The sequence below is a fragment of the Pleuronectes platessa genome, chromosome 1 (assembly GCF_947347685.1).
Source record: "Pleuronectes platessa chromosome 1, fPlePla1.1, whole genome shotgun sequence".
Classification (NCBI taxonomy): domain Eukaryota; kingdom Metazoa; phylum Chordata; class Actinopteri; order Pleuronectiformes; family Pleuronectidae; genus Pleuronectes; species Pleuronectes platessa.
In genome coordinates this window covers 8,080,864-8,369,221 of record NC_070626.1, presented here as the reverse complement: position 1 = coordinate 8,369,221, position 288,358 = coordinate 8,080,864, and the positions used below count along the sequence as shown (strand labels likewise).

General features: G+C 40.9%; 1 protein-coding gene across 1 annotated transcript; it reads right to left on the bottom strand.

Moving 5' to 3' along the window:
* Positions 1–113,811: 113,811 nt before the first annotated feature.
* On the bottom strand, positions 113,812–280,875 carry ntrk3b (neurotrophic tyrosine kinase, receptor, type 3b). The gene is given in 18 exon segments (XM_053428471.1): positions 113,812–117,010; positions 120,591–120,749; positions 130,933–131,176; positions 133,067–133,239; positions 144,485–144,615; positions 156,274–156,462; positions 190,446–190,548; positions 192,540–192,592; positions 195,747–195,761; positions 196,290–196,595; positions 201,403–201,544; positions 203,074–203,216; positions 203,576–203,730; positions 214,552–214,620; positions 248,515–248,586; positions 251,726–251,800; positions 280,516–280,601; positions 280,603–280,875. Coding segments are annotated over 18 exon segments (2,457 nt in total). The 5' UTR covers positions 280,759–280,875; the 3' UTR covers positions 113,812–116,824.
* Positions 280,876–288,358: the final 7,483 nt, after the last annotated feature.

The following is a 288,358-nucleotide window of genomic DNA, read 5'->3' as shown; positions in this document are numbered from 1 at the left end:
AGTGGTACTGAGAAGAGAACATACATCAGCCAAGGCCCAAAAGTCGCCTTTAATTCTCTAGATCTGCATTTCATTTAGATCCGCACCAGGTCGCACACACTCCTTGCATATTTGTCCCCTACACATTTTTCGTCAAGATCCATACAAATATTCTTTGAGAAATCAACAAAAAAAAGTTGAAAAATCTAGAAATGTTAAAGAAAAGAAAAAATCTGTATTTGCCATTTTATCTGCATCGACATCTAGTACGGTATTCAATTGGTTCTTCCTCGGCCCCCGCCCCATAAAATATCATGGAAGTTGGTTGATCTATTTTCGAGTAATCCTAAATATAAACGCACAACCTCCAAAATAATTTTAAGTTCTTCCACTAACTCATAAGATATCACGTGGCATGGTGTCAGAATATCAGACTCTCTGGAGCACAGTGTAACATAGATGGCCATTGTTGATAATAGACAATTTTTTATAAGGTAGTATGAGCTCTGTTGATTTGCAGGTGTCTGTGATGTTAATAATCTCCTGCACCACATGTGCTAACCCTGTAAACAACAAACTGCCCATACATTTATTTCTGTATATGTAGAAAAGCTATCAATGTGTCATTCCAGTCATGCACTAAAGCTCCCCACAATAATAGGATATGGCTGATCAAAACCAATTGGATTTCTTCTAAATATTAGTGAATTGGATCACTGTTCCACTCCAGATACCAAGGCAGGATTAAAAGGATAAGAATATATTCGCCTTTTTCAAAAAGGATGAAGGCAACAGGTGCAGGTGAAGCAGGAGGTGGTGGAGGAAGAGTCCCCTCCTGTTGCTGTAGCAGCAGATGAGTCAGGACTCAGGCTGGTGAAGAGGAGGCCTTTTCTGCTCCTAGTTAGTGGTTCTCAAACGTTTCTGTCACAAGGGACAACACTTGAGAAAACACAGTTCCGAGGCTCACATTTACATACGATTATAGCTTTTTTGAATTACCATAAATAAAACTAATTCTAAGGAGCACCAGTGTGTCATGGAAGAGACCAACTATGATGCAACAGACAGAGAGAGAGAGAGAGAGAGAGAGAGAGAGAGAGAGAGAACTTGAAAGAGCAACAAAATCACAAAGATGAAGGGAGATGATGTTATCAGACCACAGAAACCACTGATTACACTGCAGTGAGTAAGAAACAGCAAAATAATGCTGATCCATGTACATCTGTTTAATACTGGCCTGTAACTGGGGCTTCTAGTTAGTCCATATGGAATAATGATTATTGATGTCTGTTTAGCCCCTATGGGATGGAATAGTTCATTAATGGAGTGTTCCAATAACTTAGTCTGTGTTTAATATACATTTATAAATTAGATGTTTAGAATCATAAAGAGATTTGGTTTGTGGTTGTTATACACTGATTTCATCTTTCTATGATCAGGAGAGAACAGGAGGAGAGAGAGCGGAGGGGATGAGGAGCGTGACAGACAGATGAGGAGGCACCAAAAGAGCTACTGAGGAGGTGAAGAGTGTCAGACAGACAGATGGTGAGTTAAATGTCCCAGTGCTCTACCAACGTGATTATTCTGGGGGGGTCGTGACTCGAAAAGGTTGAGACTCACTGAACTAGAGCACTGTCACAGAGACGTGGGGACCAGCCCCACCCATTTAGCAGACACACACTCACAAAGTACACTAGTAAACACACCACCTCAGAGCCACACATCCGACAGGTACAGCGAGACAGACGTGCATCCATGTTGAGATTGTCTTGGGATCTCATATTTGCCAGTTGGTGTAGCGTGTTGCCCTGGTAACAGATACCCTGTCTCATTTAAAGAAGCTCTCGATGACCTTAGCGCTTCTTATTTAGCTGTGATCAACACGTTTGCTTGTATTACATCAACTCCCGACAGGTTTCATCAGACGGAGAAGTCAGGGAGGAAAAATAAAACCTTCTTTGTTCTTTTACTGAATTTAGCGCTGGGCGATATGACTTCAAATAAATATCATGATTATTTGCAACTGTACCTTTATTGATGAACAATCATTTTATACCTTTTCTCGTTAATGCGTAACGGGTGGAATACGGTTGAAAAAAGGTGGGACTTCTTTTACAATGTGTTTATATACGTGTCTCAAACTTTCAAACGAATCAAACAAACACAAAGTAAACTTCAAGGACTGTGCCTGTTCTTATAACTGCTTGGGAGTGAGAAGGGAAGACATGCAGCTTGGTCATGCGGCACAGTACAAGGTACCCGGGCCGCCGCTGCAAAATGAATGTAGCAGAAACCCGACAGTTTGTGAATGCAGGCTTTGGGGAAAGTAACAACTGAAATATTTTTACTCAGAAAACCGAGTCAGATTTTTTTCTGGTCTGATTTCTGTCTTCAATTTCAAAATAAGCAAATTCACAATCTTAATACATATTCATATATGCACATGTGTGTGGGTCAGCATATATTGTGTGTATATATATATATATATGTTTGTGAGTTTATTGTCCACATATTCAGTTAGTGCCCAACATTCAAACCCTACATGTTAACTGTTCAAAGTCAATGAGCTCTCTCAAATTAGTTTGGCAAAATTCAGACAATAAAATTCATGACATGGAATTTAAAGCTGAACATCTGGGATAGCAAGGTAAGCTGTTGAGCTTTAAGTACACAGTAGTGACAAAAAATGTACAATTAGGTCTTCAGTGGCTTATAAGATTCAAATCTTTATGGCCAATATTTTCCTCTTTACAATTCCACTGTGCTCCATGTTATCCTACAATTACACTAAGACTAGGAGCCTGCCTATTGCAGTCATCCAGAGTGAAATGACACCAGAGCAACTAGTTGTTACATCATGGCTTGCTCTTGATACTTTTTATTTTTATTGTCCACAGTACAAAACGCTTCTTGCTTAATATAAGTTTTTTAAAAGTATCCAGTTGGGGGCTGCACTTTTGCAAGCTAGAGCTAAATAAAAGAACATAGGCCTCCACCCCAAGGTTATGATTGTGAAGATCTGATTGGCAAGATGGAGGAAATGTCAGCAAGCCTTTTAAAGGGCAGCGATGAGTCATCTTCCTTAGATCTTCATTATCTCCACAACTATTTCAAACTTTGTCTCTCCTTTCACAAAAAGGATGTGGTAATAGTTATCAGGGCTCAACACTTAGTTTATAAGGTCCCACATATGTTTCGGACAGACAGAGTTCTATCCCCGGGAAGCCTACGGGATGTACAGGATTTTTGTATGCATGTATGTATAATGATTGTTTTAGACAGAATGGTTGCAGAAATAAAAAAAGATGTGGAAACTCTTCATCAAAGCCTACTTCATTGCTAAAGAGGAGGCCACCTTTACCATGTTCCCCAAGCTGGTGGCTCTCCAGCTAACAAATGGCCTGGACCTTGGCAATAGCAATGAGCAAGCATGTTGCATGTTCATCACAGCCATTGGTTCGTTCTTCATTAAGGAGCTTCACGAAAATCTGCAGCCAGGTTCTTCTCTTACTTGTCTGACTCTTCAGAGGACTGATCAGTGAAGGACCAGAAGATAATCTACAGCTCCTTCCTCCAGAATTGCAAACCAATGAACCAGCTCTTCCAGATTGTTAACCATGGCATCTTGAAAGCCATTCTGGCTGGACTGTTGGGGTGGGAGAAAATAACCTGAGTTTTTATCTAGCCACTAACAAGGTAAAGAAACATCCTTGATTTGGGGACGGTTTAATTCACTTTGGAACAGTTACAATTGTTTTTCAGTCGAGGTTCAGAGATGGTGGTGAAAAACGTTAGTCTGGAGCCCTGAGTTATTATAGACTAAAAGTTCTTCAAACAGAAAAACTATCATCTCTTTTTAATAATTAATACATTTGTTACTTGTAATGTTTTATTTTTGGCTCCTGGGAATGAAGGCATACAGTGGCCAAGTGTCCTGTTAAGGCAATGAGCTTTTTAATTAAATCAGGATAACACAGACTCATAATACACAGACTCATAACTCAACATAATTGTTTTCCTATGACAGTGTGCCTGGAATACATGTTGGTAACATGTCCAACCTTTTTGGTGCCAGATACAAAACTCATCTTCACAATCACCAGAAGGGCTGTAGATGCAGCGCGGTCTACCTAAACACAACTTGTGTCTGCACTATATGATTTCAGACTCTAGATGACTTTGAAATAGGATTGTTTATCTTTATTTACCTGTGTAGTAATGATAATATGCAGAATCTGTAGGCGAGGGACACATCTTTGCTGAAGCCTCTGGTTTCTGGTTTGACCAATCACGTTTGCGCCGGCTTTGGCTGCCTCCATGGAAACAGTTAGCCTGGAGAAACAGTCTGTGTGGAGACCAAAAGAGATGGAACACACTACAGTGCATCAGCTATCAGCCTTTTAATTCATCTACATTCATATGCAGATTTATGTTTTTAGAGATTAGCCAAAATGTCATCTGAAATTTAAGAGCCTATAAAAAGTATCACTGTTTGTGTTTTTGTTTGGAGAAATATTTGACTTGTGTGATAGAATAAATGAGTGGGACTGTAAACAATTTACAGCCAACGGAAGACAGAGTCTTGGCCCAGATATCTGCTGCCCCAAAATATTGGGCATTGCCCCAAGAGACTAATTTGTCATTAGAGGATAGCCAATAGCTTCCAAGATTGCCATTACAGTAAATGACTCATGGAAATTACATATGAAAAGTTTAAGTCGTAGGTTATAAAGAATAAAAAACTCAGCTAGTGTTGGATAAATATACAGTTTGCTGCTATTGAAATGTTGTTGCTGAGTTAGTTTCCTGCCTTTATGATTCTTCTCTCAATTTCTGCAACTTATTACTTCGCATTTATCATTAAGTTTTACCTTCACAAGAATAGATTTGGCACCGACTGATTGTTGGGGGTCCTGGGGGATGAGCAAATTCTGTTACTGCATCATAACCAGATTTGAATATTTTACAAAACGTTGTCTAATGTAAAATAGGACAAATGCAGTGCACTATGAAACTACTATTGTATGCCATTAAGACAGTGAATGTAAAAAAAAACACTGTGGCAACAATCATTGGTAATGCATACTCAAGTGATGCCAGATGCCATTGGTATTTTATTATGCAATTGCTGTATGGAAATGTATGTCTGTGACTGCCAAGACAAACTGGTCCCATGTGCTAACAAGTGTTTAGCCTTCCCAGACCTGTCTCCCCTCAGTAATTAGTCTGATCACTTTTTACATTCACCACCTAATACAACGATGCAGCCAGGACTTGCAGCCCCCAGTGCCAGAGCTTGACTTAGAAGTTGGCTCATTTTGCCATTAAATGGAGCTAACAAGGTCCACTGGGATCAAGCCGGCACAGCAATTGATGTCAGTTTAGAATAGTTAAGGAGCGCTGATAAGGCTTGCAGGAATGTCCCAGTGGCCCAATGCTCTTGTTTTTCCACACTGGAGCTGATAGGGGCGGTTACTGGACTCCATAGAGCCACAAGCTTACTCTTCCACCCTTAAAAGAAAATGGCTTTTAATGAACCTGTGTCCTAAAATCGTTACCACTTCATCTGCAAATAGATTCTCTTTGAAGCCTGCAAGTTATTCTGTAAGCAGATATATCATCGGTGCAGGTTATTTTCTTGGCAGACAGTACACATTCTGACCGTTTGCATTAACCAGATGCAAGTAGTGATTACCTTGCCTTTTTCTGGTCACCTTAGTAAGTTATAAAAAAAATAGAGGAATGTGAGTGAAAGTGGGTTTTTCCTTGTCTAGCTGAGCTCGTTGCATGCAGGACATTTGCATGTGATTATGCTTACCTCAGACTTTTGATCTGATGGTGTTCCTTGAAGCTGCAATCCCCTGGGCACATGCAGGCGTGAACTTCCATTTGTCATATACTTCCCTGAGCTCATTGCCAGGGAAATGGGTCAGCAGCAGAGTTTAATTGAGTTCACTGAATGTAAGGTGGCTCTGCCCTGCTGGAGATGGGTATATAGAATAAAATGTTTTTTTTTAAAAAGGCCTTTTGAAACTCCCTGGCACGCTGTCTGCCACAGTTGAATATTCAAGTAATCCTGTTCTTTAGATAACACACAGGAAGTTCTGGGCATTACTGAGCGATAAGAGCAGAGGCACAAGACCCTTGTTGAGTCACTTCTTTTAAACTCGAGGTTATTTTAACTTTTAATTTTATTTGAGTGGTATTGTTACAACAATATATTCTCATATAATTGAACTGATAAGGTTTGGGTCGGTTTGGTCAAGTGTGTGCTCAGACTACTATCAGTTAGTGGTAGAATCTGAATAATTTAAGTATTTAAATCATTTATGTATTACTTAAGCTTCTTGACATTTTCCTCAGCTAACCTCTTCTACTGCCTGTCCATAACCTCACTGCCTTGTTCAACTGTCTGTAAATCAGCTGTTAGCCATAGGTGGTGCTAGCACGGGGGTAGGGGAGGCTCAAATTCAAAACCAAAAATCTGCAATGAGTGGCTTAGTAGGTTTTTCATACCTGCACCCGCCCAGTAAAATATCATTCAATTTATACCACCTGATCAACAATCAACTACGCACTGTGCAGACCCGCTAACTGACAGCTGTCTCTCTTTCTCTACACAAAATGCATCCTTCACACCAGGCAACTGAACAATATAGCAGCCTTGTGTAGTTCTGTATGGTTTAGAAATGGAAGTCTCGGTGTGATGGAAGTACGTTACGTTATAGACAGTGAGAGAAAGTGATGACTGAAATCACAACCTAGTGCATGCAGTGTTTCAGTGTTATATTTGTAACCTACATAACACGCAGGTTATGGGTCGACAGCAAATGCATAGAACGTGCATCTAAAATGGCCTCAACATAAAATAGTGTGCAGCGTTTCCCCTACGTTAATTTTGCAGCGGCAGCCCGGTAACCTGTACCGTGCCACATTACATTGAATTTCATTTAGCTGACACTTTCAGCCAAAGAGAATCCATGTTTTTTGGGCTAGGATTCAAGCTGCTGACCTTCTGGTTGGAGGACAACTGCTCTACCCATCAGCTACAGCCCCCCATTACCCTGCCGCATGTCCTCACTCCCTCAATGACATAAGCTCACTTTACACGTCAACTAGACACCATCACTAATAGATAAAAGATAAGAGGGAAAAAGCATGGATTTTTAATGGGATCATGTTAACAGCCGTACTTAATATGTTAAATAGCAGTGTGATGAGTTTAGTTTCTTAAAGCATGATTTCCTTCTGCCAATGCTATTAGCCTTTTGTCCTTAACTTTTCATTGGGTTTACTGTTTGCTTACCAAACTATAAAAATGTATCTAATTACTTTTTTCTTTTTAACAATTGTGTTTTAGCATTTGTAGCTTACTTATGCGTACACATTCCCTCCCAATAATTTAAGCTAACTGTGGTGCTTATCTATAATATTGTTGAAAGTACTGAAGGAACAGTTTAAATAAATCAATGTACTTCAACTGTTGATCGATTACTATTAGCTATTTGGACTTTGAGTAAGCTGTTCAGACTTAAGACCCAATCATGGCACATAGTCTTGAGCTGACTCAATATGTGGATATATATTTTATAATAATACACTAATTTCAATTTTGTCAAATTGGTTGAGCTACTATACAATCCTAAGTACCCCCCCTGGTTACTGTAGAAGTACCCCTGGGGTACTAGTTCGTCTGATTAGGAATCCCTGCTGTAAAAATTAGAAAAGCAAATTTGTAAGTACAAATCCAAGATAACTTAAGGAAACCTTTTTCTGCCCAAGAAGAAAACACCCTTTTCCTAAGCAAGGCACATGAACTCCTAGTTCTGCAGTGAGGCTGCTCTTTGTCTGACAGGTGCAGCCTGTGGACAGGTACAGCGTGAATGTGTCGAAGTGTGTGAGCGTGATGCAGACAAACAGCATGCAGCTCAGCCGACTCTCCCTGAATAATTACAGTCTGCTCTGAAGAAGAATCCGAGAGCATGAGTACTGCAGTGGCTTACGTGTCTCTGTGTCGCCTCTACTCTAAGTGTGCCATCTGTTTTTGCATTGAGTCTGGCTGCACTGTGAACTGTGAGTCAGAATAAACTTGTGCGATCCTGCTCCCATTCAGCAGGTCATGCTGCTGCGAATACAGCCTCTTGTATGTTACACTAGCGCAACTATTAAACCCATACAAAGCAACAGGGTTGTCATGGGAATTTAAAATGTGGGGGTGGCACAGTTAGAACTATAGTTTTCAATTTTGATATCGTAAAAATGTTGCCAGTAAAATGTAGTTCTGTATATTTATCAACATAATGTAGCTATAGCCCTCATGGATTATTAATGACATGGATAGTCTCCACTTTCTTCTTTAATCAAAGATAAATTGTTGAATAATTGTTGACAAATTGATGAATAGTTAAAAATGAAGTCAGGCTTTATATTTTCACAATGATTGCGATAGCTTCAAAAGAACCTCAGGTGAAGAGCAGTCGACCTCTCGTCTACAGTCAATAGTTTTCCTGTATCTCAGTCGAACGAAAATTACATCACTACTTGTGTGATTAAATTAAATATTTAATTACTGATGACCATTATCAAAGACAAACTTAAGGATGGGGCTGGCAGTGTGTTTAGCAGTTCGAGCCCCAGCAGTTCAGCCAATTAACCGCCAGGCACATGTTCAGGCAGACCTCAAGGACAAGGGTGTACACAACTGATATATTAGTTTGTTTAGCAGCAATAAATCAACCAACTGAATTGCCCCATTACAGCATGATCAGCTACACTGTTTATACATGTAGCTAGCTAAATATGAGGAAAGTGTGAGCAGCAAATAGAGACTGCTGCTCTTTAGCTAATCTGCATTACAACGTTTTTGTCTCCATAGCAGAACTGACACATTCAAAATAAAATATATATTCATATAGCCTTAGTTCCCTGCATAATTAATATAAATGAATTGATAGTTAATGTGTGAAGCATAGGGATGACAAGCAATCCAACAATGGTCCTTCTGTATAAGGGGGTACATGCAACCGACTGACTACTCCACCCATCAGCCTTCCCTTGCAGAGCCTTCACGAGAACCCACCGTGGCCCTCAAGAGTTTTGTTTTTGTTCTGTTCAACATTAGAAACATGTTGATGCATCGTGCTAGGCTCTGTGGAAGAGGACACGCTCCTCAGCTCTGGTAACGAAACGTAGCGATTCCTAGTGTAAGGTGATTGTACACTGTTGAAAACATAATTAGGAATATTCCATTGCTTCCAATACATCCCCCTACATTGAACACACTGGTCCTTTAAAATATTAATATTCATTACTGCTTGTTATTGCCACTGAGACCCATTAAACTTCAATTACCTGTCATTTGAATTCCCATGGGGGCCCGTGTGGGTGTTTTTCAACAAAACGGAAATCATTCGCTGTTTGGATTACATTGAGAATAATCTTTGTTTTGTCACCAGGTGAAGTTAATTGCCGAGTTGTAAAGGAAATGGCAACAGATTACTGCAGAGACCTTCTGTTCCCCCGCAGACTGCAGGGAAGTTGGATGGCGTCCATGTGAACCTGCTGACTGGAACCAGCATAGAGAGCAGAGGCACAGCTCCTCTCTCAGCCGGGGAGGAGGAGGGAAAGGAGAATGGAGGAGTTATCTGATAGATGCTGGGAGCTTTTTTGGTTTCACAGGAGTTGTTGTCAGAAAAAAGAACTAGTTTAAAGAGCCATTGTGCAGCAAAATGTGCAGGGAAAGCTGCCTTTTTCTTCTTCAGGCTTTGTCCCATTTTTTTCTTCAAGCTATTTAGTTTAATTTGGTTGTTTTCAAAGAGTTCTTGTTAAAAACACACTGTGAACCTGACAGATTTAAGGTGATAAATAGATCAGTAGTTGTATGCATTTAAAAATTGACCACTTCATACACTTCAGCTGAATATTACTGTTCAAACAGTTTATGTATGAGATTATAACAATCTATAACACAGATGAATTCCAATTTGACAAATTCAAACAGCACCACCACTGGTGAAATACTACACAACCGTTTGAAGGACTGCCAGCGTGGACAATAGAATGCTATCTATCTCTAGATTTAAGATCATACAGTTCAGTAGAAGGTTTTATCTATAAAGCAAATGCTTTTTTACATTTCTAATCTTTCTCCATGTAGGCTATATTCTTTTAGGACAACAGTAAAATCAAATGCCAAACTTATATAAGTGTGCGGTTAAAATTAAAGGTGTCCATGAAATGTTGATGAAAGAAACCGGGTTAGGGTTAGGGTTAGGGTTGCTTCTGACAAACTTAACAACCAGTGGATAATAAATGAACCAACACAAGTCCAAAACACACTTTTTTAGTTTTACTTTCCTTGAAATTTAAACATATAAAGTACTTTATTGTGATTGTAGATCTATCTGCAGTTAGAGTGCACTATAAACACACACACACAGACTGCCACAGCTGCATGTAGCACCTTTCAAGAAACACAACACTATATAAATGGACTCAGAAGTGTGAGATTTAAAAAGCATTGAGTAAAAAATGTAATATTACTGTAGATAAATGCATTCTGTTTAAAGCAGCTCAACAGTATGTCAGACAAATTCTGCACAATTAACAGATTTTTTAATTCACAGTAACCTTTGTGTTTCTAGCATTTCTATTATCCAGTATCCTCCCTCCTATTGGCTGTTATGGCAATGCACACTCTTAACACTTGGTAGCAGTCTGCAAGAGGCAAGGAGCAGATCTTTTGCCCGGGGATGTTGGCCTGGGTCTGCCATATTTGTCGAGACAGACTCAAGCATGAACACTGAGAGCATATGCTCAGTTCAGCCCATATGCCCATTCTGCTGCTGCTGTTTCCCAACAAACATCATCGCTTCAGCACAAGTAGCCTGTTTGTAGTAGTAATATTGGTGTGGACAGTGGCTGTTTTACAAACACAGAGTTTAAAGGACAAATCGACTTTAATCATTGTTAACATTGTACAGCAGTAAATGATCCAGGACAGTGATGTGACGCTCCACAAGCAGTGCTTGAGATCACAGCATAACGACATTCATTTCACTGCTGAGCTTGTGATCTGTCTTTGACTCTGAATTCCTAACGGCTTTCTCAAGTTTTGGTTTTTTCTCGATAGCCAACACACCCATGTTTTATATATTAGTAGCTTCCAGCTGTGAATCCCATAATGTCCCGATTTCCCACTTAAATCTCATCACAGCTGCTCCCTCACAGTTTCCTAACAGTTGTTCATTATTCAGTGAGGATGGATCCGCCTCAGATTTTTTCTCCACACGACCTGTAAGCAAAGTCTCTTAGCTGTTCAGCTTAATGAAAGAAAATATTGTATAAATCTGGTTTAATGCATAATGGAATATTTTGATAAAGTTGAGTAAAAGAACGTAGAAATACATAAATCTGAATATGTAGATTCAGTCTGAAAACGCTGGGGCTATACTAATACCCGCATCTCTCTGTTGGTGTGTAAACCTCTGAACCTTTGTGGTGCAAACATGGATACACTCTCGCTCTATTCCTGAGCCTCCGCCTGGCATCCTACAAATGCTTTACATGGGAGGCTGGAGGCTGAATATTTTCCATCTCAGTTGTACACATTCACATCCCACTATCATGTAAAGCTGTTTTCTATCAAATGCAACCCTGAAATTGAGTATGCATGAGCACTGCACGGACTGCCAAACACTTGGTGGAAAATCCTTTTCACATTTAGAGGGGATGCCATTCTTTGAGTGTCCCATTGCTGTGTGCACATATGCCCTCCCCTCGCCTTTTTCCTGCTGGATTTGGTACCAAGGGTTCTGATTTTCCAGGATGTCGGTACAGGGTCGGCCAGTAGGGGGCACTGTGACTATGTGGCAGCCCTTGGCATCCTGTTGATGTCCTCCTGCAGTGGCTGAGTGGATTGTGGCCTCCACTACATTATATCTGTCTTCTCTCAGGAGCTTTCCCAGCTTGAAGAAAATCACTGTGTTTGCTGATGATAATGCAATTAATTAAAGAGCCAATCATTTTAGCCCAGCACGTCTACATTTGAATGGAACTTGTGACATATTGCTGTGTGTTGTACACACTGATACTTTGCTGTGTCTCTGCTCATTATCTACAAACATTTTTTTTTCGGTGAGTGACCACCGTAATGCAAATCGTGTTTTCTTTTTCATTTCAATATTCAAGATGTGGCATAACATGGCAGGAGGAGAGGCAAACAAAGGCACAATCCCTTCTTCACATTGTATTCGTGTGAGCTACCTTTAAATGTAATCCTGTTTCCTTTTTTCTGAGAGTATTGGTGCAGCTTAATGTATGCCTCTGTGTGTACCGTAGCCGGGGGGCAGCTCTGTAGATGAAATCCTGTTCCCCCGGCCAGATAGAGGCCTCTGCTTCCATTAGTGTTGTGGTGGAGTTGGGAGGCTGCTTGCTCAATGCACAGACTTGTCAGAAAGGGAGACGGACGAGGAGGAATACAGGCAGAGTGGAAGGCAGGGTTCCAACCGGCGTCCGGGGCTTCACCGCCAGGCTGAGGGAACGAAAAAAAACAGTTTGGTCCCGGATGTCCTGTAACACTCCCTGCACGGCACTCTTTGCTCCACTGGGATAACAGGGCTGTGGTGTCAAGCATGTGGACACATCACAAGGAGTGTGAGTGGTCACGTGTCTGTGTATGTGTGTGCCTGTGTTGACAGCGTCTCTTCGATTGATGAGGGCACTGACGTGATATTCCGTCAGTGAACATTGTTGCATGGCTTTCTGGGGAAGCTGCAATGCTTCTGAAGAGACAGAACACGAGAGAGAAAGAGAGCGAGGGACAGATTTTTATTTTTTTTAATCTATTTATTTATTTTACTGGATGAATTATGGTCCTATTTTTCTTTCTCCTGTGTTACTATTGAATTGTATCATCCTTGCTGCTTTGGCAGGATTGTCCACCTGACATTCATGCCAATAAAGCCTAGTGAATTGAATTAATCAGACAGCCAGAAAGGGAAAGGTGGGGGGTGTGGGTGGGTGAGGGATCGAAGGGTGATGCTAATACCGTCAACAGGAAATGCTGCTTGGTGGTGGTTTTCTATTTTACTTGCCTCAAAGCTACCGAGTGGAAAAGACATTCATGTAAGGTACTCTTGCACAGCCGAAAATATGAACTTGGTGTGTGCGTGATTTGTCTTTCCCCCCCCGTCCTCAGGGATCTGATTCGCTCTCCACTGAAGCAAAGTGCTGGCTGTTTGTAAACCGTGCACAGTCAAATCTCCAGACGGACCGTGCTACAGTGTAAAAACTGTATAATGTATCTCTGATTTACTGATTATCTACGACCTTAAAATGCGCAGAGTCGCTCACTTTATTTGTTCTGAGAAATTACCATTTGCTCCAAAAAACAACACACAATTTGACTTCCCAGGATGTGCAGCAGCTGTAGGCAGATTAGTGCAGGAGCAAAGAATCTTTGAGGGTGTGTGTAAACACCAGCTACTTCCTGATGCTCGGGTTGCGATTGTGGTTCATCAATCAGAGATCATGGTGCTTGTTGCCCTGGCAACTCTAACATCAGCTCATTTGTACCAAGTCTGTGAGAAGCCTTCTGAGAGGCTCTTTACATCAGCTGTGCATATTGACATCTTGAACAAAATGAGGCTGTAAGAGGGGACGCACAGGTCCCTGTTGCGAAATAAATAAATCAACATTTTCTCAGATGTCAGGCTGCTGAAACCGCGAGGCTGCCCCTCTTACCCAGCATGGCTCCAGTGGACCCTTCCCAAAGACCCCATGCCCTCAGTTACTATTGCCAGACTATCAGACTGTGTCTAACACAGAGAGATAATTATTATTATATTTTCAATATTGCAATTATGATATACAATCAACTCTATACTTACCAAAATTAATATGAAATGTGAGTGTTTATGTCTGGAAGCAGGTGTAAATAACTTCTCAAGTAGTTGAAGTGTAAACAAAAAGATTATCTTCATGTGACGGTTGGAGGAATTTAAACAGACCAAATAATCCACCAGTAAAGTTATGGTTAAGCTTGATTCCTGTTAACACTTGGGATGCTGGGAGAACATGTGACATGATGATTACAAACTAAAATGTAGTGTTTTGGTTTAAATACTGGAGAGCAAAAGATTAACAGAAGAGATATGATCATCTTGTTTTGACAGTTAGGTGATTTTATTAGTGTAAATGTTTAATCTAGTGATTTCATGTAGTTGTTGATCTCAAGTCATTTTTGAGAGATATTGGCAGAATTATACTTCCTTATTCATTTCTCTTTTCCTCTGGTAGTGTTGGCAATTCACTTTGTGTCTTGGTGTACCGCTCAATGACTTGTCATGTGTTATGTGAATGGGTATAAGCATCATACCGTACAGATGTTGTAACTGTTGTATTCAATCTATGAATTCAACTAGTTGTCTGTAAATAGTCAAACAAAGCTTTGTGAGTTTAAACACTGATTTGTGGAAATAGCCTGGGATACAAAGGCTCCAACCAGAACGATGGCTGCTGCTCCATAATGAAATAAGGTAAGCAACCATTTCCAGCAGCAGTAGTAAACATGCCTGCATTCATGCATGTGCAGTAACACGTCGTTTCACTTTGATGTAAGAGATGTGTTCTGTTGTGGAATTTCTACTGAGACTAAATGCCTTCAGTGTGTTGGATTTGTCGCCTGTCAGTCACCTCACAGGCCAGCAAACAGATACAGTGGATATACAATAGATGCCCTCAAGTACCTAACACCCAAATCCTCCTCAGCCAAATCCAACTCATGCATCTCTGAGCCATTTGTTCTCCAGGCTAATGTCATTTTGCTCAATAGAGAGGTGAGCTCCTGTTTTACCAACAACCCTCCTGGGGAAATGCAGCACAGCAAGTTTTCAATAGTGTAAGAGCCTTGAACAATAAGTGCAACTCTATGTTTCTCTTAACCACATGGGCCGTGGTGTGTTGTTTCCATTCAACATTCATGGCAATACAAATAATTGAATTTTGAAGGAAAAAAAAATTCCAGGATGCAGGTACAAGCCAAGGACATGATTAACATTCAGTTCAGTCCAGTGTCCCTGAGGGCAGGAGTTATATTTACATTGCTGTAATTGTTTGGATATTTGGTGACCTTCACCTATTTCTCCCCATTTCCCATCCCCTGCAGACAGCAGCCTCGGGGTCAGGGCCGGGGAACCTCCTATCAAGTACTATTACAATTTTTAAAACATCCTAAATCATTGGACACACATAAAACTAACCTCTAATGCGATGGCCGGAACTGATTCTCTTTGGCGATGTGTCTGGTGTCAAGTGGTAGTGATGATGATCTTACCTACACACTTCCTGTCGATGTCCTTCAGTGTTTTTCTAGTGCCATATCGGCAACAGTTCTTTGTGAATGACACTGTAAAAATATTTTAATTTTGACCAGTTCAAACAGCTCTGTAGTGGCAACAAAGCACAAAACTTGTCTCTGTCAGAGTGGGGTTAAATAAAAGCTCCTCATTGGACCCAAACTCTGCCAAAGAGTGTTCATTTTATCCAAGAGTATTTGCAACACTTCCAGTGTAGCTGGATGTTTCCAGCTGTAATGAGCTAGATGTTGGCCTTTTTCATCAATGCAACCTTGTCCCTGCAAACTAGACACACTGGTTTTCTGTGACTTCTCTTTACTTGACAGTCGCCATGATTCTTGTCAGACACCAAACAGCTATGTGTGTGTTTCCTTCACCCTGACTGTAACCTCACAGGCATTCCCCCTATTTGTATTTCTGTGTTGGGTTTTAGTATTTAATTGTCCTGTTTAATTGAGGGCCTGGAGGCTCTATAGCCCTGCTCTAGGCCATGCTTGTTTGCCTTCATTACAAGTTGTAAGCTCTCAAATAACCAACAAGCATACACAAATAGGTGCTTCGCTCTGGATTAAATTGTGCCCATTTACTCATTTGTTTACAGTTCTCCATAATTCAGGCAAAAGGATTTTTACTATTCTAAAAGCTTACTTAATTGGATTTTAGCAAAGGGAAAATTATGTCCAAAAACTAACAGAACAATTTTTGTATCTGGGAAGTAAACCATATCCTCAACAAGACAATATGGAACAAATTATTTTATCTACAGCTTTGTCCTATATATCACACATTTGTAAAGAGTTGTCCTCACTGAAAGATCTACTACTACTTTATATGCAACTTGTTGACACCAGAGCACAACTATGGTTTATCAGTTAAATTCAGTATGCTTGAAATGAAGAAGCCCTGTTTGGGATTGTCTCATCATTATATGAATGTAAGTTATTCGGTCCTACTTTAATATTCGGTCTTAATTTGTTTAGTCCTGTGTCAAATTAGACTTCCATTGGTGTGTAACTTGTCCATACTTGGTTGCTGAAAGGTCTGGGCATGTCTTGGTCAAAGAACACCAGAGATTGCACCTTATACTACTCAAAAAAAACATTTAAGAAAACAAATATTTTTGTAATAAAACAGATTATATTGAACATTTTCTGTCTAAAGTGTATCTAGTGACTAGATACACTTTAAACAGAAAACAATGACTAGATTCTAGCCATGGTTTTTTTAAATGTTAATGAAAACTATCTTGTATTGTTGATTCTCACTGTCTCGCTTTTCAAAGTATCCTACAGTGCTATGTCTCCACGTCATTGTGGTGCACCAACTTGTAATAAGCTGTAATAAGTTTTGATGAATAGAACAAATCAAAGGAAGCCGTTTTCTCGAGTGCTGCTTAAAATAGTTGAGTCATTTGTGTTAGACCAACTATTAATACAGGTGCACAAATGCCATTTCTTTCTCATGGGTACATAAACAAAATGACCTAGCCTGGCTGAGATTAAGACGTAACGATAGTTGCAGCTATTTGCAGCAGTAATGATCCAGATCCTCCAGAAAATCTCGGAACTACTTATTCGGTGTGAGTGCATTTGCTTGACTTCTCAGCACTCCAGAAATTGCTGTCAAAATGTTCAACTTGGCAACTCCACCCTGTATCTTTTACCTTTGCAAAGCCGGTGGCAGAAATGGCATGTCATTTTCCCCATGAAGACAGCTGGAATTACTTCAAGTCTCCTTTGGACAAAACAATTTTCTATGATAAGGAAAATTGGGCACCTCTCTAATTTAGTACCTCTCTGAAGAGATGGTGCTGGTGGGAAGGTGTGATGCTTTATGTGGACCTCTCTAAATGTCTTAAGTGGCTCCATTATGGATCTATACGTCAATGAAACCCCAGCTCAGCCTTTGACAACACAAATTGGCAAGCCATTTGGCGGCCCCTTTTCCCTCATTACATATGTATTTATTTCAGCAGCTTCTCTTTTCATGCTGTCTGCTCCTGTCAGAGGCTGTGCATTGGTGTGCATCAATAACAGGAACATTTCCGACTTGGTGCTCATAGCAATAAAGCAACCAGAAGGAGATGGACAGACAGAGGGACAAGACAGAACCCAGGTAGAGACAGACGGAGAGAGACAGGCATAGACACTGACGCAGACAGACGGCGATAAATGCAGAGCAGTATTCATTATTTAATTTATGATTGTGTGACTTCTTTTCAAGCAACTTTTCTTTGTATTTGTATTTGAAATTTAATTTGCTGTAGGGAAAAACCTGGCTGTAAATATCAAGTACTCTACATCATCACATCTCACTCTTACTGTCTACTTCACTGTGGGAAAGCAACCCCAGTGCTTAGCCATGTTTCAGAGTGGATTAGCATGTTTATAGCTTTCCTGCTCTGTAGACATGCCCACGCTCTAATCAAGACTGAAAAGCCAATTTCAAGCAGGGGTTTACACGTGAACACTGTCAGTGACTTAACAATGACAATATATATGGTGTGCTATACTCGCATAAACAAACATGACTACAGACTATAGTGCACACTCTCAGCCATAATTTGAGGGGGTTACAGAGTGATCTACAGGGCAGCTATGAAAACCAATCATTAGATTTAAATGGCAATAGTTGCAAATGTTAAAAAGACAGTTCAAAGAAAACTAAGATTCAATTTACGGATAGAGTATGAAAAAGGGACTTAAATGCTTCCTCAGTTAAAAATATGTTAAAGCTTTGATTTGAAGCTGTATCTGTTGACCAATGAGCTCCAGGCTGAGTGTTAAAACACCATCCAAGTTACAAATAACCACAATCCGGCAAAAAATTATGTTTGATCCATAGGGAAGTAGGTTTTTGAGCATCAGGTAATGAGGCAGAAAGACTACCTGCATAATTGATGTTTCATTTCTGTGACTAAAGCTGCTTTCACACAAGTTCTGCATCCGTGAACTTTTCTAGACATTACCCAGAGGAGCTGTGTGTGTGAACACTAATGTCCCCACTGCTTGAACCAGACATTAACCGGCCCTGACGCTGCCAAAAAGTTTGTTTAAAGTCTTATTAGGCCGATGTATGAACAGAACATTGTCCACAGACAAGAGTGGAGAATTCATAGTGAACGGGCATGTTAACATTTTCTCCTGCACGCTCTACTCGAGCAAACAGAATATATCCAGTCTGTGTGATCTCAGAGAGACAATCTCCTGTTGTGCACTGCATGTGTGAAAGAACAACTCTACACAATGTCCAATAACAACGACCTGATTCTTTTAGCGTTTTCAGGAGTTTTGATGTGAAAATATAATATGAATAAAATCTATCATATGTGAATAAGTAGTTTTAAGTAGTTTTTCCATAGAAAACAAAATTACACACTGTATCTAAATGTATACATTTCTAACCTTAACCCATTTAATGTTGAAGCTTAAAGCTTAAATGTTGCATCCATAAATTTAAAAAGTAGACATTTTGATCATATTTTGCATTACCCTGTTTAATTAAATAATTTTTTGCAACTTGCCAAATATATTAGCTTAACCCATAACTCTATTTGCAGTAGAGGCCTCTGGTATTCAATCTGCCCATTTCTACTTTTTGATTTAGTCTGCTGTGGACCTGCTGCATTAGTCCCAAGTATTTTTGACTGCATAGTTTTCTTAAAAAAACGATTCTATTACATTTTTTTTCTGAACAATCAGCTTACACTGGAGAGGATAAAGGCACGGAGCAAATAAGAAAAAGCAAGAATGCATTATTTGAAGACCTTGTGACTATTCTAATAGACTCGAATCAGTTGTGCATAATGAAAGTTTATGTATATAGCACATTTATCAGGTAATTTGGAATGCTTCATATAAAATCACAAACCGGCTCATCAGACCATTATAAAGAGCTGTAGACAAACCAGTTACAACAGTTAAATTCAATTTCTTAAACAAACTGAATTTTAAATTCACAACAAAAAGCACTAAATCCCTGGAGGGTGTATGTTAGTAGAATCAGAAGTGTAGGATACATGGGGGAAAAACAAACTCAGAATGAAAGCACCGTAACCCAACATTTGCTCAGAGGGAAGTGAGAGACTGGCCTCAACAGCCAGAGCTTTATAACCTGTGACACTGAGCCCACTTGTTAGCAGCTGGTACAGACCATCGCTGCCCTGCCCACTGGATACTTGAAATACAGACGGACAGAAACAATATGACAGAGATCATCAGTTCGAAACTAAAAGAGTTCATAGAATATGTAAAAAGAAATAGTGAGTTATTATTGAACTTCGCGAAAGGCAATGGCAAACAGGAAAGTTTTGGTTTAAAAGAACTGAGACCTGCAGATTTCTGAGACTTTGTTCCACATACATGGAGTATAGAAACTAAAGAAGCTTCTCCATGTTGAGAGGTTGATGTTTCAGAGCCTCTTTTCAGACATGAACTCAAGAGAATGTCCTCACGTTTGGGTTCGGTCTCTCTCCAGAGTGCACCTTTCACACGTTAAGATTGCAGCCAGAGATTCTCCAATCAGATGTGTTTGAAATAACAAAGACATCTCCAGCTTCAGGTGAGGTGTGGTGTAGCAGACAGGATGTACTGTATGAATTCCCCTGCAGAGATCACTTGCCTTTGTTAACAGCATATTGACACTGGCTTTAGCCCTCATCACCAAGAGCCTTCTTGACATATTCATCCGTGTCTCCTACGTGTATGGCTATCTATTTCTTCGTGTTTTTCAGCTGTCACATTTTAGGAACATCAAAACACTCTGAAACTAAGGAGAAAGTCTGGAGCCTCTCACTTGGCCATTTGCTGTCTCGCATACAGCCCCTCCAAGTATAGGCCGTTCATTGCTGGTTTGAAAGCAGCTCATGTGTAGTAGCAGGTCAGAAATGCATGTTTTCAATCACCTGCCAAAGATATTTGTTAAAACCATTTAAACATATACATGATGCTAACTAAATAGCATGTGATTTGATTGCTTGTTGTTTTCCCTAAGAGATGAGTGGTATTGTGGCTACACCAGACTTGGCTTTGGGTTTGTGAGTTTTTGAATTATCTCCATTCCTGTTCAAGTCTCCGAGAATACTGTGGCTTTCAGCCAGATCTCAAAGAAAAAGACTTTCTACAAGTAATCACTTGCAAGACAAATGGTTGGCATTGAGACATCTTACATCCCTGTCTAATTAATGTCTCCCTCCTTCCCCCCTGTAATAATTCAGCATGAAGGCCAATAAATAACTGGGGCTGCTTTGGCGCAGGTTTTGTCTAAAGAAGGAGGGATAATTTAATTAAATGTACAACTTTAAGACCATATTTACCTGAAGTCCTTACATCTACTTCAATTATCTTCTTTCCTCAAGCCAAGCAGTTTCCTGTCCTGCTGTGCTGTAACAGAAATGGTGCTGTGTTGAAATATTTAAAGAAACTTTTTGTCATAGCTTAGTTTCTCTTTTCTTTCTTAGTGTCATCAGACGGCACTAAAACACCCTTTAGAGACAATGTGGAGAAATACCAACTGTTTTGTTAAGTAGAAAAACACTAGCCGGCTGATACACCTGCCCAAAATACAATGGTGAACATTTCAAACAAGACAGACACAGGAAACAAAAAGATATTAAAAGTGTACACAAATGAGAGCAGTGGTAAAAGTAGATCTGGATCCAGAGCGTGGAATGGAAAGAAAACAAAATGAACTGAGTGGTGCGTGGGCGGATACATTTACGCTCAGTTTGTGTGTGTGTGTGGGAGGGATTGTGTTCAGTGAGTGAGAGAAAAGGTTGGAAAGTCATGGTGTTGTCTAAGTATTTGACTTATGAGTAAGTATTTATTTTTAACAGATTCAAAACGCTGATACTCAATGAATATCAAGGAAATTGGGTTTAATCGGAGTGTGATACAAATAACAGGAACTTTGATAGAACAGCCTGCTGCTGCCATGCATCATTTTTTGACATTATCATTATCCAACTGTCCTTTATATTTTTGTCCTCAAGTATATTTCTTTGGATTAACAGGGATGTACCCAGACACGAGAGGAGGCACAGAAGGCAAAGAGATACTGAAATATCTACAGCAGCCAAATGAATGAAGAGTGGGAACTGCTTGAAAAAAACAAAATTTCATTAAATGTGCCCTCTGGTATCCACGGGCCAAGCATTCTACCGTAAGCGAACCCACTGAGGAGGAATGTTGCCTGCTATTTTCTTTCTTGCCGCGTTCAAAGTGCTTTCTCAACCTCACCTCTCACCTCCTCGTAAGCTTCAGCCAATTAGGACGGAAAACAAGGTTAATATTTTATATCTCATCCCATGAGAAGAATCCTAACCATGTCCGGATACCTGGCCGTGTGCTTCGCTCAGTTTCCTCCCCAGCCACGTGCCACCTTTTAGGAGGTGACATTCATGGATTTGACTTCAGGTACACGTGAGCTGTTACTGTGGCTGTTTAAAAATGTTTCGAAAGGACAAACACAACCATTCTTACAAAAGAACTGAATGTCTGGTAATATAATGAGTCAAATAGGGCTCAGTATAAATACCCCCCCAAAAAACACAGACCCTGCCTTGGAAAATGTATTGAGGCTAGGATACATACATTTCTCCCTTTCTGGGTTTTAGGGGTCAGTCAAAATTTTGTAAAATGTCCAGACCTCAGTGCAAAGCAGCTTTACAGTGCAGAAAGGGAAAAGCCAAGAAAACAGAGCTGCCACAGACAATCTTGTTGAGGAGAGGATGTACATTCCCTGGTTAAAAGGTAATGTTATAAGTCAACTCTAACAAAGAAGCACAGTGAGCATCACCACTGGTTATTCCTGACACCCTCTAACTGGAACACTTATCATCTCCTCTGATCAAATTCCATTAAAGCTATGGTATCTCCACACCAACACACAAACCACAACAGACCATCTGTCTGTCATCATATTTAGCCCCCGGGTTCGTGCTGTGTCCTCCTGTTAGAGGCCACATTCCCAAAGCAAATATTTCCAATGGTAAAACACCAGGGAGCTTTTCCTAAAAGCCTGTGCAACACATCCAAAAGCACAGTCCTTCTGTCCCGCATCTCTTTCCGTCTGCCTGAACCAAATGAAGTGAGGAGTCAGCGGAATCAGTTTTGATGCCTTGCTGTCAGCCACAGACCGAAGCAGGCTCCGAAGCACTGAGCCATGAGCCTCATGTGGCTCACGGTAGCTAAATTAAACAAAACAGAAAACACGGCAAGGGACTTAAAATGTAATTTTCTGTGAATTTCAATCATTTTGAAACCAAGCGTCTCAGCAATAAACCCGATTTGCATTTCTTTTTCATCCATATAGAGGCAGCACAGCTGCTTTATAGCCACCATGTCTATTCATGGGTGGCCTCTGGAGTAGTGCCTGTAAACAAATATCAGACATAACAAGGCGACAGGCTTGTTGTGACAAATCAGATGCTGTGAGGCTATAGCTTAAATCGCCCTTGATACATCATGAAGCTGGTGACATGTTGAACCAGCTCTTCTTATTAGGACTTATATCCCCTGGAAACAGAATCAATATTAAATTAATTCTAAATTGTCTAAATAATCAGGAATTTCTGAGAGTGATATTGTCTCCCAGTTGGTGAAAAAAATGAGTGTTATCAAACCATCGCCAAAATGTCAGCAAAAATGGCATGAAATAACAATCTAATATTACCGCTCTGATATTCCCTTAATCCTGTTCATTTAAGAGGATACATTTTTTTGTTTCTTATTTCACTTGTTAGACTTATCGTAAAGCCACGTAATGGACTTATTTAGCCAGTTTAGTGATGTGGCTCTGAGGCGACCAGTGGGCAAACTTGGGCACTCCCAGTTTTTCCTGTTCCTCTCATTCTAGAAACGTTGCATTAATCCAACATTAACACTGTAGCTTAATTAGGGTTTTTATTGTATTGTGTATTTTGAAGCATTTCCTTTTTCACTTGAAACTGAAGAACTTTCAGGAAGATTAATTGAATAGTGTGGATTTGTGTTTGCTGCAGAGCTTTTCATATCTTTACATCTTCTTGTCTAGTGTTTGTACATTGTGTTGTGAGAAATTCCTTCCTCTCAGAAAATCCTCTAGATAGATAGTGAGATACTTTATGGATCCTGAGGGAAATTTATCATCAGGACATATCCTGTAGGTCTGAACATTCATCCCACCCACCTTTGTAATTATGGTCTGTACAGTAGGACTTGAAGACAGTTTTGGGGCTTATAACCAGGGGCACCGTAAGGCGGGGGAAGGTTAGGGCCATTCCAAGGGCCCAGCACAGACAGGGGCCCTCAGAGAACACTATTATTGTTATTATTAGTTAGTCAATGTAATTTAAATGATATTTGTGTCTATTAAATAGATACATGAAATTAACTTGTTGTTTGTTTCTCCTTTTCACAAAATTATTAGAATAGCCTTTATATTGCAAACAAAGTCACTTTGAAAATGTATACTATATGTAGAGGGCTTCATTTGGGGCTACTGAAGAGTGCTTACTTAGCTAAAGCATTTTTTTTTTTCTTTCATTCTTGTTTTCATTTTCTTGATTATTAAACTACGGATCATCAAATGGGTTTTCCAGACTGGGTGGTTTAGGTTTGCCGGAGGGGGGTCCAGTATCATATTCTTTAATATGACCCAAAATGTCATGAGTTATTGATTATCAACATAGCTGCTAAAGGGCAGTTTAGATAGCTAATCATCAGGTAACTCTCCAGTTTTTGTAGAAGCCAAATTACTGTGATAATGTGAAACGTAGTTTAGGTTGACACATAATCACAACATTCTCTAAACACTAGTTAAGATGTTTTCATTCATGTTTTTCCTTCATATTGACTGATCATGTTATTGCCTGGCATTATGGTTATACAGAGAGGCGGTGGTCTAGTGGCAGAAACTTGGACTATGGGCAGAGAAGGTCTCTGGTTCGTCTCTGGTTCGACTCCACGGAGAGACAACAAAAGACGAACCTGGATTGATCTGCCCAAAAATCCAAGAGTCTCCCTACCCTGTCTAGTGCCCCTGAGCAAGGCACCTTACCCCCCCAACATCTGCTCCCCGAGCGCCGTACGCGGCTGCTCACTGCTCTGTGTGTACTGCACAAGATGGGTCAAAAGCAGAGATTAAATTTCCCTACCTGCATGACTGTGCATGTGTTTGGGACGAATAAATGCATCTTATGTCCATGTCACGGCAGCACAACCCATATCTCAGTTGGTTGATACCGCTCTCTTTGAACAGTTTTACTCTTCTCTTTGAACTGTTTTTTCTCCTTCAACTCCATCTCTCCTTCATGACTGAAGTGGATTTAACAGCTAAATCAATCTGGGATCAGATCCTTCTCCTGGATTCACATGAGCAGGCTGATTGATGGAGACACTAGCTGCTCCTGATATCCTCATATTTTGTCCACTCCGTAGATTTGCCCTGCTGGGCCCTTGCCGCTGCGCTCGGTGCTGAGTGTATTTGGGCCCGGGTGATGGATGTTAGCGGCTTTTAAATGGAAGGAGAAAGGAGATGAGGACAGATGAGCAAGGAGAGAAAAGGAAGAGACGCCGACTAAAGGAGGTATGGAGGGTGGAAGAAGGAGATGAGAAAAATGCTGAACAAGCTCTTTTCATACATGTAGAAGTTTGATGTGTGTGTGTGTGTGTGTGTAATGAAATGTTGGTCAGCACCTGGCTGCTGCTAGTAACTCCCCATCCCAACACCACCACAGCCACCACCCTCCACCTCCCCCATCAGGCTGATTAATAGTGAGAAGATCCAGCTGCATTCCTCTCCCCACAGAGAGGTCGGGCATATGGCAGAGTGGAGAGCCGAGCTGCAGAATTATCATATCAAACCCGGTCTCCTTTGAACACTCATGGGACCGAGCCCCGTAGCCGCCGATTCTGAAAAAAGGAGAGTATTATGAAGATCAAGGTGCTCTATCCGTGTCTGACAACCAATGTTAGCTCTGAGATTATCGATTTTTTTTTTTCTCGAGCCAGGCTATGTGAGAGCCGCTGGACCTTTTTTCTTTCTTACCATATCTGTCCTCACTGGTCCTGATGTAAATTATGCATAGAGCAGCAAGGCCAATTTCCCAAATGTTTAAGCCTGTAACCCCCGAGGCATTGTCCTGACCTCCGTTCTACACGGAAACCCAGCAGTTTGTGGCTGAAGATCTGCAAGACTGTGCAGGAAACCGTGCCAACATGGCGGCAGTCTGGCCTATAGAGATGTCACCCTTTTGATCCTTGTAGCAACTTGTCTTGTAAAGATTTCCTGAGTTTCACTCTGCAGAATAAGTGCTCATACCCAAAGTTGTAGCTTTTCACAGAGTAGGTAGTGACTGAGTGATACATGTTTCCCCATGGGACTTACCTTAGCTGTAGGCACTGAGACCGTGGAGCGCTACAAAAACCATATACTCGACTCAGCTGCCAATGATACCAGCTCTTGCACAGATTCATGGCCTCTGCTCTTCCCAAGCATGCTGAACTGCAGTGTGTACACCAAAATATCTTAAGAGATGCTTGGAAGCTTCAGTGGTCGCCGGATTTGTTCATGTACCAGAGACAGAGAGTAGACTCGCTGCTTGTTAGTCTGTGGAGATTATTCCTGATTCCTGATGCCTGCAGACTGAGGAAACACCTACTGCTGCCGTTTGTTTAAGTTGCACAACTTTTAGTGCTGTGACTGTTATTGTTATTAAATATCTTCTACCTTCCTGTTGAAGCCCACAGGTGGATGCTGGGGTGGTGGAGGGGCTGAATGGACAGGCAGCAGAGGCAAAAAGAAGAACTCTTTGCAGCTTAAATAGACAGAGGTGTGTGTGACAGAGTGTTACGGACCTATAAGAAATGGCTCGTGAGGCCCGGAACACATCAAATAAACGAATCAGAAACAACTGTTGCCACTAAATAATAACAAATGTTTATTGGTTGAAACAAACAAATATTTAGAAAGGCAACAAACCAAAAGGGTTGGAGGTTCCCGGCCAAAACAAACAAAAGAGAGGGGAACACTGAGCCAGCCATCGGCCGTCGAAGTCAGTGTTCACCCCCCGAACTAAGTCTGCCTAAATAACCCACTACCTAAATGAAAGAAAAAGGTTATCCGAAAACAGGACTACCGGGAACCCCCGAACCAACTACCAACATAACAAAAACTCAAAAGGACTTCTGGCATGGGGGAAACCGGAGCCTCGGTCTCCTCACCCGTTCACCTGCATGGAAGAATAGAGAGCGAGAAAGAAATTCACAGCCTCCTTAAGTCAGCTCCAGCTGACGAGGTGATGAGTCTCACCTGAGGACTGGCTGCGTGGAGAGAGAGAGAAAGGTGGAGAGAGACACAAACACACACACACATTCTCACACAGAGCCCCACCTCCTGGCCACACGTAACACAGAGGATCGTAGAGCGTGAGACAGGTCACATGGTCAGAGCACTGCAGCTCAAGTTGACTGCCTGAACCAGCTCACATGTGTCGCTCTATATATCTACTGTACATGTTGATACAGCTTTTTGTATTTTCACAGAAAAAACTAAGTTGCTCTACCCCAACTGTCTCTTGATATAATAACTTTAATAGCACTTTAAATATAGAATATATTTAACATGCTGCTTAATGGTTCTGTGTGTAGAATTCAACGACATCTAGTGGTGAAGTTGCTTGTTGCAGCTGAATACTTCGCCCTCGCAACCCATCCCCTGCTCCAGATGTAAATACAAAGTATTTAAATATAAAGGCCATTCTTCGGTAAAGAAAACAACAATTCCTACAATTTAGATGAAACACACTAGTGAAAACATAACTATGATTATTTTATATCCAATTTTTGCCAATAGCTCCCTGTCACCTACATCTTACACATTGGACCTTTAATATTTTGAGAGGATAATGAAGTATATAGTTACATCTCCATTTGATATCATGTTTGTGCACCTTGCACTCTACAAGCTGCACATCTACAGCTTTACAACTCCCTGTGTGTACCAAGCACAAATAACACAGAATATCTTGGCACTTGATAGTTTTGTAAAACTTATAAGATCAATACATGAAGTTTTGCTCCATAGGTTATATTTTATTCATCTGTGTTGGATAATGCAACTCAAGAGCTTGCCTTGTTAGGCTATTCTGTCTTTGAAGGTCCTTTGCATCGCCCTCACTCTCATCAGTACCTCTCATTCAAATTGCATGTTGTGCAGAATCCCTTGTGATAAGCATAGCAATGATACTAAGCAAAGCTGGGCCTGAATTCTAACAAGTAACTTTTGGACATCATTAATATATGCATTACAACAGCAAGTCTGCTCTTTAATATGTAAGCCCTTTATGGGGGCAAAAATCCCCACATAATTAGTAACAGGATCCTGCAATTTGTAGAAACTAATTACACCTTTTTGCCTGAGTGGGGATGGTTAGATAGGAGAGCTGCTGGCTCCCTCTGCGCTCAGCAGCAGCGAGGAAAGCCAGGCTCTCCGTTAGTACGGGCCACACAATGACAGACAGCTGATTGGACAGTTTGCTCTCATAGCTGGAACAGCAGAGCGGTGGGAGCCTGCTGCTGCTGCTTGTGCCGGACAAGACTGTGTTAAGGAGTTAGAATGAAGAAGCAGGTCGCAATGGGACATAAATGTACGGAAAACATTTCCAGGACAGGCTGAGAACGAGACCGGATGGACCAATCGTAGCAGCACTTTGGGGTGAATCCTCGTCCCCCCTTGCTGAGAGAAACACACTTAATGTTTCAGCTTGTTTGGGCATTTTATTCCCTCGAGGTCTAATTTAGAACGAAGCGATCTGATTAGCCCGGCTCCCCGGGTGCCTCTCTCATGGGAGCCACCACCGAGGGCATCACTTGAATTGCAATCAGAGGATGCACAGACAAATTATGCTTCTTAAAAAAGGACATGTTTTTCTAATCTTTTTTTCCTCCAAACCAAGATCAGTGCTGTTCCGCTTCTCTCTGGTCTGCTGCTGTTCAAAGAGACATTTCCCTCTGAACATAGGCTTCCTTGTTCCATTATTATGTTATGATTACCACAGTTAGAGCCCATGCAGTCTCTATCCACTGTATCTTTCTGGTAATGTGAACACACACTGAAGCAAATATCCAAGTAAATTTTTCTGGATGTTTTGTACAGCTTTACTATCAATTTAATCAAATTATCGATTAAAATCCGTGTATGCTCTTGACCTTTTGTAAACCTGCAAACATATTTCATGTAGTATTAAATAACTAGTTTGATTATATTTTCCATAGGATTTTTATAACCTTCATTTACCAATTACATGTGTTGACATAGCTCATTATTACAGAGAGATTCCCTCCTGTCTTCGAGTGCTCTATCCTTTTTAGTATTCGCCTCTATAACAATCCAGGATGTAAGAGCAACAGCAACTTCTGCCAACGTCGTGCCGACAGTTTTCTCAAGTGCAGTATTTTAGCACCGATTTATGGTTTTCAAGATAATAATTATTGTCCAAACATCGCCCTAAAATAGTTTTAAACCACAGCATAAACAGGGTCATTGACTCAAACCATACAACAGGCTCTCGTGCACCCCAGCAGGGCCCTCAAGCTGGCAAAGGTATTTCAGCTGAATAGACAAGTCAATGCAAATGTGATTTCATGTTCCGCCTGGTGGGAGTGTTTGTGTGTTGTTGTCAAGTAATCTTAATGTCACCTTGCGTGGCTGTGATTGTTTGGTACAGCGCCGCTCACAGCCGACCAGGAGCTGATGTCTATTTATGAACAAAGAGCTGACAAGGACATGATTGAACAAGGTGAGTGTGTGTGTACGTGTGTGCGTGTGAACGTGTGTGTGTGTGCCCATTTTTACAGAACGACAGAACAGGTGAAGAGCAAGTCATGACTGGATGTAGAGTGATGAAACATGCATCGCAGCTGGAGTGATGGTGTGTGTTTGTGTGTGTGTGTGTGTGTGTGTGTATGTGTGTGCGTAGCCAGTGATGCATGATAGAGACGTCAACCAGCAGAGTGGCAATCAGTCAATAGCCATGATTAATATGATCATGTTAGGGTTTTTCGGAGCTAAACAGCCTGTGGGACAGCGTTAATCTACCTGTCACTTTCTGTTGGTTTTCCCCTGGCTGCGACGCTGACTGTCAGTTTGATATTTGTTTTGTTTTTCTGTTTATCCTGTTACTGCTGAATCATTTAACTGAGTAACAACTGTACCGACACCGTGAAGCGTTGTTCTGGGCTCGGTGTGGTTAGTTATGCTCTTATGCGTTCCCACCTCTCACTCTCTGTCTACGTCTCTGTCCCAGTCACACACACACTGAATTTCACACACGCTCTCTCTCACACACACATGCGCAAACACACGCACATTCACGCACACAAGCCGTTCCACTTTTCCACCAGGTATGGGAATATAAATGATCAATTCCCCAAGCTGAAGTAGAAATGCTCATAGAGGAAAATTAAATCCCATGCCTGGGGCTGATGGGATATTTATCTCTCCCATTTTATCTACTGCTCTCTTCCTTCAGCAGTTGCCACATTTTCCATCAGTGGCATTCTCCTCCAATCAGATGCAGTGTGTGTGTGTGTGTGTACACCAAGTCACAGTGCTCCCCTCTCATAGCAAGTCAGGGTTTTTTCTTATTCATGTATTAGCTGCACCTTGGCACCTAGATGAATTCAAAGAGAGACGTAACTCAACAATCACACAACCACACTTGCATGCAAAAGCAGCGCACAAAGGGAAATACAAAAGAATCAAATTAAGTCTTTTGTTAAATATCTCAAAAAGAGCGATGCTGATCCTTGTTGCCTGAGGCACGGACACATCTTGTTAAGCACTCCTCTGCCGTTAGTCTGCAAGAGTGGCGATGATCAATTGCTGATTCGATCGTCACCGTTGGCCAATCACCTGTAAGTAACCATATTCCTGGCTTATGGAACACAGGAGTGTCTGACGTCTTTGTGGGCTGTATGTTATTTTCAGTGGGGTCTATTATTATTTCTTGCAATTCTGATTATATCTGTAGAAAGGCTGACACCTGTCAGTACCAGCAGGTGTTCAGGGCGATGAAAACCCATTCCTCTCTCCTCAGTGTCCTATCAATAGAAAGCGGTATTGACCGGTGCGCTGATGTGGAGGGGGTTGAACTGCAGGAGGCTGGAGGAGGCGGTGGACGGCCGTGGCCCTCTGGATTCATCAGTCTGGCTGACTGTCAGAAGCTTAGTGATTCTGCTGGCAATCAATGAGCTCTTTAAGTAATGCATGGCACTGCAGAGGCGTTTGCAGATGACATGTTTAAGACAGGGTCACAACTGGGTTTCTAATGAGAGCCGCGGATGACTCCAATAGGCCTGAAACCACTTACTGACACCCGGGAAAAAAAAAGTGAAGTGGGGAGAAAAGGTGATGTCTCTCATAATGGAAGCGTTTGTAAGACATCACATATTTCATTAGTTTCTTGCCAGTGCGAGGGAAAAAAATCCATCAGTGCTCTCATGTATCACACACTCACTAAGGATGAGAGTCGATTTGATCTTGTCGTTTTTGAATCATTGTCATCACTTTAAGAGTGAAATATAAATTACAACCAAGTTTATTCACACAGTTTGGAGCCGACCAGTGAAACAACAACAACACTCAACCTTTTTTTACAAGAGTGTAAATCTCAACCTGGTCATCCTGCTTCAAGTGATGCTCATGTTGAGAAAAGCTCATCATGTAGCATGAGGCCACACTGAGTGAAGGCAGCACTGATTAGCTGGGAGTTTGAAATACACACACACACACACACCCCTGGAAACAGCACTTCAGATTTGTTACATTGTCCTAGAAGTGTTCACCGTTAGCTTAGCTGTGGCGCTAGCTATATCCTGGAGGGTGGAATAGAGGGAAGACAGAAATCTTGTTTCAAAACCAGTGTTATGTGTGTGGGACACTAAATGCTATTTGATGCCAATCTGGGAGTGTAGCTGTCTTAGAATACAGCCCACAGCTGACGATGTCTGGGAGATGAACTGACTCTGGGTCCATGTTTGTTATATTAAACACAAATCCAGATGTAGCGACTGAATGCTTGCTGAGATTGAAATCACACAGATACACAATAGACATTTTCAGACATGAACTTCAGGGAATGACCGCACAATGGGGGCCGCACTATTTCTAAAATGTTTTTCACATATGAACAACGCAGCAGGTGATTCGCAAGTCGGACGCGTTCACAACAACAACATATAACGTTTGGAGCATTCAGGTCAGGGGTGGCACAGAATGTAGGGGGCAGGACGTTACATATTGATTTAGTACATAGAGATCGGCATTTGCCCCTATAACCAAATGCTCTAAATACTTGTTGGCTTTCTAAGTTGACATATTGTTGGCATGTATGTGTGTGGCGCTTCTTTTTCATTGTGAAACATTTGTGTTCTCTTTTTTTTGCCTTTCAGTTTTGCACTCGTTGCATATTAGTATCATCAACAGCTCGGTTGTATTCTCTCATGGGCTCAGACATTATCCAGAGTTATTACCAGGAGGATGACGGACGTGTGGGTGGGCTCTCATATGTGCGTTCTCACATACAGGCCTCCTGGATAATTGAAGTATCTGAAGTTCAGTGCAGGTCTGAAAGTAGCTAACATGTCCTGAAGCAGTCTGTCAGTATTTCTATACAGTACCATTTGATCACAGTGACATGTATTTATCATGCATATAATGTCACCTGTTAGACACTGAGGAAATCCAATTATACTGGTAAAGAGATACCATTTTGTGGATAATAACAGGGGCTTTTATGAGATAGTTATACCCCAAATAGCATTGAACAGGCACTAATCATACTCCAAGCATTTAGCGGAATTCATAATGCTCACACAAATGATAAAAATCCAGACATGAGTATAAATACAGATGAAAAGATGACAGAATGGCATGCAACCAAGAAAACAAATAGCCCTGATGCAGAAACTGGCTGTTTGGATGAGTGGAAGCACAGTGTTTGTTTTTTCATTTTACATATGCTTGGTATATTTGTATTACTCAGACTCACAGGTGCAATTCTCTACCCCCTCACTCACACATAAAGCTCCCTGCCGACTAATATTTAAATCCCTTGAAGACATGTCATCAACAGGCAATTACTCGATACGCTCTAAGAGGTAATGCTTACATTAAAGAACAAACTGATACTAATTCCCAACCTCATTTATATGCAAATTCTGTTTAGAGGTCCCTGGCCATGCTCACAGTCAGACTTGGGTGAGGGTTTGCGTTCTGACTGCAGCGTTAGCAGGATATGAGGGGCCACGGGAATCCACCTGAAGGTTTGTGTTCACGATGATTGATGCTTAAACTGTTTCATTATTATGAATAGTTAGTGGCGGTGGATGCTGTGGCTGGGTTTACCATCCTGCCTTCCTATTTTCTGAAGATTAAATGTCTTATTATTCGTGTAACTTGCTGTAATCCTGCCTGTTAATGAACCTCTTAATCCCACAAACAAGCCAACTTTTTCTGAGCTTTGTCGAACTAATACAAGATAGAGAGGAGAGCAAACCTCTTTAATATTTGCACATCATTTCCCCAAAGTTGAAAATAATGATTGGCCTCGGCGTCACCTCCTGACATCAGCCGTGAAGCGCTTCTCTCTTTGTGTCCTCGCAGGCTGGTCAGCTGGGGAACCTGTTCACATGCTTCTGTGTGTCTCACACCACCACACACTTTTCTACATCGAGCTCAATGAGCAGAGGCGAGGTGAACACAAAGTGGCTGCTGCAGGACGCAATTATAAGAACAGCATTGTAATTCAGTTGCAGTGCGGTGCTTTCCAACTGTTCACTCTCATTTTTGATGCGGTACTTTACATTGTTGGAATGCAATGTTAGTGTTCTTATTGGTTTATGGAGCCCCTTGACATCAACCACCAATTGCTGGCTAACTCAGCTTGGCATAGGGACTGGAAACAGAGGGGAACATTTCGCCTGGCTCGCTTCCAAAGATTAAATTGCCACCTACCTTTATAAGTGAATTCTGGTATTTTTCAACCTGGGACCTGTATTTGTAGGAGCTCTGCATCTGTATACTCCACCTCAAACAAGCAGGGATGGCTATCAAAGTCAAATGCGTCATTGATATTGTCCACATCAGAAAAAGATGAATGTGTAATAGTTTATGTCATCAGAACATCCTAACTCCTCTCTCCAACCTGTTTCCACCTCTGTCTCCCTACAACTTCCTGCAACACAAGACTTGGGTCGCAAACAAGTGAGAGAGAGAGAAACAAGCAGAGCTGATGCACGGGTGAGATTGAGACGTCTCATTGGGCGAGACATGTGTACTGTTGCCAGACTCATTGCAAAGAGGCAGAAAAACTATTTGAGCCCTTGAAAAATAATCCTTTTTAGTGGACATTTCTTGGACTGCCGCAAGTTGCCCCATAAGATTACACTGAAGCCACGGCCACCATGGAGCAGCTGCTGGCAGGGGGGACCTACTGAACCCTTTCCAAAAGCTATAGCGAGTTTTAATCATTTATACATCCACTTTTTTAAATTAGGGTCGAGGTAGAAAAATATGTAATTCCCTTTAAAGCTTTTATCTTGTTCCTGACAAGATATAAAGTTTAAAAAATAAATCTTTTAACTGTTTACGGTGGACCAAGACTGTCACCAAGAAATAGTTCAGACCTAAAACCTTCATAATATAGCAAATAGTTTTTGTTACACCTGTTTTTGTACAGATTCTAAAATCTTAAATTGTTCTCACAATCTGATGTTTACATAAGATATAAAGATATATGAAGATTCTAAGGATTAATAGGGTTTTGGCGTTGCTGGAAATGGGGACAAATTTATCCCAGATTTTGTGCTATCAATCTAATCATCTCATTCCCATCTGACTCTGGTTAATTGTTAGTGTTTTTTTACCAATCCACGACATCTTTGCAGTACAACTTCTGCTCCTTTACTTGAAAAGAGAATACAGAATTCCCCCTCGCTACCAGTGTCCAGAATGGATTCTTCTCATGAAAATTTAACTAATTTAATAAAGAAAATTGGGAGGGTTTGAAAAACCGGTTAAAAGATTTTTTTTCCCCAAACTCTAAGCCTCAGGAAGCCACCAATTCCCAACTGTGATGTGCTGCTGAAATCTGTCTCATTTTCTCGCTCTCATTAAAGTCTTTTAACTCTTGTTTGCTGTCATCCCACTCTCACACTGTTACTCATTCTGTCTCTCATTCTTTTGGTCCCTTACTCACTATATGTCACCCTGGATAATGGTGTTAGATCAATGCCTAAACTGTGACTGCCTTTCTCTCTCCCTCTTCTGAACCGTTCTCCTCATAGCACTGCATCAGAGCCTCCTGGGCAGAGTGTACATCTTATTATCCAAATACAACTGGATATCGGAATCTAATCTCTTCTGTAATTCAATTTTGTTAATGTCCCTTTTTGCAGCTGTCTGGGATGTGATAATATTGATCATTTGTCCTGGCTGTGTGAGGTTCCATGGGTACAGTAACAGGACAGTTGTGGTTAGATGTAGCTGCGTGAGACATTTGACGGATGCAGTGGTTTGTGTGGCTGCAGGGCTCGCCGTCTCACAGGGATTCAGCTGCTTGCGTCACGGAACCTCTGGCGTGATGTCTTGTCGCCTTTTTCCCCCGTGGGGATTTTGTCACAGTTATTCACAGGATGCTTTATGATGGCAACACGAAATAACATGCAATCATGCAGTGAGGAGTGTGGGGAGAGGAGAGGACAAAACCCAAATGTAGTTAAGCTCATCTGGCTGCAGTTGCACAAAACAACTGGGAGAAAGATTTTGTGCAAGTGGAGATGGTGACCTTGGGATGAGCTCTGTAAGAAAATGGCTGAGCCGCACCCCCTGAGCGCTGAGGTGAATATGGACCCCTGTCAACATGAGAAATGTTGTCATGCTTTTGTCTGGTAATAAAAGAAGCCATCATTCTTGCAGAACATCAAAAACAATGCCACCAGCGAGCCTGTACCCTTACAACCTGAAGAAATGAAGCACACAGAGGTCTATGCCTTTCATAACTCTGTGTGCGTTTTGACATTTATTAAAGCAACGAAAAGACCAAAATATAGTCCATCATGAGACAACAGAGCTTTTTATTATTGTTCACTATTAATGGTCAATTTGGCTTTTGCTGGAGCTCTAAACTCCCTCCAGGCAGTGCAGCTGTTTATTAGAAGTGGGGGCTGGGGAAGAACTGAGCATAATGCAGTTTAATATAACTGCATATGCATTTCACGCCAGTAAAATATCACGATTTACTGTTATGCTTGCATTTCATCTGCTTAAACTGCTGTGGTAAATCTCCGTGTTGGAAAAGCAACTGCTTGAAAACAAGGTTTAAGGAAGTGTGCAGTTAAAATCTCTGTCGTGCTGAACACTGATGGACGTTGTTTTTTCCTTGCACACATTGCCAGAAAGTGATAACAGAAAGTAGAAGGATAGAAGAACCATCAGACTCAAACAGATATAAACCAAGATAACTGACAATTACTTTATTGAATACATTGCAGTGATGGGGAAAAAGTTTAACAAATAACTTTATTTTTGTATATTACGATCTGGCAAATTCTATATCAAATCTTTTTTTTGTGTATTATTCTTACAGAACCAGGTGGAAATTGGAGGATAAAGGAAATCTCAGCTAATCAAATTGAGCTCTATATTTATATTCTTGGATTCCACTAGAGTGGCTTCGAATGATTCACAGTTTTAAAAAAGTCCTCCTTTATCTCAAACAGCCTGTTACGCAGTCCGTCAGGCGAGCAGTCAAGTAGCTACTGCTATCAATAAGTCTATGACTAAATCTTAGTAATTAACAAATGCTCCACATATGGGGAGGCTACAGTTGTTAACATTAAACCAGCTGTAACCAGTGTTCACTCCTGAAGTTTTATACTAATGAGAATACATGTTTCTGTTGATAACACAAGATAAAAAATGTTAATGCATGTTTGGCTTTGTAAAGAGCTTAATATATTATTCTTCAAATGAATGAGAAGGTTGTTTTTTTACACATGGGATTCAACTCCAATCGTTCAATCAACTTTTTTCACAATTGATGTTGCTTAGCAGGTTTTATGTCCTATTTTGATTAACTAAATAAATAGCGCATGTAAATAAAATACTGTTGCTATTAGAATCGATATATGTTGCTACACTGGCATTGATCCCCCCTTACAATATTTACTTATTAGGCTAAGTAATTAGAAATCAATGAACAAATTATTTGGACCAGAAGTGATTTTAGTTTGAATTTTTTGTGTGCATTTCCTGTCTTGACAGTGGAGGTATCCTGAAAGAGGAGCCTGCACCGGAAGCAACCCCACTTTGGAAGACTCTTTTGTTAAATATTAGACCAAACAACTGTGTGACAATACACCTGTATACACACGGTTGGTTATTCATTTGCTGGAGTACAACAAATGCTTATAAAACTTGGCATATAAATTACCAGGACGAGATGATGTGAGCTTGTCACAACAGTAGAAATAGGATTCAGTGCAGCCGGGCATCTGAGCTTTTGTCTCACATAATATATATTTATATATGTTTACCTCATTGTTTGAAACTTTGGCCACATTTAATAAATGATTTATGTTAGAAAATGGGGAAAAATTCAATAGGTCCCCTCTAAGAAATCTCTCCAATGCAATACATGCTCAGCAAGTTCTTTTTAACTGGGTTTCATGAATTCTGTTTTGGACCCTCCAGGGATACAGGACATCCAGCCATTTATCAGGATCAGAGAAGAAGAGTGAGTATCCGCAGCGATTGTGCGGGGGCTGGAGCGCAAACACACAGCAGGTCACACTGAGCTGTGGTGCCGGCCGTGTGAGACACAATGGTACAAAGCCATAAGGGCTTAAACAGTATTGAAATGTTTGGATCCCTTACCGTCTGTCCAAGCCTGTGACATTGACTTATGGTGGCACCCTCCAGCCTGTTTTGCTTGGACACGTAAATGACAAATGGTCCTGCCTGTCAGCCAACATCTGTTATTCATCTGCAGCCTGGACTGGCCAGCACCGTGCAGCCTGCCCGTCTGGCAGCCCACTTTAAAGCCACAACTCTGTCATACAATCAAAGCGATTTGGAAAAATATAATCATTATCTGTGTTCCTCTAACCAAAATAACACCCAGTCCTCAATATGCATGTGTTTAAGCAAGCTGCAGCATTCAAAGTTATTCATCAACAGTCATTCAAGTTAAATCAAATTGCAGTGCACTGCTTGTTGTGAACCTGTTTGTGTTGCCTGTGGTAAAGCAAGTTGCAGATTTCTTTATGAATCAATAAAAATGACCTTTGTCCTTTGAAATGTTTTTATGCCTAAGAGCCAGTTCTCCATCTGTCCGAACGTACGTCCTCCTCCGTTCCCTCCTGAACGATATCTCAAGAATGCCTAAAGAGATTTTTTTATTTTATTTGGTAAAAATATGCACTTGGACTCAAGGATGATCTGTGTTTGGTGGTAAGAGGTCAAGGTCACGGTGACCTCTCAAATCAAGGTGATATGTCTGGAACATCGTCAAGGAATACTTTCAAATTTGGCAGAAACATTCACTGGGACTCAAGGATTTAATCACTTAAGTTCGGTAGCCAAAGGTCACAATGGCCTCACAAATATCGATGTTTATCTTGAATGTGATATCTTATGATAAGACGGAATGTCTTTGCATTTGATACAAACTTTCACTTGGACTCAAAGTTGAACAGATTGGATTTGGGTGCCTGGAGGTGAAATGTCAAGGTCACAGTGACATCACGTCCCTATGATTGTGGTATATTAGGACTGCCTGTTAGGAATTTCATTAAATCTGGCACAAGTCCCTTTGACCCACTGATTAACTGATAAGATTTCAGTAGTCAAATGTCAAGGTCATGGTGGCTTCAACAAACTTAATTTTGGCCTCTTGAATATTTCCTCAACTTTTGATCAGTTTTCACTTCGATTGAAAGATAAATTGATTATGATTCAGTGATTAAAGGTCAAAGTGACCTAATGAAAATTAAAGTATGTCAACAAAATATGTATATGAAAACTGCACTGGCTTGCGGAAGTATACAACGGTAATTCTAGATTGCACTGACTTTATAGCCAATAACTGAATTAGCTGTATTAATGTTCATGTACTTGGCTTATATATAAGTGAATGAATCTGGTGTTATTTGTCTATACATTGGCTATCTCAGATCTCGTTTCAGACCCACTTCAGATATTTCCCACTGTTTAATATTCTGTTAGTTTAAAGCATTGCAGCAACAAAACAAACTTCCTTGTAGAGAAATTGCTGAAGAGGGAATGATTCTATGAACGTTGTTGCCTTGAAGGAGAGTCTAGTGAATGTCTGTGCCAGACCGATATGGTGAAATTAAAACAGTCTAATTATCAAAATTATCTAGAGGGTCAGATGTAATTGCTGACATGAAAGTTTTGTCTGTTCCACTCGATCCACAGTCTGAAGGCACACTGCCCCATTGCTTGTCCAAATCGCTCAAAGTAGGCACTGCACTTTCTCAGACAATTTACAATACACAGGCCATGTGTGAAGCCAAGAAGCTTCTCCACACAGAAACACAGACAGATGTTTGTGGAATTAGTAGGTAGATTGGAGAGAAAAACTACTGATGATGAATCTCTAATTATTCCTCAATGTGTTGAAGTCAAAATAATTACAAAATCAAAGAAATAATGAAATAAAAGAAAGATACGAAGGAGTAAGATAATTATAATATAAATACATTTCATGTGACTCATCTTCAGCATAAGGAGCTGTTATTTATGTGAATTTTATACATCTATTGTCAGCCTGAATGTAAAGTAAGACATTCCATCTGGCCTTTGAGACCCTGTACAGATGCCCTAATTTCTCAAATACTCAAATGATCCGCCTAATGCAATTTCACTCAGAACATAAATGCATGAGCAATGATTGCACTATCTTGATGGTGTAAAAATACCAGCAGTGCAACTTAAAGAGAGGGAACTATAGGGAGAATGTGAAATTCTACCGGATGATGAAGATTATTTATAGTTAGTTGAAATTACTGAGACAAATTAGAAATGAGTGGAGAATATGAACATATGAGATTAACTGAAAAATGTCAACATGCTGTTTGATGTGATGTTCAGCTGTTCCCAGGAAAGGAGAGAAAATTACTCATCCTGAATAAATTCTGTTTTCTGTTTTCCTCTCCGCTGGATGACCCAGTTTGCACCTATTCTCTGTTGCTGGAATTAGATGTAAAGTGAAGGTTAGATGACCAAGTGTTTTTGCTGCATTGTGTTTGGACACTTGATAATGCAATGTTTCTCCAGTGATTATGGATAGTAGGAGACCAGCGGCAGTGTTTAGGGCCAGTTATCTGCAGCCTCTTTTCATTTATGATGGTTTTATAATGCTCTCTCCTTCATGGATCACACACTCACAGGCACAATGCTTTATTATATTCAACAACAGAGGTTAAACACACAGCGTTGTCCTTGAACAGACGAAAGAAGCTGCGGTTTATGTTTATGAACACCCAAAATTCTCTCTTGAGGCTTGAGGCTGCATGAGGCACAATTGGCTTTTTTAAGAGTGAAGAATGTCAAACCGCACCTCAGAGTAGCTACCAACAACCTGGATGACCAGGCGGGTCTCAGGTGGGGAATATTTCCCTATGAAAACTGTTCCAATCGAGCCAGTCTATTCCAAAGGTTGTGGTGGTTGTCTGACAAGATAACACAGGTCCTGTATTTGTTTTAAATGTGAAAATGTTCACAAGACATGAACTTGAACCTTAAACTTGCAAACATGTGCCTGCACAAATGCACCCCCTTATCTCTGCTCCAATAGCTTCACATGGTGGCTGCGGGGGAATGTCGTTTTTCCTCCCCAAATCATCCGTGGAGGCGGGCAGCATTTCAAGCTGAAAACAGGACAAGCAGTAGACTTCATTTTAGAGCAGTAAATTGCAATTTCCATGGAATTGTTGCGCTTCATTTTCTACAGATCTACACAGTCCAGTGCTGTCAGCAGCATTGGCAGGAGACAAAGCATCCACAAGGTCCCTCTCTCCATCCATGTTCTCCAGCTCTTCCTGAGGGATGCCAAGGTCTTGTAAAGCTAGAGAGGACATGTAATTCCTCCAGCATGTTTTGTGTATACTTCGGGGCCTTCTCCCATTTAGACGTGCCCGGAATAGCCCAGCAGAAGGTATCCGGAAGGCATCCTGATCAGATCCCTGAACTGGCTTCTTTTACAAGAGGAGTTGTATTCCGGTTTTCTTTCAGATGTCGGAAGTCATCACATTGAATATGAACATGTTTCGTGGTTAATAGTTTCAAGGAGAAAATGGCACTAACTTAAATGGTTAACATGAGAAATTAAACAAATGTGTAATTTGGATACTTAGCTTAAAAAACAAAGCTACCAGATTTGCAATTGAAACTAGGACACTGTATAGACGTCACTGTAGCTCTTCTAATAGAAAAATAAAATAAAAGGGCAAGAGTCTGATAATTTCCATCAAATTTTACAACCTCCTATATATCAACACCATAGATATGTCTTATTGTTTACAGAGAAACATCCTACTGAAAAATGTTGTAAAATTCCCTAACTCACGTCTTGGGTAAGGTGCTAAAAAAAATCCTGAATCTTCCCGTTTAACAGAATCCACACCAAAGTGTAACAGGGTCCACAGTCTAAGCAACATCCCTCCACCAATTGGTTTCAGTGCTTTTTGTGTACTCCTGCTGGCAATCAAACAAACAAACCAACACACAGACACGGGTGAAAACATAATCTCCTACAACCCAGTCCCATCTCAAAATGTCTAGTTGTAAAGCTGTATGTATTCTAGATTCATCAACATAACAACCATCCATTAAAAGGCTGAAATATTGCAGAGGCAGAATGACCATTTAATGTGTATATGTTCTTATTAGTATGTGAAATGGAAAGTCACATCTTATTTGCCTGATTTGCAAAGTGTATTTGGAGCAGTGGGAAGAATCCCATCACCCACGATAAAGACTGTGTTATTTGTCAAAGTGAAATTCAGGAGCCAGGTACTGATGCGAGAAGGAAATCTTCTCCAATACAAAGAATGTTTGTCGTGGTGGCAAAAGGTGATTGAAGGAAATTGGGAAGTGAAAACAAACAGAACCCTTGATGCCTTCAAAGTGATACTGAGGTGTTGAAGAGGTCACAGTCACAAAACCTTGAAAATAGAATCCGGGGAGAAAGTCAGACCCTCATTTTAGGAGAAATCATGGCCAGGGCGACAAAAAAACGAATATTTATCTTCCTTTTTTCCCCCTTCAGTGCCGGGCTTCGTCGCTCAGCCTGTCTGGGGCTACGGCAGCTTTCCCGCCTCGTTGACTCGTTAATGAAGTGGTTAAGACACGCATGAAACCAGTTAGATGAACTCTGCGAGGCAGAAACAAGGCAGCGAAGAAACATTAGTAATGTGGCAAGACAAGGAAAGGCAGAGACGCAGGTACTGTTTACTGTGGTTTATTCAGAACTACACATGTTCCCCATACGGGAAGTATATATAGCTAAAGCCTCTAACATTACCCATCAACCCACTGGGTGAGAGGACACACCCCTGAGTGCATGCCACAGTATCATGTTTCACATGTTATGGAGTTGCTGACATTAATCTTCTGTAAAACAGAGCTGCCACTGCTTTTCTCCTCCCACAACACTGACAGGAGGAGGAATCTACACACCCATTATGTTGTGTCTTCTTTTGTTACCGTCTGTCCCTCACAATGTCACAGATGCATCTGAATTGTCACCATGACTTCAGAAGGTACAATCTGCCATTGCTTAATTTTCTCGGTTAAACTGCACTGACTTTTAAATGTATGTCCCTGACATACAAGTGCCACTAGTCATGTTTGATTATGCAGTCTATACATCAACTTGTTGTTTTGCCATTTAAAAAAGCAAACCGCTTTGACTGAGTTTGTGTCTAATTAACTCGTGACCACACTCACTGGCTGGGGCTGTCATGGCAACAACTTGACTGAAGGGCACCAGAGCGGAGAGGATGGAGGGGGATCGTGGACGGCCATGATTCCTCAGGGAATGCTGAGGCCTAAGAAGAAGACACTCACTGGTGTTACTGGTTACAGGGGACATTTGACAAGAAAAGAAATGTTTCATGTTTCACTGCAAGCAAGCTAAATCTTTTATTGCCCTTCAAGTTGTCTGTGGTGTTTCCCATTAATTAGACTGTGGCGTTCCAGGTCTCATTATAAAATAAAATCTCCAACTTGGTTTCTTTTCCTTGCAGAGGTGTGTGCAGCACCACTCTTTCTCTCGCACTCTCTAAAACCAGTGTTGTGCATGAACGAACGCAAAAGAACGCGTTCATTGAACACGTTCACTTTTGTGAGAACGGTGAACTGAACGCAACTCAATGACAAATAATGAATTTGAACGGTGAACACGTTCGTATTGTAGCGTCCTCACTTATAGACGACAGGAAACTTCTCTCTTTATGTGTAACTTTATGAAAGTCCAGCGAACACGACACACTTGTTGTAACTCCGACACTCCTGTCATCCACTACTGTGTTCTTCACTCCCCTTCCTCATTCACCCTTGACATGCCAACTCATCAGCCAATGAGAGCCTGTCATGCCAGGTAACTCTCCAGCCATTGGTCTAGAACTGTCACTTGCCCCACCCCGACTGGTTCACTGAACCTCTGGAAATCCCAATACTTATTGACATGGTGTAGTTAGCTGAACATAAGTCATAACAAACACATAGCAGTCAAACAGAACATAAACCTAACTACCAGTCCGTTACAATATTATCTGAGGTCTACCTAAAACGTTACGGAATGTCTTCCTTCTCCTGAGGAGAGACGCTGTCTAAATCGAATGCTTGCACCATGTCGTTGCTCAGTGCCCGTGAAATGTCTGCGATGTAGCCTAACCTGAACCAAGTAACTCGACTTCGCACTACGTTACCCATGATTCATCGCACACACATATGCATACCAAACAAGCAACATATTCCAAGTGTTTTCTTCTCTGGCCAGTGTCTCGGCTTCCGAGCCGTAGTCTGGAGCTCGGCTCACGGGTTTTCTTGGCTCGCTGTCTGGCCGGTAACCAGCCGTCCGGACCGCTCCGTGAAGAAGGAGGAGGAGGTGTTTCTTTACTTGGAATGCGGCCACTTTATTTCTCGGATATACAGCAGGAGCAACACTCGCAACACCTCTAGGTGGTCCGTCACTTCTCGTTATAAACACACTTTTAGGGTCTCTTCCCACAATACCCAGGTGCACTACGTCACACACTACAAACTTTCCTTAAAGGGGCAGGCCATACCTGCAACACAACAGCTCTGGTCTCTTACAAAAATGGCTCACTTTCCACCTTAAACTATGAAATGAACTGAACTATGAACTAGTTCAGAATTTAAATGGTGAACTATGAACGTGAACTATTCATATTTACTTGTGTGAACTGAACTTTGAGCTAGTTCTTGAGAGGTGTGAACTTGCACAACACTCTCTAAAACCCTTTGACCCGTCTATCAGGCACCTGATAAGACTCTGTTACTCTGAATGGAGCAGGAACTTTCATTTCATAACTTCAGTGTCAAACTCACAATTGATAACTGGTATATCAAAATGTATAGATTAATATTTTCTATTTACTGAATTTTTTTTACTAAATAGGTTTATGTCATAAGAAAATTCAACAGATTGTTATGTAATCGGTATAAAGAAGACAAACAATTTGGTAATACCGACTTCCGCAGCATCATAGAGGGGTGAGAAATATTACATCGAGCAATTGTGGATAATGTAACACACATTTTGATGGCCCTTCAAATTATCATCAAATTACTGCATTTATTCATCCCATAGGTTCATACACACAAAAAGTGATGGATGTATGATTCACGATCAAGATTCGTGAATAAAGAAAGAGAGATTTAACATTTTCACATTAAAACAACTTAAAACACTAGAGTTACATTTCTTTGCAAATATGCATAATTACAAAGAGCTGTCATTCTCACAGCTGACAGTTACGGGGCAGGAACTGTTTCTTCGCTTGTCGCTGTATCTTAGTAAGTAAGTTGCTAATAAGTGAGGCTTAGAAAAATGCTAATAGTTATATGTTATTACCTTTGGACAGAGTCAGTATTGCTGTTTCCCCCTTTCAAGTTTGCGTGCTAAGTTTAACAAGCTGTTGTCTTAATCTTTACAGACAGACGGAAGCAAATGAGCACATTACCCTGAATGTTCAAAGTCTCCATTATGTAGTTTTAGTAACAGAGCTAGAGAAATAAATAGTATTGTACTCAGATGTAGCTCAAGAGGAGCCGTAGCAGCATGCTGCAGTGTCTGTGCTAACAGTCAAATAATGATTTTTCAGGATACAACTTGAGTGTGTGTAAGTAATCTGCATTGCTACGTTAGCTAATGAAACAGGCTAACTAAGGAAATAGACCCCAATAACTAATGTGGCACAGTATCTATCTGTTTCTAATAGCTAACTTGCATTGGCTTTATTTAACCTTGTTTACCATTTGAGTAAGGCTGTTGTGATTCAGACTGTTTTGCTACAGAGACCTGAGAAACAAAGCAACATCATGGCTGGCATTCAAATGCACAAAAGCAGAGGCCATTAGAAGCCAGATGCCAAATGTACAGAAATGGTAAGACTCTTAGACATCAATTTTTTTTGCCAATGCAACACCATCTGCAGACATATTGCACACATAGTAAAAAAACTAACTTCTAACTTCCTTACTTCATTTAAATGTTTCTTTAGTTTCTGATATCCTACTGCAGCATATTATACATTCTGAATATATAGTGTTACTAATTTTCATCAAAACCCAGCCCAACACACATCCCTTTGAGAGACAGAGACTTGGGTAAAATATAGATCGCTCTCTTTTATTACTCACTGTTTCATAGCTTTATAGAACAGAAAGCAACGAGTGACGCTGGTGCACCAAGAGTTAAATATTTCATGTTGTGTGTGTGCATGTGCACACAACTTTTACATGATTCCTGGCTCTTGTGACTGTCTGGCCTTGTCTGTGTGTTGTGTGTGTTTCTTTTTTTTTTATTTACGCTGTCACCTAGTAGAGCTGTTGGGAGGTTTTTTACAGACAAATTCAGAGTTCCAATATTAATCAGACCTTGACTCTTCTTTTCTCTGAGTCCCTGACAGGGATGAAAGACCTCACCAGCCCAGTGGCTGATCTTCTCCACACAGACTTCAGGGACGCTTCTTCAATCTTAACTTGACAACAAACAGATTCACATCAGGACAGTGACTGAATCAGACATTAGTCGTTCCATGTCATCCACCACTGATGTGATGGGCTTTCAGTTAACTATTTACCAAGAATGCCATATATTGAGGATATTTATACATCACATACCAGGAAAACCATTCCAGATAGCGTTGGGTAATTTAGGTAAACAGCCTCAGGGCCCAGCCTGTTAAATCTACAAAAAGGTCTCCTACAACAGCTGCTAGCTGCTTACCCACCTCGTAGTTACCTACGCTGGAATAAATATACATTTGTCTTTCAAAAGACATTTTCCCTTGCAATGCACCTCAGAAAGAAACATTGGTTATTATGAAGTGCAGTGTTTTGGGGGATATTGCTATGATACAAAAAGTATAAACAGTTTAAATTTCACTGACCGCTTTTCAAAGAACATTTTCCACCACTTTATTAAAAGAAGTGGTGGATGACATGAAACGACTAATGTCTGATTCAGTTACTGTCCTGATGTGAATCTGTTTGATGTCAAGTTAAGATGGAAGAAGCGTCCCTGAAGTCTGTGTAGAGGAGACCATCCACTGGGCTGGTGAGGTCTTCAAGTAGGAGATTGGTCCCATGACTTGTACCATTAACCAGAATGAGGAACTTTTAATGAGACCTTGAACTCAGCCTTTTGGATTATTTGGCGATCAGCTGGTTTGACCAATACATAGCTTTGTAGACCCAAGAAAATGTTTCTTCAAAAATCTATAGCAGTACATTTTCCTGTGAAGAGAATGGAAATGGTAGTAAATAATCTAACTTCTTTACTCTATCGTCATTGACTCTGATCGTTTCACCTTTTGTAACAATGCCACAGAGTGCTGCAAGAAGAACACATTAACCATAACCCAACATAACCGACCTAAACAAAACATGGAAAAGTGTGATGAAAATCATCAGGTTAAACAAGTATAGATTAAAAAAACAACTTTCTGAAAGTAGTTTTCAGACTATGATCATAGTCATCTAATCTGAGATGCTCAACTGGATATTCTGAAAACCTTATGAACAACTCTTTTGGGCCAAAGGTCTGATATAAGATGAAGCAAGAATGAGTGGCACCATGAGTTGACTCCCTAAAGTTGTCAATGACTTAAAAGTAAATGGTATAGCGTTGTGTTCCAGCTGTAAATGGTGTGTTTGCTATTTTGTCTTAGACTACAGAGTAATGTATTATAATATAGACAAGATGAAATAAGCCAATTTACCACTTAAGTTACCTTGAGAAAGGAATTCTCCTTTTGGAGAAATACCTTTGTTGAAGAAAACAGGATTTCACTGTCCCTGTCAGCTGTCCACCGAAAGTCTGGTCTGAGTCAAATAGCATTCATGCATTTTTAGCTTAAGACATAATGTAAGCTGATAGGCTTGCAAGGACATTTGTTTTTTCTTTATGAGTGCCAGACTCTCCTGGTATAAAGGCTTTTTGAAACATTCAGCATTAATGTATGTGTGATACTTTCTGTAAAGCAGAAAACAGGCAGGTCAGGTAGGGTCTGACGCTTTGGGTGGTAGGTAGATCAGTGATTCATCAGCGTAGCAGAGGACAGCAACATAATGTTGTCAAGGATGTGGCCTCAGGGGAGAGTATAAACAGAGAAAAGAACTGGCTGTTAAACTGACCCTACCTTACCCACCAACAGCTTGTTTGTCATATCTGATTTCTTTAGGGACACACAAGTCATTTCTTTCCATGCTGTGGTCTGTGGTCTTTGACCATCTCACACCTGTATGTTTATATTGCCGGTAGCAGCACTACAAAACTTGGTGACCTCATTTGTAGTCAAGTATGTAAATGCTATAGGTTTATGAATCTGTGTTTTTTCTTCGAGAATTTGGCTCTGTTCAGAATCTGCCTATCCAGTGAAAGAGCTTGATCGGAATGGGTTGTGAAGGTGTTGAGCATGACACACACTTTTCCCCACAGGACCATCCCCTGTTTTTTGTTGAAGTCCTGTCGGCTTGAATCCAAGTCCGACGCCCCTTCTGACAAGAATTATTTAACAGTCCTTCATTTTCAGTGCCGTGGGCTTTCTGTCTCAACTCTTCCTGTTCAGCAAAGCCTCATTGTCAGGGGAGTTAAGAATGAAATTCACTTTGAAGCATGGGGAAGGCTAAAGCCATCTAAACTCTGTTTACCCACCTTTTTTACCCAACGTATTGCTCTGACAGTTATGGTATAACTGGTATCAGTTATACCATTTGATTTTCAAAGCATTCGCCCAATGAAATGATTATAACCTGATACTTATCCCTAGAATGTCTATTGAGCTCCACATGATTACATTCAAGGTCCAAGTACATCCACAGTTCCCTGTGGCTGTAACAACAGCTGGTTAGGGTTTAATTCCCAATACCTGGTTCAAAAGCCTACAGCAGTATGTGCTGAAAGATTGATATGACTTTTGGTCAAGTGTGTAGGTAATATTGTCCTCCACAAACATTTCAACTGAAATATGAATTCCTACTTTAAGTGCAAGGAAATATAAAGTAAAGTATAATAATGCCACATTGACTGAGTATATTTTCCAATCTTGCGCAAGGATGAAACCAGTTTTTAGACACGTCTGTGGAGACGGAGCTTCAAGCTCTAGGCAGGGCGTTTCCCATGGCAGCAGTTGACTGAAAATAGATGTTTTGTGGCTGTTTCAGCTCTCAGTTTCTAACACCCCTTTGCACCATGACATATTTGGAAGGACCCATCGTGTTACTGAGTTTTTACTCCAGCTAGTTTGCCAGGCTTGTGAACATTAGCATCTATTCCCACCAAACCTAATTTTTCAGTTATTTCAACACCACTGAGTCCTCGACTGCTCCAGCCCGCTCAGTACTTTGCCAACCCCACATTATTTGGGTTTTGGGTTGTTAAGCTAGCATTAGCATCTCTTTTTCATGGTTCGAGTTGGCATAACAAGACTGTCACAACAGCAAGTGATCTCGACTAAATCAAATAATTCTGATACAAATAAGACAAACACTCATTGTAATTGTGTCATTTATTGAAACTCCAATCCCAACCCACTGAAACACTAACTATAATTAACTCCAATTTCCTTTTTTGCTGGGTATATTTCTTCTGAAAACACTAAGCTTTTGATTGTTGTTTTTCAGTGGGACTTTATTAATGGTAAGGACAGAAAACCGAGACCCCCTCGATGTTCTGACTATTTCATGTCTGTCCTTCTGGTAAGGTGCAGCTGAGCTGAGTGGAATCAAATCTGTTCCATTCTCCATTTAAAGATCTAAAGCCAGCGCTGCATCTGAGGACCCGTGACAGGTCAAATAAATAAAATCCCACTGCCGTATCTGTCAGCAGAGAATCAGAGGAAGAAAATGTAAAACACCTACATCATAGTTCTCAAATCATCTTCACCTGTTTTGTATGAGAAAGACGCAAACAGACACAATAAGTTTCCATGTGAGTATTAAGAAGCTTATTTGGCCTCTGTATTAGTCTATTTTACCAAAGTGACTCATTGACATTATCATGTGGTTTTTGAATATGAAAATTTGCAGTACCATAAAAATGAGTAATGGAATTATTAATATAACATCAGCAAGACTGGAATTGCTTCATTTCAATTTTTCATCTCACCTCTCCTTCTCAAGATATTAAATGATTCTGCCCCCTCTTGCAGGTAATTTTGATCTCTAATATGGAGCAGTCTATCCCGGGCCTTATTTTTTAACTTGGACCTGTGGCAGAAAACCCATTAAAGGCACCACTTAACATTGCTGGAGTGTGGCGCTGTGACACCAGGTGTGACCTAAAAAAAGGTAGAAGGCTTAATTAGACACGGCATATTCGGGTCAGTGAGGGCATCAGTCTCCGTTTCACTCCCCGACAAATTAGTGACAGAGCGGATGTATTCAAATAATGAATCCTTCTCCCTGACAAAGTTGAAAGGCATGAGCTGGAAAGGACCAGAGCAGAAAGTACGGAAGAATCAGAGTGTCATAAAGCGGCCGGAAATCAGACGGTATACGCTGACAGTGTAACATGGCTGGTTTTTGAATATCAAGTGAAGGCATTTTTCCTCTGATGAATACATATGGCCGGGAAGAAATGAAGAATCCCTCCTTTCTGACTGCAAAGATGATGCCCAATGAATGTGAAAGAGAAGCAGATGGTAGCCCACACATAGACAGGCCGCCGCTGTCGTTAATGCATATGATGGAGTGGGAGAGCGATGAATCACTTCTTACAATAACCCGCATCATCCTTTTAGGAGCAAGTACTTTCATACTTTAAAAAATGTAGGGATTTTCTACATCTACAGATTTTGATGATGTTAAAGTTGAACTGAATTATGGGCGCTGAAAACATATTTTCTCTTTCAGGTTGTTCTGTCATCTGAGAGATGCGTGTAATTTTTTGCCATAAATATAAAGTATTAAAGTATTAACTTTCCAAACCGAGTTTTCAGGGGCTTTAAAGACAGAATGAGGTACCTGAAGGGAATAGTTCGCCCAAAAATGATAATTAACTCATTATCTACTCACCACTTTGCTGATGGAAGGTTGGTAGTAGAAGTGTTTAAGTCCACAAAACCCTTCTACAGTTCACATAACATGCCTCCATACTGCTCCTGTGGTGTCATCCAAGTGTCCGAAAGCCTAGACATTCTTATTCGACTCGAAACAGCGTTTTGAAGCCTAAATGTTCTGTGTTATCTTCCGACGAAGTCCCTGACTGCACCTTGTCGGAAGACATCTAGGATTAAAGTGTCGTATATGAATGTCGCGGGTTAACGGCAACTCGGATGACACCACAGGAGCAGTACGGAAGCATGTTGTGTGGTTTTCAGTTGTTTTTTTATATCTGAAGATGAGTCCCTAATATCTTCAGTTGTGTTGGATTCAGCTGCTACACTGTTTACCCCTGAAACTCGAAATATTGTTTCAGGATGAATACAAAATCAATATTTGCATGTCTCGAGTCATTTGATTCCTTTTATCATTTGGATATTTGTTTTTAAACCTAAAATATTGCTATCTAAATCTTTTAGTAACAAGCTCGAGATAAGCATTTTACGTAAGCATTTTACTTTAACATTTTCACGAAACAGTATCACAAAGCAAAATTTACTGCATGGTGATGTGTAACATTTCTGATTAAAAATCACTTGACTTGTATGTAATCACAAAGCCCCTGGCCTACCTCTGTTATTCAACTGAATCACATAAGGCTGCAGAACACAACACAGTTCCGCAACCACCAATTAAGACCTCATCGATTTGCCCTATTTACATGGAAAAAATGTGAATATCAAACAGCATCAGTTAGTGACCATTCTGTCCAGAGAAATCTCATTGCTTCTGTCATCAGTCCAGTTTATATGTATGTATATATATATATCCCCCCCACCCTTAAGTTGCCACTCAAAACCAAAATGATAGTTGACTGTGACCTGACTGAGGTATCTGACTTTTACTCCCATCACCTCACCTGCCTGCCATTAAGGTAGAAGGCTTTGATGTGTGCATGGTAACCACATGCTGTCACCCGCATGGCAATGTGAGACAGGCTTAGTCATCCGTTCCTCCATCTGTGTCGACCCGGTGGATTGTACCACTGCCAGACTGGACCACACCAGGAATGGGCTGGTCACCGCGGTGCTTATCTGAGGCCTGTCCCGATACAGAGATTCAGAGTCGGTGCACTCTGCAGGAATTGTTCCAGTCCATCAGCAGGGAGATTGGAGAGACCTTTCCTGTATCAGCTCAGACACACTGGTGCGTACATTCAGATCTGCTTAAGAGATCAGTGGAGTATGTCATAGGGACAGGAAAGGCCGTGCCTCCAGGCCTATGAGATCAAAAATTATACAGATGCAAGCAGTTTGGTGCCTTAGCCCAGTTTACTCTTTCTGCTCAGTGACCATTGATGAGTTGTGCATTTTTATTCAGTCCCAATAAGAAGGAGTAGAGACAGAGATGTTCCTCGGTGTCCTCCGCCGCAACTAATTGTTACTGTGCCCATCCAAGCGCTACTGTCCTGATTCCCTGAGCATTCACGTAGCTTTACAGCAAAGCTGGCCTGCTGACAGGCTTTAACTCTGCTACTTACAGAGCGCTTGTACTCAGGTGTGACTCTGTTGCCTCCATGTTGAGAAGGATTGTGTTGGGGGGAAGTGTAGATAAACAGCAGGATTGGAGGGCATGGAGCACAAAGAGATTCAAGAGAGTAAGAGTATGTGTGTGTGTGTGTGTGTAGATGCTGTTGTGAAGGGACACGGAGCAGCATACAAAACACCTGCCTGCTATGACAGATCACCTGCGATCCCGGTGAGATACAGCAGCCGTTCAGCCCCAGTTTGAGATGTCACAGGAGGTGGCTTCGGCTGACTTTTTCACTGATAGATTTTTTTACAAAGCGATGAAAGATTGAACATGACCCACGGTTTAAAATAGCTCTCTGACGGTATCTACAGCTTTAAGATGAATGGAAGGGGCTGTGCCTGAAAAAAAGTCATCTTTCGGGCCTCTCACTATATTCCATCATTTTTTCCCTACTCCCTAGTGCTGTGTTCTATACAGTCATATAAGTAGTGACTGTTTCATGAGCTCTGTCAAACCCCCTCCCCCTCCAAATGAGGGCAATATAATATCTTCCTAACAGTCTTCAGGGTTAATCTCCATCTCCTATTCTCAAAGTTATCACCCATACCAGGTGACAATTTGTGTAGAAGGCATGTAAACAACTTTGTTGCTGTATAACAGAGCTAATTTGTATTATATTAGTTGGCTGCTTAGCATATATTATAGTACCTTAATCATGTTTACTTTTAACGGTACACTACACTGCACTCTATAAAAAAAATGTGCACAGAGCTATACTTTAACACTGACTGTGAAACAGATGTTTCTCACATCGCAGATGATGAATGAAGACACTTTGTTGATCAGGTGTAATGAGACAGAAGTAATGTTGAGTATTCATAAAAAATGAAATGCTTTGTTTAGAAGTATTGACGCTTGAGGCAAATGTGAAAATCCTGACTGGGGAACAATGCAGAGTCAAAGCTGTCCCGCCCTCGCTGTCTTGAAGGTTATCCACCAAGGGAAGTGTCACAGCCAATCAGATCTAGTCCGTGCTCTTAGCATCGGTGACAGATCAATGTAGCCCCTTACAATGACACCTCACCATCCCTGTGCACGGTATTTAATTAGGTAAAAACAAATGATGTACAGAGCGCTGATCACGAGCAGGAGAAAAACAAGCTGAGACACTGCCTTAGTTTTTTGTTTTCCTCTCCTCTTTTCTGCTTTCATCTCTTGTTTCTGTCTCGCCTTGTTTGTTTAGCATGTCTGAGTTGGTTATGTACCGTGCAAAACGTGACCCACTGCAAAGTGTGGGAAACAGACTGACGTATTGAGTACATACATACACTGAGCATACAGTGTATGTATGGGACATTTTGGAGACCTGAATTCAGCAAACTGTCCCACAGGGATCGTTGTCCATATTGGCTCAGTCAAATGACACAGTTGCTGTGGGGTTTTTGGCAGCACATTTAGGCTGTGAACATCCTGTTCCACCTGATCCCAGAGGAGCTCTGTTGGGTTTAGATGTGGGGAGTGAGGAGAAGTCTGTCACTTTTTCTGAAACATCTTTATCCTGCTGGAAATCTCCATTTGAACAAGAGGCGGCTGTGAAAGTGTTGGTACCAGCTCTATTGGTACAAACACCCGATCACGCTGTTCTCTTTTCTGTACTCATACGTGACCGTCTGGAGGAGGCAGCTGTTTGTGTAAATTGGGAGTTGTGCCTTTTAAAATAGATTCTTGTTGTATATGCAGGGAGAAAGAAAAGAGAGGTGGTGGCTCTGCAGGGATGAGCAACGGCTGTGTGGCTTATTGAATTGAAAAGAAACTCTGTACAGCAATTGCACAGGCCCCTAGGGGTGATCAGGCCACTCACACTATTGATTAACACTCCCCACCTCCCCCCTCTCGTCCAAATCTCTTCAAAGCAGATTACTAACGATCAAGATTTATCACATGGTATCCAATAATATTATCTCCACAAGGAAGCTATCAGAAGCCTTGCTGTGTGGATTAGCCAAGGTTGAGTTCATAAGAACCTGCACTCAAGTGGGTAAAATGATTGCAGCTGACAGAGTCAGCTGACAGGGAGTGCAGAGACTGAGCCACAGGGTCTAGGTGAAACCAGCACCTCATTTGCAGCACATCCAAGAAAAGAGACATTTTTAGAGAGCATGGTTCACAGTTTATGGCAGATTCTTCCGGCATTTATTTAGGCCAGGCATTCAGCACTCTGAGAGGTAGGAAGACACAAAAGGGAGGTTGAGAGCTTAAGATATCTACAGGCAGAGCAGTGCAGCTGTTGAGATATGTATCTTGAATGCCAGTTTCATTATGTTAAGTGTCTACTCTGCCAGACACCGAGCAGTATAGAGCTGTTCTACGCATCACTCCATCTAAATTTACCACGTGGGTTTCCACGATAAAAGGTGGCCGTTTCCGCCACCCACAAGTCTGCCAGAAATGTCTTGAGCTTGACAGCTTGAGACCGTATTTGCAGGAAGATGGCACGGGGCCTGATTGGGCTGTAGTTTGGACAGCTGCCCCGACAGACGCTCTGCAACCCAGGTTCTGAACAGGAAGTGAGCCAAACACTGCGCAGGCTTCCCGATAGACCTGTCTGACAAAATTCTCTGCATATGGATCTCTGTCTTGATATTTAGCATATTTATTGTTTAGTTTGTGGCTCCAGAGCCTTCAATGGTACCCTTGAAATTGTGAATTGTTTTTGAATGATACTTGAAAGAAGAATACTTTATTGGATTTTGCAAACTATTAATGGATACAGAGTCGTCATCAGTCTTGAAATTGTGATCAACATTGATAAGGACATGGGCCTGTAATTAAGTTATCCCCTGCCTGCTTGGTTATAATATCCTTACTAATGGGGGCAACATTACCAAGACGTATCATTTATTCCTCCAGACAATCCCAACATGTGGCATACAATCCTTTGAAAGGTTATCATGTGCAGAGGTTTGATTTAGATCTACAGAGGCAATCATCGTGGTCACCTTCTGCAATCTAGACTGTGTCATTTTTCTACTCTGAAGGGGAGTGAGCGATGTAGTGTGCAGTCAGTGGAGCCTGCAGCCTTTCTGCCCTGCGTTAGAGCAGCAGGTATTAACAGGCCACTGGTACCAATAACCCAAGTATGAACTGTCAGTGGCACATTTAAAAGAGCAAATGAGCTCACGATCAGTGTCCCCTGAGGTGTGAGTTAAGCTCAAATACCCTGCAGGAAAAAATTCCTATACCACAGATTTGATTACTGGGAACTTTTTTTCATGTCTTTTTCTTTTCAGTAAATGGATTCTGGTCACAGGTGTTGACATTTTTCAAAGGGTGTTTAAAAAAAAAAAAACTTACTGACTACTGTGAAGGCCAAATGGCATGGTTCTGCCAGGTAAGATGAATCAAAGAGCTGAGAAACTGCCAGATGTTCTCAGAGAACATTAAGGAGCCAATCGGATTAGCAAAAGGAGCAGCTGGTCACCCAGATGTTTCAAGCATGTGTGTTAAGGTGCAACCCTAAGCCTCAGTGTCTTTGATTAAAAAGTCAGTAGTTATTCACTAAAACCTCTTTAGATGGCTGGCAGTGCAGTAGACCATCAGACTGTAAAAGGGAAAATTTAAGTCAAGTCATATTTATCAAAAAAAGAGCCTTTAGAAAGTCTCATGTAATCAAAGGTAGCAAACACCAACAAAAAAGATAGCATGCTAATTGTTTCCTTCCATTGGGTCTAAGCACCAGGCCTACACTTATGGGATCCAAATAATGGAACAATATGTCAATGAGTGTCCTCAGAGCCACCTGTGTGTGTGTGTGTGTGTGTGTGTGTGTGTGTGTGTGTGTCTGTTGGGTTAGTAGGGTTTCCCTGCATTTCCCTGCGTTTGTTATTTCAGTCCAAAGATAGCCATTACACTGTGATATCTGACATGGACAGATTAACCTTTATCACAGCTATGCAGTTGAATGGGCAGACTTGGACAGCTCACCAATACCGAACAAGGCGAAAGGGCATTTAAAGTGCCGTTTCAAATACCACCATCCTTGTGATTAAGCTCTTGCCTGTTGAGCCTTGCGGCTAGCTTCTTTCAAATCAAGGCCCTGTTAGTTAAATATTTTGCAGGCCTTTTCTTTCTACTTCTGTTAGTCTAAGTGCCTGTGTAAGCCTATAGGACTTGACAATACTTCAAACGCAGCCACAAAGCAGCTATGAAGGTCAGTCTCTTTGCAAGCAGGTTCTTTTTCATACAATATTCATCAAAGCCTAATTTGAAATGAAAGAGACATGACACAGAGAGCTTAAAATAGAGAATGTCAAATGTAAGAGGATGAACAAAGACTGTTTCACAGATGGGACAGTGGCGAATTTCCGAAAATGATATTATATTTTCTCACTTTTCAAAGGTCCATTCACAAACTTTCATATCATGTGAGATTTGTGCTCGGTGAGAAATTCAGATTGACTTAAATCTAATGTTCTGTAGCAAATGTACTGTTTGTCCTTCAGGGATAATGAGGGTATTTAGTGTTTTACTTTCTGAATTGAAAACATTTTATTTCTAAAAACAAGAGTCTCATAGTGACCTGTGGGCTTCCTGCTGATTAGAGAATGTACCGCACGCTCTCTGGCAGTGTCCCTGGATAAGAACTACAGCTACTGTATTAGAACTGGATTAAGTACACCTGTATGTTTAGTCCTGCCGGTATCAGACATGCCAGTAACCTCTTAAATACCCAGTAAAAATAAGCTCAGGTGAAACTAGACCTGTACAAAGTGACGCGCCTGAGACTGTTGGCAACCTTCTTCCCTCCCAGAGCATATGGTTAGGAGCCATCTGCTCAAACTGCGCCTGAGAGTGGAGAAACATTCAGTTCACCCCAAACTGAGATCAGACAGAGTTTTTGCTTTAGTTCAACTGTGTGAGTTTTTGTATCTTTGCCCTCTGCAGCTGTGCTGGTTTGTTATTGTTCATGAATCTCAGCATCAACTTCTGAATCTATGTTATACTGTGTTACAGTAACAGAGTATACATTATACAATGTTTTTGTTTCATACTGTATTAATGCAGGACAGTAATGTATTAGTTTCTGTGTTGAGTTGTTTTCTACTTACATTAACAACAATAACAAATAAGGAGTCAGAATTGTATTGGGCCATGTCATATGATAGTTCTGGAGCTGTTTTATGAAATGGATTGAATGATAGATACATGTTGAGTTGGATTAGTTGAAGTATCTATAACCAGGGTTTTTGTCTAAAGTTTGTGCAACATTTTTCAGAATTTCCAGAAAATCTGCAAATTATGTCACATTAATGTGTTTGCATTCACTGCCATTATATACATTTTGGCAGTTTAGGGCATCTAAGCAGCAGTAACTATTGATTATTTGGTCTGGTTGCAACCAGATCATATGATTAAATGAGGCATCATTTAAAACCCAATCAACCAAAATGAAGATACATTGGAAACATAACATTAAGTATTGATTTGAAGAATGTTATGTCTCCTTATCGCTCCACGCAGATGTTTTTTTCTCCTGCAATAACATTTTTCAGGGTGGTTGAAGCTTCTGTAGATGTTTTAATCACAGGCTTCAGATACATACACCATGTATTTGCTATTTAGTTTCCATTGCATCTTCACTTTCATTACAACAGTTTGATCCCTGCAGCTTACAGTAAAAACATTTCATAAAGTGAAATAGGTCAGTAACTTCAGCTTATTCTGAATACATACATATTTAAAACATGTAGAGCTTTATATCTGAAAATAATATAAAACAAATTCTACATCATTTTTAGGAACATTTCTGTCTTTTGGCCTAACCCCATCTGAGCAGACTTTTAGATGGGAATGAGTTTTCATCCAAACACATTCATGTCGAGACGTGTTTTAAACTAATAGTATTCAAAGTGGGGACTCTGCTTTTCACTGTTTATGTCTATGATCAGACACATCCATCTGATTAAGTCTGCAGCTGATGTAGACGCTCATCAAAGTTGTCGTTACTGACAAACGAAAATAGTTCTGCTCTGTGTCCACTCAGATTGAATAGGGACGCTCTGCCGCAGGGTGAATTGACGCCCTCATCGCCTTTACAGATGGCTTCATGACATCAATGTCAACAGGTTTGCATCCATTAACTCAGATCCACGGTGGCCACTCAAAGGCAATTGTTTTTTATAGAGATAATGTTCAGCAGCACTAAATTAATACATAGAGGTAGTTGAATCTTAGCCCACTGTGTTTTATTCAATCACTTTTCTGTAGAATTCAAAGCAAACACTAATCCATAAGTTGAAAGTCACATTTAAGTAAAGACAATAAATGAAAAGCCACACAATCAAGCGTGTTTTAAAAAATATATATATATATATAAACATTGTAAAATGATATCGTACTTTTGTAAGATAGTCCATTATACCCAGTTATATTTGTCAAATTCATATAAGTTGTAATGCATGGTTTTACTACAGCCTAAAATAAATATCAGCCCTCGGCCAACGTTTCTCAGTGGTTCTGTTAGTTGATCCTGATAAATTGTTATTATATTGAAGGAGTTTCATATCAGAATGCATGATCTCTAAACCTAATATCCCATTCTGTTCCTACACTTTTCCAAACAGACACTGAACCAGCAATATGGGCCTCACACTCCTCAGGATATATGAGAAAACATGCTATGACCTTTGTGTTTAAGTGCTTTCATATTGCATTTCACCCACACTTCTTACTCACATTTGCTCCTCACATCACCACTAAGGAAATTAATTTGCTCAAAAACCCCTCAATTCAGTAAGACAGATCATTGTTAAACCCCATATCTTAGACCAAATATAACCTTTTCATTAATACATTCTTTAGGGTGATTAATCTGCACTTACAACACTTTCAATCACACACACCTTCCAAACAGACCAGAATTTCAAGATCAGCACGTTTGGTGTATCTGCATATTACATTATAACCCAATGTGGCATGACACAACAGGCATCCAATTCTATGGATGGTAATGAGCTGTAGCATAGCACATACAGTAGGACAATGTTCCTTACGGCAGCAACTCAATCATCAGTATTGCTTCACAGCCATGTTTGAACCACATCAACATTATGTCAGATGAGTACTGAGGCAATAACGGAGCTGGGTTTTTTTGCCGTGTCAGTGGCATGGCTCAATATTGATCTGTTGGTCAGTCCACTTTGGTCCAGAGCGAAATATCTCAACAACTATTTGATGGACTGCCATTTAATTTTGTATTGATTTTCAAATTCCCCAGAGGATGATTCCTCCCAAGTTTAGAGATCTTTTGATTTCCTGTAGGAAAACTAGCATGTCAAAGTATTCCTTTGAAATATCACAACCTCTTTTCCCCTTTTGCTCTATCGCTATATCAGTTCAAACTTCTGTGGTCTGTGACCAAAGGTTGACTTATTTTGGTTGCATACTAATCAGCAAGTATTAACTTCAAAGTTCAAAGGCTTGATTGTCATATGCAGACATAAACAAGTTATCAATGCAATGACATTCTTAGTTCTCTTGTCTCTGCCTTGGACCGTCAGTTAGCATGCTAACACACTAACCCTAAACTAAAGCTGTGTCTCAATTCATGGGCTGCATCTTTTGGAGGCTGCATTTGAAGAATGATTGTGTCACAAGGGTTTGAAGGCTCCTTTACATGTGGCCGACAAATGTGTCCTCTCTTCCCCTAGAAACAAAGGCTCCAAAGGGGGGATCCTTCCCACGCGTTTCGGCCATCGCAGTCTACGTGGCCCATGAAGGCTCCCTCCTTTGTGGGCCACGTAGACTAAGTCTTTGGAAGGAGGTAGGGTTGCCAACCGTCCCTTGAAAAAGGAATCGTCCCGTATTTAGAAACAAAAGCACCCGTCCCGTATTGAGCTGAAAAGGGACGCACTTTGTCCCGTATTACTGGGAGATTTATAAAATGGTCAGTAAAAGGCCAATGGAAAATGAATAACAGGGCGCTTTATATGAACATTTACGGTCAACTTGTTCCCAGGCAATGTCCTGCTCTGGGATCAGTGAGCTGACAGCATATTCACACACGAGTACGATGATACAGAATACGCTCATCGCATTGGTCGAGGAGGTACTGTTGCTCGCGGAGAAGATAGTGGAAGATAAGTAAGTATAAGGAGAAGATAGTGGGAGACAACACAACAGCATGGGTGACAGTGACATAGACGCCGAAACTGCTTTACGGGGCGGTACAGCTTCGAGCAGCAATACGACTCGTACTCCTCCGAGAAAAGCAGAAAAGGATGCAAAAATACCAGGAGGAATGGGAAAAAGCAAACACCAGGGTGGAAAATGTGCGCGAAAATATCGATAAAGCGCACTGCACGGTGTGCCGGTGCACTTTTTTTGTTGCCCATGGTGGGCTGAGTCACCCCACCACGTTCTGTTTGCACTTTTGTTATTGCACAAAAAATAGGCACTATGTCAGGATGGATGTTCTGCTTTCTATCTATTGTTTTATATTAATGTATACAGTTTTAAGTTAAGCAAGACAGGTTTCTGTTTAAGAAAGATTCGTACTTTATTCAGTTAATTTAGTTTATTATTAAAGGGAATTGCTGGATAATAATTTGTTTCCCGTGTGTTCATGTCATTCAAAAATATGCAACTAAATCAATTCAGGATCAAACTGACAAAAAAAGGGGCTAAAAAAATTCAGCACGCCAGGAAGGGTGAAGGCAATCGGGTTGGCCAGCCCTACCAATGAGGTGTCCCTTATTTATTTTCAGAGAGTTGGCAACCCTAGAAGGAGGCCACCCCTGAATTAAGGTCACAGTCTCAGATTCTAAACAAGGTAAGTAGTATACCTGTTAGACATTCCCCTGGTAATCGGTAAGCATGTTAGCATATCGAAATTAGCATTCAGATCATAGACAGCCAAAACACAGCCTGACACAGCTGCTAGCTGGCTATAGAACCAGTTCAATACAACATCACATGTAATTTGAAGACCTAATTCATGATTAAATGCTGAATGTATTCAATTTTATTAAAGTACTGTTTGGTCCCCCTGGCTAGTAAATCATTAAACATGATATCGTAAATATACTACGGTGTATAAGCAGCATGTTGTTGTAGCTTCTAGTTGGTGTCATTTTTTTACACAGCGACAACATAAACCTGAGGGTTTGTGAAATTCGGACACACAAATAAATTGTTACGCTTTTGGTGAGATTTTGCATCATTTGAACATTTGCTGAAGAGATACGGCAGAAAAGGTTTAGAGGAGGAAAGAAATCTGGTTGAGATGGGAGCTACTCAAAGAACATGTGACTCTAATACACACACTGATCTCTGTAACACACCAGAAGCAAAAAGCCTGGAAACCCTGTATCTTTGACATTGTGTTTTTACTATTTACTATCCATTGTGTAAATTCTTCATCTTAGAAGCTAAAGCTGTCAAGATATGAAGTGGTGTAGAAGGTATAAACATCATGCAATGATGTGACTGAATACATTTAAGATCCATCCATTCACAATATATATATATATATATTTCTTTATTTTAAGACTTTCTAAGTACCTGTGGTCACCCTCGTTGCATAATTTAATATGTATGATAGATATCTGAAGTTTCTGCCATGTTTTTTTTTTTTTTATAAAAATTTATCATTTTATCTTTTTCTTTGTTTTAAAGGTCCATTAATTGTTTCCTTATTTTGTCCCTCACTATTTAAAGCATATTTGTGAACTTTGAAAAGCGCTATATAAATGCAAAGTATTATTATTATTTTTATTATTACCAAAAACTGCTTCCAACTCGCCCCAAAAAGCAGACATTAACCGAGGAGTGACCACCTGCATAACAATAACCCCACACGCCGGAGGGCCTTTGTATAGGTGAGGCTTGGGTGATCCAGCACACACACTCAATGCCGATAGGAAATGGGGACAGAGGCTGTGTACTGTTGGTTCAGGTCTCTGTGCTTGAGCGGAGCAGAGCAGAGCCGAGGAGAGGCGATAGGAAGCTGAGTTAATGTGCTTCCTACTCCATGTAGAGCATCGCTCATTGATAAACATGATCTGCACTCGCTGCCTAAGAAAATGTCAGAAATCGACCAGAGAGCTGACTCAGGAACCAGGGCCACACAAAAACTCAGGTAGTGAAAGGACACATAATCCGTTTTAACAGGGATTCGGAACCTCTGTATTTGGGATCCAGAGAGCTGCTGCTTCTTTGGTTCCCGTTTTATTCCTCATTACATTTCATTACCGTCTGGAGGCTGCTGATTCAAGAGTTCACATCATGAGCAAGGCTTAGTGGAGGGAGAATAAAGGAGCGAGCAAAGAGGAAACAGATGAATTCTCTTAATAACACCCCCTGTTTTAGCTTGTAGAAGTTCTGTGAAACTGTTGTGCCCACTTTCCGGAGCTGGTAATTGGAAATAGTGGAGGTGAGTTTGATTTAGCAGAAGTTTAATTCTGTGAATTAGTAGTAAGGGTAATAACCAGTGAGGAAATAGTCATTGATGTCATCTGAGTTTAGTTGTGTTGAACACTGATTTACTATGAGACTGTTTCCTCAGTGTTAATCTCCTCTAGAGTTTTATACAGATTATTAATCCTCAAGATTATTATAAATGACCTTTACACTTTTCCATTTACTCCAAAGGTTCATATGTTACTGTTCGGAAAAAGTTGTTTACTGGGTTGAGGTAGTGTTTACATGCCGAGCTAAACTGCAATGACTCAACATTTGCAGTGTCTGTGTTTGTTTGTTCTGGCGGCGCTGCTCAGTATTAGCTCTCTGGTTATCACAATGACTCTGCAGAGTTAATTAATTGTTCCACAGAGGCCTTTGAGTCACATTGTCATTTTCTTATTCGATTTAGTCTGTGTTGCTGCTTTTAGCCAAACTTCCCCACTTTGTTTTCCAAATCTAATTAGAGAATGCAAAGTGAGCAAATGCAACTAACGACTCATTCATAATGGATGACAATGAAGTGGAAGTCCTGGCACATGCAACAAACCACATAAGACAGGTTTGGATTTTTATACCAAGATCCAGATAAATATCTGTCTGTACAGAGATATATTATATCTTACATATGGAATAACTATATTTATATTAAATTAATTATCATATTAATTATATTGTTAATGCAAATTATAGCACACAATTTTAATTGTCAATGCAAATTATAGCACAATTTTAATTGTTACTTGTTGTATATAATCACTTTTATTTGTATGTGTAGCTTCAATTTGATTTGATTCTAATGAAGTCCAAGTCGGAGAGGCGGTGGACTAGTGGCAGAAAGTTTGACTGTGGGCAGAAAATCCAACGGTGGTCTCTGGTTCGAATCCACAGAGTCACAACAAAAACAACATACCTGGACGGACAACACCTGGACAACACCTGGACAACACCTGGATCTGTTCCACACTGTCAAAGTGCCCCTGAGCAAGGCAGCTTGCTCCCCGCGGTGCTGTGCATGGCTGCCCACTGCTCTGTTTGTCCTCCTGTGTACACCAGATGGGTCATAGCAGAAAACAAATTTCCCCCCTTGCGTGTGTGGGACAAAAAATGTATCTTATTAGGTGTCTCAGCAGTGTAGATTCATCATCAAGAAGCAATTTAACTTTCATTTGAAGGGAATCTTTACTAAATCAATAAATACAAATAAAATGTGTTACATTCAATAATAATGAATATTGAATCTGCTATTGCTGGTATTAAATCTGTGTGCATAATAAGTACCAGTAAACCAGAGTAAAGATGAATTCATCATAATATTATCATCATACATGTTATCTATCTATTGCAGGAAGATTGATATAAAAAAACTCATAGATTATGTTCACTGACATGGCTTCTGTGGTATGCTTTATGTTTGAGACTAACAATGCTTAAGCTTCATATTATTTCACAGCTAATTATTCTAGTTTTCCAGACTGCTAATTTGGTGTTTTGATTTGGTCTCGCCACTTTCAGGCTTCTTTTATCAATTAAGCTTGAAAAGACTGATCCAATATTTGCACCAAAGGACACATACGGCAAGTTGCTAGTTAATAGATATGATGTTTACACCTATTGTCGCAAAAGAGCTACATACTATGGAGTTTCTGACAACTAATACAGATTTAAAAATACAGTTTATATTGACTCATAGTAATTAACCAATACATTTTTTTTTTATCAACTAAAAACATACTATTTACAGAGTGTCCAGGTAACTAGCAACTGCAGGCATAGGAATAGTTAGTACTTGCTGCCTTTGCACTAAATGTCGATATTGTCATGAATCCTGAAGCGCATAATTATTCAACGTGGACATTATTCTGAGGATACAGTGCTGTTATCCGACTTTGTCCATTAGTATTCCTGCTTTGGGGTTATGAAATAATATGGCCTCATAAAATGTGTCATTATATCCAGTGAGCTGTTATTTTTTACTTTATGTTTGGCATTTGAGTGGATCCAAAGAGGGATGGAGAAACGTGTAATATGTAATAACATAGCATTATACAATTTGGCAGTTTTAGCCATAATTACTTCCAGCACAGAGACATGCGTCCATTTTTGGACTGGCTTTGTAATTGCCTGGTTCCACTGCGCTGCAGTGATATTAAGACATTGTTCATTAAGAATGTCTGTCACCCTTTAGCGAATCAGGTGAAATGTGCTGAGTATGGAGCTGAGTTTTTATTAATACACTTAAATCCCTGTTTAAATAGGAGCTGCTTGGTGTAACAATGTGTGCATGAGCACTTTAAGGTCAAAAACCTGCCTTGAGTACCTTGCTCAAGGGCACTTTGATGCTAGCAAGGGAGACCGCTCCATGTCGATATCCCCCCCATCTGGATTTAACATTGCTCATTCAAACCGTTGACCCTCCAATCATACGCCTTTGTTTCTAACCTCTGCTGCACAGCTGCCCCAATTTATACCACACATAATGTCTAGCATTGCCCCCTGCTGGAAGATAATCTACAAGAAATTAGCATTAACATCTTTATTAGTGTTTAGGTGGTTTCATCCACTACTGACTGATATTATTGCTGTGGTTAAACGTTACAGTCATTAATGACAAGCTGTAACTCTTAACGTGCTCATCGAAAATGGATCATTTGTTATGCTCATCATATCATCAATCACTCCCTCCCTGTAGCCACCCAGCATTATAGTGGGCTGTCTCGTGCGCCAACAAGATGCTATCACACAAAACAAGGTGACAATTGACAGATACATCTTTGATAAATCACCCAGTAACCCAGTGACTGACTGGCTGACATGTAGATGGACTGCATGGCTGGAAGCTCCCTCTTACTCCCCTGACTCTCTTGTGTCTCTGCTCTATTCCTCGCTGATTACATTTTTGACCTCCTCGTTTAACAGCTGGTTTACTGTATGACAGATACAGCTGCCCCACCACTGATTTGAGGAATGGTTGAACGACCGACTGACTGATTGGTTTACTGACTGAGCCGGTTGGTTGACTCACTTGCCGGACGTTAAGCAAATCAATTTCAAGGGCGACGGTTTCTTCAGTAGAGAACTGAGCCCAATTGGCAAAAGGAATACTAATTAGCTTCAGGGGCTACGGATACATGTTTTCATTGGATGTCTCGATCTCTTGTCTTCCCCTGAATGCTGATTACATTCCAGCCCAGGAGCAAACCTTCTCGCCGGGCCTACAGATGAGCGTATACGCCTGCTCTGTTTTGTTCCAACGCCACAATCCTCAGAGAGTGCAGGGATGAAAGATAGATAGGAGGGGAAGTAATGGAGCTGTTGACTTTGTTGTAATTAAAAAAGACAATGACTGAAGTTGTTAATCAGACAGATGAATGTCTCTAGCATTTGCCTTTGTGTCTGGATAGAAACGCTGTACACACTAAGCTGATGAGAGAATAACGGCCCTCTTAAATAGGATCATATGTTTAATCGGGATCATATTCATGGTTTAAAAGAAACGTTTTTTAGTCCGTCTGCAAATCTCTTCTTACTGCAATAGTGTTTTTTCCAAACTCAAATCAATGTTGTCTTTGAATCGTGAAAATAAGCATTTTTTTATGATTACAGAGGCCTCTTCATATAATCTCAAATGTAAGCAATGTTGTTTGCGCATTTGACATTTTTCTTTAGTCTGTGATCGATGCGTAAGAGCGTAGTGGTTATCTGTCGAGCATTTCTATGGTAGTCTATCCCTCCAAAGGGAGCAGGGCCTGAAGCCTTGTTAACAGAAGATGGTTTAATTAGAGAGCAGTACCTGGGAGGATTTGAAATGGTTCTGTATTTCAGCTCTTACTAACTAGGTTTCTGCTGAGGATTACGTCTGTCCCACTCTAGAAGTGATGCTTCTGCTGCTTCCTGGGCCAGCGCGGCTGCTCTTCCCTAAAAGGAGCCTGAACTTTGCTTCCACATGTGCTGGGGCACCACCCACAGGTCTGTCCTTTAGAAATAATACCATAGTCATAGCTTTTGTGTTTCTTAAGTTAACTACTTTTAAGGGGAAAACTGGTGTTACAATGAATCTGTCCGCCTAATGACCACTAAAAGCTTAGGCCTAATTTTATAGAGGCCAGAATAGTGGAACTGCATCCAGATTGGCACTTGAATGATGTGTGAGACCACATTTTAATTCAATAGATCAAGACTTTTCCAGAAAATTAACAAACAAACTAGCAGGTTGTTCTGAGTGTGCATTCCTCCTCAAGGCTAATTCACTTTCAAACCATGTACAGGAAAGTGAAAAAATAATTCCTCAATCCGCCCATTTATTCCGATCTGCTCCAAAATTGAATGGTATCTTCCTTCAGACATACCCCGTCCCTTCACAAATAACTACTGTAATTTGTTCAGTAGTTTTTGAGTTATCCTGCTTAGTAAATAATAAATATACATATGCTGATGAAAACATAATGTCCCTGAGGGAAGTATAACAATCACAAGCAAAAACATAACCTGCTTGGTGGAGGTACTAAATAAACAGACATTTTGTGACAAATATTTAGATTAGCCATTTGTGAGACCTTTTAACACATAATTCAGACTGAACTTATCTGTTATTAAAATACAATAGTAAAGCAGTTCCATATCATACTTCCATTTCCAATTTTTTGTTTATGTCAATATTTGGGACAGTCGTGCATTGCCTCTCAAGATTAACAACAGCTTACAAATTTGCTTGCGAAGTCTGTTCATCAACGCAATAACAATTTCAGTTATTTAAAATGAACCACCTACCTGCTACTTTAAATAAACACAATAAAGGAACTCACTTTATGTTTAGCTAAACACTTTCTACTTTGTCTGCTCACCAGCTCAGCTTCAAAGTGAGGAGCTGTTGTTTGTGGCAGCTTGTAACTGGTTCATTCATGTCCACGCTTTATGGCTACCTCATGTGACCGTTAACTACCAGAGATCAGAAAACAAGTGATAAGTTACTCTTTAAATATACAAAACAGTACATGAATTTTTTAATATTACACATACCTTTCATCATTACAATTGTTTAGTTCATGGTGTATTACACTGTCTGGAGACGCTGCCATACACATTATAACCAGGAAATGTCCATTTAACAATAGCTTGTCCTTTTTTACAGAGAAAACTTCAGACATGACATTTGGGCAGCTAATGGACACATATTTTACTGACAATGGAATTTTGCAATGACAGTAAACCATTTGTAAGACCAGTCAAACATCCCTATGTAAGACAATGATATTATATCCTAGACGAATCATGTGTCTATCCTCATTTCTCAAATCATTTGTCAGTTTCGATTATTGAATGTCACCAAAGCCCATCAATTACTCATCATTGTGTCAATTAGAAAATACTGTGTATCTTAAAAGAGTAGAAAGAGAAATACAAAATAAATTGGCCTAAGATTTACAGCACACTGTGATGAATAAAATGAGGAATGCAGTGAGAGGATGTGGGGGGATGGAAAATGCAGAGATGCAGTGAATCAATGTGCCTGTCACATCTCTATCCCCTGGGATCCATGTTTTTAATCTAATTAGCCAGCCGGGTCTTTGTGTTGCCTGTCTGTCAGCGGCAGCCTCTCAAGGTCAGATCCTTCTCCAGAGGTCTGAGTAGAAACACTACTCCTGCTGGTATTCAATTACAGCTTAGCCTCAGACTCTCACCCTCCACATCAGACCTCTCTGCTCTGCAAAGCAGCGTGGACACGCAGTATGTGCTCCATGCATTTCAACTCCGAACATACACACACTGTGTCAGCACTGATTACACTAATGAACGGTTCCTTGCAGTTTAGGGTAATATTTCAGTGCTGCACAGAGATCTTGGTGTAAATCTCAATCAGTATGTCAGAGAGTCAGTCAGTTATTGAGGCATCATCAGATTTATTATCATAAATCTGCCTGCCTGTCTGTCCGTCTGTTCATACATCTGTTCAATGAAAAATTACAATTGATCAGCCCAATAATGCAGAAAAATGCAATCAAACAATCAATCACTGAGTGGATTGCTAAGATCATAAAGGCCCCTCCAGTTGCTCTTGTGCCAAAACGCTGTATAAACCGGTTTCTTTGCTCTGATCTCTGTATGTAAACGAACCACTTCAGCAGCATTGATCTGCAGTTACTTCCATCGACATGGTTAAGATGACAGGCCTTGATTCCCTTTGTGGCGCAAGTGTAATCAACATGTGACTGCTTATTGTACTTTAAGGAACACTAGATGAACCAAAGCATCACTAAATGAAAGATCTCCTGTAAAATCGATCTCAGAGGGCCAAGGAGAGCAGCCAAACATCACCTGCGGCTCCAGTCTGGTCGGGCACATCGATTTTACAAGTACCTAATACAATACCCCCCATCACTGCCAAGCTTGAAATGCATCATAAAACAGTTGCATTGTGGAGGCATTTTCTGCCTCATAAAATAGCCAAACAGAGAGAAGCCCTGCTAAGCCAGGCGGTGAGGTGTGAGATGTGAGGTCTGCTGCTGAAAAAGCTTTTGCACCCCAATGCTGACTGGGTCAGTAGAGATCTGCAAAACACCTGGAGATCGATGGTTAAAACACCAATAACTTGCTTTTTAAAATAATGAGATAAAAACTTAGTGGGTCGGCAGGAGCCCCTTGATAATAGGATTAGATGATCCAGTTTAGATGCACATAACACAGTTGTGATTTGTAATAGGGAGAATGGTGCCTTAAATATTCCCTGTCAGTGCCCCAAACTCCTCTTCTTGTTCTCGGCTACTTAAACTCTTTCAGACATGCAATGAACTCTGGATAATCCCCTGATATTATCCACAGAGGCTGCATGTGAGAAGGCATATGTCTGATTCAGTTACTGTGGATATTCTCCGGCTATCCCACATGGCGAAAACTCTGGATAGGTCTCAATGATTACGTTTTGGATGCAAAAAAGAAGTGCCATTTACGTAGAGGCCGGCAAGCAACTCGGAATGACAAGATATTAGAGCTATTGGTGATGGCCGATACCTGTGTTGATCTCATCTCATCTCATTTTCGTCCGCTTATCCAGGGTCGGGTCGCGGGGGGAGCAGCTCAAGCAGGGGGCCCCAGACTTCCCTTTCCCGTGCCACATTGACCAACTCTGACGGGGGGATCCCGAGGCGTTCCCAGGCCAGTGTTGAGATATAATCTCTCCACCTAGTCCTGGGTCTTCCCCGAGGTCTCCTCCCGACTGGACGTGCCTGAAACACCTCCCAAGGAAGGCGCCCAGTGGGCATCCTTACCAGATGCCCGAACCACCTCAGCTGACTCCTTTCTAAGTAAAGGAGCAGCGGCTCTAATCCGAGTTCCTCACGGATGGCTGAGCTTCTCACCCTATCCCTAAGGGAGACGCCAGCCACCCTTCTGAGAAAACTCATCTCGGCCGCTTGTACCCGCGATCTCGTCCTTTCGGTCATCACCCAGCCTTCATGACCATAGGTGAGGATAGGAACGAAGATCGACCGGTAGATCGAGAGCTTTGCCTTGCGGCTCAGCTCTCTTTTCGTTACAACGGTGCGGTAAAGCGAACGCAATACCGCCCCCGCTGCTCCGATTCTCTGGCCAATCTCACGCTCCATAGTACCCTCACTCGCGAACAAGACCCCGAGGTACTTGAACTCCTTCACTTGGGCTAAGGACTCATTTCCTACCCGGAGTAAGCAATCCATCGGTTTCCTGCTAAGAGTCATGGCCTCAGATTTAGCGGTGCTGATCCTCATCCCAGCCGCTTCACACTCGGCCGCCAGCCGATCCAGTGAGTGCTGAAGGTCACAGGCCGATGATCCAATGAGGACCACGTCATCTGCAAAAAGCAGTGACGAGATCCTCAGACCACCGAACTGTGTTGATGTGTTGTAAAAATAAACTTGTGACCTTCACAGCAGAATGAATACATTACGTCCTGCCTCTGTATGCGGCACCACCCCTGACCTGAAAGCTCTGAAGATTCCTGTGTTGTTGTGAACATGCCTGCCTGGAGAATCTTCTGCTGCATCGTTCATATGTTAAAGACAAACAACAGTTCATGTCTGAAAACTGCTTAAGGTTGAGCTGGCACGATCTCCTGGGAATCACATAACAACCAACCATGGATCTTCAGCTCGCTATAAGAAGCTAGCTTACTCAGTACAGGTGGCAGAGGAAAAGAGACTTGCTCCTAGCATCTTCACTTTAGCACACAACTCGGGTTCAGCTGTTTTCGGTGTCATTAGCCCATTCCTGACCTGACAGGAGTGGAGAGTTAGGTTGCTGGTTTGTACCTGAGACTGTTTATTAAGATGGTTGGCCTGACAGATTCCCAAAAGATGAGCCAAAGTGTTGATGGCCGCTGCAGTAGTCATAAATCGTCCATGTTGTTGGATGTGAAATGGACCACATTTTAAATTCAAAGTACCCGTCAAATAAAATCTTATCAAAGACAGCGTCTGTCGATATAGGTGGTTCTTATCACACTAATGCTGTTTTAAAAAAAAAAGTTTTAGTAAGTTTGGTTTTAATTCGTTATTTGATCATATAAAATGGGGTGAGGTGTCACTATTGACATCTGAGCCTGATTGCTACTGCAAAGACTCAGGCTCCCAATCGGCAAGATGGCAGTATCTGGGATATTTGGGCTTCACCTCTGGATAGTGGAAGGAAGCTGAGATGCGTCGGCCATGTTTGGTTTTGAGATGACAATGTTGTGCTTGTTGCCTGAGCAATTGATAATCTTTGTTTTCTGTACATGAGCTGTTAGCCTCTAGGAGTATGCTACTTCCTGTGCTGCTTCTGATCAGCAAACATTGTGTAGTCTTTCTTTACAGCAGGACTTAATATGGATGATGAGTTCTTTATGAAGATTATTGAGAAGGTGCATGTCCACTATTGCTCCTCAACTCTGGATCAATTTAGCACCAGCCCCGCTCCCTTTATCATAAATGGCTCTGACTTCCGTCTTAAAGTTAAATATTTGGTCTCTGCTTCAACATTTTACAAGACAATTGAATTTTGTTCTCATTTCTATATTATGCCATATTGCCCTAATTATTTTTTCTTATATTTACCCTCAGATGTAAATCCTATCTGATCGATGCTTGGTGGCCAGGTATCGGCGACAGTGGAGACTTGGCCAAATTCACACATGACAGAATATCTTTATTAGTGTTTTATTCATAGGCCCGTGCCTTTGTCCTCTCCAGGATCAAATAACTGAGTTATTACGAGCTAAACCTTGGGGAGCGACGAGGGCGGGGATGTGTGACTAGTGACTATAGCAGCAAATGAATGTTTGTGGAAGAATCAAATACTTATGCAAGTCCACAGAAATCTGGAAATAATTACAGCTAAAGCATTCTTTATTGCTTAATGTCTTTGCACTGACAATATGGAACAGAGTTTTGTAATAACTGGATTTGACATGTTAGGAGAGGAGTGCTAATGGGATACTGGGTGAAGATCATGTCTCTGCAGAGCTTTGAAATCAGAATCCATCTCTTGACCTCGGTGGCAGACATGTGACGATGCAAATCTTAAACACATTAATGTTCTCAACATTTGTGCTGAAACTCTCAGTTTTATTTATTTATTTTCTTTGAATACTTTTCTTGTGTTCTCATTAAATTCTCATGTTCACTGAATATACAAGGGGCATGCATCTGATCCTATTTGAAGAATCCACTCTGCCTCCCCCATTTTACAGATGACAACACTTCAAAACCCATACTTGCTTAAAATGGGCATGTAAAATATATAAGACGAGTCCACAGGTAATGTGTGCATTCCCGTCAATCAATAATTGAAATCCTTTACCTGTGGGCTTTTATGGCCAAAGTGATCCTGGTTTACTGTCAGAGCAGAGCTGTTAATGGAGATCACACACGCAAAACAGTCCCACTCTCTTTACACACACACACGCAAACACTTTCTCTCTTTCTGTTTCAGTGTCATTGCCTTCATTTATCCATAATTTTTGGAAAGATCCTCTACTTTGTAAACAGTTGTATCGTTCATGGTAAATATTTAATTGTTACACTATTATAACATTCTTTATTTTATCATAACACTTTCATGTACTTCATTGATTTACCGGATCATATTTCACTTGCCTTATTACTGGCTTTGTTTTTTGCTGTGTGCATAAAGCATATTGTGTACTTGCCTGTATATTACTACCTAGTAATTATACAAACCCTAACCCTAACCCTTTCTTTTTTTTTATCTTAAGCCACAACAAAACCAGTTAACCAGATATTATCTGATATTACAAATGTCCATTTTGACTTGAAAAAGGTGAGGACGAGTCGGGTCTGTCTGAAATAGACTTGTTTTATGACAGTGTGACAGGAAGTTTACTTATAGCCACATCATGTGTAGAATTTACTGCAGGACGAGTGGACCAGGCTGTTCTTACACAATCAAGATGACAAAGCTTTGGTCGATCCTGTCTACATATGTGGGTTTCACACTGTTCCTACAGGCCTCCTGTGGGATGTGTTGTGGCTGTGTGGGCTGCTTTAATCCATTTCAGTTTCAGTCATGTCAGTTGGTGCCGTTTTAGGGACAGTCGTGTTTTCTGCATTTTCAAGGGAAAGTCCTTCACGAGGATGACGTCCTATCTTTCATCAGATTAGGATCTTCAATGGTCATTCAAAGTGTTGCTTTTCTAGGAGGTAGTTTCCGTTCAGTCTGGCCTTGAATTCCTCCACACTCACTTTTGACGGCCGTGTCCTTCAGTGATTCAGCAACTGAACTGGGAGCTATTATTCTGATTGAATAAAGTTTTTGAATTATGTCCAGTAGAGGAGGCGAAACTGAAAACGCTAATAAATGACATGGACAAAACACAGAAAAATAAATCCGATTAGGTCAGAGAAAAAAAACAATTATCTGATGAGCTGGGTTCCCCTCTTTCCCCCAGCAGACTCTAACTCTAAAGTGACTGTAGATGTGAATGTGAGTGTGAATTAAAGGATATTTGTTTCTGTATGTTTGCCCTGTGATATGCTGGTGACTTGTCCAGGTTGTACCCCCCTCTCGCTAGCTGGGATTACCTCCAGCTCCCCCCATGACCCTCAAAGGATAAGTGGTATGGATGGGTGAGTGTAACAAATCCAACAGATGTACAGAGCAGATGGAATTTATTGTACAGTACACACACACACACACACACACACACACACGTATATGCATATACACTATTGATATATATAACACATGCAGCTTCAGTGCTCTCTAGACTTAATAAAGGGATGTAACATTCCTTCATTTGGCGTATCGATGGGGGAGGGGGAGAGCGCTGTCAAACATGTTGGTCCAACATCTCCAATCCTTTTTAATCACTGTAATGGTGTTTTGACAGGTAAGTCTAGGAAACTAGTCAGACAGCCTCAAATGATTCAAAATGCAGCCGCAAGGGTTGTAAGTAGGACCAAGAAAATCTCACCATGGAATTCCAGTCCTCAGATCACAATATCGACTGCCAGTTTCTACAACCTTATTTTTTAAGATTTAGCCCCAAGACACTCACCCTGGGAGATATACAGATTGAATTATTTTCTGCATCATTGTTTGTATTACTCTTTGTACAAAGGTATACTGTTTACAAAGGTGCATTTAATGTTATCACAAATGCAGTTCTTATCAATGGCTGTCTAAGTAGATACTTAATTTGAATCAAAGTATATTTTCCGTAATAAAAGATCAAAACCTTCACACAGTGTTAATGTCTTCCTCCTTTTTGCAAAACCCTATTAACTGTTTGAAATTTTATATCAAGATAGATGATTGGTTTAACATTAGTCTGTTTCAGAGACTCAGCTGACACTGTAATTAAATTGACTGACTTTAATTTCCCAGATGACCAATATTACAAGCATCAGATATTAAGAGTTGCTCAGGCACCTTCTTCAAACTGAATTCACTGACCTGAAGCAATATTCTCGATGTTGAATGTTGTTGTGCGTTTTGTTTCTTACATTCATGGAGAGATAATTGTACAGCGGAGCAAAGGAGAAAGTCAGACAGTATTTTCCTAATAAGGCTCTCAATCAGCCAGAGGGAGCTGAATCAGTAGTGGAGGAGAGTTTACGTTTTATCTAAGAAGCACATCTAATGACTCTTGGTATTTGCCCTGTGGCGTCAAAGCAATTGTACGCCTCCCAATTCAATTTCAAGCACACTAAGCACATTTCATTCAATGATAATATGCATCAATAATCATTAGGGCGTGGTACAGGGCTAGAATATCATCCCAAATTGGAGGAAGATTTTTGGTGTACAAAGACGCTGTGTGAGAAGAAGAATATGACTAATACTTAGAAAAAGTTTGTCTCCTAATTAAAACAAAACAAAAAACTTGTTCACAAATGGGTTATATAATTTACTTTGAATATGACATAACATCTATAAACTACAATGGCACTCAGTGGAAGTCTTACCTCTGCCAGGTTCAAACAGTCCCCTTATGAAAACACATCTAAATTCGCTAGTTTCTATTTGGACCTACTCAAAACGCCCTATCTTGCAATGTTCATCCGTTCCCTGATCTGGAACCACACCAAAATTTTATGTATTATAATCTTTCCAGATACAGCATCCTTCCACCAGGTTTTGTGGCAATCTGTCCGTGGTTTGTCCGTAATCTTTCTTTTCAACAAAAATATCTACTTCTACTTGCGTAACCCATTTCAACAGGACATCCATGAATGGCTAGAATTACTGTCACAGTAAAATGTAGGTCTTTGTATCCTAGTGGATGGTTAAGCCTAAAGCATGCATTCCTAAATCACATTGTGTCCTACGTCTTGTCACTGATGTCATTTAGGAAAGAGTTGAAGTTGGTCTCTCTGTCTGGCTCATCTGAGTTAGTTATGAAAGTCCCTCAACGTAGACACAATAATGTGCTGTTTGTTGGCCCTTTATCTATAACCTGGCCTTGGGTACAGCTTAGAGAGAAAGGGAGTTTCTGTGGAATTAGACAGGCACTATTCTCCTGTAAAGATACAATTTGTAATATACAAAATATCTTGTACAGTGGCATATACAGTAATGTGTGAGGATGTTTAAATATTCCTCAACAAGACTCTATAAACTTCCATAGCATTTAGCGAGATTGCTAATTTCAGCATATTTATATGTTGTCAAAAGACACCATGTTGGTGTTCAGCAGGTATAGTGTTTACCATGGGCACCACTGTAGTTTAGCAAGTTAGCAGGCTAACATTTGCTTGTTGGCTCTTACCCATTAGCTGTGCAAGTATTTGGTGCAGCAGTGAAGAAATTAGATTTAAGATAATAACAGGTCATGTTTGAGGGAACATTTACACTAAGCTACTGACATGTCATTCCATAGTTGAGTAATAATTTAGCTAATACATTTAAAGTTAAAAGTTAGAGATCTACCCAAACATTATGACATGTGCTAGGTTATTTTGGTGTGAGGGGTACGATGTACTTCTTAGTAAGGGGTTAGGTTATTCGCGGTCCTGAATAAGCTTCAAATCATATAATACCGACAGCATGAACAACCAATATTGAGGAGGTCATGGATGAGAGGTGGTGGTGCACATGATAGAGGGACATTCCTTTGGTTAACAGGACAGGATTATGATAACACTCAGGTAATTTAAGGCAGGCAAGGGTAAAGCAAGTGGAATGTAGAGGGAGATTGGGACACTTCAGGTTCACATATTAACACAGGGAACATCCGAATGCTTAAACTTACAATACAAAGCAGGTGGGTTTGCACATGACAGAGCACATGACTGTGGACGTAGAAAGTAAATATCATGGGGATCGACATAAATGGCTGCAAGAACAGAAAGAAATGTACGCGCATCAAGCTGAGTATTATCTGAGACAATTAGCTGGTTTTATAACGTGTCACTTATTTCTCTTTGAGTTCATTTAGCTACAATTGACATCCTAATTAATTGCAGGCGAGCTGATAATAATAATTTGTCTCTTGCGAGATGGTTTGAAATGTCTCTGGACAAACGTTTGATGCTTTATCAAGATCCTCAGTCTTTAGACTGAAAATAATCCATTGTGCGGTGATGAAAGAGCAGCTAAATGTGGGGACTAAAGAACTGGTGAGAAAGCGGCATTAAAGAAACGGGGTCTTTAATAGAGGGATTTTGTACTAAAATCATTTTAATTGTGTTGGGTTTAAATATAACATGACTTTAAATTGAACTTGGTACTTATTAAATATGAAAGTCTTCATATTTCAAGTCATAAAGCACTTTCCTAGCCCTAATGACCACTGAGAGTTACATTCAACCATTCACACACAGCTACACAGTCACACATCACTTCTGTATGCAGAAACACAGCTTCCCGCCAATCTATATGGCGTTTTTTCTTTCCAGGATCGCTGGATCACATAGAGAGGTACAATTAAGGACGTCAAAATTTGGACGTTAAGGAAACACCACAATCAAATGTTATTTGTATAGCCCATAGGGCTGTGCAATTAATCAATTTTAATCGTGATTTCGATTATGGGGTCAAATTATCTCCAAACTACTATAATCGAGTTGAATCGATTATTTGGCATTTTTTTCTAAAGAGACGCGCTTGCGCAATTCAGTCCTTCCCTCAAATCATTCAGCGGCACAGCTGACTGGCACTCACTCTCAAGCAGCCTTAAAGTGAAGGAGTTGAGTTGAGTTGTGTGTGTGGTGATCAGCGTTGAAAGAAATTCAATAATGAGAGGAAATTTCAAAGTTCTAAGTAACAAAGTGTTTTTTTGGAGAGTGTTAGGGTTGCCATCATTAAGGGTTTGAATAACCGGGCACCGATATCCTGGTTTCACGGAGGAATAAGACACGTAACCCCAATCGGTGTTTACCTGAACCAGAAGACGTTTAAAGAATAAAGCATAGACTTCAGAATAAGGGCACATAATGGTGATTTCGATTTTTTCCATAATCGAGCAGCCCTAATAGCCCATATTCATAAATCACAATTTGTCTCATAGGGCTTTAACAGGTGTGACATCCTCTGCCCCTAACCCTCAACAAGATTGAGGAAAAAGTACAACTAAAAAACTTTTAACAGGCCACAATAGTCCGCAGTCATCAGGATCCACCACCATTATCAGATGCCAACACGATACAGGACCCGCCATTATTATCATTATCAGCCAGCACGATACAGAATCCGCCATATAGGATCCACCATTACGAACACGATCTCTGATACGCGATCCACAGTCATAATCCACGATGTGGATAAAAGCTATAAAAGCTAAATAGACGCCAACCTCTTTTCTTCCCTTTTGTATATTTATAGGCAACAGTACCAACTTCAAAAGTAACTGTTACTGCCCCCTGTCCATGTTACAGTAATGTTATGTTAACAGTAACCACAAAGAGGGCGGTGCAATTTTACAAAAATATTGAAGAGCATAAGAAACATTAAGGGGAGAACTGAGAGCAAACGTTTTACATGCATACAGAAGCAATACATACTTCGAAGAGTTAAAGCCGGAGCGAAGGATATCTAAGTACAAGCAGAGTATATTTGAGTGCACAGTTTTGAGTGAGAGCTAGATGTATACTAGATCTGAACAGGACATCAAATTAGTCCTGTTCTCAAACTGGAAGACCACACTCTTGAATTAAAAGAGGAACAAAATCAGTTTTTTGCCCAAGAACAACCCCACATCTAGATTGGAGGAGCCTGTGCAAACATCACACCATCACTCAGCTGTGACACCACACATTGTCCTCCTCTCCAACTGAATCATATCCCTTCATCTCCTTCACACATGTGCTCTTATACAGCATGTGCTTATCTAGATAGAATAACTGCTCTCTCAGTGCTTTCTTGTTCTTTTTTCATTCATGTTTCTTGGAACTTCCCCTGGTATGATCATTCATAGGCCTTAATGCTTTACAATAATAGAATATGCTGTGGCATTAACTCCCTGGTTAATACAGTAATGCTCTTGATGTAGTAGTGCACACTGCTCACCCACTTGAGATAAGAGCCAGATGGGCTGTATGTCGACCAAAAACAATCACTTAGGTTGTGCCCATATAGACTTATTTTTTATTAGTTTAAGACATGGTTGTCATGTCAACTGTCTGAAATATTCAGATTGTTTTAAAGATTGTTCTGACTCTGTAAGACATTCTGATTTTGACAAACCCTTGCTACCCTTTCACACATTTTGTTGTATTGCGATCAGACAAAGATAGGTGTGTGACCCAAATTCAACAAACACAACAAAGAGCCTCCACCGGATTTGCACAACACAGTTAGCTTTTTTAAGTGACTTTAAAAGAGCAATTGTAAACATAGGAAGTGCATTTTATACAGGATGTGAAAAATAACACTAAGACCCATCAGAAATTTGGACATGCTAGATTTTAGAATGATCATTTTGTTATTTTACTTTTAACTAGACAGCGGTGGTGTGCAGTTAACATTAACTACTAGGAATGTCCATATGTTTGACGGGCATTATTTGTTTTTATGATTTTTCTGTGCTTAATAATGTAAACAAGTGCAGGAATGCTGCACTGCCCTTGGTAACTTTGATACAAATGAGAATTGCACGATGTTTTTGTTCCTTTAACCTTGCTTTTCTTTCTCAGAGTTAATAGCAGATTAGTAGGCACCATTTGACACATTCCTGAAACGAGAGGAGATGTGAGTAAACAATCACAACTTAACTTTAGTAAGTAGGACTGGACGTAACAAATTCACCTGATTTTGAAAGCATTTGAAATTCCTCATATAGCTGTGAAGTCAATAGGTCCTTCTTAATTAATAAATCCTCATATTATCCTAAAATCTAACATAATTTGAAGATATGACCTGATATTACCTTTTGATATTAACTTGCATTTTTGCTAGTGAACATCACTGCTGCCTTCACAACATGTACAGTGATAACAAAGGTTTCCAAAACCTCCACACAAATGTCAGGAAATGGCAACATGTCTCTCTTTTCTGCTTGTAGTACAAACAGCATTAATCAAATGTCAAGAATTTAAATCAAATCAATCTAGGAGAAATTTGGATGATTATAATGACAATTTATAGCCATTTATTTTCAAGCTGAAAGATAAGTGATGTGCTGTACTGAACAATTTAATGGATAATATCATTGATATTATTTTTTTAAGTCAACAAACGGTTTATAAACCTCTAAACACCGTCTTCATCCGCGGTCACAGCAGTAGATTTATGAATTTAGCATGGCAGGGTTAGTGACCCTCATTTCCATGACTACTGTTCCTACTGGCAGCGGTCGCCCTCGCTGGGTGGTGAGGTTGGACGTGTGTGTGTGTGTGTGTGTGTGTGTGTGTGTGTGTGTGTGTGTGTGTGTGTGTGTGTGTGTTTGCGACTGAATCATTCATCTCAGCGACACCTGTCAGAACCCAGCTGACCTACACCCATACAAAGCCTTATTGTGAGAATCCATAATGTGGCCAACCTCTGCCCAGGGCTGCTGAATACCCATCAGTGATTGGATGACCTCTCTGCTCTTTTGTCGTGAGACCTTTGGCTGGAGGCTATAATCATCAGGTTGTAGCATTGGTCAAAGACCTGCATGATCCAATCTAGAACAAGGATTCTGCCTTGTTGAGTCATTGTTGTTTTACTTTTCAAAACAGAATTTAACAGCACAGCGCAGATATTCTTTCTTTTTCACACAGTAAAACACAGTCTACCATAATATAACACGTCAGCCAGCCTGTAATGAAAATGACTGTATGTGTGACCACATAAAAGCACGAATCAATGACTGTAAAACCCCAGTGTCACAGGTCCAGCAGTAAGTCATATTTCTTCTAATTTTTCTGTTTTTTCACAACTATTTCCAGATGTCTCACCCTCTCTATCTCTCCCTCTCTCTTTTTTTCCCCTATCATGATGAAATCTTGGAGAGGTGACGAAATTCAGTCGACTATTTCAGAACAGTCGAAAAGGCTGTGGGGACTGAGCGATATGCTGCTGCTTTGAGCTTTGGGTTGAAGCCATTTCAGACCACTAATGTCCCCCTTTCTCTGTGAGCAGGTTTCCTATAACCACTCTTTCAGCTTTCTGAAAAAACCTCAGCAGGGGATTGCCAGCTATAAAGTGTACATTAAACATATCTATATCGGAGCCAGAGCATTGGCTGGCATTGGCACTGGTGTCCAATAATTCTGTCGACTCTCTCCAATTTCCCATGATAGACAGGGAGGTTGGGACAATAAACACATTTTTCCTCCTCACACAAACACTTTCTCTTTCTCCCTCAGAACAGGGCTTTCAGTCTTTTTACTGTTTGATCATTAGATCTGTGTCTTTCAAATTGAACACTGAAGGTTTTCAATTTACCAAAGCGATGATGGTGTTTCCTATTTCTGTTGTCAAGTGTTTATGGCCTGTTTTGTTTTTCATTTTATCGCTGCACTCGCTCTTACCTCACCACTGGGCCTGATTTGCGTATGAATGTGTGTTTTTCTGTCTCACCATTTTAATTATGCAGCACGAAAAAACCTTAGACCCTCTGAAATGGGTCCTTTGAACATTCATATGTATGCTTCTTCCACAAAATAATGGATTTGCACAAAGGTAGGGGGGGAGACAGGCCTCTGCATTTTGGGGGAAAGGAGGTAGGATGTTTGAGAAAGGCTGCTTGGAGAGCTGTGGGATTATTCCACTGTTTCATGTTGAACATTATCATGGGCAGGCAGGCTGATGTGGGCATAAAACCAGCAATGCATCACAACAGCTAACCAAGGTCAAGCACAGTCCTCTGTATTTCTACCATTCTCTGTGCCAGTCTCCTCCAGTCACGGGAAACAGTGCAGCGAAGAGCAGAGTGATTGCCTGGGAAACGGAGATCCTAATTAACTCTCTTTGGTGGAGATCTCCCGCTACCTCTCTCACTCAGTGTGTGCTTGTATAAATCTTTCATCTCGCCTCTCCTCCGAGGACGCGGCTCTGCTCGCAAAGCCAACCAAAGGACAGATGGATACAACAAATGCAAAGGTCAAAACATAAACAGACTCTCTCTCTCGGGGACACAGGCAGACAAGAGATCCCTGCAGGTCTAAATCCAAAACTCAAGCAAGCAGCAGAGAAGAAGTGACATCAACAAGTGGCCTGTCTTTGCAAACAAATATATATCAGTGGCAAATACCAGGGATATCATAACCATGGTTTAGAAAAAACAAAAATACTCAAGGCAAGTAAAGAAGCATGAATTAAATTATGCTCATGTGATGCTGAAGTATTCATTTATTATGGATATTCTGGTTTTCAAATACTGACATTTAAAAATTACTTTGATTAACCTTACTGAGTGTCCATTACATTACATGTCATTTAGCTGACGCTTTTGTCCAAAGCGACTTACATTTTAGAACACTCAGCATTTATGAGGGGCCACTTTAGGTGTCAGTATCTTGCCAAGGACACTTAGGCATGCAGATGGGAAAGAGTGGGATTTGAACCAGCAATTCTCTTGTTGTAGAACACCCGCTCTATCCCCTAGGCCACACTCCACAACTTAAAATGCTGTAAACAGGCGTGTTTGTAATGGGGCTGTTCACTTGACCTGTGGTTTTGCTGGTTGCATCTTTCTTCAATCGTAATAAGTGAAATGCAGTTATCTTAAGCCTTGGAAAGTAAAGACCAGCTGTGCACTTGGTGATGAAATGTCAGCTCTAAAGCCGCTGCTGCACAAAGGCTGTTTGCCTGTTTACTCAAAGTTTGGTGAAGCTTGACTCCGTACGCAGAAATCCCAACTGGAGAATCAGTCGACGTGATGGTGTAATTTGCGTTGATGAGTCCCAGCTCCTCCTGCTACATAGAGCTTAATTAATAAATGTATTAATATTGAAAAAATGTACATGTCCAAATTGCACTTTCTTGGGCTCCCAGCAACACAGCTGCCAAGTTTCAAGGAGCTGGATGGATTATATACATATAGACGGACTGGTTATCTAAATCTCAATTCAAATTTTTAGTAAACATAACCAACAATGTATAATGAAGCTGAAGAGGTGATAATGAGAGTTATGGTTTAGTCAATCATAATAACTTTCGTAGTGAAATTTCCACACGTTTTGTTGGACAAACGACAAACCTGAAATTACTGGTTGATGTAGCTAATTGTCATATTGAAAAAAAAATGGATCTAGTGTTAGCTTCAGTAAATATGAAGGTGGTTCAGACATCTATTGTGTATTTTAGCATTTGTAATTTATTAATTTTAGGTAACTGAAAGAGGAAGTTGTCATAATTTATCATGAAACCTTCAAGCTAATTATAATACTGCTTGAAGCTCATGACCTCTGAACTTTGAATGAAGGCCAGCAGAATTTAGAGCTGTGGAGCAGGCTGTGAAACAGACATAAGCATTAGCTGGAGCAGCTAAAGTGCAGAAACTACAGAGACACAATGTTGACCCTACCAATAGTACCCTGATGGTTATTTTATAGAAAACACTCTCCAATATGAATAGCAGCAGGAGTCGGGACATTTTCAATCTGTGCTTAGACTCTAAACTGAAAACTACAAAAAAGGGATCAAAGATGAAATCTTAGCAGGGGAAGTTCCACCTATGGATCGGCAGGAGCAAAATTGAATTCCTGTGCAAAATATTAGAAGCTTGAGGCTAAAGACACAGTTAATGACCTTCAGATACCAGTGAAATCCTTACATCAGACTTCGCTGCTGGTTGTACTGTCTTCGATTCTGGGAAACGATGAGAACCAGGAGGTTTGGGATCTGTCGGAGGCCCACGGTGGAGGTCTCTCTGGGGACGGATCATAAGGAGCCTCCTGCAGAGTGCAGAGATCAAAGCCGTCCAATTAGAACAGAAGTTAACCCTTCCTGACTGTAACGCTCACCGTCTCAGTCTCACACCTCTCACGCCGCATGTGGAAATCATGTGTACATTTACTTGGCAAATAGAGATGGGAATCCTATTTAGATGTCCCAGCCAGATTATGTGATATTGAAAACAAGCATTTGTCTAAATAATAGCGTGGGTTAAAAACCATTGACCTGCATTTAATGTGGGCGTACACACTAATCTTTTATTCATCTTGTGCTGTTTAGCATTCCATTCATCTTCAGAAATCATTTAATTGTATTAATTTAGCAACAAGCTAACCACATAAATCTAAACAGATCTTCACCCAGCGCAGGCTTTTGACAAAACCAATCATGTATTAAATTGAAGGAGCCTTTCATTGCGCAGTGTATTGAAGTGGGCCGTATTGATAAAGGTCAAGTGCTTCACTGAAATGTACTGAGGTGCCACGAAGGTATCCATCAAAGGAGACATGGATGTGTCGTGCATGGTTAATGAAGGCAGGTCAGCCATCATATGCTTCACCTAGGCATTGCGATTTGATGGATGGGAGCTGCACAGATTCCAGTAAAATGCCTCCAGGTTATTTTTATTATTATTAATTTAAGCACACAGGGGGTTACTACACAGCAGGCAGTGAATTGGAATAAAATACTCAGTTATCCATATAAAGGTTTGAAAGAGGGTATTTTTATATCAACTTTATCTGTTAACATGGATCGGTGAAGTCAATGAAAGATGACTCATGACGGATGAGTCAACTTTTCCTTTCGCATGTTGCACATTAAGACTAAATAAACAGTAGAAACTCAGTAAATTACTGTCCCGCTGCTGGTGTGAGGTAATACTTGATTGAATACGACGCTGTCTGGAGAGCGAAGAGTCTTCTGCTGATGGCCATCAAGGAGGATATTGAAATGGTTATTTGATTTTCCGACTAAGCCACATCCCAACCCCCCCGATGGCGAAATTGTATTTCCTGAAACCGTGTGTACTCCATAGAAATCTTGGCTTTCAATTTGTGTCAGTGGCCATTTTTAAAGGCAAAGTATATGTGTTTACAATAACTAAAATTAATGATGTTTATATTTTCTTTGACATCTTTAAAGCAGGTCGTATTTTTCAATCAGAATATTGTTTATTGAAAGCTTCCTTATACATCAGTGTTTGCTTTGGACTGTCTTCACCTGAATGTCGAATTCAAACTTCAACCACGTACCTTTTATTTTGATGCCTTCCATAAAAACACTAGTTATTAGCACAAATGTTACGGTTTGATGGAGGAGATGGACCCAGGATGCAGAGGTTACAAACAAAAAGGTATTTAATATAATAAAAGGGTTTAAACAAGACAAAAACAAACAGGAACACTAACACAAGTAACTCTGGCGTCAAGGCACACGGAGAACAAGGAACGAGGAAGCTGGTCGAGACAGCAGGAACGAACGAACAAACAAACCTTATCTGACCCGTGTGGAAACGAGTAGAAAACAACGAGTAGCACAACCACGAGTAGAAAATAACGAGTACAAACCAACAGCAGACAAAGGGAAACACAGAGGCTTAAATACAAGAAGGAAGGCAGGGGCAATTACACACAGGTGAAACACATGAGGATTGGGGACGACAATCAAAGACAGGAAGTGAGACACCGAGAAGCTGGAACAAGACACAGTGAAAGTGAAGCTACAAAATAAAACAGGAAGTAGAAAACACAAAGACTGAAATTAACAAACTAAAATGACAGGACGTCACAACAAACCCTGTTTTCTCACTTGTAATGAGGGGTGCTGTGTGTGAGCTGCACACTCCTGTCTCGTGTTGAGGAGCTACATCTTTACATGCAGCTTCCGCAGCTTTTGGGATGACATTGCCTTTTCTGTCGTGTCACTTGTGTGAAACAGTCCCGTCACCTCAGCCGCAGCCTTTGAGGTGATTTGCTTGTTCTGTTCAAAATTCAACATCCACAAAAGTATAACAAAAAAAAAGATAGAAATAGAAAAAAATACATTCCCTGGGTTAGTCCTCTAACCTCTGTTTACCACTGTATATGCTTTTATATTAGAACATACAATAAATCAAATGGAAACATATTTTATATCTGCTAACACAGCACACAGTTCTTTTATGCTTGAGAAAACTGGATCGATAGAGGCCCATCCTCACTGGGGCTATTCTTTGATATGGGGTTTTCCAATTTTCTGTGTGTCTGTATTAATTTATCTTATTAAAATATCATCTCCAGTCGGGACTTACTGAAGATGCAGTTATTTTGGCTCTGTGCCTGACTCTTCATCATTCTGGTAAAGCACAGTTTAATTTAACCAGCTGTGATAAACTTGGTCTGTGGCTCTTAGATTAGAGAGCTGGACTGGTGAACATGTTTCCAGTTACACTTCACAGAACGGCTGGACAGATGTGGGAAGAGAAAGCAAATGCTTCTTTTTTTTCTCACACACGTCATTAAAGTGAATAAATTTAATGATAACGTATTATTGCGTCTCTAGTAGACGGTTTGTTTTCTGGATTTGTTTTTGGTTCAGAACCGGAATGGGCTCCTTTCAATATTAGGTATTAGCTGATACTGAGTATGATGGCAAAATAATATATGCAGTGTTAAATGTATATCTCACACGTTGAAGTAACAAGTAGAAGCCCACTAGATATACTGCAAGGTCTTGGATTAAAACTATCAAGAACCCATTCCCCAGAGAGAAGAGGTTTCTCTACGCTGGTACTGCTCAAACCACTAGACTGTTGAATGGGAAACTAGTCACTCAGCAGCACGCAGCACAGCCAAGGCCCAACAGTTGCCTCAAATTCACACCACACCAAATTACTAACACCTTTAGATTTCAGGCCCATTAATATATCAGATTTTTTCCATAAAGCACCATGAATTATTTCCTCGGAAAGCTGTGAAAATGTTAAAATCACACATTGTTAAACAAAGTAACTATTCAAACCAGTTTTTTTTTTTTACCTCCCTTATCTGTGTGTTTGTGTGTGTGTGTGTGTGTGTGTGTGTGTGTGTGTTTACCTGGAGCTGGGCGGGGCCTCGTATTGTTTGCCTGCACGGCTGAGCTTCATCTCCTCATCAACTCCACCTCTCTCAGTCTACAAAACCCGAGCTCAACTCTCAGGTCATCGCTAGATGGTCCGTTCACCAGTGCGGATACATATCTCGGCTTAGGGATTGAACTTCTATCTTCTCGTGAATTTGTTGTGCCTTGCTTTTTGCTGCTTATTTACCCCGTGCTCTTTTGTTTGTCACAGAACCAGCTGCACAGCGTTCGCCCATTTGTTCACCTTCATATGCTCTGGCCTCAGCCTGCCAGCACCTTTGGATCTCGCCTGCTTGCCACCACCCCCCCCAGCTCCAGCTATCAAGCAATAAACCTTTTTGTTTTACTACCATCAAGCTGCTGTGTTTGTGTTCTGCACTTTGGGTTTGCAAGAAACAGATTGTAACAGTCACAAAATATTCAGTAGGTTTTGCAAAACCCTGCTGACAGACAAACCAACTGAAAGGTGCTCAAGGCTGAAGTACATATGTATGATCCATTAACCCTTAATCTATACACATCAATACTGATATTCATTTAGAACAATAACATAGCACTTTGTTCACTTGCATGCCGAGAGCATGATACAAATTACTATAATAAGGAAGTTAAATATGAATATAAAAGGAATTTTTATAAGGTAATGTGTTGCTCTTGAAAGACACATTGTGTTTTTAGAAAATGGGACCTTCTTTGAATGACAGACATCAAGATCTTACCCTTTGTCTGGTCTGTAGAATTCTATGAAATGGAGAGAATAACCGACTAAAGCAGAGGCAGACAGGGTCTTCTGATGTTGGTAGACTATTAAGTCAAACAACCCAATACAATAATGCTCTGGCCTTGATAACATCTGTGTCTTTGAGGTTTGTGCAGTATTTAAATGTACTTATTTTTCTGCTGCAATGAACTTTTACTGAGGCCACAGTTGAAAAAAAATGTATAACAAAAGCAGAAATTATGTTAAATATGATGGTAACATCTATCCACCTGTGCAGCTCTTCTGGTTTGAGTTAACACAAAAACCTCTGTTACCTTGGGCTGCAGGATACCTCTGTCTCCAGCAGTGTGCATGATTGCTAAACTATCATTGGTTGAATTTCCACCAAAATTCACAAAACCCACATTAGTTGCTCTAGCTATCGCCAAGAAGATAATTTTAACAAGCTGGAAACCCAAACAAGCAATAAATATCAAACACTTATCAAATCTTCTTGAAGAACGTATAGCGTTGGATAAAATAACTCCCGCTCTCAAAAAGCAAACAGGAGTCCATTTATTACACATTTCATTCTTAACTTCAGTTGTACCTGTTAGCTAAGCACTAAGCCTGCCCTGCCTCCAAGCTCATGCCTTTAAAACGTTTAGGATCAAAAGATTGAAATGAGGCAAGAGTTCAGAATTTCAGCTTTAATTTTCTGCTATTTTCTTCCAGTTGCGTTTAACAAAAGAAACTTTTGTTGGGATTAAGAACAACTAGTTTTGGACGACTGGATCGTTGCCTGTATGCGAGCTTTGCCTTGTCCTCATTCTGCCTCTGTGCTGCTGGCCGGGCGAGACTTTCCCTCTTCTGCCACCAACTGTAGCAGTATTTAAAAACAAGCTGGAACACTACCACTCTATCAGATCGTCACATGCCATTTTGAAAGCTTAAAGCTTTGCCATGCTCAGGCAGTCCACTCATCCACACTAACTCCTGCACTCTTTTTCTTGGTCTGATGGATCAGATCTCATTTGGACCTTGACGCTGAGGAATCCCCTATCTATAGACTCTTATAGAGTCAGAGCATTTTTGTCTTCTTTCCGTTTTTTCTTCCTTGTAACACAACGCTAAATGTTCAGTTGGCAGTGTGTTTTTCGTCATGGTCTTGTCGCATGATTAAGGTCCTCCCAATTAGTTTCCCAGCATGTATTTTACTTATGTATACTGCATATCTGTAACATGATATTTCTGTAGACTTATGGATTCATTCTGAGCTACATCATCAATGAAGATAGTGAGCAGCCATGATAGCCTTTGATTTTCACTGCTAATGAGTGGTTTTTGCATCTTGTTCCACATGGTTCTGCTTTTTAAAGGCTCATTTATGCTGCCTTTACATGCGATAAGAGATACATCAACGATATAGCCGTCACAGCCCACATTCTTCCAGCTGTTACACGTTGGCATGGTTGTTAAGCAATACATCCACTAGAGGGCACACATAATGATAGTGAATTGGTTATGAGAGTGCAAAACAGTCCTGGTGCCTCATTTATAACCGTTGCGTATGCACAAAACGGGGCCTGACACTTGTGTACGCCACTTCTCACCTGAACGTTGGGATTTAACAAAACAAACTTGATGGAAGAATGTGCGCACTTCCACTTCCAAAATCTGACCCAATGCATACAAACATTTTGGAGATACAAAAATGAGGATGCAGACGTGAGGTGGTGAACTGAAACAGAAAATGTATCTACTGCATCATTAACTTGCAAACAACAGCGTTATTTGTGCTTGTGCGACGTAACTGTTCCATACGAACCTTCAATTGAAAAAGATATAAAACAACTTACAGCAAATTACATTGAGATAAACAGCAGAGTTGCAGAGCTGAGTCATTAATAGTTTTGAATATCTTCTAACACTGTGCGTATATCATCCAGTGCGATTGTGTGTGTTAGTCCCTGAAGTGAATGTGACCGTGTCATCAGGCACACAGATCACACTGGAGATCACTCACAAAAAATAAAGGAAAACTATTCACTTAAAAATTTATATTTCCAAATAATATCCCAGAGTGGAGGTTAGGATCCACTGATGTGGGAAGTAATCGGTCCGATTGCTCTAAATAAATAAATACTGCAGTGACACTTGTGCGTAAAGCTGTGTGATGGATGCACACCAGTGGAAGGATGAGGAGGAAACAAGGGTTCAGCAATCACAAAGATTCTTTGTCCCATGACGATGACTATTCAGCTGATATAGATTCATCTGTGATTTTGGATGTTTTTGCTGAACTGAGTCCAGTATTACACAGATCAACCCAATCGAGTCAGACCATCCCCGTAGAAACACAAGCATATAATAATAATTCTGTTACATTTAAGAGATTTAGAATATCACAGCTGTCTTCGGATATAATGATCTAAAGTTTTGGAAGATTAAAATACGAACAGGCGATACAACAAGTTCCCTCACAGTGTGACACTGTGAAGCGACTTGTTTTTTGGCCTCCACCTTTGAATTCAATTTTTCTTCTTTGTCTTTAAAATCGCTCTTCACCTCCACCTCACCAACAAACACTGACCGTTTCGCTTCCTCTTCTAATCGCTTAGTGCCATGACTCGGCATGGAAACACATCGGTCAGCAGGATAATTTAATATTCATGAGGTACTTAGCACTGACCATTTATGGTTGAATGTAGGCGTGTAGATCGCGGGATATGAGGCAGATGTGACTAAAAAACATTTCCAAGTGGACTGATTTGATAAAGTAAACATTGCATTCAGGTGTTCATGCACACGGTTTAATAAATCTGATTCTTTTTGCGTACACCATTTTCAGCTTTTGCCGCAGGTACACTTTTAGTATGAATGCTACGCACTGTTATATAAATGAGGCCATGTGGCTGGGCAAAACGCCTGTAGTTTCTTACAAAACGTTCTCCTCAAAAAGCTCCGCCATTTTGAAATGTCTTCCTCAGGCTCTATGGTTATCACAGTTGAACTATTGGCTTCACTGCCCCCCACCATTTCCAGTGGTACTGCTCACTATAATCTGTTTTATCTGTATCATTAATCTATTAAAATATGTACACAAACAAGTACAAAGTGAATGCTTTTAGTGACAGAAGCCTCCGTCAATGTCCGTATACGTATCAAACATTAAGCATAAATGAGTCGCCTTTGAACGATAGCTTGTGATGCCTTCCATCGCGCCCTGTGGTGGTCACTGATTGTTGTTTCTGGGTTTTTGTCCTTGGTCTACCTGTTTGATGTCTGTTGTTGAATCACCAGCAGTTTCTTTCATTTTCTTGACTTTCCAAATTGTTGTGTTCTCTATGTCCAATTCTTGTGAAATGGCTCTGATCGATTTCCCCTCTTGTCTCGGCTTCAGAATTGGCTTTTCTTTCTCCCACAGTCATCTCTCTGCTCTTCACGGTTATTTGTCCTTTTTCACAACAAATGCACTTTTCACAGTTGAAAAAGGCTAAAAGCAACAAGAAACACCTGTTAGTCAAATGTTCCGAGATTGTCGCTCACTTGAAAAATGGGCGGGTTCAATAAAAGTGCAATGTCCTAAGTTCTTAAACCTTTACATATAAATACTAGTGAATAAAGTGCTGGACATTTATTCATCTATTGATCTGAAACCTGAATGTCCTCAGCGAGTGTAGAACAAAAACAAATTAATCAGCCTCACCCTTTCAAAAGTGTTCAAAACAGCTCTTATCTCTTCTCCGCTCTTTAAACTCGACCTGAGAGTTTGGGGTTACAGTTCATTAATTGTCTTCTAAGACTTGATGAAGGAGAGACAAGACAAAGAGTTCCAGCCGACCTGACATCTTTCTGATGCGACAATTTAACAAAGTGAGTCCTTGTTTGAAGCTCCACATAAAGACAGCACCTGACGTCTGCAGGAAACGACAGCAGTCTGCTTCTCCATGACCTCTCTGTGAAAGAGTGCTCATTATTCTTATTTATTATCCACATTTAAATGTGTTAAAATTGACAGAAGGGATCATGACTGAATAAATGCATCCTTAAATATGTGTTGATATCATTAAATAAACCTTTTCTTAATTTATGTGGAATTTAATTTCATTAAAGTTCAGCTGCAGAATCCTGCAAAGTCAGTTCTAAGGATTTCAATCACAAATATTGGATTAATGCTGCGTTCAGTTACCTTTCCATTCCGTGTCATTTTTTCCGACTTCCAAACTTAATGCGTTCCACTGCATCTGTTTGGGAAAACATGGATTTCCATAGGAAACTCATGTTTGTCTGGCTAGCCTCTGAAGTATATCGTGAGGACCTACAGTGCCTTGCATAAGTATTCACCCCCCTTGGACTTTTTCCCATTATGTACTGTTACTAACTGGAATTCAAATAGACTTAAATAAACTTTTTCCCGTTTGATCAACAAAACATGCATAGTACTTTGGAGGTGCAAAATAAATTTTATTGTGACACAAACAATAATGAGAACAAAACAGTTGACATCTGTTGGGTGCATAAGTATTCACCCCCCTGTGTCAATACTTGGTAGAACCCCCTTTCGCTGCAATTACAGCTGCAAGTCTTTTGGGGTATGTCTCTACCAGCTTTGCACATCTAGAGATGGAAAGGTTTGTCCATTCTTCTTGGCAAAAAAGATGAAGCTCAGTCAGATTGGATGGAGACCGTCTGTGAACCGCAATCTTCAAGTTTTGCCATAGATTCTCTATTGGATTGAGGTCTGGGCTTTGACTGGGCCATTTTAAGACATTAACATTCTTTAATCCAAACCATTCCTTTGTAGCTCTGGCTGTATGTTTAGGGTCATTGTCCTGCTGGAAGATGAACCTCCGCCCCAGTCTCAAGTCTTTTGCAGACTGCATCAGATTTTCTTCAAGGATTTCCCTGTATTTGGCTCCATCCATCTTTCCCTCTATTCTGACCAGTTTCCCTGTACCTGCTGAAGAGAAGCATCCCCACAGCATGATGCTACCACCACCATGTTTCACTGTTGGGATGGTGTGCTCAGGGTGATGGGCAGTGTTGGGTTTTCGCCACACATAGCGTTTTGCATTGAGGCCAAAAAGTTCAATTTTGGTCTCATCTGACCAGAGCACCTTCTTCCACATGTTTGCTGTGTCTCCCACATGGCTTCTGGCAAACTCCAAATGGGATTTGTTATGGATCCCTTTCAACAATGGCTTTCTTCTTGCCACTCTTCCATAAAGGCCAGATTTGTGGAGTAGACGACTAATAGTTGTCCTGTGGACAGATTCTCCCACCTCAGCTGTGGATCTCTGCAACTCCTCCAGAGTAACCATGGGCCTCCTGGTTGCTTCTCTGATTAATTTTCTCCTTGTCCGACTCTTCAGTTTGGGTGGACGGCCTCCTCTTGGTAGGTTTGCGGTTGTGCCATATTCTTTCCATTTTCTTATGATGGATTTTATGGTGCTCAGAGACATGTTCAAAGCTCTGGATATTTTTTTATAACCTAACCCTGCTTCATATTTCTCCACAACTTTATCCCTGACCTGTTTGGTGAGCTCCTTGGTCTTCATGATGCTGTTTGTTCAGTAATGATCTCCAACAAACTCTGAGTCCGTCACAGAACAGGTGTATTTATACTGAGAATAAATTGCAGACAGGTGGACCCTATTTACTAATTATGTGACTTGCAAATGTGACTTGTGAATGCAATTGGTCGCACCAGATCTTCGTTAGGGGTTTCACAGTAAAGGGGGTGAATACATATGCACTCAACACTTTTCAGATTTTTATTTGTAAATAATTGTGAAATCCATGTAATATTTCCCCCCACTTCCAAATGATGCTCTATTTTGTGTTGGTCCATTACATAAACTCACGATGAAATAAATTGTAATCTGTGGTTATACCATGACAAAATGTAGAAAAGTCCAAAGGGGGTGAATACTTATGCAAGGCACTGTATATGAAGTAACACAACCCCCTCAGTGAGGAGAAACGGCGTATGCAAAAAGTCTATGTCTTGTTCATTCTAACCTTAAGCCTAGCATGTAGCCCAGCTCGCTTCCCACGTTTCTGTTCCCTAGACATAGGTTCTTCCAGCCAATGTCTAGGGAACAGAAACCTGACGGTTGTAAATCGTTACTCTGACATCACAGGTCATCCAATCCGACGAAAGACATTGAGAATAAATCATAGAAAAAAAAAAATTTTCCTCCTGATTGTGAGCATTAAATAAATGTATACAGGTAAGTTCGAGCAATCCATGTGGCTCATTCAAATAACAACCCGCACAGGTCAAAATATGTGAATGCCAAGGTAGTTAGCTACAATGTAATGTAGGTCTACACTTTCAATTTCACTTACCATTTCAAACCCATACTGTGCATATTACCAGTCTCTGCATTCTCTCACACTTGAAAACACAACCACTGTGTGCCATATGTATGTGAAATAAATTTAGCCGACACAGTCTACATGGATTTTGCCATAATTTCCGATTTTGGAATTCCAATTTGAGAAGCACTTTTCTGAGTCTAAGTTTTTTTTTCCTGAGTTCCGAGTACAATGGAATGCAGCATAAGCACAGAGACAGAGTAAAGCACCTCTCTGTGGGATATGTGTCCTAACCAGTAGCTTATTACTTTCCTTTTTTCTCTTACATTAATGTGGCCTTTGTACCCAGGATGCTTGACGCCAGCATTGACCATTAGCTGTTTGCTTGATCGTCTTCCATGGAAAGCTGTCAGGCCAGGCAAGACTTTATGATATCATTAAATGCTAGCATTGGACTGCTGAAGGACCTAGTCACAATAACTTAAGGCAAATTAGCAGAGAAGAAGGCAAGAAAAATGCTGCAGGGCTTCCAGCAGTAACAGAAGCTGAGGGATCAGATTATTATTATTATTATGCTATAAGGTTCCATGTTTTTCTGTGTGACTTCAAAAAGAAAAGAAAAGGGATAGCTAGGTTTTAAGGTAGCTGGGAAAAAATTGACAATAATTCATAGAAATGATATTACATTAAGATTTTAAAATCATTATCGTATATTTTTATCCTTATTAATTAAGAAAATACTACATTTGTGGGTCTCTCTCGCGGCTTATTCTGGGTACCGCTACGTTAGAAGTGAGGGTTGGAAAAAATCTCGGTTTGGAGGGGAATAAAGCCCTAGGTATTGGGACAGCCTAACCATACACTGGAACGTGTAAAACAAAGGGGTAGGGTGAAGGGGTGATATGGAATTGGGCTGAAATGTTGTTATACGGCCCAATCCCATCGGCACCTGCAAGAAATGCAGATGCCTTAAAACTGTCCCCAGCCTGGTAGTGTGGACCCCGACTTACACAAACGAAAACCTGCAGCACCCTCCACCAATACCGTGTATAGTACTGGGTGGGTATAACCGTTAATAACTGAAAATATATAAATATAATGATCTCATGTAACCATTTAAATATATTTATGGAACAATAAGGTAAGCAATAAGGTTGTTGTCCTGCACATGATAAACATACTGTAATGACTGTGAACACCAGAGCCATAATGTGTGACTATTTGATTAAATCTGTTGAAATCATTCTCACAACGAACAGACAGAGTATAATGTGGGTGTTTATAATAAAGAGACCCTTCTCAACTAGCTTCTATGTGGATCTCTGGTGTGACTGCTGCATTTCTTCATATAACAGTACGCTGTGTTCTCAACTAAATGCCAGGACACTAAAGTATGAAGCCGTGCATCATTTGGTCATGCAATAACAATAAAAACTGAATGGATTCAGTCACCAGAAATGTTAGATTACTTTAGAGTTTTTAATTTGAAGTAATTATATGATATTGAAACTGTGGTGAAAGATTATTCTTAGTTTTTTTTATTTTGCTGTGAGTATGAGCCGTACACAGCACATAGAGAAACTAGTCTGTAGAAGAGCAGCGTGACTCACACCCATGAGACGTGCCTGAGATGTTAAGTTCACGGTGGCTCTACGCTCAATTCCGGCAGGATAGTTGCTCTAACCTGAACTAAAATGAAAAGCAAGACATTCAGATGCGCTGCTCATTAACACGGTGCTGTGCGGGCGCTATTGGATTAAATTTCCCTAAGCTTCATAAGTGTTTGGTTGTAGAAAAGCATAACAATTCTAGATGTAGGGACATTTGAGGAAACGCATTGTCTGGTATCAACTTTTTTTTCTTTTTCTTTGATCAACGTCTAAAATATTGTTGGACAAAACATAAGACCATCTCATCCTGAAGATCTATACAGCTGTAACAGTATACGCATTAAAAATGATATCAGAATATTTCATTGGCTCAATCGTTTCTAGTGTAACAGTAGTAACAGTAGTGTCTACATCCAGCCTGACCCTGCCGTGGCCTTCTTCTCCTCTTTCTCTGTTTGTGTCTGTGTGCTATCCCCCAGGCGTTTTGATTCCATCTCACAGAGTAATGAATATCTGTTGAACAGTTGTACTGGAATACTGTAAATAATATGTGTTTGCCTGTAAGAACCTTATCACCTGCTCCACTGCTTCTTTACCATCACAAGCATGATGAGATAGGCTTCTGACCACTGCCAGCCCACACATAGAGCTGCAGCATGCACAGAGGTCAGACGTCAGTATCCAGAAGGCAAGAGGAGCAATAAGGTCTTAAAAAGATTCTTCACCTTAACCAACACAGTTAATGGGTGATGTTTCATTCCCAAAAATTACAAACAAAGAACGATGAGAGAGATACAGGAATATTGTTTGTTAGGTTGATAAGTAGAACTTTATCTACTCACTTCAAATTTGAATAATGTTTGCATTTCACTCTAAACTATTGAAAGTCACTTCCTGTGGAGCAGACATCTGCAGAGTTTCTGCTGTATCCATGTCCATACCTGAATGGAATTTAGCCGATCAATTGCAGTGGTCTCTGCTGCAGCCAAAACTCAAGATTTAATAAGAAGCATGCTTCTTTACACACAAATTGCCTTAGTGAGGTTTAAATGCTACATATATTAGAAAACCAATGTTGATTTGCTAAGAGCTCAGTAAAAAACATATTCACCCATGGTCAGACAGCATGTCATTGAGAGCATGTCTTCCTGGTTGATCTGTTAGCGTCTGATCCCCTGGGTCTCCTCTGATGTCCCTCTGACACTATCTGCTGCACAGCAGTCAGACGAGCACACTACATGACTAGGAAATCAACCAGGAGAGATTATTTCTACCCACAATAACATCTATATGTTACTTTGCAAGCAACCATTCCATTCAGCAACTGCTATTGAGCACTGCATCCTATTCACTCACAGCCCACAGAGGATCAGAGACAGACAGTGTGTGCCACATGCATGCGAATGGAGGTGAATGTGAGACTCATTAGATGCAGCGGCAGTACTACTGTGTACAGGCACGAGTATTAAGGTAGACGACCGAGCTGACATGTAGCAGCAGTAAATGAATAGTAATAGTAGGAAGTCGTCTGCAGATTCACCACAGAAACTTCTGTTTATCTTCTTTGAAAAAACCAAGAACACTAATTCTAGATAAAGTCAGACAAAAGCGGTTTTCTCATTTCCAAACACAGACTATGGATTTGGCCATCTGCCATGACAGTGTAGCTCACAGATTTTATTAGCAGTAAGTAGCAAGATCATTAAGCCAACTTGAGCCTCGTGATTTATCCCAGGCAAAAAGTAAGCACCATTAGCGGCTGATTCATTTGGAAATGTAGAAATAAGAAAACAGAATGCTTCTGCATTGCAGTTTACAGCAGGTTGATCCGAGTAATATGTAAACGGTCAGATCAGATTTATTTCCTTATGACATAATATTGTTACAAGACTCATTGTGACCATCTAAGCGATGTCTGAATCTAACCAATGGTTAGATTCATTATTGTTTGTCATTTCAAAAACTGATTATTTTAGACGACTAACCGCTGTATTTGGCAATGGTTTCACATCTGTTCCTGGTCTCTCTCTCTTTCTCCCATCTCCTCTTCTCTCCCCGTTCTCCACCCACCTCTCCTTTCTTCAGGGGCATCAGCTGCACAGTAAAACCTGTGTGTATTATTGTATAATAAACTTATATATATACACAAAGCAAGCCTATATTTTTCTCCCTAGTTAAGAGAAAAACATATACACACCCCAAGATATAAATGTTGACTCCTCTTCTGGACTTTTTAAACTACAAAATGTCTGTAAATTTTAAACAAATTTAAATAAATTCTTCTTAACAAACAGTAAGCACTTTCAAAGATAATTGCTATATTTATACTGCATTAAATTTATCTGAAAGCTTTAGTTTCTTTTAAAATGAAGATTTCAAACAAAAGATAATATAACAGACATTACATCAAACTTTATCAGATTAAACCAGAGGTTTTGAAAAAATCTTCCTTCTGAAAGATAAATGTATTTTTTTAATTGTCTGAGTTGTTTTCCCTCTGAAGTTCTCAAATGCTTTGTGATCTATCCCACCACAAATCAAAGCGAGAAACAAGCTTTTTTAATGTATATAAAACTGTTAAAAATGTATTTTATTGTAGCTTCACTTGCTGCTTACAAGACTGTTTCAGTATTAAATACAAAATCCTCAATCTCACCTATAAATCCCGCCCTAGCCCCACTATATTTAACTGGAGAATTCATTGAGGCCAGTGGTCTCAGTGAAGGCTCCACCCTCCTGTTTATTTCTAACCTGTTTTGTCTTTATACTTTTTTCTTTTCTCTTCGGTTTTTTCCTCACAGACAGAAATAGTCCTTGGGTTCTGAGAAAGGCGCCTATATAAATGCAAGCCATTATTATTATTAATGATCTAATGATGTCATAGAGCTGAATAAAATAATAATATAATAATCGGTCTAACAAGCTATTTTACAGTTAATGAGCCTGTATCTGTCGGTGTGAGGTGAAGTTAAATTTAAATATTTCACCCCAAAGACTGCAGCAGAACTTTTCTGATTTAAATGTACCCCTAAATAATACCTGTGTAGCAGGTTTAAACGTGTCTCATCAACTCTAGAGAATCAAACAAACACAAAGTAAACGTCAGTCCTGTGCGTGTCCTAATAACTTGTGATGAGTGATGGTGTTTATTGTTCCCGATATTAAGTGTCTGTCCCGATCCTGAAGCAGCATTGGGACATCGCTCTAACAATGAATGTAGCATGAATTGATTATGCTCAGTCAGTGCATCGATGCTGGGTTGTCCAAGTCCTCATCGCAATTCATCTAAGAATCAAGACATTTCCACAAGTCTGGTTAATGCACCCGTGAAAGTGGCGACTGGTAAATTAGAAAAAACGATGCCCAAACCAACTCCTGCTCTCTTCCTCCAACTCTCTCCTTTTACCCCTACCCGGGTTTTTTCTCTCCACTGTCACCAGTGCTTGCTCGTTGTGGGAACTGTTCTGTATATTTGTAAAGTGCCCTGGGATGTTGTATGTTGTGATTTGGTGCAATACAAATATAATTGAATTGAATTTAAATTGGCAGTAACACTGTCTTAGGTCAGGTTTGCTAAGTTTAATTGCTGGAACATAAATCCTAAATTCAGTGAAGAGCAAGCAGCCGTGACCGTTCAGCTTTTTGGAAGTACAAGGCTTTTTTATAAAGTAACAAAATATAGTTAAAATGCTAATGTTTCTGGCCTTCAAAGTTATGCTGGTTCAAGTTACTTCTGTAGGTCGAAAATTATGATATCAGTTATCCTTCTTAAAACTCCTCATGCTTCAACATGTGAAGTCATACAGATCTTGTCAGGTCTACCGTGCACTGAATGGTTGAGGGGTTTACAAAATGGTCAGTTATAAAAGTGCACACATACCCAATTTTCCCAGAAAGGATGAAGTAAAGAGAAACAACAGAATAATTGTTATAATTTTTGAGGATTATTAATTGCATTTTTGTCCTAAGTGTGTTCTACTTAGTAACACCAACACTTGGCTCAAGTCTAGATTCTAGTATCTCAACCTTCCAAATGCCGCCAGAATTCTAGGAGCCTCTCCATTGAAAGTAGTCATTATTTGTTATGTTTTCCAAACTCGAGAGGTTAATGTTTCTTGTTCCTCACAATGCTGTGAGTTTGAGAGTTGAGGAGCCAAGTTCTATGAGTTAAAGAAATTACCTTTAGAAAACGAGTGCATCAACAGGATTTTTGTAATCACAGAGCGACAGCAGGAGCCACAACCAGTTTCCCCCAAGCAGGGTCCAGTAATTGCAACACATCCAAATAAAAGCATACCTTGGTGGATGCACCACGGTTTCCTATTGGTGCTCCATGACCCTGTCATGTCCATCTTTGACTCGTCCCTTTCAAACACATGTAAACTGTCTATCTCATCTCTAACCAACACTCATCCCTTTGTGAATCGGCATGTTTATTCATGACGTGACTCTCACTGTGGCACATCAAGAGGCTGCAGGAGGAAGAGTGGCAGGGGGCTGTGAATTTCCATGCTGACAACATGTCAAAGGCAGACAGAAAAAAAGGAATAAAAAATGCCCAAATTCAATTGCTGTACACCGCTCAGAGATCGTGATGTGAAATGAACAATCAGGATATTATACTTGATATGTGTAGCGACGGTACATACAAATCACCTCATCCAGGTGACGGCTGGAGCACTACGCATTTCAGAGAGATAAAAGCGCTCTGTTCTCCGTTGTTGATTCGCAGAGACAAGCCCAGCTCAAAAGACAAGGCAGATCAAAAGACACGCTGAGCCACAATGTCACATCTTGTAGGCAAATATGGCAAAACCCCGGGACTCTAGTGCCTGTGGCATTGCATGCTATCTGTAGCTTAAAGCCATGAAGTCTTGCCTTAATTTGCCAAAAGAGGGCAGAGCAGGAGAGAGAGGCCATGTGACTCATGGAGGGTTTCCACCTCCTGCTTCTGAGCTGATCCTGTGTTTGAACACGAAGAGCAGAGGAAAGACTTCTACTTCTCCAAAGCTAATGGGGCCCAAGGTTAGACATGCTGAATAAGTAATATGTGGAAAGTAACACCAGCGTGGCCGAGGAGTGTCTTCTAAGCTGCTATACATAATTCAGTCCAAAAAGGGAAAAGCGGCTCTTTTCTGCAGCAGAAGGTGCTGTCAGGTTGTTGTTATTCAGCTAAGTTTGGCACAGAGATGTATTCTCTTCTTTTTTGAACAAAGGGAAACTTGGATTGTAAATTTCAATCTCTGAAAAAGAGGGCAGTTGAGGATAAAAGAATCTGCCTGAGTCTGTGTGTGCCTCTGTGTGTGTGTGTGTGTGTGTGCGGCGGTGCGCATGCATGTCTGCCTCAATGTGTACAGATGTGCGTGTGGCTGTGCGTGTGCACATACAGTGCATATGTAAGAATAATACGATTTTGCATTAACCATAAATTTATTTTTCTCCTGCGACTCTCACACTCGGCTGTGACATTATTGTAAATCCTTCAGTAGAGATACAGTAGCACTACATCAGACTTGGAGAGTTGACTGTCCCCCTCGTAGTCCCAAACATCCCACCACTCTCTCTCTCTCTCACATACACATACACACACACACACACACACACACACACACAAAATGAGAGTGGGTAAGACTCCGGAATTACTGAGCTGTGAGGCTATTTGAATTTAGAGCATGTCTAATCTATATATCACACAAAAATATGAACCAGCGCCCACACATACACACAGAGTAGGCAGTTTGCAAGTGTACAAACATGCACATACACACACTCTGGCTGACTTTTATGCACAAACACTCAAACAAGGAAGGCATGGCAGAGTATCTAACAAATGCCAGTGGGCTGTCTGAAGAATGATTGGTTGAAAATCCTATTGTTAATGGACCATAGATCTTTAAAGTATTTGCACTGAGGCGTATGGACATCGGCGCTCTGCTCCAAAGAGGCTGGAGAAAGAGAAGAAAAGTCTTCAAATATCATCATCAGCCACAGCCCTTAACTTAATAGGCTCCTAATCCATCCATCAAACGCACATCATCCTGGATCTGAATGCCTTCATGGGTTGAAGGCCTGGACATCTGCACAGCAATAAATTTGAGTGGAGATTTAGGACCAGTTTGATTAGACTCCAAACTTTAAGGCCTGGCACAGGTACACATATTAGAGGGCCAAAGTAAAGAGAGGAGTCTCTTGACATGAACCTTCAGGTCAGGACTGTGGTCTGTGGGCGTCCTGGAGTCTCCGATTCTCAGGTAAGCCTCCTCTTTAGTGACAACCAGTGAACATTCTCAACACTGTGTAATCTTCAGCTCCCCCATGACCCAACTTAGAAACACATTCTTCATCAAACTATGTGTATTTCTGACATGAAGTTGATTCTGTATTGCCAGGGGGGTTCATTTTGTCATCCACAGCGTGTGAGCAGTCTGTCAGCGGGCTTACAGCTGACTTCAGCCCACAGTGTAGAATTTGAATAGAGGTGCACTGATAGAGAAATGTTAAAAGTAACAGGAATACAGAGTCGGACACCTTCAATGTCTGTATGTTGGAGCATCAAAATCTATGATTATCTGCTTTGTCCACTTTCAATTCAACCAATCACGATCTCCTGCCAATAAACGCCCCTGTGACTGTAATCTCTAGCCCTTTTCAGCCGCTCTCATAGGACGGGCTGAGTAGCCAGTCGCTGTGCCCGTGGTATTTTGGCACAATATAATTTACATTCAGCTGACTAATCAGGGTTCAGTCAGCAGAGTCACAGAGCGCTCGCTGCTCCCACACGCCTCACTGAGTGCACTAGTAAACAAGCAACGCCAATTGTTTAATTTTAGCTTTTACTCATGTCGGCTGGCCTGACAGTGTTACTGCAAACGAGGGCATAATATGAGGGTGTACTGATATTGATAAATGTGGTAATGTATTTATGGAAGCTGTTTAGACAGATATTCAAAACAACACTTTTATTTGTACAGATTTTTTTTCCACCTCTCCTCTCAGTCGTAACGTCACCAAACTGCACCACTTGACACAGCTGGATGTTTCCATGTTTTCGCTTCCAAGAGTTTATTGAATTATCGAAAGCGGAAAGATTTGTTATTGTTTGTTGTTCCATAGATACCAGAATAAAAAATTTGGATCACATGCTTGATGTGTATTGCACGGAAAGAGCTCTAACAGATATATATATATATATATATATATATATGTACAGACACATCTTTCAACACTGAGCTTAAATCAAACAAGGTTTGTAGAAATCTGATCTGTACCGATCAATACACAGAATATCTGATATCATATCTGAGTCCTTCCAAACTGCTGTCAGATCCATCAGTGCTACATGATAATGTTCAGAATCATGAGAGTAACTTCCCTGCTCTGTGAGGCAGTGGCATGAGGTGATTTGACAAGCAGAGGAGCTGTTAACTGGAGTCTTAGCTTTCATTAACTGACAAACAGCCTGAACATCACATTAAACTGCTAACCTCTAATTATCTGCTCCAGTCACATCTACACACACAACTAAATTGTCTGCACAACTTGTGGAACAATATTCACTTGCACAAACCTGGTGATCTTACACAGAAATAATAAATCGGTGTCAATCACTCCTTCACCTGCTGCTGCTTCTCAACACTGAGGATGAAAACACTCTTGTTGTCATTTTTGCATCACCCTGACAACCACTCAGTCTGTTCGCACCCACGAAAATGACAGAAACGATAGATGCAGGGCGTAAATTAAAAACCAATGCAAGCATACAAAATCAGATATTTTCTGAGACACAGCACTGTTCTGAGACCAGACGTAAGGAGACATTTCACTTCTGCTTTTGTATCATGTCTGTTTTTAGATTTAACAGGTCAAGCACTGCACGACTTGCCAAGTCTGATCAAATCAAATCAAATATACTTTACTGTCCCCATGGTCAAATTAGTCTTGACTGCATACCACTGGTTTAAGAAGCCACCGTATTAATTAGGGAGCATAGCAAACAAGAGCCAAGTTTGTACAGACTGGGAATCAGTTTTCAAGGAGCCACTTGAGTACTGAATCTGAAGGTACAGCTCATAAACATTTTGATAATTCAGTAACTGGAGCCACAAACTCAAACCTGCTTGTTATAGAATTGTCATAAAATGTTCAACCATCAGGTGTTAATGCATCAATGATTCTTAATATGATAAAGCATATTATGGTACGCAGTGAAGTTCTGCTGTAAATAAAAGAAAAAACAGTTTTAATTTCTCAAGTGTGTTAAGTGCACTCCTCATGACATTTGCAAAGTCATATTTCTTGAGCCTGTTTGCTTCTTAGCAGTCTTCCTCTTCACTGCCTTTGTTGGTACATTGCTATGTTTAGTGGAGCATCACCGTACCAAACTGTTGATTAATGGAACAACATAAAACCAAAGGCAGAATGTCTTTGGTTTCACACCCAAGTGCTCGGAAGTTTGCAGAAACAACAAATCACCTGGTGGCTTTAATTTCACTGTGAAGAATAAATTAAATGTAAACACTGCTCAGCGCTGTGTGAAGAGTCGGGACGTTTTGAATCCAAAGCAGTGGTCACGGGATATTCCAGTGAGTCATTATTGTGCCTCGGTCATGTTTGAGGACTCACAAGGGACAAAATCCGAATCAGAGCAGCAGAGGCTCATATGAGCTATATGAGCCTCAGCTATGGGTCGAGTTCCAAAAACATTGGCTCCTACTTTACCCATGATGCAACCAGGGGCATCATTTTGCGTGACCCTGTGTCAATCATGTGGTGTATGGTGGGATAGGATTTTAATGTTCCAGGAATCCGAGCCTGGTTTTGTTCCTGGAAACTGAGCTTGTATTGACTCACTTTATTCTTTTACCAGTTGAAAGTAACAGAGCCTTTGTGCACAACCAGAGAGCACACATATGTATATGTAAATATCATCCACTCCTCACAAGAAGCATTTCTCTCCACTCTGATTCTCCCCCATGTCCAAGGACAGACTGCGTTGTTGTTCATACTTATCAGGAATGATCAACATCCCCATCAGAACTGCCATTTTCTCAGAGTTGCTATGGCAACAGGCTGTGCAACTTCCACGGTGGAACTTGTGAGCAGCACAGAATATTAATTCAGCTCTGCACGTTCACATGTTTGTCATCAGCTGCAGCAGAACGGTATTGGGTTTATGGTATATGGGTTAATGAACAGACATGTGGTTGTAGTATGGGGGGAAAAAACAAAGCCGAGGGTCTCCATGGAAATATCAGACATGTTGCTCAACAGGCCTATCAGCCGTGGGTGAGAGATGCAGGCAGCGCTGTGTGTCGGCCTGCACTCTGCTTGTTTACATTATAACAGCAGCAGTTTACTCCTCACTCTTCTGTCATGTGTTTGTTCTCAGGAAGTGTGGTGATTATAAAATGGAAAAACAAATTTTCACCTCCGCCTATATCTCTCTATGTCTGTTTTTTCATTCTCTTTATTTGCAACATCTTTGTGGTGGCATCCTGCACATCTAGTCACAAATGTTATATACTGGGTGCCATGCAGGTGCAACAGAAGGTTTTGTAACACAGTTCAAAATGTATAGAAACATAATATACAATATTCTACACTGAGGGACAAATTGACATTAATGGTCTCTATGAATAGCAAGATAAAATATGTTTTTTTACTTCACCTTATCTCAGAACTATAGAGTGAATATTATTTGAATGTGAAGATGAATGTGGGTTATATAAGGGATCCGGGGCAGGGTCATCTGGTACAATATGTAGGAAATGGTTGCTGAAAAACTTCATACATATCCTGATTTTACCTTGTGGCGGTTCTATCTAATAAATAAATTCCATAAAAAGAAGTCAAACTCATATGAATTAGAGGAGAGTCAGTCACTGTTGGGTTAAAGGTCTCAGTTAGCTTCCATCCCCGCAGCAATGTCCTGAAGAACCTTTGATGGACAGGTCAGCGGCTGAGGGGCAGTACCTGGGGGCTCCAGAAGCCAGGGATTGGACATGAGCTCTGTGTGTGCATCCTAATAAGACGCTGCCTTCCAGAGGAGCTGGACTCAATCCGGGGTTAATCTAGATGTCAGCACCTGCCAACTGTGCAGTGTATTGCTCTGGGGTGACGTCCCCTGTCTTCCAATCCGCTGTGGGAACTTAATGCAGCAGCTGATTCCTCGCTCCCTCCAGGAGAAAGTGAAGAGGATGGTATTTCAGCGCTGCCATGCATAACTGTTCCTCCTGGCACCGGCTGCTAACCTGCTAACTTGCTTGCTTGGCGGCTTCCTGTTCACCATGGCCACAGTAACAACCTCCTCTTGGACATGACCACAAGCACCTGAGGACTTTGGTCCTTTAGGATGGTGTCAATTCATTTGGTAAAAAACAACATCAGCATCACCAACTGTTGTCATTGTTTCATTTCTAATGAAAAACATTAGACAAATACAAACATAGGGAAGCAGGAGCGTGGCAGGTTAACGTTTCTTTGAGTGGAGATTTGATGTTCTCCGTGTGTCTGCATGGGTTCTCTCTGGGTTCTAAATTGGCATCATATAATTTTACAAGGTGCAGCATCCCCTGCCCTTCAACCTCAACAAGAGTGAGCAAACACTAGAAAATAAAACCCATATAGCAGGAAAAGGAGGACATCAACACAATGGAGAGATGTATCAATTTTTAAAGGGATGAAGGAAGTAGCAATGACCATTATAATGATACCAGTAATTGTAGCTCATGTTAGAAGACATATTGTTTATCGAGGAAATTTAGTTATATAAGCAGTTTACTCTGGATTATATGCACATGCTGCTTTTGCCGTCCATATAACGTCTAGTACATGTCTGTGCACCATATATATTCCTTTTGGGATTAAAAGATTCCTTGGTTGGATATGTTTTATCCACAACAGAATAAATGATGTAACATTTTATGGATTATAACTTTAATAAAAAAACTCTATTAGAGTTAGACTTATGGTCAATCAGACAGCCGTAAGCACATTGTTTATTTTTTAGATTTCGAACATCCTTTTTATTCTCTCTGTGACTCACAGCACATTCACAGTAGAAAACACACAAAAGAAGCAAAGTGCTTTTATGAACCAGACTCCATGAAATTACAGTGAGGTTTTCGAAACTGTGCCTTAATTGCAGCTTTATTCTGTACGGGGGGTCACTTTTAAATGATGCTGAGAAACAACCCAATGTACCAAATTATCAATTATTGTCTTTCTTTGCTCAATGTCTTTATCTTGCTGCTTTTTAAAACTGGTTTGGTCTTCTAATCAGCGTAGGCATTTGCCCTCTAGACTATGGCCACCCTTTACTTTTCAGTTATAATGAGTGAATTCTCTCTCATAGAACTCAAGCCTTTAATGTGCAGCCTGAAAAAGCAGCAGAGACACTTAAAATACTGTGAATAAGATGGTCTGTCTGAAGTGTGGCACCTCAGTGAGAGATGCTAAACCTCAGCATCATCAGTGACTATCAGCGGTCTGACCCTGAACAATTACCCTGACCAAACAGCATATTTAGGAGGCACCTGAAGTCATGGAATCTCATTTCAGGGGTATTGTCCCCCCCCCCCCCAACGGTGGAGTCACTTAACCCCGGGAAACCCTGTGAATCTCGTCTCCCCTCCTCCCGTCACCCGCTCTTGTCTAATCCTCCCCGCACACCACCTCTTTCGCATTTTGTCAAAATTCATTTATTTTCTCTGCAGATCAACCTAATTAGAAAGAAGGCCGGTGGTGAAAATATGTCTTTACTGCTGTCATCATCAATATCACACTCCTTATCTGGGTCACTGCACGCTGATTGGCTGCATGGCAAATGGAGCGAACATTTTCCATTTTGTTCGAGGCCTTTCATGTTTCAAACGCACGCCCACTGGGGAAACGATGTGCACGTTGGCGGGGTAAACAGTTAACAGGTCTGTGTTTCCCACCAATACCTTGTTGTGGAGAGAAAAGAAAGGAGAGCGATGCAGAAATAGAAATTAGGCGAGATAGAGGTTAGGCCGTCGCCTGGGGACTGAAGACTATTCAATCACACTTGATAAGAAAGCCTTGGGGATTAGTCAAAGGCAAAGTCTGCCTGGGTGGTGAGAACGCTGCTCTGGGTTCAGGTACTCAGAAAGAAAGAAAAAACACACACAGTGTTTACAGTGTGATAGCACCAGAGTCTGCTGTGAGGGAGAACAGAAGATTATGATTTCTCAACTTATCTAACGGAAGAAACATTTTTGATCAAATAGCAGTGGGCAATTTGGCATTCAAGGTCAGTACATTTGCTTGCGTATGTGCGGGTATGAAAACAGTGAGGTATTAGGATTATATAACGAGCTCCGGAGAGGCCTCTCCTTTTGTTTGTACAGCCTCTCACTCACAAATGAGCGCACTGCCTCGTCTTCGCACCCAAGAGCAGACGCAGTTAATCCTTAGCCTCCATTTCCTGTCCTTGTGTTTTCTATAAAGCCACCGCCGTTATTGATGAGGAGCAGTGTGAGTTTATCCAAGGCGAGCTGACACAGCTGAATACAGTTCAGGATTGTTGTGACCAAAGACAACAGAGTGTCGCTTGAGGAGTGATTCACTTCCATGTAGGTATTTTATGTCCCTAAAACCAAGATAAGAGAGACTCATTGATTCCGGCGGGACAACTTGAAGGAAAACGCACTTTTAAAAGCAATTTTTTAAAGCTAATTGGATGTGTTACATGACTGTGGACACACTAAACTCGAAAAAATCGAAGCCACTTTCAGACTTGAACTCCTGAGAATGTCCACAGAATTGGGTTTGGACTTTCTCTGATTTCACACATGAACAACGCAGCAGGAGGTTCTCTGCACAGAAACACTGATCATCATATTAACAAACGGTATTCACTGAAAATACGGTCCGAGCAGAAGTGTTCACATCACAGGCATGAGGGAGGCTGTTCACAGAAGTAGGCAGCTGGTTTGTATGAGAACCAAAGAGTAATCATCAATCATCAGAAAAAAAAGAACCAGTGGTGGCTTCTGTTAAATGTCACAGTGGGACACGTTTCTGTTTGTGGTCTACATCAGGGGCTGCTCAAAATATTTTGGGACCCCCCCCCTCAGTCAAAATAAGGCCAGCTGTGCTGAAACCTGTCACAACCATGCAGTAATCACGTTGTTTTCTCTGGGCTACATGTTGAGCCTGCTGTTTTTTTTTACTACACCTGTTGGCAAATTTGGCAAACAAGCACAGTTGAGGTCGGCTGATTTAGATATAATTTGCTCCTGTTTACACTGAATTCATGTATGTACAGCTAACTGTCACTGGATTGCAGTGGCAATTTTAGCCTGGAATTTCTGGTGGGGCAATTTTGTATGACGTCATGTCACCGTCACAAAAATAGAGGTAGCTGATTATTATAAGCAGTAGGCCTATATAGACCAGTAAGATATACTATGGGCTGCATTTTGAGTGCAAGCAAGGAGCAGAAATCCTACTTCATATACATTTCACATGCTTTAGCGCTCAGCGCAACACAAATATGTTGCCTATAATACAGCATTAAAGTAAAATGATTGCAACAAAGTAAAACGATAAGACAGACACATAGCTTCACATCAACATCAATACTCTGAATATAGAGCTTTAGGAGACGTAATGCTACTTTAAACAGCTGCTCTTAAAATGCAGATGTGACTTTAAATACTCACGTTTCAGTGGATCACAGTAAATCTCATCCTCATGAACTCTAACGCTTTTCCTCGCTGGCTGGAACGGCGCATTTCGGTTCATGTCGGGTCAATAACTCCGTACGGCCCCAATTCTAGTCAGAATGTGAGTCTGATACCGCTCTATTGGGCTGTGATTATGGGGCGTGTTTCAACCGAACCAGAAAAAAAAATTCCTCTTGTCTCAATTGGATAGACCTACAACCAATCAGAGCAACGTAGTATGTGACGTATGTTAAGCGACGCATTGTGAGTTATTTACTAGCGCCGGGTTCACACCGGACGCTGAAGCGACGCCAAACCGACGCGTAAGCGCAGCGCCAAGCCTTAAATAACAGCTGGCTCCCATCCACTCCCATGTTAAACCTTTGTGCTGGTCACACCGGAGGCTGAAGCGTCGCGCCGTGCAGCGATCGTTTCGGCGTCGAGTCTATTTTTTCCGCTTGACGAGAGAGTATCGTGACAGGAAACACACTGAAAAATTATTTTAAATGATATTGATGACATATTTTATATGATAGAAATTATCAAATATGCATCCCATACTTTGAATTCCCCTTCTCTTGTCCTGGAGTTTTAATTTTACCAATGACATTATTAAATGTCCCCCTCTGCCCATCCACTACAGCCACACAAGCAGTGATAAAGATAAAAAGAGAGAGGGGGGGGCTACATATTCTCCACAGAGGCTTGAGTGGAGAATACGTAATTTACCCTCGACACCCAACATTTAAGCAAACAGCGGAGAAGTTCTTCAACATGGATGACATTAAATTAATAATTGAAGTGGAGAAGTGCAGTGAGTTGTACGATCCTCGGAACATGTTTATAAAGACAACACCAAGAAAGACAAATGTTGGGACGCTGTTGTTAATGTTGAAGCAACAAGTAAGTATATGCTTGAATACTACTGGATCAACGGGTGATATTATTAGCGCTGCCCGGCGCTTCAGTGTCGCTTCAGTGTCCGTTGTGAACAGCCAAGCGCCGGGGCGATAGGGATTAGCGCGGTGCTTTGGCGTCGCCTCCGCGTTCTGTGTTCCTCTTTTTTTAAAATAAATGCGCTGTGGATGTCTCCTAAAACAGACTCAATGGCAGCATCTACACATCTAAGCTCTCCAGCAGCAGGCATGTTTGTTGAAAACAAATTCAACCCAAGCGCACTTTGATGACGTGGCTGATTACGTTACTGTTGATCACCTGTCCATCATCGTATAAAGCCTGCCCTGACAATCTGATTGGTCCGAACAGTCTCTGTTCGGGCATAATTTCTCCCCAATGGAGCGACTCCAGACCGAACTTCCCGACCTCAAATGTTGTGGGCGGGGCTAAGTTCGTCTGGCATCCAGGCTAGCAGTCAGGCTCTGTAATGTGTTAAAGCTGTCAGCTGCTTCTGATCCAACCACTGACCATGTCAATACGTTGACTAAATTCCTCTTGTATTTGGATGACCAGCATGCACCTGTCCTTTTCACCTCCTGCAGTAAATGTATCCCCCCCCCCCCCCCCCCCCCACACACACACGTCCATCCCTCAACCACCTCTCATCTACATTAACCTATTCTGTAGTTGCAGAGTAAAACCAAAGCCTCTCTACACTGATCACTGTAATTATGACTTCTTCATTATGATTAATCAACTAATTGTAATTGGTGACAAATGCATGTTCAGGTGTGGGTGATTTTATGCCTATGTTCAGCTGCTGCCAATGAAACAAATGATGGAGCGTGTTCACGTTCTCTCCAGCTGTAATAACAGTGTTGGTCTGAGCAGTGTCACAAAGTGTTGAAAACAGTTGGCTCTAAGTTAATAGTTACATAATTTCCCTACTGACATCCTTTCTTCTTCCAGGCTTAATAATTACCTGGAGCTGTCTTACATTGTTATTATAAGCGAGTGTAGGTATAGTGAAGTGATAACTCGTTAATAATCTTACAGCAGGAACAACCCATTGCTTCAGGTTATGAGTTTTGCTTCTTAGATGAAGTGATCAACATGTCTTTACTCTGCTTTATGAAGGAACAACACTTTTCTGTACAGTCATCAATGGAACGAGCATTCAACTTCACAGGCCTAAAATATGCAGTTGATAAATATCAGCTGTAAGATGAAGTATGTATGATTTACAGTTGATGTCCTGAAACTCTCCTTGAAGTTCCACCATCTGAAGCATGTATATAAAATAACAAAAATACAGATAAAAGTCAGACCTGAGACTATGAAACTACTTTAAAATCTCCTCTCAGACTTTGGTGGTTCACTTCCATCAGAAGTGTAATGGATTAATTAAAAAAATCGACACTAAACGTTTTATACAAGCCTTACTGTGTGATGCCTTCAACACTGAAACATCAAATTTCTCTGTCTGGGTGTTTAGTGGCAAGTGATGCCAGACTGTTATCCTCGACTTGGTTAAATTATAAACTACTATTTAAAAAGAACCAATTGTTGGAGATTGAATTGATTCCACACACAGCTACTGTGTGTGTGTGTGTGTGTGTGTGTGTGTGTGTGTGTTTGTGTAACTGTACTCCTGTGACTTTTAGTTAAAGTGCTTGTTTACAGTTTGTCTCCTGTGAGTACATTTGTCAAGCTGATATTACAGCTGATGTTACATTCGGAGGACACAGGGGTTGAAACTAGACACTTGCGGCGTTCAAGATTAAACCACAATTATGAACATACACACTTACTCACCCACACACACACACACACGCACACGCACACAGAAACCTAAGCTCACACATACAGAGTGAAACCTAACACACCAAACACTGTGTAATTGTAAATCAATAAACAATTACAGTAGTACCATCATAGCACACTGCTTACTGACCACAAATCCCTCGTCGCCGACAGTGTCTCCATCTTCCTATTGTTTGTTAGATTGCTGAGGAGACGACTGACACCTCATGTGTGGACATGATAAAACCTAATATGTTTGTTGATCGTTGTCAGACTGTGGTGGTTTTTACACATCCTGTTAACTGCAGAACATATGTTCATACTGTGTACTTGGGCACAATTAATATTCTAATTACCATGTTCCTCACCTGAGGGTATTTCATATGAGGTCGTTCTTTTCTTTCACGAGGGACATTTGATTCACTTCAGAGCAAGAAGCTCAACGTGCAGTTGTTATTCTGCTTGATTACATATTTGTAATGTAATGATAATGTAAAGTGTTTGAGTCCACAAAACCCTTCTGGGGTCTCAGGGGTAAACAGAGATTCAGCCAAATCCAACAAAGTGGAAGTAAATAGTGTCCAATTCTTCAAATGTAAGAAAAACATCAAATGCATCAATACTGCTCCTGTGGTGTCATCCAAGTCTCCTAAGCCCCGACATTCATATTTGGAGTCATTTACACTGTGTTTTTTTTGGCCTAAACTGTCATCCTACTTTGGAGCCATGTTCACGTTTGCAGTAGTATCGCTAGTTCCTGTAGCATTGCAAATTTCGGTAGCGGACATTTAAGACATTGTGTAAATGATGAGACCAGTTACTTCAATTGTATTGAATTTGTTGTTTAACCCTGACACTCCAAAAGTGTTTTGTGGACTCAAACACCTCAACCAGCCCTCCATCGGCATAGTGGTGATGATAGATGAATGTGAATTTACATTTTTCGGTGAACTATCCCTTTAACTTAATTAACTATTAATAATGCAAAGATGTTTAAATGAAAACAAGCCCTAATGTAGAGCACTAAGATCAAGTGAATATGTAAGCAGAATGCAGAACATTTCTGATTCCATATCTGATCTGAATGTATGTATATGCACCACGGTGATAAACTGGCCAATCAGCCGTATTGGAGATATGATTATATGGATTGACAGTGTTTCCAAGACAATGGCAAAACACAAGTTGGTGGTAGTAAAATCCTCCTCTAAACAGATTCATGATGCTGCTGTTCCATCTATTGCCCAAATGTTTGTTATACGAATATGTGCATATTAATAGCTACAGAGGGTTTTCCAGGGATATAAATGAAATGGTCGATGAAACATCTCAACCTCCCATTACAATAAACACTTCACTCTTCTAAATTCTGTTAATAAACCCTGCTCTGAGCTCTGGGACAACAGTGAACTGATGTAAACTGGAGGGAACACGTTGCCTTGGAGTTAGTGATGTAAAGTGGCTATGGGCTACACTTTGAGTGCACTTGGTTTCAACCATCATTTGTTCCTGCTTGCACCGTAACCATGGATACACAGACATAAATTAACTAAATACTGAGGAGAAAGTCATCACATGATGATTAGGTAACAGCTTTTCCTTATAAAAAGGTGCTTTGATGGTTTCCAAACGGATTCATTGATTTTTTTTTTTACCAAAAATGAAATGTGCCTATTTCGAAAAAATATGTGTCAAAGAAAAACCCACATTTCATTGATTGGTCCACAGAAACAAACAAAATATGGTATTTCATACTGTGGCATTATATTACGAAAAGCTTGTCCTGCTGAAGTAGAAAAACACAAAATCTATACAAACTCCACAGCCACTGATCTGTAGCCAGTCGTGACCTCAGTCATAAAAGAATCATCTTCTTCCATCACTTCAGGAGCGGATAGAAGAAAAAGCAGACAACACACTGAACACATGCTGTTCAGCTCTCATTTAGATGAAGACAAGATTTAGTCAAATTCACACATCTTTATAAGACAGGACAAAATGGAAAAGGAGATCGTCGGATTGTTTGAAGACATTTTCTTAAGAGAGTCACATTAATACAAAGATCTATCATGGAATACCAGTATTTTATATACTGCAATTGTTATACCACATTTTTATATTCTGTAACATGTGTACATTGTAATATGCCAACGTTGCTTCAAAAAGTGTTCAGTTAGTTCATCCAAGAAAGAAAAAAAGAAAGAATGTTCTAAACAATATTCAACTCACCATGAAAGGATTACAATACCCTGCAAATGCTCACAGTCTGTGTCATAATGTCTTTAAGCATTTATCTTTACCACGAGAGAATACACAAAAACTCAATGCTTTGGGTAACTCATTGGATTTGATCCTGCCTTTCATATAAAACACTTGAAATAACTGAATGCTCATTAATGATTTACATAGTCCCAAGGGGGAACAGAGACAACACTGTGATACTGTGAGAATCCATGTCAAGATAATAGGGAAGAGATGTGAAGAGTTCCACTTCAAAACATTAAATATCCAGATACATCATAAAATATTTGTTTTGCCTGAGGTTTGTCATTCATGTCAGAGAAATCTATAAGATCCCCTCTGTAAAAAATGTACTCATTTTGTTGACGGAGCACTTAATGACCAATGGTTCGTTGAAACTAATAACATTTGGTTTTACTTTTTGGATAATCTTTTTTTCTCCAGTTATGTTAAGTTTTTTTTTTTTGGGGGGGGGGGGGGGGGTCACATTTTGGAACAAAACTCTTCATGTTTTCCAGTTCAGAAAATATGGAATACGCACAGCAACGCATTTAGCTGATCCACTTCAGTAATGATTATTTTTGACGTGACGTCCATAAATTAACAAGATTATCTACCTGCTTCAGTGGCGCCTCTCTGGTTAACAGGAGAGGTTTTTATCAAAGCAAAGGATGGGCGTGAAACCTCATCATCGCTAAACATGCAAAGGCCACGAGTGCAAGGAAGAAAACGTGTGAATGTGAGTCACGAACAGTTAATAAAGATCATTAGGGTAATAAAATAAAGTAATGTTTTCATTTAGTTGTTTGAAATGAAATGTGAGAGATGAAGCCTTTGTTTTTCTTTTCATGGATTTTGAATTGGCAGGATACTGATGATAACCAATCAAGCAGTAGTTCAACATTATGGAAAATACATTATTTAGTTTTGTCGCCAAAAGTTCAATGAGAAAAACAACACTACTCTAATGGCTGTGGGGTAAATAGGAATTCCTAATAGCTGCTTAGCTGAGGACAGACTGAAAACAAGTGGACAGTAAACCTGCCTCTGTCCGTATGCTAACATTAGCGTGTTAGCGTGGCTAAAACCCACAGATTTACATCTTATTTATTTAGGGAGAAAGTTGGCAGCCTTGTGGTGACATCGTTACTTTTAAAACTCTTTAAATTAGGCTGTTGTAGGTAAAACAAACAGAATATAGAGCTGTGCCTAAGTAGCAATCATATCAGGGCTAGTCTGACACAACCCATTGACACTGGATATAAACCAGTTTCTCACGCAGCATTCTTCTTTACTTCCCTTTCTCAATCTGTTACCAATGTCGAAATCCCTTTCACTTCACGAAACAACCTCAACATTCAAGCAAACTACCTATAATCTGAAAATGCCCTATAGGTTTTTAGCTAGTTTCCTGAATATTTGGATTGTCCAATTACGCAGACGACATTCACCTTTTACTTTTTGTGTGTGTACTTCTTTGTGTGGACTCCATGTGGGGAAATGTTCCACAAGAACAACCTCTCCGTCCTCACACTATTTTTCAGGGACACTATCACTGCATCCTGGGCTCAGCAGCACCCAAGACACCTGTGATTATGACTGTTTTTCCCCCAAGAGCAGAATGATAATGGTACGGCCCAGACCTATTTTCACAGTGCTGCGTCAGCACTGTGAAAATAGGTCTGGCGAAGCAGGACTATGTTCCAGCTAAGCTCTGTTCCATTAGCTTCTGTAACTCAATCTAGTTTCTGTCTTTCTGAACAACACGATGAAGCCTGTGGTAACTGTCTATAGATAAATCATTGTCTACCCCAGCCGTGGCTGGTAGAAGTTCAAGCCTTTTTAATTTAAAAAAAAACCATGATTTCATCCCGATCAATTTCATTCACCAGCTGAGTCCGCTCAACTCACCCATGGACTTTTGGGAAATGATGTTGGGGTCGAGGCTCTGTTCAAATACAGGTAATTTGCCTTATCATAAATGGGTGTACATTTGAAAGATGAGTTCTCACTTCTGGATCAGAGCCTAGAAACTGTGATTTCCCCTCAGCTCTCTCAACCTGCTGATGTTAAAGGTGCTTTAGAGGTGGTGGTTGGCAGATTTTCTTCCCTTTGAAAGGAGCCAGACGAGCTGTTTCCCTGCTCCCAGACTTTATGCAAGGGTAAGCTAACTCCTGGTTGTAGCTTCACATTGAGCTGACAGATTATAGGAGCAGTATCCAACTCTCAGCGAGAGAGTAAATAATTGCATTTTCTCAAAATGTCGAACCGTTTCTTTCCCTTACAGATTTCCGTAGCCTGTGTATGCAGGGCGCACACCTGTGCCTCACAAATGATTTATAATCTCAGTCACAAAAATGTTTTCTTTAGAGTGGAAAAGCAGTTTTATACCATAAAGCCTGAAAAATGACAGGATAGTTTCTCAAAGCGTGTGTATGTGTTATGGGCTGTGGTGTGAATGAACTGGAAAAAGTGAGCATGAGGTTTCCTAACCTCTTTGGAAAAGTGTTGTGTTGAACCATGGCTCCAAGTCGTCCCTGTTCTCCAAAGTCTGTGATTCAGCGTCAGTGGGCTTTTCAAAATCTATTCACCTTCAGCACTTACGACAACTTACCAGCACTGACACAGGTAACTGCCGAGAGAAATCTCCTCTAGTTTAAGATGAAAACAATTACCATAGCTTTAAACTTTAGCCACCCAGATCACAGTCAGAAAAAGAACTAAAATAACGTCCGAAAAAATAAGTTAACATAATTTTGACACATAGAATTTTACAATATGTACATTATATTTAAATTAAAATAGATTTGTCAGTTGTCTGATTGGGTAGGTCCTTTACGGAGTGCTCCTTTTTTCAAACCATCCAGTGTAATTCCACAGAAGCAGGGTTTCCATTAAAAGCTCAGCCGGCCAATCAGAGTGCAAGTAAGGCTTCCATCATCAAGTCCCTGCCAATAGTTGGTCAGTGGCGTCTTCGGACAGGGCCGAGCCCTTAGCAACAAACATGATAGACCTTCCAACACCTTGACAAAAAGAAATAAATATAAAATATATGTAATATTTCTATATATATATTCATAAAACCAAACCCAGGATAGATTTTAACTCTGATGTGTTCTCTCTATAGTAGAATCAAACTGTGGCCATTTTCCTATTGCCAGTCTACATTGCTTCCCTTTTTGTCTCCATTTTTGTGTATTTTTGCAGTTTTTTGAGGGGAAAAAAAGTTTTCTTCAAACCTGTACATCTTATACGCAAGTAAACAAAATGTAAAAGTGCGTGTTTTTTTTGTTATTTTTTTTGAATACATTTTATCCACTATATCCAAAAGTGTTGCAGGCACTTAAGTCCTTCCCAAACATTGTAGATGTTTTTCGACAGTGGAGCAGGTTGGTTTGGTTATTCCTGGGTTCGTGTGTGTCGGTCTGTCCGTATGTCTCTGTCCATCTGTCTGTCTGGCGAGGAACGGGCCATCCGCGGCTGCTGCTAGCCCAGGATGTCCAGGTAGACCGGCGTGGCTTTTCCCATGGCGAAAAGGACCTTCTGAATATCCTTAATGTTCAGTCGCTGCTGCGGTTCCCTCTGCCAGCAGCCCAGCATGATGTCATACACCTCCTTAGGACAAATCCGTGCCCTATCCAGAACCCGACCCTGGGTTATGCACTCAATAACCTGCAGAGGAGAGAGGGCAGTGGAGTGAGACAGACGATTTTCACTGACTGATTGCTTTGGTTTGCTCATAATGAGAAAGCGGTGACACTGAGGAGACTGTCCTCTGAGCTTTGAACTAATGAAACTGAGATGAAAGAAATAAACAGAATGCATTCAGTCTTAAATCTGAGCAATGTTCAGGCAAGACAAGATCTTTCTCCCTGTCCCACAACACAAAATAATAATAACAGCGAATATATGTGAGGATGGAGGTTTGAGATGTTTTTAATAAGATAATTAATCTTTGTTTTTGTCGGACTTGGGCACTTATCAGCTAAGTAACTCACTGCTGCTGTGACAGTTTGACTGCATTACTTAAGTCGTTTACAGGCCAAGGTCTCTTAGAAGAATGGACATGCGTCTATTTGTTTGTAAGGATGATGGCTGCACAAAAAATGCACGAAAAAATGTGAAAATGTTGTGTCTACAACAAATCAATGTAGACTGTATAGACAGTACTATATTTTAGGGTGTACAATAATTACAAAGTCAACTGAAAAGGAAAAACAGCCACAAACTATGGTGCCTGGCTATTTCATGCTCTGGTGATCTAGCAGCACAACAACACAGAGACAGAAGTAAGCATATCGGTTGCTATCTGAAGCCTAATTTCTGGAAAGACTGTACAACAAACCTTAATCCGTGTTTAAATAAACATGACTTTTCTGTGGTTTACACTCAAAGACTGTCAACCAAACTGACACTACACAAAATAGTAAAACAAACCTCTGAGGAATCATTGTTTCTTCTCTTTACCAAGGTAAACCACCAACGTTTTTGTTCAATTGTTTATTATTATTATTTAGTCAGTCATATAGACAGGCTGGTTCCAGATTGAGCAGTTAAAGGATCAGCTCTTGCAAAGTAACCTGGAGGCTCTTTGCATAAATTCGCAGGTCATAAAACATTACATCCAACCGATGGTAAAGTTTGCAGCCGACAATATACAAGACTTACGGGGAAATCGTGCTCTTTTAATAAAGCACTGATTTTGTTTGCTGCGGAAGACTTTTCTGATCATTTCACAACTCACCAGGTGACAGGGCTGTGGTTATAGATTATGTGGGCAATTTATTTTCCTGCACTTTCTATTACAGTGTTGCACAATTATAATGACCTCCTCTGACACTACCAACCGTTTCCAGTCAGTCATCAAATTACAAGGTGCTGACGTAGGGTTGAGATTAAAACAAATAATGAGCATTTCCAATCATTGCACTAACTCATTCAGCATGTACTGCTGGTCCATATACCTCATGATCTATAGAGTTTTCTCTTTAGATTTGTCTTTGTTGATATAGGCTTTAGATTTTCTTTTTCGTGGCCCCACATTTGTATATAATAATATTGATAATGTAAAATTAACTTTTTTCCTTCATACATTTAAACTAAAATTGAGAGAGATATTGAAGGCATCATCCTTTGGCACATTTGACGATGTTGACAAAAAACTGTAAAAAGATCATAATAAATTAGACCAAATACACAGCCTGCTTTATATTATATGTTACCATTTGCTTTTCTTTGTCATTCACAGATACTACTAGTGATACAGTTAGACCCTGGAAAGTTCTAACTCCCTGCTTCAACATAGTAAAACGAACTGTGAGCACCAAACACATAAACGGAGTATTTGAAACAGATGAGGTCTGCGAGTCTCTAAAAGGTATTCTTTTCTGTAGCTGACTTTTGAAACACAAAAAATCACCTCTGTGTCTCCAGGACCTCAAACAGGTTATTAGGATTCCACTACTTGATTTGAAACCAGTATGGCTCACATCAATTTGTACTATGTCCATATGGGAAAAAAATATTTTGTGTGATGTCTGCTGAATGTGATCATGGAAACACATAGTTGAAAGACTGACATCAAAATGGTGACCACTGGATAAATATAAATCTAAGCTACTGATTGTGTGAATGTTGGCCAGCAAGTATTTTAAGACCAGAAGTGCCGATAGCTTGAGGGTGCACAACCAAGAGTATGTGTATGAAATGTCTTTTAAACTGCAAATATCATTATTAGACAAGGGAAGAGAAAGACAAGGTCATGAATTGTCACCCTCGTCATACGATCACGAAACACAGCTCGACTCCAGGCCTCTCACTTAACAACCGCTCAGACGGACGCCCAGCACTGAGCTGCAGGCACATGTGACAGACTGGATTGTGATCCGCGGTGACTGAGAAGCCCAGGCAGGGGATGCAACATCTTTTACTAGGACTACAAATACAATATGTGAACATATACTGCACCGTATAGCATTCTCTCCTTGTTTCCTCTGAACGGCTTTGAGATGATTACATTTTATCTTTCTCTACCTGTCTCCCAGTGTCACGTATATTTTCTGTATCAGCTTGTTCCAGCTCAAAGTGAAAGACACAAACCTCCACTCCACTTTTTTACGGCTTTGCTGTTATGTTCTCCATGTATATCACGTCATTTTGTACAAGTTTCCCCCGTAATTCAAACATCTTATATCTTTGGAACCTCCAGTGAAATCTAGTGAGGTGTTGTTGGAAATGGACACATACAGTTTGCCTGTAAAAGTCCACAGTGCAGCTCTGTGCAGGAGAATGTGAGGACAGAGTCTGGAGGCTTGTTTATTTTGACAGTTTCCACATAATAATTTATGATCGTCACAGATGCCTTTTTTTCTAATACTTAGAGTAATGTGTAACTTAGTAATATGATGATGATAATAACCACAATATTCCAATCTAAAGCAAACTGAAGACGAGCTGACATTGGATAAACAGACCGTGGATCTACCCTTCTGACAAAGCACTGTTCACAGCGTCATGACATTTTAGTAAAGTCACTTCATCAGCAATTTAAATTGTCCCAAAACTCCTCGTCCTCACGATTCATATAAATGTGGAAATGTTAATTTGTGTCGTGCCCCTGAACATATTGATGTTCCAATTGAAATACACAAAAGTGCTGCGTGTTCTACATGCCAGGTAATTCTTTTAGGTCAATTTAATTTTCTCAATATGCCCGCTTTACATGAGTAATCCTAATTAAATTGTATTGATTCAAAGCAGAGCCTCCAATGAAAAAAACAAACCAATCATGGCGGTTATGTATCACAGCATCTTGTGTGAAGGCTAAGCGGAAGCAATTTATCACCTCGTAGGTCCAGCATGAGCTTCGGAGAGGGAAGAGAAACACCACGATGGTGGTAGGAGATCCAGAATGGAGACATTCGTTGAAATCTACGATTAAAAAGCTTGTGTTTTCAATTCCGTTGAAGCAAGGGGGAGTATTTCCTCACCCCAGATGCTCAATGAGGGAGGACCAATCTGCTCAGTTACATCCTTCTTCTTTCATTCTTTAATAAGGTAAGGTTAAATATACCGTCTGTAGGTGTTTGTAATAAACACCTTTACTCTCTAATTTCAAAATGGAAAAATAAGATTACAATATTTCCCAGTGGATAATCTGGAGCCATACTTTCCCTTTGTGCCTGACGGCCTGCAGCACAGCCTTTCATATATGTATAATGTTTATGAACAACATGCTTCAGGCTCTTTGTACCTCGTTGTTACCCAGCTGAAACCAAGGCTGCTTCCCATAAGTAAAGATCTCCCACAGAATGACTCCAAAGCTCCAGACGTCGCTTTCCGTGGAGAATTTCCGGTACATGATGCTCTCTGGAGGCATCCAGCGAATAGGTAGCATGGTGTGTCCTCCAACCTGAGGATGAGAGAAGAGAGGATGGAGTTCAAAACACAGATTAGGAAATGTAGTCATCAACACAACTCCCAGGCGTCTGGGGATTAACTGTCCTCATATGTAAGTTATACAATAGGCTTAGCGTCTCATGAATGTATGCTGCGCTGCTGGATGGAGACACTTATGCGACACAGGAAAACGCTGACTTATCTACCCGCTCTGTGTGTATTGAATCATGGGATGTGAAATTCCGCAGGTTATGGAATTAAAGCGTCCCTTTTGTTCTTGATGAAAACAGCAATCTGTGGTCGCTTCTCTGCAGACGTCTCAGGCATCAGACGGAGGATCAAAAGCTTTCAGAGCATGGAATCGAATATATTCTAATTAGTTTTAATGTAAGACCCCTTCAGAGAAGGGGTTAAGGAAACAGCTCAATGGACTCTATGCTCACATGCATTATCATGGTAAAAGAGTTCAAATAGCTGCTAATGTAAATGCCTGATTTCAGTTTTTTCCGGCTCACCTTGTGCATTCAAAAGCATGTTTGCACTAAGTGAGATAACAGCCGAGGCACCAGAGATCTCAACAGGGAGCTCTTTAAAGTCTGTAAACCAGCAGAACATGAAATGAAGTCCCTTCACTGTAAACCCAATGAGGCTGGATATTAATCAATTAAACAATCATCCATTAATCTTCCTTGCTCGCAGTTTCCATTAGCAGACATTGTTTTAAAATCTATCACATCTATTTCCCATTCACGTCAGTGACGCTGATCAGCTGGACATGACTGATGTCGGAAAGAGCAGCAAAGTATTGCAAGATTCAGCTCAGGAGCCTCACAGTCTTAATTAAAGTGATAATGAAGCTCAGGAGTCAAGGTTCACTATTGACATATCACGTTATTAACATGCTGCTGTGATTTGATGTGGAGGCTGCTGGTGCTAGAGACACTGGCAGCTTCCCCTTGTCTCTGCCAACTGTCGCTGTACCTATTTTCTGTCCTAATAGAATAACATAAGAGATGTCTGTTTAACTGTAAAATCTCCATAAACAATATACAACCATCTGTTATAGAAACGAGACTGTACAGTATAAACTGTATATCTAAAAATGCAGTGGTAACAACAAAAAGTTGGTACAAATTTAATATTACAATTAAAAAAAAAAAGAAACATTGACATTTCATAAACAGATAATTGGATTTGAAACACAGTATGCAATCTAATACAAGGCAGGCTACAAACAAACAAAAAAAATGGATATGATCAATTCAACACTGGAGATATAACGGAAGACACCACTTTTAGTACGGCTAATCTCAATATGTTTTCCATCCCTCCATACATCTGAGCTCATTCTCTATACATCAGGACCAAACCAAACCAAATGCAGAGTCCCAGACCATAAGCTCTGACACCATGATTAGGAGGACGCCCTCTTGTCCTGTGGCTGCACTTCTGGGTTACAACACAATAATTTCATTCATTCAGTCATGAGCTCTTCCCCCAAATCAATTAACCAGCTCCAACATCTGTGTGTCTTCAGCTGGGAGGCATTTAAAAAATTGGATTTAAAACCCCCCCACACTAAAATCCTATCACCTCCTAGTTGCATAGTGCACTCATTTAAAATGTTCCGTTAAAAGAGAAATACAGTCTTGTTGTGTCAGATTGATGCAGAAGATTGAAACTCTGGATGTTTTAATGAAACATGAGATTTATCAAACTGTCAAAAGGCCGCTCCTTCCTGGGCATTTATGAAGAACCTTCTCCTCTTTGTTCACTTCACTAAATCTAGTTGTTGAGTATGAGGCCTTTTTTCTTTGGCTGTACTTGTCCTGTCTGTGACCTTCTCCGATGCCCTGGACTGTACTTGTGACAGCAATTTGTAATTTATCTAGGTGGCACCACTAAAACTTAAAGGAGATGTATTATGCTTATATTCAGGTTGATACTTTTAATTTGGGTTATAACATGATAAGGTTTTCATGCTCAAATATTCAGTAGACACGTCACTTTCCTACATAGCCATTCTCGCAGCTCCTCTTTTCAGCCTCTGTCTGAAAGACTTGGTTTTAGCTCCTGTCTCTTTAAGGCTCCCCGCCTGATAAAGCCTGGTCTGCTTTGATTGGCGAGCTGGCCCACTCTGTTGAGACTGGTCTACCACTTCCAGCATGAGTAGGAAGTGTTGGCCTCTGCCTTTGCTTTGTTAGAAAGTATGCAAGGCAAGTCGCTGTAACGTGCAATATAAAAATGTTGGGCATCATGATGTCACACTTACTGATGACGATGGTCTTTTTAAATTGAAAGACCTTTTACGTACTCAAAGAAAAAACTGTAAAAGCATTATGTGCAGATTTTAAAAGAAACACTTTTATGCTCACATCAGCTTGTGGCTAAAGTTGGCCAACTTTGGATCGATGTCATTGTGTATGTAACATTCTTGGATCAGTTTGCTGACTAAAGCTAGGGCATGAAAGAAATAACAACTCAATATTCACCACAGTGCACACAGTGGCATGCAGGAGTCAGGCCATGGTCATCTGAAATATATCCTCTGAAAAGAGGAGCTTTAAATAACTATGAGGTGCTGGTGTTACTACAAAACTCAGACAACCAATGACAGGACCTTGAAGAAGTCATATATTCTTCATAAACCTTATCCCACAAAGCAAATGTTCTTTAAAGAACCCTGTCACCTCACTTAGCAAAACCACAAGACACTTCATACCCTGTGGATATTGGATCTTCACTATGTTTCTTGGTGTTTTGTGTCATTTTGGACTTCAGAGCTCCTCGGTGTGAAACTTTGTCTTGAGTGTCTTGAAGTTGATAACTTGGGTGTGGCATGGAGTGTTTTTGCACAGTTTTATCATGGGGCCATATGCCTTCCTTAAATTAAACACAAATCGATATTTGTCCACATGACCATTAGAGATGGTTTCTACCAGAACACCTATATGCTAACTGTGGATCAAACTCACACTCCATTAACCTCCTTTTCACTTCCAGACCTCCCTCACTAAAAACACTTTTTATTTCTCTCTCATCCATTTGAACAAGTAATGATGTGAGCTGGAATAATCAAAACAACAAAAGTGTTGCACAAAAATTGTCTTTAAACACATGACAGAACTAGAATAGCATTTAGGACAGTACAGGACATTCCTACGTCAGGACCCAAGAGGCCCCTCGTGAAACCACATTTAAATTCATTAGATTAGAGACGCTAATAAGTATTAGTCCTCTAAACAGGGCTGATTTAGTTTAACTTTTTCAATAAGAGATTTGGAAAAATGTGTAAAAAATGACGTATCGCACAATGTTAAAGAAGAGATTAAAACTTCCTGGGTCTGCACCATAATTTAAGTCAGTTCTTTCCTGACCCACACCACATCTTTCCACCAAGTTTCATGGGAATACATTTTTTGCATAATCCTGCTAACTAACAGAGAGACAAACAAAACAATACTTACTTGACGGCGATAATAATTAATTACTGGGTTTTTCTTTCTTATTTTATACATACAAATTGCAAAGTGTTGAATCCTTTCAGTTCTTAAGCAGTGTTAAAACTTTTTTTTAATTCAATTTTATTTCTTCTTTTTTTTAACTAAAAGTCCTGAGGGTTTGCTGAGCATACGCTTATTTTTTCGTCAAATCCTACTTCACATTTAAACATTTAAACACATTCACACCTCAGGGCCGCCCAGTGCAACCACTGACTTCTGTGAATCCCACCAGGGGTTAAGTGCTCATCGCAACTGCATCTCTGTGAAGTTGTAAAGTGAGGACAACACTTGTGTGCCATTTTCCCCAGATCCACTTGTCGCAATTCAGCTTTTCTATAATTTAACCGAGAGCCTGTGGGACATTAAAAGAATCTCAACCGCAGAAACATCCTTTAACTCCTAACGTTTATCGCACACTCTCCTGTCAGCACCCTCTCAGACTGAGTCCCGTCCTAAACGAGTACAGTAGTATCTATCACCCTGGAAGACAGAAGACGCCGTTGGTGTTTTTCCTCAGTGGCAGGACAGATAAAGTCCTAATTCAGGTCAGCTTTTCTCTACATCTCAAACATGCAGTATTTAGTGAAAGTCCCAGAGGGAATTCTGTGGCATCGAAGGAGCCTGGCAGCAGCTCTCTCTTTTGCGCTCACCTTCAACCTCATTAACTGGGGTTCCCCTGCAAGCTGATGGCTAAATGAATACTGACTTTATACACCACCTGCTCTCATTAGACATGACACGTGCTAGTACTGTACACAACATTAAGCCAATATTGATGCAGAGACCAGTCGCCCCTGTTGTGCAAAACCTCTGTGCCGAGCCAAGCAAGGTGGGCTGAGAGGGCGGTGAAGGAGTTGGTGAGGGGCTGTATACCAATCTGTCCCCCTGTGGAGCCTTTTAAAGATTAAACAGAATTAATTAAGTTCCTGTTAGCCTAAATGACTTATCTGAGGTCCACCCTGGCCATTGTACGCAAGGCTAAACCTCATCAGATGCATGCTAATGATTCAACCACAACTGCGGCGAGGGGCATTAAAGCCGCCCGACTCCCTGCTTCCCGAATGACTGCACGCTATCACCTTGGGTCTTTGTGACAAGGCCATGGCAATTAGCTCGGAATATGGGGGAAAAGGGGGGGAAAAGTCTGAAGACATAATAAAAATAAAATAATTGCCCTTGTAATTATCCTCATCTTTCTCACTCAATGTCACATCGAGAAGCCGGCAATGCTCTGCGGGGAGTGAGGAATGAGTCTGGGGCTTTTTTTTGTTGCTGTGTAAACTGGATTAGTGCTCTGCCTGTCCCACCGTGGCAGGAGAGTGATTGGATTAACGGCGTGGAGAGCACAGCAGCATGGCAGGAGGATAGATTACTGGCACAGTTGGGCTCTTCGACGGGCGCTCTGGGGCCGGCAGGGAGCCCTGGGAGGCCCCAGACACCTTAAAGGGCCCAGATAACCATCTAGATACACACTTTCTCTCCCCGCTCGAACCACACTGCTATCTCTGCCCTCCCAGCTCAAACAGCAGAGAACACAAGTTCACTTTTAGAGGCTATGATGTCCATTAAGTTTGTACCTGCTGCGCTGCTGCCAAGTGGAGATAAAGTGGTATCTACTCTGGCTGCTGCATGCCGGTGGGTGGTGAAACTTTCTGAATGTTTTCTAAAAACACACGTACACACACACACACACACAAACACACAGCAATAATGCTATCATGCAATTTTCAATCCACACTTTCAGTATTTTGCTTTTGTACATTACTGTATGTGTACAGGCGGCTCCATGTTGATGCCGACTGTGTAACTGCCCTGTGAATGATACATCTTTAGCAGTGGAGCCCCGTGTCATGCTGTGAAATGTTGTCTTCTGGAACAGTGGGCAGCTTTCTACATGGGTCCACTTTTATTAAAACAAAACCATTAAACACTGTATTATATATGCAGAAATAAAACCAGAGCAATATGTTAATTTGCTCTCTTGCCAATAGTTAGATGAGAAGATGATATCACTCTGTTAATTAGTATAGGGCTAAATCCAGCAGCCCATTAGTTTAGTTTAGTTTAGCAGTAAGTTAAAACATTTTCTCTATAGGGAAGCTGGCTGTTCCCCTCTGCTTACAGTCTTCACGTCATGCTAAGCTAACCAACTGCACCTAGTTGCTTCAGAGTCACCACAAAGCCATGGAAGTGGTATCAATCTTCTCATCCAACTCTACAACAAGGCCACTAGACATTTTTCCCTAAAATGTTGAGCTGGCTCAAAAGAATGCAGGGACAGTATTTTCTGGGCCCCACTGAAGGCACAGACGTCCTCTGAGGTCAACGCAGCGTCTCCTCCATTCCAGAGATTTATTACTGCATAACAGAGTGATCATGTAAGACAGGAGTGGTAGGGCTAAGAGAGAAAAAACAAGACCCAAGGGGAGAGGCAGAACAGATTTTTTTTTTCTCCTTCCCTTCCTGCAGCAGTAATAAATATGGCCTGTGTACTCATTAGCACCAAGCTACATACAATTTTCGGGGGTTTTTGCTTGATAAATAATGCAGCAGCGGCGCGTCTGTTTGATCCTTGAAACTGAACAAACCTGGGAACCGTTTCTCTTCAAAGCAATGCGGTGCAGGTAAGCAGAGGGCTCCTGGCAGAGTCACAGAGAACACTGAGTCCTTGAAACTGAAGCATTAGATTATAACATTATTGCAATGTTTGATAGTTATTAGTCCCTAAATCAAAAAAAGCAGATGCTGGCTTCTAAACTATATCCATTTTTCCCCCAAATGTTGAGGATAAGCTTGTAATTGTTGCTGCCCTCTATTAGGTTAACTGGACACATGCTCTCCCTCAACACAGTCCTGCTTTACATTCTGAGCGTGCAGCACTCACTGAAATGAAGAACAGAACCCTGCCGTTGCTAAATGAAAACACTCAATCTGCAAGCAAACCTCTAGAGGGAAAGTCTGAAGAGTGTTTAATATTCTGTAGCAAAAGAATAGGAAACTATGAGCCTCTGTGTTTAATCCTTCCACTAGAACCTACATGCTGTTCTTCATAATTTGGCTTTAATGATGTCTTTTCTCTCCTTGTCTTGAAGGACCAGCCAGGAACATGTCTCCGTATCTACAGCTTTTCCACAACGTTTTCATGCAATCAAAACATGACTTGACCATGAATTACATAAATCCTGTGAATTATTACCAAAAATCAGAGAGGAAAGCTTTCCCTGACTCCTGCTTTCTATAGAACTAATGAATATTGTACAAATCTCACCGGTTTTCATGAGAAAACTGACAGACGGGAATTAGCTGTCGAGGCGTCAAATTTACTGCGATGCATATTGTACTGGTAATTCTCATTCCTGTAATTTAGAGGGCACGGAATACGACAGAAACTTGTGATTAGGCTGTAGGAAAAGATTACATCTAATAATGATATTTGAGATCTGCAGGTTGAGAGAGCTCCAGAATGAGCTCCTGCGTCTGCGCCCCTTGTGAAAAGACGTCTGGTAAAAACAGTCTCTCACTCTTATTGTACCTTTAGAGTGCCGGCACCTTTGGAGCATTCACTGTCATTTATATCTTTCTACACATGCATTATTCAGCACTCTGCAGGAAAACATTACCCGTTATATAGTGAGGCAGTGGTATAAGACACCTACAGGCACCAGTGCTGCCGTCGGCCTGGGTGGGATCTGCGTTTGTCTCTTTTGAAACAACACAAGAGCGTAGTCGGTGCAGGCGGAGCAGGAGGACATGGCAGATAGATGTGATTTTGGACAATATTCATCTCTCTCTTGAACATGTTCCCTCCTGCTGCATAGTGTCTCCGGAGTCCCAGAGAGCAACAAGCGTCAATACGACTAGTCAGCGATGGGAGGATTGTGCTCTTGGCAGGGTGCTGCTATTTATAATCACTCAACACAGGGAAAGTGTCCAATACTGTTAGGAGCTCCTTATCTCTGGGCTCTGTCAATATTCCTCTGTGTAGGCGGGCGGTGATGCTATCACAACACAACACACCAAGCAGCGGCAGCTTCACAAAAAACATGCCACACACACACACACATGCACACACACGTGCACACATGCAAGCACACGCCAAATTCCAGCTGACACATGGTCTCTATTACAAACCATTTATCTAGTTTGTGTTTAATCTAACATACAGATTTGCTAGAACTATTCTCATTCTATCACTGCCGTATGTAAATGTGTTTGTGTGCGTGAGCGGAATCAGTAAATTATTCAATAAATTATTCAAATGTCTGGAATTTCCGAAATAAATTCAGTTTGATAGAAGGAACCATTCGAAGGAAGGAAAACATTTGCCTCAAAAAGACGAGTTATTTTCCTCGTGTCTTATGTGTAACCACAGGACTTGTTTTGTTGGACACATGCACCCACACGTGCACCTGCAATTTAATGAAGCACTTTCACTTGGTTTATTTAAACATTTGCATGATTTTTTTTCCTCTGGCCACTTCCTTCCACCCTGTGTTTCGTTTCACTGCTGACTCCGCAGTTAGCCTGGGCAGAGTGTAACTACACACGGAGTCACCAGCTGTTTCTTTTCACCTGTCAGTGAGGTAATGTGGTCGGAGGTTCACCTCACCCCCCCCAGGTTCAACCCGTTCTGCACAGACGCCACGACCGACCAGCAGGAGTCTCTGGCATAGTGTCAAGGACAAGATCCTTCACTGGCTTTCCGCTTAAGAATAGTCCTTGTGTGGGGTACTGCATGGGGTATAGGTGAGTTCTTCTATCTCACATCACCCCGACACTCATTAATAAACTATATCTGCCCACACACTTATTTAATATGAGATTGTAGACAGATGTGAATTCAGAACAATTCCTAATTGGCACTGTTCCTGAGCGTCATGTTGGGTCTTAACCTGAAGAAACTCTCTCTGTCTGTCCTCTGACTGAACAGTTAACTCAGTTCTGTTCAAACAAGAACATTCAACTAAACCATTAAATCTTCTAGCTGAGCAGTATCTGCCTGCTCAATCAGCTGTGACCAGGTTCTCAGGGTCAATTAGCTAAATCTGCTCTTTGGGCCGAAACAAGGTTTTTACCCTGTATAGTCCTACTGGTTGTCACTGAGCTGCAGTAGTCTGGGAGGAGAAAACGTTTTTGTGTTTGTAGCAAGAACAAGCATTAAAAACGACCCAAATTCCGAACTTTAGGAAACACACTTAAATTGATAATGTTAAAAATAGGAATGTGAAATTAAAAGAAGGTAAATGTGCAAATTATCAACTACAATTTGTTTGTTTGATTACATGTGAAAAGGGACCATCATAGAATGTTGTTTCTCTCCACTGTCATTGCAGTCTATGCCGTCCCCTCCAACCCCAGCCCAGCTGTGTCAAGGCCCTGTCTCAGTCTTTATGTTCCTTATGAAAATATGTTCCATTGTGGACACATTGACAGCACTGGACAACTCAGATATGTAGCTGTTTGGTGTTGGTATTGTTTTGGCCTCGTGTTTGGAGGACTTGTCCATAAATTACACAATCTAATTCAGAGCGCGTCTTATTTCAAATTAAGTCACTGTTGGAATTCATGAATGTAATTGTCCAAATGTTTGCTCTTTTAAAATAAAACAAAAATATTTTGGTCTCAACAGCCTCAACCCACAGTTGCTCAGCTGTGATCAGAGAGCTTTACACATAATTATTTTTAATAAAGTCAGAGTAATGATTTTCTGTTGCCACTGACCCCCCCTTCACCGCATCTCAGTGCCAAACTGACACTTCTATATCCACTCTGGGCCACAACAGTTGGCTCGACTATACAGATGCGCACTCGACCACAGCCCCAACCTGGACTAAACAACACACTTTCAGTTTTGAATAATACACAGACCACACAGATGGTGTGCGTGGAGGAGACATGCACCAAATAGCAAAGACAACTCACTCAAAATTCCTTACTAATTATTTCATGCGTACAGAGATGTCCCCCCAGCAGGCAAATACTTCACAACTGCAGGCGTTGCCCCCAGCAAAGTCTGAACTGGCCCAGCTGTCACGCCTGGAAACAAAATCAGGCGCACCTAAAGTCATTACACAAGAGCAGCCTGTTCCAAGGAGCCAGATCTATGGCAGCCATAACCCTATGATATTCACTTATTTACCCAGCAAAATGCGAAATTCTTCAGCCCGGCAGTTCCAGCCTGGTTCGTAACTTTCAAAGTTGCTAATCGTGTTAACCAGTAGCGAGGACATGAATAGAAAACTATATAAACAAGCCTCTGAGCATCAGTCTGGAAGCTCAGCAGGCTCATCTCCTGCCACCCTGCTAAACCTCTCCACCCTGAGCGAACGTATGACGGCTGGTGTGGGATCTGGGGGTTGCACATGGGGAAGGGGAGTTGCTAAGTCTCCTTGGGAAGGAAAAGATGAAATCAAAAATAACAACGAAAATGACACAGAGCAGAGAAGCAGTCTTCACCTCTTGGAAATGTCTTTTCACTGTAGTTTGCAGCTCCGGAGGAAAGGACGCTGTGTGATGAGTCTGTTACACAGGTTAGTCTCACGTCAAATATATAGAAAGCAGCATGGTGGGGGACATCAGCAAAGCATGATTTGTTACTGTGAGTTTTTACTTTTGAGCATAGTATATGGGAGGAAGGTGACAATGAAAGAATTATAATTCTGGTGAAGCAAAATAAGGATCCTGAAGTCTTACCCTGTAGTAGTCGCTGCTGTAGATGTCCCTGGACATGCCGAAGTCTCCAATCTTCACCAGCAGGCCATTGCCTACCAGGCAATTGCGTGTCGCCAAATCTCTGTGGACAAAGTGCTGGGAGGCCAGGTAAACCATGCCCGAGGCAATCTGGGTGGCAATGTGCAGCATCTGGGAAAGGCCCAGCTCCCCGTTGGACTGCAGTGGCAGGCCATCTACCAGGATCATGGCGTCTGGGCCGTGGGCTCTGGGTTACAAAGAATAATGTTGATTGCTCTAATGAACTGATCATGATGAGTTCTCTGGTCTCTGTTGGAAGGCGAGAGTATGCAACTCTCACCAACCACTGACCACACTGTGAAACAATTACTTACAGTATAATCACATATGTATCCGTAAGATGATTAAATATACCATTGAGTAAATGTTACACAAGTAAAGAGTCTAAACATCCATGAATAATATAAGTGAAGAAATACAAATTTAATCAAAATTATTACTCATTAGGTCACATTTTCATCAATAGGAACAAGAACTTTGTTGTTAATGCCTTCTTTTCACAGTCTTGCTTTAAGAACTGGACAGAGGAGCCTCTGGTGGCTGTTCATCATGGCAGACTCTAACCTGACATTATGAACAAGACAAATCATCTTACAGAGATGACAGACCTTTGCCCTTGCTGCACTGGTACCTTGCTCTACCCTTTCAGAATAGATAGCATAATAAAGATTTACTATTAGGAATATAAACATATTAACTATAACCTAGAAGTAGTAAAGCAGCTTAAATCCCTATGATTAACTGAGAGGTGTCTGGGCTGTTATTTATATAAGACTGTATGCAATTACAGAAAGTCGTACATGTATAGAATCTTCGGTGGATTTAAAGCAGCTTTACGCAACATTTCTCATTCTCGCCCGTTAGGAATTCTAACCAAGGCTTAAGAATTTCATCAAAGTGCTGCAAGTCATACATTTACCAGAGCAGGTTGACTGTGGGTCGAGAGCTCTCTCCCTGCTTAGCATTTTTAGGTAACAATGAAGAACTCATTTCCTGTGAGACGTTCCTGCTGTTCTTATCACGCTCTCATCAATGTGATTACAGACCAGGCACTAAGCAGAGGAGACTCCATTTCTCTCGCTCCCTCTTTAAGGCTGCTTTTCTTTTTCCATCTCTCAATTGTCGTACAATTCAGTGATCTTGGCTTTGTGTGTCTGTGTAATAATTCGGCTCCACTGTAGGGGGATTAGTAGTGCTTTTTTTCTTACAGTGTGTGTTTCTTGCTTGACTTCACACACATTGAGTAGTGTTGTACTCAGGGCAGGCGGCCCTCTGTATATCTGAAGGCTGAGCAGGACCTGCCCGTCCGATCTCTCTATTCACTCCTGTTGATTCCCTGCACATCTCATCTGTTAAATGTGACCAACAGGACCCATAGACCAAAAACCAGCCTTGTCTTGCACCCTGCATGAAAGAATTTCATCATTCGCAACATTGCCTTTCATTTCAAGAGTGATTTCCCAACAGGAAGCCCCTCACGCACACTTGAATCTACACACACACTCACACTAACATGTCATCTTTTCAATTAAAGCTCAAACTTCAAAAACAGGAAAGACCACACACACGCACAGCTGCTGTCAATGCACTTGAAATAGCAGACTTCCATCTCAGACTCCTCTTGTGCACACTGACATCCTTTCCAGCTAAGATTTCCTTTACCAAAGCGTTCGCTGTACCAGCATCATGTCGCTTTTGTTGAGGCTTATCAGAGGTCACTTCCCCCGGTACAGTCTGACATTACAGAACAAAAGCACCAAAGCACTCAGGTTCGCTAACTCAGAAATCTGTGAAGTTAGCTGGATATTGTATTAGCAGCAGGAATTGTTCAAAACAAATTCACTTTTCTTTGACTCTTACTGATTCTTTTGTATTTACATACTGTTTATAAGCTGGTGGACAATTCCATCTAAAAGAACAAAACCCTGACGGAAAACGCCCTGAGGCAGCACACACATTTTGACACTGTAAAATAACCTTTCACTCTCTGTGGTTAACATGTCCCTTCACATGCGCAGGTCCAGCTGTTGCCTGGTACATTAATGTTAAACCGAATGATCGTCAGTAGAAAACTAACCTGAGGAATTTGTTGAGGTCTCCGTGCTTCATGTATTCGAAAACCATGATGAGAGGGTCTCCGTCTACACACACTCCGTAGAATTTAACGATGTGGTCGTGCTGCAGGTTGGTCAGCAGCTCCGCCTCCCTCTGGAAGTCCTTCCTTGCAGACAGGTTGGGGTCTTTCAGTGTCTGGAGGGGGAAACAATGAGTCAGATTTAGACATCGCTAAGTGTTCATCGGTTGCCCATCAAGTTTATAACATTGGGGACCACATTAGTGCAATATCACGGACATGGAAACTTCAAATTATCCACAGGAGACACATTTGTGTCCTGCCCCCAAACATGCATACCATTGACTCATATATTCTACTTTCCATCACTATGCTAAGTGCTCTTCTAGTTTCTCCTGCTACCCTCCATATTGTAATTTGAAAGATCTCTTTCAGCTTGAAACATCCACTCAGTACGCCCACTTGTCTTCAGTCTGTAAAAATGCTGAGGACATGAAAATGCCATTTGACCGTTCGGTCGGTCAAACACTTTGGTCCTGACTGAAATGCCTTAATAAATGCTGGATGAATTTTGTGCAGATGTTGATGGTCCCCAGAGGATCACTACTGACAATGATCATGAAAGTTTTGGTTTTATGAAACAGTTATTAATTCTACACTCAGGTTTAGTGCTGGGATATTTGAGAGTGTTGATTCTCTATGTGTATATTAACTGTCAATGAACAAACACCTACAAACTGATATTCTGTAAATGAATCGGCAGCAGAAATAAAAAAAATAACATGGAGAGATTCAAATAATCATAATCAAATAACCAAAATATTGTTAACACTAACGATCTTTAACAGCAGTGAAACTTTACAGAACTAAAGCAGCAAAGTTTCTCCAAAGTCTGCAGGCGGTAAGAATCAGTAATACCCCCCAGGCTAACAAGCACGACATCCACTGTCTGACTTTGGTCTAGGAATCAATCTGGTGACCCCGGAACTCCCAAGCAGTCTCTACGAACTACATAAAAGTGACAAGCAGGGGAGAGCAATGTGGGATATGTGATGGAAATAAAGCATTTACGTTTGAGGCACGTCACAGTCTCTTCGTCACTCCACGCAGCTCTGATGTTTTTATGTGCTGCCATTTATTGTCTCTTCAGTGGAGCAGAAGCTTCAGTGAGTCACATGCTTAATACGTCATGATTTATTGAATAAGTCTATTTTCATTCTACTTCTATGGACACACAATGCTTTGACCAGTCAAGCATAAAAAACACTGACACAAAACAGATTTTAGGGGGATTTTGAGTTTTTCCCACATTTTCCCAGATGTTTTTTTCACTTCGGTAAAAGTAGTTTAGTCTTGTTGTTCTAAATGTGGAGGATCCATCATGCTCTTATGATTCTTTTTACACCCAAACAGCTGTAATTTATCACTGCCTTCAGGCAACGTTGTTTGAGCACTTGTTTGCCCACTCCGTAGGAATAGAGGAGATAATGGCGGAGATTAACAGTAGTTGCTCAGTTCGTGGGTTCTTCTGAGAGTTGATGGTGTCGTGTATTCGTTAGAGTAAAACATGTTGGTATGTGCTTAAAACATAATGATAGGTTAACATTTATGATGCCTATCTTTTGGACCCTCAGACATTTGCACTCTACCTTTTTGGGATGACCTTTGACCTAGGGAGTTGTTTCTGACCAGCTGGTGGATGGATACAGAGGGAATATATTTGACTGATGTGTCTTCATGTTTGGACACAAAAACGTGCCCTTAAAAACTTGTCCCTATATATCTGTGTGTAAGACCCCCGCACGTCAGACTTTCACTATCTGGCTTGTGATTGTCTCCGGGTATACCATGGTGCCCGTCCTGTCCTGCAAAACTTCTGTGTAATAAACTTTGTTATACTGAAGGTACTAGGTCCTCGGAGTCCTTTCTTCATCATCAACAACTTCTACAACAACATCGACCTCTCGGCTACATAGAATATACGATAATGGTAAACACAATAATGATACCTGTTTTACACCAAAAGGGGCTTCATTCACCAGATTGTGTTATATTTCTTTAATCTTCATCAATAAAGCTTGAAATAGTCCATTCAACAGTACTTTTCTCTAGTAGGTTTTTAAAAAAATGTAATAAAACCAATAATTCTTTACAAAGTTCTAGGGCCAGGGATCACTCAAGCTGTACAGTTTAGGCACTACAGAAACAATTTATATGGAATCTATTGATCTGATCGGTTATAGGATCGAGCCGGGGTACCTTGAACTCTTTTGAGATCAAGGACACATGAAATATCAAATCTTGATGGTATGTCGACTGAGCCTGGCAGTATTAGAAAGGGAAGTGAAAACAAAATCAAATAACTCCTCTACTTGAAGAGAAAAACACTCTTGACACTTCATCAGCAACAGGAAAATACAGCAAGTTGCTTCTCTTGATCTCCTTGGCCTTGAGTCCTGCTTTCCCTGACTGGTGCTGACATTATTACAGATGGAAAGACCTTGAAATAGAAATACATTTACTCATATGTCCTCTACTTGTAGTGAACTGCTGGAGGTTGTTGAGATGTACATCAGCATAGGTAAAATGGCCATAAAACTCTATTACCAAATCAAACCACACTCTTAAGGAAACGTTTCTTGTCTGGGCATCCTTCCAAAACAATACCTTCAAGTGCACGAATACAATAAATTGAGGGAGAGAGCTACAATGAATATTTCCCTTTGCTGACCTGTAGTTGTATGTCAGGCACAAAAATCAGGTGGCTTATTATGTAATACTAAGAAAAGGAAGTGATCACCTGACACATCATCATCATCATCATCAACAAAACTCCTGTACTTCTTTTCCTATTGTCAAGGAGAGAGTAGCTGTTTGACGGTAGTTGTTTTTTCCTGGCTAGGTTTGCTTAGACTGAAACATCTTACTCAGAATAACCCTGATTCCCAATCATACAGTTTTTCAGATTCCAACCCAGTCACTGGGAGCTGAAGAGCACAAATTCCTGTTGAGTCCTGTGAAGACATTGAGAGATGCCACACACAGGCGATTTCTTTAGTTCATTCATATCATCTTTGCTTCACAGTAAATGCTGGTTTCTTGGCTGATTGATGGTTTTTGAGCTGGTACATAGATATGTACAATGGAGCACCCAGTGGAACCAGAACAGACTGTGCATAAAAGTTGGACAACTTTTGTGGTTTTGATGTCATTTGGAGCAGAGTCTGCAAAGCAGTACGAGAGGTGATGAGAAATAATTCATACTTCACACACAGCATGATAATCTGTCACACACACAGTATACTCAACACTAGAATACTCTCATACATGCACCATCATACTCTCTCTTACACACTACTATACTCTCATACATGCACCATCATACTCTCTCACACATACTACTATACTCTCAAACATGCACCATTGTACTCTCTAACACACACTACTTTACTATCATACATGCACCATCATACTTTCTCACACACACTATTGTTCTCTCATACATGCACCATCACACTCCCTCACACACACTACTGTTCTCTCATACATGCAACATCATACTTTCTCACACACACACACACACTACTGTTCTCTCATACATGCACCATCATACTCCCTCACACACACTACTGTTCTCTCATACGTGCAACATCATACTTTCTCACACACACACACACTACTGTTCTCTCATACATGTACCATCACACTCCCTCACACACACACTACTGTTCTCTCATACATGCACCATCACACTCCCTCACACACACTACTGTTCTCTCATACATGCAACATCATACTTTCTCACACACACACACACACTACTGTTCTCTCATACATGCACCATCATACTCCCTCACACACACTACTGTTCTCTCATACATGCACCATCATACTCCCTCACACACACTACTGTTCTCTCATACGTGCAAAATCATACTTTCTCACACACACACACACTACTGCTCTCTCATACATGCACCATCACACTCCCTCACACACACTACTGTTCTCTCATACATGCACCATCACACTCCCTCACACACACACTACTGTTCTCTCATACATGCACCATCACACTCCCTCACACACACTACTGTTCTCTCATACATGCACCATCACACTCCCTCACACACACACTACTGTTCTCTCATACATGTACCATCACACTCCCTCACACACACTACTGTTCTCTCATACATGCAACATCATACTTTCTCACACACACACTACTGTTCTCTCATACATGCACCATCATACTCCCTCACACACACTACTATACTCTCATAGGTGCACCGTCATACTCTCACACTATTATGCCCTCTGTCTGAGAGAGTATGAATAAAAATAAAGTGAATTTGAGCAAACAGGAAGACAGTTTAAATTACTTTCGCCGACTTGGCAGTGCTAGCCAACAAGGAACATTTAAATGAAAACTTTACAGCTTTGTTGGAATGACAGGGAAATGGCCAAAATTCTACCAATATAATAATACTATCAGTAGTATTTCTACTTATTTATCTTCTTTTTCAAGGTCAGATTTTATTTCTATTAAATGGTAATGAAGAGGACATTACAATTCTTTCCACCAATACAATGAGGTGTGTTCAGGTGCCTGTGTGAAGATCATACAACCAGTGTTGTCTGCCTCAGGACAACCAGTGTTTACCCAGGCTTAACGCTCTGTCAGCAAAGGGTTGTCGTGAAAGTGGCCATAAATAATATAACTTTTACGATGATGTCATACATCAATATTTTGTTTTCATCCTTGACGAGTGCTATGAAATGGAAAAGTTTTTTTTTACCTGTTGTGCATTATTCACTTGGTTGTGTGTGTGAGAGAGAGAGAGAGAGAGAGAGAGAGAGAGAGAGAGAGTGAGAGAGAGAGAGAGAGAGAGAGAGAGAGAGAGAGAGAGAGAGAGAGAGAGAGAGAGAGAGAGAGAGAGAGAGAGAGAGAGAGAGCATCTACAGCCCATCACCTGAAGTGCTTTACGTTAACCTTTAATAGCCTTTAACTACAGCCTTCAAATGATTTCCATTAATAGACATCTATGAAGCTGGGCTTCTAAAAACAAATGAATGGTATAAGTCAACATAAGTGCTGGAGTGCTTCTACTTTGAAATGTGTAAAAGAATTGTTAAGGAAATGTATGTTTGTGACATTTATTTAACAGATACAAATTTAAACTGCTGAAAGATAATTTTCTCAGTCTATTCTTTTGTGAACTGCATGCTGGGAAAATCTGCGAAACTCGAATCGCATATAGAGCAGGGCGGCTGAACTGCAGCTTATTACAGTTTTTCTCAGTTGTTAACACACAAAAAGTGAAAATTCGGCACAATTTGCACAACCTTCACTTCATGTACCAATCACTCGACCCAATTTGGCACTACTTCACACTCCCTTATCTGCATTAGACTCTGACTTTCATTCTTTACACTCTGATGTCAATTACACATCACCTTGTTGTCAAAACACTACACACAATGTTCAGTTGTTGCACACACTTCTCGAGTAAAATCTCAAAGCATCAACCTACAACACAGAAATACTCAAATCTCTAAACATTCAGGTCTGTTGAGCAATTTCACCGCATTTACACAGCCGAACAGGAGACTGAAATTGTAGATCACTCTCAGACAAATAAAAACTAGGATCCTGGCTGACCATGCTACATTTAGAAACGTCCAGACCGTCGGCCTCTCTACATTGGACCGTATTCTTCATAGGAATGCCATGCGGATGAAACAAGTGTTCAGGGTCCCATTTGAACGGAACACAGGCATCAAGGAGTTATGGTGAGAGCTTGTGCTTGTAAGTACCAACATTCAGCACTGACACATGCATGTATTGTACCTGTAATCCAATATTGTTCCTTTTCTACAGTGTCTCACTGTAGCCCACTGTGTTGACCTCTCTGTGTCCATACTGTAACTTGCATTCTCATGCTGTCTGTGTCAGCGGATCCAGGAACATGACACAGCTCATATGATGTACCAGTACATCTTTATTGATTAGGTAGGATTCAACCTGGTGAAGAGGAGGCGACGGGGCAGAACCTCATTGGCCAGCATGGTGGGAACATCACAATGTGTGCTGCAATGAATCACCATGGGGTCTTGCACCGTCATGCCCACCTAGGGGCCTATAACTCTGCCCGTCTCCTCGTCTTCCTGGATGGCCTGCATGACCTGCTGGTACCACCTGGTCAGATAGATGACCCACAGTGGATCGATCACGTTGTCATCTGGGACGATGTGAGCTTTCAAGTGCGTGAGTGGTTCCAAGACCACCCATATTTTTCCGTTCTATACCTTCCACCTTATTCTCCTTTCCTGAATCCCTTTGAGGAATTATTTTCAGCTTGGAGGTGGAAGGTATATGAACGGAACCCACAGGACCGGGTCCCACTGCTCCAGGCCATGGAGGAGGCCTGTGGCCACGTGAGTGTCGAGGCCTGTCAGCATTTTGTGTGTGAGGTTTTTAGTTTTCTGTGTGCAGTTTTGAGAAAGCGGTTATTGTTTTGAAAAACGTGTGTTAACAATTGTGAAAAACTGTAATTTTTGTGAAGGGGGGGGGGGGGGGGTAGAGCAGGCCCAGGTGTTTTCAATTTTGCACTTCAGTGTGTTGTAAATGCTTGGTAGTGTGCAAGCAAATGCTTAGTTGTGTGTACTCAATGAATGGTATGTGTGTGTCATTTGAAAATATTGCTGTGTGTACCAAATGAAAACAGGAGTTCCATTTTGTGAACAGTTAAGAGATTTGATGGCAAAGAGTCATCTTGCAAAGGGAGTGTCAGGTTTTGCATTTTGTGTGTGAGGTTTTCAGTTGTCTGTGTGCAGTTTTGAGAAAGCCGTTATTGTTTTGAAAAACGTGTGTTAACAATTGTGAAAAACTGTAACAGGCAGTGTGTCCGCTATGGACCCGGAAATGAAAAACAAGCCGATCCCAGCTGTCCCGTGGCCGGACCGCAGCCAGTGTGGCCTGGGTGTCAAACGAGCTCCAGAGGAAGTGCCCTTGGCCCTCTACAATAACGCTGCGCCTGATGAACCTGGTCTGAATAACCATCACATTTCCTGCTCCGCTGCATTGGAAGAGGTCCCTGTGTGTGGTTGTATTACAGGAGGTCTCTGTGGATCCAGAATTTCTGACATAGTTGTAATGATCGGAGAGTTTAAAACATTCCCCTGGAGGTGCAGTGCGACCATGGGTCCAACAAAGTTCCCGAATGGGTCTCCTGATTTGGAGGGCGGGCCTTGTCAGTGAAACCACGCTTCATCTAACATAACCAATCAGGACCTGAGAATTCAATGTTACCTCCTTTTCAACCAAACTCACTCACACACACTGCTATTCTCATACACATATCATCATTCTGTCTTACACTTACTGTCATTTTGTTCCATACACATAGTTATTTGTGTTCACATGTACTATTTAATACTATTCAATCACTTATATATGCTGTTAATCTTTTTCAAATGAAATATCTAGAGAGAGCAGTGTTGTGTGTATGAGAGTGTGATAGTAAATAAAACTGAGTATGAGTGTTTGTGTGACATTATGACGCTGTGTGCATAAGTATGAATAAGTATAAATTATCCTTTTATGACTAATGAGAAAATACTGTTGCTTGCTTCTTTTGAGTTTTCTGCTGCTTATCTTAATGAGTGATATGTTTTAACGTAATGCTAAGTAGCGTTAGGTCGCCTAGGCCAGGCAGAGCGAGGCGTTGTGGACAAAACACCTGTAGCACCAGGATATTTTCACATTTCACATCTTATTCTACCAAACATTGTGATTTTTGAAACATTGGGAAGATTTACTTTGGTGTTTAACTTTAGTATTTAAGACAAAGTAAAAAAACAACAACTGCCATCACGATAAATCCAATTCAGATTCAAATTCAAATCAAAGCGTCTGCTTGCCATGGTAATTGATTTTTTTGTTAATGTGGAGTTTGAATGTGTTTAAGGACAAGTTGACGGGAGCTTAAGCTAATGCTAGGAGCACATTACATGAGGTCTGTAGCTCCTTTAAGGAAAAACCCTCTCCATTGGGTCTAATGTTATTTCAGAGAAAACTTTTCTGGAAGGAGCATCAACTCGCATAACTTGCTCACACGGTCCCATTTTTTTACTCTCATAAATTTCAAATATATGTGTGTGTCCGGAAGAGTCTTGAAATTCTCACGATGTCTTCACAGATGGACTTATAATTTCTGAATTATAGTTGTTTGAGTGGTGCACTCAGAGTTTAGATTTCTCTCTTCTCAGTGGGGAGAGAACAGGTGCATTCAGTTGAGTTTCCATGGCAACCAGATACACACACATAGCAGGAGGGGGTCTCTCTCTCTCTCTCTCTCTCTCTCTCTCTCCTTGCGTGTGTCTCTCTGTGTCTCTCTATCTGTGTCCATTGTTTTATATTGAATGTTTGATAGATCAAATTCACCTAAATCTTACACACTATTTCATCCTTTCACCTGCAGACAAAAGCCATTTGACTTCAAGATCCAGACAAGAACCGAAACTTCTTCTGAATATAGTGCATCAACTGTTCCAACAGCTTCATCAAAAGATAGATCTACTCTCTGTTGTAAACCATGCAGAAACCAGATATTGTGATGAGCCTGAGGATTGAACTCCTCCGAGCCATCAAGGAGATTAAGGCTCTTAAATATGGAGCTGTGTCTCTGAAGGAGAAGGTGGAGCAGCTGGAAAACCAGCTTAAAGACAGAGATGATGTCATAAAGAAGGAGGTGGAGAAGGAGAAGGAGAAGGAGACTGAGAAGGAGAAGGAGAAGGAGATCCAGACTCTGAAGGAGAAGGTGGAGCAGCTGGAAAACCAGCTTAAAGACAGAGATGATTTCACAAAGAAGGAGGTGGAGAAGGAGAAGGAGAAAGAGAAAGAGAAGGAGACTGAGAAGGAGAAGGAGATCCAGACTCTGAAAGAGAAGGTGGAGCAGCTTGAAAACCAGCTGAAAGACAAAGATGATGTCATAACAAAGGAGGTCAAGAAACGGCGCGCTCGCCTCAGGGCCTATCTTGACTGCTTGGCTGAGCTCAATGACTGTCAGGCCAAGGCTAAAATTATGGAAGCAAGTCTGCACCAGGAGCCACCTCAGCCTGATACAAGCTGTAGCAGTGAGGTGGAGGTGGAGAAGGAGAAGGAGAAGGAGAAGGAGATCCAGGCCCTGAAGGAGCAGGTGGAGCAACTGCACCATCAGTTGATTGATAAGGATGGTGTCATAACGCAGGAGATCAAGAAACGACGCACTCGCCTCAGGGCCTATCTTGACTGCCTGGCTGAGCTCACTGACTGTCAGGCCAAGGCTCAGATTATGGAAGCAAGTCTGCACCAGGAGCCACCTCAGGCTGATACAAGCTGTAGCAGTGAGGTGGAGCTGGAGAAGGAGAAGGAGAAGGAGAAGGAGAAGGAGAAGGAGATCCAGGCCCTGAATGAGCAGGTGGAGCAACTGCACCATCAGTTGATTGACAAAGATGGTGTCAAAAAGAAGGAGGTCAAGAAACGGCGTGCTCGCCTCAGGGCCTATCTTGACTCCTTGGCTGAGCTCACTGACTGTCAGGCCAAGGCTCAGATTATGGAAGTAAGTCTACACCAGGAGCCTGAGACAAGAAGAAGCAGTGAGGTGGAGGTCAACAAGGAGAAGGAGAAGGTGCTTGCTTCAGGGCCGAAAGGAAACGAAACTGCAGCAGGAGACAACTCCAACTATGGGACTGAGCTGCAGAAAGGAGGAGGCCGAGATGAGCTGGAGGAGAGAGGAGAGGTGGAGAAGCACTTACCTCATCCACTCCTTCCCTAATTCTGCCCAGAAGACAAACTATGTTTCTTAACTTTTTTACATTTGGTCAAATCTATATATTAATGACAAGAATACAATAATAATAATAATAAGGACTGAGGAAAAAGTGACACATAGAGCTGAACACTGACTGCAGGAGTGGAGTTGTTTGTTTACGGCTCAGCATCAAAGGATTCTTGGTCCAGAACATCATGTTTTAATGGAGTGTAATCAAACTTTGACGCCACGCCACAGTGTGACGAAAAATCTATCTTTTTAACTTTTTATCTCCAACAGTTAAGGTGAACTGGGATAAAATGGACATCTCTCACATACTCTATAGGAACCAGTTATATGGAGAGTGGACACCTAAACAGGCCAAGGCATTTGAACAAAGTAACCTATTCAGCCAGTTTGACAAGAAAGGATTCATATAGGCTTTCTCAATGTGTTCTCATACACAGCAATGATCACGTGCAGTTAATAACATCATGCCAATACAAGCCAGGGGACATCAGATATTGTAGATGAATGTGATCTCAGAAGGAACAAACCCATTGAAACCTGAGGCAGATGGACTACAACAGCAGAATACCATGTGGGGTTCCACTCCTGTCAGCCAAGAACAGAGATCTGAGGTAGCAGTGGGCACACACTCACCAGCACTGGACAGTTGAAACGTGTGGCCTCCTCTAATGAATCTCTATTTCTGCTGAGACACGCAGATGGTCAGGTCAGAATTTGGTGTCAACAGCATGAATCCATGGACCCAACCTGCCTTGTGTCAACGATTCAGTCTGGTGGTGGTGGTGTGAGGAAGATTTTCTTGGCAAAAATGGTGGGCCCCTTTACACCGACCAGGGATCATTTGAATGCCAAAGCCAATATCTGTTGCTGACCATGTGCATCTCTTTATGGCCACAGTGGACCATCTTCTAATGGATACTTTCAGCATGATAAAAATCCACGTCACAAAGCAAAAATCGTCTTCGGTGAACCTCAGTGTCCTCAACAATCCCCAGATGTGAATCCAGAAGCACTTATTTGTGATGAGGTAGAGCAGGAGATTGACAGCATGAATGTGCAGCTGATAAATCTGCATTGATGATGTGATGCAGTCATGTCAGCATGGAGCGGAATCTCAGAGGAACATTTATAAAATACAAAATCTTGCCGTTAACCAAACCGAGACCCTATCCGTGTTAGCATTGTGTTCCTAGTCAAATGCCAGAGATTGCCTTTCTCCTTTTTTGCTATGAGAGTGAGGTTTACAGGGTCTCTACAGATGCATTACATCAGGGTTAGAAAACATTATCGACTGTCAGAGGGATCAGGACATTTAGGATGATACCCACTGTGGGGCCTTGTGATAGTCCCTAAGCTAAACTAAGGTACCTGTCTGCCGCCTGTAGCTTCATACTAAGTGCACAGATGTGAGAGTGGTATCAGTCAACTGATACCAGAGCATGAAAGCAAAGAAGCACAATTCCCCAACTGTTTATTTTTCAACACACACACACACACACACACACACACACACACACACACACACACACACACACACACACACACACACACACACACACACACACACACAGACACACACACATGAAAGACGTACCTTGACAGCCACCAGCATCTTGTCCTTGGTGGGGCTCAGGTTGTAACACTCCGCCAGGAAGACTTTACCGAACGCTCCCTCACCCAACTCCCTCTTCAGGATTATGTCTCTCCGCTTTATATGCTGGACTACTAAAGCACACACAGGGCAGAGAAAGAGAAACACGATCATTGTCAAATTATTTTACCCCATCACATGATTGCACATTAAATGAAACAGGATCCTGTGTTTTTTTTGCAGACTATCCCAAAATATAAATACAGAAAAAGAAAGGAGTAAATTTGACGCAAGGGAAGAGTGGATGCAGCTATGCCCAATATTTTAGATTCTGGTCATGATCTGAAGGCTAATCAATATGCAGCACCAGACATGTCATGGTAAAATACAAGTGAGAGTGTAAAATCATGAACAAAACATCAACAATTGTGTTTATCCATGAAAATGCTCTTTGACCGTTTGAATAACTCTCTGAGTATACAGTAAGTGAGATACAGCAGCTGGGAAGTGCTTAAAAAGCAGTTACAAAACATGTGATGTTGTCGAAGTGTAAAAAAAGTGTTTTATCTGACTCTAAAGCTGCTTCAGAGAGAATACTGGAAACAGTCGGGTTCATGCGGTTTCAAATCTCTGAAGTGCAAATGAAATGCAAGATAACACTGAACCTGCTGAGCTACAAATCTCTTATCTGGATTCCTTGGTTTTACTGTTGGCATTGAAACAACAAAGGGGCACACTTTCTAATGAGAACCGAATTGTAAAACCTCTATTTGTGAAAAGTCTCAGTGAGGACAATAAAACAACCAGCTGGGCAGAGTGAGAAAAACAATCCTCTGTCGCTCCATATATATTTCTTATTCTACTTTGTATTCACATTTTTTCTTATGAACTCACTCTGACAAGATAATTTACATATTGTAGAAATCTGACCATCGTTCACCCATCTTGTGGTTGCTAGCAATGCTTGTGACCACAGAACTAAAGCTTATTCTTTTATTGATAAGAAAAACTAGACTTCCAATCTTCCAAGTTGACCCCACTCATGACAGCAAGAGACAGAAGATAAAAGACCAACAGAGAGACAGACAGAGAAAGACAAAGATCCAGGGAAAAAGAGAAATAGTGAGACGAGGGAGTTTTGAGCCTGATCTGTGTCGGCGGTAAGGTTTTTACGTAAGATACCTGCCAGGCTCAGGAGGAAAGAGCTGAGGAGGTGTAGGAGCTGTTGACTTCTGAACAGAGCAGCTCCTCTGAACTGACTCTGAATCAAACAAGGCAGCTTGTAGGTTTACTATGAACACTGTACTGCTTCTAAATGTGCATGGGCGCGCGAACACACAGTTACAGTAGCTCTCTCTCTCTCTAAATGCTTAGCAACAGTATTCGGGTGAAGTGCTAAAATAATGCTTTGAATATGAAATTAAGTCATAAATTAGTAATTAAATTAAATGTAAACAATAACAATTTAATTTAAAGCAATAACTGAACAATTTATTTCTGTCTGTCTGTATGTATGCGGAACTTATATCTTGCAAACCTTTAGTGGCTTCAAGCTTAACATGTGTGTTGTAAATCGCCCAAGAAAGTATAATGCAGAGTTTGGTGCAATTTGGACATGCAACATGTTCAAAGGGCCAATATTTTACACCTTTCTGGGATTTAATTTGAGGTATTTCTACCCCTAAGATGGTATATCAGTGATTTAAAGTAAAAAAAAATGCTGCAGTGTGTATTTCCATGTCCGGCATGTGACCTGCAGACAGAACAGACTGTTTTCACCTGCCTCTTGAGCCCCTTTCCTGATTTGGGGACTCCACTTTGAGTGACACGCGACCAGGCCTATCACGTGTCTCATTCTGGCGTATTTACGATCGCTCTGGTAAACAAAGCTGAAAGTCACGTTGTTATGTTTGCAGCTGTAGAAGACCAGCCACATATTTACAGTCAGTTACAACAGGATGTTGAGCGACATGAACAAGTCTTCATTCACATCCTCGGATAAACTAACAGCTAATTTTTATTAATTATATTTCACCATTCACAGGTGAAAGTGTTGATCTCTGTCACGGCAACACCATTTATAAAATCACTTCCTCTTTAAAATGAATCCTCACAGGAAGGGCACACTGTTTGTTTTGTTGCTACAATGCTTTATATTGAGCTGAATTACAGAACCTTTATTTTGAAAAGTTGTAAACTTGGGTCTGAACATTGTATAGCTTTATGGTATATAGGGAAATCACTGAAGTGTCTGCAGACCTTAGACCTTGAACCTGAGGCTGTTGCATTTGTAGTCAATAGAAGGTCATCGCCAACCACAGCCTGAAACTCAGACATGGGTCGTCTTGCTTAAGCTTCTCCCAACATCCAATGATCTCTCTCTGCAGATGAAACTGTTAACTCACATCTGCAATTTAATTATGATCATTCGCTAAACCGTGTCACTTAGTTACTGTTGCCAGTGTAAACCTTTCTTTATGTTTAGCAAGCCATTAGGAGACTGAAAAGGTTTTTGTCTGAAATGTCAACCAGCCCCTAAAGATTTGATCCACTCCAGCTATATAGCTAATTAAGCTATAGTGTTAGATTCATGTGTTGAATGTAAATAGTGTCTTTGGACATTTCTTAATGTCTCCAGATGATTTGTTTTAGAATAAAGACCCCTGAAAGGCATCCCATCCATTACATGATGGCACACAAATCGTGCTAAACAACTGAGATTAAATTTGCATGTCACAGGAAAACACTCAGCAGTGAATGATCAATGTGAAAAACATTTAAATAAAGAAAAAGATTGTTCCTCTAATGCAGTGAAAAGCTAAAGCAAGTGATAATTGTGAATATGACAAGGAAAAGTGTACATTTTTGTTGTTGACACAACACATAACATATCATTTAGCTGATGCTTTTATCCAAAGCGACTTATAATAAGTGCGTCTAACCGTGAGGGTACAAACCTAAAGAAAGAATCATGTAGGTACATTAGCTTCAAAAAAGGCAAACTACAAAGTGCAATATATAAGTGCAACTTGATTTGGACCATCTTCTTAGCCAAGGTGTAGTCGGAAGAGATGTAACAATAACATTATATGTCATTGTTTGTAATTTCTCTCCATATGCCTCACTTTTACCAATATAAAATGAAATTACTGCTCCAACATGCAGAGATATCAAAAGCTACTGCACAATTTCCTCCTCCTCCAAGTCAAGAGTTAATTTATTTGAACTGCTTCCTGCTACTCCCTTGCCACCCGCTATTGTTATGCATTTTTTAAAGGAGTTGCTCTTTCTCCGCTGTAGTTTTTTATTTGTCTTATCCAAAAAGTAGAACCTCTGAAATGTTTCCTGATTCATAGACACAGATTACTGGTTGTGACAGCAGATTTACTACCTGACCAGAGAGTAAAGCAAAATATTTTTTCTCAGAGATTTCTGTCTTTGTTGGTAGCTCTTATCACACTGATGTTTGTTCAAGGGCTGATTCCTCTAACTTTGGCTTTAATTAGTTATTTGATGCTATACAAATGAGGTGAGATGCCATGATCGTGTGTACGTTTCCACTCTCCAATCATTATAGCACAGGTTTAACATAACAGCCCAAGATGGCAGCACCAGTTTATAAGATATTTTGACCTCACTTTTGTACAGTCAGGGGAAATTGGTTCAGGCGATTATAGATTTTTTTCTTTTTTTTCTTTCTTTAGAATCCACAAACCACCAATTTCAATGGTGTTTCCGCCAGATGGCATTTCTCCTCGCTGCTTCTGAAGTCAGTGTTGGAGATAAAGAATTGTCCCAGTTTTAAAGTAGATCAGAATATAAGTGTCTGTAGAAACTGGCAGCTGGTTTGCCGGGTGAAATTCCCAACAGGGACACGTTTACATCATTACTGTCAACTCCTCATCCGCTCAAAATGCTGGCGTTTTGAGACTTGAGAAAAACATCTTTAAGTCGCTTCACATACGTTTTAATTCAAAATATGTTTCGAATGACATTCTTGGGTCCAATGTCTCCTGCAGTTTCTCAGCAAAAAAGAGACATCATTTTTGACACCTCAAGTCTGAGGAGTTTCCTTAACCTAACTTCTATAACCTGCTGAAAATAAGTGAGAATAATATTTTTCTTCATCCCATACTTTGATTCTTGTCTCTGTACCCCCCCATCGTTTACGATCATTCAAGGATCAGGGTTGGCCTTACTGGCAGTTGCCTGTCACGCTGATGATCCAGCTACTGAGGCTTATTCTTTGGCTGCACCCGTCATTAAGCTTCTCTGGATGAGCTCGCTGGTGAAATGCCAAAAATGTAAAATTGTGAAGGTTGTCATCTGTCAGCAGGTAGACACTTACAAACTGGTTTAACCACATCACGCTGGAGCACAATCGATTTATTTTTATGACTTCTTCCTTAAAAGTTACTATTTTTTATCTAGACTTTTACTTTTCAGTAATGTGAGGTGTTCTATCATATTTTATCACCTTTATCAACATTTTCCCACCTCCATCTTTATGTAAATTAACCAAAAAGAAGCACTGCTACTTCACTATCTCAACAATTCACTCCTCTGCCTGTCAGGTTTGCCTTGGCCTCTCCATAGTCCACCTTCATTGGATGCTACATAAACTCTTTCTGAACTTTTACTCAGAGACTGGTCTTTTTAAGGCATCAGCAGTTACGGGCCATGATTTAGTTTTTTGCAGGTTTCATTTCCGTCAGAAAGGATTCAAACTCTGCCTCGACTCTAGGTGTCAAGGACTGTCAAGAAAAAGAAGAATTAAATGCCACAGAGGAGAATAAGTGATGAGCCAGTCAGGACTGCCTCGTGTTCAACAAGGGATGTACACTCTTCATCACCAGTGACACTGCTCTTCCTGTAAGACGAACATCACCGTCAGCCTAGCAGCTTTGTCACCACGTTTGGCAAATTTTCAAAAACCCATTTAGAGACTTTATTTAAAAAACGAGACTCTTGCATAAACAGGCTGATACATAGAGCTACATGGAAATGCAGTACATTACCTAGAACAATAGAAAAGCACCACACAGTGGTATACTGTTGTACAGATAGACCAAGACTGATGTCGATATAAATATGAAGCTATCCATCATTGCATATAGAGGTGTATATATAAATAAATCTCACTTGAAGGTGAACATAAATAATGGTGGTGGCATCTTACTTTAACACCTGCACCGCTGCAACATAATTTTACTCCTAGCCACGAATTATGACAAGAGAGTCCCTGTAGAACGACATGTTAAAATGCAGTCAGTGAGTGCAATTGTAATATATAATAAAACGTTTAACACTTATGATTTGCAAATCACCAAAGCTGCAAAATCCACAAGCATCTGATCCCTGAAATTCATGTACTCTCATTGTGTTTTCAGGCCAAAATTTCTGTTTTACAACTTCATAGGTTTCAGACTATAAATTAATCATGTAATAACATTTCTATCATGTACCATTGCATATCTTAAACCTAATGGTTGACTAAACATATTTCAGCTAATAGACTGCAGAACAGGTAAACAATGTTTGCATAAGTGTCCCCCTATCTAAAGCCAAGACAGTGGAAACCTGTTTAACTTTACTTTCTTTCCAGTTGATCTTTCTTCCGTTTTTCCTGGATGTAAATAATTCATTCCGATTTGTCTCATTTAGCTCCTGAATAACCACAGATCCCCTCGTTTTCACCACTTATTGGAGCACAGCAGCTATTATGGATCATGCCTGTCGATTGTGACAAGGTAAAGTTACGTTAACCTTCAGTTTCCTCTGCAGGTTGGACTCGGGCCGCATCCTGCAGCCTATTCACCCAGATTGGTGTGCTGAAAAGCCCTGAGATTAAATCTCTATCCTGCAGCTCAGCATCATTCACTTGTCCTCGCTCACCTGAGGACTCCACGCCAGCATGGAGCATTCTCCCTGGAGGCCGAGACACAACGCTACACCAAGATTTATTCAGCTAGTCAGGTCAGGCTTCTGGTAGAGCACAGATGTTGTTCAGGGCTTTCTTCTGTGTGTGTGTGTGTGTGTGTGTGTGTGTGTGTGTGTGTGTGTGTGTGTGTGTGTGTGTGTGTGTGCGTGCATTTCACCACAGCTACCTGCCAACTCTCTCTAGTGTGAGTATATGGGTGTTTATGTGTGTTTGACGTTGTGTTTCTCTCAGATTTATGTATGTTTGTGTACTTGTGGTTTTTCCTGACAGATTCCCTGTGTGTGTGTGGTGGGTCGATCGATGTGAGTCTCCTGGTCACCGAAAACATGTCTTGCAGGGTTGATACTTCAACAATAAGATGCTCAATGTTTAGTACCTTTGGACATGAAGTTATTCAATTTCAGCCATAAACTTTTTTCACTGCACCATTAGGTTAGTACTTATAAAATATTACCACTGCACTACTACCGCTACAACTTTTAATTAAAACCTATTAAACTCAAGCATCTATGAATGTTTAGGACTGATGACTAATCACACATTTCCTGATTAATGTTGCAAACACAAGAGAAACATACTGATTTTCAAAATGCACAGGTTTACAAACTAATTAGTTTATAATTATCTCTCCTCTGAGATATCTTAGTACATATCTAGGACTAACTAACATATGGAAAGGAAAGGTTAAAAGAAAATGTATTTAAAAAGAAATGTACTTAAACCCTTTGCCCGTCTACACAAAGAGCACCACAGGATGTTCCTAGTGAGGTGGGAGGCACTCATCCAGCAGCTAGTAGCATACAAAAGACTCTCTGCGATTAAATTCAGTGCAGCACAAGGGTTGTGTGTCATTCAGCATCATTGGGCAGCTGTGACATGAACACCAGGCTTTATAGTTGACTCTCAGTGGGTATCTTCTCCTAACCTGCTGCTGCTGGCTGACTGCCGGCCTGCGTCTCTGTAGCTGCCTGGCCTGCCTGAACACCCAGACCTGTGAGAACAGCCACCTATGGCCGGCTAAGACTGGTTTAGTCAGTCTGATTATGTTAGAAATGAAGACGTTACCTGCTACTATTGTCGTATATTCAGCTAATGGATCTTTCTAACATGGTTATAAACCATTATGAAATGTTACCATCTTAGGCGTGTTGATTCTGAAATTCTCAGGCTTTTTAAGTAATATTCCATATGTTTATGTTAGTTCTCTCCCTTCTTGGGATGATCTATGACATGTTAACGGATGGGTGAAGATTTAGCAGGTACCAAAACATGTCCATGTTTAGTCAGAAATGTGCGACGTCATTTTATCTCTATTTCCCAAGACCATTTCTAGCATTTACATATGTGACACAATATGTATTCCCAAAATGTTCAATACCAGACAAATAAATAAGACAAGAAATCAAGTAATGAAGTCAATTGTCGATTACATTACAAATTAATTTAATACATACAGAAAAAACTATTCTTCATTATGAAACAAAATGCATCATCTTTTCACCCCAGTCTATTTGTTTGTTTGTTATTACCTTGGAACTTTGTGGAAGGATGTGGTTTGAGTCAGGGAAGAACCCATTCAATGTTTGACTCTGAATCAACCTCTTTAAGGTGATGCTGGGTAAATAACACAAGCTTGTTAGCCAGCTTAGTTATAAAATGACTAGCTAAGGTTCAGTGGCATTTGCAACCTTATAAATCTGAATGAATTGTTAATTTGTGTTCCTGTATACTGTGTATCTAATGGTTAATGTGGTATTAGTTGCTAAGCTAGTTGAAGAGTAGCTGGAGAATGCGATTGGCTGAATGATGAGAGGGTGGAGATATGTGGCAAAACTGTCAAAAAAAAGTGCCTTAATGAAATCATTATTTCCTACTTTTTGTACCTTATTCATCCATCCATCATCCATCCATCCATCCATCATCAGCCCATTACTTCGAGGGTCATGTGAGGGCTGTAACCAATCCCAGCTGACACTGGGTTGACAAACAACCATTAACTTTAACTCCGACTGTTATTTAGAGTCTTCAGTTAAGTGCACTAAAATAGACATGGGGAGAACAGATATAAACTCAACACAGACAGGCAGTGTCTGGCCATGAGGTTCATGTGGGGCTTCTCCTTGCTGTGAGGCGACAGTGCACCCCTGTGCCGTCCTCATTAATTCCTCCCACGATTTAATCAAGTGGTTATTTATTTCATGAAGCCCTATTTACTTAATATGGAAGACTTAATGGGTCTATACCACAAAGCTTGCTGTTTATTTATATATATATAGAGTAAAGTAGTGATTGATTTCCTTTTGACAATAGTTGCTCCCTGGGCACAACCTCTGTGTTATTGCTGGATTAAAGTTTAAGCATTAAGTACACTTAAGCACTAAGTACTTTACACTTGCTACTCAGGGGAGGTTCTTTAAAAGTCTATGCTCCCAACACAAAATGGTTATATTTGACCTGTGAGAAGAGAGGCATGTTATCCAGCCTGAGCTTTTATCACAGAAACACTATAAATATATGTTTAAATAAATAAATACATTTATATTTTGACATAATTAATTCTGTGTAATTTTGTTTCATTCTGCTGTTATAAAACTGTCAAGTGGGTGCTCATTGATGAACTCCTCACTGTGGTGCAGACGTGTCAACACCCATGACAAAGTGTTATTTTAACATGCAACTCTCATGAAGAAATCCTTAACTCCAGTGTTCATGCTCGAACCAAATGGGTCATGTGTTCTTTTTCTTCATGTTACCATAATAAATCTCATGTTGGTATTTAAATACCAAGTGACATTGTTACATCCAGTTTTTCTGGAGGAGCCAAAAACAGAGTGATGGTTGAGTATTTTAATTGACTCTAGTTAGTTTTTAGCTTCTTGCCACTGCTCTGCTTTGCAAAGATTTGCAAACCAATTAAACGTGTTTGCAGAAGCAAACACTTTTTAATTTACTCTTTAATGAATTCAATTTTAGAACACATTGCTTTGTATGTGTGGATGAGTATTTGGAGCTCTTTTCTACTGAGTAGTTTCTGTTTAGCTTCTGGATTTTGGGCCGAGCTTAAAGAACCCATCTTGGACTTCTTCAGTTAGAAATTAAACTGTTTTTTTTTAATTCACAACTGTTTTGCCTTTGGGGGTGTTCTGTCTCAAACTACAATTCATGGAATCATTGCCTTGGAATACGATAACTTAACTGCCTTTCACTCAATCTGCTTTGCATTCCCACTCACTTGCTGAGCTTTCAAGCTACCAAATTGGTGACTCCTTGTCTCTGCTGGAGACATTTTAATCTTCAAAAACATCACCTTGAGCACAATTATGCTTCTGTTGCACTAAAAGCAGGGCGGAAAGAGAGTGGGTTTTGACCGAGCTGTGCCCACATGTGATATCCCTAATAACGTGGATATAATGAAAGGCTACGCGCTACACTCCGACATCAAAAGCTATTGTCTAATTTTGGCCAGTGGGATGTGACAAATCTGTAATTAAAAGAGCAAGCCACGATAAAACAAAGCCACTCGCTATGAGACGGCGGATCCTGCTAGATATGGATCTGTCATTAGGCTAAAGAATTGTCCTTTGCCTTTTCTGCCTTTATCTCCCTAATGCCACTACGTTTCCCGAGGATTGGCCTTTTTCTGCTCAGCTTAAAAAAAAAAAAAGAGCTGATCTCAACGAATGTCCTAATCAGCCACGGATCGTCTGTTTACCGCTGCAATAAGTCCAGGCCACTGGTCCATCCCCAAGATGAACCCATTGCATGCACGCCGTGTTTTTAAATTGGCATCAGAATGACAACTCTTTTGCTCTGCTGTAATGTCCTCAATCTGCCGAGCTTGTTTACAAATGCATGTTTACAGGTCTTCGGTTCAGCTGGAGGACAACTGCGATTGGTTGATTTTTATGTATTTTTATTTATTGTGCAGTGAGAAACTGACGGCAGCAATTCTGTTACTGTGCGCTCTGTTTCAGCTGACTACTAACTATTTAACCGAACAATACATACGGTATATATTTGGCAGGATTGACTTGAAGATCAAATACTCATGAATAATACATCTGGTGAGACATGCTGGGATCACTGGTGTGACTCATGCAGCAGGCGATTTCCAATCACATACAGCTGTTTTACCAGAAGCCAGCATGGCAGAAAGCAGCAGCAGACTGTTGGAGAGGGTTTCCATATGCACAGTACCCAACAGTAAGGAACACTTTAAATTCCCCAGAAGACCAGTGGTGGAAGCAGACTGGGAGCAACTTGAACTACCGATGTATGTGGGTAAGAATAAGTGTGTGCGTGTGTGTGTGTGCACCTACATGTTTGTGTGACATCCTGGAAGCACGCTGGATAAGAAGCTTTCAAGGAAATGAATGAATACATTATGGATTGGTGACAAACCATCAATAACGGGGCAGTGTGTGAGCTGGGTGAAGCTCTCTGGTTGACATGTGAAGCCGTAGAACAGAGAAGCTGAGAGGCCAGCCGGACAATGGGGACCCAGCGGGGCCCTGGGGCTACCCGAGGGAAATAGATTCTACCTTACAAGCCCCACTAACAGAATGCCTACATCCACATTCATGCACAGATTCATTTTCACTGTCGTACACCCACACACAGACTGTAGATATACACACATGGATACACACAGATTTTTCCTTTCCCTGTGTATGTGTGTGTGTGTCCTGAGGGGGAAGCATATATTCATATTCAGTGAACGATCGCAAGAGGCAGAAGGCGTTCAGAGCCATTTTGTTTTTCCAGCCCATGGCAGAAAGCAGTGGCCATTATGACCTTGTGATGAATTCAGGGTCGATTTCCTACAGCTTCTTTTTTCAGGCGTGCACTCTGAATTAAATCTAAAAAGAAACGACTAAAGGACTGGGGATGCTGACTCTATGCTGACTCTAAATTACAGGTTCACTGTGATCGGGAGAAAGTTTCATTTGTGCCCGTTGTCATTTATTCATTAGCTCACAATCAGATCTCCTGTGCAAGGCTTTAGACATTATAAATCAGTCACTGGCTCGCCATTAACAATTCATGCTATTCCTAATACATATGACTCGTCATTTATTTAACACCTCCAAATGGAATTTCCTTCCTCCTCATTGGCTCCGATTCACAAGTCAACTTATCCTAGTCTGACCAACGGCGATTTTGATAGTGAGCCAAGATGTAAACAATGCATTTCGAAGCTGATGGAGACCAGGGTACTCAGATCTTGTCTGCTGCCATTGGGACCGGAGGAGAGCGTTTCCCCCTGACTGAATCCAGTTGGGGAAACAGCTGGTGCCAGTTGTTTTCTGCTGATTCTCTTGGGCAGTTGATGTAATTGTGAGTAATTAGGCCTTAAAGTTGTCTTGTCTTTTCCCCAACAAGTGTCAAGTCCCGGGAGAGAGTGAGTGAGGTGAGGTGGAGGGTGAGCTGTCTGAACACCAGAGGGTTACTTTTGTCAACAGATGTAGATGAAAAGTCTGGAGCTGTGCCAGCATATGCAAACACCACATGATCACAATGGCTCTGTAGATGACAATATTGCCCCAAGGGCCCTGGCACTTCTTATTGTTAAAGATAAACAGCAGATTACAATGGAGATGAACCGGCTGGAATGAGCCACATAAAGACATGGTGATTGATATCTGGCTCTTCGCCCAGATGTTGCACTTTGCTCTGGAGGTTTGGGTTTCTAATGCGCCTTATGAACTTAAAATACCTAACCACATCAAGCTGGTCCAAGGGGCCCTTTGTATCTCTACCGAGGTGACACCAAAGAATGTGGGATGGTCAGCAGTAGACATGAGGAACACATTCACACAATGGACTGCTAACAAAGAGAAATGTTACTTACAGGTGGATGGCTTGTTACAGTTGTGTCCATGTCTGAAGTATTGAGGGTTCTCCACCACAGGGATACGAGTCATCCCTATAACAACTGCATCAGGACCAGCGTCCAGAGTACAGGGGGTAATAATCCCGTGGTTGACATGATGAAGAGGGCTGGCAGAGTCTTCCTCACCACTTATCACAGCTACTGGACCTGGAGGAATAGGAGACGAATGACACGTTACCAAACAGTTCAAAAGTGAAAATGTGGGGCTTCAGTTACAGATATATGACTTAGATGTAATATAATATTGACCAGTGATTGTTATGCTGCAAAGGAAAACATAATGTACTTGACTGAGTGAAATATTAATGCAAATGCATGCCCGTACATGGATATATTGTTAGCAGTCAGTCGTTGACCACATGATATTGATTTTTTCTTCTATTTCAAATGTTTTTTTTATCTTGTTTTGTATGGATTAGCTCAGCTCCTTTATGCCCCACTCTCTCTCAGCCTCTTCTCTCCGTGCACCCTCTGAATCCTAACATGATCGTGAGGAAGGTTTGTTGTTGGAAAAGATTCTCCCCTTGTTAATAGCTCCTAATGGCTGGCCTGTAATATTACAGGAGGATACAGTGTGGTTGAAAACATTACTAGTATTTTGAATGAGGAAACACTTGACCTGGGATTATTTCTGCATTCGTGATGACACACAAAGTGTAGCCATGGTTATCAACATATTTGGGAAAATATACAGCCTATATATGTTGCTTATACAGATTTTACTTTCTTGAGGGTTCACAATCAACAGATGTTTTCAACAGTAATGTTTCTTCGTACTAAAATTATAAATCTGCTAGAATTACATCCACCGAGGGGGTTATGTTTTCGTACCTCTACTTGTATTTGTTTGATTGTTTGTTTGTAACCAAGGTTACACAAAAAACATTTGAAGAGATTTTTACAAAACTTGGTGCAAGGATGTGGTATGGGTCAGGAGAGGACTCATTAAATGTTGGTGCAGATCCATATCAGGGGGCGGATCCAATAATATATTTATATAAGGATATATTACATTTCAGAGGATGTTTTTCAAAATATTCTAAGTTTACCCTGAAAATAATTTGTTATCATTCTGAAATAAATTAGCCATAATTAGGGGACTGATATCTATGAGTTTGTGTAATTAGGTGCAACTCAACTGCACTTTAGAGGACTGTTAAGCGTTGGCTGTGGTGTGAGCTCTACTGAGAGCCAATCAACTGGAAATCTGCTCCGCTTCAACAACACTAACAAACCTGAGTTCCACATATAGCTTTTACATCAGCTCAGAACCACCAAACCAACACACAAGAGTCTGTTTTGAACCTTGGTTTTCATTTCTCAAGTGTTTGGAAATGAGTTTGTCAAACGTGACCTCTCGCTCCACCATCATTTGGAAAACAATGATTTGTTTATTCATTATTCTGTTCATACAGCCATCTATCTGATCTCTGATGATATATGAACAGGAGCAGTTACCAACATCAATACATACTAATATATGTTCAAATCTTTATGAGCACAGCTGGTGCTGGAGCAGCAGGGCTGGCCACGCTGGATCAATTTATGGTGTCATACAACACAGACCTGACATGATCCAACATGATTTCTCGCCTTTAATCAAAATTCAAAGGCGAGATTTACTGGCGACAATGTGATCTCTGCTGTGGCAAAAGCAACACAGAGCAGTGACAACTGCAATCTTCCGGGGGGGGGACGAATCAGCAAGTGATGAGAAGTCAGCACTAGATGATTCAGTGGAGAACTGACAGCAAATGTGTTTACCCACTAAGTTGAGTCTCTTCCTCACCTTAAATAGAAAACAGTAATCAAGACCCAGTCATATCAAATTATACACCCTCAGCTGCAGAGGGGTGGAGCGGAGGCCTCCTCTGATGGAGCGAAACATGTGAGCAACGATTTATTCACAACATTGGCTCTTATACACACTTTCAATAGCTGAGCATCCACTTTATTGGGGAACCGAGCACAGGTCTTCACTGGGTGACTACCTGCTCAACCACCTGAGATGCAGTACAGCTCCAAATCTCCCATGATGCCTCTGACCCTCCACTGCACCGCAAAGGCTACACTCACATTACAACACTGCTTCAGACGTCAGAACCCTTGAAATAAAATCATTGCACGGAAGGGCATGATGAGTCATGGGTAAAAGTCTTTAAAAATCGAGAAAAGATAACCCAGAATGGATCCTATGTATTATGTGCTGCTTTTTAATTCAATATGAAATGGAATAAAAACCCATCTGATCAAACTCCAGTGGCAGATGGATGAGGCCTTTGGGAACGCCTGGCCTCGGCCCAAACCACAGCACTCAAAAGAACACATCTCTGTGGGAGATGGAGTTTTGCTGAAGTGTGAGGAGGAAAAAATGTAATTTTTGACTTGAGAGCATTTCTAAAAACTGCATTTATGTAACCTTTGTGATGAAAAGGCCCAACGGCCTCTGAGAGAGGTTTTATCATCTGAGATGTTGCTTATGGACTGAATGGAGCACTAGACATTACCCCCCCCCCCCCCCCCCCCCAAACATCTACCTCATTTCTCTCTATTAAACCAACTTTGATTTATTCAAGAGAAATGGGAAATGAAATGAGACTATTTTCTATGCTTTTCATGTCTGATCCCTTCACAACTTTTCTTTGTCCATGCAGAAGGAAAAATTAAATCAGACCTTGACTTAGCTTTAAACATTCTTGACCAAAAATTCTGTATTTATCAAATTATACAGTTTATAATATATGTGTGACACTAAATACAGACGTCTAGATCTACCTCAAATCAACTCTTAGCTATTAAACCCTTATAATCTCATTAAAAACTACTCAAGTAGTGAGTAACTTATTTAGAATGTACTCTGTTCAAACAGGATATTTAGAAGTACTAACAATTTAAAGTGCACATTAATTGTGTTAATAAATTGACATATTAAATACTAAATACATGTTGAGCACATTAGGTTTGACCATGCTCACCCCAACCGGTCAAGGCAGATGGCCGGCCCACATTGAGTTCTGCCAGAGGTTTCCCCAATTCTCCACAGTCGCCAAAGTGCTGCTCATTGTTGGAACTGTTGGGTTTCTCTATACATTTTATTTTCATTCATCTGTTTTTTACAATGTATTTTGAAAAGCACTTTGTAATCTTGTTAAAATAAGTGCTGAGCAAATAAATGTATTATAGATGTCACATTGTTATTTATTTTACGTGTTAAACCTCCTCCCTGTTCTTAAGCATTAGCATTCTTTTAACACATTTTGGCCTTTAGTTATATTGTTGATGTGAATTGCATCGCAATAATTACTGATATTGTGTTATTGCCCAGACTGATAACAGCTCTTAGTTCTAAAGTATTTATTCTTGCCTTGGATTTTATTAAATCTCACAAAATGTTAAATTATTCATTGCAGGTTTGTTGGAACCATAAATAAAAAGCATTATTGTTAACTTGGCATATGTGTTTTAATACAGCTTTTCATGTGTTTTGGGGCACTTATAATTTTAATACCAAAATACCTTTATCTAAGAACATGTGATTCACTTGTATAATCTCACATAATCTGACCCACTTCTCTATTCAACTTTGAATTAGGTGTTACTTGAGGGGTCTTGATAGTTAAAAACATTGTGTTTCATAGTGCACAGAACATAGAGGCGACCGACCACAGCTCTGACTGTTCTCTCCTAAAGTAACAAATACAGAGCTGAAGCTGACCTGTGAGGCAGAATGTGACGTGTGTAGTCTCCATGCAGCAAATTTCCGTTTTGTCAGTCACATAAAATGGCTGCTCTCTCTCTCTCTCTCTCTCTGTCTGTCTCTCTCCCAAACACACACACACACACTGAACGTTACAGCTCAGCTGCCACAAACTAGCTGCGCTTCAGTAGGTTGACTAGCTAACGTAAGTGTAGCAAGTCATGGCCAGAGGAGCTACAGCTTTTTTCCCGGCTCTGCTGCAGCCGTCCTGTCACTGTTTGACAGGCAGAAAAGTGGCCAATCAAAACAATAAATCTGTTAATAAAGATAGGGCAGCTGAATCTACTCCCACAGACCCTGGGAAAACGGTGTTAATCCCAGTATTGATGGCAATATAAATGGTTTGCAGTCTTGCAAAATATACAAGTATATTTCTTTACTCTTGTTCTTCTACTCCAACTCTCAGTGAGAAAGCAAATCAGAGCATTAAGCAAAATATACAACACAAACTGTAAAATAGTCCGACATACATTAACTTGATCACATAAAAATGGTCAAACTGGTGATTATAAAGAACAACTCTCATATCAGATACTTTGAATGTGCCTTAATACACAGTCTAAAAAAAGTTGTATCCACATCTCCATCTCATTAACATGTTGGCAAGAATGTGCAGTATTTGATCATCCAAGGGCACGGCACTACATCAAAATATAAACACATATAATTCACCAGTTTGTCCATGAATTCCTTATGGAAAAGTATTATATCCCTATGGCATGGTGTCGTTTGAACATTAGTTAAATCCCACTGCTCACACACTTCAACGTTCTGTCTGACAAAATGTTTCTCCTGCAAACATCCCTCTATTCCTTCAGAAATATGGCACCGCAGCTAAGATCTGTCCATGATTCTCCTGGAGATGTGTCACCGCAGATGGCATTACTCAAAGTCCCTTCCCTCTGACGTTCTGCACTCCCAGCAAATGTGCAAAAATGGTTTATGTTCGTGCAAGGTGAAGTTCGCAGGTGCATTAGCTAATTCAACCAAATCAATTTATCAAGTGTGACACCTGCATCATCTGTTTCTCAGAGTTAAGACGTCAAACTCATGTACTCAACAGGAGCAGAGACAGTGTGGCTTTACTCTCCTGGGTTTTACAATGCACTCGCTCATTAAGGTTTTGTGGAAGTGTTGAATCTGTTAACCAGGCCTTCATCACGAATAAAGAAAACACTCTAACCTTTGAACCAGCATAACAGGAAGACTTTCTCATAATTCTCTATCTCTCTCTGCTGATTGTGGGAATTTTCAAAGACTAATCAGATTCTGCCACAATCTCATCCAGCCAATCGTTTGGTTGTTGTCTTACCTTCTTAAAAAATAATTTTATCCATCATTTTAGTGATCAGCTGTAACCGACCTCCCCTCAAGACTCCTCCGGGGTTTCATCCAAAGCCTTGGCCGGGTCCAGCAGAGTCATTCATCATCATATCAGGACCACCACCAGTGTCTAAGATCCGGGGGTCGGGAACATTACATTTGATTTACCAAAACGTAGGAGACGTCTGAAACTGTTATGGGCTCTAACCCATAAACTGCAGCGTGACAAACTAAGATAATTATCTTTGTCCCCATGCAACGGCTACAACAGCAACAAATCTGCAAGGTCACCCATCTTAGACTTCACCAAAGACAAGGGGTCAAGTGGGCAGGTCATATTCTAATACATGCAAACGAATCGTGTGTCGTGTCAAATTTCTTCAAATTTGAAGGCTGGAAAAATGACAGCCCTCATGTGGACAGGTGAGGTCATTAAATGACTGATTCCACAAAACAATTCATTCGATTCAAAGAAAACACCACAAAAACACAGTAAAGCACGTATGATGACTATATCATTGCATGATCTAGATCTGTCCCAAAAAAATAAATCAATGTGTAGGTTGCTAACACTGAAGTTGCTCTTATTTCCTGTGCTAAAGGGGATCTTGAAATGGCAACTGGCCAGGAGCAGAAGCAGAGGAGAATGCTGCCTGTAATAGGCGCCAAGGCAGCAAATTCAATACTTGTATCAGGAGGGAAATAAGCTTTACAACTGTTTACGACTTTATCATTCTGAGTATGGACGTTAGTATATGTGTGTGTTGTTTCATGTGTCAGCCAAACTTTCTGAACTAAGTTGTGAAATGACAATTGCCAACATTTTTATAGGATTGTATAAATCATGTATTTCTCCTTCCTCACATCTAGGAAACAGACACAGCATTCATAGTTCCAGACATATGACCTTGTGTGTTTTGTTTTCTTCTTGAACAATAAAATCTGTTTATGGGGCCCATTCCCTCTCGAATGTAACCAAGCGGACCCACAATAAGGACAGTGACACAGCCAAGAGTGTCATATATCTACTGGGGAGGTAAAACTGTGCACTCTACAATGAGTGGATCAGTACTCGTGTACTTTTGTTTGCGTATCACCTCTCAAGCCACATACAGCAGCTGCCCGATCTATGTTATTGGTTCGGGTTGTTGAGCACGTGCCATGTATGTGAAGCCTCAAAGGAATTTTTACACTCATGATTTACTGGTACAACCTGAATGGACATGTTCTTCTATAAAGGATGAGTGATAATGAATTCATGGATTAGTCGGCATAATAGTAATAGTAGTATTATACCAAATGGGTGGGAACAGAAATGAATTAATCATCATCAGATAGGAGACTTTCAAGGTTCAATTTATCACAACACCACAGACAGGACAAAACAAAACATGTAATCTAAAGCTTTCCTGCAGCGGCCTTCAAACCTCCCAGGTCAACCATTGCTGAATCATGATTATGGTCAGGTATCATTTATGTCATACGCAATACTTAAGGTGTCCAAAGATGTTTAAGTCACATATACAATTAAAAATGTCTATAATTCTTTAATCAACAACAAATCCCAAGAGAGGACCAAAACCTACAATATTTTTACTAAAACTGTTGCACAATAACAGCTCTTTCATTATCAAGACTGTAGTTTGTTTTTTAATTCAACCCCACAATGTCTAAGGGCTGGAAATGCTCACCAGAGCATGACACAAGTATTATGTGTGTGTGTGTATGTAAATTAAACTTGATCTGTGTTTTGAGATTGATACTGGTTGGATAGGAGCAGTATAAACTGCTGGTGTCTCTGGAACAGGATCATGCTGGCAAAGTGTTTATTTATTCCAGCAATGGTTTATCTATTCATAGTATTTCGGCAAATATACCAGACCAGACCAAAACATATCAATCTGCTGCTTTGTTTCCATACAAACGGAAGTGAACGCTGAAGGTGAGAAAAGACGAAGCAGTTGCAGTGACTCTGTGGGGTTTTCCCTGTGGTGGGAAATAAATTGTGCAAAGTGTGATTGCTTCCGTTCCACCTTCTTGAGGTAATTATCACACAGATTTCTTTCAAAGGTAGTTAATTAGAGCTGGAATTAACTTGAGGACATGTAAAATGAACAAGAGAACACAGGAAGGATAACTTACTGAGGCAAGGCTCCGCTTCTTGTTAGCAATGGATTTGAAATTAATTAAATGCGGACATGGAAAGAGTGGAAAACAGCGAAATCACGGCAAACACTGTGGCTGTGGTGAAGCAAAGACAAGATGTCGGCTGGACTCAAATATTAACCGACTGTCAAAATGTTTAAAGCATTTTTCATTAGTCTGTCAAAAGTAGTTATTTGCAGGAGGTTAATTTGCTGCCATTTAAAAAAAAATTGTCAAAATCGCTACACCACTATTTCCAAATGGCAACCTTAAGTTGAACCAGTTAATCACTTTTGAAAATTATTGTAAGATTGAGGTCACTCGTTTAGCTAGCCACTGTGTAAATCTACACACAGCGAGCGTCACATAATAAAAAGGCCAGTTAATTGCCAAATGGCCCAATCGTGTGAAGAACCCCTAAGGTTGTGTGCGAAGCTCAGATGACAGCACGCTTTGCTGCACCGGGAAAACATGTAAATAACTCTTCTGACAAATGGCCTCAGCCTGCTCACTCAACCTCCCACTCACAGACAAACATGACGAACATGTGACAGCCGTGCAGGCCGGCAGCAAACAACACTCATCCTATTTCTCATAAAACCCAAATAGCCGCCCCTGTGCTGTGAAACACCTCTTGACTGCATGTTGTTTCCTCTCCAGTTGATCGTGACCAAACGTGGCTAAATATGAGCACTGCACCGACAGCTTGTATTTATGGTCCTCTGCAATGAAGGCTATTGACGATTTACCGTCGCCCCACGCAACACAAAATGCTCTCTCTTTATTGTGGTATTTATTGGCGAACACTGAGGTGGAGTCGAAACAGAAATAAACTGACATTTGTAAAACCATCAGTCGTTGTGACTGAAGCCATTTGTATGTCCTCTAAAATCAAGCATCAACACCTCGGCGAACATTATCTGCAATGACACAGCACTGAACCAATTACAGTTGGTGTTGCTGTTTATGTGTGGTGCTGATGCTGAGAATGATAATAAAACCAAAAACTGAAATTGTTATTCTGACTCTGCTCCCAAAGTGCACTATCAGCTTTTATATCTTTGACAACACATTACCCTTTAAGCTCCCTGAAGACAGACGAAGCAATTTTACAAAAGTCTGAAAAGTGATGGAAAATGACATCATGCCACAGCCGACCTGTCCCAGGTCTGTTCCTTGATTTATGACAACGACAGAGTAAGGATCTTTACCAAATGCAGGAACTACATCGTATTACCTGTTATGTACCCAAACACAAATTGTCCAAAAAAAAAGCAATCTGAGACGACATTCAGAGCCAAACAAGTCTCCACTCTGTCGGGGGTTTTCATTCTTCTCTCACGGCAGGCCGATCCGAAAGGGCCAAATGAAAACCTTGTGGTGGCATTGTTGTGGAAGCTAGTTTGCATCCTGAACTCAGCAGTAGAGGCAACAGCCCACACAGCTAACACGTGCGCAGCAGCAACTGTTCTCTCGACGGCGGTATGTCTTCTCGTGGCATTAGAATATGAAGCGATTCCCCAACGACGACAATCTGGCAGAGTTTGCATGTAAATCACAGAGGAGACTGACAGTCACATTCAGCCACTGCAGCCCACAAAATGGCTTGATGATTGTGTGCATCAATGATGTGGGTGCAGCCTCTGCATGCTAATATGTCCCATCATGCTACTGGGAGGCAACAAGTGTCTCTTTGGGGGTGTGTGTGTGTGTGGGGGGGGGTTAGCAGAGAGGTAAATTATTAGTCACAGGAGGCCTGTGGACAGAGGTGATTGTTACTTAGCAGACAATCTGCATATCAGCAAAATGAATCAGTTCAAAGGCAGCACTGAACCTGAATGATTCCCTCTTCATAAATATTTATAGCAGGCTGGGTAGCAAGACAGACAGCTACTTCATTGTGCTCCCAGGAGAAAAAAATGTTTTCACAGTCTGCACATGGAACATGAACAGTTCACTGCTCACAGACTCGCAGTATAGACATGTGTGGCTGAGTAGGTATAAAAATGAGCGCTGGAAACCACACAAAGCAGTGAGGTTCTTTTCACACCTTACTCTATGTGCATCGCTGACATAGGGAACAACACTAGATAACACACCCATGCTTGCATATAGGTTGTATACGGCAAGGCTTGGAGCGAAATGCGAACACCAGTATGCTAACATACTGATATTGAGCCTGTTTAGCTTGTCCATCTCCTAGTAATCCATCTAACAGGCTCAAAATCCATGACTGTCATACTCATGGTGGCACTCAAAGAAAATCCAGTCATCGACAGACTCTTCATCCTCTGGGGACCATGAATAGCTGTTTCAATTTCAGTCAATAAATATAAGTGGATCCTAAAAGTCATCAGAGCTGCTTTGAGGCTTAAAATAAAGTCCGCACATTTTCCTAAATAAAGCAGGAAAATGTCTGGAAAATTCAAAGTGAGCGAGTGGGCGTGCTGACTACATTTCTAACAGGCAACAGAATGCAAAACTTACAATACATGTAGAAGATATGAAGATGTCAATATGGTGAAGGTTGATGTTGATGTGCTCCAAGCATTAAAACAAACACATGATTCAGATTTTTCAACCGTTATGTCCTGCCCCCTGCATGCGCTACTCTGGCATCACCCCTCGCCTAAATGTTCCAGACATTTTCTCTCTGGTTGTAAATGTATCTGGCCTAGAACATCCTGTTGTGTTTAGCCTTACCAAAATATTTAGTATTCATCCTCTGGGAAACACGATATGACAAGTACTAGGAATGGATATCCATCCAGTGCCCAGACATTTCACTAACACACCAAACGTGTCAGCCTCCTGATAACACATAGGAAGATGTTGAGGAATTGCGGCAGTGAGTATCTTCTGGGGACAATGAGTCTACTAAATTTCATGGCAATGTTTGTGAGCCAACATCATAATGTTAAAGTGAATCAGGGAATAACTAAAGTTTAGAATAAAGCAGTGAAAAGCTGTTAATTCATTTTTCACAGCTAGGTTTCTCAGCTCTTTGTGTTTTGTGATTGTACTCTTTGGACTCAAATGAAAAGGAAAAGCACTTTAACCACATTTTCTGCACGTGGGTGTATTCAGGGCCCATTTCTTAAGCATTAATTCAGGATAAGACCTGAACACACATGCACAATTAAATTGCTGAACTGCTATGGGGTCTCAGGTTATCAATTATTAATGGTAATGTCCCTATTTTAGCCATTATAGTACCTTCTTTTGTGTTCTCTCCACTATTGCCCAGACAAGTTTCTTTCCATTCAGGGGTCTTAGTTGTCAGGATATTGAAACACGTTTGTCAAAGTGAGTTGAAATTCAAGCAACATGGCTAAAAATGATCAGAAAATAAAATTCCTCTTGAATGACAGCAACAGCCATTGATCCAAATCTAAAATCCTCCATTAGCATTTTCTACTGCTGTTTCTTCATAACTTAAAAGCACATTTAAAAAAGACTCATCATGTATTTCATCTCTCTCTCTATTGTCTCTTTCTGTCTGTCTTTCCTGTTTACTGCCCCGGGGGTCTTCCTGCCTCAGATCGTTCACAACTTCCTTCCTTCCTTCGTTGGAGGGTTCAGGACCAAACAGATTTGTTAGCCTGGGCGGTGAAGGAGGCAGAAGAGGAGGAGGAGGAGGAGGTAGGGAAGAGTGTGTATGTGTGTGTGTGTATGTGTGTATGTGTGTGTGTGTGTGTGAGTGAGCACGTAGGGTCATTCTGATTACATACCAGAGTGTGTCACATGAATACAAATCAACCTTCACATCCCACTGCCTACTCATCTCTGCTCCATTCTCTTGCTGCTGCTACATACAGAGCACAAAGAGACTGAAGTGTGAAACAGATGTGGAGATCTGAATGGACATTATTGTGCAGTTTGAAGAAGATGAAAGGTAAAGCATTGGCAAGTATGCAAATATGATACCACATCTTTAAAGTATATTAGTTCAACCAGATAAATTCAATTTAAGTTGTTATTTTTGAAATGCGATGGAATCTGAACAACATTGTGATTCAGAATAGTTATTGTGAAGGAATGTAAGGTGTCAGTACATCTCGAGTTAGGACAAGATGGCTGTCATGGTGCTGATAGATAATGTGCGCAGTTAGTAACCCTAACCCAAACCCTTATCTTTTACCTCCAACATCAAGGGCACTTCCTGTGACAACACTGAACAGTGATAAGGGGCAGAATCATTGATTTAGGATGTCAAACCTATTAATATGCTTTTGCTCCTGGGTTGCAGGCCACTTATCATCTAACCCTCATGCATGTGCTGCATGAACAACATGAGAGATTACAGTACAGTGTCTGGTGTGCTTATCTACAAAAGGGAGATTCAATGCTGCAAGGGCATCTCTTCCATGATAACAGGATGTAGTTGTGCCGTCACAGTTTTTCAATTAACTCCTAATCCTGCAAAGAAATGTAACGAACTGCAGCCGGGTCACGTCAGTCACGGATGTACAGCTCGACGGATGCATGCATCAGAGGCTTGAAGGTAATATGAGTGTCAATTAAACTGAAAATAGTCCTATTTCACCTTGGGCTCCATCCGTTACAAATACACCGTACCTATGACATATCCTGCACTCGGGTTGCTTAGCGGTGAGGTGCTACAGCAGGCGAGCAGACAGGCCCTTTAATATTTCAGTCAGACTCTCAGCAGACTGATGGCTTACAGGGGCAGCCATGCAGGGCTCACAGCCAAGGTTAGCTGTGATATGAACCTCCCTTCGTTTGAACCCGAACACTGTACAACTATGCTCAGAGAATGGACGCCACTCCCTCACAGGTTCTTTGGTCCAGGTTAGAGTGTCGTATCACACAATATACCTCATATATAGGATTTAGTGCTCTCTGTGGTCCTTTTAGTATTGGCAATTCTGTAGGGACTTAAATTGGTCTTTTTGGGTGATTCTATAGAATGTGTTATGAACTGTAATCAAGTCTGTTAACATGAGTAATAATTGGGTCAACACTTGGTTTCTCTCCACTGACTGTACGTGGGGCGGTGTGGCCTAGTGGGTAGAGTGGGCATTCTCCAACAATAAGGTTGCCGGTTCAATTCCCACTCTTCCCCATCTGCATGCCGAAGTGTCCTTGGCAAGATACTGAACCCCTAAATGGCCCCTCATAAATGTTGAGTGTACTAAAAATCTAAGTCGCTTTGGACAAAAGCGTCAGCTAAATGGCATGTAATGTATGTAGTGTAATACTATCTAAAAAAATCGTAATAGCACCATAATCGTTTCTTTAACTTATGCCTCTTTTCAATTGGCCCAAACATCGACCGATCACCCACATCTGGCTTTTGTCTCCAATGTGAATGGATGCAATCTGCATTCACTCCCGGGTAAAAGAACTCTGCAGAACAGGTTTTGCATCAGTTCCAGCTTCGCAGTGATGGAAACATGTCACCTGAGTGAACACACTAATTTGGCAAGACAGCGAGGTGAGAGATCTTTACTGATCTTTACACCAGGGAAGAAAAACAGACAAATAAACTCTTCTCCTAGCAATGGGAAAGGAGTCAATCACCTTTCCGTAACCAATGTTTGATAAATCAGAATATACCTGCCAATTTTGGTATATAACAGGCTGTAGTGTATCAGTCACACAACACATTTTCATGCAAAACCTCAATGCAGAATTTAAACCAGGAAAAAAAGGTGGCTTGGAAAAAAAGCTTCAAATAATCAAACTCCCCCTCCAAAATCTTTACGCCCTTTAAAATGATTGATTCGACTGTCTCTCTCCACATGGAAGCCTCATCCAGCCAAACACACTGCGGGAGACGTCATGTCGGATGTACAAGAGTCTATAGGCATTTCAAACAAAACAAACATCAAAACTTGTCCAAGGGCGACTGCTGTTGGTGACACATTGTGAAACAGAACACATCATTACCCACGGCATCCTGTCTATCAGTGTCATGTACAAAGGGATGAAGTTACTAAATTTAACATTTCCTGTGGTCCGCTTGAACAGATTCATGTCAATGTAAAACACAGAGGGGACTGGGGACCAGAGTTTGTCTGTTGTTGTTTATCTTTCCCAAATCAAAAACTCCAAAACTACTTTTTAAAGGGAGCTGGTGGAGAGGAACACGGATCCTTCAGAGCAAACTCAACACAAAACCGGGTTCTGCTAGCACAGAATCAAGATTGGAAGGAGGGAGGGCGGGGGCTAAATTGTCGGCCGCCTAATCCGACTCAGTGTAACTGAGGGGGCACCATGAAAGAGAAAGAGACACAAACCAGCTAATGCGGCCAATTAAACTTCCCCTGCCCCCGCACATGCCACCCCACCCCCCTTTAGCAAACACTTCAAAGTGCTGCCATCAGCGAAGAGCAGTAAAGTGAATGAGTTGCCTGAAAATGGGCCAGGATGCTGAGGATGCTGAGACAAGGGGCGGTCCCCATGCTTATCACGCAAAAGATACTCCAGCTCTCCCCTGTTTTCAGAGCAAAATGGATTGTTCGCCACACGCCATGTACAGGCATCAGCCAACAAAATTCTTTATTATAAGTAATATATTGTATATTATACAATCTAACAAAGTATGGCAGAAAGCAGCAGCTGGTTCATATTAGGGACATTTCAGCAAACCTATTGATGGCAATAGGGTCACTGGCTGTGTTTGTGAGTGCAATGGAAAGAGAGCTACATTATTAACGCTCTGTGTCAGAATGTCCCTGGAAGACAGAGCAATCTCCCAGCAGGAGATCTGAAATGACACCCTCTTCTGACGACTAAATCTGAGAAAATAGAGCATTGGAGTGTTTCTGTGAAATTGAGGATAGGCCCAGTGTAAGCTGAGAACAGCCGGGTCCATAGGGGGGACAGGCAGAAGCAGAGATTTTTATTTTCCAGCTCCAGGTAATGCTATTTCAAAGAGCAGAATTGGAGCGTCTCATTACACAAAATACATTTCACACAAATCCCTTCCTTTACATTAAACCCTGAAGTTTTTCTTCCTCTGTCCTTTTTAGAAATATTCTTATCTTTCTCTCTCTTTCTCTGTTTCGCTTCCAGAGCCCAGCTGTTTTGTGTCCTGCTGGGCAATCGCGACGGGCTGATTTCCACACCGATCTGAGCGCCATTTAAATAAACATCAACAGAAGATGTCAGAGGAAGCTTGAGAAAAGCACCAGAGGCTTATCCTCTTCTGCAGCTTTAAAGAGTTAAGAGGAGTCATCCAGTTCCTTCATTTCTCTCGTTCCGTATGCTGTTTGAATCACCAGCATCCAGCCATCGCTGCTTTGGCTGTGTCCACTTTATGTAAGACAGAAAGACCAGACTTCAGCTCCCAGTGGGGCTGGCTCTCTGTTCTTCAGGAAGGGCTTCTTGTAGAAATGAAACTTTTTTCGATGTTCAGTCGCAGGCTTACTGCGATGTTTTGCTCTTGATTAATTGTTATTCCAAAGTTAAGACAAAAGAGTGATGCATGGCCCGTGTGCTTAAATGCAGTACACAAGCAGATATACAGTACATATGTCTGAGTGTGCTCTGTGATTAAAGCATGTATAAATACATGATAAATACCCTAAACTTAAATTTAATCAAATTACTGAGCGAATCTTCATTAATTTCACACAAAGCCTCTGTCTGGTTCTTTTCTTCTAATGTTTTGAGTCATTATATTTTTATCAGGTTTACCATTCTGATGTATGGCATTGCCCCTTAATGAATCACAGGGTGTAGTCGCACAGTCTTTGTACCGAGGGTTTGAAAGTTTCAAGGCTTCATTAACTTCAACAGCAAAGCTGTGCAGTAACCACTGACAAAAAGACAGCTTTCTATCAATTTTATATGATCTTTGATTTCTTTCAGTTTTAAACAGGGCAAACTTTTTTTTAATGTTTTTGGTTCCCTTTGAGCCATTTAGGGTTAGTCCTTGGACATTAACTCTTTCAGTTGCAATTAAAATTAAAAAAGTGGGGGAGTGCTGGTGTCTGGCAGCAAATTCTGCGATGACAAATTGCCAAATAATGAACAGACATATGGATTTTAATGTTTTAAAAAATACAAATATTTCTCAATATAACTCAGAACCATCTCAGCTGCACACTCAGGACCTCCACACAGCCCATACTGACAGCATCAACTCTTCTTCATAGACCTCTATCCCCATTACTCTGTTCTCTTTTCTTTTGTATTTGCATTGCTAAGCTGTTGGCAGCGCTTGTCATTTTGTTTCATAAGTGATAGCAATTATTATTCCAGCGCCTGGGATCAAAGAGACACCAAAAGGAGGTTTTTAGACGAGGGAAAACACCAAACACTGCCTTCCCTCTTCTGTTTACACTGATAGAGGCTGCGCCTAGGAGGAAGAGTGAAAATGACTGACAGAATGAGAGTACACCTCCTGCTTTTTAATCCCGGAGAAGGAGGGCGATGAAGGAAAGGATAGAGAGGAGAGGAGAGTAGAGGAGAGGAGAGAAGAGGAAAGGAGAAGAGAGGAGAGGTTAGTACAAAGGCCAAACTATAACATTAACTTAGAGGCTTCCTTTGGCTTACAGTGGATTAGTCACATTACTGATTCTTTTTCAGGTCGGGGAAAGCTAGAAGCATTGAACCGAGCAACAATTACACTACACATAATGAGACAGTGGGGCCTCGACCTCAAATAATGAGCCTCTTCAAGATATTCTCTAAAACCTAAAACACAAATAGACTCAAATTTTATCTGTCCGCATCATCTACAGTTTTCGTTCCCACACACCAGTGGCTTTGTAGATCTTTTGATTTACGCAATGAAGAGTCGGGTATTCTTAAACTAAAGGGGCTCAACAAACACAGTCCAACTTGTGGCTGAAAGGTTGTCATTTTAAATCCCAGACAGACGAGGTGAAAATGAAGGCAGAGGCAGGGGATATTTGAATTTCAAAAAATACAGTCAAATGTCCTTTTACATTAACCGGCTGTTGTTCACTTAGATATTCAGCCTGTAACCACATCCGACACCGATAACTACTTGCAGCAACCCACAGCATCTCAGTGCTATGGTAATGATGCACTTTTCTCTTGCACACAGCCTTTTTAATTTCAGCTGACACGGTGGGAGTTTTTTATTCTCCGAAAAACCATGCTATGCTAATGATGTAGGAGTTGAAACACACTGTTTGACTGCCAGTGGCTGTAAATAAGGGCATCAGGTAATAGCCTTGAAGTTACATTAAAAATCTTGTTGCCCTAGCCATGATACTTGTAGGCTACCTGTTTTGTGGGATTAATCGGTATCACGATGACAAGCCCAGACCTCCAATGAGAACATGTTCTCCCTCTCCTCCCTGGACAATGGCTCCTGACAGGAATAGGACAGCTTCCTCAGCCCTCCTCCTCTCAACGTAATGGAGGTCGAAAGCTGCTTTTTCCGCATTTCTGCCCACATTAGCATCTCTAGTTAATTGGCACCATTTGTTCAATGGCATCGCTTGAGTTTGTAAATTACTTTTACAATTGTCACTAATTATCAAGCTCGATGAGTGGAATTGGTGCGATTGGTCCCCAGTGGAGTGGAAACACAACGGGCGGAGGAGGGATTAAGACTCTGGGGGCAACAAGAAGAGCTGGCTAGCTGAGAAATGTGGTAGCGCTACATGAAAATCAACAGAGGATTACTTACAGATGGTGCCACTGTAGCACTGCCTCTCTCCCGGCTGCATGCCTGATGCACTTTGGCTGCATCATTAGTAGAGATGAAGCCAGAGTGCATCAGATTTTTTGATAAATATGAAAGAGTTGAATATGGCTGAAATGCTCTCTGGTTAACTTTTCAATGTTTGCAGCTTACTTTGAACTAATTTGAATGATGGCTACAGGTCAAAAGATTGAAGCAAATTAAAAAAAGATGATCTATGCAAATGAAGTTAAAGGGATTTTCTTTTATTGCAGTGTAGAGCTAGTTAGTCTTAGTCAAACAATCTATAATCTAAAATACAATCTTAGATTAGGCTGTTATTTCATTCTAATCCTATTTAGCGGCTTAGTTTACTGATCTGACAAGGCAGGAGATCCATTTAAGATCTTTCCTTTGTTTATAGTGCAAAAGAGCATGTTTTTCTTTTAATGTTACAATGGAAACAATAAAGTACTAGAGTAAGACAAATGTACCTTAAATTATCTCGGGTTATTGGAGTCTTAACTTGCTCGTATCAAGCAGAGCAGGAGAGATTGTGCATTAATATTGTGTACGAATTACCAGGAAAAACATATTACAGATGTTATTATGAATGACATGCATACGTTTTAAATTATTCATATGGCTGTCACACTTGATCAATTGTCTTTGCTCTTCATAATTATATGAATATTTGGAAGAGGTGTCAAGGTGTTGAAACACTCTAAACACAAACATACAACACCCTTTGTCCACAGAGTCTATGTAATTCCCACATTCCTATTTCAAAACACATTATCTCACTGAAGTCGCAACGATGGCTTCACAACTCGAGGAGTGGGACCTTTTGAGGAGCATTTGAATACACAGTGAGTTACTACTGGACTTAGTAGTTTCTTGCTGATATAGTCAGATCCCTCCCCCCCCCCCCCCCCCCCCCACGCACACCCTGAGAGACACAGTGACATAGTACAGTGGCAAATCCACAGCAGAGTTGTGGCCGCCTCTGTCATGACAGACATGCGCAGAGCAGGGGACTTTCAGTTCAAAGAAGTCTAATAATTGAGGAAGGAGCAGTTATCTGAGGAACTGTTTTGTCTGTCTTGTCAGTATGAGCTAGACAGTCCAGCCCCTCTGAAAGGCCAGACAATTTGCGCTCTAAATGTCATGTTGTGAGGAGGCAAACATGGTCTGGTGGAGGAAGGCCAGGGAGACACAATAGCTCAGGTTAAAGACGTGCCAGGCCTTATCGTACAATTACTCTGACAAAATCCTCCAGCGAGTACAAACACTATATTAGCTGCCACACGTTGTCCTAGTGGAATATGAATAATAAGGTAAATAGTCATTTCATGCAAAAATCTATGTAGTCATTGATTACAAAAGTGTTTTTGCGTTACTTGTTTTGCATAATTTTTTTCTCAGTGTGGAGGAAATTGGATTTTGCCTTGCGGCACAGCAGCAGGATCAGATTGTGGGCTGCAGCAGCGTGGATCTTATCACGGCTACAGCATTGGTCCAAAACATATTGCTCCACCTCGCTCAGTGAAAATAGGCTTCAACTGATTTTTACTGTTGACAGAGCAAAGGTAATGGACACACACACACACACACACACACACACACACGCACGCACGCACACACAATAAGTATGTTCTATCTGACTTTGTCTATATCTATTTTGTCAGTTTGTGTGTAGACTTACTGAACCTATCCAAATTTAAATATGCTCTTATGTGTACGTGTGTGTGTGTGTGTGTGTGTGTGTGTGTGTGTGTGTTTGTGTGTTTGTGTGTGATTGTAGGGGATGGGAGGCGTTGATATATAAATCTAGAGGATGCCATTTCTCACATGACCCAGAAAGTGCCTATTGCTGTGGTCGCCATGAAGACGCTCTTAAATCAATGCTCAGTCCCTGGAGGTGGTATTAAATCAAGGGTTCCCAAACACACTCACACACACACACACACACACAAATGCACCACAGCACATCTGTAGAACTTTCACAGTTAATTGCATCCTGTAATGTGCAGCGTTGTAGTGTTCTGATGACACTGTCAGCTTTGCACGTTTATTTTTACTTCAGTTTCTTCTTTGCTGTGATGATGCTGTTATTATAATGTTCGTAGCTGTTACGTATAAACCTATAAAGCTGACCTTACATCTGTCAGGACGGGGGGGGGGGGGGGGGGACTTGTTTGAGAGCCCCTCAGATGCTTCAGGGTAAAATGAATTGAGCATCCCACAGTGAAATGTCCGTCCCCCACAGTCAGAGAGGAGAGTCAGCAGAGTAGCTCACCCATTAGTTAAAACACAGCTGAGCCGTGCAGCTTATCAGAGCTCCCTTAACACATCCATGTCTCCTCGCCTCCCTTTCTGTGATTTCTCCCCCCTCGTCCCCCCCCTCGCCCGTCCTGCCTCGCACCTCCTCATCTGTCCTCCCTCTCCATGCGTAAAGAACATGCTGTGTTCAGCTGCCTCGGTGGTGCTGTGGTACCGTTAGCCTGTTTGTTTAGCTCATCATCACCACGCTCCCCTGGGCCATGCAGGGTTTATCTCCCTGCCAGTTAGCAGCCGTGAAGTCCAGACACAGAAATAAAGCGTCTTTGCCAGGCAGCTGAAATGCAATATTCCAGCTAAAGTACAATATCACAGCGCCCTGTTGGATTTCTCAGAAGGATTTCAAAAGCTCTGTAAATGGCACAGGAGGACGCTTTTTATATTATTATTTATTAAAGAATGACTGTGGAACAGACATGACTCTAATGGAGGAAAAAGGGTTTCTGTAAGAGCAGCTCAAGGTCTCAGTTCTTCAAAACACAGTGGGCTACTCTTTGCTGAAAATGGGCGCAAGTGCAATCAAGTGCCAACTTGTGACACAAGCACAATTGCTATTGACTTTTTTTTACATTTCAGTGATGTTGGCTGTGTCTGAAATCCCACCACTCATTCCCTAACCTCTACTTTACAATATAGGGTCTTCTGTATAGAGCATTATATAGTGAATTCATCAGAAAAAGCTAAAAAACGCATTCGGACACTTTTCTGCGCCAGTAATGACATCTTTGTCGCAGGATTATGACGTGCAACCAACAACAAAACCGGCCAGTGAAAGATCCCATTATAAATTGTAAGTGTTTATTTTAAACTTCGTACTAATAGAGAAACATGATGAATGCCCGCAGTTTAGGCTGTGATGCTCTGCTCCTATTTACATTTATATCACAAGTCAGGCAGTTCAAGCAGCCCTCGCTCCTCATGTCTCTTCGCCACAATGCATGATGGTCAATATTGCTCGGTTAGCGACCATTTGTTGTACACAATTTCTAAGGCTGCATTATGGCAATGAGTGCACTGTATACTGAATAACAAATTATCTGCCGTTGAAAAAAATCTAAGTGGTGTAGATGCTAATTTCGCAGATAAAATGAGCCATTAATCCAGGGCAGCTCCCTCACTTGCATTTGTGCAAATAATTTTACGTGTTTAAACCATGCATTAATAAAACATTCCCCACAACGTAAGGGAGGTTTAAATTAAACCTTTAATTAACTAAAATGCTTTGGACAAGTTTGATTGTGCTTTCACCAAACTAATGCACTGTGCACTTGTCTATACATAAAAAGATGCCCTGACACAGAAACATATGCATAATTTAATGAACTGCATAAACACAATCTCTTGATTCGTAAAGATTTCCTCTGGATAAGCACTTCCCACGGATTTGTGCTTGCACAGAAATATCAGAGTGCAGTCTGACCACTGACAGTTCTGTCAAGAGCCAAAGTGCCTATTGGCTAACTTACTATTGTTATGTGGCTCCCTGCAGTGAAATCCTGTTATCTCAATGGAAAGGTCAGAGGTCAGGCTCTGCAGCAGAACAGGCTTTTAAGCCGGGTATGATTTCAGTGTCAATCTTCGGAACACTTTAGCAGGAACAGCGTAAAACTTCTCAGAAATCAAATTGCTCTGGATGGCACACAGTCTAGTCACATGAAAACGACTCGGTTCAGCCAGTAAGATGTACAACCTGTGGTGTGTGTTCACTCATTACACCTCACATAAACACACAAAGTGACAATCTGCCGGGGGAGAGGGAGAGAGAGTGATTGTTGCAGTTATTCTGAGCACAAGAAGCATCATCCTGACGCCATCTGGCTGCATCTCATCATCACCAGCGACACTGCTGTTCCCGAGCATCACAGCTCCTAATGCACATTTGAACTCAGGACACTTCTGGACTCATTACCGAGCGTTAAGGTGTCACAGAGACGAGGAGGATAAAAAATGTAGTGACCCACAAGACTGTGACCTGTAAAATTGACATAATCTGCTGCCTTTGAGGAGCCAGTAATGACCTCTCATCGCAGTGTGAAACACTCTCCATCTTCATTTCACACCCTCTTAGAGCAGCACAGATGGCCTTGGCATTTCCTTAACAACCTCTGAAGTCTTTCGTAAGCCAGGCTGCAAACCTTGTGCATCTCCTGTTGCGGCTCACTTGATAATATTGGAAGATGCATGGATGTGACAGGAAGGTGACTTTGTATTCACCCCATTGTCTTTGAAGGCTCACTCCAGAAGCCGTGCGCCACACGACCAAGTCCATCAGAAGTGTCCACAGCAACATTTACACTGTGTGTTAACCCTTTCCTGCCTCGCATATTTATCCCCCTGTCTCTTTTGCACTATCGTGTAACGACAGCGCATTTTCACGGGTGACTGCGCAGGTTAATGAGATGGGACGAGGCCACTGTCAAATGCTACTAAACCAGCCTTGCAGGATAATTTGTCTTGCCTGAGAAGTGTCAGCCACTGCAGCTCCCGACTCTTTAATTCATTCAAATGAATTTTGTTTTAATTGTTTTATCCCCGGTGATCACTAACTCCATTAGTGTGTAAAGAGAGAGGGAGAAAAAGAGAGAAAAGGAGAAAAGATGCTAGAGAGACAGATGGGGAGAAAGGTTTGAGGGAGAGAGACACACATAGATGAGGAGAGCAGAGAGACAAGAGATTTGTTAGTGTATGCATTCTGTACGTATCTATCTATCTATCTATCTTTAGATATTCATAAAGACTTGTGTGAGGTGCATGTGTGTGTGTGTCCATGGCTCTATGAATAATTAATCCCCTAGTTGTCATTACACAACAATTACTCTCTTGAGCTAAAACTTTAACCAGCCTTATGAAAAATGGAGGCTGGGTCTCTATCTATATCACAGCGGCTGCAGTCCGCTAGTCCCAGAGGTGTGTTAATGCAAACTGGAGAGAGGCTGATGGGAAGATGGGCCCATGGGAATATGGGGATAGAGATGGAAAGTGCTCCATATTTAACACAGGGAAAAGCTACCTGGCCATTATGAATTCAGGCTTACTGGGCCTTAAAAAGAAGCAGTTTTTCAACAAAGTAAGAAGTATGTGTTACACAAGAAAAAAATTCGCAACAAGTTTGAAGGAAAACGGATCAAGAGCGCTGGAACCGCAGCATTGGTTTTATCACACAAACTGTTATTAAACTACATGTTTGTATTATTAGAACAATAATCATTGGATATAAGGTAGAGGTAAAGAGGTTGTTTTACAAATGAATGTAGAGTAAACTGTATAGAAGAGTGTGTGGGATAATATGTTGAAGGCTTTTGTTATTATTCAGTCCAGTTCCAGCTCTTTATAATATAGCAAATTGTTGTATATATACTCATATATAATATATTAATAGATGCACAGAGATGCCTCATATATGTCACTGTTACACAGGTAGTGGAATTTGATGCTATCAAACATGCAGCACAGTGATGGTACTGTTCAACATGAATCCTGTCTCTCACATGACCTGTGGTGCATATACATACATATACAGTATATCTGGATATACAAGGTAGTACACACACTGATAAACTATATATAGGCTAGTATTCTATATTACTGTTATCCTTAACATTATAAACACATGGTCACATCATCATTGATTCTGCAAAGAAATTAATTCCTGTGCATCAGCTTGCATTTTTGAATCTGTCGGAATGAAAGAATCACAATTTTCTCCAGCGTAGGCGGGCGCATGCAGAACCCTTCATTTGGCTGTTACATAATGTGAGCTGTTTGCCCGGCCGGTGGCTAAAATTCACACTGAATTAACCAGTGGTTAGAGCGGGGGCTAAAATCCTCCGCAGCATGCCTCTCTTTCTCTCTCTTTTTATCGAAAAATAACTACATAAATAAGAAATTAGGCAGGAGCCTCACACCCTGAGAATCACCTTCCCACCTCTGAGTGGAGGATCTCTGGTGCAGTGCTATAATAAGCGAAGCATCCTTCTACTGAAGTAGAAAATTCAAAATGGAGTCATGCAAGGGGTATCCAGAGGGAAACGGAGGGCTAAAATGTTGAGCAGCAGCCCAGGCTGAAGGTGCATGACTGAGCTACACCTCTTAGCTTCTTATTCAGGGCTAGTTTCACAATGCAGGCTACACTGTCAGTCCCACATGTTTGCTTACATTGTTGTTGTAGAGGACCGCCGCCGCAGACAGAGCAAAGTACCTCTGATTCTACAATTTCATGTATCTTTTTATAAAATTCCATAACCAGCTTTAACACGATTGTTAATGGTTCGACCGAGAGCATCACTTGGAAACACCTCCTGCTGACACTGTGCAGTCAACAGGGAACAAGCAGTGCTGCACTACAAGATGTGAGGAGTGCTATCCAAGCTGACTAGTCAAAGAGGGTGGTCTAGTGAGACTCAGTCCCCTAATGTTCATTTACAGTACTTGGAAGAAACTCATCAGCACTATTCAGCCAGTCTATTTCAAGGCCTCATCTAAGGTGCAGAAAATATGAGTGCAATAACCATTAGCAATGTCCTCCAGGATAGGGTCCATACGGTGTGTTTGGGGGCTTGAATGAAAGCTCAAAGCACACATAAATGTGGCTATGATCAGCTGATAGAGATGCTCGCACCTAGAACAAAACAATGCGTATTGTGAATGTGAGCAAAACTCATGTTCTCAAAAAACGTTGTCTGGCAGTAAATGGCTGACAAAGACAGTGTGTGCGCTTTGCAGGGTTATTATGAACAAATGTGACGCACCAATGGCTCAATAAAGGTTTAAAAACTGGTTTGATAGCATCAACAGCAATATCCACGATTGGACTGACATCAGAACAATAGCACTGACATGCGCTGTTCAGATTCCCACTGCAATTTTTCTCAATTTGAGATGCAGCACACAATGAAAGGAGGGAGCAGCAGTTGAGGAGATTCCCAGATCAATACTAATTGAAACATGGAAATGTAGAAGTGATCCCTGATGCATTTACATGGACCTATTGTTTAGCTGCACTGGAGTCAGTCCCTCCTCTTAAATGGTTTATAGTGTAACTACATTTGTATTCATTATAAAACAAAGTGCTTGTGTTCCCTACCACAGCTAGCTCTTGTTACTTTCCACGGCTGTTAAAAGGAGCCAACACGTTATTTTTCTGAACGTTTCCCCCCGGGGATGGAACCAAACTGCCGCAGCCTTTCAGAAAGCCTGTGGTGGAGACGTGCAGCTTCTTCCTCTCATCCTCCATCTGTATCCTGACATTTTAAAGATGCTATATTAAGCTATTGTTAAACTCAGAAGACCGAGGACAACCTTCTGAACTATTGATAGCAAAGGCTTAAAAGGGGAGAAGCTTCCATACAACCAGTCAAAGTGCATTCAACAAGACCACTCGGCAAAACATGGCCTTTTACTGGGTGTTACTTTACAATGCGTGGCACAGCACAGCAGTGCACAGCTCTGCAGAAAGACTCTGAGAGGACAGCAGGCACTTAGCTATTAGCAGTCTAGTGCTGACAGTCCGAAGTCCAAAATAATATAAAACAAAAAATAGCAATCCTATTTGTACCAGGAACATCATGTCCGCAGCAGCAGCCCCGGGTCACCCTGCACTCCAGCTCCATCCAGGGACACACAGCACCACAGCCAAACTATAAAACACGGTTCTCATGAAACTTTGAAGTGAGCTGCTGTAAATAAGTAAACATCCCTTTTTTTGTATTTGTATTCATTTTCGACACAAGGTGCAAAAAGAGCGAGAGGGTATACACACGAGATCAGGCTGTGGCTGGGAGAGTGCAGGCAGCCTCCAGATCCCTCCTCACTAAAAGCACTGTGGCGTCAGCGGCAGAGATGGTCTGAAGGACAATGCAACGTGACGACAGATAATGGAAGACATATTTCACTTCCCGCTGCAGTCTTTTCTGGAAAGACATATATTATGAAACGCTTATTAAAAAAAAAAGCACTTGCCGTGTGCTTGTTGCTGTTTTCCCCTTACAATCCCCATCTGTCGCATGCGTTCAGAGGAATGAATTACAGCCAATTAAGGTGGCTGCTGCTGCGGCAACTGAGCAAAGGGTAAACACAGTTTTTGTGCAGGGAAGACAAGACACTCACGATCTGTATCTCTGTGCCACTGCTGAAGGAAAGCAGAGTGAGGAGAAATAAAACATTCAGAGCATTTTCTTTGTCCTATGTTTGCTTGAGACACATGATTTTATGAATAGAATAATTTTATTTTGAAAAGCAAAAGAAGAAATTATGTAACATGAAATGACCCCAAAACGTCTGTCTCTGACAAGACTCCATCTGTGCACGATAAGTAAAAGTGTTACTTAGTGTGGCCCTCTGTGAATTTCAAACAAAACAGCAAGATTGTAATTGTTTTTTTTAAAGATTTTGCACATTGTTTCGGGCAAGCTATCTGTTATTAATACAAATTAAATCTTTCCCATCAGGAAAGGTGTGAATTTTAAATATAAAGTAGCATAACATAGGAGTACCAGGAATTATACTCAAATACGGTAAAAAACATATGGCATCATACATTGACTGGACACCAATAATCTGACCATATTCTAAATTAGACATCCAATTATGATGTTTAGACAAATTAATTGTAAAATATTCAATTCATACTCACACAGATTTATTGTGATCGAAATGTGAATATTAAACGTCACATCTTCATTTTTAGGGCAGCTGTTTAAGAAGCTTAACATCTCATAAAGCAAAATATTCAGAGTATTGGTGTTGATGTGTTGTAACGTGTTACAGTGAAAAATAAACTTGTCGGTTACATTCAGTCTTTACATCGTTCATCTTAACCAGACTACTGAATCATTCATTTGTGTGTTAAATAAGTGAAGATGCAGAATAATGTATTTGTTTGTCACATGAAACTTTACTAGAATAGACAGTCACAGAGAGAACCTGAGGCTGATGGCCACCACCTACTTTCTAAGCTGCAGTGAAGTGATTATAATCTGATGAAATAAACTTTCATTTGTATGTAAAAGTCTGTGAAAGAGTTAACCTGACACATGTATGACTTCACATATCTGTGACCTGTGTGGGAGTGGCTCAGTTGTCAGTCTTCATTCAGCTCCTCCTCTTTGCCTCACTCTTCAGAAACCAACGGTTGACATCAGGGACAACATGTCCTTCTTTATATACAGTCTATGATCGAAGCTTAAAGAGATGAGGGGAGTGTCGGAGCACAACAGGGAAACTGAGGCGGCCACAGGAGAGGAAACTGTTGACTCGTTTTCAATAAGAGGTGGAAACAGCTGCAAAATGATTACAGCCACAGTTTCACGATCAGGGCAGATGCACATTTAGACCGGTCGCCTTTCATCCCCCCCCCCCCACTTCCCCCTGACCTGCTCTAACTTTGCACTTAAACAAACGGCAACACTAATCAGAAGATATTAGGACCCATACAGTACTGAAGGGATTACTTAACGTGATAGTAATTGTAGGTCATTTCGCCCAGCCAGAATTTAATGTGAGTATATATATTCTTGCATAATGTGACTAAGGTCGGAATTATCCACTAATTCGATTACTGCTTATTCTGAGTATGACCCTATTCCAGAAATAATTTAAAAACAAATGTTAAATATTGATGTCTGTGTAAGTGTGTCTGGTGACTTCTCATTCCATTTAATGAAAGATATGTTGAATGGACTCAGTTTCTTTAGCAGGTCCACATTTAGGATAAACTGAGTTTAATAGATTTTTTGGAAAATTAGCTTGACACTCTTACAGACCCTTAACAAGAGTATCTGTCTGTCTGTCTGTCTTTAGACAGCCGTGTCTCACTGCTTGGCAGCACAGCTCACTCTGGCCACCGGAGTCCAAGGGGGGCAGTGATGCAGTAAATGTTGTAGTGTGCGTGTTTTCCATGTGTGTGTGTGTGCGTGTGTGTGTGTGTGTGCGTTCGAGCACTGATCATCCCCAGGCCTGGTTCAGGTAATGTAGCGGAGAGGAGGGTAAGCCGACCTGACACACATGCCTGGATCACAGAGGCTATAGCTGGCTGCCGCAGGGTATGGTTTGTGTGTGTGTGTCCGTCTAGGTGTATGTGTCACTGTGTTGGTGGGCATTACCTACATCTCCATCTGGGTGTCTGGAAACCTGACTACTGTCTATGCTGATTAACTCAAAAGTTTTAATGGGGGGGAAGTCTGACATCTGTCACAAGTGCATTTCTCACAACATGCACTACTGAGCACTGAGCCTGTGCACTTTGAGTAGTAGTAGTGTAAACTAATCGGCCAAATGGCTAAATCTGAGTGTGAACAGTGTCAGTGCTCACCTTGACTCACAGGTAGTCTGCTGCCTGACCCCTCCGACTCTGCTTCATCTGACCCTGACTTCTTGGCGTCTCAGCTTTTAAGGGTCAGTCATTTGCTTGCTCAGCATTCCCAACCTCATAGTATTAATAGGGTTAAAGACTCAGGGCCAGATTTGAGTGTTATTTATCCAGAACACACACACACACACACACACACACACACACACACACTGGAAAACCCTGAAAGTCTGTTTATCATGGGAGGTTGGTGCGAGTGCGAAAAGTATAATTATGCATTTCATAAATATGAGTAAGTCCTGATCCACACTGGGTGTGTGTGCAACGCGTGGCGGCTGCGTCGCTGATCTGCTGCGTCCAGCAGGTGGCAGTTGTCCACACAGGGAGTGTGTCCTTGAATTAAAGTAGAGTAATGCGGTCCAGCAATAAGGCTAAAAAACCTTAACAATTGAATGGATTCAGTCAACAGAAACGTTGCTTTTACTTTGAAGCGGGTACAGGAAGTGTTGCAAAATGTATGTTTGTGACATAATAGACAGATATAGACAGTGAAACTGGTATGAAGGGTATTTTTTAATGTCTGTTTTGCTGTGAACACGGAGAAAAGATCTTTCTGGCACGCATCATTTAGGCAGTGTGGCCACTCTAACCTGATAACATGTGAACGGAAATAAAAAGACAGACGATGCTAACATGTGGCTAACCTATCCAATGTGGCCCACGCACAAGTGGAAAATTGGCACAATTTCCAACTCCAAAACTCCAGTCAACCACATTGAGTTTACCTTGGCATTTTTGCTGAAAAACATTAATTACATATTGATTTATTTTGTCAATCATTTTTGTGGATTCATTGGCTAGTTACACACGATCAACAAAGCTTCCCCCAGTTTGTCTCGATCCCTTTTAAAGACAAACTTAACGATATGTCCATCGCTCTCTCAGGGCTTAAAGACATGATACCCATGAGACTCAGGCACCATTTGTATGGAGAAATAGTCAGTCAGAGGCACGGAGAGGAAATGGAATCCAAATCACTTTGCTGTTGCAGTTATTAACAAAACATGGTCTCATAGCTGCTGCATTAAAACTGACCCAGAATTATTTTTTCAATGAACCGATTAAGCTGCAGACTGTGTCTTCACTTTGCTCAGTAGCATAATCTTTAGCTCTCGCCCACCGTTAGTGGCCCATGTGACAGACTTTAAGCTTTTAAGCTGTTTGTTGCCTAAATGCACCTCAGGAGCAGCTCGTGTTTTACTCACACAACCCTGAGCATCTTCTCTTATAAAGCTAAATTGAAAGCTGCAACAAGCAGTAGCTGAAAATAAAAACTTTTTTCACTTTATCTACGGAAACAGAAACATCCCCCCAAAGTAAGTGTATATGAAAGCTGTGTGGATGAGATATGTCATAAACTGAATATAACAATTCATAACTAAGTTTTATTGAATGAACCCATTTAGACCTGATGCAACAAGTGTGTAAATACTTTTAAAACACGAAGCGATGTTTGCATGCTTTTCCCTCAGAGCCTGCTGTGACGTGTGCACGTATTTTATGACATGCAACTCACGAAATACATTGTGATTTACAGAAATCCTTACAGGAAAAGCAATATGCATTATGCAAAATATACTGTCGTTTCATTATTTGTTAAATTTCTTCACCTGCAAAAAGTCTGAAAGAGACATCTTTGAAGAGTGGGAGAAAGAAGAGTTTTATAAAGTTTTAGAAGGTCATTTTTGTTATAGAGTTTGTTTCTATTTTGTGCCTTAGGTCTTAATGGGTTAAATAACACTGTTTTTCTTTCCTTACATTAATGTCCTCAGTTTCTTCCATCGTTTGTCTGTTCCTCCTGACTTGTTACCTCTGCGTGCTTCTGTTAAATATATATTCTCAGTCAAAACTCTGTAGTGAAATGTGGCCAAAAATAGTGCCCGCATCATCTGCTCCTTATGTAAACACTCAGCAGCTGCCAACCTCCATTGTGGAAGAGACCCAGAAATATGCAAAATGTGGCACTGATTCCCAAGCCCTACTGGGATCCTCAGAATTAGTTCAAAATGGTTTTATTTCCAACATTCAGGACGGCGTGAGATGCTGTTTTGTAATGATGACAAAAATATTTATGAGATTATTTTAGGTTTTACAGAGTTTTTCTTTCTGTTTTTCGAAGTCGATTACAGTTTTATAAGTCAGGTCTACTTCACCCGTTCTGAAAATAGCTAGTGCACCCAATAGGCCTGATCGCAAATGATAAACATTTTGTTTTGCATTGGCTGCACTTACAGCTGCAGAGGTGGGGTGATTTTCTACCACAACGTAAGAGGGGAGCCTAGTACTCATTACTGACATGCTGTGTGTCTTTTTCTAAAGAAGCATCATTGATTCCCCGCTGACCAAGATGTGTGTGAAAGATATTTCAAAAACCAATGGTGTGAATCACTATGTGAATGGAGGGGCCACTGCTTGTGCTGCAAGATTTTGTTGCTGGAGGTAAGTCGGCCATATTGATCAGAGCGACAGTTTATCTATAGATGTTTCTATGTATAAATGCTCTGTATTTAGATATCGCATTTCCAGTCTTGATGGTGCTTTACAGTTCAGGTTATTGCCATTCACCCATTCACACACTCATTCATGCTGTGCATTAATGGACAGCCCTTTTTCCATGAGGGGCACTTCGGGGTTCACTATCTTGCCCAAGGACAATTCGGCATGCAGAGGGGGAAGACTGGGATCAAACCACATCTGGTTAGAGGATAACCGCTCTATCCCCTCAGCCACAGACACACACACACACGCACACAATATATATATATATATATATATTTATACACACATGTAGACAGGTATCTTTCATAAAACCACAACTTAAAGCACATAAACAGAGGAGCAGTGTATCACTCAGAGTTGTAAATGCAAGGCGGCCTGTGAATAAACCTGAAAGGCAAGCAAATCAATTGAATGTGACTCAAACACGCACACACGCACATGCACAAGTCTGACCAGACCAAAGAAAAAAAATATAAACAGAATTTTTATTGGATGCCCAGAAACGGTCGGTGCTCAAACCCCAACAACCAAAAGAGCCCCAGTGATTTAGTGGAGCGAAAATCCATTATGGCTCCATCCAAAGGTAATGACTTCTTCAGGCTGATTCTCCAGAACAAGAGTGGGAGGAGAAAACTCTCTCTCTCTGTCTCTCTCTCAGACACACACACACACACGGCAAATCAGGCCTTTGTACAGAGCAGCGTGAGGTCTTGAAAGAGTGTCGACACTGACATCACCTTTCTTTAGGTCTTTTATTCTTTCAATCCCTGACAGTGACAGAGGAGAGAGGCATCTCTAATTTAAAGTGAACTGGAGCAGGTATCTGCAGACTGGAGATGGAGAACGAAAGGATGAAAACATGGCAGAACTAAAACTGATGCCTCTTATTTGGTAATCATGACCCAACGACAATAAGCTGATCATTACAGTGACAATAAGGCAGAACATGCCAAAGGCAGAATCATATCTTCCTCCCTCACATTATAGGATGCAGCTGATTCTCCACCTAACACTGGTCTTTATGTAAAAGCTGAAAAAACACATTAGCAGTGGAATGTACTCAGTGTGGTGATATGCTCAACCTTCAATGTGTTTCTGTTTTCCTGAGCTATTACAGTCATGTGTAAAACAGTTAGTTACCTAGCAAGGGTGCATCAAAATGTATGAGAAATGCTATTTTGTCTCTCGACAGAAAACACTGAGGTGCCCTTCAGCCAAGCGGCGAATCTCTACATATTGTATGGAGTGGTGCACTTTGCAGTAGAATGTGAGATAGCCCTGCAATGCAATACAAGTTCCCCCAAAAGTCCCTACACTGTCCGAGAAAACTTTGGACCTTGTCATCAGGGAGACATATTACCTTCTTCAGCGCTGCTGCTTGGAGAGAGCTGAAACTGCATTTCAAGCATCCTTGTGCTAAGAGTTGACTCCTAAAGTAACAGTGACCATTAAAACATGCTAAGCTCTGAAAGCAGCCAGCACTATTAAGCAGTGCCCGCTTGTATTTGATAGTAGGTGTAAATATAAGGCAGGGCTGTAACACAAAGTTTTACACTGAGACTCATATCGATTCTCAGATGGTGCATTAGCAGGACTGTGAATTAAATAAAAATCGCAAAAGCAAATGGAGCAATGTTTTAAGCTGGTTCTGAAAGCTCGAGCTGCAGGGCTCCATTCATGTGAATAGAAAGATAATGATGTTTAAATTCTGTTTTGTGTTTGCTTCTTATGAATTGTGTTATTGTATGTTTATGTCTGTGTGTCTGTGGTTATGAACAGGATGTTGTGTTATCTGTAGTGGTGATGTTAGGTCCTGCTCTCTGGTTTATTGTTTCCTTCACCTGCCCAGGGACTGAGCTCGCAGCTGAAGCATATTTCCTCTAGTTTCAGACTAATCTATTTTGTATGTGGCTTAACAATAATCAGTCTCTACAATCATCTACCATACACACCCTGCAAGGGTCTGGAAGACTGTCAGATCTGAGAGGAGTGATGAATCTTATTATTTTCTGTTGCATTAATAAACAATTCAAATGTGAATTTCCTCACTTGACTCTCAGATGTGGGCGGATACTATAAATATTCAAACACTTGTAAAATGCATTGCTATCCACCTGATTTTGGTGCTTCACGACACTAAGGGTTGTTTTAGGAGAGTAGATGCACCATTAGTAAACAGTTATGACACTCATTAATTCTTATCACATACATACAAAAAACAGGGGGTTACAGTCTCTTCACGTCAAGGATTTCTAATACGTTTTGTGCAGTGTGTGGGCTTTTGTTTACATCATTTTGTTGTTATTATCTTTTCGGTTTGTTTATAATCCGGATTTGTGACTTTTGTTTCCTGTCTGTCGGGGTAGTTTGTTATCGGTGCTTGAATTCGTTGTGACATCTGACAATGTCGTGACACTACAAACACGACTGCAAAGCCTAATTAACTATAAGACTTATTCTTGTTTAGAGGCAGCTTTAGTCCAATGCAATAATTGCCACCTCCTAAATAATTACAGTGGAGAGTTCTTAACTGAGGTAAGTAACAAACGCTTATCCTTTAAAGTAGCTATGAAGAGGTGTCGGTAGCTAATGCTACTTTACACTTATGGTCAAGGGCTCAGACGTAGCAGGGGACCGAATAGGGGTGGTGCGGTGGGGGGGTGGTCAGGGTGTGTTTTGACTATATCTAGACTTTCCCATGGTGACTGGTCACTGTGACTGTGGATTGCTCAGAATTGGTCAGAACTATGTTTTGATTAGGGTTAGCGTGCGGGTGTTTGTTAATCATTCAAAACTAATTATGGCATTTTCAAATGAATACTTGATGTTTTAACTTTCTCTTAAAATGAAATTTCTCAATTTTCACTTTGCACAATTCTCAATAGTCTCCTCAGAGTAATAGAATTAAAAAAACTTCATATTTCTATTTTAGGCTTCGCAAATTCAGATGGATAATTCATATGCCGTCCATCCTTTATGTTTTGATAGGAATTTTGGGATCAGACTTAACCGAAGATATCAGAGCAACTAAACAAGTTTTTGACTTGATTTAACACATTTTAGTTTGTGGGTAATTTCTATCTGAATTTGCGAACTGTTAAATGTATACTGGAAATATATTTTATTTTTTATTTTACAACATAAAGTACATATTCAAACCACATACATTTTTAGTACGTGCAAGTGGTTTTTTAGACCTACCATCAAACATGTTATTTTTGTCGCTATTCTCTTTCTCATTTATCGAAAGAAGACTTACTTTGTTCTAAATGCGATTATATTATTTACATTTCCCAAATATTAACAGAGACGGGCAGAGGATGTACTGTATGTTTTGTGAGCAGCAAACAAACACGCCCAACACAAACAAGCAAACACAAGCAGATGCCACCACTCGGTCTGCCAACTGATACAAACACTTGAACCTGAACCTCAGCACCTGAGCCGCTGCCGTCCTCTCCTCATCTGTTTGTAGATCAGCGCTACAACAGCTTTTACCTCCTCGAACAACACCAACACCAGAGACATCAGCAAAAACTGGGACCGGCCCAAAACCAAAGCTCAGCACGCACAAAAGCCGTATTAATCCTATTGAATCCCTCAGCATGATCGACAGTGCAGAGTCCACTAATTAATTCAGGATCCCTTCTGAAATTGCTCCACATAGTAGACACAGGGAATATATGAGGTGTATGTACAGTGCATAGACCTTGTTTGCATGCACTCAGTCCTTAAGTATTGATCCAGCTGTCTATATATGTGCATGTGAATGGCTAATTGCAAATGGATGTCCTTTGGCAGGACTCAACCATGTGCAGCATGTGGGGGGGGACACTTGAGAATTACTCAAGTGTAGTTTTCTTCAGTAAACATGCAGAATGACTCCTTTGGAACATTAGAAGATGAAGAAGGGTTTACTCAGGACTTGTAGATTAGCTGCATGTACGTTTTCCAGTGAACAAAGGTTTTATAGAGATTAACTGATGGAATGGATTCAACAAAATGACGCAACTGGCAGAAAGGCAAAAAGCAAAGCTGCCTGTCTGCCCATCAGACTATTTGCGTAGTCTTACCTTTCATACCGAATTTGGAGCGTCGGCCGTATTTGTTGATGAGAACAAAGAGGACGAGGAGAAGGACACAGGCAAAGCCCGCCAAACCAACGGCGATGGAAACCTGGGAGGGACAAAAAGACTGTGTCAGACTCAGGCAGAGACGGCGCCTCATAATCTTTGCCTCATTTTTGATCACCTTAAATACTGCAAATAAGAGTTGAATCCATTAAACTGTGTCTACTATGTTTTTTCCCTTCTCTTTCTCTGGATAAAAAAGTTAAACAGCCGTCTGGCTGTAATGTGTTCCAGTTGACAGCATGTAATTTAAATGTGATCCTCATCTATAGTCCGCTTTACTCTCAGTGCTGTTTGGGAAAAAAGTGCAGCAGTTACTTTAAAGTTGTGTGTGTGATGTGACTCTGAAGAAGCTGCTGCATCTGGCTTATCATCCTCATTTCAAACAGTTATTTCTTATCTAAACTCTATCAATCTGGATCTTTAAAAATAAACAGTACAGAATGAAAAGCAAGACAGCTGCTATTTTTTCAGTCTACACAGTGCAGTTTTCTTCTCATCTTCACCTGCAAGTTGTGAGATTTATTGCACATTTATTAAAGGGGAAACTGTTCATTTATCAAATAGAATATGGAACATTTTGAATATATGAATAATGTTATAAATACAAATCGTGTTAAACTGCCAAACAAATGTATTAGTGATTATATCTCTAAACATCCTAAAGAAGTAAAGACAATCTTGCACATTTGGAGCCGACGTAGCATGGTCACGCGAACAATACATACATTCAACCGTTCTTGAATCAGTCTCAATTGTTAATAGTGAAATCAAAATGTTCTTTCATCAATTCATTAATTCAAAGCTAACTTACCAGAAAAAAAATGCATTATAACAAACATCAGTTTGATAAGAACTACCTAAAATGACAGAAACCATCTTTGAGAAAAAAGATATTGGACCTGTTCTATGCTGCAGTCGTTAGCATATCCAGCTAATTAGCTTGCTGCCTAGGGTATTAACAGGACACTACTCCTGAGGTTTAAGATGCAGTTCATTAGCTGACAAAGCTGAGTTTGGGAAGTTTAAAAAAAAATTCTCATGGTAAATCTTTTGTGTCTTATATTTACAAGATGTGTGGTATTATTTTCTGTATACTTTCAGAAATTAGAATAATCCTAACACTGATGTCTGCTAAACACATTAGTTCGTCCAGTCTTTTAGCATACTATCTTGTTGCGCATGCTACCTCTTGTAAACAAGTCATCTAAAATCTCTGACATGACTTTTTTGCCTTAAATTTATTACATTAAGTTACACACCCGCTGGCTTACAAAACTGCTCGCCTCTGTGGCCTGCTGAAGCCAAATATAGCTTTATTATAAGTATATATCATTTATATAACATTAATATTAGTGTCCATTTAAAGGTAGCACTGAACTATAAGGGGTGGGACGTTGAACTGTTAAACAGGAAGTTTCAGCCACTGCAAATTACAATGAGGTAGGTGTTAACATTTTCAGTGTCACTGCTTCTGCATAATGAGCACTACACAGGTTTGATTCTTAACATTTATCATGGCTCAGTTCCATTTCTGTATCCCGCTAAGCTCTGTCTTAAAACAGCCATGAACAAGACAACTGTCAGATCTCAGTGACTGCTGTCATTATTATTGTTGTTAATAACAGCAGAGCTTCTACTATTACGACATACTACACGTATATACCTACATTCACTAAGCCCACTGACCACATCTCTGTCTCAACTCAGCAGCACTGGTTTTAGAAACTGTTTAGAATCCACAAGGTACGTAGCATTTTAAAACAGCATCACTCCCTGCAGGAACTTGTTACCATCACCATCATCATCAGTGTCCAAACATTCAACTATGACAAATGACTTTAATATTGTTTGCTGTGTTGTAGTGTTTGTGCCTGGGCGCTGCATGTCAACACGCAGTACAAAACTCTACAAGGGTCCTTTGACAAATAAAAAGCAGTGTGGGGTTTGGTCTGGAACACACAGCAGCTCTCTGATGAGTCCAGGGGTAACATCTTTAGTGTCCGTTTCAACAACATTGTTAAGGAGATAACTCACCCCGAATGTATCTTCGTCTGGTCGACTTGAGTCACTACCTGATGGCGTTGTAACTGCAACACACAAACACAAAACAGCCATCAGTTGCTGTGGAAAATAGGATATCTGTAATGGCTGTGGTACACATTCGAGTAATTACAGTAAATAAGGAAGAACTGTGAACGTTTTATATTATCTTGTGGTAAGATTTCTTAATGTTGTGATTTGTCATTTGCTGTGATATGAAAACCATACTGTGGATGCACTTTTTGGTCTACTATGGTATGAATGTGTTTACGCACCGATTATCACATTAAACAAGTATAACAATTACACAGGTAAATGCACAGCTTAACAGGCCATAAAAGATCACATGCTGTGCTCTTTAGTGTGTATGATGAAAGCATATTTTCAGTATCATTCCAGTATTTTGTGCTAGGGCTCACTGCTATTGGTCTCTTGAAGTGGATTGACTTCAACAGCTGTGCCATAACAGCTTGAGACAATGTTGATGAACTGAGCATTTTTATGAGGCTTTTAAAAGTCTGCGCCGCCTTAAACGCACACTAAAGTCTGACACCTGTCACAAGAGCCGACCGGGCATCTGAAATTTACCATCCAGTTTCACCTAGACTCAAGTCTCAAATATAAGTACAAGAAAAGAGATTGTGGATTTGCATTTCAATTGCACAAATGCATGCTCATGCTTGCACACACACAAAGGCACAGAATAATGAAAACAAGTAGTTTTAGAACATAACACAATTATACAAGCAGAGACAAATAAAAGAAGGGTATAAAGCCCAGAGCACCAAGTGCTGAATTAGGTAAAATTAAATCAGCTGAAAAATCCAATGAACTTAATCAAACATGACATCTAAAAAATCTCCCCCAAAATTCAGTCCTGAGTAGCCATAAATCTGAAAGTCCATTCAGACTAATTTGTTGATGTTAAAATGCACGTCACACCCAGACAAACAAGAGGCTTTGGTAAAGCTCAGAGGTCTGAGGAGTGTAAGGAGAAGAGGACGGAGGCAGAGCCACGAAACCAAATGAGCTGGTGTGAGGGAAACTCTACTCTGAGGCCTCCAGCCAGGACATCAGAGACTAATTGTGGGCAAATTAATGAGCACATGGTAGACTGGCTGCCACTGGCTCTGACACACACAGTACACTAAAGTGCATGACTCTGTGTGTGAGTGTGTGTGCCCTAACTACCATCTCTGTCCCTCCCCCCCGGCCTCCATCCCTCTGTCCTCTCCTCCCTCTGCCCTCCTCTCTCCTCAGCAGCATTAGCATCGGTCGGCACGTCAGTCTCCCTTCCACTGCTGGACTCCCTCACACACCACAGCTATAATGTTTCACACTCTCATCACCTAAACACCTCTCCCTCACCTTCCTCGCTCCCTGACACTGTAAGCCTGCAAGGCTGTGTGTGTCTGTGTATGTGTGGCAACATAGAGTCATTGCCTGCCTAATGCAGCTCGCTACACAGTCAGTGTCCATCCATCTCTGTCCCTGGCCATGCTGCAGCTTTATAATCCATGGCTGATGAGAAAAATTGCCTCATATAGAGATGAGAGAAGACTCTGATGAAGGGCAGAGATCAGACCGGCCCACTTTGTAAGAGCCATCAACATCGAGGCAGTCACAACAGCCTGAGGCCAAGCCATGCATCACACCCAGAGATTTACAATGCAGTGTGAGTGTGGGCCAAAGCCCCATTCCCACAATATGACAGCACTTACTGCCTCACAAACGTTCGCACATCACCAGCAAATGAGGTGGGAAGCCAGCTTGTTTTCACTGAGGTCAGTGAGTTAGTGTTGGGGAAGCAGCCTAACTAACCTATTTTTGTCTCTCTCTGTCTGAATTTAATTTGATTTTAATTGATTTTTCATAATTCTTTCATTTCTTATTATTTTAATATAAGAAATAAAAGAGGGTGTAGTATAAAGAACAAGGATATTATCAGACCAGGTTCCACTTGTGGCCCTGATCAGGGTCATCCTTACAGGATGCTGCTTGAGTTTTGACGTCTTCAGGTGCCAACCAGCAGTAGCAGACTGTGGTCGTAGGAGGCTTTCTCACTATGAGAGTGTACATTATTTGTCTGAAGGTAAAGCAGGGCATCGCTTCAGCATCATCTGAAGCAGGAAATCTCCCTCATATCCCCAAAAAGGCAGCAAAGTGTCTGGTGAATTGTAGAAAAGCAGAAGCCACTGAGTAGCTGCCGCTGGTTTTAAAACTAGAATGAACAGCAACATGACACAAGCGTGTATGAGGAATAATGTATTATTTAGTTTAAAGACTCAGCCTCACCCCGACAGACTCAAAAAAGCAGGTTTTGACTAAAAGGCTGCCAGTTTAAATCCTGACTAGGGAGCATAATCCAAGCATGGAAGGGGAATACTGTCCCCTCTCTCTCAGCAGCCTGGTGTGCCCTTGACCAAAGCTGTGTACCACACGTTCATTATGTTTAGCAAAGCTTTGAAATCAAAACTTAGCAGCAGCATTGACTGCAGCACAAAAGGAACAAATTTCTCCATTGTTGTGGTTGTGATGGTTATGATGGAGTATTAGGGCCATGGTAAAAGAAATTGGAGATTTTTTAATAAACAAATATGTAAATAAGAGGAAAGTTGTAATATTAGGAGAATTAAAATGTCGTTTGAAAAATATCAAAACATTCTAATAATATAGATATATTAAGTTGTCAAATAACTAGTCATATTGCTTTATTAGAATAAAGGAAACAGATTTTTTTTATACAAATAATCAGCAAAGAGTCTTAATTCTCTTACAATTTGACTTTATTCTTGAGATCTCAATTTTTATCCCTTTAAATAGCCCTAATACTCCACCACAGTTAAGCAATGGCCTCTAAAAGGGGTCGAAAGATTTTTACCATCCAAACTCGAATATCAGCCTCTGTAACCTTTAAAATGAATCTGCATGAGAAATTCATGTTTGTAGCTGAAATGTGGGCTATAGAAAACATTTGAATAGAAAAATACAATTGTTGTGCGTAAAAGTCAGCACTCAATCTCTAGTTAACAAGGCTTCATTTACAACTATAGGAAAGAGCCCATACCATTTTGGGGGCGAAACAATGATCTGAGCCCATAATAGTCGACCAACATTGATGCGTTTCTCTATGTTTGCTTAACGACACCAAACAAATCAAATGAAAATATCAGGTTTAAAGTTGAAAATTGAAACACTCACCTAGTTCCACTACGTCTGCAAAAGAGAAGACAGAGAAAGTCACACTATGTCAATAAATTGACGAAAGGTATTAACCTTGGAATATTGACCATGGGGAGAAATTTGTGAGTCTTTGTGGGTTTTATTCTCCTCCCTGTGAACTGAGGATGAACTGCTGGCGAACAATCAACCTGACTGAACTGTGAATGAACCCTGGCAGCTATCCAGCCAGAAGGGATCAGCAGCACAACCTGCAGCTTGTGAAGCAAGCTTTTTAATAAAAACTAAAAGCCCCCAATAGTTCTTCCACCAAGAACAGAACCTTTAATTCACACACCAGGAAGTGAAAACAAGAAATCCAAGTGGTCGAGGCCTTGTTCTGATGGTGATGCTCATTCCCAAAGGATATCCATGGGATATCCAGGCAAAATGTGTTAGTAAACTTTGTATGAATTACTTTATACCAATTAGTATACTCTATTATGATCATGTTGTCAACTGTGCATCACTCATTAAACACAGGTACCATGAGGAAGACCGACCAAGAAGGAATATTCCACTCACCTTCGTCAATGATGCCTGGCTCCATTAGGAAGTGACCATACACTGTCTTTGTGACCGTTCCCAGTGGGTTACTGGCCTCCAGGGTGTAGTTGCCGTTGTTGATGTGAGTTGGGTTCTGGAAGGTCAGACAGCCCTCCAGATAGTCCTGGTAGAAGTCCATCTCAGTCCGAATGTAGTCGTTCTGCATTACCTCCTTCTGCTTGTAGAACCAGCGTAGTTTGGGGTGGGGGTAACCCCGAACCGTGAACTCGATGCAGGTGTGGAGGCGTTGCTCTGGCTCAGCCAGTCTCAGGATCACTGGAGGAACTGCAGTGAGGAAGGGAGGAAACCAGGTCATTAAATAGACACATACATGTTTGGCATGAAGAGCACAAGGGGAAGAATAGAATGAGCAGCTCTAAGTCACAGTCCTTTCTTCTCCCCTCAAAGAACCTGTTGTCGGTTTTTGTGTTAAACATAAGGTGAAGTATAAAGACCTTTATGTGTTGAGAAGGTTCCACCACCCTCAGGCTGGTGAAAACCTTTACTAATTTTTCTGAACAACCTAATAAATGCAGCGGCAGACTAAACACAAAGCTGTTTTGATTTGTTCCAGGAAAGATGACATTTAGGACTTAGGTTTCTTGCCTGGGAGTGGCAATGAGCCTTTTACTGTGCGTTGCAAATTGCAGCACTGCAAGAGATGGAGAAGCAAACGGATAGAGGGACTCCTCCTGCTTCAAACACATGGAGGAATCTTCTGTGCATAAACAAGCACGGGGCCTCACTTTCCTGACATAATGCAACACACCTCTGAATCCTCAATGACGCCAAGCTACGAGGCAATTTATCACTTTAAAACCATCAGATACGTTTCATAAACAATTGATCTGCTAATTTGTCTTTGCATGAGTCACTTTTGCAGCTTCATCATCAAAAGGAAATATTTGGCAGGCAGATTTAATCTGGCAGTCGCTCTCGCTGTGTCTGTTCTACATATCAGCCGTGCCCCACCAAACCTAGATATCCACCTACATACACAAACACACAGAGACACACTCATTAAAGCCTGCAATTTCCAACATGTGTAAGCCATCCTTTTTATATAACTCGATATCTGGAGTTGTATGTGTGTGGTTAAGTGGTCGTTCAGATACCTCTGCAGCTGTCCCAAAGAATCCCCACCTGTAGTCTCCTTCAGTGTGCTACTAAACAGTGCATGTTTCTTGATTAGAATTTAACCAAGAGGTGAAGTAGAGGTTTTTGTTTAGTCATTTATTAATTAAAAAGTATTTAATGATCACATTCATGTCTGTACATTATCTAGTTCCAACCAATCTGATAGAAGTAGATATATAGGCCTATATATTTATATATCCTGAATATATTACTGAATATGTAAAATCCCAGAGGATAGGTGTTATCCTCTGGGAACTATTAATGTACACAGAAAGATCAACGTCAATTCATTGAATAGTCGTAGAGATATTTTAGTTGGATCAAGATTGTGGACATCCCCTCTGTTGGCCTTTGTCTTCCTGAATGGCGGTTCATATCTGGTATTAAACTCCTTGTTACCTCAACCACAGAGGTTTTGTTTTGATGGTGATTGTTTATCCATTTCTTAGTTAGCAGGACCAGGCAAAAATAACTGCAGGAATAATCAGAAAAACAAAGAATTCCTAACATTTGGCAGTAGATCTGGATCAGGGGCATATTCCATTTATTTCACATTTTATCGCTTTCAAAGAATTCATGGATGTGGATGATGATGTCTTTGGGGGCCTGATATTATATAAACAGATGTAATGAATTTAAATGTAGTCTAGCGGAGGTATTTGCTTTATTGAGTGTCATTCTATTTTACTATGTGGTTTCAACATTGATAAACTGTGATTGATTGAGTTAAAATTATTAAATAAATGTAACTGTCAGTTACAACACTGGTCATTACATGTATAGCAGCTAGCGCTTATGTTTTCAAAGCAAATGATCGTCCACTGAGGACATGAATAATCTATTTATCGGTGAAGCTGTCATTTCATAAATTGCTTCGGCGATATTGTTCCTGCCAGACAATAGTGACAATAAAGTCATTCAACTGAACTAAAGGCTACGGCATGTGGATGTGTGAACATGTTGGTGTAGGGGCGTGTGCAGGAAGAAAGCGAAAAAAGGCAGACATAAGAGCGGAGGAGGACGCGAGGGTGGTTCTAGCCGTGGAGCCTATAAAGAAGGAGAGGGAGAAAAAAGAGAGAAACACAAAATTCTCTCGTTGATGGACAGTTAAGGACCGATCCATTTTCCCCTCAGCAAAGCTGTCAGCCCAGTCTCACTCTGTACAATACAAGTCATTACAGTGCTCCATTCTGGTCTATAACAACATGGCGTCCTCGTGGCGCTCATACAGATGACAAGCTTTGATAACTACATGCCTTTGATCAGTGAGAACACTGAATACAAGGCCAGTTGTGCAATGTTATCAAGTGGTAACATTGGTGGCAAATTTCAAATGACATGTTCTGGAGATAAAACACCACGGCTGGCAGTGGGAGGGGAGGCTAAGCATTTCATGGGCCACGTATTCCCTCTGGGCTGAACCAAATCGTGATTAAGATTTTAACCTGCAAGAAGCGTAAGTTATATTCAGGGTCCCAGGGGGGATAATTTCCTTACTAATTAGTTATAATTAGAGTTAATTCCGTGTTCTACCCCCTGAAGCTACCTAGGGAACAGAACTACTAACCCAGGTGTTAGCTTGTGCCATGTTCTTCACAGAGTGCTACACCTTGCTTGTCCAACAGTAAACTATATGGTAACATATGAATCCACGTCGCTGTAGAGCTGCTATTGTTCCACACTGCAGCTGAACAAAGGGCCGGCAGAATTTGCATCGTGGCTAATTACAGTTTCTCTGAAAAAAGGGAACTCATCTTTGAATGCAGAGAACGTTACTTGACGGCTGGTAATTTCGCTGTCAATCAGATGACTCCCTAATCAGAGCAGCAGTTTAAGCTATTTTATGACATTTCCAGAGACAATAGGCTGCACAGGGGAGGAAATGTAATTACCATCAGAGCATGTGGTGAAAAATTAATAAGTCAATTTGCAGCACCAGCAGAGAGTGTCAACAGAAAAAAAGAAAAGCCCGGAGATGTACATTGATGGTGTCCGTGCGGAGGAAGCCCTGAAGCCTAGATGTCGCAAAGTCTATCAGTCATTCTGGCATGGTCCTTAGCAGCTCTGCTCCTGTTTGAGTCGGTGACAAATCTCCCCCGTCCTGTGGCAGGATGAATCGCAAACAGCCACAATAGATTGTGCCTCACGACAGCGAGCTTCCTTAAAAGAGAATAATGTCTGCCACCTTTGATAAATATTGGCTTTGAATGCAGTGTGTCCCATATCTGCCTATTGCCAATCCACAGGGTGAACTTACATAAGAACTGATATACAGCATGTAATATAATTCATGGTGTGGATATTCAGAGGAATGTGGATGGTATCAAATCATTGCCTTATCTTTGTTGAGGGATTTATCTTTTGGCCTTTTCTCTTTTTGCTCCAATCAAGGCCACACTTTCCTGTGGGCCGCAGGGTATATCCTTGTTAATTGGCTACATCAATTTCACTTGGTTTGTAACTGTGCAACACCTCATTGCATTCCAAATGTACCTGCATGATTTGTCTCTTCTGCCTGATAAAGGAGATTTTTTCCCTGTTGTAAATTATTCTCTTACACTGTCACTGGCTTTAATGCAAGATATATTTCAGTCCATTAAAGATGCTGTGAAAGTCTTCTCATGCAAAAGACAATCACAGAGTCTTCTTGGCTCCAAGCGATCATAATGAAACCTCCCCATCTCAAAGTTAGTGTATTTTATCCAGAACTTTTTTCTTCACTTATTGGTCCTTACTGCCTGCCTGCTTGGTGTCCAGTTGAAGACATAGTGCAAAGCCTGGACCGTAAAATGTATTGAAACATTAGGTCATCGTTTTTAGTATGGAATTATTTATTTTTCGTGTTAAAATATATATTTATTAAATAAAAATTATAATTGATCATCTTTGATAAAATGTTTAATTTACTATGAAGATATATTTATATTATTTTCTCTGAATAACATCCAAAGAGCCTTACATGAAATGGTTCTAAAGAAAAATCTGCATTCCCATAGCAAAAAGGGAAATGGAAAGAAAAGAAGAGAAAGTGTCATCATGTCACCCAAGTCTTTACAAAGACATGCAGGTGTTGTTCTTGATTGGCGGACAGGAATTACTCAATATCTTCACAGGAAATGATGTGTGTACAATTCACTCCTGTTTTAGTCAATATTTAATCAATGCAGACAAACACTTAGTGATCTATTCATACTAAATACAAGAAAACAACATTTGTTCCTGCCTCTGTCTGGTAACAACAGATGAGGCTTCAGGCTCAGCAGCCCCGCCTCCTGATCCCTCAATGAACCTACCCTATACTCCCAACTGAAGAAGCAGGTGAGCAGCAATAAGTTGAATAAATGTCAGTTGGCGTAATTGTCTTGGGTCCGAGGGAATTTCTGTTTTATTAACATCAAAATTAAAAAAAAATGATTGAGCCCTTGTCAATAATAGGAATTCTAATAATGTAATTCATTATTTGTATAGTTTACAACTAAAGATTTTCTAGATGGTTTATTAAAAAAATCCTACTTCTATTATTTTATTTATTTCATTTCATAGATGATAACTTAACTGAATTAAAGAGGCTTGTGATGGTTGTCCTGATGATATCAAACCGTATGATATAATAAACATAAATAGATTTGCAATTTAGATTTACTTAACAAATCAGTGCGAATAAGCAAATGTTTTATGTGAACATACTCACCCTCACATAACACAAACTCTGAATGTGAAAGCACAGTTTTACACATTTTATGAGAGTGTAAGAGTGTTTTCTCATAATTTATAATTGCAAGGAACAAGATGGCAGAATGCAGGGATCAAGAAAATCCTCGAGGATTAAAATGTCCGTCTCTGGCTGTGAGCTACTATGTCCACCAAAGGCCTGAACACAGTCTTCCCCTCACTTCTCAAGTGAATGAAACAAACATTCCTCAAAGATTTGATCACAGGAAAAAATCCAACTCACACTGTACGTTGAGCTGAATGGAGGAGTTGGTCATCCCCACCACGTTCTCTGCGATGCAGGTCAGCTGGAAGTTGTTGTCGTCTCGGCTGATGTTGAACAGAGTCAGGTTGATGGAGTGGATGTTGGGCCAGTACACATTGGACTGTGGACAGAGGAGGAGCAGCCACAGAGAGATGTTTAGGTATGCGGATGATGTACTGTGCAGCGCATACACTTGTATTGCAGGTTTAAATCTTTAATTACTTAATTAAAACTTCAGTGAATTATTTATTGGTTAGACTCCTGTGGCAAGAGACAGAATACAGTGAGGGAGTACACTTTATCCATTGGAATTAATTACTTCAAAGATTTAGTCTGGTCTGTCTACTAATGGCCGAGCATGTAAAGAGAGATAATTGATACGTTTTATCACAAATTTACACCTTTACACCTTCAGGAAGCCTTACATTTCCCTCTTTGCCTGTAGCTGGCCAGGTTCCCCAGCACTTTACTCATCCCCATGAGCTACAATATCTGTCTACCGCAAAACATCGAGCCCGAGGCTGAGGTAACTTTCATCTCTATAGTCACAGCGAGCATTAAAGACACCGATGACAAATACAGCCACATGGCAATTTCAGAAACTGCTGTTCTCCTCTCAGCGCTGTTTATCTCTGCTGTTGTTATTGCTGTGACGTCCCTGGGGCCTGACTCTGGGGGGGGGGGGGGGGAGATTAGTGGGTTTGCTAGCTCACTGTGGGTTCAACCCTTGTCTCTCACTCACACAAGGCTGATGTAGTTTGAACAGTGGTAGGTCACCATGGTCATCTATACAGCCAAGTTGTTCTCAGCATGTGAATAAGCTATACAGCTTGATTGGGGATTTTCAGCCCAAAGTTTGGGTTTTTTAAACACATTAAAGCTTGTTGAAAAAAGACTCAGGGTCCAAACCGGACTCAGCGCAGGTTAAATTGGGACTAAATTCACAATTAATGCAATCAGGAGTAAAGTGAAACTGTGATCTAAACACATTTTCAGGCAAATGTAATACATTTTAGAAGAAATAAGAGAAAAACAGTTCTGTTATTTATTATCCAGATTACGAACAATATAGAGCCAATATACACACAATCACAACTACAGTAAAGTTGAATCGTCCAATTAACTGAAATATAAGTTAACGACAAATACCAACCTTAAGAAAAAGGCATTTAACTATAATAATCTGATGTGGAGTTACCAAAGTTTCAGGGTCCTTTGTTGTTGTCACCTCCACCAAGGAGGTTATGTTTACACCCCTCTCTCTTTATTCATTTGTTTGTATGTGGAAAGAATTTCCATGGAACATATGATTGGACATGGCGCTGGACCATGGGGCAAATCCAGGAATTTTCACTTTCTTTTACATTGTGAGAAAGGACTTTCTTTTTTTTTTACATTTTCACTGATTTCCCAGGGAATAATTCAGAGATCTTGATGGAATAAATGAAGCATATTTAGGGGCCTAATGTCTATAGTAATGTGTAAGTGTCTGCAGTTTGGTGCAGCTTGATTGGATTTAAGGGGACTGTTGGGCTTAAGTGGAGGTCTTCACTCTACTGAGTGTTATTCTAGTTTTTTTAAGATGTTATGGCAAGGTTAAATTCTGAGAATCTCTGAGCAACCAGGTGTTTGTGTGTGTGAGATTCTGACCAGGTGTGTGTTGATGGAGTTCAAGCCGCTGACAGTCCAGTCCACTTCAGGCAGCGGAGATCCAGATCCATTGCAGCTCACCGTCACATTGTCGCCCTCCATCACCAACACACTGCTGTGGCTCACACTGATCTCGGGCAAGTCTGCAAACACACAGACACACACACGCACAGACAAACACACATTAAATGTCACAGGGATGAGTCACCAACAGGAGATAATAAGTCTACAGCCTCTGTCGGAATCAACACACAGCTTCTCAAATCAGATTCACCCTCTGAACTCTGTCACACCTCCTCCTCTTCCCGCCTCAACTCATCCCCCTTCTCGTCTCTTTTTCTAGTTCACCTTTAACCCTCCCTTCTCCCTCCTGTGTTTCCCGTCTTCTTAGCCCACCTGCTTCACCTTTCACTTTTTCCCCTCTCCTCCGCCGCCCCACACCTTGTTGTTTTCGCTTCTTTTCCCCCTTTTAAAAGCAGATCAACCCCCCTCTATCCCTTACCACAGTTGTGGATGTACATGCTGTGCAGCCGCATCTTTGAGGCTCCGTTCCTGCAGGACAGCTGCTGCGTGTGGAGCCCGGCCTCCCCTCTCTGCTGCCACAGCTGGATCCAGCGGATATCACAACCGCAGTCGAACACCACACCATCCAGACGCCTTTAAAAACAAAAGACAGAGTCAAAGAGTCAACAACAAAAGCAACAACAGGCAGACTGGCCAGACACCTTAGGATACAAGCTGCAAAGGGGCACCAAACCATTATCTGGAGAACACACACAAACAGTACAGGCAGTGACGTAACTACAGCAAAACGATACGTCTGTTTCTCTCCTCGGCTACGTAAACAACAAAAGCATAAAAAACAATGAAAATATCAGAATAAGAAAGAACAGTCTACCGAAGGCAACAACCATGATGACTGATGACTGAGGCCGCATACTGTTGTTTTTCTTCAGCAACACCAACAAATTGATTTGTCAAATTAAAATTGCAGCTCTTTTACACTCAAATTATCGGCTATAGGGTAAACCAGGTAAACCCACTAAAACAAAATAGGGATTGACTCCTTTCCAAATGCCAGGGAAGGACTTTGCCTTTCAGCATTTTCCGTGGTATGTCATGTTCAACATCACAAAAACTGAGGTGCTCTCTCACCTCGACATATCAACGGCTTCAGCCACATGTCACGTGTCTATCTCTGCCATGATGACCTGGATTGAAACCTGTGTCCACTGCAGAGTCATTTGACCCGGGAGTGAAAGCTGATCGCATCCGACAAAGACCAGTAGAAGAACAAGCTAAACATAAGCACAGCTGCAGGTTTTGTGTAACTTGTTCACTGATTCAGTTGTATTACCCGGCCTTTAATCAGATGTGTTATTGAAGACTTGGGGTTCACTTTCGAAATTCACTTTGACAAAAAGTCTTCAGAAGTTCAGATCTCTGCCATTCCTGTGAATCTTTGTAAAAAAAAAATAACCCACCATTTTGGTCATGTTTCTGGCAAATATGACAGACATTGGCTTTTGATTGCATCATCTTTGAGTTTCAAATATAATACATGCAACTAAGAACAACAAGGATACTGCTTTTTAACCTAAACAAAGAATAATATCTGTTAGTTTTAGATAAAAGCCTCATTTTTACACTCTGTGTAGGCAGGTAGAGTTTCCACCTTAACCTTCACATGTGGCCAACAACGTGATGAGCATTTACAGCTGTGCACTTGTACGTCTTTGTCGCTATTCGATACAACACCAAACACTAGTTGCAAGTAAGGTTACTATGCCATTGTACGTGTATTACAAACAGCAGAGGCTGACACTAAATAGATCAGGTTGGAGTTGACTGAAGCACGAGGGTCAGTTGCCTGTCGTTTCAACGAGAAACACTGGACTAGACATGCAACCAGATCGACCAATCACAGCAGCTTTCATCACCGCAAAGTGTGGTTACATTTTTAGGGAGCTGCATGTCTTGTTTACGGTGAAAGATACATGGCCACACATATTCAATCCAGTTCTTTCTTCATCAAATCAATTGTGACCAATTTCCTAAAACAAGAGACATACCCCATCAGAAATTCGGAATACATACCATTTTATGGTTAATCATCTTTGAATGATCAAACTTAATGACAGGAGTGTCAGGAAAGAGTGATATATTCACAGGAAAAGCTTTAATGCTACAATCTTTGGATGTAAAATGAACTTCAGCCAGCTGCTTTGTCAAAGCTGTGCACACACTTAATCTTCTTCATTAGCGACCGAACCGGAGGAAACATCTGCTGCAGGAAAAGCAGCAAACTGATAACACTCTCAACCCAAAACAGTCTCCACGAGTCCCCAATCATAATATAATTAACAATGTCGGTGATGAAAATCTTCCATCTAATGACAGTGACTGCTCAAATCACTGTATGACAGTCTCCAATGATATGTGTCATCATATTCTAGTTGAATTTATTCAAGTCAACAGACAACAGGGAAAAAAATGAACGTCTGCATCGTGGCATTCAAATGTGAGGAGGTCGAAGGTCAAAGCCGTGTTCAGGCTTGCAGCTGTATTAGCAGCAGACAGGTATCATGAGGCTCCTCTGTGCATACATTTTATCCTGACACAGTAGTGTGCACCACACAATCACATTATTCAACATGGCGTGCCACCTCTGCATTTTGCATATGTCCAATTTGGAGGCTGTGATTGACCAATTTTGTCAAGATGAATGCCTGTCCAAATGTCCTTGACAGAGGTCAATAAGATATTGCAGAAAGCATGAATAATGTATGGGCTACGTCCACATATGAAGTAATGAGAATAGATTCCCGCAGGTAGATCTCACTTATTATCAGGTGCTCCCTGCTTCTGATACTGTTGTTAGAGCCGCATTCATTATATGACCACTTATTCATCAAGCTAACAGTCACAACATACATAATCATCCAAATTAGATTTTCTTTAATTACAACCCTATTCATTTTATTCATGATTGGTAGCAATTAATTTATGAAGATGCAATGATGGAATACATTTTAACTTATATACCAATACTGAATACTGCATTATTCAGAATCTCACAATATATTTATATATTTTTTATGAACGAACATGAAGGTTCAATGAAGGTCTAATGATGAAATGATGAATTTCCTGTTAAAACAGACATCATCCTCACTAAGAACTGCCAACTTAATGTCTGACAATGTCACATGTCTTAATTTCCCATTAGGAAAACATATCCCATGATATATTATGATTTAAAAAAATACAACGGGAGCTCTTTCCTCAGCCAGATAGCTCCCTGCATGCCTATGAGAATAATTTAATTTAGCGCTAAGAAAGTCAAAGCACCAGGGATCAAAGCTCGGCAGAGCAGGGCAGACTAGGCTTCTTTTTTTCATTTGTACTGTAATTATGGTAATTGTTAATAAAAACCTCAACCTCCATACATTACCCCATGTTGCTCTGGGCAGAGCTCATAGGTTCCAACATGCTGCTGTATATAGATACTGAAAATAAGCTGGAAAAAGCAGGATAAGGAAGCTGCATCACTGTGTGTTAACCACGTGCCAGGTCTGAACATCGCAGTGGCAATTTTCAAGTTTTACCATTTAAACGAGCAATAAGACAACAAAAGAAAAAATAGCAAACTGACAGGTGGAAGTTGATAAATGTGTGAAGGAGAGCAGATTAGACTTAGAAAAGAACAAAAGCAAACAGCAGTGTGACCCCAGATGGAGAGAGCTAACAGCATGATGTTTCCTTGAAGCTGGCTAACGATCCACCCCACTACTCCCGAGGAGAGGTAATGATCACCACCGGAGGCTGTTTTTCTGGGAAATGTACACACAGGTGCTTTGGCTGAGGAGACGCGGATCACAAGCAACGATAAGCTACATTCTGCATTGTTGCTTGTGTGCTTTGATCTCAGCTTGAATGCGCTGCTTCCTCTCCTTATACTGTTGTCAGGAATTATTTTCGCTTTTCAAATCCTGTGTGCTTAATAAATTGCCTTACTTGGATTTTTTTTTCTCTACCACTGTTCCACTGATCTGTGTGACTGTAGGTTGTGCTTCCTGTGAGGCCTGGATTTATGGTAATTCAGCAGAAAAGAGGGGTTATTTTTTCTTCCTGTCTGTCACATCACTTCTATGAAAATCCAGCACGTCCACATGTTAATGCATATTTAATAATAGAAAATTAAATTGTGGATCCACTGTATATGCCTGGAATATTTGTCATCTGACTGCCTACTAAACCCTCCACCAGACAGGGATTGTTCCTGTACCTATATTGTCAAAGCATGTTCATCAAACTCCACAATTATCTTCATTAAGAAACTGTATAGATGGATCTCTCGTGACCACTCTACATAAAATTTGAAAAAGTGGTTTGTAGGTTTATTTTGATTTTATTCTCACCTTCAATGACTGAAAAACACGAGACAACTATGTAAGGAAGGGATTGAATAGCATATTTATCAGATGTAACAATTACTGACGAGTATTCCATTAGCTGTGATAAGATTATAATGTGAGTTACTTTGAATTAAAGTGCCTGATCACGACTGGTGCATCCACTATGTGCCGAATGCCACTAATGTCTCTTTCACTATGTTCTGCCTTGCTCAAATTAAACATAAGTCATTATAATTATCTCCATGGCCCCGATTCTAGAAGCTTTAACAATCTCTCTTCTCATCAAGAGGAACAGAACCAAGTGCTCCTGTGTTGCTTTGACTCAGCTGACCGAGATCAGGTCATTCTTTTCCTCTGTAGATTTATAAAAGGTCATCCATGGTTTGATATCTTTTAGACCTAACCATTGTAATGCACTTTAACCTGGCATCAGTCAACTTTGTGTAAACTGCAGTTAATAAAGACTGCCTTTAACATGAACTAAGAAAAGTGATAATATAACTTCAATCCAACAGGGTGGCCAGAACTCTCAGGATTGGTATCATGCAAAATAGAGATTATCCAGCTGTCATGTTATTAGATTGGCTTCCAGTGTCCTGAAGCAGCTGATTGACAGTCGGATATCTATGCATAGGCATTGGACTGAATGAGGGGACAAAGCAATGAACATTAAGTTATCAGGGCCCGCTGCACTGTTGCTCGTCCCTTGTCAGTAACATGAAATGATGCACACTGTTTATTGTACAGCAGGAGTTAGAGAGATAAGAGTTTCAAGATACAATGGTGTAAATCAATCAGGGGAAATAAATGCAGAAAAAATGGAGAGTTGACTCAACCAATGTCAAACGTAATACTCTTCTTTTCAGCAAGAGCTATTACAGCAGAAGCATTTTCCACTGATCCGGCTGAATTTGCAAACAGTTGCTTCTACCAAGCCGCACAAAGTGTGTATCATCGCTTCGCCACACTCCTGGTTGCTGCTGGACAGCCGCCATCATTGTCATGCTGTATCACGTTGGAATAAATAAATCACTGTTTGTCCCATGATAGTTTTTCTGTAAGGTTGCAGCCACTTGGCCAGTTAGTGTCCCAGCAGGCTCTCTCACTGCCTGAGTGTTCCCCCCACCCTTTAAACCTCTACCGCATAATTTGTCTGAAAAGCCAGACCTGACTTTGGCTTATCGACAACACCACCTGCACTGCAATCATGTAGAGGCGCGAGGCACCAGAGTCAGGTCAGGGAAGGCTCCAGGTCGCAAAAATGGACAATGTGAGCAGCAGCTCAACAATTGTTTTGTTTTTCTTCACAGACTAATGTTGCTGTATGGACTCTTCTGAAAATGTGGGGATATTATTAGAAGATAGGTGCTTTGAGAGCTGCTGTTTTGTTTGTTATACTGGTTTATGTAAATATATACACACTTTCACACATGAGCTGTCAAGTGTAACAACAAATCTGACTAACCTCGTAGTTTAATCAGGGGTCAAATGCCTTGCTCCAAGGTGCATAAGGGCTCCAATGTCCCAAAGGAAAAGTAACAGGCAGGTTCAAGAATTTTTTTTTTGGTACTTGGTACTATTTGGCCATGCTGTAGCTGAGGAGTGTTACATAGTGCACTGGTGGTTGTTTTTTTACAGTTCTGGTTACTTTTTGGTTTCATTAGTTTTCTCCATTCCATCCCTGTCCCTTTTTGTTGTAACTGCTTGAGCCATGTCATATCAGAAAAACATAATATTTTGTAGCTTTAAAATTACAGAATTCAGATAAATTCCCAAATTGAGGCCAGGGCCTTTACTGACCTTCTATTTGGTCTATTCTATATTTACACAAGAGGCAGAACTCTATTTCTAATTTACCCTGTCGCACGATTAAGACAAACTCGAAAGCTCCTCCATCTTTACTTTTTGTCTCACTAAATAAAGTATGACATCCATTTTCACAGCACTAATCGCTCAGTACAGCATGAGTCATGTCAGAGCCAGTTCCCAGACTGATGTTGATCTACCCTGAGTGAAATGCAACACTTCCTCCAGAAATGTATCTTCAAATCATGCTGCCTTTATTTTATAGGTCAGCTTTTGATGTGAGAAAACATGAGGGCATTATGAGTATCATACCATCAATCAGAGGTAGGCAAAGAAAAACAATGGTGGATTTAGCTCACTGGAAATGTATTTTGTAGTGAGTTTACTTTGTGAGCTGCCCATCTTCCTCACCGTTTTTTTTTTTTTGTAACCTGGCTTTTATTTGTTTATGTTGGCGATGCCCCAGCTTCTTATTTTATATTTAACTTAGCTTATGTGATTTAAACACTCAATAGCCAGCATATCCCAAATTAGAAAGGACACATATTCTACTCATTCAAACATACATTGAAATCCATGTTCCACTTCAGGTTGTAAGCCCCACTGATTAAAGCTGATTAAAACCTTGCTGCAGTCATAATGTGAAAGAAGTGAGTTTTGCATCTGTAATTTTAAGCCCTGCACATTTACTTCACAGATTCTTCTAGGAAAATCTGATAATTTCTAGGTGAAAGGGACTGTTGCAGTCACGTCATGCAGTCAAGTGGATAACTAATGCTTTTTGTCCAAAGTATTTGGCATGAAGTTGTAGTATGTAGCAATGCACGTTCAGTTTCTTTGCAAGTTTAATAAACTTGCGAATTCTGTGTTTAAAGATTTCCAAAAACAAAGATGCTGCTTACTATATGAGCAAACCTAACTGCATATTCATGAAACCACACTGTCTTCATGCCACAATGATTGCTGATGCCTGAGTTCACCTTGAAGCCGAGCTGTCCTGTATTTTTTTCAACTTTATTTTAATCAGATATTCTCTATTATCCCCATGGGGACATTTTTCCTGGGCCAAAGTGCTACAGGAGCTGCAGAACAATTTTTTTCGAGAGTTGATCTATATCTTCCCTCTCAACACTGTATTTATACTATAAACAATAAATCAGTTAATCAGTAAATCAATCGTAGAAAGTCTCCTCTCTTTGTACACATGTATTCAGCCCAGCAGTTTGGCTTTTAAGATGGAGACCTCTTTAATGTACAGGCCACTGCTGCCCCCAGTCTAGTCTTTTCGACCATGTTTAACAGTTTCATACTCTTTTCCTCTCGCAAGTCAGTCTTTGATGTTCTTGAAGAATGATTGTAAATGTCATGTCCTTTCAGTAAGAGTTTTCCCTGAGTGCAATCGGAGCCTAATGAAATGAAGGTTAAAATCAAGTAATTTACCTGCTCATAGAACCCTTGGAAATGTTATGTTTAATTCATCCTAATTCACTGGCAGTCGCGTCAGACGATTACAGGTTTTATCTATTCATATTTCATCCATATTCAAAGGAAACTCCATTTTGCAGTGAGAGGCGTAAATGTTTGACTTCGCGTTCGGCCCCTGCTTCCCGGAGAGCTGGGATTAAAGAAGCGCTAACAGAATAAAGGGATTCGGGATGCACATTGCCACAGATCACTTCAGCTCCTAACCAATACGAATATTCTGCTCTCTTTTTGTGGACCAGACAGAATGAGCTTCCTCGAAGACGCCAGTCCGGGTGACTGCTGCTAACTCTGCTTCAAATAATCTCCAGTAATATCACCCTGGAAGCCACAGCGGACGATTTAGCATTTAGCCGCCCCCTTCACCCTGCTGCTGTTCTCAGGCTCGTGATTGGCTGGGCTGTGCGGCACACTGCAGCAGCTCTGGTCCTTTGGCTAAAGGGCACACAGACAAAGAGGCAGAGCCGATTATCTGTGTCTCAACCAGAGGCGGTACGCAGCAGACATCTATTGTACAGCTTCAATGTGATGTTGGGGCCTTTTCACAGGAGCCACAAAAGAGTTGAGATGATTGAGATTTCACTGATAATATTGCTATTGTTACTGATATTAAGGTATTGCAGGGAGTGTGAAATATCTGCCCAATCAACCTGCAAAACAAAGCCACTGTTTTGCATTACAATTTACTAAGATTGATAAGGGGCGTCCTATAAGAGGAAAACAGACTGGAAATACGTCAACTGATAGAAACTCCTGTTTTCTCTTTTTTTAACAACTGTCTTATCATAAAGGTTGACTTTTGTCCCCACGTCTGATTTATCTGTGGATAAAACCTGCAAGCATCAGACCCTAAAAACCACAGAATGCTACTAAACAGGCCATATAATGAGTAAACTACACAGTCAGTGCTTGTTCGGGGTGAAAAGAGAAGCCCTGCCTTCATGTAGAAGAAGCTCAATCGTTTATTCAGCTACTTTGACATGTTTTACACCTAATTAATTATGTGTGTAGGAGCAGTTACAAGCAGGAAATGTAGCATTTAATACTGATCTTGGTTCATCACACAGCCTTGATGAAGCTACATGTTGTTTAATTGGGATTTCAGAAGGGCACTGGTGCTTTTTATCACTTTGGCTGATTACCTTTTGGGCATGCTTGTTCTGTACAAATACATTTTCTTAGTTTTAATATGTTCCATGGACGCATCTCCCCCTGTTGTTTTCATTTCATCTTTATAAATAATCAAGTAGCATTTAGAGCTCTGTGTTCAGATAATAGACTTTAACCTTTGAAGTCAATCGGTGAAACATCGTGTTTTAAGCTTCCAAGGCCATGCATTGTAATTGCAGGCTTAAAAAAAGCTGTTACTCATTTTACATTCATTGCAGGTCACTGTCACCGATGTTACAGCTAGACAAATTTTACTCTTTCATTGTTAAAAAATACACTTACAAAAAACAGCGCCTAGAGTGACTGAGATAACACGGTGTTGCAACAGCCTCATGGCACAGGGCCATGCTCTGCTTTTGTCGCATAAAACGGAAATTATTTCAGCTGGTTTGATCTTCCCTCCATTTACATAATATCAGTATGGTTCAGCAGCACGTGTGGGCTCTCATCACTGATACTGCATGGTGTATTATTCTAATAATTAAAGGCAATAGCCACCCGGTGAGCATGGTTCATTTGGCTTGATTAAATGATTGGCACCTACCAAGCTAATATGGTCAGCGCGAGCATGTAGCCACAGTGAGGAGAGTAATGATGTCAGGGCCACGTCCCAGACTCTGCCCATGATAGAGTGACTCATTTCCTATTTGCGAGGCCTGATTCCACATGGCTTCTTCCTTGCATAACGCCTCTGCCCACGTCTGTGCCGCCACGCCACTCTAAGTGACACCTCTTAACTAAACACACCAAATGGAATAGACATAAAACCTCACTCCTCATCAGCATTCACCAGGAAACACGAGCATCGGCCTGCCCTGCTTTTCATGTAGAACAACAAAGACACCATTTGTACACATCTAAAATGGTTGCCTAAGAACAAATAGGATTGCACATCAGAGCAAATCGAGCTCTGGGAGATGAAGCGGTAAAGACGGATCTGTGCTAGTTATTTTGGTTTGCTGCATGTCATGTAGTCTGTCAAATAATTGATGAAACCTCATCGTATCCTCAGTGTCAGTGTCTCTGCAGAAAACGTCAGGAAAAATACCCCAATCTTTTTAGTAATAGATTAAGGCTACAAGTATAAAGGTAACAAAGTAAATTAGTTACTGTTGTTACTACTGTATTAATTCAATAATTTGTTTTGTAAATTTTTCTACTACCGTTTGAATCAATTATGCTATAGTTATAAAAGTTGATATTTCTTTTGTTATTTTATTTACTCCAAGTATCTACAAATGCACTTATATATTTATATTTTAAATAACTTTTTCTAAATAAAGCATTTATATATATATATATATATATATATATATATATATATATATATATATATATATATATATAATATATTATAAAAGAGAAATTGATTGCTGAATTTAAGACATTACAGAAGTGCCAAAGTGAGAGTAGCATTCTAGTCAAAGTTGCAAACAGAAAAATGCAAATACAGAAATGTCTCTTCCCTGAGTTTGGCCAAAATGAGTGTTCACCTTGAAATCCAATCATTCAGTAGAAAGCTGGAGACATTTTTAATGTTTCCAGGGATGTAAGTATAATTTGCATATCTCAGGTTACATCTAATCTTTATGAGAAAGATTGAGAAAATGCCGTTGCATCAACAAGAAGAGAAGCAAATGCCAAACTAGTTTAGCTGAACTGAACAGCTGGTTAGATGACAAAAGCACAGAACTTGTACAAACGAGTTTGAAGAATGATTTTCACAACCCAATCACGGGCGTTCTGAGGGATTCACAGACCCATCTGCCTCTGATGAGGGCCCATAGTGAGAGGACACTTGTGTAGCACTGGTATGGGGTCTAGTGTGAATTGCCTCCTACGTGGGCTGGATAAGAAAGAATGTTCTGTAATATCACAGGGTCCCGCGAGTTCTCACTATGACAGGGTAAGCTAAATGCCCCAAATGCAAAACCACAGTGTCAGTGTAAGCAGGGCTTTCCCTCAACTGTGCTACCTGGAGTGTACGGAGGCAGGACCACTCCGAATCAGCATTGTGGTGTGTTCTCAGAGGACCTGCCCTGCTTCTACCTCTGAAAATAGCACAATAAGGAGGCCTGCTTGAAATAGTATCGTATCACCTCAGCTCTATATGCCACGAGGCGCAGGAAGTGCAGCTACTGCTCAAAGCAAGCAAAAGGTTCACATGATGGACAGATCTGACAGCGGTAATGATGTGTACATTACAAGCTGGTCGACATCGCAATGTTCTCCCCGGTGGTGAAAGAGCAAACTCATTTCATAAACACAATGATCGCTAAAATATTCATAACAAACAAGAAAATGGGGTCCGACTCCCTCCTCCTACCAGGGCCATTACATTTCCTTTGTGTGTGCTAATTAAGTCAACAAATGACATCTTAGATCATATTGCCACTATACCGCCTATAGGTTCCCTCTTTTACACGTGCTCAGACAAATTATAGTTTTTGTTCAACAAAGACAGGAATTCTATTGGTGTGCAGTGATGACAATTTGTACTGAGGCAGATAGTGCGCATGCAGCGTTGATAAATTGCTGAAATCAAATACACACACACAAAAGCAAGCCAACGAGAGAGATCCGAGAGGGGGAGAAGACTTACAGTTCGGAGAGCTGGAGGTGCTGGAAGAGCTGCCATGACAGAGTGCTGAGAGGATTCTTTGACAAGTTGCTGCAGAGGAAAAACAAAGAGAAAGTTAAATGTTACATGTGAATTGATTTAAGTCTCTTGCTTGATGTCATGTCTGTACCATTTTCTGTTGCAGGGGAAGTTCATTTATCAGTTTATTTTTGTCTGAGCCCCACATTGCTGTGTTCTTCTACTCCTGCAGTGATGTGTTTCGGTGTGAACACTGTGCAAAGATGTAATAAAACAAAACGCAAACAATTATATAAAGGCTGGTATTCATAGTTCAAAATAAAGCAAAGTACTATTGACAAGGAACGGGAAACGGCTCTTGCTGTGTGGAGCTTCGGGGGCCTGGTCAACTCAATAAAAGAAAGTTGACTGCTTTCAAGTCAAATAATTCAATTGACTTAAGGAACCCCTGCAGCTCACAGAGCTACTGAATTCAATAGTAAATAGCCAGAGACTTACAGGTGATTTGACGAGAATATTTAACCAGTTGAAATTTGGGCAACAGGCGTCTGTCTGTACAGTTATTCAGCAATACGACGTCTCCGTGTGGACATTACTGCATCACTTAGTCTAACAGCACACTATCAAATCCTCTCATCAGTCCAGGCACCATCAATGCACTGCATTACACCACGAGAGAGAAATGAAAGAGCAGCATTGTATCTGATCCGGTGTTTTCTTTGATGTGAACAGTTGTCTAATGACTCACACATTTTACATATTACGGTCACTTTGAACTCAACAGCACCGCTCGCAGTGTGTACTGGTCGCACTAATTGAAATGACAGAGGATGTACTGTACATGAAGTGCAATAAAACAATTTGAATGTACACAGTGGGTCAATGGAGATATCAACAGAATGCTGCAATAAAAAAACTGATATATAGCCTACAGGAAATTGGAATATAGCAAATTAGCCAGTTTAACACAGATAACTGTTAAAAAAAAAAAAAAAATTAATTCACCATGTGGGTGTGTTGAAATATTATATATTCGAATGGTGTGGTAAACCATTGGTGTGCTAATTAACCATATAGACAAAAACTGAACCATAAAGCAATTTTTAAAAATACAATAACATATATAAACAATTATTAAATATATGGAGTATAAGGACATGCTAGTTATGTCTAGTGCTGTAACTGGTTGAGTTCATGTTGAAACGCAGATACTCCTGTAACCAGAAGTGTCGCTATGGCAACAAGGATTAAGGATGCTGCAGGACTTTCTCATTTCCTGTGATATCAGATGTGCACACACATTCACATGCACCCACACTCAGTTCCGTGCACACACAAACACACACACACGCCTACACGCACTCAGTTAACATCCGAAGAAGCATGTTTGCATGAAGCCGCTCACACACACTTGTTAAATACTGTCAGTTTGAAATGTGTGCTCATGCGAATGAAGCGCTCAGAATACAGGGGATGTGTGTGAGAATATGTAAAGATGCTGCACGATGTTTCACCTCCCGGAGAAAACCGGTGGTCCCTCTGGACCTGTATCACACTCGGATGGAATACATTACAGAGAGGGAGAGAGAAGGGGAGAGAGAGAGAGAGAATGGTCGAGCGAACAGCAGCTCATTAGGTGTCTGCTCAACATTTACGTCAAATCACACTCCCCAAAATAGACACATTTAGACCACAGATCTCCAAACAGACACACGTCAAACAACAGACACTAAAAGAGACAATCTTCAGACCAAAGATGCAAATACACGTCCAATTACAGGAGCCCAAAGAGACACTACTGACGGTTTGGTTGTTGATCTTATATTTTCTTATAAAAGAAGACTTAAGATGGGATCCTGGAACCACAGAAACATAGTCACCTTGAGGACCTCGAAGAATAAATAAATAAAATGGAACATCCATCCATCCGTATCTATATATATCCTTCGAGGGCAAAGGGTGGCAGCCCACTGTGCCATCTACCATTGGTTTGTGAAATGCCATTTTGAAGTGTGCCCGAGTCTGCCCTATCTGAACTGCTGGCTGTCAATCATCCCTGACGTCTAGTGACATCATAGAGACGCGACTGCAAAAATCTATTCTTTGATCCCTAATATCTAATTAATTAGGACATTATTTCCAGATAGATCACCAAAACACTGATAAGACGGGGTAAACTCAGCTAATGACCCTGTAATGACTCATGTCAACATTAATGACTTATATTTCATTAAAGAAGTTAATGTTTTTTTCAATGTCAGTCTATTGAGCCTGAGAATTTTTTGGAGCCACCCCCAGCCGTCTTTTTGTGGTATTGCACTTCTAAGCAGAATAAAGGAGAGAAAAGGAGAGGTAGTGAGACTTCCTTCATATCTCTGGCAGGAAGTGTTCTATTTTCAAAGGTCATGCTTCGCATCTCCACAAGAAATGTCAGCTGAAATTGGATTGGGGTGGGGGTAAATGAATTAATAAATATATAAACAAATCAACAAGTGAGCCATCAAAGCTGAGGGAATGCCAAAAGACAGGAGGTGAAGAAGGCCAAGTGCTGTGAAGAGGGAGGCCAATGATTATTAAATTAAAAAATTAGCGGTGTAGAAAATTAATCTATTTATAAGCTAGGCAGCTCAGTATCCAGGACTGGAAGGACATCCTGTATAACACCACCCAGGAAGCACACACACACACTTTACATTGACATGGACCACTGTACTTTGACCTAAGTGTGAAACAAACACTGCACCAGCATCCACAGTTTTTCCGTCACTGAGCCACAAATTATTTCTGCTCCTCAGACTCATCTGAATAAGGTATGATAATTATGTTATTCACATTAAATTTTCATCAGGCTGGGGTAAAAGATATGTGTTACAGCGACGGATGTATCTAGGTGTGAATATTGATGCCAGCGTTGGCTCCCCAGCCTCAGGGCGACGAGGTGAATGCTAACCAGAACGTGGATTTTTGCTCCTCTGCAGAAGAGGTGCGACTCCTCCTCCCTCCTTCTTTAATAATTCTGTTTGGCACAGATGCCACTGGGAGGGCATGGCTACTCGAGAGGGTTGGCTAATTAGTGCAGCATCACTGGTAGCTATGTTGTCTGAGTGTGGGGGAGCGTCTGCGGATTGACATCAGGACCATGCAGAGCAGAACCAGACAGCCACCATGCGAGATGTCGCAACCCATCAGCTGCAGGGACGTCCTGAGATCCAATCATCACCTGTCACTGCGTGGAGAAGCTGCTAATACCCACAACCAACTGCTGCTGTTCTCTGTTCACTTTAACACTTCATATGGAAAAAAAAACGATTTCCTGTTCCTCTAAATTGGTCCTGAAAAGCTGACATTTTACAGTAGGGAGATTTTCCTCTTGTACAGTAACCATTTGCACTTCACAAAATACTGTCGCTTTAATAGTATGCAGGTAAAAGTAATTGGATGGAGGCTTTAAACGTGAAAGTAGAAGTGCAAATTGCGTGTGTCTACAAATGAAGAATCCTTGCTTTGGATTACTTATGGGTAATTACAGTACAACATAAAATACTTAAAATCCCAACGTGTTAGATGAAAATACACTTTCATTCCGCATCTATCACTGCCTGATGCGACACAACAGTGATTCAGCAGAGAGTCTCACAGTCTTTTATTCATCCGAACAACAAACACCCAGGAAAATATCCTCTTGAAAATGTTGAGCATGAATGTAAGCATTCAGATGAAATGTTTTGCCAGGTATTATTCTGCAGTTTCTGTAATAACTGTGGTGATAACGCGCCTGAAACATCAATACCGTAACCACTTATCCCCAGATAAGTAGCCCCCCTCATTTGCAGAGGTTAATCTTACCACAAAAACATGATTGTCCTAAAGCTGCGGGGTGAAAAATATAAAGTTAAGGTCCCAGCTATAATGTCGGAATGAGTCTACGACACTCCAGCTGTCTGCATGTCTCTGCCTGCACAAAACTTATTTCATGCTTTTCATGCTACCCTGTCTAACTATGAATCTCATGGTCCACCAGTCCATCCGCTCTGTACAGATGCAGCTGTATGCATCCTGCCTGAATGCACACAGTGATAGAGTACAGAATGTATGTTGATGTGCATTTTCAGCCACAGCAGCATTGCCGCCTTCAAGGGCTGAAAAATGCATATTTCAAATATCATAGGCCTCTTGAGCCCCAGTGGGATAGGATTTAAGATAACCTGTGAAAGGATTTTAATCACATCAAGAGTGAATGTGAGGGATTTTTCACCTATCAGTCATAATTAATTGGGCGGCTGAGGGACAGAGGGGTCGTCCTCCAACCAAAAGTTCGGTGGTTCGATCCCCAGTCTTTACCATCAGCATGCCGGAGTGTCCTTTGGCAAGATACTGAACACCTAAATAGCCCATCATGGATGCTGAATGTACTAATTGTTAGTTGCTTTGGATTAAAGTAATATAATGTAGTATAATAATTACAGAAAACATAAATTGAGGTAGCATACAACGGCAGTTAAGTGAATGATAAAGATAAGTATGATGAATAACAATTGACACAGTGCATTTAAGTGCTATGATACATATTGTTAATGCACAGTTTTAAGGTGACTTGATGAATATAGAAACTATGACTAGATAATTTTCACACCAAAGAAAAATTGACATAATATGCTTTTTAAATTTTCCCTTTCCTCTAGTGTGCTATATCGGTCATAGGGAGACCAGCCGATACTGATGCACCATTGCAAGGTCACATTACATTTGTATAATGCAGGCTAACAGTGTAGTCCCAAAAAGCAACCAGGTAAAGTGCTATGGTGGACCAATCACCAAGAAGTTGGCCAGTTGGCCAATCAGAGTAGACTGGGGTGAGAAGGTGGCCCTTAAAGAGACAGGAGCTAAAACCAAGTGTTTCAGACAAAGGCTGAAAAGAGGAGCTGCGGGAATGGACAGTTTGAGGAAAGTGATGTGTTTTCTTAACATTTGAGCCTGTTAAGGTTTTAATGTAATAACCTAAATTAGATGTAACAACCTGAATATGAGTATAATGTGTCTCCATTAAAAATAAGATGATGACGATTCTCAGTCAAGTTCTCTTTTCTATGAATTCTACTGGATATATGGTCCTGTATTGACAATGATCACCAGAGATAACATAAACTGCATCTCTCGCACACACCCTTGATAGGTTTAGCTTTTTCTATGGGCATGGTTCTGTTTAATGTGTGTGTCTATTACAGGCCTTATCCTGTAATTTCCCAGTGGTTAAAATGCCACCCAGAATGATGAGGTTTAATTAAAGAGGAGCACCACAGTAAATCAATTTGTCAATATTTTATAATGTTAATCACATCTTCATAGGGCTTTATTTCACCTTCTTATTCTTTGGTAATATTATCTGTGGTGTGTGACCTTTGACTGTGATCACACTGGACCTTCTTTACATATGGGTTTAAATTGCCTGGAGATATAGGTATTGGCTTTTTGTCAGTTGTTGACATTTCATGTTGCAGTACTCCTCCAAATCCATACCATTTCATGCATATCACATGAGCAGTAAAATATACCTCACCTAATCTTTTTAAAACAGCTTGTGGGCTCGACTTCCCTAACGTTGCCATTCCTGCATTTTATAAAGAATTGAGTCCTGCTGCCAAAGACATCTTTTTTATGTTTTTCCTTTTTGCTGTAGCACACAGTTCAAAGATTATAAGCCCAGCACTACAGCTCCTTAAAGACACCAACCTCCTGCCAATGTGCGGACTCCTTTTGTATTGCTGATGCTGTGAATAACTAAAATTCTCGTTCAATGGGAGTGTATGTGTCTCTTGAAGTTCATGTATTACATGAGGATCAATTCTCTTGATGGACTCTCTGTTGCTGCTGAGAGGTTTTAAGCTTTTTTCAACCAAACATGACTGTTTTATAACCACTGCAACCAAAAAAAAGAAGATCTCTTTTATGCACATGCTTTTTACTGAACTCTGGTCCATTTTGGTTGGAAAACTACTAGGGCAGAAATAGATTGTTGTATAAGTAGCTGTAACGGATCTTAGAGAGAAGTTAACAATGATCACATGAACCGTGATCTCTGGTTTTGATGCCTGTTTTCCACCCTGACCTTCACAAGCACTCATTTGCTCCTGACCCCTGAAGCTAAACAATCACTTCTGTCTCTCTCTCATTCCAGATGGCAGGGGTTCGGTTTAATGGTGTTTTGGTCGCTGTGTCTTTGTTCCTTTTAGGTTACACACATCCACACACCTTCCATACACGTGTGCACTTAAAATTGAGACTGAATATAAAAAATTTGGTAATTTATAATCATGCCTTATACAACATTATATAGTTACACAGTTCAGTTAAACGGCTACCTGTAATGTAAAATAACAAAATAACAGCAAATCATCTGCTCATATTAGTTCCCCCCTGGGAGCCTCAAGTTAACAGTATTGGCTCAACAATCACTCTCAGTCCTGTTTCAAGCTGTATGCTACCTGCCCAGCACAGGTAAGCAACTAGTTAATAGTGAAGCATTTAGCAGCTAAAGAGCCAGGCATTGAACCCTCAGCTGGTGGAAACACAACAAACAAAAGAGAGAAAACAGGAGGAATGTATTCACCAAGTGGCCAGCAATTATATGTCCAAGTAAAGCCAACATTAAGAAAAGACTCTAGCTGCGACAAATTAATGCTCATGTAATACCTCAGTAAGACAGAAAATGTTTGCTAACATGTTGTGTTTGCAGCTTGTAGCACTGTCTCTACGTTGCAAAACAAATCGAACAATGAATACATGTTCAACTAAGCCGGGGCCACACTGGACGCGTAACGGCTTGGTTTTCATTTCCTGGGCCATGTTAACAGATTATATTTAAAATATAGCCTTTATATGTTTAGAGTGAATCAAATATGGCTTGTTTTGTATTGTGATTCAAAATATATCTCTGATTGGTTTATAAAGATTTATTTTTGTTTTATAAAATGCACAAAATTGAAATCATTGTTTGCCTTATAGTAGAATATCAGCTACTAACTTGTCCTTATTCCAATTTGTGTGATAAAGTAAAGTCCTTTTATTTCAAAGAGAGTCAGATGGCTTTGGCTCAACCTAACCTGAGGACACATCATTAGGAAATGCCACGCAGAAGCTGAAGGCGCCTCATTTGTTTACAGTAATTGCCCAAATGTGTCAAAATCAATGCGGTAATTATTTATTAATGGACATAATTAAAAATAGAATAATTTGCACACGGCAGTTGAAGCCTTTCTTTTCACAGAACCCTGTGTAATGTAGTCTCTACACCTCTATCAACAGCGTCAGGCATATTTGCAGATTATATGCTTTTTTTTAAGGGACAAGTTCATAGGTGGAAAAAAGTAATATAATGTATTTAGAAAGCCTTCAGTTCCTAGCTGTTCTCTTTAGATTTGCTTTCCAAACGGTGAAGGTCATAAATATGGGAAGTAGAATTATCAAAAATAATCGTCTGAATATTTATGTTTTAAAACATCGTGTCAAACAACAATCAAGCACAAAGACAAATTGTAAATCCTTCATGAAAAACACTCAAATACACAATGGGACGCACTGCGAGGTATGTTTGAGTGAGATAGCTCATGTATGTATATTATTGGTAAGGGAATTAGACTGAATATGCTTAAAATCTCCCACCTTCTGCAGTCCAATCACTGGAAATACAAAGCCAGGGAGTAAGTCCCTTAAATTGTGTTGGACTTGCTCTATGGAATTCAGCTAATCAAAACAACTTCAAACAGCCACCACTTCGTTATAATGAAGAATATTATTCACCCCAAATCTGCATCAAGCATAGGTAAGGTTGGCTCTGGGGAAGAGGGATAAAAAAAGTTGATTCTTCTTTCACAGAAAAATCCTCTGGTTGTGGTATATGTGTGCATGTGTGATGCTAATCTCAAGCCAGAATTAACTCTCATCTGCTTTTAACCAGTCTATTCTTCTTCGACATCCAACAGGGCTAGATACGGAGAAACGGAAAACCACCATCAAAGATCACTGGAGGAGGATTTACTTGAACCAAGTCTGTTTTAATGAGTCCAGCTGTTTGTCAAAAGCAGTGTAGCAGTCGGTACTACGCTTGTACTGGGCAGCATCTTCAGTAGATGTGTGAAATATGGTGTGATGTAAAAAGGTGCATGGAGATCAGTTCCTCTGTAAAGATGCCAATAGGCAGAGCTGGTTATTTTTGGACTGGGGCTTGGATGCTTCTGATTCAAGTGTTTATACCTTGCTGAGCGTACCTAGAGTCCTGTACTGGATTTGTAACCTGCCAAAAAGTTGGGATCATCAAATTGATTCTCTGTGTACCATGGGTATCTTTCTCAAAATGTTTGGCTAGGCTACCATCCAATAGCTTCTGAGACGTTTTATTAAAATCCATATATGAACCACTTGAGGCCAATCAATATGAAAAAAATGAAATGTAATGTTATATAATAGTTTTTTTAATATGTTGGACTGAACAGACCGACCAATCAACATAGAGCCACGCCATGTAGCATGGCTGTACATGTATTTAAAAATCCTAAAGCACATCTCCTTCATTAAAAAATTGTTAACTACCCATTCAGTCAAATTCTAAATATGCTTCATTCAGTATTTGAGAATAGATGACTTTATCTTCAGCCTAATAATTATTCTGTAAACAAAGGCCTTGTGGCGACTCATTACATTAATAACAGCCTGTGATATCTCTAGCTTGTTATATACCAGGAACATGTGTGAACGACAAGGAATGATTACTTTTAATAAGGGCTTATTCCTGCCTTTTCACCATGTTTTTATGAATCCTGCTATCAGTAAAATAACACCAACAAATAAATCTCAGTGTATTGGCATTGTTTGGCAGATTTTTATCTTTTTTAAAGCTTTTTTTGTGCTATTTCTGCATTAGCTGATTGGAAAGGGTGGTAGGAAGAGGATAAGGAGATGACGTGAAAAGAGCTGTGAGCCAGCATGAAAAGCATGACACCTCACACCCCAGGTCACTGAGCCATTAAGTCAGGTTAGCACTATTAGGGTTGAGCTATCATTAACCTGAACATATTTCTGCAATTTCATTAGAGGTTTCAGTTTATCAGTGTAATTAATGCAAGACAATATTGTGCACAGTCATTCATCTATGCTGCTGATTGCACGGGAGAGATGGGAGTCGACGTTCCAAGATACAAGAGAACGAAGCCTTTAAGCCATGATTCTGATTATTTTCCCAGATAAGGATGGAGATGTTAATATAGACGGAGTAATGTAATGGAAATTGTCATCAATCTAATGAGACAAGCAGAGACAGAACCGCCACTGGGCTGACAGCATTGCCACAGGCAGACTCAAACCTTTTAGCTTTAATTCTGATTACATTTGTTAATTATGGAGATGAAATATGCACTGAGCCTCAGACGCATTGCACTGCAAAAGTAACTTTGTTGCCGGAGACAAGCGGTGTGGGGGGGAGAGAAGCAGCGGTGTATGATGGTGAACCATGGCTCGTAGTTCCCTTGGAGAAATGTTTGCTGCATGTTCAGCTGAAGGTACACAGTGCCAACCTGTTCTGGCCTGCTGCTTTATGAAATGCCTCTTGCTGAAATCGATAAAATGTTAGAGTTGATTAAAACACCAATAAGGACACCCGGGAGTATTTTTCTTCAGACGACTGAGAGAAACATTTACAGCCTCTCTTCCAGCCTTGTTTCTCAGAGTACTTTTTACCAGCAAGCAAGCAGCTCAGCAGAGCATGATTATGATAAATAAATTCCATATTTGTAATAGTTTGCTACATCCGTAATGTAAAAAGCCTGAACGCACTCCCATGTGTTCAGGCAGAGGTAATAATGAACCTAAGACTATGATACATAACTTGGTGATGGGTTCAAACAACATTTTCTTCCAGTAATTTCAGTGAAGAGAATAAAGACATAAAGGTAGTCAAGGGGAAGGAATTGAAGATAACTGTGTGTCTTTGGCACCACTACATAAATCCTCCGCTGTGAGCCTGACCGGCTGAGTGCTTTTTAGTCATAATCTAGAGGTTTCAGAGAAGTGATTAAGGCATTCATATCAGGTGGAGCTGCATCCAAATCCGCTGCAGTGTGGAGCGGGCAGCCGGACCAGGACGCAACGGTGCCCATTTGTTCACCCGCTGCCCCGAGGACTGGATTAAACATTGCTTTAGCCAATTAAAACATTTCTACTGCAGCCACAGGCTAAGGCCTGGATACTGCCTTTGCTGCAGGAAATGTTTTCTCCAAACAAATAACCGAGACAACAGCGATCTGAGCTTTAAGGAGATGAACACAACCCTTAGAGGTGCAATCAAAGCCCTTATCATCTTGATACGGCAGGGGAATGCTGTGCCTCTGTCAGAAGCTGCAGGGTGAACCTTTGTAGAAATCCCAGTTTTTACTGCAGAATCGCTGGAGTCATGAAACACTTCTCATAGAGGAGTGGTTAAGAAAAGCCTTCACCTTTCAGCAGTTTCCAGAATGGTCTGGAAGTCAATCTAGTGGGGTTAGATCAATAAAAAGAGAATCTGCAGTTTGTAAACATAAAATTACAATAAACGTAAAATTAGGGCAGAAAAACTATCTACGTTGGACAACAGTACATAATAAGTTTAGTAGCATTTACCTTTAATGTAGCTCATCTTCAACAATGCTTCATATTTTATATGTATTTATTTAAGATTAGCTAAATAAGATAAGATAATCCTATTTTAGTCGCAAAATTAAGACATTTGTATTTGTCAAAGAGACTTGACGTAAAAGCAGGAAATCTAATAAATTAGTAAATATAAAGGGAAGTTGAAAAAAATGAAAAAAGTTTATAAATTGTGTACTGTTTATAATGTTTATATATATGATTGATCAAATCTTACAATTAAATGTAAACTATAAGCATGCATCTACAGGGTTGAAATAACTGTGGCATAGTTGAAGTATTAATGGAAGAAAATGGAAATGCTCCTGTAAAGATACAAAATGTACTCAGTTACTTGATAACACTGCTGGAGTTTGTTTATCTTCTATAGTAGTGAGCATATTCCACATCAGCCAGACACACATATTCAGCAGTAGATTACAAATTATCCACACTTCTGGAGTCTGCCATGTTGAAAAATGGGCCACCTTTTGTAAATTAGACATCAAAGCCTGCGGGCAAAGCCGTTCATTCTGTGATTTGTTTACATCATCAATACACTAACGGCAACTTTATCTTTAGTTTTTTCAACTCACTATGGTAAGACGAATGCCCGCATCAACCACGGAGGCCTGCATTCACTTGCCTCTATCAGGAATGAAACACTGGGGCCACAAAAGTGCAACTCATTGCCAATATAACATACTGCCAGCACTTTTGTAGTAATGGAGACGCTCTCATTAATTTCAAAGTAAAGCTGCTTTCCGTGGCTGTAGCTCGAATCTCTGTGTCGATGTCAAGATGCTGTGTACGTTTTGGTTACTGTGGCCACCAGGAGAACAGCAGCAGAAAGCGCTGAAGCGTCGTTTCAGGTGACAAAACACAGATTTATGCCTGAGAGAACCGATGCAACATAAATAAGATGTTATTCATCACATCAGGGTCTATGTCAATAAACACTGCACACTTTTCTAAAAAGGTAGACGTTTTTATTGTAGGCTCACATGGTTCTCTCTTTCACAGTGATGCCAGAACACTTATATATGTCTTGTCAAAGCCCCTGCTCATTTCACAGATCCTATATGGTCCAAACAGCTTGTTAAATGGATATACAGCTCTGAAAACAGTGACCCAGGGTGTCAAGTGGGTACGCTTTAGCACCTTCAAGTATTTTAACAATCTGATGCATGAAATGAGAACAGTCTCCACTCCTTCATGTTTCATAAAAGAAAAAAAGGGGAACTGAATCTGAAGTGCCGATTTCTCCTTGACAACTCAAAAACACGGGCGCCAAGGACAATCAACTTTCCAGCGGCCCACTTATTAACTCACCAACAATGCAAATTTATGGAAATTCAAGTAAGGGTGCGGGGACTGAAGATTTACTGTCTAAGCATCTTCATATAATGTGCTGTTATCTTAAAGTGATGGCCTGCCACCTACACCTTGACAGCTGTTGCATATGCATAACATGACGCTCCGTTTCAGAGGCTCTGAACTGGGGTGAAAGTTCATTCACCCATGAAAGACATGACCGGCAAATATTGGTTTTGCTGAAAATTTGCAATGCTTGTTTTTTCCAATAAAAAATGTATAAGAGCATACACGTGTGATCACTGTGAAAAAAAGCTTTAGACGTTAATTGTAGGCTACCAACAAAACTGAGCTATGCTAAACTCACTAGCAATTTAATCAAAGACTGTATCCCTCCAAAACAATGTCCTTATGAATTATGTTATTGTTTGCTGCTTAGCTAAACGTATCTAGCTTCGCATATCACAGAAGCTGCCACCTTTTAGATATTATATTCAAATTAATTTAATGCTGGGATTTAACTCACATGCTCTTTTTTCAATATGACTTTCAACCTGGCCAGTACATTTAGTTAAAAGTGAGGTTCAATATGAATACTATATTATACTCGTTACTGAAAATGACCCTGTCAATATTTTTGTCTAATATGGGATAAATTGGTAGACACACACACACACACACACACACACACACACACACACACACACACACACACACACACACACACACACAGACACACACACACACAGATAGATAGACAAACAGACACAAAAACAGACAGGCCGACAGAGATTTCTGGATGGGAAGACATTTTCTTCAAAGACACTGTGTTGCCCATTTGCATTCCCTGAAGATGTGCATACCCAGAGTATCTGCCTTCTGTTTAAATGGCACTTTACAAAGAGGGCTAGGCTGTTAGTAGTGACAGACCAATGTAACAGAGAATATCTGGCTGAAAATGAGGAACAGTAAATTATTTCTAGTGAGACAGCACTTCTGGAATTCTATTTAAAAGAAATAATCATAATATTGCAACAGGAGGCATATTCTAAAATTCACAGAGGAGCAGCATCAATATGAGTAATATTCCAGAGGCAGTCAATTGAAAGTAATTACTTGATAAACTCCTATAATATTGCTGGGAATTACTCATAAAAGCATAATAAGGGCAGATTAAAGTGGAAGGAACAATTTTGCATTCTATTCAAGTCGTTGCCTGCCTTAAACGATTTTTTTTTTAAAGGCCCTATATTTGACACTTTCCTATGTTTTATTATGAAGAGTTGATATCCATACAAAGATATATATGTCGTTTCAAGTGCCAAACACAGTGTCAGTGTGTGTTAAGGCCAGTCAGTGGAGTGTGCATGTTCGCACAATCTAAGACCAAAGGGGACATCAGCAAGACGCATGATAGGGCAGCTGCGACAACATGAGTGAAATACCTCGGGATCAACTGGGACTGCAGGTGAGAGACTGGTGGCAGTGGTGTGACAGCAGTGTATATGAATAAATTATTGTTGCGAAATACCATAGAGACATGTGGTGGCTGTTTCATCGCGACTTCAGTATGTTAAGGAAGCCTTGATGGCTGGTTTTGAATACAGACTGTAAGCATTTGTGATTGTAGATGCCCCAATTCAATTTTTCCCGTCACCGATTTGGATACCTACACTTTATGTATTGGCCGAAACCGAGTACCAATCCAATACCAGTGCATTTAGAAACTTGTATAATGTATTTTATCCGCTTTATGCTGCTAACCCTATTGAGGTGATTATTGCTATCATTGTTGATGTCCTGGCTCAGGTTAAACCCTATTCAAAACAAATGTAACATATGAAAATACAAGAGTTCCTGCACTGTGGTTGTATGCCTCTGCAAACCAGTGCAGTTTTTATGGACAATACATATCGCTACATCATTTTAAAATCATTTCATCTTTGAGTCCAGGGACCAAAATTGAAGACATTCCCTCAAGCTGAACTAAAGATGTTAAGTTCAACAATAACATACTTCATGTGGCCACTGTGACCTGGACCTTGGGTCACCAAAACTAAATCCCCCTTCAAGTGAATATTTGTGCCAAATGGGAAATAATTCCCTCAAGGCATTCTTGAGATATTGTGTTCACGAGAATGGAACGGACGGACGGACAACTCGAAAACATAATGGCACAGAGGCATAAAAAGACATTTTAAGTGACAGCAACAACCCTTTAAAACAAGATAATTCTATGAATAAATAACAATTCCTTTAAAAACTGATTACGTGAAGGCACAGATTATAATTTTTTTATATATTTGAACTTGCTCTGGCAACGCTAAACTGCAAGAAGTCTCCTCTTCTACCCCACTCTAACAAAAAGAAAAGAAATTGCTGTTTTATCTGGGTGAAACTAATAAAGACAATGGATTGGTTATTGGATTGATACAAAGATTTGCAAGCTGGCCATTGAATTTTCTTCAGTACCTGAGGTAATTCCGGTACTGACATCAGTGTCGAAACATCTCTATGAATTGGCTCTTTCACAGTAAAAACTATAAGAGACAGAAACATCACTTTCTACACAAACTTTAAAAAAAAAGTTGTTTAAAGGAATTATAATAAGTATTGTGAAGATGTCAAATAATCTCAAATGCCTTTTTTTTTTTATTGTCTGTAAATACAAACTGATTTTTGGTGTTTGTCAGCTCAGCCCTGATTGTCATGTCTCACATCTGCAGCCTCTCTGCAGTGGGTACAGAGCACAGAGGCTGTGAGCTGACTGACAATGAAACATTCAGGTAGATCGACCTCGTGTTTCAGGAACATAACCCTAGGAGGTGACATCCAAATCATTCCCGCTCTCGCTGGCAGAAATGAGCACGGCAACATTCAGAACATGAAAAACAGCTCTGCCGCCCAGCCGGAGCGATTCCTCCCGGCTCGGCTACAGCTGGCTCCACTCAGTGGGCTGCAGGTCGGGCCGCCTCCCTCCATTAGCCTGGAGGATCCATTTATCCTTTCATCACACTGCACTCCTGCAACAATAACACCATCACCTTGCCATGCATCACACATTGGGGCGGCTATGGCCAAGTGGCGTCTCCTCAATGTCCCAGGTAATGACTAATGGTTAAAAGAAGAAGGGAAGTAGAGCTAATCACATCGACTCAGGTGCGTGAGGTTGAAACTCCCCCTGAGCATGACAGGAGCAAGGACGACTGAAAGACGGATGGATGTGAGATAAAAAGAGGAGACAATCATCACATCACCTATGAGAACATTCAGCATTTATGGCTATTTTCAACTTTTACTCTGCACTTGAATCTGTCAGCCTTTCACTATGACTGAAGCAAAAGTAAAGCAGATTATTACAAACAAATAATTTTTTGTTCAAAAGTTTTGATTAATTAAATGATTTTTGTTGAATCAATTATTGAATTTTTCATTAATCTTTTGAACCGTTTTTGTAATGACTGGAAGTTGATTAAAACTGGTAAGTACCATCTCATTAATGTGTTGCACAAGCAACGAGTACAATGTGATGCCATCTTCTGCAAACAGCTTAAGACTGACAGTGTCTTTTGAGCAATCTACAATATTGGATGAAAAACTTTAATTGCAAATTGAATTGGGGAAAAAATAAATACATATATACAGCAAAGAAAAAGGTCATTAGTAGGCAAGTGGTATTCAACTCAACTTTCTCCACCAAATATGAGTTCAGTCAGACAACTCACGTTCAAACTTTTATTGCAGCAGTAGAACAGGTTAATGTTTGGCGTCTGGGCTCCAACTTAATCACTCCTCCATATGATTACAGAGGAATGATGGGAGTGATGAGCAAATACTTGTAACCCCCCCCTGAGCCTACAGGTGGATGCTGGGGAGGTGGAGGGGCTGAAGCTACTGGTACCAATACTGCAGCAGCAGAGGGGATGATGGGAAAGTTATCTCTACTTAAATGGACCACCTGATAACGTGGGTGTGTATTATAGATGGTTGTGGAGAGTGAGGTATGTCACATGATGTATGTCACATGATTGGAGATGCGCAACTCGAGTTGGCTGCCTTATCTAGCTCGCTGGCGTCGCTCCATTAATGGTCTCTTGATAAGAGTTTTTAAAGCGTTGGAATGGTGAGTCTTACGCACATATGATTGAATAAATACCAGAGGAAGTATATTATATCCAGTTGTCTTTTCCATTGTTCACATCATATCATGTAATATGTAGTTACCAACCTCTGGAGGCAAATCGATAAATTTGAGCAATGTCAAGGAAATTGGGCAGAAAGATCATTAGAGTGTAAGCGTCTCATCTTAATGTTATTCATCACTTTATAATTTTCATCACATTTAACTCTTTCTCTGAATTGTATTTGTCTGATTCAGTGGCTCACACATAATCACACATCATTTAAACAACAGTGTCAAACATCTATTCTCACTCCAGACAAATATGTGCAATGTAATTTGAATGCAGGGTTTAAATGCACTGTAGCCAGCTGTGCTTCTTTAAGATTATATGAACCAGATGTTAAACCTTAATATAGAGACCCATATAGTGGAGTAGAAGTGTTCTGAGCAGAGAATTAAGAGCCACCCATTGGTCTGTGTCGTGATCTGAGATACTCAGGTCCATGTTAGTGCATGTGAGTGTCTCCCTGTGAAACCTTTGGCCCTCACCACTTTCATGAAACAAGATGGCAGAGTAAAGCACAGTGTCAATCTCTGAGCCCATCTACTACTGTCTAATGATGAACTAGCCTCTCGGGGCATCGGCCAACATTTTGGGGCATCTGGTGTAGACATATCCAGGCCAAGACTCCATATTCTGTTCGCTCTACTCTATTTACACTCTTAAATCACATAAGCCAAACGTTTCTTGCAATAAGTCACAAACAGTAATAGTTTTTGCAGCTGTTTTTTAAATCCAGATGATATTTGTTTAATCTCTGTTAACAAATATCTGCAGAAGAATGCAGGTAAACTAACAGGCCCAAAGGTGTTGCATTTTTGCATATTCACATGCAGAATCAACACAATTTCCTTCACTATATAAAATTATGTAAACATGGCACTCAGGTCATCACTGAAATACCTGCTTTGACATTGCAGAGAACACAAACACTGTAAACACACTTGTCACCTGTCGGCTATGGGGCTGTTCAACCATTACATTGTGCCAACACCCTGTTTTATACACACATTGTGGGCTACATACAGCACACACAATGCCATGCTAACAATGTTTGTCAGGCTAACTAGCAGGTTACCACCAAAGGAGCCTGCTTAGAGTGAACCGCTGGTTGTGTTTAAAGGCTGCTGTCATTTAGCTTTGTGTTTGGCTGTAAGGAGGCCAGCATAGAACATGGTAAATATTTGTCATGATAATAACATCATCCATGTGGAAGAATATTTAACAGCAGATAGAGAATAAGCACCACAGTGGTGTTTTTCTACAGCCACTACATGATGCCATAAAATGAGGATTATGTCATACTGTGGGAAATATTCTGCACCAATTGTCACAAGAATATTTGTAAGTCAGATTGTGTTACTAGCTCTCCACAACTTCATAGTCAATAGAAGTGTTAACAAAACGTCATACCCAAATAACCGGAAACAGGAACAGAGTTACAGAAAACCTCCAGCTTACAAAATAACTGCAAGAGGCCCTGTGTTACAGAGTGCAGGCGGTCTGCCAATCCTTTGAGCCGATCCAGAGGTAACTTGTAATCCCCGACGAGGGGGCTTTCTAGCGAAGGGGGCAGCAGGTTGCTACATCTACAGCTGTCTCACAGCTGAGAAGGTGTTCAGGTGGTTATGCAGTATACACCAGCCTAGGCCTGCCTGGATGATTGCCACTGCCCCACAGCAGCTCTCAGCATTTCCCAGCATCCCCTCTGCCGTAGCTGTCATAGACAGCCACCTGGGGCTGCCATCTTGACTTGTTTTGACGAGGCTGGCTGAGCGGAAGAAGGAGAAGGGGCAGATGGTACTGTTAAACTGGCAGGGGTGATGAGGCTGGCATCCCTGCGAGTCTCAGACAGCAGGAAGCCGCCTTGACCCAGTCGGGGCTGCCAGATCTTAATTCCCATGAACCCACTGGAAACACAGTGCGGTGGGCTATGCAGATCCAAACCCAGCAAAGACAGCTCAGAAAACTTGCCCTCTCAGCCGCGGTTAGCACTCTGCAACACCAGTGGAGATAATTATGTGGCTTTTGGCCTGGTTCAGTTTCTGTGCCTCTATGCAAAAAAACTGATGACTATAAATTTACCAAGATGATTTTTGACAGAGAACACTGAGAGGAAGAAATTTCATAGCAATTCACTAAACAGTTTTTGACATATTCTTAATTTAAACCAAAGCAGTGCACCAACCAACAGATGGTCATTGCATTCACAGAGTCTTGCACTAACACGGCTAGAATTCCAAGATAAATTCTGTTCAGCAATGATTTAGGGCAATGCCACTATTCATTTTCCTAACTAGAACTTACTGCTATTTACCCCCAGTAATGGCATGTTTCAAACAATCAGAACAAGATGCTGCTGATGGTCCAATTTCTTGAGTAAACATTTTAAAAGGTAGATTTGGAGAATATGAACATTGCGATATAATATTATAATATCTGATGCCCGTCAACCCTCTAGATGTGTCCTTTTAGTGACCTAGTGCTTCATTTTTTACCACGCTGTGCTTTTGTTTTTCATTCTGTCTTTTTCTTTGGCGTGGGATATAAGTCCTGATAGAGCTGTCATGGTGCAAAGAGAAAATGGTGAAAAACAAAACAAAAACAGAATAATGTGTTGAGCATCTATAGGGTTAGTCGAAAGAACAGGACAGCGAGTGTCTGCAAGCTGTGCAGGGAGTAGTGTGAAGCCGGTGTGCGTTATCACTCAGGAACACCATTTAAACCAGAGGCCAGGGCAATTCTGAGTTAGCCAGGAAGCCAACTGTGAAGCCAAGAAAGGCTATGCCAATGTTTTACTCTCCACTGACATGACTTAATTAAAGTGCCATAGCCTTTCTTAACTTCTCCAGCTTTAATTGGATCATTAGCAGAACAGATTTAATTACAGCCAGAGTTGAATGGTTTGCATTAAATCTGCACCTGCGCAACTTGGTACAATATCCAAAGCTAAACAAAGAAAAAGTCATTTGTAAGAGGGAGATGTTAGGAAGGACTGAACCTTACAAGTGCACGCCTCACAGCAAGAGGGTTCTTGGTGGTCCTAGGAAAAAACAGTTAGCCGACAATCGAACTTAAACCAGAAAATATAATCAGGCTAATATAGGCGGGGCGGGCTGTGGCTGAGGGGTTGAGTGGTGTCCTCCAACCTGAAGGTCAGCAGTTCGATCCCCAGTCTGACCCATCTGCAAGCCGAAGTGTCCTTGGGCAAGATAATGAACCCTGAATGGCCCCCCATAGAATAACAAAGTGCTGCGAATAGAGGCACTGTATGAATGTGTGTGTGAATGGGTGAATGTAAAAACTGTACTGTAAAGCGCTTTGAGTGGTCATCAAGACTAGAAAAGCGCTATATAAATAAAAAATAAAATTCCATTTATATATTGGCACAACACAAAAGTAGTTAGATACAACCAACGCATGACACAAATACTAGTGTATAATAAACTCTCTATTTTTGAACTCCTGTGCCTCTCACATGAGTTTCTGTTTTGTACAACTCAAACTTTGACATCTAATCTTCACACTGATCTGTTCCAATAGAATGATGCTGTGAATCTGCCCTCACTGAGAATAGGTATACCGAAAACATGTTTTGCTTGCCTGGTGTTGCTTTCTTATTTCACTACATTCAACAACACACCTACTTCTTACACCTCCAACATTGTCTGAAATCTACTCTGCATTACACCCAAACATATGAGTGGTTTCATAAAATAAATCTTGTATCACTTATCCTCCTTGGGGACTAGCTAAAATATGATCTGCTGTATCACTGACCGAGTTGTCCTTAGCACACATTTCTGATTCTGTTTGAAATATAAACGGAGTAAATAATTGATTTGTGTTAGTCGCACTTTTGTTATTCATAAAATAAGAAAGAACAAGTACTCACTGGGGATGAAAGGAATTGTATTGAATCAGCTTTAAATCACACTGTATCAAATGCCTCAGAGTTTTCTGTGTTTTTGAATTGAACTGTGGACTGCGAGAAAAAATTGATTTTTAAATAAAAGAAAGCGCAAGAAGAGCAAATGAAATTGAAGAGCTCTGATGTGGACAGTGACAATGGAAGCGTGTGAATGTGTGCACTGCACGCTACACTCATGATGACATTTATAAGAGAGGGCTCGGCTGATTATCAAAGGGTTCAGTGTGTCTTAAGCTGTGATTGCTGACATCAATTCACAGTCTTTCAGACATTCGGAGAGAGGCAGTGAGTTAGCACCTCTGAAAATTATTATTCCCTCGAGCCGTCTCATCTCTGTTGCCGGGCTACATAGCTCAAATACAGTTTTCTGTGAAATGTAACAGTCAAATGTAACAGCCATTTTGAAGACCTATAGCCATTAAGACTTTAAAACCATTCGTGAAGTTCCACAATTAGAGTTGAGCTTTTTGAAAGAGATGTCAACTACACTTACCTTACTAACACTGGTAAACCATCATCATAACAACCTCTACTATTCTTCTATTAATGATAATGAAAGCTGTTGGTGGGTCACATTACATCAATACAGCTCTGTTTTGTAGCACCTTGAGCTAACGTTAACATAAGCTTCACAAACTGACATGACAAGCTCCACCATAACTCTGACTCCTTGAGGTCCTGCTTTGGAGCTTTTACAGGAGATAAGCATTTATGGTCTATGCAAAACTCCAATGGGACATCTAATGGATTCTGTTCACTCAGTAGACCAGTTTTTTTTGCACTTCATTTTTGAAAATAGATATCTATATTAAGTATATAAAAATATATTCTTTAAAGAAAATGTTTTGACCAGGTGTAAACACATATTAGCATATTCTAGCAGGATATATGTAGCTTAAAACATAAATGGATTGATTCAATTTTTAAACAAACTTAGAAATACTACTTGGTCCTAAAATAAGAGTGCTGTTAAATAAACTGGGAAAACAAAGTCTCCATTAAAAATCTTGGAAATCTCTTGAATTCAGAAACCATAGGAAACAAAGTACAACCATTTACTAAAAGATGCTTAAGAAATGATTCATGCCTCATTTTAGCTGAATCAATTCCTCTGATGCACTTTTCACTGACCTCCCAAAGAAAACTAGAGACTTCAGCTCATTCAAAACTCTGCAGCTATAACCAACAGGAGACAGCACAGTATTCCACTTTCAGCTGCTCTGCACTGATTTCTTGCAACATTTAGAATTAATTTACTTAAAAATGACAAAAATAGCACAAATAAAATAATCAATCACGCCTTAAACTTCTGAACACACTACCTCTTTCTTGTTAAAGAAAGATAAAAAGGTATCTGTATACTTGAATCTTTAACTAACAATGACTTTTCATGTATTCACTGCTGCATCTCTTTGAAAATAATGTAATTGACTTGGATGTTATGCTCTAAGTGGCTATTTTTGTTCAGATGTTTTGTTTTCAATCATATGTTACTATATTCTATATACGTATTTATTGTATCTTATTGTAACAGCTGGGTTTTATAAAATTTACAACTTATGTTACATTAAAACTGCATTTCATCTGGATTTTTATTTTCATTCTATATTTATCTATTTTGATGTTATACTTGCAGCATTAAATTGATTTATTGTAAAGCACTTTGAAGTTAATTTATTGAATGAAAAGTGCTATACAAATAAAAATTATTATTATCATTATTAGAATTATTAGAACAAAACTGAAGTTTCCACAATGTGTTATTAAAACTGAAATGTATCATCTTGTGCATCTTCTTAGGCTGTGAATTGTTGAGATGGAAACAGGGCTCAAATCAGCCATCTTATCAGCCTCCCAGGAAACCCAGAGGAGAAAAAAAATGTATTTCCTTTTTCACATTATCAAAGTCCTTCCCCGCTATCCGTCTTTGTCACAGGGAAATCAGCTCACTGCCTCACTCTCGCGGCGCCATGCAGCATCGGTGTATGAGAGGCCGCAGGCTCCATCCAGAGGCCAGGCAGCCGAGCCACAGGGGCTGAGGAGAGCAGGGCCGATACCCCCTCTCCCTCGCCCTCCCACAGCCACCCCCCCTTGACACAGTAAATAGAAATCTGCTCGGCTGAAATCCTCATCCTCTTGTCCAAACACATTTGAGGGTTCCTTGGCTGTGTCGTTTGATTGACAGTGCCTGTGTCGAAGGGCTCGGTGCTGTGTACACCGAATGTCAGGCCTCAGCCAGACAACTGTCTGTCAGCACGCAGGTTGCAGAGTGAGTGGCGAGTGATGGAAGAGGGAGGGAGTGAGCGGACGGGAGGGAGGCCAGGGCAAAGTGCTGCCTCAGGCCTCGGAGAACCTCATCTGGCCTACGGGATTTGGCTGCTTTGGAGGAGTGCTGCCGCTGCTGCTGCTGCAGTGCTCACAGGCACTGACAGACACACAGCTATCTCCCACTGTGAGAGCGGGGCATGATGTCACTGCATGTTCAACCCTTGGACCGCAACTTGAAAGCACCTCAGCATCTGGGCTAAGAGGACGGAACGATGCAGAGGAGCTCCTGCAATGCCGGCGTAAACCAATTCTTCACCAAGATGAAAGCAACTATTTTTAGCCGCTCTGTCACCTCAGGTAAAGAAAATGTTGTCTTGCCTCGATCACCCCCCCCCCCCCCCTCCCCCCTTTTGGTTGTTCAACACTCAAGAGATCAAAGTGACGGCAGGAGAGTAAAGGCAGCAAGGTGAGGATGCAGTGAACTGTCAGCTGGAGGTTTGAATTTGAGACGGCAGGAGAAAGCTCAGTGTTACAGACACCATCGATCCAGTCACGCCAGTTGACATGGAGCCTCCTGAGACTGAATGTCCTATACTGCAGATTAACTGAAGCCATTATTCCTGTGGCTCACCACGACAGGATCAGCACAGCCGTCATAAGGCATTAGGATCTGTTGGAGTGCTGTGATTATGGATGTAAAGATCGCCCTCACAGCCTGGCCACTCTCTCTCTCGGCCTCTCTGAATGGGCCTGGAGGGGAAGGCCTCCTTCTCCCATGGTGGTGCTTTCATGCCTAACTTCTCTCTCGCTTCCTTCCGCTCTCCCCACCCTGTCATTATCTACTGTAGTCTATGTCTCACAGTTTCTATTTCTAAATCTCTCTCTCTCTCTGTCTGTCTGCTTTCACAGCCAATTTCTCTCTTTGTCACTCGCTTTTCAGGCTTGGTTTGAGACAGTTTCTTTGTCTCTGCCTTTTCTTTGGACCACTTTTTTCCCCTCTCACTCACTGGGATCTTGATTTAGTCTGATAAGGTGCCAAACGGCCATCCGTCGGATCAGGGGACTGTGCTTTATGAGCAGTGCATTACTATACAATCATCATGCTAAATATGGCAGGATATTACATAGCCATGTATCAGTCCCATATCAATTTGTCAAGATGTTGACTGAGTGAAGTCGGAAAAGTAATCAAGGAACTACAGGCACACTGATCAGCACACACTGAAACTCACACTCCGATTACCACCATCCATATTTCTAGGGATCCTACTGTTTCTGTCAGGTTGTAATTATGATTATTACAGAATGTTGCGAAAACCCTTAGACACAAAAACACATATTTAGAAAAATCACAGTATCCAGGCTTTTGCCAGATTTTTTTTCAATATTTGGATTTTTCTGCATCACACTGTGTGTCGCGGATTTTATAGAACTTTTTGCACTTTTTCGCTTGTAGCTCCCGCATCTTTCACTTTTCACTTACAAATTATTTCTCCTGTTGTAGGTTAACATGGGTTGTTTTGCACAGTGTGCTCACTGAAGCAATAGGCTTTATAGTTCTTTCACAGTGACACTTCAAACAAGATGTTGGGCGAAGCCTCCTGGCTCTCACTGTCAAAAATGTAATTAATATAAACTTAATGAATTTGGAGTGGGAACCTGGACCCCGTTGATACTTCCTTACTTACTTTCTTTTACTCACCCAAGAAATAACAAGCAAAAAACATAAACACTCTCTTTAAAAATAACATAAATTATATTGATTTACTGTTGGCTAACTCACAACCCAATCTTCTGAACACATTTCAGTGTTGTTATGTTCCAGACCTCAGCTAGCACACTGGTGAATACAGTGTCAAAACCAATAAAGAAGACGGCCAAATCCACTAAATCCAGGCTGTGAAAAAACACCAAAATAGCCATCAACATCTTTAAGAGAAATTGTTTCTCTATTTCATCCAGTTGGAAAAATTACAACTCCTTGGACTCTTCTCCTCAACAAATGTTGATCTGTGTCAAAATTAGAACATCTTCTTATTGGTTTGGTTATACTGAGAAATATGTCTTGGTCTATTTAGCTTAATAGATGTTTGACTTCATTTAACAGTCACTCATTAACGTCATACTGGGTCCACAGCTTGAGGGAGCTGGGGGACTATTTACTGTTTGTGTAAATACTGTATATTTGAGAACACAAGTCATCAGTCAGTTTTCTTTTAAATTCAGTTGGTTTAAAAAGCTCAAGTTTGACGTGTCTGCAAGTGGAGCACATCTCCAGTGCTACAACAAGCATTCATGACACTGTCTAAATGTCTAAAGAAAAGAAAATGGGAGGAAACCCTGTGGTCAAAAAGTGGTCTTTACTTTCTACAATTTCTAGTGAGAGGACTGATGAGTAGCAAGTAAGGCTTTATCCATGTTTTTTTAAAGAAGTTATTTTGAAATACACACCTGGGTACTGTGATTTTTCTTGGAAATATCAATATGTCACCCAATGCAGTGGTGTCCACTGATGTCTTTTTACTAGTATTTGGAAAACTAGCAAAATACAGAATAAATCATTATGACCATCCTCTAAGGCATTGATATATTTCAGAATGGATTTAAACAGCAGCAGCAGGGCAGACAGCAGAAATGTGTCATGCTGACCCGGCTATGCACACACAATGCAGAAGTTAATAGATTGAAGTGGGCAAGTCTTTTAGTGAGTCAGTCTGTAGATGGGCCAGGCATGTCTGACAATCCTTCCTGTTTGAAACTATAGTTTTACTCTGAACTCTACACAGCATCAGCTCATCTAAGCACTATTTAATCTCAGCCTGACCACAGGACTCATTCTTTGCATAAATCCAACCAGCGCAGAGGGTATGGACTATGCACCTCATTCACAACCAGCGAGCATCTCATGGGAGAGTCAGGGGGTGAGCAGCAGAGCGTTTCTGTCTGCATAGCCTGCTCCATGACATCACCGTCAGAGGGTGGCGAACCTCCGTGTTTGTGTTTACCCTGAGATTAACCACACGTGCACCCAAGCAGCCGAGCAAGAGGACGGAATGTAAATATGAACTTACTGTGAATTTATGAATGTGCTGAGTCGATTTGAAATGTTTGTTCAAACCTCCATGTCTGGTAAATAAGCCCTGCTATATGCCCTGTTTAACTGGTATGTATAGTGTGTTATTCTCCCTATTGAGCTGCAGTTTTTTTTTTCATGAAAAAAGTCCACCCCACTTCCAGAATGCAGAGTGGAAAGCGAGTGTGCATTATCAAACACCAGTTTGGTTCACCTGCTGTTGCAACACAGCAGCTGGCACACCTACAATGCAACCCATGGTCTGTTTCCCACAGTGATTTCATGTGGTGCATTGTGGGTGGTGAGGTTTTGGAAAATGGCGGAGGCGGTCTACTACAAAATCTAATGTGAGAGGGAGATCCTGAAGTACCCTTCACCTCCCCATCTGCCATCTCTCACAGTCACAGGGCTTCAGCCCGGGCAGAGCAGAGAGACAGGTCGGTCTGTGGGAGGGAGCCAGGACCAGGCAACCTTTACTCACCATGCAACGCCAACTTCCAATTTAACACACTCGGAGAGCGGGAACGCGCCCACACAGAGCACAGTGGGCAGGAACTGTTACAGTGAGATCTCAGCTGAATTACTGTTGATTCGAGGATGGATCCTAGGAGGAGGTCCTCCTCCAGAGCAACGCTAAATTAAGAAACAACAGGATACGGAGAAATAACAGCCGTTGTGCATTTTCTTGAAGATCAAAAGTCATGGAATAACTCCCACAAAGCAAAACACCTTAAGGTAGCCCAGAAACATACTTGATTCATTACCACAGCTCTGCAAAAAACTGATTTAAATGCACTGCTCTGATTTAAGAAAACCAAATGTGACATAGAATTATTTTTCTTTTGGGAGAATTGGTGTACATTTAACAATGTAGAAGTGATTGAAGAGTAGATATGTTTTTATAGTAGATTTATTCTTTATGTTTTTCTGTTCGTCAACATTTAACTGGTTGGTAAACAAAGATTTCCATTTCAGGAAATTGTACTTGTCTTCTTCAAAAGAAGATCATCCCTTTGAACTGTTAAAAATTAGACTTAGATTTGGCTTCTATAGGTGCTTTGCAGAACGTAGCATAACAAAGCTTAGTTCACTTCTACAGTCACATTTTAAATGAAAGTAAACACCCATGGCAGGAATGTTATGTGTAAATATATTCCTCTCAGGCTGTCAGTGATTTTTCCAGAGAAGATAAAGAGTGATAACAAGCCTCTCTCATGAAGGTCTTGCATAGGTTAAAAGAAAAACTACTTTGTTCATCACAAATTTCACCAGCTTGCCATGACTTCCAATACTGCGACTCTCCAGAAAGGTCCACTTTTCTGAGTAAATGCCACCCTCTTTTAATATCATACAACACAGAAGAGTTGTGGTTTTATCAGACTATTTTACAACATTAATTATATGGATGTGGATAAAAAAAATCTCTGCAGATGCATTAAAACACAGTGAAAGTTCAGTCCAGCAACCTCCAGCATTCCTGGTTTCTACGGGTGTTTGCTACCTGTCTAGAGTGTGAATGGTAGGATGACACAGACAGTATGAGGGTTTAGCATTCATTTGCACCTTGCAGATCACTACTCTATTTTTATACGCCTGTGAAAGACGCCAGGTGGAACATTACGGAGATGGCAGCCATCATCTGGGTAACGGCTTCAGCTCCCAGTCAGCCACCACCCGAAGTGAATAGGCTACCTGCAAACCTGAGGGAGTACCTCTTTCAGAAAGACAAAGGGGAAAATGGAAGAGTATTTTAGAGAAAAGCTGAAGAGCAAGCATCTCTGCTCTCTGTTTAAACGCCCTGACAAGGTAAACAAAGAATAATCAGACATCTAATTAAAGGTGGTCTCCGGCCAGCGAGGCAGCTGACCCGAGTATGAAAGTGACATTTAGGAATTAAAAAAAATGAGGAACCATGTAGCCGGGAAGATTTAATGAGAGACACTCTCTTTGCTTCCCTCTCCCTGTGGGGAGTGACCTTTCTGACTCCCCGGTGACAACATTCCCTCCAGGTTTATTGGGCCTCTCCCTCGGCTACACTGGAATGAAGAGAGGAGTAGCCTCACCGTCCAGACACTGACCTTTAATTTGACACAGGCAGGGACAAGCATCGCCCAGCCGACCAGCAGCATCAGACAGACAAGCTGGACCCAGCGGTGGCAGAAAGGAGTTAAAAGCCCAGGACCTTGTCATGGCACCTTTGTTGATTGCGTCCATTTTCCATATGGAGCTTTGTGTGCAGGATAAAAGTGTGCAAATGAACACACACACAGGCAGATCAAATTGGTAGGAGAGGAAGGGATTGTTGCAATGACTCTAATCGGTCTCAACCTAGCTCGCAGTCAAGTATTGTTTAAAGTTCTAATGGGAGGTACAAGTCACCCTGCCTCATGGCAAACAGAGAGTCACAAGTGTCCCTGAATAGCTCAGTAATTTGCTTAATCATGGTTTTTGGTTTGTATCCGAGATTAGGTGACAAAATTGATATCACTCAGCTCGTCCCATCATCCAGAAAGAAGGAAAGGAAGGTTCAATAGCTTTTGGTTTTAAAGGGTGTTAGCACCTCTACAGAAAGTCAATACCCCATCCTTTTTTTTACGATTATTATTAAAGCAAACAAAATACAACATTTATATTCGTGACCTTTAACTGCGCCTCTAGAAAGATTTTCTTTTTAACCTTTGGACAGAAACAGACTAATTATTCCCCTCCTTCTTCCACCCTTTATGCTATGCTAATCGTGCTACCCCAGGGGTCAGATTTCACTCTTTGCTAGATACAGTATATGAGAGTGGTATGTCTTTACTGCAGAACAAAATTCAAGACTAAATCATGTGTCAGTCAGCAAGTAATTGCTGTTGTTACAGAATGTGACAATGAAAAGTCCAAAAGAGTGGAAATAGGCTGAGGAGTGTCTGTGACTTATAGTTGAAGTACATTTCCTTTTTCACTTATACAACAACAAATAATTTTATAGTGCTGTATTTTCAGTATCAGTAAATTATGCTAATCAAGTTAATGATGGGATGTACTGCCTTCGCAAAAATAAGGCTGAAGAATGCTGCAGAGACCACTTTTAAGGCTTGTAAGATTTACTAATGTACCAGAGTCCGACATGGTTGTTAGCCTGTGGATATAATTCCTGTTTCCTGCAGACTTTAGGGAGACTGTAGCTGCTGCAGTGTTCACATTTTGTAACGTCTTTTTTACTTTTATCAATCTTGAGGAAAAAAAGGATTAGGTATGATATCTATGAGTGTGTGTAGTATCAGGGGGGGCAACTAGATCTAGTGCATTTAAATGTTTGTTTCATGGGGGGACTGTTGGGCCTTGGCTGAGGTATCCACTTTATTGAATGCTATTCTATATTTTATTTATTCAGTTATTCCTTCCACTGTCTCAATTCACTACATAATATAAAACAGCAAGTGGAATCTTGTTTATTACCTGTTAAAGAGGCTACATATCTGCAACACAAGTAACACAGCAACAAATGAAAAAACATCTGTTTGTGGACAGCTGCTTAGTGTTATTGGAGGGACACAAGGCCTTTTGTTTATCCTTCCACTCGATACCAGCACACATAAAAACTGAAATAAATAATATACTCAAAACATTGAGAGGTTGGACGTTCTGTATACTGTGGGAAGAAAAATAACAATGGAAGGTCAAGGATGAAGCGATTTACTTTGTCTTATATAAGAGCAATGTATTCTGTCACGATTAATTACTGTAAAATCAGTCTGTGTAGCGGCAATACAAAATATGATGTAATTAAGTTAATTATGGCAATTCAAGATGCCAGAAGTGTTGCACAAACCCTTCAGTGGCATCAGGTGTGTGTGTGTGTGTCTGTGTGTTTGTGCGTGCGTGTGTGTGTGCGTTTGTGTGTGTGTGTGTGTGTGTGTGTGTGTGTGTGTGTGTGTGTGTGATCTCAGTTAAGAACCTACTGAAGAAGATTAAAGCTTTCACATAATTACTGTTATCTTAAACCATTTCACAAGGGCCCTTGTCCTTTTTATCTCCACCATCACATTCAGCAGGAAGACTCCCAATGCTGAACAGAAAAAATTGTCGATTTATAAAACAATGACAATCACAATTTAGCCCCGGCTGCCAATGATCTGCAGAAAAACCAACAATTGAAGGGGAGTAGTTACAGGTTAATATAAAACAGTATGAAGTCTGAGTGTTTTACCTTCTTTTTAATTGACTGAGTAAGAACCAGGTAGTCAGCGGTGTTGAGCAAGTTCATTTGGGTTTTTGGCTGAAAACAGTAGTATCTATTGACTTTCACATGATTAAAAGCATTCTGTTATTCGCCATCATGAGCGAGCTATACAATCACGTTTTTTCGGTCATGTAGTAAAAGAGGTAAGGCCTTTTGATTAAAACGCCGTCATAATCAGAGGAAGGGAGAGCGCAAACACAACTGCTGCTTTTCATCAAAGATGCCACACAGACACATTAATGAGATCTTCACCCACTCAAAACACAGAAATGAGTTGATTATGTTTGTCTCAACCCTTCTGGTCCGAAACAACAGGAGCAGCTCGACCAGCAAGTTCTAGTGGATTAACCGCCCATGTACTGAAGCTCGAGCTCTCTGCAGCGGCCGCAGGTTTGGTTATGAACTGCATCCCCCCCCCCCCACTCTCTCTCCACCAGTCATGCTTATAATGGCCATAGAGCCCAATAATATCTTTTATAAAAACTACAACTGTGGCGAACTAGTCTCCTCTGTAACCAAATAGCCCATGAGCAATTTAACATGCCACAAAATATTTTATGGAGATCTGTGGTCTGAAATTGAAAAGCTCCAAGGGAACTATTTCTCCTTGTTGTCTCACAGCCGCCTGTTCTTCCACGCATGTGCAAATAAAACTGAGCTCGGTTTGGTGGCACACATTATTGGTTGTCCGGGAAGCATGGAATAAACCACGGAGTGAACGGACAACACAAAATTGTGTACAAGTCCTGAAAAAATCAGAGCAGCCAGTGATGTAACTGGTCTTACTGGCACGGAGTGGGGTCATTTTCTGCAGCAACAGGGCAAAATATGATTGTTCCTTCAGTGTCCCCTTATGGTACTTAAGAGGTTCCAGGCTGGTTCATCAGTTTCTCCAGCCACTGCTGAGTTGGAATTTGCTGCAGAGTCTCCGGTGCCATGGAGACAAACACGGCAATATGTTTACTTGATGAGCATTTTTTTTTTTTTTTTTTTTAGCAGATACCCCAAAGAGATACTCTTAAATTACTTGGCGAGAAAAAAATATTCACATAAATTTTTATAAGATTACTTAGTAGCAAAGTTAACACGATACTTTATATCCACAGGTCAATATAAGTAATCTCATTTTTCACACCCTACAGAATATAATCAACTGCGGAGACAGACAGGCAGCCTCTTTTCCTATTTAGGGAACAGCGGAGAGGACAAGACAGAGATTGTTGTGAGTTTAGTGATGGACATGGAAATCACAAGGCTGTGATGAATGTAGATAATAATAACTGTTATTTTGCTGACAAACTCCTACGCAGTCCCATCACAAGCGTCCATCATCATCATGTATGACTCTGGCCTCCTGCTGCTGTTAGTGTGCGTCACTCTTCTGTAACACTGATAATCACCAAATGCTCAAAATGTAAATCTCAGTTTGTTGATTTGCTACTTGCATCTCACAAGTAGATTAATTCGCAGAGGGTTGTCCAAATATTTGTGTGATGAGTGCACGATACACAGATTTTGAATACTGGAGAGTTAATCACGTTTAGATTCACCGTGATGTCATTCAGTTTATATTTGACTGTTCTGCATCTTGCTCAAGAATCAGCAGGACACTGGGTTACTGAACATAGCAACTGCTGCGTGGATTCCATCTCTGCATCTCCTTTATGTACCAATATCCTGCTGATCACACTGAAGCACTCTCTCAGGCTGCACTAGCCTTTAATTAGGTTTATTTTGGGCTCAAATAAAATACAGCCGGCCCATAGAGGTCACCTCATAATTACAGCTCTGATGCCTTGACAAGAGCTGCTTGGAAAATAAACAAGGCTACAAAAAAAGGATATTAAATATAGCTGAGCTCTTTTCTAATGAGACAGGCAGATGTTTCCATTCTGTTTGAGCTTGTGAGCTGTATTGAGTTTTTATTTTTTGTGAGATTGTTGTTGCTGTGATTTTTCTTTACAGAGAATTTTGTTCTTCTACAATGACAAAAGAGCTCAAATGATTTTTGGAAATTTCATTTCAATTTTTTGTTGGTTTTTGATGTATTAATGGGGTACTAGTAAGTATTTCTGATACACTGAAAAACTACCTGTACTCTACCTAACTGACTCCTGATCCACATGTTCACACACATAAAACACTTTGCCATATTTAACTTTTGGAGACATTACTTTCATTTCCTGGTGACGAGTCCTAAGCCTAATCGTGACCACTGATCAAAAATCTATCCAAAATGAATTGGGTAGCCTCAAATTTGTCTCCAAAGGTAGCTTATGACAAAAATACGCCAACACACCAACACATGTGGTGGATGGCTCCCACCTGCCTCACATTGAGGGTACTGGTCTTTGGTTTTGGCATGCTTCTGATTGGCCATTGTGCTGCTTTCAGTGCTACCCATAATTGGAATAAGTGAAATTGCAAACTCTGAGTTGTCAATGTCAAGGTCCCAGATCATCGACACCATAAAAGGGGTCCTGTTATAATGCGCTCATCTCATGAACACAGTAAACATGACCCCATTTGAAGGCAGTAACAGGCCCAACATCCATTGAAACAGTAGTTTAATTTAAAACTGGCAACTGTGAATTTTGGATGTTGCTATGATATACTCTTGCTAGAAATGTTATTAAGCTAACTTTAGCTAAATCTCTCCGATGAGAATCCTGTAAATATGGCTACCTACATGCTGCAAAATAATAATGTTGCTGGCCTTAGAGATAAGGATACATTTCTAAACGTTATAATGTATCAAACTGGACAAACATTTGCAGCGTATACATGAGGCGATCGATGATCACAGTTCATAGGGGTTCACACAGAATGAATTGTTATGTCAAGGTACGTAACACAATATGTACCGTCACACATACAAAACGATACCTGATAAATACATATAACACAAATAGAAGAATATTAATTGTAAGTAGAGGTTAGCAGCTGTTGGTGTTAATTGTGTGATTTAGCCTGTGATGGCCCGAACACATGATGGAGAGAATGGCTTAAATTCTCCTCACAAAGGAAAGTCTGATTGGCCGGGCTTTTAGCAGAAGCATCTGACAGGGATATCAATGAGGTCAGCCTTCTGTGGCTAAGCTTAGGCATAATAATTAATCTTCTTTGACATCATCACCGTCAGGTCACCTAGCAACCATTCACCTGCATTAACACCACCACAAAGGAGGCCTGTCTCGCAATGTCTGGGGAAGAACTGTCGCCGGCGAAATCCACCAAAACACACTAGATCTCTTTTCCATTTATAAACCGGAGTTTTAACCCGAATCTAAAAGGGAATGTCAGTAAATATAGAATGGCATCGTGAAAGTGATGAAAGTTTAAATGAACACTTCATTGCAAATATTTATAGTGTCATTTGAGCTCATTTATCACCAACCGGGTTTGAATTTCACCCTCTGATTTAGCCTCAAACCCCAGGTGAGAACAAAAGAGAAAAGGGCATCGTCACCTTCTCATTTTACTGTTTCTTATATCTTTAGCACATAGCTTTTTATCTGCAAAGCAATGACACCAATCAGCCACAACATTAAAACCAGTGACTCATCACTTTATATTTGGTAAGAGAGACAGCCCAAAAGTAAAAAGTATTTTCGCTAACAGACCAGATTTGAGAGAACCAATACTGCATACGACTGCACCATACGATTATGAAGCGCTATCATGCCCCCCCCCCCCCACACACACACACACACACACATGCACACACACACACACACACACGCAGTGCAAGGTGCACACAGTTAAGCCTAACAGCAGTCATTTGCAGAATAAAAGAGACCAAACTGCCTCTCAGTCGACAACTGGAAATTGCAAATGGCAGAGTGTTCAGGTAAAAGACTGTGACTGAGTTTCTTGCCATGTTTACTCCTGGAAAATTGGGGAATAACAGGCTGTCATACGGTGACACATCAGCCTTTGTTAAAGAAATTACTTTGCTCTTCGCCCATCTCTCTGAAGCTAGGCCTCCTGGACAAATTGTCCATTTGGGGAGAGCAGACTAAATGGAACTGCGTCTTCTGCATGTTGCTCTACGGAAGCACAAAGAACCGGGAGATAGGAATCCAATTATCCAAGGCATATAAAGGATGTCTCATTTAAGATGAGCTGCTGTTGCGACAGTAATGGCGGCGTCCCAATTTTCCCGAAGTCAGTCTCTATCAACTGCATCATCTTCTGCTCAACACTAACTTATCTGCAGCCATATACTACAAGCTGTCAGGCATTCTAGATCATAATAAATCTCCTGAAGGCACAGGAAACATGGTTGTCAAAGATAGAAATGTTTACTCACATGTAGCGTAGGTGTGGGTTCTGAGCGAACGCTCGGGCCTGGATCACCCTCAGGTTGCAATTCATGATAGTTCTGAAAGGGCAAAAGACAAAATACAAATGAAATGTTAGAGTGAGCACCAAAACAGACTAATTTATCTCCTCCCTATACAAATACATGCACACAGTATCATATTGAGATGATCACATAACTGAATCCGGGCCATGTTGAAGTATTTTCTACGTCACTTCATGTTTCTGCATTTCATTGCATCTCTGCTCGTTTTTTAAATTTATTTATTCTGTCTTTTCCTATGTGAACAAGTAAAAAAAAAAATATTTGTACTAAAACTGCAAGTGAACATAATATAAAAAGTAGAAATAGTGAGAAAATGCTCTTTCTTTAATGGTCCATTTCAAGACATTTTTATATCTTCCTGTCCATAACAGTCCTAATTAACTGTCTGCTCTAATTCTTCATTTGCCTCTCTACCCCCTGCAGAGCTGACACTGAAATGGAGCCACACTTTGAACCACCGTGTGATGTAAGCCTTGTGAACATGCACGTCTTTACTGTAAACCAAGTGAAAATAGAGCATGCATTCCAAGGCATTCCCCCATTGTGTTAACTTTTGTCGCGCAAAATAACTCTGAAATCCTCATTTATTCCGGGGACCCCGCGTGGAATCCTCTCGAGGAGAATCCCTTGCGACCCAGTTTGGAAGCCGCTGTTCTGGGCTACAATGGTAATGACTTCTAATCTTGTAATCACAGATGTCTCCCTCCGAAGAAGTCACTGACATCATCAGTGAGCGCCTCATAACGCAGTGTGCTGATTATAACCAGCTGTTGGTGCCAATTACCTTCTAGAAGCCTGATCACACTTCTGTGGTGTTTGACAGCGACGTGGTGTTTCATAACGTAAAAGTTCCCAAAGTGGGGCTCTGGGATCGGCAAGGGTCCTTGGGAGGAGTGCCCAGAAATGTTACTATTATTTTACTGCCTAGAAATTAGCACAACAACATAAGCGCTTTGGTTTTAGTGTAATCTCCCAGTAGTAATCACTATTATATTGAACACAATCATCTCTGAATCAGAAGTGATGTGATTTTTGTTGCATTTCATAGGAAGTCTTAAAATAAAATTGGAGTTTAACCCAAAGACACATTTGGCTGAAAGTAAGAACAATACTGTTTTTCTTTTTTTTTAAATATCCTCTTGTTATTTAGTTTTCTAACGGAAAACCAGCAGCATTTCAGCAATTCTTTGTTTTAAATGAATCGGCTTCTGACACTCACCACATAAAACACAATCTAATTGATGCCAAAATTATGATCGATGCCAACTGGCAGCTATTTTAAGTAAACACAGACATTTATCACGTATGTTAATAAGGATATAAATTCAGTATTTATTTAAAAAAATGAAACCCCCTTAACCGACCAAAACTGGCAGTCGACTGATCAGACAATTTCCTGCGTGTGTGAAGCCAAAGCATGACCCACTTATTCTTCTGAGCCACAGTCTGTCATTAAAAATAAATCAGTGAGCCACACTGCTGCACTGGCTGACATGTTCCCCCATTACCACGAACACACACATCATAGTTTACTTTTGATTTAATCCCACATACGGCATCCCACACTGCTGTAATAGCTCAGTAGTGCACTAAAGTTGTATTAATCCACACCTGAGAACAGTCCCCAGTGAATGCACTATTTTTACTGAGGGTTGTCTCCTTTTGAGTATATTTGCCAGAAATCATAGCTGTAAAAAGAGATTAGGCCCTTTAAAAAAATAATGATTACAATAAACAGGTGAGGGATGCAGCCAGTCAGCTATATTATAATTATTTCTTTAAATCCGACAAAAGTTATGTTTTCACCCCTGTACGTTGTGGTTGGTTGGTTGGTTGGGTTGTTTGTTTGTCAGCAGGCAAACTAGAAAATGGAATTCCCTTTAACTTGGTGGAAAAATGGGACATGGGCCAAAAATGAACCCATTACATTTTGGCACGGATCTGAAGAAAGAGGCGGAATTTTACACTTCCTTTAACCTTACGAGCGTCATCAATGTCCCAGGAAATAATTGAAGGATCCTGATGAATTATGAGGCATATTTAGGGGACTAATCTGAGTGTGTGCAATTTGATGCAGCTTGATCGAGCTCAGTGGACTGTTGGGTCTTAGTGGATGTATGCGCTGTATTTAGTACTATTTGGGTTTTCAGATGATTTATTAAATACTTTTTTTCCATTTTATTTAAATTCAGATAAGTGAGGTAAACTGTGACATGGATAATGTGTTTCAAAGTAACTTTCTCATTTCTCTGGACTGCTAACAGCCCCACAAGACACCATCACATAAGGTAACAGCGATTCCTGGGAAACCCCGACTTCAGGTGGGAAGCTGGCGTCCCCAGACAAGCCAGCAGAAGTGAACCAGTGGTAATGAGAAAAATGCTAATTTAGTGGTGGAGATATTGCGCTTGGCTTCCCTGATGAGGGATCAAGGGGATCAGGGGAGAGGCCGGCTTTGACTTCGGAGGGCAACAGAGAATACGGTTTTCTGCAGAGAGAAAAAAGCAAAGAGGAAGAGGAGGTCGGAGTCAGCAGCTGAGGGACGAGCGCCACAGGCGAGAGGAATGGAAAGGATGTGGCCTCACAGTGCAGGGTAGCAAAGCAGGAAAGGAGCATAACATTGCTTCAAGGAGTGAAAAGATGAAAAAGAAAAAAAGTGACAATTCTACAGCAGGGGCCACTAATTCAATTTTCCCTGCTGTTTTTCAGTATTATTTGATCAGTGGCTGAGCAAAGCAAATGGGATGTTTCACCAGCGTGTGACTTTAAAGAATTAAAAGCTTGTTTAAACATCAGCTTGCGTTAGGATCAGGAACACGCCTTTCACTCCATCTTCTCTCCCCACAATCCGACTAACAACTTGTCGCCTCCCCTGAGCCTGGATTGAATCATATTCAGAGACGCCTCGGACAATAAATCCCCAAAACGTTGCTGGTGATGCTGGAGCTGCAGCCATTCGAGTTCCTTCTCTCATTTTACAGTGGTAACCATTGGCCTCTCTGCAGCAAGCAGACGGGCAACCTAACGCAAAACAGGGATTAACAGCGGTACAGGCTCCATTGTACTCCTCCAGATCTGAAACAAGGTATGTCAGTGAAGTGTCAGTGACTGGCCTCCCCCTCGCTTCCCACCAGATAACAGCATCGCCACTCACAGTCTCTGCAGTCCAGTGTAGAGCTCCATATCGACGTCTCTCAGAGTCTGCAATCCTGTCCAGTTCTCTATGTGTCTGTAAAAAGAAAGAGAGAGAATAGTTAATGAGAGGCTCTCGTTCATCCAAGGAGAAAGAGAAACAAACCAGGAAAAATGACGGGAGGAAACTTTTTTTTCCAGTCCCAAATTGCAAAATAACTGGCTGCGGGTTGTCAACGTTTCTGAATCCATATTCATTTAAATTGCAGTTTTTGGAACGGCTCTGACGGAGCACTCCCTGCTGCCCTATGATAGATTTAATTGCCAAAAGGCGGCTTCTGAAGTTTAATCTATGTGAGCGAACGTGTGAGGGGACGGAGCAAATAGAGGCTGCAGATGACTTTACTTTGGGTAATACTATCAGACTCCAAGGGAAAACTCTGACTTTGTGATAGGATGAAGGGAAAGCTGGCGTCTTTAAATTAGCTTAAGGGAGAAGAGCGTTTGTAAATGATTTGTTTGTTATGGTTTGGAAATAAAATGAGCTACACACACACACACACACACACACACACTGGTTTCAATTAAGCCGGGGAAATGAGGAGATGTAGGGGAGGGCAGGGCATGGGCTTTATTGCTTTGTTTTGGAAATGTAAAATATGATTAAACGCTAAAGGGAGCTTCATCCTAAATGTCACATTTTAAATCAATGAACACAACAATCAGTGAGACTCATACAAAAAGACACAGAGGTTGTTTTTTAGCAGATCATCGTGATGTTTTCAAAAGGGTTTTATGCAGCAAACTATATGTACATATAAAGTTTAGACACATAAAGGGACACATCCACACATAGCCTTTTATATACATGACAGTCCTACTGTTTAAGCATTACATTGGAATTGCACTGAGATTTCCTGCTCAGTATGAGTTCTTGGACCATAAAACTGTGTTTTCTCACAACAGCAGGGCAGAAAATAAAGATTCTGAACTTGGCTTGGCAATGCACCGCACTCGGCTGCATCACCTGCTTCTGGTGGGGAGGAGGATGCAGGTCTGTCGGCCATTTATGTTATGAAGGCAGGCAGGTGGGAGCAGTCAGCGATAAGAGAACACGAGTGGTGCTACTTCTGGATTTTTTTTCCAGAACAAATATTTTAAAATACAGATGACACCGAGAACACCAGCAATTTTTATGGTAATGGGAACTGAGGCACAGGAAATTGAGCTTGGATTTGCCAGATGTTTGGGGAGATCCAGCCGGAGCACAAACAACATTTGTGCAGTTGCACCAGAAACTGTGACTGTTCTCTCGATTGGGTTTGTTTGCTTTAATCTAAACCCAATCTAGTTGCTCCCTCCCTCTGCTGGTCGGCTTTCTACGGCTGCTCTCACACACATTTGCTTGCATAGTGATTTTGTCTACAGTAATCTGACTGTTGCACCACGGTTGCTGTGATGTTTCTGGATAAATACATTTATACACATGAGTGTTTCCATTAAGCCACAGAATACAGATAAGTTTGTTTTCCCAGGCCTCATGCAAATCATGGTTGGGTCTACTCCAGTCGACAGGGCGCTGATGATTATCACTGTCACTCTGCCACTCATTCATATACGGGAATATAATCACTGTGACACCACTAAAAGCTGACCACTGCAGGAGAGTAGAGCGCCTGTTTGCATGTGCACATGTGAGATTCTGTCTGAAAACATGTGGCCGCTGTCACTGCGTAGTTGTTGCACTGAAAGCGGCTGATGGTGAAGGCGGGGAGCTGAGTCATTAAAGAGACCTGCGAGCTGATATGACCATGTCCCCCTCGCAAACGGTTCTGCTTATTCACACTACTGATGTGCCGCCTCAGTGACAGGTGGAGAGGGCGGCCTCACAGGAAATAAGGTCCACACACTGGGCTCTGACGCGGTTGAGCCTCTGAAAACACTGACAATGTGGCCAAAGTTCCAAATAATATTTTGTGATGGTGGTTTTTGAGATTTTGAGCATTTGCGGGGTGGAGAAAAAGTCGAACCGCCTCTACAAACGATGAGCAAGAATATAAGACAGGGTACGTACAGTAACACAATCAGACGAGAAGGCAGCTGTGCTAAACACTTTTACTGGACATGTCTGGGTGAAGTGACCGATGCAAAATTTAAATAACTGAATTATTACCCAAACATTTAATTCCTAATCGTTCAGAAGTTTAATTAGTCTCTTTACATATATATATATATATATATATATAGGATTTGTTGGGCAGTTTTAGCAAAATCTTATTACAACGTGTCACTTTCCCACAGATAATAATTAATAATAATAATGGGAAGTGTTGTACGGACACAAGTTAATTAAATAAGGCTTAAGTTACATGACAGGTGACAAATGACAGCAGCAGCAATAAGAGCTGGTTTACTTTATGAGTCGTAGGGTCGTCATCTGTTTAACTGAATGTTAAAATGCACAGATCATAAGGGCACCACAATACGGCTGAAAATGCTGCACCTCTCCATCATCACCATTATACACATCGCCCTGCCTCCTCAGTCCTAAGCCAATCTGGACCTGGGGAGAATCTGCTGGAGCCTTCCTCTAAAATAAATAAATTTGTATTTTAGGGTTGGAAAGTCTTTTTTGTTTATTTATGATTTTTTTGTATTATTCTAGTTTGACATACGAGACAAGGAAAAGAAACAGACACAAAGAAAACAAAACTAAACCTCATACCTTCATTGTCATTTCAATGTGATTCTGTTGAAATGATGAAATCTTGAGACAGCTTCATTAAAGATAAAATCAACACTTCTGTTCCTCGAATGATGAAACGAAAACCACATGAAACTGTTAGACTCAATCCGATAATTACAAAATGTTGACTTTAAAGATGAGAAATCTAATATATTTAATTGTTACAAAGAGCAGAATAATTTGTAATTAGAATAAGTTCACCTTTTGGCCTTCAAATTAAAAAAAATAATGTGCAGAGATCTGAGAAGCTGCTTTTATTCATTCAGTGAGTCGAACTGTTTTTTTTTTAATCTCTATCTGCATTAGGTACGTTTTTATAGCATCTACCTCGATTAAAAGGCGATATGACCGTCTTGCATCAATGCAACAAAATCCAAACAATATTTATGCTAGATGCTTGATGCTACTCTGCGATGTTGTTTTGCGCAATCCTCACTTTCATCAAGCCACTGTCAACAAACAGCAGAGGCAGGAAACACCTCCCTGCGGACATGAGCACATTGTCAGCTCTGAACCTCTGATTGTCTGCGGCACACTGAATATGCATGTGGATTAGACGGCTGTGAAAAGATGGATATGAATAACAAAGATGGTATGATAATGCAGGGGCGTTCAATCTCTGTCCTGTTATTCCCGAATCCTTGGAGGATACCCAAATAAAACGGTACAAAAATAAAATCAACATAATTTGAAAAGTAATGGAGACGCTTACATTTTACATTTTCAGGCATTCGAGTTGACAGCCTCATCCAGACGTGCAGCGAGTGAGACAGTGCAATAATTTGAATTGCTGCTCTGTCAAAACGAATATCAACAGAGGTGAGGGGATTTGAGCAATGAGGAGTAAAGGGGATGTGAGGTTTTATATTCCTTGACAGCATGATTAGAAGGAAAGACTAACTCCCTTATCTTCTCTCTTATCTCCCTTCAAATTATTTGTTCTCTTTACACTTATTTTAATCCCGTCCAAAGTGCCTCCTGAATAGACATGTTTGTTATGTTGTTGTCAATAAGTGGCTGCTACACAGGAAATGAGCAGGACACCAACGGAACAAATTGTACCGGCAGATCTCCCAGCGTGCTCTCTAACATACAAGCCCGTGAAATTACAGCCACCTTCCATCTGCTTTAGAAAATGACTGCCAGCAAAGTACAATCTAAACTGGGTGGCAGGGTGGTTCGGTGCTCGAGGAGAACACCCTGGAACCAAACAGTAACAGATTCAACCCCAGTGACAGCCATCTGTTGTGTTGCACTCGCCCTGGGCTACACACTGAACCCCTACCTGCTACTGTATCTGAGCTTCTGTGAATGCGAAGAAAAATGCATTATAAAACAGTTTTTCTTTTATTAATATAGGTGAACACAACAAATGGAGATAACTTCAGAAACTGGATTAAAAGCCAAAGAGAAGCTCTCTGATCTCCTTTTGTAACTGCTCACAATGTTAGGAGTTTTAAAGTTATAAAGACAATTATACTATAGGTCTCTTTGTAGACCCTCTCACACAAGTAATCTGCTCAATCAGCTTTTCATTTGCACACAAGACTTTAGCACTGTCATTTTTATTTGCCAATTTTGAACATTCATCCGAACATGTAAACAGAGTTGAAATTTGAAATACACAGCCTAGAAGAGTAACAGAGCACCGAGAGTAGTGTGCTCCATTGATACAGCAGTCGTCTTGACCTATGGGTAAAGTAAATCAGTCATATTAAGTTTCTTTGTAACGAGCACAAATCACAGCAAAGCTTCTCAGAAGTATTTTGTCTTTGTACCATCAACTGTTAGCTTTAAAACCAAGTTAGGCAACACAAACGAGCTGAACATCGTTGAATTGTCAGCCTCTTCTGACTGTGTCTGGGGGGGTAATTCAAATATATAGCTGCAGGCAACCCACAAACTTAATGCCCTTTTTAATTGTTACGGCTAATGAAACAGCGGATTATATACAGGCTGACATTAAGCAACATGGAGCAACATGGACATCTAGACACATTTTAGCCTCAACAAACTCACAAAGCTAATTTTACACTCTCCACTGTGAGCCAATCCTGGGCAGGAAGCTTTTTTGAAACATGATAAAATGCTCTGTAAGTTCAGGTGATACACTGGTGAAAATTATTTGTGGATTTGTCAATAACTGTTACTGCATTTATATGGACCACAATATCATGACCCTATAATTGATATAATTTTTCCTATTTTGACATTTTTTGCCAATAGAATATTCCATTCATATGTTACAGAGCATATTCTGATGAAAACTCACATCTCACATCTACATTACAAACTACTTTACACTCAAACCCAGCACATCCCCTGTCAAAGCAGCTGGTAACTGCCGCATGCCAATGACACATATGTAAGACTGTATTATGGGATTAAATCTGAAAATTATGTTAATATGTGGTGGTTTATTACAACTATTGACTTAAATAGGTTCTTATCTGGATACTGGTGTTCATGTTAACTCTAGTGTCTCTAGTAACTCTAACGCCTTTCGCATAGTCACACAAATAGTTTTGTCGTCAGTGAGCTTCAGGTGCCATTTAGCAAGGTACCTCTGGACTACACTCCAAATAACCTGCTCACTTACCATTAGTAGGAAAAGCCTGGTTTTAACGTTCAACAAAGTGATCCGATGCTATCTCATACTAGAGCAGAATAAGTGCATAGTATTGTATTAGGTACTTCAGTTAGTTAATAATCTAGATCAGCCATATGCCATTGACAAAATGTGATGGACATGAAAATAATTTAGTCGCAACACTATCACTGAAGCATTTCCTCAGTTAAAATGTGTGGCAGATCGGAGATACATGAGTCCCCCAGCAGCACAAACAACAAATATCTTCTGGTTCTTGGTAATCCCCTCTGATTCTGCCCATTGTTTCCAATGCCGCTGTCTGTCTGTGATTTACGACTTTGTAGGGATGATCTACAACGCTCGGATCACCGCCTTAATGGGAAAATGTTTAATAAAATAGAATGTCTCTGGTGTGTTCCTGGGATATTGATCTACATTCTGCCTCCCTCTCTGTTTTCATGGAGGCAGAGCCGCACTCTTCTACAGCCTAAACACTTCAGAGTGGGGACGCAGTGGTGAAGTAGCACTCCTCTAGATTAAAGCACACGCCTAACATCAATCAGATAACCTGTTTTGCTTTGTGTGTGCGCGCGTGCGTTCCTTTTTTTTTTAAAAGCTTGACTCACAAGTGTTTGCGAGCTGCATTGTAAAGACGAGGCGGGAAGACGCTTGAAAAGGACACAGAGGAAGTAGCGATGATGAAAAACAGAACAAAGGAAGCCGTTTCGCTCAACATTTACTGCAGCTGGTAGGCTGGAACAAGTCATCTTCCTAACCAATCATGGGGGACATTTGGCATTCAAAGCTTGTAAATGGGAATCAAGTATTACGATCGCTGCAGTTTCTCTCACTGAGACAAACCCACGCCTGCTACCTCTATGCAAATGCAATCACACGCATAGGAAGACCGATGTAGCAGCTACTTCCTTCCTAATGTATGATCCGATGAAATTAAATCTGCCTTCCAACTGCTGGTCAGAATCTGATTCAGAAAATGACGTCCGACATCAGTATTATTATACAAAGCTAACGTGAGTGGTTGGACGGTCGTTGGACTTCCACCAAATTCAGCTTCATGCCCATACAGTTACACACAGGGATGATGTGGAGTACACGTGCATTGGAAGGATGGAGGGCCCTGTGGCTGAGGTAGAGCGGTCAACCTCCAACCAGAAGCTCTACGGTTTGATCCCAGTCTTCCCCCTCTGCGTCCCTGGGCAAGATACTGAACCCTAAACAGCCCCTCATAGAAAAAGTGCTGCCCATAGATGCCCTGTATGAATGTGTGTGTGAATGGGTGAATGGCAATAAACTGTACTTGAGGGCGCTTTAAGTGGTCATCAAGACTACAAAAGTTCTTTATAAATATAGACCAAATACAAAAGATACAGTATAGAGAGGAATCTATGGGCCACTTCCCTGCCTCATTTCACCCCTGTGTCACAAGACAGAGAGGAAGCATGTTTGCTCAGTGAATCTTCCTTTGATAAATAAAGGTTCATATTAACTAAATGATTCCATGCTCATATTGGCAGCCAGAATTGTCATGGAAACAAATGGGTCCACCTCTCATCCCCGCCGCACTTTTACAGGAAAAATATGAAAACCGGCTAAATTGTGACAATTTGTCTCAATTACATTAACAGCTGAGACTGCGAGCTGGAGAATATGATATCGATATTAAAGTGACAGGCAAAATTGACCAAATTACAGTTATATTAAAAATGATTTGCTCAGTATGAAAACGATGGATTCAGCACTAAGGATAAAGCCCAATTTTTCCAGCTACTGCAACTGAAAATCCATAGGGAGTGAAAAACGGAGGACTGGAGAGAGGGTAGCCTATTAAAGGGACTCCAGTTCAATACAAAGTGAAATGAAAAAATAGCAGGAGTAAAATTTCAGTTGATTTCTGTAGATATCAGTGGTTTTTCAGGGACTGATTCTCTCGGCAAGAGACGGGCTGACAGCCAGTTGCTTCTACTAAGTGCTGGTCTCTGTGGACGCGGCCATTATAGACTACTACACTATACAGTCCTTTTCATAGTGGACTAGAAAGATTGTGTGGCTAGTTCCTGTATATGCATCATAGTATATAGTGAAAGATGTCCACATACACACTCTCATTAGCCTTTAAACCCTTGACTGCACACCTGTCATTAACAATCCCATTGAAAAACCATCTTTTCTACATCTGCAACATTCCTAAAATCAAATAATCCTCAGAGCCGTTCATTTTTTTATGATTTTGAAATCAGAGGACAAGACTCATATTCAATTCATGATGCGAACAGTGTTCTCTGAGAATATTCTTCCTGATTATTACCTCGATTTAATGAGAAACCCACACGCACTCACTACACTAGTGCCTAGAATATGCAGAGGCCCTTAAACAAAATGACTTGTCAAACATTGTGAGACTTTATGTGTGTGTCTCACAAAGTTTCACAATCTTTAAGCATTCCTTTTGTTCGAGGGTCTTTGCATATTCTAGGCACTACCATATAGTGTGTGTGTGGTTGTGTGTGTGTGTTGGCTGATACTTAAGACTTTTGCTCCGGAGACTGTGGCTGGTTTAATTATTTTCTTGTGTCTCTAAAACTGAAGTCGACATGCAGCTCTCTTCACAGTAAAATATATCCGTCAGCAACATAATCGTCCGGGTCACTTCCTGCATGTGAGAGAGCCGCGGTGTTCTGAAGCCTGGCCAGAGCCATCAGCTCAGAGTGTTTTAGCCCTGCTAATATCCCCAGCCAGGATGCCATCCCATGGCTTGCCCCCAGACGGTTCTGTGTCACCGGTTTGCCGATCCAGCCCCGGGTGGGAACTACCTAAGCCTCTGAGTGCCACCGCTCGCTACAGGCTCAGCCAATCCGCAGCAGAGATTTGGCAGGGCTAAACGTCGTGGGAGCATTGGTCCGTGCTCTGAAAGGTATCAACACTTCGCACATGACTGAGCTCAAGCATTTGTGCCCAAAATGAAAATGACTATAATTAGCATGCCATTTTAGCAAGTGTCATCAAGCTATGATCCTCTCCGGATTCAGCTGACTCCGTACGGGAGTTACTCAGCAGTGGCTCACAGGGCAACGGATCTGCAAATCAACGAATGTCACTTTCAACGCTCTACACCTCCGAGTACATCAACACTGTCAAACCACATTATCATTACACCATTAATGCTCTGAAATTAAAAACAGCCCTTTTCAAACCTGCAGTGGCGCCTTTTAAGAGCCTGATTAATAAATACGATATTTTATGTGTGATATTTAAAGTTTGCTTTGGTTTCATTCAACAAAAACTTAAGGTTAAACATACATGTTAAAAAACAGGGTGTCAATTACGACGTTTCAAGTCAAATATGAATGTAGGGGCTTGGGGACACTTGGATGACACCACAGGAGCAGTGCAGCGGAATGTTATTTATTTTTTTGTTTTTGTTTTATCACTTTTGAAAACTGTATCACCAGTTATTTCATTTGAATTGGATTTGGCTGAAACACTGTTTAACCCTGAAACTTGTGGACTCAAACACGTTACCTGCCCCTCCATCGGCCTAGTAAAGAGTAGATAATGAGTGAAATCACATTAAAATAGTGAAATCTGTTTACATTACAGTTAAAACTGTAGTTAGACATGTTGCTTCACGAAGAGGCATCATGGGAAGATAGACTAAAATGCAAACAACGCATTTGAAGAAGGAAGGGGTGTCCAGGATCAGTGTTTTCTACTGAAGAGAAGGACTCCTATGACCCGTGGACATGGACCTTTTTAAGTAAGCATACCTTTAACTTACAGGAACAGCTATGATACACTGCCACACAGAAAGGGTAAGATAAATAATATGGGCATGTAAGAGAAAAAACTACATTGAGGCAAAGATATGAAATTATTTACAACACGCAAAAGAAAACTAATCATAATCACATGAAGGTTTTAGTAGGTTCAAGCCAAATGCCTGGGAGATATAGAAGGATACGACCACAGCAAAAAAACCTGAGCATGACTCGAGAGGCTTTCTGCTGCTGTCAGCAGTTACACCTCAACTTTCTGAAGCTCCAGCATCCTGCTGAGCATGATAGCGTTTAATCAAATAAGTGATCGTATAGCCCTGGAGCCCTGCCAGAAATACCATACTGCATGCAAACGTGGCAGACGTAGCACAATTCAGTGTACTCGATATACATCCCATCGGGAGATATACATAATGATTGGAATTATAAATATCTGATTTCATCCGCACACTCCAACCACTGCACACACTATTAATCAACAGACTATGACCATATTGCATGTATTGTTATATCTGTAATTGTACTGTGAAAGCTATAGTGCAGTGACAGGACAGAGCAGGTAAGATTGGTTAGGAGAGATTGAACAAAAAGATAGAGGAGACTTCGAGGAGGAAATGAAATGATTCAAGAAGTAGACATAAGGATACAGTACAATACCACACGTGGCAACGTGGTGGAACTGTCCTCCACAACTGTCCCCTTTTTATTCTTCACCTACTTATCGGCATTTCATCTTTATGTTAACAAGACACTTTGAGTACCATTTGACTGCCTATCTGATGAAGTAACGTTATCTTCAATGTCAAAACCATTCATTTCTATGATACAGAAAGGGAAAGGAAGGGGGGAAGCTAAATGTCTACCCCTGCAAGGAGAGAGCGGTGAGGAGAAATGAAGAGCTGAAGTAGAGAGCGACATATTGTGCATCGAGCTGAATTTAAGGGCCTTTGATTACAGATTATGATGCCATCTGTTGTGGATGGTGGTCATACTGTACATGACAGGCAGCATATTCGATACGGGACGCCTGCACCTCCTGCTTCCGCTCCTGTTCATCTTGAATGAAAACACCTCTCTGAAGGCCAGTGGTCCACAGTGGGATAACTCAAACCCTGGCAGAGACAGCGGCGTTCGGCTTACAGCGCGAGGAGTGGATTAAATGTTCCGCGCACGTCCTTCATGGAGCTAGTCTCCTCCAATTTCAGGATATGATAAATGTGCAGCTGAGGGGCATCTCTCCTGGAGAATTCAATTAGGTAAGAAAAGAGAAGAGGATCACAGTGATATTAGAGAGCTGATCGGAGAGCTCCTCAGCCCTCCCTGTAATGAACAGCTCCATTCCTCCACCGTGACTAGATTGATTTGACTAGCCAAGCTCAGAGTTCATCTCTCTCTTAAAGTCTATCTCAAAAAGGCTCGGTGTCATTGTGGAGGAGAGAAGTTTGAAATTCAGAGTGGGACTGAAATATGAGTGGTTTGAGATTGAGGCCCGGGGAGTGAAGTGTCTGCGTGCTCCAGACATGTAGCGACACACTCAGATAACCTTTAAAGGAACTTTTCTAACCTGGGAGGACTTGGAGGACTCTTTGAACTCCTCCCCTGATCAATAACCCAGCTCTGTAATTACCTTACACCTCAATTACCAGTTAATTATACTCCGAATGGCCTGTCAGTGTCTTCTGTCTGTGCAAATGGAACTTATTCATCAATACACCACCATATTAATTCTGGCTGAATAAACATTAGTCTAAAGTGACTACAGAACATTTTGCATCACGGAATGACCCTGAATGTGTGCATACTGCTTGTGTCCTCTTTCTTCTTCTTTCTTCTATAGTATAAAATGGCAGCTCTCTATATCTAACATATATATGCAAGATCTCACACTATATATATACACAAGTGGAAAATCTCCTGCTGTGTTGGAGGCAAACTCTGGACCCAATAGTCCGAAGTTCATGTCTGAAAACGTCTTATTCATAAGATATAAGATACATTTATTGGTCCCACACACATGCACACACACAAGACATGCACATGGGGGAAAATTTGTTCTCTGCTTTTGTCCCATCTGGTGAACACAGGAGGACACACAGAGCAGTGGGCAGCCATGCACAGCACCCGGGGAGCAGGTGTTGGGGGAGTAAGGTGCCTTGCTCAGGAGCACTTAGACAGTGGGGTGGGGTAGGCACTTAGACAGTGGGGAACAGATCATGGTGTTGTCTGTCCAGGTATGTTTTTTAGTGTTGTCACTCCTTGGAGTTGAACCAGAGACCACCATTGGATTCTCTGCCCATAGTCCAACTTTCTGCCACTAGTCCAACTTCCAATTACATTGTGATGCACCAACATCCTCTTACAAGTCTGAAAACGCCTTATTCATTGTATTACAAGTCTGAAAACATTTTAGAAGTCCAGGTCCCTTTCATTATGTGTTGCTAAATCTCGCATCAAATGTTTCTGTTTTCAGACTCCCCCCTTGATATAAATTCTTGAAATTTAGGAACTCAACAGCTCCTAACAGTCTCTCACCTTCCTTATCCAGGCAGTCCCATCACCTGAGGAAAAAAACTGTAATTACTGGGTTTGGGTTGAGCTACACTCCACTGCACTCCATCTCAGCATTCTGAGGTCTGTCTCTATCTTCCAGTTTACAGTGCAAATGGACAGTTAAAGATCCTCTTTCGTCTCTCTGTTCATTTTCCATTCCTTTATCTGCCCGCTCTTTATCTTCCATTGTGTTCTATCACCCTCCGCTGTCTGGATGCAATGAACTCTGACCTTCCAATAACTGGCTGTTTGTGCTCTAGGATAATGCGTGTTGCCTGGGTGATAATCTCAGCAGAGAGCACTAGCTACATGTCTGAAATGGAAAATATGAGCACGATTCTGACTCAGCAACTTTATTGCTCCTAGAATAAGTCATCCCAGGAATCGTCAGTGGCTTCTTTAGCCATTATATTTCTTAAACCCTCGAGGAGTATAGTTGATTTATTTGAATATCAATTATTTCTTCGCTCACTTTGTGGGAGAAAACTGGGCCCAGGATTTAATAGGACTAGCTTATGCATGGCCTCCAGGGTGAAACTAAGTCACAAAACATTAACACGTACTTGTAGCAACAACACTGAGATGGAACGATGTAGCAGTAAACTCAAAGCTATCGTTAAATGTAAGATTAGGCTTTTTGTTAACACTTTAAGCCTGAGACTTACTGAGTTTAACGCAAGAAAAGTGGTTTATTGCTTGAATTAATCTAGGACATTAGTAAGGGTTTTATTGACAGTTTACGTATCTCTTATTCTCAAAGTCAGTAGAGTATTAAAGCCCAACATTCACTTAACTTCAAACTATGACATTACTGAATGGCTGCGAGACATTGCAGTAAAGTGCTTAAAATTTGAATGTGTATATCATATTCAGGACCATCACAACAAATCAACATCTACTACAGGTGCTGACAGTGTGCAAGGACAATGTGAGAAAAGATGCAGGGAAGGTGTGAGATCTAAAAATAATATGAGAAACAAAAATGAAGATGTCCAAGTTGTTACACTGTATGATCCACTCATAATAATAACTGCCAAGCAAGTAAGGGTTAGGGTTAGGGTTAGGTTTAATGGCAGTAGTGGGGGTACGTACATAAGGTATGTGCTCGAATGTGCACGAAGGTCACTCTAACGCACAATAGAGTGACAGGTGCACAGTCTAAAGAGTGAAATAAACGTTCTTGCGTGACCTAACAGAACTGTAGTGCAAACCACAAAAGCAGATGAAACTATGGGGCCGGAATTTGTGCATGGTAAAAAAACAGTATTGACCACAGTGCAAGCACAAGGTAGCACAGGGTAATAGCAAAGAGCCTGAAGTTACAGGTCTCTGATGTTATTATGAGAAGTTTATCAAATGTTTTGGTTCCTTATGAAATTCTGGCAGAGCTAAATAGAATATGACAGGCTGTCACAATCTGCATGATTAATGGGAAACACTAAACAGAAGTAAAATCTTTCAGGATTAAAAAGATATCTGTAAAAGTAAGTTTTAAATTAGTAATAGTAAGATTTAAATTAAGCAATAGAGATTGAACAGTCCATGGAAGGCTGCTCCACAGCCGAGGATCCAGTTCTGCAAAGGGTCGATCAACTTTAGTCTAAAGTCTGGCCTAAGTAAACAAGGCATTGCAGTTGTTGAGATAAGAAGATAAACGGGCCTGTATAATTTAGACCTTATTTTGGAAATATTCCTCAGTCGACAAAAACATGAGTGGACTATTTTTCTTCAAGGCTCGAGCTTCTGTCTAAACTAACCCCTGTTTTTTATGGCTGAAGTAATGGTGGGAGTGAGGGGGCCAAGGATTGGTTGTATTTGAGTTGGGCAGTGTTCAGGGCCAATGATGACAATTTCTCTTTTGTTAGAGTTTCATTAAAAAAAGTTTTGGGACATCCAGTTTAGCATGTCAGCCATAAAACTGATTAGTGAGGTAAATTTACTGCTGTCACATGGTTTGAAGGACAGCTGAAGTTGTGTGCCATCTGCGTAGCTATGGAATGAGATGTTGTGAAAGCGAATAATTGGTCCCAAATGTAACATGATCCAAACATAAACGATGACTCTGCATAAACCCAGATGTAAGTCAGTGACAGTGTTGTTATATATTTCTTGTGCCTGGCAAATCGGATGTAAAGTGCAAGTGATAAGATTCAAATTTGAGTTCATCCTCCAGACCCCGACACAATCCACCTCGAGCTTCAAGAGGCAGGTTGTTATTGACTTTTCCCAAATGTAAAAATCCGATTTGAATGAGGATATTTGTCCCCACATATCTGTACCAGTACTTTCACATCAGTGTTGTTATGATTAAATCTCAACTGAGTTTTCGAAGAGGCTGCATTTTTACATCATCATCCTCATGTTAACTATTAGAAGGCTTTATCCAACACATCAAAATCAATGTACGAGGGTTTTGAGCTTTTTCAGGTAATGGATTTTGAAAAATAAAAAATAAAAATAAATGTCCTCCTTGTTATCCGCTCCTTACATTTCCTCTGAAGGCAATCTTCAGTCATCTCAGTGCATTGTGCCTCGAAAGCTACAATCATCTCACAGAACCCCTTTTTTTGTCACTTTATTTTGAAAAGTGAGGTGAGAACTAGAAGGTGGAGTAGAGGACGATTTGATTCTGATGTAGTAGAAGACGATGTGGTAGGAGAAAGATGTCTGAAGAATTGATTTTATGGAGTGATGTGTGTACGTTTAATTAGTCGTGAAGGACAGAGGAAGTGACGGAAATCGTTTTCAATTATTTGAAAGACATGTTTGCAGCTTGAAACACACAATCAGACAATACGCAGTTATATGAAACACTGTAGGCTCAGAACCACAAGGGGAAACAGAGCTGTTTTCTGTGAATACCAGGAATTAGTCTCGTGGGAAATTAAAGCAAAAGGTTAAGCTGTATCGTGTGTGTGTGTGTGTGTGTGTGTGTGTGTGTGTGTGCGTGTGCGTGTGCGTGTGCGTGTGCGTGTGTGTGTGCGTGTGTGTGTGTGTGTGTGTGTGTGTGTGACACTTCTCCACCTGAGTCCTCGTGCTAATTAGAGCTCCTGATAAATTAGCGTTCCTATGTTGACTAAGGACTCTGACAGGAGGAATTCACACTTGCGGCAGAGGAACGAGGCTCATGGTAGGATTTAGATTCAGCTCTGATGATATTTATCCAGGTGTAAAAATAACAGTGAGTGAATGTGTCCTGTTTTTGGGAGTAAAACCCTGTGAGATTGGGGAGGGGCGGTGCTGAGACAAAACAGCTCTATCATCTCCTCAAAACAAAGCATCAAAGAGGCTCTGTGCTCAAAGCTGTATTTTCATATTTCACCTCTCAACGGTTAAGATCAGAGGTGCATTCATCCTGACAGGCTGAATGCAGGTAGTGGTTTTTAAAGGAGACTGATTACCCATTTCAGTTTATGTAAGCACACATGCTCTTCAACAAGGTGATATTAAAAACGATCAGTGGACGAGATCCTAACGTTTTACCTCCAGCTGTTCCACCAGCAGGATGCTGCATCTAAATGCTAAAAGCTTCAAATATCAGATTTTAACTGAACTTAAAACACACCCTCTAGATAAAGAGAGGAAATTACAAAGGTTGAAGGAAGCCATTTTAATATATGCTCTGCTGTGGAGGGCTGTGGAGTGGGCACACCTTTCTTTTCTTTGATAAGAATTGGCTGCGTAATACATGACTTTCACGAGATTGCAACAAGGAGTCATTGAGAATCTCATAAAATATCTATGCAAGACAGCAAACAACTGTAGTTGCTTTACTTTAGATAGATAGGCTTTTTATTTCATTATTAATAACACAAGGGACGCTATCTATGATTCCCATATAGTCACATTTCTTATTCTATTTCTGGTTATAATTTTCATTATTCACAGCAAAAAGCTCTCAGCTAATTCTAACATTTTAAAACTGTGAATTGGCAGAGCAGGCTCCATTAAGTGAAGGTGTGAAGGCAACCAAGGGTACCGTATCTCTAAGAGCTGTCTTAACAATCAGGAGTAGTTAAATTGTAGGCTGCTACGTGCACTAGTGCAGTCCTAATAATAATTCCAAAAGGTGGACTCCAGTGTCAGTGTTTGGCAGAAGAATCCTTTCATTAAAACACAATACACCAGGAGTGAAAAGTCACATGTTTCTATCTCTCTGGGTGAATACGCTCGAGCTTTCTCACATTCCGTGAAAAGAAAGGGAAGTGCTCTATGTTAAATACCTTCCAAAATGCCCATGTTTACTGATTGAGATGTGAAATGTAATAGCATCTAGTCCTCACATATGTCTACAGTGTCAACCAATTACCTCCTGTAGGAAGGATGGAAACTAGCAGGGGATAGAGCTCAAGGTTGCTGAATAATTGATTTGTTTGCTATTTCTCCTCCTGCTTCCATTTAAGCAACTGCTCCTCTCATACACACTCACACACTCACACACACACTCTCTCTCTCTCTGTATTACACACATACATACTACCTCAAAATGAGGGTCCATGAGCCTTCTCCTAATCCGTGCAGCCAGACAGATTAACCTCAGGACACGTCTCATCAGTCTACAAGAAGATATAAAGCCTCGGCAGTTTGCTGTCACCCCTCTGTGCATGTTTTACAAATGCTCCTGAACGTATCATGAGTGATATTCCTAAACACATACTGTACACGTCGATTGATGACCTGTGGGCCTACTAATCAAAAAGGACCAGGTACCTGGACCATCGGTGTCTGGGAAATCAATCAAACAACCATAAACAGGCATAAAATGCACACAGACACAAAAACATACACCACTAACGCCTGTGCAACACTTGGTGCATGTGCAGCGGGTTACAGCTGAATAATTTTTCTGTCGCATCTCACGGGTGTCTGCTATTCACACCCTGATGTGTGTCTGCATCTATTCGACAGATATAGACCTTGAAACTGTGTGAAAGACATTTTTCTTTTTATATTTAGCTGTTAAGTGCAAGCACTAAGCAGAGAACATAGACCAGACCCGACTCTCTTAAAGAGAAACATGCTAAATAACTATTTAGAAAGACAGAAAAATACAGTATTTCTGCAGTATTAATGTCATATCATCTATGTATGTATGGGTTGGGGGTGGCTTTTATTTTTCTGAGCCCTCCTGCAATTTGTCTCAGAATCCGTACTTTCAAAAAGGCCTATATATCAGACCGTACTAAAAGTTAAATAACTATTTAGGAAACATAAAGCCCTAACGCGGTGCACTTCCACAGGACAGGAATCTGAACATCACCAAACATTCAATCACTGACACTTTGTCTCCTCTGTAAAATAACCAAAGGGGAACACGTTGATCTTTGCAGTAACAATAAACACATTGGTGATGCCTGACAGGTGATGGCTTCCTCTGGAAATAAGAAGCCTCCAGAGTTCACAGTGTCAAATGTAGACAGCTGCCGCCGCAAGTGCCTTCTCTTGACTGACGGGCCAGCCTGTTTCTCCATCACAGTCTTGTCAAAGGAGGAATGGCGCTGTTCCTCATTGAGGCTAATTTTGCCAGAGCAACAAATTGGTTTGACTCCCAAAGGTACCACCGCTCCTGCCATAATGTATGCACTCGTGGATGTGCTTGTTTTTTTAGCACTGTTGACTCTGTTGACACCGAGTCAAATCATGTGGGGACCTTGTGTTATTAATAAATTACAAACCGACCACAGTACTACATGAAGTGCATGAAATGTGGGATGATGAAATTTTCTGAAATCTCCTGTGTCCCGATGATGGCTGTATAAGGTCAAACTTTGTTTTGTTGAATATTCGTCTGTTACCAATTTAGCGATGCAAATGGGCCAGAAATATCTGAAAGTCATTGTATGTTATATAAATAGATATGTAAAACAGACATTCATTATAATTCATATTAATAGTTCAAAATACAAAAGAATAGAAAACACATTTTTAAGAAAAAAACCTCATGGTTCAGTTCACACCACAAATAAATATATAACAGGAAGATGAAAAACTTCAGTTATCTGCAAATTTTCCATTAACCCTTATTAATCTTGTAAAAAATTAACTATTTTGCCAAAGAACTTTAAGCATTGAAGCATCTACAATAATGTGTCTCTAAAGCTTTATCTGCAATGCAAAACCTCATTCGCCCTATTCACTTTAATTTTTAGTATGCAACTAAATAACAATAGCCTTTAAAATAGCAAAAGCCTTTAAAGTACGCCTGGTGGCGAGAGTCCATGGTTGCTGAAGAAGAATTGTAAAACGAAAAAATAAGATTTCTGAAATTAGTCTACATTTTTTATGGTTTGTTTTTAAAAGTAATAGTTTGACAGGAAAAAAATTAGCATTAAAGGACCGCGTGGTTTGTTCGCTTTACTATTACATGAATGTGACTGTCTGACTGTGTTGGGTAAATCTCCAGAGAGCTCAGGTACTTCTTAATAAGATGACATGTTTAGCCAGTCAAGGTAGATGAAGAGTGACTGCGATATTGTGAAGATGAGTAGCAAGGTCGCTGCACCAACAGGGAGCCAGTAGGGAGAGGAGTTGAGTCCCAGAGGACCATTTAGTATAAATGTGTTCTCATCTGCCTCCACACAAAGCTCCGTCAGGGTCTTAAAAAGCCTCCTGGTGTTCTCCAGTCCTGTACGGCAACAGAGAGGCTTCGGCTCGCTGAGAATGATCGGTGAGGCCGGCTGAATGGCCTGCCATGTCCATAATGTTTTGATGTAGTGCCATACACACCAATAGTCACACAGAACAGAGAAAATACAGATATCAGAGGTAATCAATAAGTAAAGGCCGTTATTGCCCCCCTGGCCCAAATATAAAATTCCCTCTGCTTTCTGGGAAATATGGACGTACATTCGTGCCGCAAATGCTTTATCCTGTCCCCACAGCTGATGATGTTGGTTGTCAAAGCTAAACAACCAGGATTTTAAAGCCATTAATTCATTATGAGTGTTTACCACGCAAACATCAGAGCAAATATTGCCACAAGAGATAGTAAATGGATGGATAGATGGGGACAGGGAAGGGCAGCTCGCTGCGCTTATCTGAGTAATGTACTGCTTTGCTAATGTCTGAGAAAGAAATTGCAAAAACACAAAGCACTTCAGTTTTTTTAAAGAAAGTGTTTTTGTAGCTCAGAGCCTACCAAATGGCGGTGGCCTAAAATAAAAGAAATAATAGAAAAATAACGAGAATACTGGGAAGAAGGCTGGGATACGCTCCAGGCCCCAAACGACCCTAAACAGCCATTTGAGGTCACAGTCTTACACGATGAAGCGGGATATTAAAGCAGGCAGTTACAATCAATACAGGACTGCAGATGAATGGAATATGCACAGAGATTAACAATAAATGTATTCAGATTAATATTGATTCACAAAAAATAATGGACAATGCCCCTGAATAGCTCGCACCCCCATGCGCACTGTAAAGGAAAACATGGCTGAAGCTAAGTGAGGGCTGAGAGAGCTACATTATTCACACAGCTCTGGCAGTCATCACTGACATGAACGACAGTGGGGTGACTCATCCTACTTGATAATATATGATGATTTATGTTTTTATTTTTGAAACACCAAAACACCTCACATGAATAATAAGCAGTAGCTTCATAAGGAGACGGGAGAGAAGGAAGGGAGGCAGGAGGGGGAATCTGTTGTGATGGCTGATGGGAGTCGACACAAGTGCAACGGACATGATGGCGGTCAGACATACCTCCTCACCTGGGAGGAGGTTATCGCTGAGGATATTAACAATGCATGTGTGTGTGAGACAGAGAGAGAGATAAAAGAGGTTCTAAGACACCGACACCTCACGGAATGAATCATCCATCAGTATCATGCAGAAGAAGGAATTAGCTGTAATGCTGCTTTCAGTGTGGCTTCACTAAGCCTCAGATACCATGTTTATACATGATTAACTGTAATAAAGCTTCAGTAAAGCTCATGCTACCTGATTAGACTTAAAAATGTCTGCCTTTAGATATCTGACAGCAGCCAGTATACTTCATAATTGTTGATAAGCACTGAGCAGTCACATGGCACATTATTCCTAAAAAATCCAGCAAGAGCCAGTGCATGTAAATATATGTAAATTGATTGAGTATAAACAAGGAAAGTATTTCCGTTGAGTCTATTTTTTTCCCGTGCTACTATGGAACAAATTGCAGTTTAAATAGGTAGATGCGTGATTTTTAAATCCCCCACATCCGACACAGCAAACTGTTGCACACAGTAGCACCACTTACTCATAATCTGCTGTATAAAGGAAGAAGCTAAATGTCAACAGAAAGCCCCGGGAATGATGCTGTAAGGCTTTAAAGGGTCTTTCTAATCCCGGCCGAAACAGCAGAGCCTTCCGTATTTTTCACCCGTCGATCCTCAATGCGTCTTTTGATTGTTAAAGGGGAGGGGGGGGGCCCTTCATTAGTATGCAACTTTTAAGGCACCAGGGCTGCCTGCAGATGCGGGAGTCGAGGCGGTGGGGGCGTGGGAGAGCCTGGGTCAGTCACATGGCCTGGACTTCTCACAGCATAGCCCCTGCATGTAGAGGATCTGAACGAAAAATCCACCGCTCTCTCCCCGTAATTCTCAGATGGCAGCCGTGACCTACTTTCCACAAAGACAGGCTCATGCAAACTTGATTATATGCTTATAACTGTGGAGCTCGTTGTACACTGCCTGAGGTGAGCCTCGCAATGCGGAGGCAGCAGGGGGTCCGTATGGTGAGAACCAACGGGCAGGACGTGTGTTAGCAACCTCGTCCTGGGTGGTTAAGTGACATTAGTCAGGATGACACTGAGGCATCATGGGACTAGAGATGGACCGAGGGATTTAAAGGTTGTCAAGATCCCCTGTATCCTAAGTGCAAACCCCTTAATCAGAAGGAGATGCTATAGCAAAAGATAGGCCAGTAATTCATCTATGTATCTAAATAGCTCTCTGATAAAACTTCCCGTATGAGCAAGTAACAATGCGTACATAATATACACATTTCACTACAGATAGAAATATTTTATACATACAGTGCCTTGCATAAGTATTCACCCCCTTGGACTTTTTCCCATTATGTACTGTTACTAACTGGAATTCAAATAGACTTAAATAAACTTTTTCCCGTTTGATCAACAAAACATGCATAGTACTTTGGAGGTGCAAAATAAATTTTATTGTGACACAAACAATAATGAGAACAAAAAAGTTGACATCTGTTGGGTGCATAAGTATTCACCCCCCTGTGTCAATACTTGGTAGAACCCCCTTTCGCTGCAATTACAGCTGCAAGTCTTTTGGGGTATGTCTCTACCAGCTTTGCACATCTAGAGATGGAAAGGTTTGTCCATTCTTCTTGGCAAAAAAGATGAAGCTCAGTCAGATTGGATGGAGACCGTCTGTGAACCGCAATCTTCAAGTCTTGCCATAGATTCTCTATTGGATTGAGGTCTGGGCTTTGACTGGGCCATTTTAAGACATTAACATTCTTTAATCCAAACCATTCCTTTGTAGCTCTGGCTGTATGTTTAGGGTCATTGTCCTGCTGGAAGATGAACCTCCGCCCCAGTCTCAAGTCTTTTGCAGACTGCATCAGATTTTCTTCAAGGATTTCCCTGTATTTGGCTCCATCCATCTTTCCCTCTATTCTGACCAGTTTCCCTGTACCTGCTGAAGAGAAGCATCCTCACAGCATGATGCTACCAACACCATGTTTCACTGTTGGGATGGTGTGCTCAGGGTGATGGGCAGTGTTGGGTTTTCGCCACACATAGCGTTTTGCATTGAGGTCAAAAAGTTCAATTTTGGTCTCATCTGACCAGAGCACCTTCTTCCACATGTTTGCTGTGTCTCCCACATGGCTTCTGGCAAACTCCAAACGGGATTTTTTATGGATCCCTTTCAACAATGGCTTTCTTCTTGCCACTCTTCCATAAAGGCCAGATTTGTGGAGTAGACGACTAATAGTTGTCCTGTGGACAGATTCTCCCACCTCAGCTGTGGATCTCTGCAACTCCTCCAGAGTAACCATGGGCCTCCTGGTTGCTTCTCTGATTAATTTTCTCCTTGTCCGACTCTTCAGTTTGGGCGGACGGCCTCCTCTTGGTAGGTTTGCGGTTGTGCCATATTCTTTCCATTTTCTTATGATGGATTTTATGGTGCTCAGAGAGATGTTCAAAGCTCTGGATATTTTTTTATAACCTAACCCTGCTTCATATTTCTCCACAACTTTATCCCTGACCTGTTTGGTGACCTCCTTGGTCTTCATGATGCTGTTTGTTCAGTAATGATCTCCAACAAACTCTGAGTCCGTCACAGAACAGGTGTATTTATACTGAGATTAAATTGCAGACAGGTGGACCCTATTTACTAATTATGTGACTTGCAAATGTGACTTGTGAATGCAATTGGTCGCACCAGATCTTTGTTAGGGGTTTCACAGTAAAGGGGGTGAATACATATGCACTCAACACTTTTCAGATTTTTATTTGTAAATAATTGTGAAATCCATGTAATATTTCCCCCCACTTCCAAATGATGCACTATTTTGTGTTGGTCCATTACATAAACTCACGATGAAATAAATTTTAATCTGTGGTTATACTATGACAAAATGTAGAAAAGTCCAAAGGGGGTGAATACTTATGCAAGGCACTGTACATATATAAAAAGCCGATATCCAAGGCTGGTGTCAGACAGGTGTACAACTCCGAGCTATGTTCTTCACAAGCAGCTCACGGAGGGTAAGTGAGGTTTAGGTATCATTTACCTGTGTCTTCAAAAGACACTATCACACCAAAAACTGCAGATCACACGAAGAAACCCCCGCAGGCTCGTAAACACCTCACCCCTTAAGAATAGAGGAGGGGGAAAAAAGGCTCAATAAATGGAAACGACGAATAGGAACATCAAGGTGACAGCGAGAAATAAATCGAGATGACAAACCGATCCAGGTGAGCTGGGCATCAGAAACCCAGACATCAAAACTTCACACAGCGAAGAAGAGAACAAAGACAGAGCGGTGGATACGGAGCAGGGGGAGGTGATGCACAGTGGGGAAATAAAACAAGTATACCAGCAGCGAGGAGGGGAAGGGAGGACTGTTTACAGAGAGAGTCAAGGTTTGAGAGTGCATGTGGATGCAGAGGGGAAATAACCGCTCCTAATGTCCGTCTGACATGGCAGATTAGGGGGCGGAACAAACCCTTTGACTGTGCTCCAGCTCTGTGGGCCTGGTAAACCCTGAGAAGTTGTCAGTTATTTCCCCAAAAGATATTAATCACATCATTATGAGCCGCACAGAATATCGGACATTCATCCAGTCAGGCTGCGAGTGCATTGTTATCAAGTAAATTACATTTCATGATAAGAGTCCAAACGTTTTTAGTATGATTATCTGTTGTGTTTTGTGTTAAGCAGCTTTAGTATGTCACTGTTTTCATGCATCTCTTTTATGCTTTATATCTGTGATGGAGAATGCTTCTGACACACAACCCTTCTACGGAGCTTTATTAGCATGGATATGGCAAATGCTACTTAAAGTAGTAACATACTGTATTTTACACTGCAAAATATATTTTATAATTTTACTTTATCAATGGCTCAGAGGGCAGATGCACCAATCATGGTGGCTGAGGGCTGTTAGCTGATTACTCCTCTGGTTTAAATGGAAACATCAGAGCTGCCACAGAGGAGAGACACAAAGTGACCTGAAGTGAGAGACATGTAGAGGAACACGAGGACAGACTAAAAGAGGCACACAGGAGACAGTTCATGAGACACAAACCTAGCTGAGCTGCCAACTGGGAGTTAGTGTTTAGTTTGATTCGTGTTTGTTCATGTCTTTAAGAAATAAAGATGCTGAAAAGCAACTGGTTTGTCTCTGGCTGTTGTTGGGAGAGTCCAGTGGCATTGGCGATTCCCGCAAATGCATCTCGATGAATTAGTTCAATCCTTTTCCTTTATGTGAGCGTACATACCTGCCTCTGCGTGATTTCTCATCACTACGAGTATGACTCAGCACATTAAAGTTGAAAGGAAATGTTGAGGTAGTTGTATAATATCCTCTCTAGCTCAAAAAGCCCTGAAGTCTTGGTTAAGACTTGAGAAGTCTTGAAGCCAGCTTTACAAACTGGAGGTTTGAAAGAAAAGGACACACATCAGCCAGGGAGGGTCAAAAAATGACACGACCAAGTCTGATAAAGGGCATTTTTGGACATAGACCAATTGGGTCTAAAATTCCAGACATCTGAGCTAGCACTGCTAATTTCGATCATTTGTTTTCTAAATTTGTCTCTTGAAGGTTTCCCAAATTATGTAATAGCAATGCTGAATTACTCGAGTGGCCCTTTAAAATATCTCCAAACGTTTGAAAGACCTTTTTCAATCCAGGTTCAACTGGTACTCCAGCACTTCAGCAAAGACTCTCAGTTGAACAGGAAATACTCCACTAGTGACAACAGTTTCAGTGAAATTCTATACAGCTTCGCTTATCTATTCCCATTCAGAAGCCTTATGCAAGACCTGCAGTATACAGCAGGTAATGAAGTTTCTACTGGTCTCACACACACACACACACACACAATCACAATATGTGGGCTGCACTGGAGTTCTGAAGGAGCAGAGAGAAAACGTTGAATTTATGTAACGGAGTAATGCTCGGTGTCTGAACCAGGGGGCACTACCAGCCCACACAGGTCATCTAAATGGACCTGTGAAACATTCCTGTGTGAAACAGGTTTCTTTGGCAGCTACAGCAAGCTGGCAGGTCTCATGTAAGATTTGTAGTGGAAGGTGTTCACAGATCAATAGTTTAGAGCAGCGCTGAGCTGCTTTAAAATTTTAAAACTGTGAAAAAGGAGAAAGGCAACTTCTCAAAAATCATTCTGACTAATCGGTGCAACTCCTATTGATCCAACGTGTATAGGTGTATCTAATGATGTACCAGCTTAAATTTTTCTATTGCTCTTTTTAATACCTTCCATCCAATTTTTTTATATTTAATGACATAAAGGGGATTTTTTTTATTTCCCTTCCTCAACATGGAGGTCAGAGATCAAGGTCTGTTTCATCATTCTGCTCCTTCATTCTATACAGATTCTCTCTGATCCAATGTCTCTGCTCTAGCTTCGTTCCAAAGTGTGGCGTCTAACACTTGAAAGTGACACTTCCTTTATATTGAAAGATTAATCAATTTAAATATAACATTACGAGGAAATTTAAAGGGTAACATAAGTCCTTGGAAATGAGAAGGCACAGACTTTAACGGAGTGGATCATGAAGATTTGAAGATATTAAATGATAAACTTCAAGCCATATTTGTGCTAAGTAGACAAACAGTGAAGCATTTTGAGTGTGGAGCTCTCTTTTGCAGATAAACAGATGACAATTTTACAATTCCACAAATTGGGCAGAGAGTTGGCATCACAAAAGCCAAAAGTGTGATTCAAAGACAAACTGAGGAATTCAGTTTTTTACATTCACAAAAGAGAGATGCGTCAATATTAATAGATTTAGTATTGTTATATGAGGAGGAAGGGGGGGAGGCTAAAAAACATTATGTATTTTTATTCCAACATCTAAAGTGGAACACAATTGAGAAAAACGAATCGCTATGAGATAATGATAGGCTTAACATTACAGTGAATACATTATTGATAACGTTCCATAATTTGACTATCAACTCAGTGCAGATTTCCCAGAGAATTATGGGAAGTTTTGGTGGACCAGAAAATTGCACAATGTTTCACTTCCAAGAAAATCTGCATATTCTGTGAACAAGTAGGAAACCATGTAATTGGCTGTAAAATTTAGATATGGCTTAAATTTTAGTGTCTGAACATTCTGAAATGATTAATTTTTGTGCACTCAAGACAAAAAATTATAATTATTAATAAATGATTTCAGGATGTCAGGGGCTCCACATTTACATTTGTAAGATTTTGATGGAATGTTAGTGAATACAGATCAGTCCCTGTAGGATATTTATGAGAATATTTCCCTACATTACCATACGAAAATAAGATATTAATAATGTAAAAAACACAAAGTAATAGACCTCCTGCTACCACAGGTTCAGTTGTACAGCTTACTAGGTTGCGTACACAAACTCTCACAAAATGATTAAAGATAAGAGCTTTGCAGCAGGTTCAGCAGCGAATGAAAAGACATTGCTGAATACATACGCTCAGACGTCAGAGTTGAACGGAGACATTAGGGAATGAAGTGGAGAGAGATGACTGCGGGGGCGAGTTTTCTCTGAATAACAGGCATTTAGCGACGCCACGGTGATGACGGCACAGATTGGTGTGACACTTCAGCCTCCCCTTGCTAACCAGCCTCTCGTCAGTTCAGAAACAGGACAACAAGATGAAGCCAAACCTCAAGCCGACGCCAGAGGTGGAAACACTGATTCGATCCAGCAAAGAAATGCGCACCTGTGGTCAGAACCGTGCTCTCTCTCTCTCTCTCTCACACACAAACACACACACACACACACACGCAAACCTGTCAAATGCATCAGCTGCTCTCACAAAACAGTTTTTTTTCTCCAAGTATCACAGCAAGGCCTTATCTTATCCACTTCAAACACTGATGCCTCTTGTGATGAATCTCTAATGCGAGAGAAATGGAAAACTATTATCTGAACTTGGCAGTTTTCTTTGGCTGGCCAATCCTCCCTCAGTTCCTGCTAGGAGCCCTCGCTCTACTTTCTATCTCATAAATTGGCCCCATCTCTCTCTGTTTCCCTCGTGATGAATGAAATAGACGTCTTGTTAGCAAATTGCACGCTTCTCACACCTCACAAAGAGATGGAGCAGCAAGGACAATTTGTGCTGTTTGTGGGCTCACGCACTGACTGCACTGTTTTATTTTTGATGAGCGCGTTTGCCGGCCAGATATTAAAATTAATGTCGAGCAATTAACCTCTGTTGTTTATGAGACATGTTTATTTATATGTTTCAGTGGGCACGATATATATTTATCAAATGTGTTTCTTCGCTATTGGTCTTAGACAATTGATTAATTATGTACATGTTAATGCTAAATTACTATATAATGATGTGTCCATGTTTAGTCCTCTATCAGATTTCACACCAGCTCTACAAATAATCAGGCCTGTGCTGTTGGAATACGTATCAGACGTGCACGCTGATGAGACACAGGGCGGTGAGCTCTCTGATAAGCTGTCATTGAGCCGTGGTGGTGCTGGGTGGAGGTTGCCGTCGGGGCTGAGCAGCAAGAAAACAACCAGCCTGCTGGCCAGGGACCATAAAATGGACAATTAGTATTGGGTCAATTGCATTGGGGGTTTCTCAAAGGCACGAAGGCAATTCACGGGTTGACTTTGTACTCGTAACCAAACGAAATCTGGCATTTTTAAGTGAAAAATGCACGAGCTAGATTATCCTACTGTTGAACCCAGTGAGCGGGAGCAGAGGGAAATGGCTGGATAATGAATGGAGCAGGTTTCACAAGGAGAAAATCCTTATCTGGGAGGGGGGGGGTGGGGGGGGGGCACTCTGGGGCCACAATAATCACTCATTGTGTGCTGTGCCCTCCGACCCTTCATCTCTTCACCATCCATTGCTCCAAATGTTGCCGGGGCCTTATTATGAGCCCCGTTCTTTTTGACAAAGAAGCCTGTCTGATAAAACAGTCACGTAAACGGCTCCAGTGCTGTAAAGGGCACTAGCTGCCGGTGTATAGAGGGGTACCAGGCTACCCTCTAGTGGCGCAGAGAGGCGATGGACCGTGGCACCAAATAAGTTGTTGTCTCCCTCAGACGGATGGAGGGTAAACGGGATACCAGGACTGATGGGGAAGGGGGGGGGGGGGGGTGGGTCCTTTGTGGCGAGGCCGTGCAGGGAATTCCAGCGCTTCGTTGAAGGGAGATGTTGACTTTATATGTAAATCACCCCCATCGACACCAGAGGTCTTATTTTAAGGCCCAAGCTCCATCTCTCCCTCTCTCTCTCTCTCTCCTTTTTTTCCTCCACTGACTTTTCAAGAAAGAAAGCTTTGATGTTGACAGGAGGGATCGATGCCAGGGAGAGAGAGAGAGAGAGAGAGAGAGAGAGAGAGAGAGAGAGAGAGAGAGAGAGAGAGAGAGAGAGAGAGAGAGAGAGAGAGAGAGAGAGAGAGAGAGAGAGAGAGAGAGAGAGAGAGAGAGAGAGAGAGAGAGAGAGAGAGAGAGAGAGAGAGAGAGAGAGAGGATGCAGAATGAAAATGTACTTCTGGGGGGTGGGGTGTATGTGGGTGGTTATGGTGGTGGTGGTGGTGTGGGGGGATATTTGGAGAGTGTGCCGTCATCACAGCTCCTCTGTTTTAAAGGAAGCACTTCATGAATGCCCAGAACGCCGCGCGCCCGGGCTACGTGTTCGTCTGTGTAGGACAAAAAAAAATAAAAATAAAGGATGAAGCGCCACAAGTGACGTTTCCAGCGCCCCCTCCTCTCCTCCCCTCCCTTACCCCCCAACGCACCCGCATCATCTGGGCATATTAAAGTTGGTCGGGTCGCCTCGGTCCCGGAGGATGCGAGGCTGAGAAGTATCTGGTTGACCTTACTGCGCCATTTATTTCTGTTTCATTTGGCACAATCTGTCGGAGCGGTTGCTGTACGCGGGGACGCGAATGGAAGTGAATGGGTGATCTGAGGTTCTCCGCAACGTCCTTCTGTCATTTAGCTTCAGGCCTGCGGTGCCGCTGCGGAGGAGCAACTTTATGGACGCACACGCACGCACGCACGCACGTACACACACACACACACACACACACACACACACACACACACACACACACACGCACACATAAGGATGAAGAAACCCGACATTCACCACCAGCCAGGCTCAAGATCAAGTTGCCACGTCCAGCAAGGTTGCAAAGGATTTTTTCTTATTGTGCAGAGGAGGCAGCAGGAGCGCATTGACCTCACACACTCACGATCAGCCCAATAAACGTGGATTTATCACCAAACGCCAGCGAACACCCTGATGGAGGCGCAGAAAAGTCTCAGGATAAAAGATAAAGAGCCAACAAGTCAGATCGGTGCAGAAAAAAAAAACAGCAACAGCCACCCAGAGCGCATAGACGCCTCATATGTGTTCAATTAATGATTCAAAACGCACGGCAGGATCCGCATCTACTTACATAGTGGAGATGTTTTTGAATAACTCTGCTATGTCAACACTGGTCCCATTGTTCCCAGTGTCCTGCAGGGCGAGTAAAGGGAAAAAACCTGCCGCTGTCGGACTTATTGCAATAGATCTCTGTTTGAGAGCAGCTGCAGGTCGGCGGGCAGTCCAGCATGGAGCTCAGATAGTCCTGGAAAACACTCATCAGGAACAAAACCCTCCACCAGCAAATCCGGATCGAGTGAAACCATAGATCCATGTCTCCGGGTAAATCGGGAGTCGGGAGAAGACGAGGTCCCGATGTCCTCTGCGTTCGAACAGAACAGGAGAGAGGAGAGGAGGAGAGTGGGAGGAAGGAAGGAAGGAAGGAAGGAGGAGGATGGTGGTGCGTCTGTACAGAGGATGCTCTATGTGAGCCTTTCCGTGGATGGATGCTGTAGTGTCCTTGCGCGTCAGAGATTGGGTGAAAAGGAGGGGAGGGGGTGGGGGGGGCGAAAGAAAGAAAGGAAAAAATAGATGCAACAGAAAAAAAAAGAGAACGGAAATCAAGACGAGCAGGGGCGAAATGATAAGGCGAGGCTCCGGTCGTCTTTTCAGCCTCAGATTCATGGTGTTTCCCGGAGTAACGCGCTGCTAGTGTCGACGTCTCTCTCCCCGAGCAGGACCAGGACGACTGGCTGGAGAGCTAGGAGACACAGAAGGAGAAGTTGGGGCACCAAGTCCCTCCCACCGGCTACAGTCATACTGACACCTGCAGAAACTGCATGCTATCGTCAGTGATCCCACTCGTCATGTGACTGGGTCTGTGCTGCATTATAAACTCAATATACGAACCATTCAAATACAGATGAAGGGTTGGTGCAGTTAAATCAGTCACGAAGATATTGATAAATAATGGCTCGACAGAAAGAAGAATGTCTACTTGTGCAAAGTTTATGTTAAACTTTATTGAAGAGCACAGTTACAAAGTGCCGAACCATAGATTAGAAATCATATACGCAAGCCTCCATCAAGGCCCATAATGGGACTCATTATGAAACCACATTTAAATCTACTAAATACAGATTTTTATTTGGATCTGCATCGAGTTGCACACAATGATAAACACTATATGATGTGATTTTTTTCATCAAGAATCATGAATGAATCCCTGGGAAACAGATGAAAATGCCCATGTTCCTGGGTCCGCCCCTTTGTCCTGATCGGCAGCAAAGTATCATGGTTTCTTTCTTGGCCCTTGTCCTTCCAAGTAACGTGGAAATCTGTACTGCAGTTTTTGTGTATTTAAACCAGTCAACAGACAGACCAATGGAGAGGGCTAAACACGTAACCTCTCTGGCTGAGGCAATAAAGACCCATTCATGCCGCTGTACTCGTTTGCCAATGGTGCATCTAAATGCTGACTTTTGGAGATTGCAAATGATGGCACATACCAAAGCAAACATGCATTTTCTATCGCATAGATTTACATCACTTTGAGATCTGTTTTCATTTTGACATTAAAGGCTTGTTCTCTGCCGATCGGTGTCGAAAAGACCCATCGAATCTACTTTGATTCAATGTTGTAACTCAACAAAACATGAAAACTTCAAAGTGGAGTAAATCCTGCGTGTTTATAGGCACAGCAACTGTCGCACCCTGCAGTCTATATAAGTGTACATACATGTATCACTATTAGAGGCATTTAATGTAGCCCCTGGAATATGAATGTGGATTTTTTACTAGGTATTTTCATTTATTTTGTTTTACATAATCTCCTATAAAGCTGGAACTGTTTATGGCTAAGTCTGAACCATCGTCTTCATTCACCGGGTTTAGAAGTGAAGCTAGAAGCACCTTGATATACCGAGTAGCAAATTTAACCTTTTTGGAATGAAAATAACGTTTTGTTTGGCTGTCTCTTGATTTGACTCTATGACCTTCTCACACTGACAACCTGCATGATTTTCAAATATAATTATCAAGGCAGTTTTGAATCAAACTAAATTGATGTTGTTCTGTGTTGGTTATCTGAGAGACCTCAAACAAAGCACCTTGCTTTGATATTCTGATAGAGCTTGTGTAACACAACTCTTTTTCAATTTAACATTTGAATGACGTGCCATATTTGCATTGATTATAGATTATTTTCACAAATGCTATTTGCCTCTATGCATACTAATCAGATTACAAAATTCTACCTTTGTACTGTAGGCTATTGAACTGTGAAACATTATCCCAGTTTGTATTTGCTATCAAATCCCAAAGTGCCTTACCCATTGTGACCAGAAGTTGCTTTTGTTGATTCAACTTTAGAAATAGAGGGAAGTCTAATAAAATGTGAAAGACAAGTTTTTACATACATTTATATATAGAGAATTTTTGGCTGACAGTATGAACACCCAGTCATAGTCCCTCTGATCTTATCTGAGATGAAGGTCTTTTCAAGTGGCGTCAAGAGTTCTATCAAAATGTGACTGGTTCCTAAGATGGTGCCAAGTCACCTGGTCCCCTCCTGAAGTTCTATCTGTCTTGAAATATTTCCATTAATGAAGTTTGAAAAGGTAATTAAAGACTTTTTTGAGCTCAAGACAGTTCCCTCTCAAATCAAATGAGAGTAAGTGAATCCGTCACCCTCCTCTTCCATTTCATTTCCAGGAGCCATTGCGGAGTTTCAAAATCTCCCAGGCTATGGGCCAATCACCCACAATATATGAAGTTTCCCTTTCAAACAGACTGCAATCACTGGGAGAGCCAACCACCGTTAGAAGCCAAGCTACACCAAACCGCCATCTTACTTCTTCTGACACAATCAGTTATCATCTTTCATTGATCGTCAGCCGTGCACGAACCCTCTCTTATTTAAAGTGTCTGTTTGCTGCAACATGCGACTCCCTTCAGTGCTTTACCAGCTCAGCTGGTCTCTGAGAATCAATTGGGAACCCCCAATATAAGTCTACATCCTTCAAAGGGGGTAGTTGAAGATGAAGGGCTGTATGGGCAGAGCACGAGGTTGCAAAGGACTAATTAAGTGAAGGGAGGGTTGCGCTGTCTCTCCAAACTGAGCAACTTAAAAGACGACACTCTCTCAGATCTTTTGAACCCCAAAGAAAGGAGGAAAAGGAGAGTCTGCATCATCGAGCCGGAGCGGATCAGTACTATTGTTTCACACAGGGATGGGGAACTTCCCATCAGGTGCAGTTTCTATTTCTTTTAAAAATAAAATATCATAAAGCTTTGAACATATGATTATAACATCAAAACTAATACGATTGTTGTTATCTTTTCTCTTTAATGGGGAGTCTGATGTCAGATAGTTATGATGATGCTGCTCACAGTTGTTTGGCCAGGTTCGGGTCAGTCAGTCTTGAGCGAACTAAGAATCGTTTTTAAAACATTGTCCCCAACATAGATGAAAACTGCTCCTCCTCAGATTGTGAAAATGCCCAGGATGTAGTCTGTAGAACCTGCACAGAGAGAGGTTATTGTAAACGGCTTTGGGCTCATTGTCGCACTATGAATTCATGTTGTAGGTCATCAGGCACATATCAGCTTCGACATTAACAGTGTAGCAAATGTGTTCAGTACTTCCATTCATGTTCAGAAAACTCAGTAACACCATTACTTAACAGTATATTCAAATGCCAAAGTGGGCCTTCAGAGTGCTACCCCTTTCAAGTGGCTCTTGCAAAAGCACGTATGGCTCGCAAAGACACACATTTCTAATTTGAATCAAACTCAACAGTAATCAACTCACAAATATGTCCGGTTGTGTGGTGTTTGTACGTTGCTGCATCATTGCAGGTCAGCTTGGCTGCATGGTTTGAGCTGTAATGACACTCAAGATTGGCCTATAACTGCTACTGCTGGATTAGACTATGGCAGACCACCTCAGTTTATATTGAATTAAAAGCATGGATCAAGTATGATCCTGTTGGAAACACTGTGTGTGTGTGTGTGTGTGTGTGTGTGTGTGTGTGTGTTTGGTTCAACATGACTGCGATCTGACAGGCATACAGTGCAGACAATTGTGAAAACATATTGTGAATTGAGAGCAAGATAAAATTAGTAGATGTCATTTTAATATTTTCAGAACCTTTTCGTTGTTGGATCATGCACCACATAGACAATCATGGTATTTTTGTTCACCCTACTTGTTGTTAAGCATAATATAACAAAAATAAACAGTGAGGTAGTCATCTTGATATCTGATCAACATGTGTGTCTAAAAGATCATGTCCACAATCCCTGCACTGTTGAAAAAGTTCCATGGTAGGTCTCTCCAACCTCAGTGTAACACCTCACAAGTCATTTTACTGATAACAACTTACTAGAAAGGTTTTGCTTCATGTACTGATCAATGCAATAGAACATGAAGTTGATTATTGTTTGAGTTTCCAAGCAGGAGCCCTGAAATTACAGTCTGTCGAACAGGAAATGAAGTAAGAGTGTACTGAAGACAAGCAGCAGTCGTAAATATGGGGATTTCAGCGAAATTATGGTGTTTCAACATGTTTTTTTTTTATATTACAGTTGTGGAGTGTGTTTTACAGCAGTAAATTGTTTTCATCAGCTCTTATTCGACAAGTGTGGTTTTAAACTGGACTGGAGAATTATGGTTAGTGTTAATGAGAGGGGCTGGAGTGTTGTTATATTGAGTGGAGCCTTCATGGAGGATGGAAAACTGATCTGACTGATCTTTAGAATTTTTTTAATTAAAGACCTGAAACCCTTCCCCCTCAGCCTGTCAAAATAAACTGCTAACCAAAAATACAGTTTATCATAGATCTCAGATGGCTTGGCCTCATACCCTGCTGCGTTGCTGAATACTGCACTGAGGTCTCTCCAACTGAACTTTATTCAGTTGGAGAGACTTCAGTGCAGAGAGACCTCGCTTTATTTTCTCTAAATGCTGCTTCCCTGTTAACTGTAATATTCTGATAGTGTTTTTATGGCTCATTACGCCCCACTGCCAGCAACGGCTCGTGAGTGGGAATCTGGAAAGTTGAGTTAATTTTCAAATCTTTGCTGAGACGTAACCTCTAAACCACCACATCGTCTACCATTCAGAGACGTCCACCATCCTCTCCTGCCCCTCCTGGTCCTCAGACAGAAAGGTTGTATGAGGAAGACGGCTTCCAAAACTCGAGCTGCCTGTGCCAGCGGTTCGAATGGCTCGGAAAAACAACCACACTCCTTAGACACTGTTGCTTCATCCCAACTTGTCTCAGCACCGGCTGTCTGTGTCAGCAGTTCAATACGCTTGGTTGATACTGTTGCTACTGGAGTTGTGACTCATAGCTAGACAACCTAGATAACTTAGCTTTAGCAAGTTAATATGTTTTGGGGAGAGATGGAAGGGAGGGCTTGGTAAGCATATCTTAGCTCCACCTTCCAGCACTGCGTTTAGAACCACCTGCATTTAGAACCACCTCCAAAAACTAAAAGGTGACGATACAAGTTTGATAATAAACAGATTGTGAAATCTGGTATCATTAACTATTTGGCCACTTTATTAAATTGCCTTCCATATGTTGGATACAGGAGAATGAGCGTACAAGGATGATAAGATAGTAGGCCTCTGGAACAAAGAAATAAAATGACCCACTCCCCTCCAAGCTACCATAGCACCTTCAAACTTCTGGAGATGAAAACATAACAATCCTCTGCAAGTTGTTGGGTCACTGCAGATCCACAATGTCAAATTCATCATGCATGTGTTATTCCCCTCAGGCAATACATATTGCTTTCCATTAATGTGACTTGATGTGCTGCATAGACGAAAATGAGCAAAAATACAATAAAACCATATATCTGCCCAGTATCAGCAGATACTCAATATTAAAAGTGCGGTTTGACATTTTGGTTAATATGTTATATATGTGCTTTCATGTTGCAGAGTTACAGTATACGCAAAGCACTTTGTAAATATGAAGCTACCACCTTAGATTGGCTTGGCACAAAGACTGTAAACGCGGGGAAATAATTATCCCAACTCGTTCACATCAGGAAGCAAGTCACACTTCCATCTGGTCAAGATCAAATTTCTATCAAAGCAAAGGTCAGATTAGATGTTTCATTCGGAAGATCATAATTTGTTTTAAGAGAATAAATCTACTTTCCTGTGTGTGAGTCAGTGCTTTTCAAATGGAAAATAGTTATAAATGTTTCAACTTACAGAGTTTACTTTGCACTTTTTCTCATTCTTATAGTTACTGTGTCTCATCTCAGTAATCCACATTAAGGATGCACACTGCTGAAGTTATTTTGTCTGCAAAACACATATTATATATATATTTTTTTGTGTGTCTTAATGGAAGACTATGCCAACATTTCATTAAAATAATGTCAGAAGCCTGCCCACCTCTGCCGGAGGAGAGAAGCCAGAACTGAGAAGAGGAATGACAGGTGTATTTATTCTACGCACTGTTTAGGGAAACTGTAAAAAAATAAGTGTACACTGTGAAATTGTTTCCGTGCAAAATTGTTCTGTACATTTCTACATGAGAAAAAGTTGGATGAGGTCTGTTAAAGTTTGAGTTTTTATAGAGCTAGGGGGAAGGTGAAAATTAGAGAAAATAAACAGCAAGACTGAAAAAGAAGAAATATGACTGATGAGAATTGAAAAGGAGCAGAGTGGGAGGAATAACGAGATGAATAAGACAGAACAAATCGGAGGATTTGGAAAGAAAGGCTTCACAGTGACATTATGGGAGGGATGTGTTTTTATCCCCGACTGTGATTCTGCAGCTCTGCCAAGGATGGAGACAGCATGCCCAGCAGTCCAGAAGCTACAGTAAATACACCCTTCCGCCCCTCACAACAGCTCCTATGGTTCCTCTGTTTTCACATCCATTCAGCTCCTGCCATTGGAAATGCTACAGACAATTAGTCAAGGTGCATTACACATTGTCATCCTGACCTGAGATTTACACTCCTCAGTGCTTCTGTCGCACAACAGAAGAAGAATGTAATCCCCTCAGAACGATGACAGTTGGTGTGTCTTGGTGGAAACTGCCAAATGTTGATTTTCCTCTGTGTCATTGTACTATTGCTCAATGATATGTGAACTCACATACACCAGCCGCTGTCTTATTACCAGCAGCCACACGTGATTCATCTGCCATCTTCTTGAAAAGAGACATATGGGTCACAGAGCAACACACACACACACACACACACACGCACACACACACACACACACACACACACACACACACACACACACACACATTTAATCATCAGCCACACTGCGGTTCAACCAGGGTATTTATCATATTTTCTAAATCCCAATCAATATTCTGAACTATGCCTTTAGATTAAATCAAGATAATCGATCACTTGCAAAACTTAAACCTCTGTAAAATGAGAGTCAACTACAAATGTTAGTTCACTTCATTAGGAACAGATTGAATTTGGATCTGCACCAAATTGCACACACTCATAAATATCAGTCCAGTGTAGATGTCAGATGTTTTTTTATCAAGATCCATGAATTATTATTGAGGGAGGACATATATGAAGCTTAGCGCTTATCCCTTTGTCATTTAAAGGTGTGGTGTACGCTGTCCCCTTGCGGGGTGTAGGGCACTATCTGCACACCGTCAGTGTAGCGCGCTGTGTGTGGTCTTTGCAACACTGCCCCTTCAGAACATGCTCCAAACTGACTATGCAATCTGTGGAATCTCAACTGTGAGTGTGAGGGAGAATATAAGTGTTGATTGGCTCTTTGAACTCCTGGATTGAATCTGAAGAGATTCTCTGATGGCGATCCCAGCCCATAATTGTTGTATCAGTCCATAGATGACATTTGACCAGCTTGATTCTTCCATTCAACCAGAAAATAAGAACACATGCACAGTGGTAGTGATATTTGTGAG